Source organism: Siniperca chuatsi, linkage group LG1, assembly GCF_020085105.1.
Source record: "Siniperca chuatsi isolate FFG_IHB_CAS linkage group LG1, ASM2008510v1, whole genome shotgun sequence".
Lineage (NCBI taxonomy): Eukaryota > Metazoa > Chordata > Actinopteri > Centrarchiformes > Sinipercidae > Siniperca > Siniperca chuatsi.
The window spans coordinates 32,934,860-33,185,000 of NC_058042.1; the positions used below are offsets into that span (position 1 = coordinate 32,934,860).

At 40.7% G+C, this 250,141-nt stretch overlaps 5 protein-coding genes and 4 long non-coding RNA genes across 21 annotated transcripts in view; 7 read left to right on the forward strand and 2 right to left on the reverse strand.

Moving 5' to 3' along the window:
• The first annotated feature begins 25,717 nt into the window (after positions 1-25,717).
• LOC122872116 (tryptophan 5-hydroxylase 1-like) lies at positions 25,718-64,053 on the forward strand. Of its 3 annotated transcripts, XM_044188088.1 has the most exons (11): positions 25,718-25,973; positions 43,056-43,202; positions 43,371-43,554; positions 43,775-43,875; positions 44,040-44,107; positions 56,051-56,247; positions 59,419-59,554; positions 59,641-59,767; positions 60,576-60,671; positions 61,293-61,426; positions 62,291-64,053. In XM_044188088.1, the coding sequence occupies exons 1-11, from the start codon at positions 25,887-25,889 to the stop codon at positions 62,463-62,465; spliced, it is 1,452 nt and encodes a 483-aa protein (XP_044044023.1). In that variant the 5' UTR covers positions 25,718-25,886; the 3' UTR covers positions 62,466-64,053. The 3 variants fall into 3 exon arrangements, with proteins under 3 accessions (XP_044044023.1, XP_044043852.1, XP_044043937.1); XM_044187917.1 differs by lacking the exons at positions 43,056-43,202; positions 43,371-43,554; positions 43,775-43,875; ... (5 more) ...; positions 61,293-61,426; positions 62,291-64,053 and adding exons at positions 37,221-37,456; positions 37,594-39,380; XM_044188002.1 differs by lacking the exons at positions 25,718-25,973; positions 43,056-43,202; positions 43,371-43,554; ... (6 more) ...; positions 61,293-61,426; positions 62,291-64,053 and adding exons at positions 26,836-27,007; positions 37,221-37,456; positions 37,594-39,380.
• A 9,160-nt stretch (positions 64,054-73,213) lies between these two features.
• LOC122872234 lies at positions 73,214-75,324 on the forward strand. 2 transcript variants are annotated; one of them, XM_044188305.1, is made up of 5 exons: positions 73,214-73,262; positions 73,346-73,387; positions 73,477-73,554; positions 73,639-73,998; positions 74,902-75,324. In XM_044188305.1, exons 1-5 carry the CDS (start codon positions 73,247-73,249, stop codon positions 75,030-75,032), a joined length of 627 nt encoding a protein of 208 aa, XP_044044240.1. In that variant the 5' UTR covers positions 73,214-73,246; the 3' UTR covers positions 75,033-75,324. The 2 variants fall into 2 exon arrangements, with proteins under 2 accessions (XP_044044240.1, XP_044044152.1); XM_044188217.1 differs by having other exon boundaries at positions 73,221-73,387.
• An 11,544-nt stretch (positions 75,325-86,868) lies between these two features.
• LOC122872318 (CD81 antigen-like) lies at positions 86,869-133,413 on the forward strand. The gene is made up of 8 exons (XM_044188440.1): positions 86,869-87,098; positions 109,178-109,292; positions 118,128-118,225; positions 118,612-118,686; positions 120,470-120,589; positions 123,206-123,304; positions 125,755-125,838; positions 130,199-133,413. The coding sequence occupies exons 1-8, from the start codon at positions 87,033-87,035 to the stop codon at positions 130,259-130,261; spliced, it is 720 nt and encodes a 239-aa protein (XP_044044375.1). The 5' UTR covers positions 86,869-87,032; the 3' UTR covers positions 130,262-133,413.
• Positions 89,120-105,617, reverse strand: LOC122872368. Its single transcript, XR_006377093.1, has 5 exons — positions 105,382-105,617; positions 91,407-91,469; positions 91,002-91,047; positions 89,752-90,508; positions 89,120-89,256 (listed from the first exon to the last, which is right to left on the reverse strand). It is a non-coding gene; the product is annotated as an uncharacterized LOC122872368 (long non-coding RNA).
• Positions 96,940-99,331, forward strand: LOC122872405. 2 transcript variants are annotated; one of them, XR_006377120.1, is made up of 3 exons: positions 96,940-96,990; positions 97,751-97,989; positions 98,524-99,331. It is a non-coding gene; the product is annotated as an uncharacterized LOC122872405 (long non-coding RNA). The 2 variants fall into 2 exon arrangements; XR_006377114.1 differs by lacking the exon at positions 96,940-96,990 and having other exon boundaries at positions 97,154-97,989.
• LOC122872456 lies at positions 111,783-135,702 on the reverse strand. Of its 2 annotated transcripts, XR_006377202.1 has the most exons (5): positions 134,618-135,702; positions 133,931-134,049; positions 115,501-115,635; positions 115,196-115,266; positions 111,783-112,139 (listed from the first exon to the last, which is right to left on the reverse strand). It is a non-coding gene; the product is annotated as an uncharacterized LOC122872456 (long non-coding RNA). The 2 variants fall into 2 exon arrangements; XR_006377168.1 differs by having other exon boundaries at positions 133,931-135,702.
• A 69-nt stretch (positions 135,703-135,771) lies between these two features.
• On the forward strand, positions 135,772-142,588 carry LOC122872610. Its single transcript, XR_006377245.1, has 2 exons — positions 135,772-141,917; positions 142,315-142,588. It is a non-coding gene; the product is annotated as an uncharacterized LOC122872610 (long non-coding RNA).
• A 10,067-nt stretch (positions 142,589-152,655) lies between these two features.
• Positions 152,656-207,417, forward strand: LOC122872705 (plakophilin-3-like). 2 transcript variants are annotated; one of them, XM_044188767.1, is made up of 14 exons: positions 152,656-153,013; positions 172,897-172,985; positions 175,116-175,181; positions 175,317-175,735; positions 176,184-176,307; positions 176,455-176,659; positions 176,846-177,005; positions 178,549-178,657; positions 191,128-191,292; positions 198,339-198,518; positions 198,686-198,839; positions 199,519-199,714; positions 200,134-200,221; positions 205,841-206,448. In XM_044188767.1, the coding sequence occupies exons 1-14, from the start codon at positions 152,809-152,811 to the stop codon at positions 206,063-206,065; spliced, it is 2,385 nt and encodes a 794-aa protein (XP_044044702.1). In that variant the 5' UTR covers positions 152,656-152,808; the 3' UTR covers positions 206,066-206,448. The 2 variants fall into 2 exon arrangements, with proteins under 2 accessions (XP_044044702.1, XP_044044730.1); XM_044188795.1 differs by lacking the exon at positions 205,841-206,448 and adding an exon at positions 206,496-207,417 and having other exon boundaries at positions 152,660-153,013.
• Positions 207,418-218,403: 10,986 nt separating this feature from the next.
• The window catches only part of sh3gl3a (SH3-domain GRB2-like 3a), an 87,070-nt gene continuing 55,332 nt past the window's right edge, over positions 218,404-250,141 (forward strand). For 2 of the 7 annotated variants that reach the window (XM_044188912.1, XM_044188891.1), the window contains exon 1: positions 239,933-240,047. Coding sequence is in view for 2 of the 7 variants with exons in the window: in XM_044188863.1 (XP_044044798.1) it covers positions 218,580-218,624 (45 nt within the window). In the remaining 5 variants the exon portion in view is untranslated. Of the gene's footprint in view, positions 218,625-222,393; positions 222,432-226,552; positions 226,608-232,406; positions 232,525-239,932; positions 240,048-250,141 lie in introns of those variants that run through there. The other 5 variants (XM_044188872.1, XM_044188880.1, XM_044188863.1 and 2 more) reach the window with 5 other exon arrangements.

Genomic DNA, 250,141 nt, shown 5'->3' on the forward strand with positions numbered 1-250,141 from the left:
AATATTACCACTACCATAGATATACATACATATATACACACATATACACACACATATATACACACAGATATATACACATATATACATGTATATACACATAAATACACACACACATATACATATATTTTGCACACATATATACATACACACATATATATATACAAATATATATACAAATATGTATATACATATATACATACACATATACATATACATATATACATATACATATACATAGATATATACATATACATATATACATACATATATACATACACATATACATATACATATATACATATACATATATACATACACATATACATACATACATACATATATACATACACATATACAAACATACAGTGGGTACGGAAAGTATTCAGACCCCTTTAAATTTTTCACTCTTTGTTTCATTGCAGCCATTTGCTAAAATCAAAAAAGTTAATTTTATTTCTCATTAATGTACACTCAGCACCCCATCTTGACAGAAAAAAACAGAAATGTAGAAATTTTTGCAAATTTATTAAAAAAGAAAAACTGAAATATCACATGGTCATAAGTATTCAGACCCTTTGCTGTGACACTCATATTTAACTCACATGCTGTCCATTTCTTCTGATCCTCCTTGAGATGGTTCTACTCCTTCATTGGAGTCCAGCTGTGTTTAATTAAACTTATTGGACTCGATTATGACAGGCACACACCTGTCTATATCAGACCTTACAGCACACAGTACATGTCAGAGCAAATGAGAATCATGAGGTCAAAGGAACTGCTCAAGGAGCGCAGAGACAGAATTGTGGCAAGGCACGGATCTGGCCAAGGTTACAAAAGAATTTCTGCAGCACTCAAGGTTCCTAAGAGCACAGTGGCCTCCATAATCTTTAAATGGAAGAAGTTTGGGACGACCAGAACTCTTCCTAGACCTGGCCGCCTAGCCAAACTGAGCAATCGTGGGAGAAGAGCCTTGGTAAGAGAGGTAAAGAAGAACCCAAAGATCACTGTGGCTGAGCTCCAGAAATGCAGTAGGAAGATGGGAGAAATTTCCAGAAAGTCAACTATCACTGCAGCCCTCCACCAGTCGGGGCTTTATGGCAGAGCGGCCCGACGGAAGCCTCTCCTCAGTGCAAGACATATGAAAGCCCACATAGAGTTTTCCAAAAACACATGAAGGACTCCCAGACTATGAGAAATAAGATCCTCTGGTCTGATGATTCTAAGGGGTATGTGTGGAGAAAACCAGGCACTGCTCATCACCTGCCCAACAGTGAAACATGGTGGTGGCAGCATCATGCTATGGGGGTGCTGCAGAGACAGGACGACTGGTTGCAATTGAAGGAAAGATGAATGCGGCCAAGTACAGAGATATCCTGGAAGAAAACCTCTTCCAGAGTGTTCAGGACCTCAGATTGGGCCGAAGGTTCACCTTCCAACAAGACAATGACCCTAAGCACACAGCTAAAATAACAAAGGAGTGGCTTCGGAACAACTCTGTGACCATTCTTGACTGGCCCAGCAAGAGCCCTGACCTAAACCCAATTGAGCATCTCTGGAGAGACCTGAAAATGGCTGTCCACCAATGTTCACCATCCAACCTGACAGAAATGGAAAGGATCTGCAAGAGAGAATGGCAGAGGATCCCCAAATCCAGGTGTGAAAAACTTGTTGCATCATTCACAAGAAGACTCATGGCTGTAATAGCTCAAAAGGGTGCTTCTACTCAATACTGAGCGAAGGGTCTGAAAACTTATGATCATGTGATATTTCAGTTTTTCTTTTTTAATAAATTTGCAAAAATTTCTACATTTCTGTTTTTTTTCTGTCAAGATGGGGTGCTGAGTGTACATTAATGAGAAATAAAATGAACTTTTTTGATTTTAGCAAATGGCTACAGAGGCCTGGTTGGCGAAAAGGGTGCCAGCATCCTTGTAAGTTCTTCTGTGTTTTCTTCTTGTTCTCATGAGCTGGTCTGTGTGCTTGTTTGAGTAGTAGCTGACAAAGTTTGGCTAGAGCCACTATTCTTCCATCATGAGCTCTCCACAGGCCTTCCTTCTTTGTTGCTCCTTTCCAATGCCATTAACTTTGCTCGTATACTCCTGCTTATTCTTGCTTTTCAATGATGTCTCTGTTAGTTCTGGTAGTTGTTCAACGGTGACAGACATCTGTCTGGGTGTGTATCCTCCCGCCTTCTTGGCCGCTAAGTCTGCAGCATAATTTCCTTCGGCTATGCTGGTGTCTAGTTTCTGGTGTCCTTTGCATTTCATCACGGCCACAGCTGCAGGCAGTAGTACTACTCTTACCAGTTTTTCTAGCTGTGCTCGGTGCTTTACTGGAGTGTTGGCTGCAGTCAGGAAGTTCCTTCTGACCCACTGCGGTCCATCCACATGTAGAGCTCCATGTCCATAGGCTGAGTCTGTGTAGATGTTCACTCTTTTTCCTTCAGACAACTCCAGGGCTCTTGTTAAGGCCACTATTTCAGCCAGCTGTGCTGGGGCTGGTTGTGGTATGAGACCTTGATCTATTGTGAGATGTGTCTTTGTATGTGGATCCTGTTTTACTACAGCTTAGGAGGCCACATTTCCACTGTCTCCTCTGTAGCAGCATTCATCTGTGAACAGGACCACCTCTAGGTTTTGTAGAGGTTCTGTTTCCAGATCCACTCTGAGTCTTACATCTTTCTCAGCTCTCTGCACAGTTATGCGCTTGGCTATTGTCTGTGGTCAGTCCTCTTGCCATGTTCACACCTTCAGAATCAGAAATACTTTATCGAAAACTCTTTTGCTACAGCAGCTCACTATCATGTCAGTGCACCCAGGAATAGAAGTACTAGGCAAAACATTTTTTAATACAGTGTAATACAGGTCAGAAAATAAATTCCAAGTACCAAGTGGGTATGAGTATAAAATAAAATAAATGTGAAGTACAAAGTGGGTTTACCGGTTGATGATAATAATATGGTATAAAGTACTAGTGAATGAACTGCCAAGTTAAGTGTAGCTTATTTATAATGAGATGGAGGATATTGCATAGCAGTAATAGAAGTATGAATAAATATCAATATCAATAAATAGGGAATTTAAGTATATTGCCCAGGAGTATTAACACAGAATATTGCACAATTATGTGAAATATTGCATAGATGTAATGATCAATGTCCAGTTTAATGACTTAGGGTCATACAGACTGACACTTAGAGGGAGGAGTTAAAGAGTTTGATGGCCACAGGCAGGAATGACTTCCTGTGGTGCTCTGTGGTGCTTTTAGTAGTGAGTCTTCCGCTGAAGGTACTCCTTTGTTTAACCAGCACGTCATGGAGTGGGTGGGAGACACTGTCCAAGATGGCATGTAGTTTGGCCAGCATCCTCCTCCCTGACACCACCGACAGAGAGTCTAGCTCCACCCCCACAATGTCACTGGCCTTATGGATCAGTTTGTTTAGTCTGTTAGCGTCCGCTACCCTCAACCTGCTGCCCCAGCATGCAACAGCATACAGGATAGCACTGGCCACCACAGACTCATAAAACATCTTCAGCATTGTCTGGCAGATGTTGAAGGACCTCAGCCTCCTCAGAAAATAGAGGCGGCTCTGGCCCTTCCTGTAAACAGCTTGAGTGTTCTTAGCCCAGTCCAGTTTATTGTCCATGTGTACTCCCAGGTACTTGTAGTCCTCTACAATGTCCACACTGACCCCCTGGATGGAACACGGGGTCACTGGTGCCTTGGCCCTTCGTAGATCCACAACCAGCTCCTTAGACTTTGTCGCATTGAGCTGCAGATGGTTCTGCTCACACCATGAGACAAAGTTCCCCACCACAGCCCTGTACTCAGACTCATCACCACCGCTGATACATCCCACCACAGCAGAGTCATCAGACTTCTGAAGGTGGCAGGACTCTGTGTGGTAGCTGAAGTCTGTGGTGTAGATGGTGAAGAGGAAGGGAGAGAGGACAGTTCTCTGAGGGGCCCCAGTGTTGCTGACCACGCTGTCCGACACACAGTGCTGCAGGCGCACATGCTGTGGTCTGCCAGTCAGATAGTCCACAATCCAGGACACGAGGGGGGCATCCACCTGCACCGCTGCCAGCTTCTCACCCAGCAGGGCTGGCTGGATGGTGTTGAAAGCACTGGAGAAGTCAAAAAACATGATCCTCACTGTGCTTGCCGGCTTGTCCAGGTGGTTATGGATGCGGTTCAGCAGGAAGATGATGGCGTCCTGAACTCCCAGCCAGGGCTGGTAGGCGAACTGAAGGGGGTCCAGGAGGGGTCTGACCATGGGCCGCAGCTGTTCCAGCTGCAGGGTCTTCATTATGTGGGAGGTCAGTGCCACCGGTCTGTAGTCCCTGGAGCCACTGGGACGCGGCGTCTTCGGCACAGGAACGAGGCAAGATGTCTTCCACAGAACAGGGACCCTTTGAAGACTCAGGCTCAGGTTGAAGACATGTTGAAGGACTCCACATAGCTGGGGGGCACAGGCTTTTAGCACCCCGGGGCTAACTCCATCAGGGCCTGCAGCCTTGTTTGAGTGGAGTTTCATCAGCTGTCCTCTCACCTGGTCAGCAGTCTGACACACAGCAGAGGTTACAGGCGGGGAGGGGGTCATTAGTGTGAAGAGGGCTGTTAGCCCGATGGGGAGGGGGGAACAGAGTACTCAGAGGAGCTTGAAGGCCGACAGCAGCTGGGTTAGAGGGGGGATGAGCAGGAGCCGGTGTGTCGAATCTGTTAAAGAAGAGATTAAGTTCGTTGGCTCTGTACAAGCTGCCTTCAACTCCTCTGAAGCCAGTGATGCTCTTCATGCCGCTCCAGACCTCTCTCATGTTGTTCTGCTGGAGTTTCCACTCCAGCTTCCTCCTGTACTTCTCCTTGGCCTCTCTGATCTTCACCTTCAGGTCGGCCTGGATTGCCCTCACTTCCTCCCTATTACCATCAGTAAAGGCCCTCCTCTTGGCATTCAGGATGTCCTTGATGTCCTTTGTTACCCACGGTTTGTTATTCAGGTAACAATAGACCATCTTAGCTGGGACATTGCAGTCCACACAGAAGTTAATGTAGCCAGTATTGCACTCAGTAAGCCCATCAATGTCCTCTCCATGAGGTTCACAGAGTGCATCCCAGTTTGTCACCTCAAAACATTCCTGCAGTGTCCCATAGGCGTCCTCTGACCATCTCCTCACTGTCCTTGTGGTCACAGGCTGCCTTTTAACCAGAGGCACATAGCAGGGTTTGAGGTGAACCAGGTGAACCTACCCAGGGGGGGAAGGGGGGAAGAGCTATATGCGTCCTTAACATTAACATACAGCAGGTCCAGTATCCTCTCCTCTCTAGTAGGACAACTCACATACTGGGTGAAATTAGTCAGTGTTGTGGAAACACTGACATGGTTGAAGTCACCCGAGATTGCACTCGGGTATTGAGTCTGTAGTTGTGCTATGGCGGTGTGAATGGCGATGTCGGGTTAGCAGAGGGGGGGATGTAAACAGCCGCAACAATGGCATGTGAGAATTCACGTGGCAGATAATATGGCCGGAGTCCCACAGCTAACAGTTCAATGTCTGGGCTACAGATACTCTGCTTGATAGTAACGTGACCAGGGTTACACCATCTGTTATTAACCAGAACAGCAAGCCCGCCGCCTTTCCGCTTACCGCTCCCGGTGTGTGATCCCTGTCGGCCCGAACAGTCTAAAAAGCCATCGATGGAAACGTTATGATCCGGGATATCCTGGTGTAGCCATGTCTCTGAGAAGCACATCAAACTACACTCACGGAACTCCGTCTGACTCCAGGCTAACGCCGTTAGCTCGTCCATTTTATTCGCAAGTGATCTCACATTGCCCATTACGAGAGAAGGCAGACACGGCTTAAACCTCTTGTTCATAAATCTCTTTTGTCTGCAACCCTCTCTCTTCCCTCGCCGCTTTGTTCCACCTCTGCATCCTCGGTGTGTCCTCCTCCAGATCTCCGTGGGGATATCGGTTGTCCTGGGCGCCTTGCTGCTCGGCTTCAGCGCGATCAGCTGTTCCCTGGTGTAAACAATGCGGCCAAACAGCTGATCTGCAGCGGTGCCCTGACCGAGTAGCAGGAGAAGAAGTTCCGCGGCGAAAAAAAGTAATGAAACACTTTCTACTCTCATTTTTATAAAGAGCGTAGTTTAAATTATACTTACACACAAATAACTTAAGTTTGGAAGAAAAAGGAAAGCTAAAAGTTGGAAAAAGTAAGACGACGAGACAGAGCTACAGCAACAGGCAGCATGCACGTTGGCGCATGCGCACACTGAATCAGTGTGGTATGTGACATGTGGTTGTAGCAGAATGTCTGAAATTTTCATTTTTCTTGCTGTGGAGAAGGTGAATGCACTTGAAAAATGCCACTACTCCATGATCAGTGTTCACTTTCAATTCGTGGCATATTACTATGTGGCTTATTTTGGGGTTGCTTTTGCCAATGCTGCCAAGTACCCAGTACATCCTGCTTGTGCTGTTTCCATATTATCCAGTTTGGAGCTGTGGTACATTAACACTCTTCTTTCTCCCTCCTTTTTCTGGAAAAGCACAGCATTAACTGCTCCAGCGTTTTCAGAAACATCAAGATGGAAGGGTTTTGTGTAGTCAGGTGATGTCAGAGCAGCAGCTTGTGCCAGTGCTTGTTTCGTGAGGGTGAAGGCCTCTTCTGCTGGTTGGGTACATGACAAGTGGCAAGTGAGGTTGCAATTTCCCACCTCCGCCACCATGTTTCCCAGGGGTTGTGTGAGCTCCACATACACTGGAACATGGTTACGCCTATACCCTGTCATGCCTAAAAAAGCTAGCATTTGATAGACCGTGGCTGGTTTATGCAGGAGTAAGTGGCTCCAGTGTCCGCCATTAACAAGTAAGTCTTGCCATTGATATCACAAGCCATCATTGGTTCTGTCATAGGTGCGAAGAACTGGCCTGCGTTAGTCCCCGGGCCCCTTCAGTAGTCCTGTGAATCCCAAGATGAGGCTGGCATCTGGGTCGGAAATGGCAGCCGGGGGCCTTCTCCTCTTGGCCCTCCCCTTCCTCCTCTGGGGTGAAATTGGCCTTGTTGTTTTTGCAAAGCTTGGGAACCCCCTCCTCCTCTAGGGCAGTCTCTGGCCCAATGTCCGAGTTGTCCGCATAGGTAGCAGGGGCGGGGTCCTCCCATGTGTCCTCTCCCTTTTCCCCTGGGGCCCCCCAACTGTGGTTCTGGCTGGGGATATCCTGGTTGGGGATATGGAGGACTGAGGTAGTACTGTGGTTGATCTGCAGGGGGCGCTGGTCCGGCAGATGGCAACTGAGCTTTAATGGCCTCAGTTACGGCCTTGGTCACTTTCTGTTGCCAATTCCCATATGGAACAATAGGGGTGGCCACCATCTGCTTGGCTTTACTTTTGTTCCTGTTAACCTCATCTTCTTTTTCTGCCACTTGGCGGCGTAACAGCCTCTTAGAGGTGTATGGTATGGGGGAAGGTCCATTTCCGGTAGGGAGGGGTATAGTTGGCTGGGCGGATCCCCTTTCTCTGGAGGTGCTGATGGGGAAACTGGCAGCACAGTTGCTGTTGCTGAGGCTACTGATGTCCCCTCCTTTTTTTCCCCTCACCTTCCCCTGGCTCTTGCCTGGTGCTGTCATTATTGCACAAATGGCTGTGATGGTCACATCTCTGTCTCTAGCTTTTTCCAGTCTCTTATATGCCAATCCCCATTTATGGCTTCCTGCCGTCTCCCAATCACAAAGGGCTTCTCTATGATTTGCAGCTGCGGCAGTCACCATGCACATGATCACTTGAGGGGTGGGCAACTCAGCTTCCTGGGTGCTGGTGAGGAGACCTTGTCTCTCCCATTTCTCCCACAACTTTTCCACTGCTTTCTTTGTCTGTCCCTTGTCTTTTTTACCTACTTTTTCCTCTAGCTTTTGTGGCACATGTGCCTTTAACTGGCCCAAACTCATAGGCTGATCTCCCATTATGTTTGTACACATACACCTTCAGGTGTCCTTTTAATATTTTCAAATAGATCATACAACCCAAACCAATGTATCTTAAGATAAAAACCATAAACCACACAACCCACAACTTTAAGACCATAAACTACACAATCCTCACTAACCCTGTTAGTGTCTTCTCACGAGCAGCTACACGTTCTTCTAATGTCAAAACAACAGGAGGCTGAGATATGACCGGCTCGTCACTTAATGTTAACACACAATATCTTTGTAAGACACAGTTGGCAATCTACATAGGAGGCGTGGCATGTCTCCCCAGTCACTCATGTCCATGAGAATAACCCAACATTACACTGCTCAATTTCACAAACGCTTTTATAGTGATACCACTTCATTCCCAATAATAATTGTTCACTTTATTCCCAAAAATCACGTTTTTTTTTAGTGCACCTTTAATTTTTTTTTTGTTTGTTTTTTAACCCAGTTGTTTCACATTCATTCCCCTTTTAATGTCTACCTCCCATACATTAATGAAACATGCACTCAATATTATTATACACACAAATCCCCAGATAAGTCATTAATGTCTCTCATTCACGCTAACCCTAATTTTTGGTACTTTGTGATGAAACTCACAGGACTCCAACCCTCAGGGACCCTGTTTCTTAGGGACTCTAACCCTAATTTTGGTCCTTTGTGATAAAACTTACGGGACTCCAACCCTTAGGGACTCAACTAGACTATTTTGACCTCAGCTTTTGATTCTCCAATTCACCAGTCACTTATTGTTTGTTCAATGTAGTTATTTATATTATAAGATTTAGACTGTAATTTCCTTACCTCCTCCTCACTCACTTTTAATTTGGTATTAGTCAATGCACAGAATTTGGTTGTTAACAACAGGTTTCTGCTTAACTTTTCTTTGAAGGGCCTGGTGAGTGACGAGGAGTCCAGAAACACAGAGCCGGTCCTGCTGGAAAAAACCTCAGCAGTGGACAGTGTCGAATTTTCTCCTTTTCTTCCTCAGCAAATCACGTCGGGGTCACCAAATTTGTCAGCGCGTTCATTTATTTGCAAAAGAAAAGTCTGGAGAGAAGCTATTCCTTAATTTGGCATTTATTAAAGCATTGGAGGATCAAAAGCATCTTGTAAAAGGATCTTTTCTAATCAGAAAACCACAGTCAGCAAGCTGTTAATCTGTAGCCATCATCCTAAAAAAGAATGCTATTCTTAACATTACACAGAGTTTTAAATGAAAATGTACAACTATCTGATAGGTTTCTACAGAGGTGGGGAGAAGCCGTGGTTTAGACTTAGCTCTCCCTTCGGTTCCCTACGATTCCACCCTTCGTGTGTATGTATGTGTGTGTATATATATATATATATATATATATATATATATATATATATATATGTATATATATGTATACATATATATGTATGTATATATGTATATATATATATGTATATATGTGTATATATTTATGTGTATATATATATGTGTGTATATATATATGTGTGTATATATATATATATATGTGTATATATATATAAATAAAAAAAAACTTTGTCCTTCACCCTCCGCGGGTGGTCTCGGGTCCTCTACCAGAGGCCTGGGAGCTTGAGGGTTCTGCGCAGTATCTTTGCTGTTCCCAGTACTGCACTCTTCTGGACCAAGATGTCTGGTGTTCTTCCAGGGATCTGCTGTAGCCACTCCTCCAGTTTGGGGGTCACTGCCCCGAGTGCTCCGATGACCACGGGCACCACTGTTGCCTTCACCTTCCAGGCCTTCTCCAGCTCTTCTCTGAGCCCTTGGTACTTCTCTAGTTTCTCATGTTCCTTTTTCCTGATGTTGCCATCGGTTGGTATCGCCACGTCAACCACAACGGCTTTCCTCTGCTGTTTGTCAACCACCACGATGTCAGGCTGGTTCGCCATTACCATTATGTCAGTCTGGACCTGGAAGTCCCACAGGATCTTGGCTCGGTCATTCTCTACCACCTTTGGAGGTGTTTCCCACTTTGACCTCGGGGTTTCCAGTCCATACTCCGTGCAGATGTTCCTGTACACTATGCCAGCTACTTGGTTATGGCGCTCCATGTATGCTTTTCCTGCCAGCATCTTACACCCTGGAGTTATGTGCTGGATTGTCTCAGGGGCCTCTTTGCACAGCCTACACCTTGGGTCTTGTCTGGTGTGGTAGATCTGGGCCTCTATTGCTCTGGTGCTCAGGGCCTGCTCCTGTGCAGCCATGATGAGTGCCTCTGTGCTGTCCTTCAATCCAGCTCGCTCTAGCCATTGGTAGGACTTCTTGATATCAGCCACTTCAGTTATGTTCCGGTGGTACATCCCATGTAGGGGTTTGTCCTCCCATGATGGTCCTTCCTCCAGCACGTCTTCCTCTGTTCCCCATTGCCTGAGACATTCACTGAGCACGTCATCTGTTGGGGCCTTATCTTGGATGTACTTGTGGATCTTGGATGTTTCATCCTGGATAGTGGCTCTCACACTCACTAGTCCACGGCCGCCTTCCTTACGGCTAGCGTACAGTCTCAGGGTGCTGGATTTGGGATGGAACCCTCCATGCATGGTGAGGAGCTTTCATGTCTTAACGTCTGTGGTCTGTATCTCTTCCTTTGGCCATCTTACTATTCCTGCAAGGTATCTGATCACTGGCAGGGCGTAGCTGTTTATTGCCTGGGACCTGTTCTTGCCATTGAGCTGACTTCTTAGGACTTGCCTTACTCGTTGGAGGTATTTGGCAGTTGCCGTTTCTCTTGTTACCTCTTCGAGGTTGCCTTTGACACCATTCAACTACACTTCTCAAGCCCGAATGACATCCCAATGTCAGAGCTGTAGATCCTGGTGGTGTGGCTCAGTGAGTCAATGTCCCACTCGCTCTTAGCGTATAGCTTGATGTCATCCATGTAGAGAAGGTGACTGATGGTGGCCCCATTCCTGAGTCGGTGGTGTTGGTGTGTCAGGTTCTGCAGTCTTGGGCGACTGTTCTGTCAACCAGGAGTTGGTGTTTGGCTCCTCTGGTTTCTTTGCAGATGCCCTTCTGTGCTTTGCTCATGTATTGATCCATGTGCCCACTTATCTTAGCCACGATGATGCCTGACATGAGCTTCGAGGATCACTGCTGCTGAAGTGTATATCAGCTCATTGGTTTTGGTGATGGTTGTGGTAGGGATCACACTCAATGCTGCATTCACATCTTCTAGGAGACTTTCTGATGGTACTTCACTTAGCTGTTGTAATTGGCATTGGGGTTGCCTTGCATTCATTCTCGCCATGATCTAATCTTTCAGGTCAGTCGCTGCCTCGTTCAGCGTGATTGCACTTGTTGGGGCTTTGTACCCAATCTCCGGTTGGGGAGCCGCCGTTAGCTCCCCTCTGACTTGGCATCCTGGCTCCTCCTTGCTGTAGCATTTGTGTTGTATCTCGTCAATCTCAAGTTGTGATAGCAGTTGCCATTTGTGGATGTTGGAACACTGAGCTACTAGTTGCTTCGCTGTAAGCCTTGATTTTGGGTTTCGAAGTAACCATTCATCCCACATCCTTTGCATGTAGCCCCTCGGACTAGGGTTACTGGAGTAGTAGCATTCCAACAGAGCCTTGTTATCACATCTCGCCCATCTCCGTCTTGTTCCAGTAGCCCATTTTTCATCACGGTGCTCTGGTTCCCCAGCACCTGACGCAGACCTTGTTTGTTTAATTTAATTAGTTTAATTTTTGTAGATTTTGTTCCTTTATTAAATCCTTGTGGAAGAAAAATGGTCTACATTGGCAGTTAGACTCTAATTTGTTAATGCTAAGTACTAACTTGTCAATAATCACAACAATGAGTTCAACATTTCTAAAGTTTACTGTAGCACGTCAAACTATTTTTAATATGAAATAATTGGGCGGTGTGCGAAAAGTGACAATGACAAGCGCATCAATCGACTTTATTTAGCTTACTTTCTAGATAGCCAGTGAAGCCCTGGATCATGATGCTGCCTATTCACCAAAAGTTGGCTACGTTTTGGAAAGACTGCAGATCAAACTGCACATGCAGCACAGCGGGGAAACTACAAAACAAAATAATAGAAAAACGAAAATAAGCCTTGTTTTTTGGTTTTCTTGTTTAATAGATTACCCATTTCAAGATGAAAACATAAAAACACACAATCACTTACCATTTTTAAAGTTTACAAATACCTAAAAAACAGAACCCTCCATCTAAAGCTATGTTCAACTTGTTTGATAACAGGATAAACAAATATACAATGCATTATTTTATTTTTCTGTTTTTTGTGTGAATTAAAAAAATGGAAATCCACATGCTTTTCCCGTTTTTGTCTTCAAATCGGCATCTCCACAAAAACATTGTCATTGGCTATGCTTACTAGATAGATAGATGGAGAAATAGACGGATAGGCATTTGGTTTTTATGGGCGGGCCCTGACAATCAAAGTCATTTTTTTCGGACTTTTTAATGAAACAACAGATTCATATTTAATAGTTCAATATTAGACACTTAATATCCGGTCCAGTCGATATGAATTAATTGTGACCCGATAGTGCAGCCTATCCGAGGCCTCACTTATCAACCTTTCTGCAGCAGCAAGCTGAGGTGCCAACCTCCACTATCGTTATTGCAGCTGCTATCTGTGGGTAGACAGAGCTCTATGATAGCTACTCCTTCATATTTATTAATATTATAAAGAATACAGTCTAGACCTGCTCTATAGGAAAAGTGCAATGAGATAACTTCTGTTATGAATTGGCGTTATATAAATAAGTGACCGGACAAAAAAGGAGATTGCTTGAAGAAAAGTAAGCGAGGACTACCTAGTAAGTTCTGAAAATGTGTGTGACTTGATTCCAGCTATCGGTTGTACTTTACTATGACCCAAGTTAGCACTAGTAAAAGCTGTGATCGATCAGAACTCCATTCAGACAACAAGCGTTTTAAAAGTCGTTTGCTTGTTGTCTTGCGGACATACCTGACAAAGCATGAATTCAGACTTTTTACGAATCGGCATCATGATGTAGTTATATCAGCATCCTTTGGATCCATTTATTGAAATTAAATCACAGCAAAAATGTTTATTTTGGGTTCACACTGCTGTAGTAAGTGGTAAGTAAGGCAAATATTTACTTTGCGTTTGGTGTGAACACAGCTTAAGTCAGTTAGCAAGTCACAAAAACAGCGACATTGTGACAGTTGCATCAGCAGCGTGGACAGCACTGCACATCAAACAAGCAGCTGTGCAGCTGATTCTGTCATCCGCACAACTCGCTGAACACAAATACTCAACATCTGACCCAAGCGATCTGCCCTGGGCGTGGGGCGCCTGATAGATCGCTATAACAATAAAAGCGAAAAACAAGTTGTTTTCTGGTTTTGGTCTAATTTCTATACCAATTGCCGATTTGAAGAAGAAAGCGGGAAAAGCATTGATTTCCATTTTTTTAACACTAGAACCGCTATTGGGTAAAATTTACCCGCTGCTGTTTATGTAACTTTGTTTCAATACAATAGTGAAGTACCTCAGTCTTTGACTTTTCCTATATATATTATGTATAAGTGTGTTATGTAGCACCCCCTTTTGTTAAAAATTGTCAAGATTTCAAAAGCCAGATTTAAAAAAATGGGCATTTATTCCTATAACCGCCAGTGGGTAAAATGGACGTGCCCTTCACAGGTGCAGAAGAGCGCAGGAGAAAATGACCTGCATGGTGAAGGCGGAATGTAAACACAATAAAACATTCTGTAAATGCCTGAAGTACTGGGATGCTGTTTGTGGGAAGTGCACACCCAAGGTGCTGAATGTCTTAGCAAAGTGTGTTTGAGCAACGCGTAGCAGAAATAATCACAAAATCAATGCATTCTAATAGCATGTCAATTGTACTCATTGACAGTTTTAGGTATACAGCGACTCCTGGTGGTTCTAGTGTTAAATCACACGAAAAACTAAATAATGCATCGTATATTTGTTTATCCTTTTATCAAACAAGTTGAACACAGATTTGGACGCAGGTTTTTGGTTTTGAAAAAAATAACAGATTTACGTTTTTGTTTTTAAATTACAAATGACTTCTGGATTATCGGATGGTACATGGACCAATAATAGTGATTAAAAATTATCTTGGAAAGATTTTAAATTGATAAGGGAGTGGAGGACATGGACGTTTTTGTCTCCAAAGGGGGGCACAGCATTAAAGGGACATTTGATAAGTTACCATTAATCAAGACCTCAAACCGGAAACCTGAAAGAAAAATTAAAATCAAAACGTATGAGTGAAACACATGGCATACTTTTGAGTAAGGCACTGTTCTTAGGCTGTTTTTTTAACTTATTTTACTTTATTACAAAAGTCAAAGGGATTTTGAATGTGGTTGTCTTACTTCTGGAACAAAACCCCAGAAGTTCCGGTTTCACTGTGGCTCTCTGTATCACAATATATAAATATCATGATATAAAAAAACATAATAAAAATCTAAAAAGAATACTAGGACGTTAACAAGGATAAAACAATGGGCTAGGCAATAGGCCAACTATCTGTGAAATTGTAGAGTGACAATATGATCATGTGTTATCTTACAAATTTTGTTATTATTATTGTTGTTATTATTATGGATGTGATATCTACCTGTCGTGATCCAGAAGTTCAATCTCCTCCATTTTATGGAGCATGTTCAGCATGCTTGACTTTTCTCCTGTAGTTCACAAATGTCCAATAACAAAACAATGCCTACAAACAAGATGGATACAGTGGTGAAATAATTTATTACCTTATGGTTTCTCTGTAATTAAAGAACATTTTTTATAACTCCCTTCATACCTTATTATTGTGTAATTAAAGATATACATATGTACATGATTACATTACTGTATTGTAAGCTTTTCGTCCTCGGATGACAATACAAGCCTTCCAAAGATGTGCACTTGAGAAAGGTAAGTTTGCTTTCTACTCCAGCCTGCCCGTTATGTGCTGCTGCAGCATTGGATGAACATGCCTGCTAGAAACTATTTTTCAAAGTATAGACCCATTACTCTACTTGTTCTTAACACATATATACATTCATATGCAAAACCATGTGCACATAGATTGAGTAGTTAGGTGACAGTTTAGTATTTAGGGCAGACTAAGTGAGGTTGAAGGCTGAAAAGATGACTTTTGAGTTTATTTTTGAATGAGTTGACTGAGCTAGCCTCTCGAATTTGGGTAGGAAGACGATTCCAAATTAGAGGGGCTTGGTAAGAGAAAGCCCTACCACCTACTGATGTTTTATTTATTTTTGAAATAGTCAGGAGACCGGCATTTTGAGATCATAGAGCCCTAGCAGGTAAATGAGGAGTGACTTAAAGTGATTAAAGTAGGATCGTGCAAGAATGTGTAATATTAAAAGTAGATCTAGCATGTACAGGGAGCCAATGTAATGTAATAAGAACAAGGGTAATGATCACATTTTCTAGTTTTAGTTAATATCCTAGCAGTAGTATTTTGTACAATTTGTAGTTTGCTCATAGTTGTTTAGGTAAGCCAGAGAAAAGTATACTACAGTAGTCAAGACAAGATGAGACAAAAAGTGTTTCTGCATCAACCATGGAAAGAATGGGATGACTCTTGGCATTGTTTCGTAAGTGGAAATATGTAGTCTTTGTAATATTGTTGATATGTTCTCTCACAAGAGATTGGGATCAAATAGGACACCAAGCTTACTAATACAAGGGCTTTGTGAAATTGTGGAACCAGCTATGTTCAGAGTGAGATCACAGAATTTATTTCTAATCTGCTTTGGACCAAGAATTACCATTTCGGTTTTCTCAGCATTCAAAAGAAGGAAGTTAGATGACAACCATTGTTTGATTTCTGATATGCATTCTTCAAGTTTCACTAGCTGATGACAGGCATCATGCTTAATGGAAATGTAAAGCTAAGTATCATTTGCATAGAAATGGGAACCTAGTTTGTAACTATTGATTAATGTACCAAGGAGCAACATGTCAATATAGAAGAGAACAGGGCCGAGCACAGATCCCTGTGGCACACCATAACTGACCTTGTGGTCTGATGAACAGTTGTGTAAAACGAAGTGAGATTCTGTAGGATAAGTATGAGCTAAACCAGGAGAGAGCAGTATCAGTGACACCAATATAACGTTCTAGGCGATCGTAGAAGATTTCAATCATAGTCATCTGGACACTGTTTTCAGAATCAAGATGTTTCGGCTCCCATCCGGAAGTCATTCTCAATTGTGGAAAATGCTCTGAGAACTCAGACTTCCGGATGGGAGCGGAAACGTCTTGATTCTGAAAACAGTGTCCAGATGACTACGATGACTTCCGGATATGAAAAGTTTCTTGGTTGGTTGTTCGTATTTGGTTTTCTGCATTTTTGTTTAAGGGACCAATTGTCTCAGGGCCCTGTTGTACCAGGGGAATGGTTTTGGTCTAGTTTTGGTCTAGTGGACAGGAGGGCGACTGAATTAAACGCATCCGGCAGTATATGAAATTGTCAGTGAACTTGTTGAGGCAGTAGGGCTGATCTATAGTGATTACAGCAGACTCAAGTTTCTCAGCAAGTTTATGGGTGGTAGTTGAGTCAGTTTAGGTTTCAGAGTTCCTAATATAATGCCTAGACAGTGTGACCTTAAAAGTAAAGGAGTCTGAAAGGACAGGTAGATGTGGTGAGATAGCTAGGTCTGAGAAAGAGAGACCACGTGTCAAGACTAGGTCAAGCAAGTGGCCATGGTGAGTCTATGAGATCTAAGAAAGCTTTACTGACTGGTTCATCATTAACATGAATATTAAAATCCGCCATAATTAAAAGACTGTCCATTCGTGTCAATATGTCACAAAGAAAGGTAGAAAACTGATAAAAATTGTAAATAATGCCCTGGTGGTCAATATAAAATTGCTATATAAAATGATTGTAACTTAGGGTACATAAGTACCTCAAAGTACGTAAAAACTGTGGTGTTGATTGGATTTAGCATTAGTGATCATGCTGGGATGTGAGTCAGAAAGAGTTAAAAGCTATATAGTTGATAACATTTGACACCTGGTTATAATATTAATTACAGAGACCCAAAAAATCCCACCATGAGCAAGCATTTGGCGACAGTGGCAAGAAAAAACTTCCTTTTAACAGGCAGAAACCTTGGACAGAACCAGACTCAATGGTTGGCGGCCATCCGCTACTGCCATGTTAGGTTTTGTTTTTCTTGTTTGCTCTGGTGATGGACAGGCTGACAGATGAGGTTAGACAGGAATCTCCATGGACTATGATGTTTGTGGATGACATTGTGATTTGTAGTGAGAGCAGGGAGCAGGTGGAGGAAAATCTAGAGAGATGGAGGTCTGCTCTGGAAAACAGAGGAATGAAGCTTAGCCGCAGTAAGACAGAATACATGTGTGTCAATGAGAGGGACCCAGGTGGAACGGTGAGGTTACAGGGAGCAGAGGTGAAGAAGGTGCAGGACTTTAAGTACTTAGGGTCAACGGTTCAGAGCAATGGAGACTGTGGAAAAGAGGTGAAGAGGCAAGTGCAAGCAGGTTGGAACGGGTGGAGAAAAGTGTCAGGTGTGTTGTGTGATAAAAGAGTATCAGCAAGAATGAAAGGAAAGATGTTCAAGATGGTGGTGAGACCAGCAATGTTGTACAGCTTAGAGACAGTGGCACTGAAGAAAAGACAAGAGGCAGAGCTGGAGGTAGCAGAGCTTAAGATGTTGAGGTTCTCTTTGGGAGTGACGAGGATGGACAGGATCAGGAATGAGTACATCAGAGGGACAGCTCATGTTAGATGTTTCGGAGATAAAGTCAGAGAGGCCAGATTGAGGTGGTTTGGACATTTTCAGAGGAGAGACTGTGAATATATTGGTAGAAGGATGCTGAGGTTGGAGCTGCCAGGCAGGAGGTCTAGAGGAAGACCAAAGAGGAGATTTATGGATGTAGTGAGAGAGGACATGAAGTTAATTGGTGTGAGTGAAGAGGATGCAGAGGACAGGGTTAGATGGAGGCACATGATTCGCTGTGGCGACCCCTGAAAGGGAACAGCCGAAAGGAAAAGAAGAAGTAATTATAGTGTTAATATTAATAAATTAGTAATAATAGGAATGACAGCTATAGGAAGGATAATGTCAGCAGTCAGCCCATGAACACACATGGCAGGAAAATAGCTCAAGGTTGGACAGGGAGTCTGCCTACTGAGAGTCTATGGAAGAAACTAGGGAGCATGCTTTATGCACAAAAATCCCAGGGGGGCTGGAAGTCACAGTTGGGGGTGCTGAGAGGTCAGTCTATATAATGATGTCATACTAAATATTGCACAATATTCATGTTTTTTGTATTCATTTGAATGGCCAGGATAACTTACATCTAACAACATGACAATTTGAGAACGTTTCACACTAAAGCAGACTACAAACTTGAACACAACATGTTTGTGAGGCAGCCACAGCAACTACACAGTCAGGAACAGTAACTAATGCATGTGAAATGAAAGGAGATGAAGAGGGAGAAACAGCACCTGAACACGGGCGAGAGATGTGACCCATGATCAGTTCATCATAATTTATAATAATGCAGCACAGTACGGATACAGACTAATGATGCGTGGATTGGGTGGTTCTGATAAATAGAGGATGAGTCAAATAGGGTGAATCCTCTCCCCATTAAGAGAGACGCTGTGTGCATTTATGCACAAGGTACAGCAGCTTAACTTTATTGATTATTTAAATGTCCAAACACGCTGACAGGATCGGTCAGGATCTAATGTTAATTAATGTTGTGTGTTCTTCTACACGTCCAAAACGTCACAAACACAGTCCACAGTGAGATTGTTTGGAGTAAAGCAGCTGTCCTCCTGATAAATTCTGAGCTCCATCAGCGCTGTCTAAAAAAATGTATTTCAGAATCTAAAGGTTTAACTCTTGATTCCTCTGGAGTTTCCTCTGCCCTGTCATGTTTATAACTTCAGTTTTTAGTTTTGCTGCTTAAAAATTCCACAATATTTGGAAACATTTAAAATGACTGACAGCAGCCTTTCTAATCGTCAAAGTAAATTGTTAAAGAAAACAAGCATACATCAATACAACACACAAAGAAATCACCTGGAAAGTTTGTGCTGCTCGACATCATTAAAAAGGCAATTGTCTCCAGAAGATGTACACCAGACTATCACAAGGCTACCGGGACAACCCTGGATTGTTCAACGCTGTACTAAAACAACATCATACAGTACGTGGACGACATTCTCTTGGCTGCGCCTACAGCTGAAGCCTGCCTGACTGCTACATACTCCCTGCTCACACTGCTCGCAGAACAAGGGTACAAAGTCAAGAGAGACAGCAAAGTGCATATTTGCAGGCGATTGGTTGTGTTTCTCGGTCCCAAGATCTCTCATGAAGGACACACCCTCACCGCCTCACAGAAGTCATCCATCCTGTCACATGGAAAAACAGCAACAAATGCTAGCCTTTTTAGGCCTGACGGGATACAGCAGGAGCCATGTTCCAGCATATGTGGAGCTCACACACCCCCTGAGTGACATGATGGCGGAGGTGGGAAATCGCAACCTCACTGGCCACTTGTCATGGACTCAACCTGCAGAAGAGGCCTTCACCCTCACGAAACAAGCACTCCAGCAGTACAGGTAGGGGATTGGGTACAAGTGAAAGTTCACAAGAGAAAGTGGACTGATCCCAGGTGGACAGGACCTTATGAAGTGGTTGAGTGTACCTCCCTTGCAGTCCAGGTAAAAGGAAAAGCTGCAGCAATTTGGCACCACCTGTCATATTGTGTACCAGCCCCACCACCCAGCCCCATAGTAGTGGAGGTTAGAACTGAATTGGCTGAACACGAGTAAGGGCTCTAAAAGATAAAACTGAGAACTGACCCAAAGAGTTGAGAAGCCCTAACTGTCATGGCCGACCCTAGGGGTCGACTGTGGCACCCTTTTCGCCAACCAAGCTTCTGTGGCCTAAGAGGAACAATTGGGACCGACTTCTCTTATGACCTGGCAGAATACGATGGCTTTAGCTATGCTGTTGGCAGAAAAGGGTTTGCATAATGTTTGGGGATTTCTGCTGTACATTCAGTCCCTATAATACTGCCCCTGATAGAAGCATTACCAAGGCTCTAGCTGGCCTTACCTCCCTGTCTGAAGAGTTGGCTGAAAATTCAGGCATCAACGATCCGTTTAGTAATTGGGCAGTTCATTATTTTGGTAAAAAGGGCCTATTCATGTCCTTAATTGTTTCGCAGCCATTTTAGTGTGCTGTGGCTGTTGCTGCATCCCCTGCTTACATGCATTGATCAACCGTCTCATTACCACTGCCCTTACCAAAGAGAAAGACCCTCCGCCTTACCAAATGCCCCTGTTAGGTGAAGCTTTGGAGTCAGATGAGGAAGAAGAGTTACAGGGGGTACAGGTAGATGGGGAAGGTGGTTGTAGTGTGTAGTTGCACCATTTTGATTGAGTTTACACCTTAAAAGGTGTGAAAGGAGGGATTTGTGAGAATTAATAATTTAAATGAAGATTGCTTGCCTATTATATTAATACCATGTTGAAACTTTTGTACACATATACACACACGCAGAGCATGAGGCTTAACAATTCAAAGTGTTGTCCTGCAGACTTGCTGACTGCAGGGAAAAGTTGATTAGCTATTGCAAACAGGCTTACATTTATACAAAGAAACAGGGATAATTAGAAAGAACATCATGTACTGAGGACAGTATGTATTGTAACGACCATGAGAGGAGAAGTAGCAATTGTGGGGAATGAAGCAGAGACTTTAGCAACTTACAAACAGAGGAAGTGTAGGATTCCTCCCCTAGGGTGCTGTCTCCACACGAATGGTGGAATCTCGTGCCAAGAGGCTGGGACCAGCCTGTGCACCAACGAAGGGAGAGCTAAGTCTAAACCACAGCTCCTCCCCATCTCTGTAGAAACCTATCAGATAGTTGCACATTCTCATTTAAAACTGTGTAATGTTAAGAAGAGCACTCTTTCCTAGGATGTTGACTACAGATTAACAGCTTGCGGACTGTGGTGTCCTGAATAGAACACACACACAGACACGCAGAGGGACAGATGGGACTGACAAGGAACACAGGGAGGGGAGAAACACAACAGTACACAAGGAATAGGGGGAAAGATGTGGCTGGACTATGACATCATCAGTGTACAGAGGAAGGAGAAACGCTGGGCCGAACCTATAATTTTATCAGATATGGTTATAAACTCTGGTCACCGTCACTCTGGTACATTGCTATCCAGCATCTGTTGAGCAACAGACAAGAAACACCCTGGATAGGTCGCCAGTAGATCACAGGGACAACACACATAGGGTACATGTCAATTCCCTTCACGTAGACGCCTACAGTGGGAGTGTCATCAATCCCTTGCCTAAATACGAAATGAGACAGTCTTCCCTCTCAAGCGTTATCTGAAGCTATGATATGATGTTTCTAATGATAGTGGCACAGTTGCAACAGTTGTTGTTATGGTACACGTGGCTGGACCCAAAAGCACGACTAGCACAGAGGGAGTTGAAATAGTTAGTTTCAGTTTATTGTAAAATACAATGAGTAACCAGGAGTGTGGAGGTAATCGCTGTGAGCTGGTGGACTGAGTGAAGACAGCAGGCTGGCAAGAGACTGGTGAGAGCAGGCAGGCGGAGCGAGGACAGTGGGCTGACGTGGAGCAGTGGAGATCCGAGGTGAGGTCTTCCTGGAAAGCCGGTGAATAACTTAGAGGCAGGTGAGAGGAACAAACCTGAATACAGGGAGTCTAGCAGGTGTGTCGCAATTGACACGAATGCATTACTTCATTTCCACTCAGTTAATTATTTAATTGGCTGCTTTACATCACACCTAGACAAGCACACATTTATATTACATTTTTATTTACATCTATTTTTTATATGGGACTACTCCCGTACAAACTGAGCCCTTATACATATATTTCTACCCACCTAAAAGAAACCTTAAGGCCAAGGGCCCCCCCTTCATGCCATTGCCCTGCAAGTGGGCACATTCTTCACAGTCTCTTGGTCTCTTGAATTTCACAGTGTTATCCGCCTTATTCAGAGAAGTGATTTACTGCTACATCTATCATCCATGTTAAATATTTCAAAATGTTTCAGTGTTTAAAAGGCATAGCCTAATAAAATAAAGCAACAAAAAAGAACATGTGTGGTTGCACATTGACCCTGCATAGAGACCATTCAGCAGTAGAACACATTGGACAATACCTCTTAATGCTACACAAAGGCCTGGGCTCTGTAATTGTATAAACAGAGAGCAGATGGATTACACTCTAAGATTGGTTTTCATTAAGCTCCTCAAAAGAGCAGAGCTGCACCAAGGTCAGATTTACCTCTCAGAAAATCCTGGCTGCAGATAATTTGTTACTGGTGAACCTGCATCAGTGATTTTCTTCTCAGAGGCTTGTTGAAGGTCAGATCCGGCTGTAAATGTGTTTAAATATGCCAGGTCTCATATGGAGCCTCTTAGAGACACAGGCTACTGTTTCAGACAAAATTAAAGAACCAGATAACAGAGACTTCCTGTCTCTTGCTATAATTACAATTACTCATCAAAGATGGATTACTGCATGGGCAATGTGGGCATGTGCCCAGGGCCATGGCGTGAAGGGGGGCCCTTGGTCTTAAGGTTTCATTTAGGTGGGTAGAAATATGTGTATAAGGACATAGGAGGTTTATATGGGAGTAGGCCTACATGTAAATAAAAATGTAATATAAATGTGTGCTTGTCTAGGTGTGATGTAAAGTAGTCAATTAAATAATTAACTGAGTGGAGATTTAGTAATGCATTCGTGTCAACTGCGATTTCAACATAGAAAAACACACTTGTAGTGGGTCAGCCAAGCAAAAACTTTAAAAGAACTAGACCTATAGTTTGGACCCAGTATACCTGCAAGTAGGTATACTTAGAAAGAGTATTAAAATTATCACTAAAATGTGAGGACTCTCATGATTGTTTAACCCTTCAATTACAGTATATGGCCAAAGAGCAGAACAGATGCACAACTCCACCTGATTAAAAAGATCCAGATCTCAATAACTGAGTAAGAGTAATTTCCATGACTTACCCTGCAGACCCTACAGAGAATAATCTGACATCTGAAAACACTTTTTCAAATTACATCAGCTTTTATTTTCCCTTACATAATACGGCACAGCCTACAGTTCAATTCAACTGACAGCCTAATATGTCTGTATTAAGAAATGCAAAACGTCTTTCCATTGATGGTTTTTTATAATATTTTGTATAGCGCGCCAGAATATTTTCTATCTGTATTATACCTGTTGAGGGAGGAGTGTCGGTGTGGCAGCACACACACAGTCTGCTGCTCTGAACCGTGGTTATGAGACCACGAAAGTGAAGTTTTTTTAGCCGGACTCTCAGCTAATAACAACCTCGTAAGGCAAGAGCACTACTGCACTTCTGGTTTTTACTGTTTTTCTAGCCCGTTAGCATACTACTGTAATTTCCCATAGAGGTTAGTGAGTTAGCTAACATTAGCTTCCAGTTTAGTGCATATAGCCTGTGGTAGCTCATTAGACGCCAGCGTCTAGCTTTCCAAAAAAAAAAAACTTGCAACATGTGATTTCTAAAATGAGCAGTGGTGAAAGTTGAAAACTTAGGATCTAAATATTGAGAAACAAGGCAACTTTGCTTGTTCGTGTCAAACCTCCCCCTTCTCCCTATTAGAAAGATGATTAACTGGAATTAAAAACTGATTGACAACTGGTTCAGGCTACTTATTGGTGAAATTCGTTTTTTACCAACAGAGGATTGTAAGCCTCTGATTGGTCAAATTAAAAAGACAGTTACCCCACCCATTCAAAGTCTCCGTTCTGCAGAGATACCCTACTCATACTTTGGGAGCTGACTTGTGCGGACTTTGGGTTAACAAGTATCCCAGCATGCATTTTGAAAAAATAATACATCATTTTTGTCACGGTACAGCTGTACCATTCCTAGTGTCTCTGTCTGTTTGTCCCCTGTTGGTTCCCCTCCTGTATATGTCTGTGCCTGTGTGTGTGTGCGTGTGTGTGCTGTGGGGCACGGCCTCCGGTGAACTTCAATCAGAGACTGACTAACCTGTTACTCATCTGCTGCTGCTCACCTGCTCTCCATCCACAATCAACACCTGGCAGTATATCTACCCGGCTCTTCTCACCAATTTTCGCCAGATTGTCTGTTTATCCAAGTGCCTTGGCCTTCCGACTGACCTTTCTTGAAAATTACCTTCATGTTATCTGAAATCCTGACTAACTCTCTGAATCCCTGTGTTCAGGTTCGTTCCTCTCACCTGCCTCCAAGTTACTCACCGGCTTTCCAGGAAGACCTCACCTTGGATCTCCACTGTTCCACCTCAGTCTGCTGTCCTTGCTCCGCCTGCCTGCTCTCACCAGCCCGCTGTCTTCACTCAGTCCAGCAGCTCACAGTGATTACCCCACACGCCTGGTTACTCATTGTATTTTACAATAAACTGAAACTAACTACTTCAACTCCCTCTGTGCTAGTCGTGCTTTTGGGTCCAGCCACGTGTACCACAACAATTTTAAAATCACAGTGGAATCATCTGTCATAGAGTTCTGGATTTTTAACTTAGACTACTTTTAATGTGGTGTTAAGAAAGGTGTTGTGTATTTTCTGTTTTTTTTTTTACTTGCTGGCTGTCAAATATTTTTGCTACAACCACATATTTTCGATGATGCACAGATGAATTTCACCATGCCACTTTCTGCTATGACCAGTTCTTCAGACCGTAACTTCTTATACATTCCTCTTTCAATGGTTGGTTTTGTCTTTTAGGTATTGTTGTTGCTGTAATATTTTGTAGCCTATTTGTATCGGCATTCTTTCCTCTGATGATCCTTGTAACTTTGGAAAAGGAAAGGGCTTTGTGTACATAAAGTAATGACAATATCATTATAATAAAATATGTTATAATCATTATATACAGCATAATATAAATATAACCATTACAATAATTAACATTACATTTATAGAGCAATGTGGAGTGAAGCCAGACCAGGCCACTAGAGAAACGAGCAACAGGCTCCCCCACCTTGCCCTCCAGCAACACACCCGGAAGGGAGGGAGGCTGGGGGGGTATCAGTACGCCTTAGATTCCTCCCTTCCCCCTTGAATAGGAAGGGAAGTTGGCCCAGGCAACCCCCACCAGAGCCTTAGAGGGCCAGGTGGGAAGCCACCACTGCCATCAAGCTATCATGTTGTCATTAATTTGCTGTCTGTTTGGGACAGCATCAGCACACGTCATATCAATCTGCACACGTCAATCAATGACAGACTTGCATTGTTTACTGTATATTTTGCCAGACAGACTAGAAGCACAATTGGGGGAAAATATCATGTATTTCTTGAAAGTCTGATAGCCCACCACTAATATTTTAGTCCCATCTCATCAACGGAAACAAAACATACATTTCATCATAGTTTTTTTTATTATCGAAGATCTAGTTTTAGCTCATCAACGTCTTGTCTTAGTTATGGTAGTTATGGAAAAAAGGTCACTGACAAACATTTTTCGTCATAGTTTTCGTTAACAAAATTAACACTGCATGTCAGGCCATGTGTCAGCTCAGATGTTAATCATGACTCTTCCTAATCTCCCTCAAGCTGGAAGAAATGGCTGCTTCCTCTCTCCATGCACCCTCCCCTCCACTAAAGCTTTACAAATACCACATCATTTTGCTCTGTGTGACAGTACATCTAGCAACTTGTACTGTAGCTGATCTCAAAGTCTTCTACTGCTGAGAGAGGCTGTCTTCCTTTCAGAGAACTCACTGTCCTCTAGTTTCAAGTTTAGTTGTAGCTAGTGCAGAACAAACAACTTTATTGAGCAATAATTATATATTACATTTCTACTACTGATCTAAAGACAGGCATGTATGCCAAAAAGTCAGATGAACAGGGGCCAAGCAGAGGAAGGTCTTTTGGCTCTGCTTATGAGGAGAAGCAGCTCAACAATGAGGTAAGTAGCACTAATGATACTTGTGTTCTGTGTTTCTTTGAAAAACCTCAGCTAAATGAATAATGGGATTTTAGTAGCAGTTTTAAGTTACTCTGAGGTAACCTCAAAAAAGTTGTTTGACCACTAGAGCTGATGGCTTTGTGGTGGCCCATCATAACTCAAATCATTTCTGATTGGTATAAGCTTAGTGAAACATTGTTTCCAACTGAAATCACATTTTGTGATCCCTTTTTGTAGTCAAAAATAATGGCAACATATTTCTGAATGTCTTGTAAATAGTTTTTTATTATTAAAACTAGGGATGGGGATCGTAAATTTTTATTGATATTGATACCATTTTCGTGACTGCTTAATGATCCGAGTCTTTATCGATACCACTATCGATAATTTTCTATTAATTTGGTGGAAAGACGAGACAATAAATTCTTAACAGAATTGGTATTGCTTTTATTGCTGAACTGTGAGTCTGTGACTGTTTGATTTCTGAACAGAATGAAATTTGCCTAGCTTTCAACATAACACTGCTGATGCTTATTTAAAAGGAATACACAGGGCCCCTTCAACATAATGTATAACTATGAGAATAGTAAAATAATATATCAGCAGCAATAAATGTCCAACACATTTTTTCCAACAATAAAGATAGGGTAAGCTCGAACTGACCACCATCGAAATGAATGAAGTTGGCGAACGTTAAACATATTTTGGCCTATCATTAAACACAACTCATTACTAGGCCCTCCAAATGTTCGTCTATCAGACACATTTAATTTGGTAAAATGTGCTTAATATTAATACAACTGTTTTGTTTATGTTTCAATAACTATTTCGTTTTCACACTAAAGTGTTGGGTAATGTCTCTACTGTCACTTTAAGAGATCGCATATTTTTGGATAATTATTGTCAACGAACGGGACTTGCTAATTGGGGGAAGTTGGGGTGCGTGCACCATGCATACCTTGGGGAGAGGAGGATGATTGTCCCACAATGGCAGCCGGAGTTGGCGGTGTTACGACTCGAAGACGAAGTCGAAGGTACAGCTAGACGGCTTTAACTGATGCACAATGTTGAGGTGCTTTAGCATTGACGTTGTGTTCCCCCCCTTACAGGAATTTAACTTAGAACATAAATGGCATTTCACTTCCTCCTTAGCTTTGGTTTTACTGAAATGTTGCCAAGCCTTCGACCGCTTTACACATTCAGCCATCCTATCAAGTAACCTAATGTGTGACCAAATGAGAAATAAAGCGAACGAGGGCGGGAGGCAATTAAATTCTTCTTCATGTAGTTTAATGGCAGTTGGCAGGCAATTCAATTAAATTCAAAAACTTTATTAGACAATTGATGTATGCTTGTGCACCAGTGATTTGATTTAAATGACTCTCATCTCTCGAGACATAACATTACGTTATAGGACCCGCTGGTCTCGATAGCAGTATCAATAAGCTTGATTATTTATTTTCAGGTTTTGAGAAATTTGGAAAAGGGTCCTTGCAGAACCGGATCTCGATACCCATCCCTAATCAAAAGGAAGACAAAAGGTCTGGGAGGGAAATATCAGAAATGCTCCTTTTCAGCTCAACTGGCTGTGTTGGTGTTTGCGTTTGATAGCAGCTAGAAGGCTGCCAGAGTGCCAGTGTTACACTGTAGGGAGGGAGAGACAAAGTAAGGAAATTTGTAGCATACATGTCATGGGCAGACAGCATGTTGTTAGTAGTATTGAAGAGTAAGGACCACACCAGCATCTAATCGGACCGAAGCAACATTTGCAGGTATAGGTTTACATGCTGTTTAATGTGATGTAGCTGAGCAGCTAATTAGCTTTCTAGCCTGCAAACTGACATTAGCAGTGCACTTTTCCCAGGTGAATGTTTGTTTCATCGCTTGTTCAACAAGCGAAGGTGCAGGACAAAATGTGTGTTCATGTTTGTAAGTTAGATAAGAAGGAGACTTTAGCAGGAAAGCTAATGTGGATTGTTGTTCAGAGTCTCCAGCTCGTGTTGTGTAGCAGGCTGCTGTCTGGCTCAGTGTGACCATCTGCTCTGCCTATGACAGAATGCTGACGTTACTGCTTTATGCAAGATTTGATTGGCTGTATCGAAATAAGGTCTCCATCTACGTAGACAGATTTCTAAGGATATTCTGTCGTATTAATGCAAAACTAGTCATGAAATCATGAAACATCATGAAATATAAAATCATGTATCAATCATGAAATATAAAATATAAATTTCTCACTTTTGGTTTCTGATTTTTTTTCTCAAAGGAGAACACAGGACAAGTGATTTACAGAGCAGATACATATGCTGTAGCAGACCAAAAAATAATTTCCGTTGGACTTCTTCTGTGATGATTAGTTTGACTGCAACTTGCAACAAAGCCAACAGAGACATATACCATTGTAACTTTGATAAAATAGATGAAGTGTTTAGCAATTTGTAAAAGACAGATTATAGTAAAATCTTACTTCCATGCCAGAAACCCCTTGGGCAGCTGATAAACTTTGTAAAGAGCATATTGTTGCTGGCAGGTTGTGTAGTTTATATCAGAAGCTGTTTCTCCTCTCAGCCAAAGATTTGGGACTGATAGTAAAACGTGTTTATGTAAAATTATATACCGAGAACCAAGGGACTCCCTAAAAACTTTCACCCCGGGGCGGTGCCTTACGTTCTGTGTCACACGGAGTGCTGTATGTCTGATGCGCGTTCTCATCTGCTCGCATTGGACCATCTCGTCACTTTTTTGATAAGCTAGCAAAACCATAACCTAAATAGTTGTTTATTAACCTAATATTTGCCTTAACCCCAAGGTTAAACCTACAGGAGACCTCATGCTTAATTGTAACTTCAAACTGATGATTTTTTATATTTTTGTGATCATCGATTTACAAAGACGCACTTTGAATTTTGCTCCTTGTATTGCTGGCACAGCTGCATCCGTGACTAAACTAGATTTTCAAATTACTTTTACCTGACTCAAATTGACCATCATAATGTTATACTGGAAAATATGTACAACTAAATAGTGCTAAAATATACTTACATTTAGATGGACTAAATTATGTTCAACAAAAATCTACTCAGATGGAAACAAGAATCTACTCAGATGGGGGGGTCTGTATTCTGATATCAATGTAGAATCTTGCATCAATAGATGCCCAGCCAAAATGGGCTTACAGGGGAGACTATCAATTTCCATGTACATAAGTGTATGTACATGGAAATTGATAGTCTCCCCTGTAAGCCCATTTTGAGACCAAATGCACAAATTATAGGAACACATGAATCCGTGTATTTTTGTTTTTTGATTTTTCTGTTTTAAAACCGAATTGGAAAAACAAAAAAACTGTGTCGTTTTTTAACAGTTTAAAAACAGAACAGAAAAATGGATAAACAAAAATACATTGTTTACATAACATAGGTGTCTGGTTACATAAAAACAACAAAACAGCCCATGCTGGAGTCGAACCACTGATCGCTACAACTGTATGGTTTCTGCTGCCTTCTCAAGTATGCCATTGGATGTATAAAGACAATGTGAATGAGTATGCCACAGAGACATCAAGGAAGAAGAGGAGACTGTCGAATTGCTAAATGCTTCACAATAATATAACCTGAATGCTTTACAATATAAAGACTGGCTGAATTTTCTACCTTGCATCATTTAGACCCACAAAAATCATATCCTTAACATAGGCAACATGCCAGCTCTGGTGTAAAAAAAAAACAATAACAGATTAACTGGAGTTTGAATTAACTGGTGATATTCCCCTGCATGAGGCTGTGGTTGCTATGGCAATCTCAGGACTCGTCTTTTTTGATGCAGAAGTAAAAAATCCCTCATAAAAACGTCTCCAGAAGTTACTGTAATGTATATTTATGTATATTCTTTAGAATCTAGTTTCTACATCATTTTCCTACACAGATTCAGGTGTCTCCAACCTGCAACTGGTTTAAAGTGAGGACTATAGGGAATCAGGTACTTAACAGTGATGAGGTAGGTGCAGCCAGAAAACAATAGGCCTGATTACTGATTACTGGGCCATCATTGAAACAATTAGGTCAGTTTCAAGTGAAACTAGCTAATCAGCAGATACTCGGGTGGACTCCTTCCTGGGGGCAGGGCTTATTACAGGTCCCATTTTTTCACAATTGAGAATGGCTTCCGGATGGGAGCCGAAACGTCTTGTTTCTGAAAACAGTGTCCAGATGACTACGACTAAAACCTTTTCTACGATAGAACACTCCTGGACGAATGAGGGACTACACCGTTACTGTTAGTTAGTTGCAGTCTATGGTGCAGAACAGCTGCTGGCCTGAGATGTTGCATGAGTTAGACTTGTACAGAGACAAACATCTTACATACAGGGTGTACGCAGCACAAGCTATGAATCATAATAACACAGCCCAAGTTTTCATATCCACAGTTACCAAGGAGTGTTAAAAACACAGCAAAACAGAAGGCAAATTTGGCATAAAATAGGTTAATTAATTGTAGTTTCAAAGTACTAAGGCCCGACCATCGAGGCTGATTTCAGTCTTCAATAACATGTTTGAATTCATTTGTTTCCAAAAAAAACAAAACACCTAGAATCACGGACATCATTAGTACAGGCTGTTGGGCACTTATCTAAAGCAGCTGGGCAAAATGCTTCCATAACACACTGTCGAAAACCATGAAGTAACAAACAAATTCACTCACTCGTATTCACTGACAAGCATATATTGAACTTATCAGAGATCTATTTTCTTCTCAAACGCCAATAGGCCTGAAAGACTGCAGTAAAAGGGACTTGGCTTTTAAATTAAGTTTTAGGTAAGTTCATATTTTTCAAATCGCATCATCACTGAGTATTTCTGTGAAGTCATGTCACATTGCCATACCTTGGCTTTAGCTGAAACAACTCCCCTGCCTGATAGATCGCATGAGAAGGTCTGGAGTAATCACAGTCTTCAATAAATTTCCTTTTGTTTTAAGCAAAGGATAAAAGCAGGCTAATTGTCCTACTGTCCTACACAAGCCAAAGAATGCATATTGACTTAAGTTTTCAGCATGATGCTCGCTGCGACACGCAACGCAACGAGCAGGAAAACAGTTCTGAGATTAATCTGTGGCGACAATAACATAAATGTAACATATTACTTATACTTTTCTACATCAACACTGGGAGTGATCCTTATAGAAAGCGAATTAAAGAAGAAACATTTGTTTAGCATATTTTATCAAGCATAGCCAATAGAGATGCAGTAGGGGCAGATAATATAAATATACAATATGGTGTGAAAAAGTGTTTGCCCCCTTCCTGATATATTTTTTTGCATGTTTGTCACACTTAAATGTTTCAGATCATCAAACAAATTTAAATATTTGTCAAAGATAACAAGTAAACACAAAATGCAGTTTTTAAATGAAGATTGTTATTATTAAGGGTCACTGTAACAATAATATAGATATAACTAACAGCAAAAAGTTGTTTTCTGGTTATGGTTTAATTTCTATGCCAATTTGAAGACGAAAATGGGGAAAGCACACGTTGTAAAACAAGTTGAACACAGCTTTGGACAAAGGTTACGCGGACCGTGGAGATCACGCTTAGCTGTGGTAAAGTGCAGTACATAAATATCACAAATCCGTTTTTCTGTTCTGGTTTTAAAAGGGAAAAACAAAAAAATGATGCACTTGTTTTTCCGATTTGGTTTTGAAACAGAAAAACAAAGAACAAACCATACACGGATTAGTATATTCTGTATGCCTTCATCTTTGACATGCATTAAATAAAATGATCTTATAGTGTCTTTAAGTCTAGTCTAGCCTAATTTTCCAAGCTTTAGAAATAAAACTAGGCCATACTTTGCCACTTTAACTTTTTTTTCGTTTTCATCAAACGAAAATTCCGAATTTGTGTTCTGCATTCTTACAAAAGGTGCACGCAGGTTATCATATAAAGTAGCCTACAGTAAAACTAAGTGCAATTTATTTTCATCATCTCCCAGGTTACAGAACAAATACACTCTGCCTTCCTCACTTAGACTACCAGAATTTTTAGGATACCTCTTCTCAGGTGGACATAGGGCACAAGTTATGACATTCTAATGTTAGCATGACTGTATTGTGCAAATTAAAAGTAGTAACTTACATTTGTACAAAACTAACGTAACTCACCCTCCATTGTGGAAAACTCGTAAACGTGCACTACTAAGTCCTGCAAAAGCATCCCCATCTAGGTAAAATACAACGTTTTTAGGGAGTCCCATAGTACAGAATAAATGGAGCATCTTTTGGAGACTGCAAAACTCCTGGTAATTAAGTGCTCTTGATCGGATGAGATGAATAGTTTTCACCATGGTACTCATCACATCACCCACCTAGGCAGCTCTGGTGCAGACTGTTTCCTGTGACTGGTATTCCCATATGGTGATAGACAGTATATACACTAAGAACTGCATTTTAATATTGTCTGCGGGCCAAATACAATTTTAAAATAACCAATGGCAACATAGATTCAGGTGTCTGGCTGCACATTGCTTGCAGGCCGTAGTTTGGACAGCCCTACTTTAAATGAAAGTACAAATGGTGCTTGACTAAGCCAGTTCCGTAGATGAAGACTCTTTGGTCCAGCCTCTGAAATGAACATTTCTCTTGCAGCAAATGCGTACTCGCAGCTTAAATGGTTTTTAGTAACTATGGCAATTGTTATGTTTTGGAAGGAGCCGTTAACTAAAGTGGTTTCACATCTCAAAGTCAGGCCAATAGGGGTGCTAGTGGAAAGGTAATGGGGAAGACTTTGGGAAGAAGACAGCAGCAGAACAAATTCCTGCAGCCTATTTTTTTTTTTAATTCTGTACCATAGGGTAGTGAGTGGGCAGGCTAAGGGGACATATTTTGGTGGTCTACTAGAAAATGTTTACATGCTTTAATGTTCATCCAACGCATTATTTCTCTTGCACTGTCCATTGTTGCAGCAACACTATTCACCCTTTGTGTGAAACAGTCCAATTTAGCTCCTGTCACTTTAAGGCCCCGCTCCTGCCCGGCTCCCATAGGCCTAAACAGGCACTGCCCACCAACTCCAAAAAAAAGAGCATTTTTCCAGGGTTTTTCCTGGATTTTGTTTTAGACAAAGGTGGCAAAAGCTGGAGAATGCATGTGGCATGCAGAGTTCATAGTTTGTGCGTGCACTTTTGTGCCGTACAAAACAAATCACAAAAGTGTGCATAGGGATTTAAATATTATACCAACAAAACGATGGAACAAAAAGATGAAAAACAAAGGCTGCGAAAAATGGATGTTTATTTTAGCACAGGAATCAACATTTATTTATTTATTTTTAAACTCAGATTAATCTTTCTGTACATTTCACCCTCCTGGCTATTTTTCAGATAAAAATGTCTAACAAGATCCTTTCAATCAAGTGTGTCTTGGGGTGGTCCATTCACTGCCACATGTAGGTAGACATCTTTGAGTCTGTTCCTGAGTTAAATGGTAAATGGACTGTACTGTAGAGCTGCTCATCAAAGTAACTAATCATTCACACACCGAAGGCACGGCCCTTGGGAGCAATTTGGGGTTCAACATCTTGCCCAAGGACACTTCGACATGTGATCGAACCGCTGACCTTCCGATTGGTGGACGACCCGCTCTACCACTAAGCCACAGTCACCCTAGTTACTGTTCTAGTCTAAAGATGTTAAAATAGTCTAATATACAGTGGTGTGAAAAAGTGTTTGCCCCCTTCCTGATTTCTTTTTTTTTTTTTGCATGTTTGTCACACTTAAATGTTTCAGATCGAACAAATTTAAATATTAGTCAAAGATAACAAGTAAACACAAAAATGTAGTTTTTAAATGAAGGTTGTTATTATTAAGGGAAAACAAAATCCAAACCTACTGTGTAAAAAATCGATTGCCCCCACCTGTTAAAACATAACAAGTTCAATTTCTCTAGCCACACCCAGGCCTGATTACTGCCACACCTGTTCTCAATCAAGAAATCACTTAAATAGGACCTGCCTGACAAAGTGAAGTAGACCAAAAGATCTTCAAAAGCTAGACATCGTGCCGAGATCCAAAGAAATTCAGGAACAAATGAGAAAGAAAGTAATTGAGATCTATCAGTCTAGAAAAGGTTATAAAGCCATTTCTAAAGCTTTTGGACTCCAGCGAACCACAGTGAGAACCATTATCCACAAATGGCAAAAACATGGAACAGTCGTGAACCTTCCCAGGAGTGGCTGGCCGACCAAAATTACCCCAACAGTGCAACGACGGCTCATCTAAGAGGTCACAAAAGACCCCACAACATCTAAAGAACTGCAGGCCTCACTTGCCTCAGTTAAGGTCAGTGTTCATGACTCCACCATAAGAAAGAGACTGGGCAAAAATGGCCTGCATTGCAGAGTTCCAAGACGAAAACCACTGCTGAGCGAAAAGAACATTAAGGCTTGTCTCATTTTTGCCACTAAACATCTTGATGATCCCCAAGACTTTTGGGAAAATACTCTGTGGACTGACGAGACAAAAGATGAACTTTTTGGAAGGTGTGTCCCATTACATCTGCCGTAAAAGTAACACCTCATTTCAGAAAAAGAACATCACACCAACAGTAAAATATGGTGGTGGTAGCGTGATGGTCTGGGGCTGTTTTGCTGCTTCAGGACCTTGAAGAATTGCTGTGATATATGGAACCATGAATTCTGCTATCTACCAAAAACTCCTGAAGGAGAATGTCCGGCCATCTGTTCGTGACCTCAAACTGAAGCGAACTTGGGTTCTGCAGCAGGACAATGATCCAAAACATACCAGCAAGTCCACTTCTGAATGGCTGAAGAACAAAATGAAGACTTTGGAGCGGACTAATATTTAAATTTGTTTGATGATCTGAAACATTTAAGTGTGACAAACATGCAAAAGAATAAGAAATCAGGAAGGGGGCAAACACTTTTTCACACCACTGTAGTCTGTCACCTCTCTTTCCTCCTCTGTCCTAGGCCTTTTATTAAAAAACTCTATTATCTTCATTTTAATTCTGGAAATTAAATTTAAAGTTATTGCATTATTTTAGACATACATGACAAACAACTGTTTATTTCTAGGGCTGGTTATCATTGGATTGGTTAAACAGATGAAACTGGAATTTCTTCTATTCTAAAATGATCTGTCAAGTAACAACACTCAAAAAGTAGGCTACTGAGGTTTGATATTCAGTCCTATTTATTTATGTAACTTAAGTTAACCTAGCTTTCATTATAAACACACATTTGTTTACCTCACAAATGATGGCAATTTATTGCTTACCTTGGTCTTGTTGAAGTTGTAAATGTGTCATTCCCCCATTGCCTCCACACTCAAGTGTCATGGGCAACTTGTGCGTGCATGGTATAAGCGCATCACAGATGTTTTTGATAAAAGGCAAACATTTTGGCAAAATAAAACAAACAAAAAATCCTTCGCGTTTTTGTCGGACAGGGAAAACCCTCTTTTCCCAGTCTTCCACATCAGCTCCGCCAGCTGTTTTGCAGCCAGTTACACATTTCCTTGACATTTCCCTCAGATAAATAGACATTTATATATCTCATATAACGTTTGTTTAGTAGCATCAACTCTCTTAACCACATACATGAACTCCTTTGACAGTTCTCTTTACAGGTACATGTGGGGAATGTGCTACAGAGGTCTCTAAAGTAGAAAGCACTTGTGTGGAGATACCAGATGTAACGTGTTAGCAGTAATGTTACTGTTGGAGCTTTTCACTTCTGTTGACGTGCTGCGGTAAGCGTATTGTCTTATTTCCGTCACCAGCGTTTGAGCGTTACTAGTAGCGTATTTTTGCATCAAATTTAATTTAATTTTGTTCGATTCTTTATTATAGTGACCAACTATCTGCTATACATTTAGACGTCCACTAGTTCTGCATGCTATTCAGTTTAGCTAGCTACCGTTCTTTAGCTTAGCAGCTAGCAATGGCTTCTCTCTCTCTCTCCTGCTCGGTGTGTCAAATGTTTAGCTATTCCTCTGCCTCCTTTAGTGATAATGGTACATGTAATAAATGTAGCTTATTTGTAGCATTGGAGGCGAGGCTTAGTGAATTGGAAATGTGGTTCCACACCATGGGAACTCAATCATTAGCTGCTGTAGTGAGCCAGCCCCCAGTAGCTGGTGAGGTCCGACCAGAGATAGCTCCTGTTAGCCGTCTCCCGGCAGCTCCCGAGCAGAAACCAGGGAGGCTGGGTGACTGTCCGAAAGAAGCATAGCCTTAAGCAGAAGCCCACGGTTCACCACCAACCTGTTCACGTTTCCAACAAGTTCTCCCCACTCAGCGACACACCAGCTGAGAAACCAACTCTGATTATTGGCAGCTCCATTTTGAGAAACGTGAAGTTAGTGACACCAGCGACCATAGTCAAATGTATTCCTGGGGCTAGAGCAGCCAACGTTGAACCCTATTTAAAACTGCTGGCTAAGGATAAACGTAAATACAGTAAGTTATTCACGTCGGCGGTGGCGACTCCCGATTACACCAGTCAGAGGTCACTAAAGTTAATGTTGACTCGGTGTGTACATATGCAAAGACAATGTCGGACTCTGTAGTTTTCTCTGGGTCCCTGCCAAACCTGATCAGTGATGACATGTTTAGCTGCATGTCTTCATTCTGCTGCTGGCTGTCGAGGTAGTATACAAACGATGTGGTGTACAAACGATGTGGGCTTTGTAGATAATTCAATTTTATTTATATAGCGCCAATTCATAACAGTTATGAGCGCAGTGTTCTAGTGGGGTAATAAGGTATTGTGAGCTCTTTAACACTAGAACGGCCACGACGGTCATTTTGACCGTTTTGAAATTTATATGTGCAATAACTTTGTTGAATAAAAATATACAATCCTGCTGGTACGTGACTTTTCCTAAAAGTGTCTGTATTTTTATTTACAATGGGTTTCATATAAATTACACAAAAGAAAAAGAAAATATGATCATTTTTACCTATTTCAGCCATATGCGGTCATTTTGACCGCACTGAATTTCGCGCTATTCTATTGTTCTATTTTTCGCGCGCTTTGTTATACAAATAGGAACTATTGTCAAAGAAACATCGCTAGCGGTCTCTAGTGCTATTAGCATATGCTAATTTGCTTATAAATACAAATTATTAGACTAAATTGGCTATCAGTACAATAATTTAAGAAATTGAGTAATTGCCTAGGTTGGAGTTTATAAGGAGCCTTTAGAAAATGTCTGAAATGAATGAAAGAATGAAGAGAAAGATGACCGCTGCCATGGCCTTGGAGATGCTTCAGAACTTGGACAGCGATGACTCTGACGCAGGGGATCTATCGGAGGTGGAAAGTGACAGCGACATTTCCTTTGTGCAAGAAAACACTTCGTCCTCATCGGAGAGTGATTCAGAGTCCATACCGAGGAAAAAGAGGCGGCTACTTTCATCGGAGACTAGGGATCCAGATGTTCCGTTCACGGCTGACGTTCCAGGTGAGCTGCCCTGCGCTCCGCTATGCACCACTGTCCTGTCTTGTGCTGCCCTGCGCTAGTTATAGCCTTGGCTATTCACTAGTTATTTTTATCATTATGCTATTATTATTATTATTATTATTATTATTATGTCCTAGGCCTTCCCGAACCAGTACCTGCTCTTGAGCCAACTGGAGTGCTCAGCCCGCCCTTGGAGTCATCTCGGCCGGAGGCCGCTGTGGAAAAGGGGAAGGATGGGACGGTGTGGACGGTCCTTCAGTCAACTGAACGTCCAGGGAGAAGGCAGAGCCAAAATGTCCTGACTGAAGCTGCTGGCCCCACAGCGCACGCGAAGCGCAACATCGGAGATGCGCTCACGGCCTTCTTGTGTGTGTTTGATGATGGCATGCTGAAACACATCAGGGACTGCACTGTGGCTGAGGCACATCAGCACCGTGGTGACAGCTCATGGGACCTGACAGTGGCTGAACTGAAGGCCTTCATAGCGCTGCTATATATCCGTGGAGCACAGGGAGCAAAAAACATGGAGTTGGGCAGCCTTTGGTCGGAAAAATGGGGCTTCCCGTTTTTCAAGGAAACCATGTCCAGAAATCGCTTCAGGGAGATAATGAAATTCCTGCGGTTCGACAAAAAAGAGACCCGACGTGTGCGTCTGCAGGATGACAAATTTGCCCTGGTATCGGCCACTTGGAATAAGTTTGTTCAGAACAGCATAGCCTGCTACAAGCCCGGTGCCAACATAACCATCGATGAGCAGCTGTTCCCCACCAAGGCCCAGTGCAGATTTATCCAGTACATGGGAAATAAGCCTGATAAATTTGGAATAAAATTTTGGTTGGCTGCGGATGTCAACTCAAAATATATGCTGAACGGGGCTCCATATCTGGGAAAAGAGGAGACGCGGAGCAGAGGTCAGCTCGTGGGAGAGAGTGTGGTGCTGAGACTGGTGGAGCCATTCCTGGGGAAGGGAAGAAATATTACTACAGATAATTTCTTCACTTCTCTCAAACTAGCCACCGCCTTACAGGCCAAGAAGACCAGCCTGGTTGGCACCCTGGGGAAAACGAAGCGTGAGTTGCCCCCCTCCGCAAAAGAGCAAGCGGAGCTGTTCAGCACAAAGGTGCTAAAATGTGCAGATGCGACGCTCACCATCTACCAGGGAAAGCCGAGGAAGAATGTGTGCATTCTGAGCTCCGTGCACACAAGCGTGGGCATTACCGATGGGCCGAAGGCAAAGCCGGAGTCGGTAACATACTATAATAACACCAAATATGGCGTGGACGTACTGGATCAGATGGCAAGGGCATACTCTGTGAAAGGCGGTACGCGTAGATGGCCAGTGGCTGTCTTCTATAACATCCTCGACCTGGCTGGAATCAATGCCCACATCCTCTTCAAGGAGTGCACCAGCAGCAAGATAGCCCGGAGGAAGTTCATGCAGCAACTGGCAGAGGAGCTGAGAGCGGAGTTCATGGAGGGAAAGGGGGCAGCATGGCAGTTGGCACAAGGTCCCAGTCAGCAGCAGAAGCAACCACCGCAGCAGACACCAAAACGGAGGCAGTGCCAGGTTCGGAGAAGCTGCAAACAAAATAAAACACACGACACCTGCTGCAAATGCCGCAAACCTGTGTGTGGAAATTGTGCACGGAGAACAGAGGTCACTTGCGTTGACTGTGAAGCTTAAATAGCCAAGCACGCTATTGATGTAATTAGTTAATATAAAATTAGTAGCCTAATCCTTTTATGGTTCTAAACTTCGTTCGTGGCTCTTTTTTAACGTTAGATCTGCTCGTTTCCAGCTTTTCCGATTATTTTCTGTGTTATAAATGTGTTATAAATGTTAAAACAAACTTTTTCAGAATCAAATAGATCCTTTTAATTGTTATTATCTTGTTCTGAGTTATGCTGAATAAATACGGAAAAATACTGGTGTGAATTTAGCGTATGCACGATAATTACGGTTTACTGTATGCGATGATGTGAATATTGATAAATGTATAATTAAACTTTTTAAATGTACATTTTGGTGTTATTTGGTTTTTTAAAAGATATCCTAACACATCAAATGCATTAATCTCCCATTTAGGTATTTATCACTAGAGAATATAGAGTTTGGTATCTAGCGGTCAAAATGACCGCTTACGGCAATTCTAGTAGTTGTGGAATTCTGGCACTTCTAGTGTTAAGATACAATGGTGCCAGACCATTAAGAGCTTTGTAGATGAGGAGAAGGATTTTAAATTCTATTCTGGATTTTACAGGGAGCCAGTGCAGAGAAGCTAATATTGGAGAAATATGATCTCTTTTCCTAGTTCTTGTCAGTTCACGTGCCGCAGCATTCTGGATCAACTGGAGAGTCTTAAGGGACTTATTTGAGCAGCCTGATAATAAGGAATTGCAATAGTCCAAGGACGCCATTAGGCTAAAACTCTTACTCTAGATGTCTGATAGTTCTGTAGCTAAATTTAAGGAAGCGATCTCATCTGCATTTAATTCAATGCTATGTCTCAATAACAGGACTCCTATGCAAATCACAGCCCCTCCCAAATTGTCCATCTTGATGATAGTGTTGCAGGCTCATTGTGAATGACACTCAATTCTATCACCCCTCAAACAAAGATGATAAGATGGTTAGCACCATGGTATAACCCCCAAACCTGCAAATTAAAGCAAACATGGCGATCCAAAGTGGGATGAATACCGTCTCTCCTAATCAGACCAGGTCTTCCCCAGAAAGTCTGCAAATCATAAAAAAATAAAATAAAAACAGGTTTCTTTTCGGCACTGTAGCCAGGCTGACACAGAATCACAGCTGTATTGAGCCATGTATTCCTATAGCCCCCAGTAGCAACAACTTCAAATTTTATTATTAAAGAAGCTCATGAACTATTTGAGAAAAAAAAATTCATCACGTCCTGCCCTCACCCAGTACCAATTTATCTTTGAACACGACCTGATATGTATTTTGACTGCTTTGCTTCTATCAACCTTCTTCAACTAACGTCAACGATTAATTCATCTAAGTCATCAACCTGTCTCTCAGACCCCATTCCAACAAGGCTGCTTAAAGACGTTTTACCCTTAGCACTTCTTTACTGGATATGATCAATATGTCTTTATTAACAGGCTGTGTACCACAGTCCTTTACAGTAGCTGTAATTAAATCTCTTAAAAATCCCACTCTTGATCCAGGGGTTTTAGCCAACTATAGACCTATATCTAACCTTCCCTTTCTCTTGAAGAGCCTTGCAAAAGCAGTTAAGGACAAATACCTGGATGACCTGCAATTTTCTGATGTTAAACTCTAAAGGAAATGCATTTCAAACTGAACAATGCTATTTATGCCTGCAATGAATTTATTCATATTAAATTTCATTTTGATAATTATGCTTGCACAATCTGTAAAAGTGATATAGAATACGCAGACCACTTATTCTTCTCCTGCACATACACCAAAACATGTTGGGATGACATACATGTGTCGTAATGGATGTCACACAAGGGAGCAGGGAACACAAGGGATAGGACCCAAATGCAGACGAGAGGCAGAGCAGATGTAATATATTAATTTATTATGGGAAAGGCTTATGTGGATAGTCAGACAGGCAGAGGTCCAAATCAGGAAGGCAGTCCAAGACAAGCAAACAAATAAGACAGGAAGCAGGCAATAAACAAAATCCAAAAGTCCAGGCGAGGTCCAAGCAAACGCAGAAATAAATCCAAGAGACTTAAGAGAAGCACAGGAAACAAGGCTGGGATACCTGACGTGTAGACCACATACCACTGCTGATGCAAATGATCTTGACAACGAACTGACACTGAACAAAGGAAAAAACCCGGACTAAATACACTTAGGTAGGGGAGACAATGAGACGCAGGTGCATTTAATCAAGGCAGAGCCAACAATCTAAACTGGAGGGAAAACAAACAAAGGCAGGAAGTAAAACCACAAGACACACGAGGAGAGGAGAACACTACAAAATAAAACAGGAAACAGGACAAAACCCCAAAACTATGACAACATGATTGTTTAGAAACTAAAATATTTGGTTTAGCTCATGTGATGATGTAATTTTTGGGTCTGTACTCAATCAAATGTTCAGCATCTTTTCTCATTAACTGTATTCATCTGCTGAGAAAATAGTTCATTCAGAAAACAAGATTCCTCTGAAAAACCCAAAACTTCATCATCTTCCAAAGAGAACTCTTCCTTTTTTGCTGCTTTGAAATGACTTTTACAATTGGCAAGCAACCTCAAATTTGTTGAACAAAACCGTGATTGGAAGTCACGCTTTTGTTTATTTTTGTTATTTATTTATCTTCATGTAATTTGTGTCTGTTATGTGCTCAGTATTTCAGTACTTTATTTCAACACACGTTTTCCTTATTGTTTGTACATAAAGCAAATTGTTAATAAAAAAACAAAAAATATGAAAAATGGATACCGCATTCAAAGATGGCATCCCATTCATTCCTATGAAAGTTGCTCACAGGGCGCATACATCGAAAAAGCCTCCACGGGGTCCGTCACGCTTCTGCATTTTTGGGCCCATAGAGCATGTGCACTAGAATCTTTCTCCAGCCAAGCTGGTTGAGAGCATGCGCATCCAAGACATCCGGCGGCCGAGCTGGCTGACTTCCCATTGGCTCTCTGCACACTTGAACGCTCTTCTAGACTTTACAAATGTTATTGGACCGAATGGATCAAATTCTTATAATAAAAAGAGTCGTTTCAGGGGGTTGGTGATGCTGTTTTACAGCCGCTCCTTTTCCAACAACGTGACCATCACTTGATGAATTCGGAAGTTGCAATACTCCAAAATCACATCACAGCCCAGCTGTTATCTTGTGTGGAAAGAGCAAAATACAAGTGAACCTTACAAAGCAGTGTGGGAGCTCAGTTTTAGTGGGCTCATTTCTCCAGGCGTTCACCTCAAGCTTTACAACTTTGACAATGTTTAACATGTATGTCCAACAACATAACTTTCTATATATCCCCTTTAATGTGAGAACTGGTCTGGACTCCTGTAGTGGGTAACACTAATTAATTAATTTGGTCTGTCTGCTGTTTTTTTAGAGCTTGATTAGTTGCAGCTTTAAATAAATTGATAAAATACACACAGTTAACAACTTAACATAAAATACAAGGCCTTCCTCAGTTTGCGTTCATGTCTGTAATGTCATCAGTCACAACCCAAGTATGTTCTCATTCAAGGTCCGCATTTAGCCAAGTACAGTCCTGTACTTGGTTAGATGTGAGTACAGTTCAGTAAAAATTTGCTCTGTATGCTACCTGCCCAGCACCAAACTGCAGTCAAAGTTGGCAACTAGTTTATGAACACTGGAGCGTTTTGCCAAATGTTTCTCTCAGGAGGTTAGACCATGGAGTAGCAAAAAAATCAGTTAATGCAGATTTAAGTCACAGTGCATTAAGTTCTCTTGGCCAACATACATTTAAAGTACCTTTTATGTCTCTGCTTAGTGGATCTGTAGGTCAACAAGCATGAAAAACAAGTTAGTTTATTTATTTTAGGCCATAGGAAAATCACTGATCCTATACAGTATGTATAAATGTTTCTTTTTACCCTAAATGAATAAGGTAACATTCATTAAAATTGATGAGAACCAGGACAACAGGAGCATCTCCACTGGAAGGCCCACCAGTTCTGAGAAAGGCATTGCAACTATCATAATTTCACTGAAAGATGAAGTCGGTGGTCTCATCAAGGCCCTTAGGCTTTTCCAGGTGGGTGTTTCATTTAAAGTTTTAAAAGCATGACTTATGCTTTGTCATCTTTAAATTAATAGTCAAATTGCTTAATATTTTTTGTTGAAATAATCTTCTCTGAATGTTGTGTTTGATTGTGTTTGGAAGCAGTTCCACATATTTTGTTCATCTTATATGTATGCACAGGAAAAACATGTCAACCACGTTCATATCGAGTCTCACAAATCCAGACGAAGGAAATCAGACTTTGAGATTTTTGTGGATTGTGATGCTGACTACAAACAGCTTAATGAGCTGACTCAGCTGCTAAGGAAGCATACTGATGTTGTTGAGATTACTCCATTTGACAACTCCACTCTACCTGATGATGGTAGGCGATACTTTACTTTTGACTAAAATGAAACTAAAAACATACATAGCAGTAAATACCATAATCTAGCCCAACAACAAGCACCAATATCAATAGTGTATATGGTTCAAATCTAAGGGCTGTTTTGATACTGTTAAATCATGATCAAATGCAAAAGCAGAAACTTAATGAGATACAAGCACCTTTAAAATGATGGAATTGAATCTGAATTGTTTTTCAGATATGGCTGGTGTGCCCTGGTTCCCTAAGAAGATCTCTGATTTGGATCTGTGTGCAAACAGGGTTTTGATGTATGGCTCTGAATTAGATGCAGATCATCCGGTATGTAGGACAAACACAGCAGTTACAGAGTAGCCTGTGGTTTACGTAAATTTCCGCTTCTTGTCTAAAATGCAAGAAAGACAGCTAAAATGTCTTTTCTTTACTTTTATGATTAAGAAATTGTTAAAATGTAAACTGAGATTGTGAGTGTATTGTTTTTGCAGGGATTTAAAGACAACATATACCTTAAAAGAAGAAAATATTTTGCTGATTTGGCGATAAGCTACAAACAGTAAGTTCCATTGTTTCTTTGACTGTGATGCATTTGGAATTGTTTCATTTTGCTTTGATGTATAAAACTTATTAGCTGACATATAATATAAGGATAAATAAAATTTAAGGATACATCCCTTGAGATGGGCCATCTCATTTTGGAGGTGATGATGGACATTAACAGTCAATAAAGTCAAAAAATAAAGAAAAAAAATAAAACAATATAAAATAACGTCAAAAACACAATTAAGGAAACGGCTTCTCCAACAATCCCAAACCACATCTACTACATCATTACGTACGTATATGCATCATCTGCATAAAAATGAATGAGCAACTGCCAAACCAAATAAAATTATGTCAATAGTATTGAGAAAAAAAACCCATAACCTATGAAAGGTAGAGAGAAACAAAACATGATGATGAAGCAGAAAGCTACAATCAAAAAGAGTAACAAGTATATTTGAGGTAAACAAGTAAAAAAGTCTTGAAGTCAGGAAAAGAGGTAATAGTTTTCTGTGATTATTATGTTATTCCAGTCTTGGCTTTTCCGCTAATTTCTTTAGAAATCAGACACAACAAAGAAAGGGTGTTGAGTGTGTCTAAGTATGATAAGCTAAATGGAATGAAATGCTGTTTTAAATATGAAGGATTGCTAATGTAAATGCATTTAAAAACAAAAAGCAACCCATGAAAATTATAGTTAAGTGGTAACCAGTTAAATGTATCATTAAGGAAACAATGATGTGTATGATTAGGATACCTCAAAACAAATCTGCAAGTATTATTGTAAACACTGCTGTAGCTACCATTGAGGTCCTTTTTTTTGGGGTTGTTTTTGTAAATAAAAGCGATATCTGTAGCCTAAGTAACATCATTTTAAGTGCCCCTGTGGATATCAAGTTATAGGACAGCTGTAAAACAGGTAAATAAAGTGAGCAAGTCAAAATCTATTTAGATCTCCCAGTAAAAATGCAGTGCACACCTGTCTGGATATGGTGAGTGCACAGGAAGGTTGGAAAAGATCATGTAATTACTTAAAGATAAATACAGTGCTTGTGTAGGCCTGAATAGTGTTGATATCAGATTGATATCAGAATTAGAATCAGAAATACTTTATTGATCCCTGAGGGGAAACTCTTTGTTACAGCTGCTCACTATCACGTCACACAGGAGAAGAAGTACTAATAGAATAGAAATAGACATAATAATAAATAAGTCTGCAAGCAAATCGAAATATGATACACTATAATACACCTAATAAAAATAAGTACAAGGGGGTATGAAGTATAAAGCTAAATAAGTGTACAGTACAATGTAATAATATAAGTAATAGTAGTGCAATCAAGTTGAGTGTAGTAGATTTAACCAGCTTATTATGCGGTGGATAATGCACAGCAGTAATATAGTTTAATAAATATCAACAAATGTAGGATAACAGTATTTTCCCCAGGGGTTATTTCGGCTTGCATTAATTAGTAGTTATGGCAACCAACAGCAATGAAACATGTAAACATACAAAACGTGAGGGGAAACAAAATGACTATAGCTGCTGCAATGTAGACTGTTCGCTAATGTTATTTCACAGGTGAAAAACTGTGTTTACTGTTAAAGTTGAAAACTTAGCTTAAGACTGGGGCAGATATGAAGTGAATGAAAGTCAATGAGCACTCAATTTCCATAGCAATCAGACAGAGTCCACTAACTGGGCCTCTTGTGAATGCCACGGTATAAGACTATTTTACAAAAATCAGACAGCATTTGTTTTTTCAGTCACTTATGTTTGCAGCAGCTAATATATTGCTTGATAGTTATTTACGCAGTGATAACAGCGCAACTGGCTCTTGCCTGGTTGTCGCTCGCATTGCGTCAGAGGTCATTTGCATAATGTTGAGCCTTCACAACTTTCCTTTGTGCTGCTGAACGTCTTTTAAATCTCTGTACCTCAGCGGGCGGCACCGGGCTGCAACGCCAGGTCCCTTTCACAATGGATAGCAGTTTATTGCTGTCCTAGCTTTTGAGTCTGTATGTGGGAACGGGCCTGTTAGAGAGAGAAAAAGCAGGAGACAGAGAAGACGAGACGGTGTACGGGTAATTAAAATAGCTGAGCATGTATCCGTACCTGTAGACTCTGACTCTTTCATCATTGCTTGCGATATTGCTAAGCTACAGAAAGAGGACCCATCTCTTGCAACCCTGTTTCCTAAGTGTGTACCTGAGTCAACCCAGGTGAAAGGTAGATGCAAGGAGATATTCGTGGTAAAGGGAGATTGGCTGTATCGCCGTAGCCAGATTGGCGACCAGCTAGTCATTAACCAGACTTTGAGAATGGTCCCCCGTTTCTATTGGCCCAAGCAATATGCAGATACAGTGTTGTATTGTCAGTCTTGTCCACAGTGTCAGTTAATAGCTCCAGGCAGGAAAGGAGCTGGGGTTCACCTCATCATTGACATTCCCTTTTCCCGCATTGCTATGGACATAGTCGGCCCATTTCAAAGGAGTAGTGCAGGCCACTAGTACATACTGTGATTTACCACAAAATACCCCAAAGCCTTCCCACTGAACAAGATCAAGGCCTGCCAGATAATCAACTGCTTCATCCAGGTGTTCTCCAGAGTCGGAATCCCAAAAGAGATCATCACACATCAAAGGTCACAACTTCCCTTAAAGCCTGGTGAAGGAGGTGTACAGCATGCTGGGAATTCAAGGGGTGAATGCTGTATGGGCATTCAGTTAGTGGTCTAATGGATGTCTTGAAGAAGGCCTGGGGAGGTCCCATGCCACATCAGCAGTCCAGTGTACTCTCACATGTCCTGAAAATGAGAGACAAACTGGACCATTTTCAAGAGTTTTTCATGTTTTTTTTTTTAATGTTGGTGTATGTGTGTGTGTGTATGTGTTCCACACTGTCTGACTGGGAAGATGTCTACAAGGTGGAGGGGAGAGAGGCCGCTACTACTTCTACCATTAATAATGATTAATAATGCGCTTTCTCACGTCAAGTTTCTCATGTACACCTACTGAAAGACTGGGTAAACAAACGAGCAGTCAACAAACTTGGGGGCATGCACGGCTGTACAGCTTCAAGAGCAGTACTTTCCCTCTTCAACTGGGGCTTCAGTGATTCCAAATCTAAGTCATCTGACAGCAGGCTAACATAAGGAGCTGGAAGCCCACTTGCCCTCTTCGGCCCTCAGCCAGGTTGTACTCACCTCGTTAAACATGAAATTCTGCTTTCTCCAACACAACAGTTCACTAGGGACACCACTTGCAGAGTTCCAGACAGATTTGTTCCTGACCTGCAGCAAGAAGTGGGGGAAATGCAGGCAGTTTGGCGGTATAGGGGACAGACACAGTGAGCCAAGCTCCTGTCTTTAAAGTCATCTTTAGCTCTCTTTGCCCCTGTCCTGACATAGAGGGAACTTGTCTTGCTTAGCTAAGCATTATTTAGCAAGAAGAAAGAGAAATTTCTCCTAGAGAAACTGATGCAACACCGGAAGATAAAAACAACAAAGTGGCCCCACATGGAGCGACCACCAACACAGACATGCTCGATGTGAAAGTCAGTACCCTGCCACCCTGGTTTCTGGCGGAGATGGAAAAATGCTTTCAAAGAATTCAGCACCTACCAGATCTAAAACTAAATACAATCACTGGAAAAGCTCATAAGCAAAAATAGAGCAATGGTCAGTGTGTCATCGTATTTGAAGAAAAGCACGCCAACTACGAAGAAAGTCTGAGCATCTTACATTTCTGATTACAACAAAAAATTCACAGAGGAGATTGATAACGTGAAAAGCACACTGGATGATTTAGAGAGCAGAGCAAGAAGACAGAATCTTCTGCTTGTCTGCTTCCCACAGGGTGCTGAAGGTAAGAATCACATTCCACCAAGAATGGCTCTCAAACATACTTGGATTGGAGGGCGACCATATAGCGATGGAAGGAGCCCACTTCAATTCCAGACGCATCTTCAGCTCCCCTCTGTCGGCTGAGAATTATCTGGACTTGCTAACTTGATTCTGCTCGGACTACCTGCATACTCCTTATGTCCAGTTACCATGTGTAAGTAACAGCTTTACTTTCACTCCTCCACAGAACAGACTGTTATAGACAGCATTATTAGATGCATATTTATTTTCATGTTATAGTCTTGTACTTACCCTTGTAAAAGACATGGACTTCAACAGCTGATGCTCTCACTTGAACTCACACTGGACTCAACGGTTTAATGATGGTTTATAGTAGCTGAGTTAAATATCGGTTTCGTTCATTACTTTTAGGGCTTTTAATGGGCAGGTTTGGCCTATTAGCGTAAGAAAACTGTTAAATGGATGGTCTACACTGTTGTGTCTGGCATTAGTTGCTGAATTTTTCAGTTTTATTTTACAGTGATCATCTGTCTCTTTTCTTTCTTTTCTTTAAATGTTTTTTATGTAATTGGTTGATTGGTTTCAAAAATTTAGGACAGCAATTAAACTATAACCTCTAGTTAGAAAGAAATGTGAATAACATTCATCTCAGGATTTTTGGAAAGTGTGTAGGGGTGGGTTTCTTTTTTGTTTTTTTGTTTTGTTTTTTGTTGTTGTCCTATTGTATTATCTCCCTCGTTGTTCTGTTTTTGTTTCATATATCTCAAATCCCTATCCTCTGCAGAACGTAGGTAGTTATGAAAAGTATTTGTACAACACTAAGTGCCTGCAAGTACTTTCTATTGATATTTGAGCTGGAATATCAATGGGATCAATAAACAGACCAAACACCTTAAGTTCCTCAACTTCCTCAAAAAACACAGTATTGATGTGGCATTCCTACAAGAATCTCAGATGTAGAGCATGCTAAGCTGGGCAAACAATGGTTAGGCCAAATATTTTACTCATCATTTACTTCACAGGCCCCTTCTATTGTAAACAAGTAGCGAAAGATAAAGGGGGCAGATACATCTTAGTTAGAGGTTTCCTGGCAGATGAGCCAAAAATCGTGCATATATGTTAAGCATGGTTATTGGCTATTGTCCAAATCAGAATGATCCAAACTTCTTTTTTAATATTTTGCTAAAGGTTATTTGTTGCCCCACTGAGCATATAGTTGGAGGAGACTTTAATCTTGTTTTAGATTCAATTAAGTAAGTAAGTAAGTTTATTGTATTTATATAGCACCTTTCAAGAGCAGACGTCACAAAGTGACGTCAAAAGACTTCACAATAAAAGACAAAAAAGCAAATAAGAGACAGAGCAATAGACACTAAATGCAGATATTCGGCTAAAAATAAGGCCATAAGGCCAAACAAAAACAAACTAAACAAAAGCAAGTCTAAACAAATGGGTATTGAGCTGCTTTTTAAGGGTTTCCACGGTGTCCACAGATCTTAAGTCCAATGGGAGAGAGTTCTAAAGTTTAGGAGCTACAACCTCAAAAGCACAGTCTCCATTTTTGTCTTGAGCCTGGAGCGAGGAACCATCAAACCATGATCAGAGGACCTCAGATTCCTACTGGTATTATATGGCTGCATAAACTGTTCCTCCTCTACATCCAAACCTGTATCCTCTGCAGCCAGGGCTCTGAAAAAATAAATCACAGATCTTAATTTAGTAGACATGTGGAGAGAGAGACATGAATCAAGCTATGAATACTCCTACTACTCATCTGTCCACAATAGTTACTCTGAGATTAATATGTTCTTTGTTTATGTGGGGAGAGAATATCTGGTCTGTACCTGAGTACTGGAGGTTTTCCAATAATTTAATTAATCATCAAATCAACTAATTTCCTGTAACAAATAAAGGGTCTGCCCCACTACCTATTATCTGGGAAGCTATGATGGCATATATTAGGGGAATCCCTATTAGTTATTACTCACTGAAAAAGAAACAGTAATAATCTAAAAATAATTATTTTTAATCTGAAATTAAAATTCTTGAAAAATAACATTTTCGCTCACAGACACAATCAATTCTAGACCGGTTGATCTCAACAAGAGCTGAATATGACATCCTCACTACAAGGGAGGTTGAGAACGCAGTGGCTAGGTTGAAACATAGATACTATGAACAAAGAGATAAATCAGGTAAACTGTTAGCATGGCAAATCAGAAGAGAATAAGCCTCTAGAAACATTTTTGGACTGAAATGGTTTGCAGTCCCAGGCTCAGTAATCATGCCTTTGTAGAATTCTGTCCGTCTTTATATTCATTAGAGGATGTAAAGACTGATTAAACAAACAGTTTTGTTTGTTTGAAGAAGCCAAGAAGAATCTTCATCTCAACAAGAGCTGTCAGGCTCCCGGGAGGTAAAGCCCCGCGACCTGATGGCTTCTCCATAGATTTCTTTAAGACATTTTTGAGTAAATTATTGAACCCTCTTGACATGTTTAACCATTCAAGTGTCTACCCCAAGGATCCTAAAATGTGTGGGTGATATAGACCAATCTCATTCTTGTTATCAGAATATAAAATATTAACAAAGGTTATAGCTCTTAGGCTAGAGAAAGTCCTACCTGCTTTAGTTATAGTGCTAAATCTATTAAAGACCCAATTTTTGCTGTCTCACTTAACGCAGAAAAGGCCTTTGATCATGTAGAGTGGCATTTCCTTTTTGCAGTATTACGGAAAAAGGACTTTGGGCCTTATATATTGAGAATAATTCAAAACCTGTACCACAACCCTACAGCAATAGTTCAGCAATAGATACCTCTTCTCCCTTTCCCTTATTCTGTGGTACTCATCAAGGTTATCCTCATTGCACTAGTGATCAAGCCTTTAGCCATCGCAATAAGAGCACACCCCTACATCTCAGGGATTAGGGTTGGGGAGGAAGACTGTCACGTTTTTCACGTTTTGTTCTGCAGCATAAAATACGTCAGTAAATACACTCGTGAATTCTGAAGCTTTAACGTGTCTTAAAAAAGGTGGTTGTTAACAAGTGGCTAAATGAGACTAAAGAGGTTGTCGGGGACATAATAATAATAATAATAATAATAATAAAACTTTATTTATAGAACACTTATCAAAACAAAGTACAAAGTGCTTCATAGAAAGAGAAAATACCACAGTGAATGATAATATACATACTAAAAAAACAATAAAATAAACAGACAGCTCAGGTAAAATCAGGATATGCTTTCGGATAAAAATGCGTCTTGAGAAGAGACTTAGAAGACACTGACTCAGACAACCTAATTTCTTCAGGCACGAACACGCACTTGTTCCAGAGCCCTGATGGCAAAAGCTCTGTCCCCCTTAGTTTTCATCCTGGACTCAGGAACAGACAGAAGATGCCTGAAGATCTCAAACTGCGTAAAGGTTCATAAGGGATTAAAAGATCTACAATATAATCTGGAGCCAGGCCATGAAGAGCCTTAAAAATAATCAATAAGATCTTAAAATCAATCCTAAAACAAACATGGAGCCAATGTAAAGAGGCTAAAACAGGTGTGATGTGATCATACCTCTTGGTCCTGGTTAAAAGCCTAGCAGCTGAGTTCTGTTTTTTGGTTAAGATAAGTGAACAGACTGTTACAATAATCAAGGTGGGAGGAGATAAAAGCATGCACAACAGTTTCTGCATCACTAAAATTTAAAATAGATTGTATTTTTGCAATATTTCTGAGGTGATAAAAACATGATTGGACAAGCTTAGTGATAGGACACTATCACTAAGCTTAGGACACCAAGATTTCTTGCAACAGGCTTGATATGTTGTGACAGTTAGCCAGAAGACGTCAGTATTTGTTTAGTGATATGTTGGGACCCAATAACAAGGATTTCAGTTTTATTTGAGTTGAGTTGAAGAAAATGTATTGACATCCAATTTTTTGTCAGACAGGCAGTCCTGCAGAGAACTCAGCGTACTAAGATCAGTGGGCTTGACAGGGAGGTACAACTGTGTGTCGTCAGAATAACAATGAAAAGAAATGCCATGCGGATGACATCACCCAAGGGGAGCATATATAAGGAGAACAGTATTGGTCCCAGAATTGAACCTTGAGGCACACCATAGTTGATATGGGAAAAGGATGACATGAAGTTATTAATGGCGACACAGATTTCCCTACTGGACAAATAAGATCAGCTTGAACACATGCTTGTGTCTGCAATCATTAAAAGATCATTAGTGAGAAGGGCTGTCTTGGTGCTGTGGTGCTGACGAAAGCCAAATTGGAACTTTTCAATGGTATTATTATTTTCTACATCAGCGAGAAGCTGCTTAGAAACAATTTTTTCGAGAACCTTGGAAATAAAAGGCAGGTTTGGAGATTGGACGATAGTTATCCAGGAGGATCAAGCCCAGGTTTTTTTTAGGACTGGCTGGACACAAGGAATTTTAAAGTAGTCTAGGATGCAGCCTGTAGACAGCGAGCTGTTAAAAATAATTAGTAAATGGGGCGCAATACAATCCATAACTTCCGGTAAAAACCTTGTTGGGATTTTGTCCAGAGGGTTGGAGGATACTCTTATAAGAGACATGATGTCTGTCAGGCAGAGTAACAGCAGAAAAATTGCTTAAAGAATCCCTGAGTGTTACAAACACAGACAGGCAGGGGACACCAAGATAGAGCAGAATGTTCTTTATTGAATGATAGCCTGAGATAGAGGATATGGAGAGAGGGAAGCCTGTAGGAGGGAGATCACTGGAGGCTGACGATGAGATCACTGGATGCAGACGTTAGGGGCACTGGAGGCAGACGGGGAGGTCACTGGAGGCAGACGAGGGAAACGCTGGAAACAAAGGAAACACTGGAGACACGGGAAAAGCTGGAGACAAGGGAAATAGGTAAGATACTGAGTGCTATAGAGAGATTTTCGTGATAGTCGTCAGAAGTGCAGCCCGAAGTCCAGGGAGCTTTTCAAGGATGTCGGGGGTTGTAGCTCAATGTGTGACCACATTAATGAAGCGGATATTCCTTACTATGGAATCTCCAACTATGAGCGTAGTTGGGGGGATGAGAGAAGGCAAAGTCGATGATCGTGGAGACGGCCGAGTTCCATCAGCTGTCTGTGGGATAGTCGTGGCCGGGGACTGCTGCGGCGAGGGGGCGGCGTCCTTCTTAGCAGAGGGGTTCTCAGCTGTCTCTGGACGAATCAGACCTCCAGAGGTTCTCCTGATCACGGCCTCTTTCAGTAACTTGCGGCAAGAGGAGGAGGAAGACTTGCTCGCTGGAAAATGGGAGCGTCCCTCCAGTGGAGGAACATCCTGCGTATCCAGGATGTCAAACCTGTTGGCCACCCTGAGGTCCCGATGTGAAGGAGGGGGAGGAGGACGCTTTGCACCATGTCTGTCCTTGCCGGCTACAGTCCAGTGCTCTGGTTGACGTGGAGTCGAACTCACCGGAGCCTTCTCATCACCCCCGAGGCTTGGCAAGGAGTAGAAATGGCCATTGCTTTGGGTTTTGCACCCATGAGGGGCCACAGATCTTCAGGCTTAGCTGAAATGGCTTCATGCTCCAGGGCACCAGTGATGATGGAGCCGAGCCACGGAAGAGTGGGATCATTGTCCAGTACTGGAGTGGAGCAGTCAGGTGAATGAGATGGGATGGCTGCAATTCCGATTGCCGCAGCCAGAGGAACTGAGAACTGCAAGGTGTTTTGCCTGGGCCGAGGCGACAGTGGAGAACTCCAGGATGAGCTTGTCTTTTTCTCTGAGCTCAGACAAGCAATACTTTTCTTCAGCTTTGAGACGGTAAGGTGACAAGATCCACACTCAGCCATCACGCTTGCAGTTAGTCCATAAAAGTGCTCAAAGCTTAAAATCCACAATAAAGTCCATAAAATAGCTAAAAGCTTAAAAGCCTTAATAAAAGTTAGTTTCATGTGGGAGTTAAAGTTAAGTTTAGCTAACTGATTAGTTTCGTCTAGCTTGATCGATAGATATAATTGGATATCATCCGCAAACAATGAAAGTTTATGGAGTGTTTCCTAATAATATTGCCTAAAAGAAGCATATATAAGGTGAATAGAATTGGTCCAAGCACAGAACCCAGTGGCACTCTGTGACTAACTTTGGCATTTACGGAGGGTTCACCATTAACATGTACAAGCCAAGATTGATCTGATAGGATTTAAACAAGCTTAGTGTGGTTCCTTTAATGCCAATTAAATGTTCCAGTCTCTGTAATAAGATGTGATTGTCAATGGTGTCGAATGCACCTGAATGAAGTACAGAGAGAAGTCTATTGTCTGATGCAATTAAAAGGTAATTTGTATGATGATTTGCTATGATGCACTCTAAATCCTGACTGAAAATGCTCAAATAAACTATTGTTATTTAGAAAGTCACACAACTGATTGGGGACTGCTTTCGCAAGGATCTTAGAGAGAAAGGGAAGTTAGATATAGGTCTATAGTTGGCTAAAACCCCTGGAGCAAGTTTTACAGTTTCAGTTCATCAACCCTTTTTATTTATATTACACTAATATTCATTACGATTGTCATTATTTTTAATATAATTTTAGGTGGAGGGAGAAGAGATGAACATTGGGGAGCTTTTGACGGGTGGGAGATATTGTAAAAAAAAAACAACAACAAAAAACCTTTGTTTATTTTCTATGTTTCTCAAACCTTCTGACACTGTCACAATCCTGTTTATGTGTACTTTATACTTTCAATAAAATGCATGAAAACAACAGTCTGTGTCCTTCCTTTCTTCAGCTGTCAGATCGTTGTTGTACCTCTGTCAAGCATCCTGGTTTATTATTTCCCTTGTACCTTGCCTGTCAGTGGATTTTGGATTTTGCCTGCTCACCGCTGGACTTGTGTTTCTGTTTTGGACTGCTTACCTGCTGAGCGTTGCTTTGCCCACCATTTCAGTGTAAGCCTTTTGTTGTTAATAAATAGTGATCTGCACCAGCTCTGCCTGCTAGTCTGCATTTGGATCCTGTTCCCTGGCATTCCCTGTTTCCCGGCTTGGCTAATCAAAACAGGATGACCCAAAGCTGAGATTTTGTGTCACCTTTAAACGTTTATTCATATCAGTAGCTTATACTTATAAACTTAAACGTTTTGAACCAGGATCTTCGGTATTTGGATTAAGTAGCTCTTCAGTAGTAGTGAAAAATAAGGTGTGCCAAAGTCAGTGGACTACACCTGTTATTTCAATGTGCCAGATATTAATCAACATTGCATCATCTTTCACTGCTATGTAAATATAAGCATCAGATCGGATTTGGAATCTGCTGATTAAAGGACCAAAGACAAATTGAGTGGGACATCCCTTGTATTTCGAAATCTTGATTGTTTTGCGTAAGTTTACTGATAAAAGTAACCTTATATCACTTACCTGTTTCTATGAGAGGTCCTATTTTAAATACTTATTACTTTATATGGTCTTGTCCCCACCCAGATGGTCTTTTCCAACTAATTATCTGCAGTAGGGATGATATAAAAGGCAGCTTGATGCTCTCAGAAGTTGTTGGTGTCTCATGCCCCTCTATTATACATTTAAAGCCACCTCCTGTCAAACTGATGACAGATTTATTATGCATTTAAGAGTAGATGGAAGCTACTACTTTGGACAGCAGGAAATTTGAAAGAAATCTCTCCATAAACTCATGACTGCTGCTGGACCTTGCTTAAAAATTTGCCCTGGGTACGGCCACGATTGTAAACTACATTTAAAGGATGAAGATGTGAAGAAAATACTTTCTTTTGAGTAAGTGAAAATTCCGATTGTTGAGAGCTTATATTAGAATTACATGTGTATATAACAGTATCATCGACATACATATAGAAAAGTAATGGACTCCTAATAATCTGACTGCAATGAAAATAAATGCACTGATGACAGGTAAGAGTTAAACCAGAGTAATGATTGTTGAGCTACACCAATACCGTATCACAAAATTACACAGAATCAATTCACTGCATTGCTACATTGTTTGTCCCATGTTTTTATTTGATCTCTCAAAGTTGGATTTTAAATTGTTTATATTGAAGTCAGTAAGCTAACTAACTCCTTCTGTTTGTCAGTGGCGATCCTATTCTTCGTATAGACTTCACAACAGAGGAGGTGCATACCTGGGGCGTGGTGTTCAGGGAGCTCAACAAGCTGTACCTCAGCCATGCCTGCAAGGAGTATCTGAAGAACCTCCCTCTGCTGACCAAATACTGTAACTACAGTGAAGACAACATCCCCCAGCTGGCAGATGTCTCACACTTCCTCAACGGTAACTGTTCAAATCTAAGTCAGTTTTACTCATTTGGAGTGTTGCAGCAAATATCGTGATATCAGCAATTGCCATGGCTGAGAGCTGATGTGCCCTCAGCAGCAGTTTATCTAATGACATGAAGATGTCAGCTCCACAAAATATTTCCGTGTAATACAAGGGTGTCAGACTCACATTGGGTAGTGGGCTGAATCGTTCAAATATGACCTCACAGGGGATTATTTTTTGCTAACATCAATATGACTCAACACATGGATATTTAGGCTACTAGCTGATTTATTATTTGATATCATTTAAGTAGGCCTACAGATAGTTGTACCAATCAATGAGAAATTGCATGTTGGCACATGAAAACACACAATGTAAAATTGCATAAAGCAGAAAAGAGAACTGCAACAAATATGTCAACATATTGACAAGAATACATTTCATGTGCTTGTGTAATGTATAATTTTTGTAAGTACATTCAATGTAATATGTGTCCATTAACATAACTCACAAGTCATGTAAATTGTTTGTGATTAAAAGTTGTTTTGGAGAATGAAAGATTGAAACACAAAACATGAATGTCATGACTTTGTCTTTTTTCTACAGAACTGACAAAAAAATCAAAATTCACAATCTGAATGATTTTCTGCCAAACTACCAAGGAAAAGTCTAAAGTTACTTACCATACTGAGATTACATTGTGTAGCCTCAAGAATAAATTATGCTTCTACTCCTTTACAGGAGGTGAATGGACTTTTGTTTGTGGTGCTCAAAGCATTGAAAATGTTCAAATTTCAACAGCAATGTGTCCCGAAAGCAATGGGCCTAATGCAACATTTTCACACATTTTTGTATTCTTATCCCAAACCTTGCTTACTCTCTGAGGCTTGCTCATACAAGTGTTCCAAGTTGGACTCAGCAAGTCCAAGTCTCACTGGAAACTGGAAACTCATCTGTAAATTGCTCATTTCAATTTGATGAATACCCCCTGTACATGAGTAAGTGCATGTTCATGAGATTTGAGAATTAGCATAATCAGTGCTGCAAATTGCTGTTGGGACCACTGGACTCCACAGGTTCATAGTTCATTGTGTGACTTATTTTGAAACAGTTGCACCTGTACCTGTAACTGGATATCCCCGACCGGGTAACAAAACCACCGCTCACCTTTAGTTCACTCTCTTTCTACTAGTGATAGGAGGTTCGGCACTTTTCAGTGACTCAAGTGTGTATGAGTCACTCACTAAAAAGAATCAGGTTTTCAAGTCACTCGAGTTAGTCACCCAGAGCTTAGTGAATCCCCCAGCCCCAGTGCCCTTAGAGCATGCGCACACCAGATACTAACTTCCGGTTCAGCCCTCTGCTAATGGGGAATGGGATAAAATAATTTAATCGTGCAGCTCTTCCAGACTTTCCAAATGACGGATTGGATCAAATTCTGACAGTGAAACAAGTTATTCTGCGGGGGTTGTGACGCTAAAAAAAAAGTATCCACCGTTTTACAGCCGCTCCTTTTCCCATGATTACGTGTGGGAAGAATGCTTTTTGGGCCCGTCGGACCGGGACGTTGTAATTACACTGTTTGACCACTATGTCAAATTGGCTTCAAAGCCCAGTGCTGTGGGGCTTGCTCAGAAGCACCTGTTTCAAAACTGCTGCTCAACTCGAGAGTTGACACTAGCTGATTCATCCAGTCACTCACTTGCACGTGCTGAACCAGCGATTTCTACCCACTCCCAGTCCCCACTGATTCACACGATTAGACCAGGAGTTCTCAAAGGCAAAATGTTTATTGTCTGTCTCTCTCACACACACACACAAAATAAACGTAATAAAAACATAATAGTGCAAAATAATAGTGCAAAATGTAAATAAAATAAGGAGAACAAATAATGGAGTGACTGGCTTCCTCTGATCCCTACAAGCGGACACTGCACAGCAAAGACTTTTCCACGTCAGAAACACAATTCTTTCCAGCTTGGCTTGTCCACACCAGACGGCTAGCTAGCTAACAAGTAGCTCGTCAAAGCAACTTTTGGTAACTCTAAGGACTGGTAATGTACCTGGGCATTATATAGCCAAGCATAGCGTAACACGGCTAAGCACAGGACTGCTTAATTTTTGTCAATGTACATGCATATGTGGTTTATTGTTGTGATGTGTTTTCATTTGCTAGGTTATTTGGTAGCCACATAATAAGTTGATGTTAGTTAATGTTATCCTTCACACAGACAGAGTCTTTGCATGCAACTAACTCTTTTAACTTGGCACCGTTATCCTATCCTATGGACATGCGCACACTCACATGCACACATGCACACTCACTCACACACACGCACACACACACACACACTTGTTCTATAGTTTAGTGCATTTTAGTTAGAATTCAAATTGTGTGTTTTTGCTTTTTTTCCTCTTTTTAATAAATGCTTGTAGATATACATGCTGGTTACTTTAATGTTGCACAAGAGTGAATATTGCCAACCTCTTCTATGTTGAACTCCAAAATCTTTCAACTTCTACTAGCTATTGATGGTAATTTTGGCAATTGTAATTCTCAACATTGCTATATAACACTAACTTTACTGCTTAATTTGTATCATTCACAAAAATGTCACCAAGAATAAAAATAATTTAAAATTGCAAATCTTTAGGCCCTGTTGACGAAAATCATCAGATGAAAACGTAACAGTGTCAGTAGATGTATTAGGGGAACCCCCCCCCCCAAAAAGGAGAAACTATTACTAAATGTCTACCTACCTGTACCTGCCTGTCAACCTACCTTTTAGCTTATTTGTACCTTCAACCGACTCAGCTAGCTCATTTGGTTCCTTATCCTGCTGCCTCAGACTAACCTGACTGACACTGACACAGTGAACAGAATAATAATTTTACATTAAGTTTTATTTTAGTTTTTTTTATTTAGTTGATTTCTGTAAACACACGACATAAGAGATAATTGTAAAACTTGTAAAGTTTTCTTAAATCACTCGTACAAGTAAATGTGTTTGTGGTTCTTGTAAGAGGCCCATTGTTCCAGGTAATCTAAGTAATCCACAGACTTTGCTGAGAACAGTTTTCAAGGGAATTTCTTTCTACCAAAGAAACAGACTAGCAGTATTTCTGTGTGTGTGTGTGTGTGTGTGTGTCTGTGTCTGTGTCTGTGTGTGTGTTGGTGAGTAGAGCGCTCAGGCTTCATTATTCGGCCAGTAGCAGGGTACCTCTCCCCCAGAGACTTTCTGGCAGGCCTGGCCTTCAGAGTATTCCACTGCACTCAGTATGTCCGCCACAGCTCTGAGCCTTTGTATACACCTGAACCGTGAGTACACACATGCACGCACACAACACATTCATTTGTTATGACTTCCACAGACATACTACTATGTGACACTGTGTTTGATGCAGAGACACATGCCATGAGCTACTGGGTCACGTTCCTCTGCTAGCTGAGCCCAGCTTCGCGCAATTCTCTCAGGAGATTGGTTTAGCATCGCTGGGAGCTTCAGATGATGATGTACAGAAACTGGCCACAGTGAGAAAATACACACACGCACACACACTACACAAACTCTATCTTTATTTGTGAAAACAGAAAAAATATTTGAAATCAAAACCAAAGTGGAGATTAAAACTAAAGAGGTGGATATGTTTTCTGTCATTGACACTATGACTATTTTTGTGGTGTTTACATGAACATCCTAGTTCAAGGATCACTTGCTATAATAATGTAGTACAGTGTAACGCTATAAAAACAGCATAATATGATTTGGCTGCACATTACAGCACACGTTTGACTGAAACCAGCTGTCATGTTCACATTTTGGCTGCTTGTGGGTCTACTAGGTCTCATTTTATCAAAACCACCCTTATAGGATGCAACACTGTTGAGCAGCTGACTGTCATATGCAAGACGGATTGCTATTGGTCAACGGTACAGATTTGTGTGTCAAAGTTGAACTTTACACGAAAAATGTATGTGGATTTACTTTGCCCCCACAGGTGAATCCACTGATTCTGGATTCAGTGATTTTGCCACAAAATTTTGCCATTTTAAATATTGATGTGACCAGTCCTTAGTATAGCAATTGAAACCGCTTTACATTTATGATTAATTGTGGCAGTGTAGCAGGTGGGATACCATAAAAAAACACCCCTAAACAGTAGAACACAAAAACAGTGATTAGTATTTAAAGTTTTAAGATTTGAGAGCAGACAAGCATTTTAGTCAAATATGTATTTATATTTTGGAACATCCCCACCATATGCACAAACACACACGCAACTTCTGTCGTGACATCTACTACTTACATTCTCATACTGTGTACCCTTTTTTGTTCTAGTGTTATTTCTTCACAGTGGAGTTTGGTCTATGTAAGCAGGATGGCAAGCTAAGGGCCTATGGAGCTGGACTCCTCTCCTCCATCAGTGAACTCAAGGTGACATATGACCTGCTGTCTAGCTTTATACAGTACAAGTTCATCTGCTGCTCTTATTGTTTATACTGTGTGTTTCCATGAGTAACTGCCTAGTCTCAGGTTATCTTACCTAAGCTTTAAAAAAATTTTAATATTTCAACAAACTTAATAAATCCCTTGAGATTTTGGATCATAACTCCTGGGCTGAGAAACATTTTCTTTTCACATTATAGTTCCTTCATTACCACAAACCCATTGATTATAAATATAACAATATTTGTACTTTTGAATTGTTTTCTCAAGATCATGATTTAAATGAATTACATTAACCAATTCTGACTGGCCCTAACCAATCAAATTCCTGTAGCATCAGCTCATCTACAGCAATAGGTGTTAAGAGGAAACTCTTTTACAATCATTTATGAGAATTTTTAGTGGAAAGACAAAACACTTCACATTTCTCCTATTCTGTATATGTGCTAATCTAGGTTATGTAACCCTGTTCTAGCATTCACTTGCAGTTAAACAAAACCATGTTCCTTGACTAGCCAGGTTAAGAAGGGCATTCTCTCAATATGTAAATGTGGGTAGTTACTAAAATGTAACTAAATCTTACCACAGTATGTCTCTTTCTTCTTTTAGCATGCTTTGTCTGGCAAGGCCCATATCCTTCCATTTGACCCCATGGTGACCTGTAATCAGGAGTGCATAATAACTACATTCCAAGAAGTGTACTTTGTTTCCCAGAGTTTTGAGGAAGCCAAGAACAAAATGAGGTCAGTAGCATTCTGCTTTGTAAATGCAGTCCTTCCTTAATAATGTAGCTATAATTCATTCTCTAACAAGTTATTACATCATCTGTTACATTGAGCATCTACACTAACCAGTTGTCATTACCCAGCACTGTAGTAGCATTATCAGTTGACCAAAGTTTCATCATGGCAACCTAGAAGAATAATTCAACATTTTGAGAAATATTATTTCTTTCCAAGAGTTGATTGAGAGGATCAATAGCACTCTTATGTGCATGCATAAAGTTAGAAGCAGGAGGTGGTCAGCTTATTTTAGCATGAAGACTGAAAGCAGGGGGAAAAAGCTAGCCTGGCTCTGCCCAAAATTCAAAGATACGGCTACTTCTAAAGCTCACTTTTTAATCTGTACACAAACAGTAATGTAAAAATGACAATTTGTGGTTTTATTGGGAGTTACGTGATGTAACAGTTTCTTGGCAAACAATAGCCGGGTGCAGTGACTTCTTGGAATTTTGAATAAGCATCTACTGTATCACAGCAAAAGTTAGCAATATTTATTTTTTATTTTTTGTCTCCATGCTGTGACAATTAGCATTCCCAACAATCTGGACCTCAGCTTAGCTGTAATAATGTTACAGCTAAGCTAATAATGGAAGAAGGAAACTTGTTTATTTTGATATATTTAATTAAACTTTCAAAATATTTCAAAGTTCTCCCTTTGTTGGAAATTTACACTGTTGATGGATCCTGGAATTTCACTTTTCTTTTTGAGATTATGTTTTTTAAATTGTTTTTAAATTGCTACACAAAACTTTGGTTGAATGATTGTGTAGTTACAATGTTACAGTGATGTTAAAGACTGAACTGATATTGACTTTGCTGCATCAGGGAGTTTGCCAAGACCATTCAGCGTCCATTCACAGTACGGTACAACCCCTACACCCAGAGTGTGGACGTCCTGAAGGACACCAACAGCATCAAAAGCATGGTGAAAGACATCCGGCATGAGCTGGACATCGTAGAAGATGCCCTGAACAGACTCAACAAACACCTGAAAGTCTGAGTGGGGCTTGTCATGATGTTCAGAAGAGGCCGGGGAGGAGGGGCACTAGGATACTGACCTGAACCAAGATGGTGGTTAGGCTAACCTGCTGTGATTTGATCATCTTGAGTAGAGTTATAATCATACAGTACTTAATGCCTCCTTTATGGGACAGGCCTGTCAGCATTGGCCTCAAGTTAGGCTTGATGTGGCAAGACGGTTGGGACAGGATTTGGGTCGAGCTGTGCTGAAAAGCTTACTGAAATCACTAATCTCCACGTAATTACGTAATTATGACTGGGAAAGCTCCAACATATCCGACTTGGAGCTTAATACAGAAGTACCTGAAAACCACATCAGCCTCAAGTATGTCATTCAAGGTAATTAAACCCAGTGGGTTTAATGGATAGAGGGCTATATCAATGCAAATTACTGTATTTTTAACCCTCACACCACCAACTCTAAAATCACACAACTGCCTTGAGTTATCTGAAAGGAAAGCTCTATTGGTGTTGCTTCTGAGAGCAGTGTTATATAAAAATGTAATGATGGGAAACAGTTAATTATGATTTATGTAAGTTCCTATGATAGAATGGTAATAACATATATTAAAGTTTTAACTTTGCCACAATGTGAAGGCTAATGTCTAATGCTACCAATTCACTGTAATGATGGATCCTGGTATTTAATGTTTCTGCATTAAATACCAGGATGCTTATTTGTTTGTACCTTTACTCTGTTAATGGAGCATTATGAGGTGTTGTTGACAGCTGGCATACCCAAACAGCAATGGATTACAATACCTAGGCCCAGGTGAAAAAGAAATATACTTAAATTGTGCATTTTTTCAATGTACTTATCACATTTTAATTGTACTATACTAAGTGCATACTAAATGTTATTTTGGAACAACTTTAAGTATTAAGTGTTTAAAAATGCTTAACCTCAATTTTAAGCTAATCGCAATATATTTTAATGTACTTAGCTGTGTTAAAATGAAACAACTTTAAGTACCTTTTTGTAATTGAAATGTATTACTTTAAATTACATTTAAAATACCTTTTCCTGTCATATTTAAGGTACTCTCAAGTTTCATATAAATATGTTCCCTCGAAACTTTCAATAGGATATTAACTCATGTATTACCACTACACTCCAAGAGCCACTATTATATGTATAATAAAAATAAACTTTTATAAACCATTAAACAATGACTAGCTCATTATTACAGCATTAAAAATATACTAAAAATGCCCCTTTAGTACAATAAAAAGCAGTAAAAAATTAAAAATTTAAACCAACACACACACAGAAAACTAGAACAACAGATAATGTATATCTTGTATATATTAGACAAAAATAAATTCCCTGTGTACATTATGGAGTACAGCATATAACAAATAAAATAAATTCAGTGAAATGGTAAGGCAGAGCTACTTTAAACAGAACAGATTTTCAAAGAGGTATGCATCACATTGCAATTTACTGATTTTCAAATTTGCAGAAATAAATAAAGTGCATTTTCTATTAACTCAAGGTCAGCATACAAATGGCTGAACCAAATACTGAAACTTAAATGTCACCATCTTCATCCTTCCAGTGGGGGGTCAGATTTCGTTGAGTAGGACTCATTGTTGCATTTTCTGCTCGCACTTCAGACACTGTGGTATTCATAAACTGCTTCATCACATTTTCTATAGAAGGGCCAAGACTTTTTATCTATAAAAGCAATATTAACCGCTGATTGTGTGTGTGTGTGTGTGTGTGTGCATGTGGCTGTTTGGTGCACTTTTCGTTGTACCTTGTTCCCGTGAGTTCTGTTTGGATTCTTTGACTCCCTTTGACCGTGTCTGGATTCTGGACTTTAAACTTTGCCTGCTCCTTATTGGATTTGTTTAGCCTCATTGGACTCACTTCCTTGGTTCCACCACTGCAGCCGGTAACCCCCAGCATATGATTGACGTCTGACGACACGCTAACTCGGGATTGCAGAGTGCCGTGCATTTGCATCTAAAAGCTACAAACCACACATTTGAAGACAGTGAGGTGAAGATTCTAAGTAGAGAGAAGAGTTGGTTTGAAAGAGGAGTCAAAGAAGCCATTTTTGTGAAAAAAGAAAACCCCTCGTTAAACAGAAATGGTGGTCTGAGATTCAACTTGCCAACGATCTACCACAGTGTATTATCACCATGAGCAAGCCAATCATATGCTAATCAGGTACTTAACAGTGATGAGGGAGGTGCAGCCAGAAAACAATAGGCCTGATTACTGGGCCATCATGGAAACAAAAGAAAGTCAGTTTCAGGTGAAACTAGGCAGGGTAAACAGCAGACACTCAGGAAGACTCTTCTCTGAGGGCAGGGCTTAAGCAACACAGATTAGCTTACATTTCTGAGTTCTCAGATCATTTCCACAATTGAGAATGACTTCCGGATGGGAGCCGAAACGTCTTGATTCTGAAAACAGTATCCAGATGACTACGACTAAAACCTTTTCTACGATGGAATACTCCTGGACGAATGAGGGACTACACCGTCTTAATTATATTTAACATTCTCAAAACAATATTCAAAAAGCAAACAGGCAAATCATGATTAGTGAAATTTTGTCTTTGGGTAAAATAATCAAACCATACTTTCACAGCCTCAGCAGTTTCTTGCCCTCCCCGTGGACTAGCTTTCTAGATGTCTTCTCTCTTGAAAGCATAATAACACTAATGGACATCAACACCAACTAACAAACACCCTAGGTGGCTGGTCAGCTTAAGACAAAATTATTGTATGTGTGGTCATGATGTGGTGTGAACAATTTGACTATAAATTGTTTCTCCTTCTCCAAGTTGTTTTACCTTATTATTAGAGATGCTATAAAGACTTAAAACTAGTCCGAACACAGCAATATTTTTGAGGAAATAGAAAAAAATACAAAAGTTCATTGTATTGCTTTGTAACCTGTAAACATTTTCTTTAATCTCAAATTGAAATGTTATATGTGATAGACACTATTAAAAACATTTTTTTCTTAATTTCATTGAATGCACAGTTGTTGATGAACAATGTTTTTATTTGCTTATTTTACAAGGTGGACAAGTATCCCTGTACTCAATGCCTAAGTTACTAGCTAGCTAATTAGTATCCATAGATATACATTATACACATAGATACCACATCTGGCTTATGAGCTGTGTCTCTGCCGCCGCCATCTTGCTGTTGTGTTCTGGCCAGTTCAAAAAATAGAAAATGACAGACTTTTGTGCTGCTTTTGGATATTCTAAAAAAATAAATGCTATCTTGCTCTATGTATTATTGTGTTAAGTCTAAATTACTTTATAGTGTTTATTTAAAACAACCCTGCTGATACTGTATATATAATTTTTGTAAATTATGTGTGACTTGTAAATGAGCAAAATATTAATATTTCACAATAAATGTAATTAAAAACAGAATTGTGAAGCCTGCCAGAAATGTACTTAATCTTTTAACTTTAGTGTTTGTTGTAATTGTGTCTTATAATTAAGTCTTCATATATTTCTAAAATTATACCATGGCAGCCATTTTACAATGCAGTAAGAAAAAAGAACATACTTAGAAGCTAATTACCTAGGGTAAGTTCATCTTAAATATTATATTATAGAACTATCACTATTAATGTCTACAAAAGAAAAAGCATTTTGGTATGAAAACACACACAAGTATCCTGTGTCATAAATACATGTCTGGCATTTGTAACAAACCAAACTGCTTAATTGTGGATAGACCTCCTGCCTTGATAGACTTACATGCATTAGGAGGCATGGCTTCCCCAAACCAATATGGCAGCTGCGTTGACACGTTGCTGCAATGAACAGCAGCAGCCAATGTGATATCTATTATATATAATTAGTATCAGTATAACGTTTTCATGTATTCAACGAAAACAGAGCACTGATGATCAGAAAGTATAGTAACTATATTCAAGCACACAATCATAAGAGAAGAAAAAGGTCATCCTGTCCTGCAGATGCTAGAAGGCTTACATAACTAGGGTTGTTACTGTAAGAGAGAAGATGAGAGCATCGGTACCAGGAGTCGTCCTGGTATCTGAATGAAGGGGAAAGTATCAGCAGACAGGTGTTTCGCTTGTTAAGAGTTGTGTGACACATGATCCATGTCCCTAAATCTTGCCAATCAGAAAGTGCCACAGCTGGTTATTTGAATTATTGACCAACCAAAAACCTCCCATTCCATCCCATCCCATCAGGAGGAGCTTAGTATGAGAGGTTAAAAAACTGATGCAGGGATTAATGTTGTTGTTCTGCATTCTGAATCCAGACCCTTCGTATTCCAGATTTGTATTGTACTTTCTGCAATAAACAGTGTACGTTTCGTTCTTCTGTATCTCAGTGTTTGGTTCCAATGAACCTGATAGTGGTTATTTATAAAAAAAAAATAAATAAAATTTAAAAAAACTCATCCTTCGAGCTCGGGTCCTCTACCAGAGGCCTGGGAGCTTGAGGGTTCTGAGCAGTATCTTTGCTGTTCCTAGTACTGCACTCTTCTGGATCGAGATGTCTGGTGTTCTTCCAGGGATCTGCTGTAGCCACTCCTCCAGTTTGGGGGTCACTGCCCCGAGTGCGCCGATGACCACGGGCACCACTGTTGCCTTCACCTTCCAGGCCTTCTCCAGCTCTTCTCTGAGCCCTTGGTATTTCTCTAGTTTCTCATGTTCTTTTTTCCTGATGTTGCCATCACTTGGTATTGCCACGTCAACCACAACGGCTTTCTTCTGCTGTTTGTCCACCACCACGATGTCTGGTTGGTTCACCATCACCATTCTGTCAGTCTGAATCTGGAAGTCCCACAGGATCTTGGCTCGGTCATTCTCTACCACCTTTGGAGGTGTTTCCCACTTTGACCTTGGGGTTTCCAATCCATACTCCGTGCAGATGTTCCTGTACACTATGCCAGCTACTTGGTTATGGCGCTCCATGTATGCTTTTCCTGCCAGCATCTTACACCCTGCAGTTATGTGCTGGATTGTCTCAGGGGCCTCTTTGCACAGCCTACACCTTGGGTCTTGTCTGGTGTGGTAGATCTGGGCCTCTATTGCTCTGGTGCTCAGGGCCTGCTCCTGTGCAGCCATGATGAGTGCCTCTGTGCTGTCCTTCAATCCGGCCTGCTCTAGCCATTGGTAGGATTTCTTGATATCAGCCACTTCAGTTATGTTCCGGTGGTACATCCCATGTAGGGGTTCGTCCTCCCATGATGGTCCCTCCTCCAGCACCTCTTCCTCTGCAGAACAGCAGTGGGGAGAGGGCATCTCCTTGGTATATGCCACATTTGATGGATACTTGTGTAAGTGGCTTGCCATTGGCCTCAAGGGTGGTTTTCCACAGCCTCATCGAGTTTGCAATGAAGTCTCTTAGAGTCCTGTTGATGTTGTACATCTCCAAGCATTCAGTGATCCATGTGTGTGCCATTGAGTTGTGGGTGCGTCCCATCTCTTAGCGGCTGGTTCATTTGTGCTGCTAGGCGCTCATGGAGTGCAGTGAACTTCTTTAGCCAGTAGGTGTGGATCCTGTAAGGGCCCGGTGCTGTCCAGTTCTTCATACCTGAGACTCTTTCTTGGATGTCTGCCGCTGTGATGGTGACTGGATTCTGTTCAGGGAGGTTGCTGTGGTCCTTCCTCAGAGCCACCAGCCACTGTGCATCGCTGTTGTGTGATGCCTCCCTCTCCCATATACTTTTCCAGTACTGTTCAGTTTCCAGCCTTGGTGGGTCTGCTCTGCTGTTATTACCCTGCCACTGAGCGTACACTTTTGCAGGTTGAGTTGCGAACAGCCGGTTTATTCTTCTGGCTTCATTATCTCTCGTGTATCTCTTTAGGCGGCTGGCCAAGGCTTGGAGGCTTGTTTGGCAGTTTCGAGTGCTTCAGGTATGGGCATCTGGTTGTACTTCTTGGGTACTTGCTTTCTCATTGCACCTCTCTCAGCCTCTGTCAGTTGGCTCAAATATATATATATATAAATATATATATACATATATATATATACATATATATATACATATATATATATATATATATATATATATATACATATATACATATATATATACATATATACATATATACATACATATATATACATATATATACATATATATATATATATACATATATATACATACATATATATACATATATATATATACATATATATATATATATATATATATATATATATATATATATATATATATATATATATATATATATATATATATATATATATATATATATATATAGAATTATAATGCAACCGCAAGGGGGCACAAGCCAGTGTCTTCTTGTGCCAGTCCCAAGTCTGGATAAATGCAGAGGGTTGTTTCAGGAAGGGCATCCGACGTAAAACACATGCCAAATTAAAAATGCGAATCATGACAATGACTTCCATACCGGATCGGTCGGGGCCCGGGTTAACAACGACCGCCGCCGGTGCTGTTGACCTGCAGGGTACCGGTGGAAATTGGACTACTGTTGGTCAAAGACGAAGAAGGAGAGGAGGAAGGTGTGTTCGTAGGCAGAGAGAGAAGAGGAAAGCTAAGAATGTAGGACTGACAGTAGGGACTTTGAATGTTGGGACTATGACAGGGAAGGCTAGAGAGTTGATTGACATGATGCAGAGAAGGAAGGTGGACATACTGTGTGTCCAGGAGACCAGGTGGAAAGGTAGCAAGCCTAGAAGCTTAGGAGCAGGGTTCAAGTTGTTCTACCATGGGTCAGATAGGAAGAGAAACGGAGTAGGAGTTATCCTTAAAGAGGAGTTTGTGAGGAATGTTCTAGAGGTGAAAAGAGTATCAGACAGGTTGATGAGTTTGAAGCTGGAAATTGAAGGGGTGATGTTCAATGTTGTGAGTGGTTATGCCCCACAGGTAGTATGTGAGTTAGAAGAGAAGGAGAAATTCTGGAGTGAGTTAGATGAAGTGATGCAGAGCATCCCCAGAGGTGAGAGATTGGTGATTGGTGCAGATTTCAATGGGCATGTAGGCGAAGGGAAGAGAGGTGATGAGAATGTGATGGGCAGGTTTGGTCTTCAGGACAGGAACGCAGAAGGACAGATGGTGGTAGACTTTGCAAAGAGGATGGAAATGGCTGTGGTGAACACTTTCTTTCAGAAGAGGCAGGAACATAGGGTGACATATAAGAGCGGAGGTAGAAGCACTCAGGTGGACTACATCTTGTGTAGACGTTGTAATCTGAAAGAGACCAGTGACTGTAAAGTAGTGGTAGGGGAGAGTGTAGCCAGACAACACAGGATGGTAGTGTGTAAAATGACTCTGGTGGTGAGGAAGATGAAGAGGACAAAGGCAGAGCAGAGGACGAAGTGGTGGAAGTTGAAAAAGGAAGAATGTTGTGTAGTTTTCAGGGAAGAGCTGAGACAGACTCTGGGTGGTCAGGAAGTGCTCCCAGATGACTGGACCACTACAGCTAATGTGATCAGGGAGACAGGTAGGAGGGTACTCGGTGTGTCATCTGGAAAGAGGAAAGTGGACAAGGAGACTTGGTGGTGGAATGAGGAAGTTCAGGAATGTATACAGAGAAAGAGGTTAGCTAAGAAGAAGTGGGACACTGAGAGGACTGAAGAGAGTAGACAGGAGTACAGGGAGATGCAGCGTAAGGTGAAGGTAGAGGTGGCAAAGGCCAAACAAAGAGCATATGAGGACTTGTATGCTAGGTTGGACACTAAAGAGGGAGAGGTGGATTTGCACAGGTTGGCCAGACAAAGAGATAGAGATGGGAAGGATGTGCAGCAGGTTAGGGTGATTAAAGATAAGGATGGAAATGTATTGACAGGTGCCAGGAGTGTGATGGGAAGATGGAAGGAGTACTTTGAAGAGTTGATGAATGAGGAAAATGAAAGGGAACGAAGAGTAGAAGAGGTGACTGGAAGCAGGAGCAGGAAGTAGATTAACAAGAGTGAAGTGAGGAGGCCGTTGAAGAGGATGAAGAGTGGAAAGGCAGTTGGTCCTGATGACATACCTGTGGAGGTATGGAAGTGTCTAGGAGAGGTGGCAGTAGAGTTTCTGACTAGTTTGTTTAACAAGATCTTGGAGAGTGAGAGGATGCCCGAGGAATGGAGGAGAAGTGTACTGGTGCCAATTTTTAAGAACAAGGGAGATGTGCAGAGCTGTGGCAACTACAGAGGAATAAAGCTGATGAGCCATACAATGAAGTTGTGGGAAAGAGTAGTGGAAGCTAGGCTAAGGGCAGAGGTGAGCATTTGTGAGCAGCAATATGGTTTCATGCCTAGAAAGAGAACAACAGATGCAGTATTTGCGCTGAGGATGCTGATGGAGAAGTACAGAGAAGGTCATAGGGAGTTGCATTGTGTCTTCGTAGATTTAGAGAAAGCGTATGACAGGGTGCCGAGAGAGGAGCTGTGGTACTGTATGAGTAAGTCTGGAGTGGCAGAGAAGTATGTTAGAGTGGTGCAGGACATGTATGAGAGTTGTAAGACCGTGGTGAGGTGTGCTGTAGGTGTAACAGAGGAGTTCAAGGTGGAGGTGGGTCTGCATCAAGGATCGGCTCTGAGCCCCTTCTTGTTTGCTCTGGTGATGGACATGCTGACAGATGAGGTTAGACAGGAATCTCCATGGACTATGATGTTTGCGGATGACATTGTGATTTGTAGTGAGAGCAGGGAGCAGGTGGAGGAAAATCTAGAGAGATGGCGGTCTGCTCTGGAAAACAGAGGAATGAAGCTTAGCCGCAGTAAGACAGAATACATGTGTGTCAATGAGAGGGACCCAGGTGGAACGGTGAGGTTACAGGGAGCAGAGGTGAAGAAGGTGCAGGACTTTAAGTACTTAGGGTCAACGGTTCAGAGCAATGGAGACTGTGGAAAAGAGGTGAAGAGGCGAGTGCAAGCAGGTTGGAACGGGTGGAGAAAAGTGTCAGGTGTGTTGCGTGATAAAAGAGTATCAGCAAGAATGAAAGGAAAGGTGTTCAAGACGGTGGTGAGACCAGCAATGTTGTACAGCTTAGAGAGGTAGCAGAGCTTAAGATGTTGAGGTTCTCTTTGGGAGTGACGAGGATGGACAGGATCAGGAATGAGTACATCAGAGGGACAGCTCATGTAAGATGTTTCGGAGATAAAGTCAGAGAGGCCAGAGAGAGATAAACAATAACTTCTGCCACTTTTTAATTGATGAATGGTGACCTTTGACCTTTGATTAAACCCCCCCCCCCCGGACTTCTCTCCCACCCCGGAAGTGCGTCACACAGGAAGTGCGTCACGTCGGAAGTGCGTCATGCTGGAAGTGCGTGGCCTTATGCGTGGACCAATGAGCGTGAAGCATGCGTGGTGAGCAGGAGCGAATGGGAGTAAAGTAGGCGTGGGAATGAAAAACCCTGTAAATTAAATAATATGATTAAATAATTCAATCATTTAAGTGAAATCAATAGTATCAAAAGTATAAAAATAATTGACAAATTTACCATCTGTAAAATCTAATCTTTCAGGAGCAAAAGACACGTCCTTCTCTGTTGTCTGTCCGGTGCAGAGTGAGGTGTGAATGAATTGGAAAGATGTGGGAGGGTAGGCGGAGTTTGCGTGAACCAAAGGGAGGGTTAGCCAATGGGAAAATAGGTTAGGAAGGAGCTTGCGTGAGGCAATAATTTTGTGAAAATATGAAATAAAAAATAAATGATTAAAGTTCTGAAGCTGAATAAATGTCCAGATATCCGTTGATGAATGTCTACATGCAGCATCTCTTGCAACGCCTGTACAGATTGTGTGAAGATCAAGGAATGAGGGCGTCAGATTTTCCTTTGTAATACTATCACCCTAAAGACAGTTTGAAATCGGCTTGTGAATCTCCTCACACACAGAGTAAATAAAACCACACAGCTGCCTAAGGCAATTCTCAATCATCTATACATCCTGTGTCCCTAAAAGGATCAATGTTTCCTGCTCTTTCTGAAGGCCCTTTGTATGAAGACAGATCAAGAAATGTCTCTTTTATGGTCTTAAGGCATATTTAAAAAAGATTATACTTTAAAGTTTCACAATATCATAATAGGAAATTATAATAAGTGTCTTTAACACTGAGCCTGATGTCAAATGTCAAAGTACATTTGTAAGTTTCTGTGTGAAGCCCCGTGTTGGAGGTCTGGATAATAAACATCTCAAATATTAAATCTCAGAGGCTAATCTCTGCATCAAACACACACACACACAAACACACACACACACACACACACACACACACACACACACACATACACACATACACACACACACACGGGAACCAGAGAAGATCAAGAGGTTATGTGTTGACAGACCGGAGCCGGCACCCTGTTGATATGGGTTGCTTGATCATTGCATTGTTTTCACACACAGGAACTTATAAAGATAGGGGTACCTAGTGACTGTGGATATGAAAAACATGGAGAATGGAAATGGAAATATATGCATATGTGTTGGCAGGCCGGAACCGGCACCCTGTTGATATAGACTGTTTGGTCATTGCATGGGGGGTGACTCGCATGTCCTCACTGACCAGCCGCTCTCTCTGAACACCCAAGAATGGAATGCAGCGGCCTGTGAAGATCAAGAAGATTGGAGGAAGTGTGAACTTGAGGCATTTACATAGTATTGTGTACCAGGAGGAGCTCAGGTCAACCAACTGCTTCAGATATAGCAGGGACAGCGTGTGGAGAGGTCTCTGTGCTGTGTCTCCAGATATATCTGTATTGGGGGATATAAATACTAATTAAAGACGCAGCAGAGAGAATAGGACTTCTGAATCTGACAACGGAGAATGGCTCAAGCATACGGTAAATTAACTATATCTTTAAAGCTAAATTTTACGCGTTTAAACCTTTAGGCAGAAACATGGGGACTTTTTCATTCTTTGCAGTGACTCTAAATGGAGGGCTGAACCTTCAAGCAGAGGAGTCTGGTAAGTACAGGTCTACATTATGTATTTTTAATACTGAAATATCTAAAAGACTTTTATTTCCTACCGTGATTATAAATTATATCTTTCAGAGTCATCAACTGATACCTCAACATCCGAGACCTCATCTTATACTGACTCCTCATCTGTGCTTTCAGAGGAAGTACCCGGTGAGTTGCTACATTTTTTACCAGTTTTTTTTTTTAACCTAAAACTTATGCAGAATTTTAATAAAAACTTTTTTCTCATGCTAGATCTGTGGGGCGATTTGGACCAATATTTCCAAGAAGGGTTATCGCCATCATCACAGCCACAGGATGACGCAACGGGGCATGCCTCAGACGGTCAAAACATTATACATTCTTTAGAGGCTGCCCGGTTAACCGGAAGAGATCCAGGTGATGTGATACCACATCAGAATTTTGAAGAACAACCGCCATTTCACCGGGAGTCTGTCTCACCCGCTAATCAACCGCTGATGACCGTGGAGAGGCCTCAACCAGCGGACAGAGATCCAGGATTCTCATTGGGTCGCAACCGCAGGAGAACCAGTTCTGAGATTCCATACCCGAGATCCCGTGGGGCTTCCAGCGAAGGATTTCCATCGGCACGCTGTAAGTCTATTTGCTTTTTAAATTGTTTTACAGTACATTGTGAGATGATTCAATCATGCCGTATAAATGTAATAATTACCCAGAAGGGAACAATGTACGTTCCTTTTCTCTCATTTTACACCATAAGCATACACAGAAGGTTTTGTATGTGTGAAATTAAATAGGCCATGCTTAAAAATGAACTTTCTACAAAGCTGAGTCTCATAAGGTATATTTGACTGTGTTGTTATAAGCTATTAACTGTGATGGTTGAGTTATAGCGTTATCCTGGTGTTTTTTAAATATAAAGAGATAAGTTGTATGTGTGATATTAAATAGGCCTTGCTTTGAAACGTAATTTTCTACAAAAGCGGAGTCTCATAAGCTGTATTTGACTGTGTGTCGTTATAAGCTATTAACTGCGATGCTTGAGTTATAGCATTATCCTGGTGTTTTTTAAATATAAAGAGATAAGTTGTATGTGTGATATTAAATAGGCTTTGCTTTGAAACGTAATTTTCTACAAAAGTGGAGTCTCATAAGGTATATTTGACTGTGTTGTTATAAGCAATTAATTGTGATGGTTGAGTTATAGCGTTATCTTGGTGTTTTTTAATTTACGAATAAGATGCTATAAATTCTATTTTTGCTTTTGCTATTCTCATCAGTCTCTCTTAAAGTAAAACAGCTGTTTTTGGTCCTTACTCTTGTCTTCACAGCAAGTTGTGACTCTCTCACTCACACACACACACACACACACACACACACACACGCAAACACACACACACACACACACACACACACACACGGTCTGGCTGTTTGTTTACATACCTTAAGGGGTTGCTGTGTTTATGAAATGTGTTTATGCCCGTTTATGAAGTTAATGTTTTCTTTTTTGTTTCTCTTTTTCTTTTTTGTCTCCAGCAAACAGACCCAGGTCCAGACCATCCAGGTGTCCTCAGTGCTGCGGAACTACACACCAGCAATTGGAGCTGATGTCTAGAGCCTTTTGGCTCATCTGTCAGAAGTTAGGTGTACAAAGTGACAATTTGTAAACTGTTTCAGACTGTGATTTTTATCATCTGTATAAATTGCAATTATGCTGATTTAAGGTTTTTAAAAGCGTTTGATTTGTATGAGGTCATGGATCAACACACATTATTAGCTATTGATTTGTTAGAGAGTTTAGCACAAAATCTCCAGAATGAGTTGGGTTTTCAAAACGATTTAACTGAAAATGATTTGAATAAAAACGACACAGCCGCTACATCTAACAGCTCTGAACAGCCGGTAGATCCTCTCCTTGCTTTAAATCAAGCTCTCGCTAACCTTGAACAGTTAGAGAATGAATCATCACCAAATGAAACAATCAGAATAAATAATGGCCCTGAATTGTTAGAGAGTTTAACAGACTCAGTAGCACAAAATCTCCAGAATGCGTCGGATTTTCAAAACGATTTAAGTGAAAATGATTTGAATGAAAACGACACAGCCGCTACATCTAACAGCTCCGAACAGCCGGTAGATCCTCTCCTTGCTTTAAATCAAGCTCTCACTAACCTTGAACAGTTAGAGAATGAATGAGAAACAATCAGAATAAATAATGTCCAGCTCGAACAAAGTCCCACTTTATCAGACCCTCAGACACCTCCAAACTACATCGATCTCAGCATACCCAGTCCTCCTGTGCAGCAAGGAGGTGCTCGTATTTCCCCACAACCACGCGTTGTGCGGCGAAGCCGATTTGCAAATTATCAAATCAGACAGTTGTTAAACTTTCCACCCCCTCTTAACGCAGATGGAATAGTGGATTACAGCATTTTTTACAATACAGCTTTACAGCAAGCCGATGCGTTGCTACAACATGCATTAGCATACGTGACTCCTCGAGACGCGGTACAGTTAGAGCTGCGCGGGCAAAATCTCCATAGTAACGTCTCGGTCGTCTTATCTAATGACGAGCTCCCCAGCCTAGCCGACTTTGAAAGGCTCTTACTCCGTGTTGTGCAGTCTAACTGGGCCGTTATGGCCGATGGTCAGCTAGAACTTGTCGTAGAAGTGATCCAGAACCCTAGGGGTGGGGGGAAACGATTTCTCGGGAAAATGCTAGACAGTGAAATCGTTAAAAAAAAAAGACGTTTTCTGTACATTGTCCACAACAGAGAGAATCAACTATGTTTTGCCATCTGTCTGGCTCATCTGTTAGATCCTGATATCAGATATTCTGATATGCTTTACAGGTTTTAACACCGTGTTAGACCATACTTGCGAAGCTCGTTGCACCGTATGCTTTGACCCCAGTTGTACACAGAGGCCATGTCAACCTGTTGTGTGTGACCAATGCAGCAGAACGTGTCGCTCACCTTTCTGTTTGGCCAAACCTACAGAGAGATCGAGAAGTCAAACATATGCCAGTGCTTGTGCCTTGTACAAAAAATGTACCAAATGTGCAAGGCTGTACTACTGTGCTATGAACGGTAATGGTAAACAACACAAATGTCAGACTGCGAAATGTAAAATTTGCGATGAGAAATTGAACTCTGACTCTGAGACTGAGGTTCATCAGTACTACATCCAAACGATACCCCCTGAAACAAAACACAATGAAAAAGTGGTGTTTTATGATTTTGAAACCTACGTTGACGAGAACGTTGTTCATGTTCCGTTTTTAGTGTGTACACGAACCTTAGATGGTAAAACGTGGAGCACTCAGGGTACAGATTGTGCCAAAGAGTTTCTACTGCATTTCAGACGACCTTTGTACAAAAATACAGTGTTTATAGCACATAATGCCCGCGGTTTTGACAGCTATCTCCTTATCAAAGCCATGGTCGAACAGGGATTAAAACCCTCTTTGATTATGTAAGGATCAAAAGTAATTTGTATCACCGATATCGATTACAAACAAAGATACATCGACTCTCTATCCTTTTTAACCATGGGTTTAGCTAATTTCCCGAAAGCGCTCGGTTTCAGTGATAAAGTAAAGGGGTACTTTCCTCATGGTTTCAGCTCAGAGGCCCATTTGAGTTATACAGGTGAGTACCCTCCCCCTCAGGCTTACGGTATTGAGACCATGACAACGGAGCAACTAACAGACTTTTACAGTTGGTATGCGACAGTGCGGCACGGCACATTCAACTTCATGAAAGAGGCTCGCCTCTATTGTCAAAATGATGTAGACATTCTCGCTGAGGGTTGCATGCTTTTCAGAAAACAGTATATCTCTGAAACCGCCGTTGACCCCTTCAGCCGTGCGACCATTGCGTCAGCATGCATGAAGGTGTTTCTGACAAACTTTCTACCACCTAAAACATTAGCAATCTCCTCTCCGGACGACTACAGGCGTCAGTTCAAAACATTTTCAAACACCGGTATCCAGTGGTTAGAGTGGTTGTCACACCCCCACGGCATCCCTATCCAACATGCTTTAAATAAGGGGGAAAAACAGCTGGGGCGCTTCTTTGTAGACGGGTATGCTGAGATCGCTGGGGTGAAATATGCCTATGAGTTTCTAGGATGTTTCTATCACGGTTGTTCAATTTGCTATCAAGCGCACGACACCTGTCCTCTGATGGGTCGCCCCTTCGGAGAGTTGCAGACGCGCTGCGAGGAGAAATTACGTGAGTTAGAAGCCACGCACAAGGTAAAACTCATCATCATGCGTGAGCACACGTGGACGATGTTGAAAAAATCTCATCACGGGCTGAAGGAGTTTCTCAAACAATATAAGGCTCCACAGCCATTGTCACCCCGCAAAGCTTTGTACGGAGGGCGTACCTCTGCTATAAAGTTGAGACACACTGCTGCTTCGAACGAGACAATCTCTTATGTAGATGTGACATCTCTCTATCCTTACTGTAACACCAACTTCCCCATCCTCTCAGACCCCCTGAAATAATCTATAAAGATTTCCAAGAACCTCAAAGCTACCTTGGGCTAATCAGGGCAAGGGTCTACCCGCCGAGAGAGTTGTACTTTACAGTCCTGCCCTGTAGAATGACGGGGGCTAAGCTTGTGTTTACCCTTTGCCGAGCATGCGCCAAGCTCAATTTGCAGGTCCGTGTCAGCATAGCGATGATGACAGGGCGTTGACAGGTGTCTGGGTCACTCCTGAATTTAACAAGGCTTTGGAGATGATCGGATAGCTGAAATAATTGAGGTATGGCACTTTGATAGACGCAGTGATTCTATTTTTGTTGAATATATGCACACTTTTCTGAAAGGTAAACAGGAAGCTTTGGGTTACTCATCCGACGCTGTAGATCAGGAAAGCAGAGAAAAGTACATCAGTGACTATCATGCAAACCAAGGGATTTTGCTGGAGGCGGATAAAATCAGACCAAACCCTGCTAAAAGACAAGTGTCTAAATTATGTCTGAACTCCTTCTGGGGTAAGTTCGGGCAGAGATGCAATCAAACACAAACCAAACTAGTCACAGACCCGGAAGAATTCTTTAACCTCATGTTTTCTGAAAAATATAAAGTCAAGTACTTCTCCTTTGTCAGTGACAAAGTGGCTTTGGTTCAGTGGTCTTACGGAGACCGCTGTATCCCGCTACCAAACAAGGTAGATAACGTTTTTATAGCCGCTTTCACCACAGCCTACGGACGTCTGACTTTGTACAGGTATTTGGAACAGTTGCAAGACAGAGTCCTTTACTGCGACACAGACAGCCTCATCTATGTCACAAAAGAGGGAGAGACGCTGCTCAAGCTGGGTAATTACCTGGGAGATTTGACGGATAAGTTAGGGGGAGATAGCATCAAAGAATTTGTGGCGGTGGGTCCAAAAAGTTATGCTTACCAAACTCAAAACAACAAGGTTGTTTTACGCATAAAAGGCATTACGCAGACACACCAATGCTGTGAAATTGTCAACTTTGATAGCGTCAAAGACCTGGTTCAGGATTATGTGCAAAACTCTGATGAGAGGGGAGTCCTTGAAATCCCTCAACACAGTATTGTGCGAGATAAGAAAGGCTTCCTTCTAAAAAACACATCATTCCAAAAAAAGTTCAGAGTTGTATATGATAAAAGATGGCTGCTGAGTCTAGGACATACACTGCCTTTTGGTTATTGAGGAGAAAATGTTTTCAATTGAAGAAATTGACTTTGACCCCATATTGAAAGTGCCTTACAAAATACTATGCAAAAAATAAATATGATAAACTAAACAATTAATTAGCAAAAGAAAATACTACCAAAATCTAATCTGAATAAAGCAAACATCTAAAATAATCAAGCAAACAAAGAAACAATACTACTTAGTAAAACAACAACTAAATACTAATAAATAGATAAATAGCTCCTACACCGTCTATAGCCTACTCCACTGCCTGACCTCCTGCACGAATACTTGCATTATTCCCTTACGATACTTAATGACCACAATCGGTTTTCTTTCTAGACAATACTCTTAACAAAATGCAAGGCGAACGGTATGTAGTCTGCTGTGTGTAATGCTGAAAGCTTGATGCATAGCAAGATATAATAGTTGTGATGACTTGTTGAATAGTTATAGATATCACTGAAAACCCCTTTAGTAATAGCTTTTGTTTGCATGCCTTTAGTGGTAATGTGAAAGTGGGTTGTAATTTGTCTTGGTCACCCAATGAGGTACTACTATTAATCATTATTTTTCCTTTTTCTTCAAGGAAACAGATGTTCTTCTAAGGGACACCCTAGAGGCAGCAAGGTGGTGCAAAAAAGCCAAACATTTACACTGTGTCCCTCCCTAGTGTAATTGGGATAGACAGGGAAGACAACAGGAAAATGCGAAAATGCAAAGTCTGCCTCTTTTGAGGAGCAGTAGTGAAGCCATTTATGAGGAGTTATTAAACCTTGTTTTTGTCTGCAGTGTTAATTGTCTATATTGTTAATTGTGTTATGTTGTTTAGCAAAGATAACATAGAAGTCATCTGAGTCTCTGATCTCTTTACTGGAGCTGGTATAACAAAGCACATTGAGCTTGTCAGTATGTCTATATGGTATAGTCTGTCTCCATTCAATTGCAATAGTCCAACCTAGAAGTAACAAATGCATGGACTAGTTTTTTGGCATCATTCTGAGACAGGATGTGCCTGATTTTTGCAATGTTATATGGATGAAAGAAGGCAATCCTTGAAGTTTGTTTCATGTGGGAGTTAAAGGATAAATCCTGATCAAAGATAACTCCAAGTTTCCTTACGTTGGTGCTGGAGGCCAGGGAAATGCCATCTAAAGCAACTATGTCTTTAGATAATGTGTCTCGGAAGTGTTTGGGACCAAGTACAATAACTTCAGTTTTGTCAGAGTTTAACATCAGAAAATTGCAGGTCATCCAGGTATTTATGTCCTGAAGTTTAGCTAACTGGTTAGTTTCATCTGGCTTGAGCAATAGATATAATTGGGTATCATCCGCATAACAATGAAAGTTTATAGAGTGTTTCCTGATAATATTGCCTAGAGGAAGCTTATATAAGGTGAATAGAATCGGTCCAAGCACAGAACCTTGTGGACTAACTTGGGCGTGCATGGAGGAGTCACTATTAACATGTACAAACTGAGATCGATCTGATACATAAGATTTAAACCAGCTTAGTGCGGTTCCTGTAATGCCAATTACATGTTCCAGTCTCTGTAATAGGATATGATCAGAATCAGAAATACTTTATTGATCCCCGAGGGAAACTCTTTTGTTACAGCAGCTCACTAACATGTCAGTGCACTGGCCAGCATCCTCCTCCCTGACACCACCGCCAGAGAGTCCAGCTCTACCCCCACAATGTCACTGGTCTTACGGATCAGTTTGTTGAGTCTGTTAGAGAAGAGCTGTATGCGTCCTTAACGTTAGCATACAGCAGGTCCAGTGTCCTCTCCTCTCTAGTAGGACAACTCACATACTAGGTGAAAATAGTCAGTGTTGTTGAAACACTGACATGGTTGAAGTCACCCGAGATTAATATAAGTGCACTCGGGTGTTGAGTCTGGAGTTGTGCTATGGCAGTGTGAATGGCGTTGCACGCCGATGCTGGGTTAGCAGAGGGGGGGATGTAAACAGCCACAACAATGGCATGTGAGAATTCACGAAAATCCTCAAATAAACTATTGTTATTTAGAAAGTCACACAACTGATTGCCGACTGCTTTCTCAAGGATCTTAGAGAGAAAGGGAAGGTTAGATATAGGTCTATAGTTGGCTAAAACCCCTGGATCAAGAGTGGGCTTTTTAAGAAGCAGTTTAATTACAGCTACTTTATAGGATTGTGGTACATAGTCTGTTAATGAAGACAGATTGATCATATCCAGTAAAGAAGCGTTAAGGGTAAAACGTCTTTAAGCAACCTAGTTGGAATGGGGTCTAAGAGACAGGTTGATGGCTTAGATGAATTAATCGTTGAAGTTAGTTGAAGAAGGTCGATAGGAGCAAAGCAGTCAAAATATATATCAGGTGTTACAGCTGTTTCTATAGTTCCTGAGTTTGAAGATAAAGGGGGTGGCTGTCTCACATTCATTAAAGATAATTTAGCATACAGAAGAATACATCCTTCAGGTGGACATGAATGCACAATTATTGAGGTATACAGAACACAAGGCTCAATCAAAATAATTAATTATTACAATCCATGTCATACTTAACAGCAGCAGTGTTTGCGGAAAAACCGGGAGACAAAAGTCAAAGAGAAGTTTAGTGCGGTGATTTCAAAGCAATAGTTTATGGGGAAGTGATCATTCTGATTAGAATGGTACAGTGATTGAAGAAGTGATAGATACCAGAAATCTTGTTTGTATAAACAATGGTAAAGGAACAAGATTAGATATAAATAGGATTAAGATGTCATGTATTGATTTAAAATTGGTTTCTGCAAATATGGCTAGTCTGTGTGAATGGAAAATATGCAACGATAACATAGGTAGTGACCATTTTCTCATTATATGTAATATAAATATAGATAGACGTACCCAAGAAAGTTCTCCTATATATAGATGGTGCTTTAAAAAGGCTCAATGGGACAAATTTAAAGAATGCTGCAGGGAATTAACTAGTAACATTAAAATGAATGGACATGTAGATGAATGTGCTAGTGAAATTATGTATATGATAATTGAAGTTGCCTCAAAAATGATACCTAAAACTATCATGGACAGACAGGGAGGAGACACCGATATGGAGACAGATGATAGTTTATAGGATTACAACCAGATACGACAGGTGTGCAGGTATGAATATGGGGGAGTCTGTTAGAGGGAAAGCTTGCTGGAGAGGGAGATCGCTGGAGAAAGGAATAGGCATAATGCCGAGCAGCATGGGGAGTCCTAGTTACAAACGAGGTCGGACACTGGCTGAGGTGAGTGCAGGGCTTTTATGCAGGCTGTGGGGGCTTATGGGGAGCAGGAGTGTGATAGGGAGCAGGTGTGCTTGATTAGCAGAGCCTGGCGTATCCGTGACAGTACCCCCCCATTCCACGACCAGCTCCCGAGGGCCGAAAAACCCTGCCGACGTGGTGGAGGACGACCACCACGGGGAGCGGGTTGATCCGGGTGGAGCTGGGAGAAGCGGCAAAGGCAGAAGCCCTCTGGAAGCCGACGGCGAAGGCGGGTGCCCTCTGGAGGCCGGCGCAACAGATCAGGAGCCGGCGACGAGGCAGCAGGACGGAATGATGGGTAGAGGAGCGGGCTGGACCAGTGATGTCCAGGAGTCACTCCATCTGAGAAGAAGGGTATGGTTGCTGCTGTGACAGAGGCGATGGTTCAGCGGCTTGCTGCGACCCAGCAGTCAGTCCCATGGCGTGCTGCGATCCAACCGGAAGAGGAGGCGGTTGCAATCTAGCATCGGCTAGGGATTGGTGCTGCTGCGATCCAGCCAGGAATACAGGCGGTTGTGATCCAGCATCGGCTAGGGATTGGTGCTGCTGCGATCCAACCGGGAATGGAGTCGACTGCGATCCAGCAGGGAGTCCAGGGAGCTGCTGCGATCCAGCCAGGAGTCTGGGAGCAGGATGCTGCTGCGAACCGGCAGGGAGTCCAGGGAACTGCTGCAATCCAGCCAGGAAAGGAGTCGACTGCGATCCAGCAGTGGGTCCGGGAGCGAGGAGCTGCTGCAAACCGGCAGGGAGTCTGGGAGCGAGGAGCTGCTCCCATCCAATCTGGTGACTGCGTGGACCACCTCGAGCCAGACAGATGCCCCGATATGAATTTGGCACTGTGGGTGTCTAGCGTCGATGGATATAGCCACAGAACACCGTTGTCATCCAACACCGAATCAAAAAAGGGCGCCAGTCTGGCCCTTGGCATGGTGAAGTGGGAGTTGATGGAGAGACTACTGGAATGCTGGTCGAGTTCTTCGGTACTGGTCCGACCTTCTGTTACGGACAGACAGGCAGGAGACACCGATATGGAGACAGATGATAGTTTATTGGATTGCAGCCAGATACGACAGGTGTGCAGGTATGAAGATGGGGGAGTCTGTAGAGGGAAGGCTTGCTGGAGAGGAAGATCGCTGGAGAGGGGAATTGCTGGAAAGGGAGATCGCTGGAGAAGGGAATCACTGGAGAAAGGCATAGGCGTAATGCCGAGTAGCATGAGGAGTCATAGTTACAAACGAGGTCGGACACTGGCTGAGCTGAGTGCAAGGGTTTTATGCAGACTATGATTGGGAGCTAATGGGGAGCAGGAGTGTGATAGGGAGCAGGTTATGATTAGTAGATAGTGGAGCCTGGCGTATCCGTGACAAAAACTGTGATAAGACAGGGAATAAGAGAATCATGCCATGGTGGAATGATGAGTTTAGCTTGGCTATTAAAGAAAGAAATAGTGCTTTCAGAAACAACATGAAGGAAGAGATAGAGAGATGTGGGTCATGTATGGAATATGGTTAAAAGACGAGTGGGAGAAGGATAAGCAATAAAACATCAGTACTTGCAGATGGAGACAAATTAGCAATAACAGAAAAGCCAACCTCGTAGGAAGAGTATTTGCCAGTGTTCACAGTGGAAATCACCTTACTGATACATACATACATAAACAAAGGAAAGAAGAAGTCCTAAAAGATAATGAAAAGGTGCTTGGTAAAAAGGTAGAAATCAGCCCAGCTTTGGATATGGAATTTACCTTGAGGGAAATGAGAAGGGCATTAAAGGGCAGTAGATATTCTGCTCTGGGACAAGATCAGTTGAGTTATGCTATGTTCAGTCAATTACCAGAGGGAGCATTAGAAATAGTGTTGAATTTTTTCTATAAGATATGGACGGAAGGAAGACTACTTAGTATGTGGAAGATAAATAACTTGGTCTATGGATTGATGAAAAATACACATGGAAGAATCATATTGAAAATATTGAGACCAAATATAAAAGTGTTAAATTTAATGAGGTGTGGGGTCGGAATTGAATAGGGAGCTGACAAAGAAGCTGTGGTAGTTTAAGGTTTTTCATTTCCTGTTTTATTGTGTAGTATTCTCCTTCCCTTGTGTGTCTTTGTTTTCCCTCCAGTTTTGATTGTTGTCTCACCTCCCCTAGGGTATTTAGTCTGGGTCTCCTTCTTTGTTAAGTGTTGGTTCATTGTTGTAATGTATGGTGTGATTCCTGCCTGGTGTGATTACTGCCTTGAGTTTTGTTCCTGACCTTTTGTGTGTGTCACTGTTTGGTGCACCTTTTGTGGTACCTGGTTCCTGTGCCCAGTTCCCCAGCATTCTTACCGTGAGTTTGTATTGGATTCTTTGTCTCCCTTGGACCTTGGCTGGATCCTGGATTTTTGTAATTTGCCTGCTCCCTAGTGAACTGCTTGCCACCTTGGACTCACTCCCCTGCTTCCACCACTGCCCGCTGGTAACCTATTTGCCTTTTGTCTGTTCATAACCTGTCTGCCTAACGGTCTGCCTGTACTTGCCTGTAAACCACGTCACCCCCATTAAACACAATAGCCATCCGGCTACTTCACCTCATACCGCTTCCTGGTCATCTGCCTTTGGCTCCACATACCACTACACAGCACAGCTTACGGCAGAAGCATTATTACACATATACAGGGATTTGATGAGAGCTACTTTAGATTATGGTTGCATGGTGTATGTAGCAGTAGCAAAAACTCACCTAGAAAAACTTGTCAGGATACAATACAGAGCACTAAGTCTTAGTTTAGGAGCAGTTAAAACCATGCCCATTAATGCATGACTCGTTGAATCCAGTGAACTTCAATTACATTTGAGCTAAGTTATCACTAACATATTGGATAAGAATACAGGGAGGAGGAGATGGGAATTTAGTGTCAACTGTTCTGCAGAATTGTTGGGAATACACAACATTTTCTGGTAAAGGTTTTGGCTGAGACATTAACAAGAAAGTGGAACAGTACAAATTAGTAGAAAAGGTTTCAGTCGTAGTCATCTGGACACTGTTTTCACTGTTGGACACTGTTGTGGCAATATCCATGGGGAATTGCTGCTACAGTACGAATAACTGCTGGACTGTGTTGTATAGTATCTAATCTGTACTTCAAAACAAGACGGTGTAGTCCCTCATTCGTCCAGGAGTGGAAAATGAGAACTCTGAGTTCTCAGACCATTTTCACAATTGAGAATGACTTCCGGATAGGAGGCGAAACGTCTTGATTCTGAAAACAGTGTCCAGATGACTACGACTGAAACCTTTTCTACGATGGAACACTCCTGGACGAATGAGGGACTACACCGTCTTGTTTTGAAGTACAAATTAGATACTACAACACAGTCCAGCAGTTATTCGTACAGTAGCAGCATTTCCCCATGGATATTGCCACAACCCAAAGTAAATCTTCAAATATTAAAGAGGAGAGAGTGGATAGAGAGGCATAATAACATTGGGTGCATGTTTCAAGAGTACTTGAGGAAAAGTTACTATAATTATCTTAATATTTTTACAGATGGAACACTCAAATAACGAACATGTAGGGGTGGGTATATACATCCCAGAATTTGACAAAGGAATTGTTAAGAGAATCTCAAACAGGTTATCAGCAGAACTGACAGCAATAATCATCAGTCTTCAGTGGATAGAGAAGGTTAAACCGATTAAAGTGGTGATATGCTCAGATTCTGCTGCTGCAATACAAAGCATACAGGAGATATCAGGAGAAACCATTCGAGAGGATCTTTTAATTGAGGTTTATATGAGCTTACTGAATGTACAGCAACTAGGAATAGATGTTAATTTCTATTGGTTACCAGCACATGTTGGGATAGAGGGAAATGAGATTGCAGATAAACTTGCTAAAAATGCACTAAACAAAAATGATAATGACATTTTAGAAATTTGTTTTTGGAGATCAGAAGCAAAATCACTAACTTATCAGGGAATAATGACAATAAGGGTAGAGAATAGGTTACTACAAAAATCTGTCAAAGTCAGAAATAATCAAGGTAAATATAGGAAAGATGATGTTATGTTTTCTAGGCTAAGATTAGGAGGACTCAATGCTACCTTGTATACCATGAAAACGTCAGTGTCATATAAATGTGACACTTGTAATTGCAAGGAAACTGTTGAAAATTTGCTGATGGGATGTAGGAAGTTCAGTGTAGAAAGAGAAAGACTAAAGGGCAGAGTGGTAGAGATGGGCAGGGAGTGGAGCATCAAAGGTCTGTCAGAGACGGGATAAACAGCTACATGTTTGAAAGGTTTTATTCAAATATTTAAAAGAAACAGGTATAATATCTAGAATATAAATTATTTATAAAGTGTTTTTGTTGTTTGTTTTTTAAATCAGTTTCATTTATTTTGTTATTTTTGGGTTGTTGTTATTTTCCGTTTATTAGTTTTTGGTTAGTCATGATGTTACACACTCCGATACAGCAGGTGGCGGCATGCACCTTTAACGTAGGTTTGTAGCCCCCCAGTAAAATCAAAGAAGAAGAAGGTGGTGGTGGGTGGGGTGGGGTGCTCAGAGACGGAGGGACGGACGGAAGAGTTGGGTGTTGCCTAGTTCTTCTCGCTGAAGTCAGGTTTTCCAGTCGAGATTCAGCTCGTTACACGCCGCCTGGCCTGCCGCTGTCGCCGTGCTGTGAACTCTGCGTCGAATATATTTGTCTTACGAACCACTATGGGAGTCGAAGGTTGCACCAAATGCATCAAGTACATGCTCTTCTTCTTCAACTTCATCTTCTGGGTAAGCAGCCTTGTTTTTTTACACATTGTGTGTTCACGCAGCAACACCTCCTCTCTGTCATTAGCGGTTATGGTTTGTTAAGGCTGCCAGCCCGTCATGAATGAACGATGCTGGATAAATAAAACATCGACGTTACATCTCACAGATTAAATGATATATATAACGTTATAGCCTACCTGACGTTACTGAATAACGTTACTGAAATTTTACAGCTTTTTCACCAACAGGGGAGATTGTGGCGAAATTGGGGTAACCAAATAGATTGCTAGAAAGGCTTGTGTGGTTGATTACGTAAGTACACATTCATGGCGTGGTGAATATTATAGTAAATATACAGCAAAACACATGCCAGAGTAGAGTCACCTCAGAAGGCAGCATAAAAAGTAACGGAGAAAATAGCGTTTTAGCCCCACAATTACAAGTCCACTAGATAGTTTTAGTTTCTTGTGACATAAAACACATGGTTCAACAGTTTTTTTAATCAAGTTTTAGATCACTGACAGGAGCTCAAATACAATATGGGCTAATGATAATTTGGCAAAATATTTAGTTGGTAAGTCTGCTGTGAAGCCCTAGCTGTTGGACGGTTGTGGAGACTGACTTGCTTGGATAATGGCTTTGTTAGGATTACATCCTCCACCCAATTGGTGTGTGTGTGTGTGCTCGTGTGTGGAGGGGGGACTCATGGTGGTTTCCATTTGGTGAGTCAAGACCCTGTGTTGGGTGATGGATCATGGAAACATTTGTGGGTGTTTAGTTTTTACTCTCCTTGTGGAAGAGCTGATGCATAGTTTGTTCTCAAACAGGGCCTTCGCTTTTCTCCATTTACTTTGGAACTTTTCTTTTCTTTCTTTGGTTCTTTCAAATTCAGCAGTAATAGCCTAAATCAAAAAATGGGACTGTACATTTTCTTATATTTTGTAAAGGTAAATATCAACAGTGCGGTGTGTGGAGCTGAGTAAGCAAGCTGACTGGTTGATATAACTCCTTTCAGGAGACTGGTTTGAAACAGAAGAAAGCAATCTTAAACAGGGATTCAGAAGGAAAACAGTCCAGTGTTAAAACAGCGCAAGGGGCTGCGTTGCTGGGGGCATGTTGTTGTTGTTGAGACAATGAAATATGATCAAGTTGGTGTAACAGATTAATACATTTAAAGGCTTGCAGACATCAAAATGCTGCACAGCAGTTCATAAGACTCTTGACACAGGATTTTACAGCTCTGGAAAGTTATCATGAAGGCAACTATTTTATTTTTTGTTGCAAAGATCACGATGGAACCTGTAGAAATATGGCGTTCACATTACACATTAAGTAATCTACCAGGAATGTGGACATGTGCATTTATTTGATTGGCCAAAGCAGCGTTTTGCTGGATGACGTTGTATTGCATTGCAGCAAAAGTTCAGCCTAGTTCTACTTTTTTGCTGGACAAAAAATAAATAATTAAATAATCTTATCCCCATTCAAGTTAGCAGCAGGCTATGAAAAAATAATTTTCTCAGAAACTAGCTTACAGAATAAACCTAAAACACTGTAATTAGACATATTTAGCACCAGAAATGAAAATATATCTTTACACAGTCATCAGTGAACTGTTTAATATTTTAAATGGACTTACGTGGATTGTTGTGAGCAAAATATGGGACATATGTTTTTTTTTTAATAATGGATACTAATGACGTGGGTGGTTCCAAGCCTCGAGTGTCCTGTTTATGTCCCCCTCATTTTATTATTAGCCAGGCTATTTCTGAAAAATAATTGATTATACTCTTTAATACTACTTAATAATTGATTTAATACTTTGCACACTTAAGAATATACTAATATCATTTTAAACCATAAAGCCATTACAAAGTCATGTTAAAATATAATCACTCTCAATATAATAAAAAAAAGTGTAACTTATGTACATTCATGTGTGTGCGTGCCCGATGGGCATCACTCATGGTCCAGTTCATCATAGGAGTGGAAGTCCTTGGACAAAACCTTCTTTAGTTCTTGAAAGTGTTTGAACTTCAGTTCTTTAATTTTCTGGCTGGAAGTGTGCAGTGGGGACACTCTGGTGACACTTCTCTTCTTCCTGAGAGATGAGAATGACTAGGGTTCCCAGTCGTCTGAGTGGAGAATCTTGTACTCCATAGTGCCGTCCACGTTGTTTCTAGTGGATAAATAGATTGAAGAAATTGGAAGGGGGTAGCTGGGTAGTTTAATCTATGAAAATACATCATCATTCATTTTTTTACTTATATTTTCTATTTCTAATCTGAATCTGCAGAGTAATTAGTAACTAGCTGTCAAAATAAATGTAGTGGAGTAAAAAGTACAATATTTCTCTCTGAAATGTAGTGGAGTAGAAGTATACAGTAACATAAAATGGAAATAGTCAAGTTAAGTACACGTAATCTTATCCCCATTCAATTGAGTGACAAATAAGTGGTGGATACTTTCCACCACTGATGTCTATTGACATAGAAGGCAATATTTGTGCAAGAATGAATGTAATGATGTAATTTGTTGCATCATGTGATGCCATGTCAAAGATGGTGAAGTTACGGACACCGAGCTTGGTCTTATAAAAAGAGGGCGGAGGCTTGCAGCTTTAAGGAGAGCAGGAGCCCCTGTAGATCTATGCATCCCACCAAGGTCTTCTCACCTGCCTCTTCTTTGTCCTTCTTCATAGCTTCATAGCTTGTGCAGTGTCTTTTTTAAAGCAGTGCTCTTCCCATGTGGCAGCTTCGATGTTCCCAGCCTTGAATGCATAGCAGGTATCACGCTGGTCTGGTTGAAAAAGAAATGTTGGCGAAAACATGCCTTGACGGAGGCAGGATGCCATGTTCTGCACTAAAGCGCTTATACTCTGTGTGGAGGTGACTGATGGAGTTGAACACAGGCTCCAGGTACATCTTTGACGAAGAGGACCTACAGTAGTGAGATGGAAGTTTTGGAAGGTCCAGAAGGAAGGTCTTAAGGAAATCTTGCTCTTCTGTCCTCACCTTCACTCTCTGTCTTCTCAGGAGTTTTCCCTCTTCTTCCTACCCACTTCAAAAAAACACCACTGCTTTATGCCTAGTGTTAACAGGAACATGTTAACAGGCACACTCTGATTCTTCTCCCACTCTCACTACAAGGTAACAAAAAATGCATGCTGACCTCCTGGATTCGTCTGCCGCCGCTTTACACTGCTCATCTCCACCAAAGATTTCATAAAAAGTTCCTCTCTTTCCAGTACAATTTCCCCCAGAAATATTTAAAGATCTCCTCCCTCTTCAATTCTTCTAGTTCTCTGCAGTGCAGTTTAGTGGACTTTTGGCAGGCCACAGATTGGCATGGCATTCCTATTTGTCTTGCCTCCTTCAAACTAGGCTCTTGATTCTTCCTCCTGTGACAGGAGTCCTCTTCAACTCCTTCTCCTTATGATTAAAAGAAAAAGAGAAAAGAAAAAATTATGTAGTTGCTGTTCTCACACTGTGTCTCAGTGTGTGGATCTGTGTGTGTGTGTCTGTCTGTGAATGTGCATGAGAAAGATAACTTGTGCGTGTGGCTGAACACAAACAGTAGCAAGCCAACTAGTAAACATGTAGCATTCACTTTTCAACAAACACTACTGCATTAAATGCATCATACACACACTTCTATGTGTGCATCAGTGTGTCTACATTATTTAGTGCTGTTCTTATTATTACTTCTTACTCCACTATGATCTGTGAATCGCTTTGACCTGCATTTTTTGTATGAATGGTTCTGTACAAATAAAGCTATTATTGTTGTTATTAATAATACCTCCAGAGGAGGGACCAAGTATGCACACATCCAGGCAAGGTTTAAAGCTATGGGATCAGATCAAAATGTTGCCTTCAAAAAGATAATTTATTTGAAGTCTAACAATGTGGTTATTATACCTACCTTCATTTTCAGATTCATCTGGGACAACAGCAGCAGGAGAATCAACCTGGTCAAATTCAAGTGAAAAGATAGAGGAACACATTTAGTACAATGAATGCAATGTTGACATAATTCATGTTGCTGAGTTAGAATCCTTTGCTCTGGCTAACTTAATCCTAGTTTACTAGTACTATACTTAAGTATCTCCTTTGTGTTCTCTTCAATTCAGAATTTTCAAAGACATTCACATTAAATCAGATGGGCTGATACTTTGTAAAATACAGTAGCAATAAAACATAGCTCAAAGGTTTAAAGCATCTTTGTTTGATTGAGGTAACTAAATCTAGATCTGTGAAGCACTGTGAGCTACATTTGTTGTATGAAAGGTTCTACACAAATAATCCATTTAATTCTAATAATACCTACCTTCAATTCCAGATTCATCAGGTACAAAAGCAGGAGAATCAACCTGGTTATTTTCAAGAGAATCTTGAAAAGATAGAGGAACACATTTAGTATACTGAATGCAATGTTGACATAAATGAATGTTGCTGAGTTTGCATCCTTTGCTCTGGCTGACTTAATCCTAGTTTTCCACAAACCTTCCTCACTGTTGACCCTTGCCTCTGCCTCAACTGCCCTATATTATTTAACATTGACCAATGCACAAAGCTCCTCTAATGAGAAAGACATGTCTATCCTGAAAAAGAGAAGAGTGCACACAACAGACATAACACTCAACATAAATTAAAGTACTCAATTGGAGAAATCAGACATTGATGAATACATCTCGGTCACTAATCTAACATACAAGTAAATAACACCGTCATGATAAAAAGATAGCTTTGGGTTGCCATCACTTGATGGGAGAATGACAACGTTAGCTTAGATGCTGTAATAAGTCTGCCAGGTATTTACAGTATAAACTTGTGTTTACGGACATGACAAATAATCTGACATAATGTTGTCAGTAATGTTAGTTGAGGTTGAGAGCGGCAAAACCCATGTTTGATCGAAGCAAATAGCAGTGTCAACAAAATACTAACTAATGTTTTTTACAAATTTTATAATGTGTTTTATAAAAATATGATAACCCAGAAGTTGTCTGGGTGTGGCCGTTCAAAACGTGTGTTAATACAATATTTTGTCATGCACACAGTGAGTGCAAAGTGGAGACTCGTTTGGTTATGCTATCACACTACAGAGTAGACAAGCAAATTATTTCAAATTATACTATTAAGAAAACATATAGTTGCCAATATATTACATAGCATCAGAGCTCTTGAACTTTTTCAGCATAGAAACAGCTACAACACCAAGTAAGCTAGTTGAGCTAGTTGTAGGATGGTTAACGCTGTATGTAACTTTGTGCAGAACATCATCTTTATAATCACTTAATAGTGAGAGCCAAAGGCTGATGTGTTGCAGACAGGCTTCTCAGTTTTGAAGTAGCTTCATCAGCAAATAAGCAAGCCAATGGTGAGAGTTTTAAAATGTTTTAGTCAACATTTGTTCTATGTGAAAGTGCAATTTTAACCCCCTGTATTCTGGTGCATTCTTTGTCCATTTAGACATGCATAACATTTGCTGTATCATTTTGTCTGACAGCAGTAGGCACCGTAAAATAAAATATTCATCTCTTTCCTTTAGGGTTGCAACAAATTATTTTCATTATTGATTATTTTAAAAAATTGTTCCCTCCAATTAATCGTCACTCTATGAAATTCCCCAAAAATAGTTCTTAGAGCCCAAGGTCACTAATTCAAATGTCTTGTTTTGTCCAGTCAAAAAAAAAAGAAAAGCAGCAAGAAGCTAGAACCAGAGAATATTTGCCATTTTTGCTTGATTAATCAACTGTAACGATTAATTGATGATCGAAATTGTTGCAGATTAATTTTCTGTTGATTGTCTAATCAATTAATCGAATAATTGTTTCAGCTTTAATTTTCTTCTGTCGTACCAAATTTAACAGCATCAAAGTTGTTTCATCACGTCAAGTAGCTATTTATTATTGATTGTTTGTTAAATGTCTCATTTATTCAGAATCAAAATCAGAAATACTTTATTGATCCCCGAAGGGAAACTCTTTGTTACAGCAGCTTGCCTTTACGTCAGTGTACACAGGAGAAAGTACTAGCAAAAAAAATATAATACAATACACTATAAAAACTATAAAAACAGGTCAGAAAATAAATTAAGTACCAAGTGGGTATAAGTATAAAATAAAATAAGTGTGAAGTACAAAGTGGGTTTACCGGTATAATAATGCAGTGTAATAATATAAGTAATGAGTAGTATTGCAACAGCAGTAATGGAGGTATGAGTTATAAATTGGAAAAAGCTAAATATTGCACATGAGTATTACACGGATATTGCACAATTATTCAAGTATTGCAGAGATGTGATGATCAATGTCCAGTTTAGTGACCTAGGGTCACACAGACTAACCCTTAGAGGGAGGAGTTAAAGAGTTTGATGGCCACAGGCAGGAATGACTTCCTGTGGCGCTCTGTGGTGCTTTTTGGGGGGATGAGTCTTCCGCTGAAGGTGCTCCTTTGCTTGACCAGCACGTCATGGAGTGGGTGGGAGACACTGTCCAAGATGGCATGTAGTTTGGCCAGCATCCTCCTCTCTGACACCACCGCCAGAGAGTCCAGCTCCACCCCACAATGTCACTGGCCTTACGGATCAGTTTGTTGAGTCTGTTGGTGTCCGCTACTCTCAGCCTGCTGCCCCAGCATGCAACAGCATACAGGATAGCACTGGCCACCACAGACTCATAAAACATCCTCAGCATTGTCCGGCAGATGTTGAAGGACCTCAGCCTCCTCAGAAAATAGAGGCGGCTCTGGCCCTTCCTGTAAAGAGCTTGAGTGTTCTTAGCCCAGTCCAGTTTATTGTCTAAGTGTACTCCCAGGTACTTGTAGTCCTCTACAATGTCCACACTGACCCCCTGGATGGAAACCGGGGTCACTTCGGTTCCTTGGTCCTCCGTAGATCCACAACCAGCTCCTTAGACTTTGTCACATTGAGCTGCAGATGGTTCTGCTCACACCATGAGACAAAGTTCCCAACCACAGCCCTGTACTCAGACTCATCACCACCGCTGATACATCCCACCACAGCAGAGTCTTCAGAAAACTTCTGAAGGTGGCAGGACTCTGTGTGGTAGCTGAAGTCTGTGGTGTAGATGGTGAAGAGGAAGGGAGAGAGGACAGTCCCCTGAGGGGCCCCAGTGTTGCTGACCACGTTGTCCGATACACAGTGCTGCAGGCGCACGTACTGATCCAGGACACGAGGGGGGCCTCCACCTACATCGCTGCCAGCTTCTCACCCAGCAGGGCTGGCCGGATGATGTTGAAAGCACTGAAGAAGTCAAACAACATGATCCTCACCGTGCTTGCCGGCTTGTCCAGGTGAGTGTGGATGCGGTTCAGCAGGAAGATGATGGCGTTGTCAGCTCGTTCGTTTATTTGCAAAAGAAAAGTCTGGAGAGAAGCTATTCCTTAATTTGGCATTTATTAAAGTATTGCAGGATCAAAAGCATCTTGTACAAGGATCTTTTCTATTCAGAAAACCACAGTCAGCAAGCTGTTAATCTGTAGTCATCATCCTAGAAAAGAATGCTATTCTTAACATTACACAGAGTTTTAAATGAAAATGTACAACTATCTGATAGGTTTCTACAGAGGTGGGGAGGAGCTGTGGTTTAGACTTAGCTCTCCCTTCGGTGGTGCACAGGCTGGTCCCAGCCTCTTGGCACACGATTCCACCGTGTGGAGACAGCGCCCTAGTGGAGGAATCCTACACTTCCTCTGTTTGTAAGTTGCTAAAGTCTCTGCTTCGTTCCCCAAAACTGGTGCTTTTCCTCTCGTGGTCATTACAATACATACTGTCCTCAGTACATGATGTTCTTTCTGATATCCCTGTTTCTTTGTATAAATGTAAGCCTGTTTGCAACAGCTAACCAACTTTTCCCTGCAATCAGCAAGTCTGCAGGACAACACACTTGTTAAGCCTCATGCCCTGTGTGTGTGTATATCTGTACAAAAGTTTCAACATGGTATTAATTTAGTAGGCAAGCAACCTTCATTTAAATTTTTAATTCTCACAGCGTCCTCAACTCCCAGCCGGGGCTGGTAGGCGAACTGAAGGGGGTCTAGGAGGGGTCTTATCATGGGCCGCAGCTGTTCCAGCACTAGTCTCTCAAGGGTCTTCATTATGTGGGAGGTCAGTAGTCCTTAGAGCCACTGGGACGTGGCCTCTTCGGCACAGGAATGAGGCAAGATGTCTTCCACAGAACAGGGACCCTCTGGAGACTCAGGCTCAGGTTGATAACATGTTGAAGAATTCCACATAGCTGGGGGGCACAGGCTTTTAGCACCCCGGGGCTAACGCCATCGGGGCCTGCAGCCTTGTTTGAGTGGAGTTTCATCAGCTGTCCTCTCACCTGATCAGCAGTCAGGCACACAGCAGAGGTTACAAGTGGAGGGGGGGGTCATTAGTCTGAAGAGGGCGGTTAGCCTGATGGGGAGGGGGGAGCAGAGTACTCAGAGGAGCTTGAAGGCCGACAGCAGCTGAGTTAGAGGGGGGATGAGCAGGAGCCGGTGTGTCAAATCTGTTAAAGAACAGATTAAGTTTGTTGGCCCTGTCCACGCTGCCTTCAACCCCTCTGCTGCCAGTCGGTCCGAAGCCAGTGATGGTCTTCATGCCGCTCCAGACCTCTCTCGTGTTGTTCTGCTGGAGTTTCCGCTCCAGCTTCCTCCTGTACTTCTCCTTGGCCTCCCTGATTTTCACCTTCAGGTCGGCCTGGATAGCCCTCACCTCCTCCCTATTACCATCAGTAAAGGCCCTCCTCTTGGCATTCAGGATGTCTTTGATGTCCTTTGTTACCCACGGTTTGTTATTTGGATAACAATGGACCATCTTAGTTGGGACATTGCAGTCCACACAGAAGTTAATGTAGCCAGTATTGCACTCAGTGAGCCCGTCAATGTCCTCTCCATGAGGCTCACAGAGTGTGTCCCAGTTTGTCACCTCAAAACATTCCTGCAGTGTCTCGTAGGCCTCCCCTGACCATCTCCTAACTGTCCTTGTGGTTGCGGGCTGCCTTTTAACCAGAGGCACATAGCAGGGTTTGAGGTGAACCTGGTTGTGGTCTGACTTACCCGGGGGGAGGGGGGAAGAGCTGTATGCATCCTTAACGTTAGCATACAGCAGGTTCAGTGTCCTCTCCTCTCTAGTAGGACAATTCACATACTGGGTGAAATTAGTCAGTGTTGTTGAAACACTGACATGGTTGAAATCACCCGAGATTAATATGAGTGCACTCGGGTGTTGAGTCTGGAGATGTGCTATGGCGGTGTGAATGGCGTTGCACGCCGATGCTGGGTTAGCAGAGGGGAGGATGTAAAGAGCCACAACAATGGCATGTGAAAATTCACGTGGCAAATAATATGCCCGGAGTCCCACAGCTAACAGTTCAATGTCCGGGCTACAGATACTCTGCTTGACATTACCAGAGTTATACCATCTTTTGTTAACCAGAAAGCAAGCCCACCGCCTTTCCGCTTACCGCTCCCGGTGTGATCCCTGTTGGCCCGAACAGTCTGAAAGCCATCGATGGAAACGTTATGGTCTGGGATATCCTGGTGTAGCCATGTCTCCGAGAAGCACATCAAACTACACTCACGGAACTCCGTCTGACTCCTGGCTAATGCTGTTAGCTCGTCCATTTTATTTGCCAGCGATCTCACGTTGCCTGTGACGAGAGAAGGCAGACACGGCTTAAACCTCTTGTTCATAAGTCTCTTTTGTCTGCACCCCTCTCTCTTCCCTCGCCGCTTCGTTCCTCCTCTGCATCCTCGGTGTGTCCTCCTCCAGATCTCAGCGGTGACATCGGTTGTCCTGGGCGCCATGCCGCTCGGCTTCAGCGCGATCAGCTGTTCCCTGGTGTCTGCAGCGGTGCCCCGACCGAGTAGCAGAATAAGAAGTTCCACGGCGAAAAAAAGTACCAAAACACTTTCTACTCTCATTTTCGTAAAGAGCGTAGTTTAAATTATACTTACACACAAGTTACTCAAGTTTGCAAGAAAAGAGAAAGCTAAAAGTTGGAAAAAGTAAGACGACGAGACGGAGCTACGGCAACAGGCAGCATGCGGGCTGGTGCATGCGCACTTCGTCTTGTCTTATTTTCTTTTTTTTTAATGTCTCCACTTTTGCATGCCATGGATTTAAAAAAAAAAAAAAAACTTTTGTATCTGTTTGTATGAACTTTTTAAGATAAAAATATTATTTATGAACTATGAATAACTAGCCTATAAAACAGGTTTTAGATTGTATTCAGAAAAAACACTCAGTATTTTAGGCTTCATTATAATATTAATGATTTTAACTTACAATTTATGTCATGGTCCACTTAGTATGTGGCAAAATGTCAATGAGATGTGATGAGTATTAAATCTATAGCTGGAACAATATGGAACAGCGAGTCAGGTAGACTCACACCTGGCCCACAGTTTGAGCCCAACAGGAAATGCTGTTAACCCCCGATGACCGTCCATGATAAATGTCAACTGAAGTGTTGGTGTTAAAAAGTAAGCTATAGGCTCTTTATTTCCCATCACTTCAGCTTCAATACTACGTCTGTGTCTACACAGGATGCGCACAGGCACTGTATCTACGTTGGCAGTAAAATGTCCCTTTCAAAGATATATTTTTTGTTGTGATTAATTTTTTGACTCATAAAAGCGCTCTCTCTGTGCCGGCAGATTGCAGCCCAACTTCAACGTCTTAACGAAAAACTTAAGTCGCCAAAACCCACGTGTAGCCGCTGGTCCCTTTTTATTGTCACAAGCCAGGTCACTTGATTGCTGTTTGCTGGCTCTTAAAAGAAAAGGACAACCAAATGAAACAACACTTATGATGGCGGCAGGGATTCCAACAATCCCACAAGGTCAACAAGGGCATGTTGAATGACTAATAAAACGTGCCCATGGGTAGACCAAAAGTAAGTCCTATCTTCTATTTTTCATATTTTCCAATCTTTTCAGCTTTGTGTCATTTTAACCAACGCAACCCTGTTACTCATTATCAGAATAAGATATTTTATTTATATAACTAAGTTTGTCCTTGACCTTGACAGTAACAAAACATTCCACAGCTAGCATCTATTCCTGAGAAAAAGCTAACATTAGCATTGATTTGCAACCCTGTTACTGTAACTAGAGTAAGAGGGTTGCACTACAGTAACAGGGTTGCATCTCCTTCTGTTCACTCAGAAGGGACAATCTATTATCTATAGTCAAATTAAATGTGTATGTATAATTTAGCATAATGCACAATGTTTTAAATGCATTACCATATTTTCCAGACTATAAATTCTTCTTTTATTGCCACCAGATAGCCTAAGCATATTAAGGTTGCAACAACTACCTGGATGGGATTATTAACTCAATATGAACTCATCTGTGTTTAAATCATGTTCAGATCATTTTCAGTAGGTTAATAGACATTTACTTAAGTTTTAAATTGATTTTTACAGAGTTCTTGGACTCTCTTGAGTGCTGCTGAAAAGCAGCAGCGCTACCGTGCCAGGTGTGATGCTGATGAACAGAGGAGACAGCAGTCCTTAGAAAAAGAGAGACAAGTGGAGGAAATATGTAATAACAGGGAAGAAGAAAAGGCAAAAAGATTGCAGTGTGAGAGTGCAGCGTGCCCAGCGAAAAAGTGGAAAGAGGCACATAAGAGGAGTAATGCCAGGAAAAAGGTACTTGAAGGATTAAACACCACTCCAGTTGGCCCTGGCTCCACCAGGGGGTCACTCTATCAACTGGGAAAATTGTCTACCGCGACGTCAGCTGCATGTGCTCTGCAACAGAGAATCTGGAGTGTGATTGCCAAAAAAACAAGCGCTTTAGCTTTAATCCCACAGATGACCACACAGAAGACCCCATACACAGCACACCAGAAGAAGTGCAGTGGCACAGTCCATAGGTTGTCTTTTTTTTTCTGGCCTCCATCAGAGAACATTGCCTCACACCACATAGCCATTACAAGAGAGATATGGGATACTCTGGCCAGCCACGAAAATGAAATCTGAACATTATAACATCAGCTTTCTAAAATGATGATCAGTTCATGACTATTTTTAGTATGCTCATTCATTTTAATGCCAGGTTGTTGGCCTACTGTAATATGACTATTTTGTATTTGCTTGTCCATTGAATATTTGATCAGATCCAGTTTGTGGTCTTGTTGACATGTTTTTTTTTATCATTCCTACTCCTACATCCTGTTGATCCTTAATCGAAAAGATATATAAAATATTATTAAACAATATTCCTGTGAAACGTGTGACTATTGAAAAGTTGGGCAAGATAGACTTCAAAAGTTATTTAAATTAATATGTCAAGTCTTATATGAAATTAAATTAGTATTCAATGTGAATGTGATTTATTTATTTATTTTTACTTAATGGTAAAGGATTTATTATACAATATTTTAAAATAAAATTTTTCAGGTTCCTGAGTATTAGTAACAGGTTTGCGCCAATCATAGCACAAAACAAATTAAAACATCTCATAAAAAGTGTACCTTTGATACCTTTGAGGAAGAACCTCCACTTTGTAACAGCGCTGTACAATCAGAGTGGAGTATTTCTGTAGCTTCAACAAATCCAACAGAGTGGTACATCTTCTCTCTAGCTAATCGCGTCCCGTCAATTTCAGGAGTCACATTCTCCTGTTAAACTTTAATTTATCATATCAAAAATGTAAGCTTATTAATTCAATATTTTTGAACCACAACCTCCAGTATTTGGATCAAGTAGTTTGTGAAAAATAAGGTGTTAAATAGCTACAGCTGTTTATTCAATGATACATATTTAATCAACATTTACATAAATATAAGTATTGGATCAAACTCGGTATCAGCAGATACATAATATTCAAGGACTTGGATCAGGATCGGGGCCATAAAACTTGATCTGGACATCCCTAGGAAATACAATATTGTGGTTAATTTGACATAAGACATTTTGGCCCTTTTTACATATGTACATGTATTGTGGAAACATCTGCTGTCAAGGGATATAACTGTACTTCTAATCAATTAATAATGAAAACACAAATAGGAAAATAATGTTCTGTAGGGTGTGTGTGCAAAATAGCCACTGAAGTTTTGGTAATACTCCTTAAAAGTGACTTTAATGTGATTGTTAGTGCATTACAGCATCCTGCTGGCTCCTCCTTCCTTCTTAACACATATTCCACTTTAGCCCTTTTAGTTTCGTTTTATTGGCTGCTCTAAAGAGCTCTGTGAAAGGATCTGTTAGCGCAGACAAGTTCAGTCCATCTCAAGAGACTCTTTGACTGCAGTGCAGTCATTGAATAGCTGGCCGTGGAAGCAGGCTCTTTTAAGGTGGGGGGGTTTAAGCCCCTGTCTGGTGGTATAGGAGTCTTATGGGAACTGCAGCCAACACCCCACCCCCCGCTACCCTTCCTCCAGCATGCCTAGCATTCTACAACCCCCTGTACTCAGGGCAACAGGCAGAAAGGCAGAAATAGACATTGGAGGGAAAGCTGGCAGGGAAACTTGGGCAGTGCTGATCTCACACTAGATGATATTTGAAACAATTTCAGTTTCACCCTCATTTCTATGTCGCACTTCCATCTTGAGTCATTTAGTGTGCGGACTCACGCTGTTATAACTGTTTTTATTTTCTTACAACACATTTAAACTTGCTTCATATTATCATAAGTCTTAGGTTTTGCTGAGAAAGAACCTGATACGTCTACACTGTCAGCCACCAGTAGGTAAGCTGTCTTTGGGACAGCAGGCTGTAGTAAACGTGATGATGCTGGCCCATGCATTTTGACAGTTTTCTTGGTTTGGAATGTGTGACAACAAATGCAGTGGCTGAATGAGCAACAGATGGTTAGATAATGTCTTTGGCATCTGAGGCCAAAAATATTATTAGTCACAGAGAATGGTGGTGGTAGCCTATGTGCTGTGTTATTCTATTTTAGGCCAATGAACTACCTAAGACAAGACAAGTTCTAGTGTATTTAGTAATTGTAGCATGTCCTCCTGTCTCTCAGTTTTGATTTTCTGACAAAAGGCATGATTAAAAACATCTGTGAAAGACTACTACTAAAATACATGCATCCCTAGGCCTGAATATCCATGATAATATGATATTTGGTCTGTTCTTTTTGTCACTTTATTATGCTTCTGCGCCGGCGATAGCCATGGCCGGAGGCATAATGTTTTCGGGTTGTCCATCCGTCCAACCCATTCTTGTGATAGTGATATCTCAGGAACACCTTAAGAGAATTTCTTCAAATTTGGCACACACGTCCACTTGGACACAAGGTTGAACTGATTTAGAATTTGGTGGTCAAAGGTCAAGGTTACTGTGACCCCACAAAACTCGTTTTTGTCCATAACTTGAGAATTGATGTGGCAATTATGACAAAATTTCACACAGATGTTTAATGGGATACAGCAATGAAGTGAGAACATTTTTTACCCAAAAGGTCAATGTTCAACTTCATTATGACATCTTAATGTCCTGGAAAAACACTTTTTTGGCCATTATTTAACACCATAACTCAGGAACAGAAGGGGAGATTGTGACCATATTTCACAGTTGATCAGACACTGAATAGGTGACACTTTTGACTCAAAGGTCATTGTGATCTCAAAATAGGTTTCTAGCCATAATTCCAGATTTCACACACGTTGACTGGGATGACACAATAAAGTAAAGTAAACAGTAAAAAGAGTAAACAGTAACTAGCACAGTACGGGTCCATTGTGCCTTTCACTTCCTACCTCATTCTGAATTTCGAGTGTCATCAGAATCACGTGACTATGATTTTCTGGCCATTGAGCAGCTCCACTGGAGCGGTTGAGGTTAAGAGCCAAAAAATACACTTTATACCTTTTTTTTTTTTTTAAATTCAATTCCTTCCAAGTATTCACTACATAAATTAAATGAGTCTGGACATGCATGGATGTAAACTGCAACTTGACTGGTTGGTGGAGGTATACAACTGCATAATTCTAGTTATGCATAGGTCACCTTATCATTTGGTCTGTTCTTGTTCTTTTATTGAATGGACCCTTTCAATGTCATCCACCTCTCTGATGGCTGTCTTAGTGATGATGATAACCTGAACTGAATTCAGTGAAACCTTGTGTTGAATAGAGTGTGTCCCAAGGAAAATTTATGTTTTAACATCCCATTGTCCTTGTTCGTCATCTTATTCTTCAGCTTATTTACTGCTTTAGTTTTAAATGGTTCCCAACAAAAGTGTGTGTGTTCATGGTAATAAAGGAACATGTCACCCAGTGCAGCAGTGTGAATCACAAATGTGTTTTCAGTTGTTAATTTGAGAATAATGAAGCTCTATGACGACAAATAAGATATATCAGGATGCACAGACAATACTAATTAGTAGGATCAATTCGTTGTTGGTTTTGGTCTTTTAACGGGATTTGTTGACAGAAATATACAATATCACCAGACATACCCTTCAATCGAGTGATAAGGTATAGAACACATAGTTAAGTCATTGTTAAATACTTACACTGTTAAATTATAGAAGATCAAACAGCTAACATTTTATCACTCAGGGTGTCTTTATTAAAGTAAAAGAGAAATGATTTGTGTCAAATAATTTTGTGGTTGAAGAGCAAGCTCTGGGTGATGAAGATTCCCTGGCAAATGTCATATTGCCACAACAACAATAAATACTATCTCCCAGTTTGTTAATGCTCGTTAAAATCCACCTACACAGGTGTTGTCAGTTAGTCTGGCTGAATAGTCTTTTTTTCAGGTTGAAGTTGGGTAGAGTTATGCTGGAAGTTTGCTGAGGCCACCAAACAAGAATCATAAAGGTGTACATTTTCCTGCCCTAACAGGTGCAGTAAAACTAACAGGAAGGTGAGGGAGATGTCAATCAAGCACAGTCTGTACACTGTAAATAGATGATGTTTATTTAGGCAAAATAAGTGAAAACACCAGTGTAGGGGGACCATTGCTGTGTAAGGGATTTCAAATCAGACAAATTAATTTATGAAGCAATGTGACATTCGACAGTTTGCTCGTTTTTAAAGGCCTTCTTCACGGCAGACATTTTGACTTGCTTTAGTTGGAAAAGCTTACATTAATGATAGGTCTTTTCCTTTTAAAAGTCCTAGTAAGCCATGCACAATACCAGGGCTCTGTTTGTGAATTTCATTCAAGTTTCTAAGATTGGTCTGAAACAGTTTGAGATCTGTGGTTGATCCTTTCCAAAAGCTGCCAGTCCTTCTGATTCAAACATCCTAGATACCATAATTATGGCTCAAAGGCTATCTTATGAATTTGTGATTAACAAGTTTATTACTTTCTCGTAGAAACCACCGGCTGGTGGATGTGTTTGTGATCATTGTGACTCATCGTTTATACAAATGCTGTAAATTAAAGCCTCTCAGAAATTTGTTTAAATCTGGTTAACCTTCATGCATTTCACTGACTTGTTTCTGTAATTCACGTGGTAAGGAGGCGGGGAGTTCACTTAAAGTTAGTAAGTCATTCTATAGTGCTGCTGCTGTGTGTGTGTCTGTGTGTGTGTGTGTGTGTGTGTGTGTGTGTGTGTGTGTGTGTGTTGAATTTCTACACTCTTGCCAGTTATGGTGTTGATCTGGTTGCTAGGCAGCAGCTGGCCTCAGCTCTGGAATGGACCTCATTAAGAGAGGAGGAGGATGGGGAGGGAGAAGGGGTGAACTATTTTGCTTACAATCTATTCACAGAAACTAGTGTTAGCTAGTTTAATTTAGATATTATCTTTTGCCACATTCTCTATTTTGAATGTATTGAAGTATGAGTTTTATAAACTATCCGAACCCATTTAGAGCGGAATGGTGTCTGTTGTGTCCTTCAGTGTTTTATTTTTCTACTGCTGTGTGTATTGCTTGTTCCTGTGTGCCTTCTGAGGTATAAGCTTACTCTAGTTATGTTTAGGATTTCTTTGTCCTGGGCCATACAAAAGGGCTCAGGAAGGCTTATGTCAATGTAAACCACCCTAAAGAACAATACATTTCAGTAACTAGGTCGAAAAACATGTGTATGGCTGGACCGTGGTCAGTGTGCTATATTGTGGCCAAATTGTTACATGTATAGTCAGTAGTTGTGTTTCCATCTAATTGTCAAGCGATTTTGAAGCACACTTTTGAAATGTCGCAAAAAATAATGCGAATTAGACGCGTTTCCATCAGCTGGTTTGGAGCAAATAAACTAGGCTATGCAAAGCATAGTTTCGTCAGAAGTTGGCGGTATAGGCTACGTTACACATGGCTGTAATAAACAGAGTAGAATAAGAAGAGGTCACGAACCAGTAACCAGTTGCCAACCGCCAATAAACCTCAAAAAAGAAGAAATAAAACCAGTCGGCTTGGCCATCTAAAAAAAGGGGAATATGGGATATGGGTATATCCGGGAAGACGCTGACAGCGGAAACTTCTTCTTCTCTCTGAGCAGAAACAGCTGATCAGTCTTTTGAGTAAAATGTTCGCTACGTCAGAACTTATTCGTAAAAAAGTGTTAATATCTCCCACTAAGCGCATTAACTCTTTTTCGAAAAAAAGGCAAAAACCACCTCAAGCAAGTGTAAAAATGTTTTTGCAAAACTGAAGATGTTTTTTTGAATTTTGAATTTCCATCAACCTTTTTTAATGTGACATTTCAAAATGCGCATAAAAATTCTTTGATGGAAACACAGCTAATGGTAGTGTCTATAATGTTAATTCCTGTATAATAAATGTTCTTGTGCAATTTTCTGTAGTGGTCCCAGCAATATTTGTTCTTAAGGTGTACTGAAGTAGAATATGACATGGTTACGGTATGTTTGAGTCAAAAAAATGTATAAATGCAGTTGCAAGAACAATACTTTCCACTCATATCTTAAGATGTTTGATTTGAAAGAGAACTTATTCTAATTAAAACTATTCTAATCATCCATTAACTCCTCCTGCTCTTTCATTCGTTTCCATCTGCGGGATGACTCTTGATTTTCTGTGCCTTAGTCTGTATTGAGTGTTTTGTCAGAATGATTATTTGGGTTCCTTTAACGGTGCGCTCTCCCTCATGCTTCTTGGCGGATGGAGAGCTGTTAGCTCTCTTACTCTGCTCTGTGCTGGACTGTTAAAGTGCATAACAATCATCTCCACTTCTCACACTAGTAGGTTTTATGTTGTTTTCCAGTTTCTTTCCTTCATGGTGAATATCAGGTATTATACTGTCTCTGTGCCATCTGTGAGCATATGATGTACTGTGATGCGCCATTGTGCTATGAGGCATTGGACTGGTTATTGATTTCTGGTGAAGTGGGTGTGTGTTTGTGCTTGTGGGTACCGGACAGAGCCAGTGCAGCGTGGACCACATCCTACTCCATCCTTATCCCAATAGCGATAGCCTTGGCGGGCGAAGCCTGTACAAAATAGAACTGTAGTTACGTACCAATAATCTATATTCTTTGAGTATAGACGCAGCCCTCTAAGCTTTGGGCCCCACTGGTTCCTTTTTAACTAGCTAAATAAGTTTGTTGGGAGCTGATTGTCCACTCTTGGCTAAACTTATACAGAGGGTGAGACCGAGGTGGGGTCCACATAGTAAGTGGGAGTGGACTAAAAGTCTTCAGTGCTGTGCGAGCGAGCGCTTATACTCTGAACTGAACTAATATTCGCGCCTCTTTCATTTTGAAATCAATGGGTCAATGGGGAAACTCGAGGAAACTAGAGAGAGGGGTAGAGAGAGACGAGCAGGAACAACCACAGATCCAGTCTATACAGCTCCGGAGGCAGAAATACCTGCTGAACATGGCAAGAGAGAAACGAGAAAGCACAAAACTACGGGAGAGAGAGAAGATGTCGAGTTAGTAACATGCAGTAATGGGATAAAAATGCATACAGAGGGAGAGAGGAAAGAGGTGCATCATGGGAAGTCTCCTGGCAGTCTAGGCCTATAGCAGCATAACTAAGGGATGGTTCACGGCTAATCTGAGCCAGCCCTAACTATAAGCTTTATCAAAGAGGAAAGTCTTAAGTCTACTCTTAAATGTGGAGATGGTGTCTGCCTCCCAAATCCAAACTGGGACCTGATTCCACAGGAGAGGAGCTTGATAACTGAAGGCTCTGGTTCTCATTCTACTTTTAAGGACTCTAGGAACCACAAGTAACCCTGCATCCTGGGAGTGCAGTGTTCTAATCGGGTAATAAGGTATTATGAGATCTTTAAGATATGATGGTGCCTGACCATTAAGAGCTTTGTAGGTGAGGAGAAGGATTTTAAATTCTATTCTGGATTTTACAGGGAGCCAATGCAGAGAAGCTTTTCCTAGTTCTTGTCAGTACACGTGCCGCAGCATTCTGGATCAACTGGAGAGTCTTAAGGGACTTATTCGGGCAGCGTGATAATAAGGAATTGCAATAATCCAACCTAGAAGTAACATGCATGCACTAGTTTTTTGGCATCATTTTGAGACAGGATGTGCCTGATTTTTGCAACGTTGCATAAGTGAAAGAAGGCAGTCCTTGAAATTTGTTTCATGTGAGAGTTAAAGGATAAATCCTGATCAAAGATAACTCTGAGGTTCCTTACGGTGCTGCTGGAGGCCAGGGCAGTGCCATCTAGAGTAACTATATCTTTAGATAATATGTCTCAGAAGTGTTTGGGGCCAAGTACAATAACTTCAGTTTTGTCTGAGTTTAACATTAGAAAATTGCAGGTCATCTTTATGTCCTTAAGGCATGCTTGAAGTTTAGCTAACTGGTTAGTTTCATCTGGCTTGAGCGATAGATATAATTGGGTATCATCCGCATAACAATGAAAGTTTATGGAGTGTTTCCTAATAATATTGCCTAGAGGAAGCATATATAAGGTGAATAGAATTGGACCCCAGTACAGAACTCCGTGACTAACTTTGGCATGCACGGAGGACTCACCGTTAACATGTACAAACTGAGATCGATCGGATAGATAAGATTTAAACTGGCTTAGTGCGGTTCCTGTAATACCACTTACATGTTCCAGTCTCTGTAATAGGATGTGATATTCAATGGTGTCGAACGCAGCACAAAGATCTAACAAGACAAGTACAGAGACAAGTCCATTGTCTGATGCAATTAAAAGGTCATTTGTAATTTTCATCAGTGCTGTCTCTATACTATGATGCACTCTAAATCCTGACTGAAAATCCTCAAATAAACTATTGTTATTTAGAAAGTCACACAATTGATTGGCGACTGCTTTCTCAAGGATCTTAGAGAGAAAGGGAAGGTTAGATATAGGTCTATAGTTGGCTAAACCCCATGGATCAAGAGTGGGCTTTTTAAGAAGCGGTTTAATTACAGCTACTTTAAAGGATTGTGGTATATAGCCTGTTAATAAAGACAGATTGATCATATCCAGTAAAGAAGTGCTAACTAAGGGTAAAACGTCTTTAAGCAACCTAGTTGGAATGGGGTCTAAGAGACAGATTGATGGCTTAAATGAATTAATCATCGAAGTTAGTTGAAGAAGGTCGATAGGAGCAAAGCAGTCATAATATATATCAGGTTTTACAGCTGTTTCTAAGGTTCCTGTGTTTGACGATAGGTCGGTACCGGTTGAAGCCAGGACATGGTTCAATAGAGCTATGACTCTCTGTCAGCCTGGCTACAGTGCTGAAAAGAAACCTGGGATTGTTTTTATTTTCTTCTATTAATGATGAGTAGTAAGCTACTCTGGCATTATGGAGGGCTTTCCTATATGTTTTAAGACTATCTTTCCAGACTAAACGAGATTCTTCCAGGTTGTTGGAACGGCAGATGCTAACTGTACAATCAAATATCCCTACTATATAACACTTCAGTAATGTAAAAGAATGGTTCAACATTTTGGGAAATACCCTTAGTTGCTTTCTTGCTCAGAGTTAGATGAGAAGATTGATACCACTCTCATTTCTGTACATTAAATATTGCTAACTTAGCTTACCTAAGCTATCTTTCCTCTATTTAACTCTCAGAAAGAAGTGTATTTCCCAAAAACACTAACACAAAATGTCCACATTGCTTCATTTTCTCTGCCTGTGTGTCCAACTCATTTGGCAAAACTACAATACAAAGAGAATACAGAGAGGCAGTCCTCTCTAAAAGAACCCTGTTATGAGAATAATTGATGTTATCCACACAGCTATTTGACATTAAAAGGTGTGTACAACTGGTGAATATTGAACCTCAAACTAACTTAATCTAGCATTACAGTTGTATGTCTGCTTACACACGTCAAGTTAATTGTAACTGAATAACCTGTTTGCTTTTAACTTCTGTTTTCCTTTGATATTGCATTAATTACCATAAAGGTCTGACAAGTTATCATTGTGATCTACTCAGCAGGGTCTGACAGATCCTGGCTTCTAATCTTCAATGGTCAGCTCAACAATAGCCTCACTCATTAAATGTGGCATTTGCTGTGTGAAATATCACCTCTACTGTTTTCCCCTAAATGTCACTAAGGTTTTATGTTATAAAAACATGCACATTTTTTATCAAGTTAAAGGAAGTCGGAGTTTGTCATTTGACATTACACTTGAGTTTTTGTATGGATCAAACAAATGAGATATAGTGTTAATCAGTCATCTTTAAAGGTACTGGTAGGCAGATTTTGTTATCTTTTGGCAGAGCCAGGCTAGCTTTTTCCCCAGTTTCCTGTCTTTGTGCTAAGCTAAGTTAGCTGGCTGCTAGCAGTAGCTTCATATCTAGCGTACAGACACGAGAGTAGTATCAATATTCTTATCTAACTTTCTGCAACAAAGCAAATGAGTGTATTTTCCTTCAGTGGAAGTTTTTGCCATTTCAGCTATGATAAGGCTGTCTTTGCAGTAACTGGCAGCAGACAGTCTTGCTTCATCTGTAGTGTAAGATGCTAATATAAAACATAGGTAGCTTATAGTGTCCCACAGGCACAGTGTTGTGATGACACACATCATAAAACTGTGACATCCTGGGTGTGGATCTGGCTCAGGACCTTTGTTTCATGTTACTCTGTATGCCCAATAAATGTGAAAATCACAAACAAAATAGTAAAAAGTGATTTTAAAAATTTTTCCCCAGCACAATGTAGTACATGAAATCAAATGTACTGAACTAAATACATGTGTTGTATATTGCAGCTTGCAGGAGGTGTAATCCTGGGTGTGGCCCTGTGGTTGAGACATGACCCCAAGACCAGCAACCTGCTGGAGCTTGAATTTGATGGAGCCCATGCCCCCAGCACCTTCTACATCAGTATGTATCTCATCTGTGTTATCTCTACTATCTGTCTCTGTGTCCGTCTTCATACTGTTTTTGTCTTATGGAAAATCTCTCTTGCGAATTGGCATATGACGATATCCACAGTGAAACATTGCGATGGATGATGATAGTGTTATTTTGGGGGTGGGGGCAAGAGTAGCATGGCTACTTTAAGGAATAGGGTAGTGTGTAGTGAGTTTGTGGGTGAGCGAGCGAGAGAGAGTGACAGTGGCTGCGCTCAGAGCAGACAGGTGTTGGCGATCGGAGCAGAGGGAAAGGTTAGTAGTGAAGTTGTCTAGTGGCAGTAAATGTACAGTGTAGGTTACAGTTTGCCCATGAATAAATGTTACAGCTCCTCAATACCCAAGATGTTCCTGTGTCTTGCCTCCCAGCTGCTGGGTAAAAGTGAAGGGGGTTACAAAAGGGGGTCTTCCCTGTACTTCCTGACCACAGTCTGGAAGCTGCAGCAGGAACGGTTAACACTATGCTTAAGCTACCTCATTAAGCAGATCGTATGATTCTAAAAAATATTTTAAATACTAGTCATAGTGATAAACTTCTCTTATTTGCTTTTTACTCACAAAACTTTTATTGCATTTTCAGTAACAAGATTTTACTTGCCAAGGCGGGGTGGGGGGGCTTTTAAATCCCAATGTTATGATGATAGAGAGCTCCGTGGTCAATGACTGTCAGCCATCAGCGATGACGAAAGAAAAGCTCCTGGTTTCTGTGCTTGGCAACGCACCTGAGAAGAGAGAAGACTGAAGAGGGCCGTTTGATTGAGCGAATGCTAGCCATCACCATTTGGATGTAACATTAGGTCTTAACGTTATTTCCATGGAGTCTAACGTTAGCTGTTCAATTAATTTAAATTTTATTTATATAGCGCCAATTCATAACAGAAGTTATCTCATTGCACTTTTCCTATAGAGCAGGTCTAGACCGTACTTTTTATAATATTATTTACAGAGACCCAACAAATCCCACCATGAGGAAGCAATTGGCGACAGTGGCAAGAAAAAAACTTCCTTTAAGAGGCAGAAACCTTGGACAGAACCAGACTCACTGGTGGGCCATCCGCTGCTGCTGTGCTGGGTTGAGCATGTCAGCACCTAGCGTAGCTAGCGTACTTGTTATTCCAAATTCCACTTGTACAACGTTACTGACGTTAGGGCTCTAGGACTACTCGTTTAACGTTACCATTTTGCTGACGATTACAACATAAGTTGAGCTCCTCAGTGCCAACTTAACGTTAATGTTAGCCCCTGATGGTTCCATTTTCTTTATGCTAAGATAGTATTAGCAAGACTAATAATATCATAACCACAACGTAATTAACAATTTGCTTTTGGATTTGTTTTGGAATATGAGACTAATTCATGAGACAACGGTGTAGACATTTAACCTAGCTGAAATGGATCTATGTTACTTATGATGTGAATATTTACACTATATGCGCACCTGCCACAGTTTACAGGACTCTCATGACTCTAGAGGACTAGCTGGCTCTAGCTTTCTCATAGCGAATCTAACAGTTGCACCTATGTGAAGAACAGATTGAAAAGTGACTTTTCACAGTGATATGATCTCTTGGTATACAGCTGATGTAAAGAAACACGACATAACAGAGCAAATTAATTGTATGCAAACTTTTCTGCTCTGTCCAGCTAAAATTGATTCTTAAACTGGATATCTGTGCTTTACTGTGCATCTGGTGGTGACGGTCCATAGTTGCATGTAGGGAAATTTCTCAAAACCCGAAAATACATAATGAGATAACTTATGTTATGAATTGGCGCTATATAAATAAAATTGAATTGAATTGAAATAAGTTCCAAGCTTATCAATACTGCTATTGAGACTAGCGGGTACCTGTAACGTAATGTTATGTCTCGAGAGATGAGTCATGTCATTTAAATCAAATCACTGGTCCACAAACATACGTCGATTGTCTAATAAAGTTTTTGAATTCAATTAAATTTCCTGCCAACCGCCTTTAAACCAAACAAAGAAGAATTTAATTGCCTCACGCCCTCATTCGTTTAGGTTGTTTGCCAGGATGGCTGAACGTGCAGTGCGGTCAAAGGCTTGGCTACATTTCAGTAAAGCCAAAGATAACTTCATTAATTTCAATGGTGGTCAGCTCAAGCTCACCCCATTTTTATTGTTGGAAAAAAATTGTTGGACATTTTCATTCGAAAATGATATCAATAAAATTAAGATCCCCATCCCTAGTTGTATGGGATAACCTGGACACAAGTAAACACAAAATACAGTTTTTAAATGAAGGTTGTTATTATTAAGGGAAAACAAAATCCAAACCTACATGGCCCTGTGTGAAATAGTGTTTGCCCCCTAAACCTAATAACTGGTTGGGCCACCCTTAGCAGCAACAACAACAGCAACAATAACAACCTTCATTTAAATACAATAACGACCTTCATTTTAAAAAGTACATTTTGTGTTTACTTGTGTTATCTTTGACTAATATTTAAATTTGTTTGATGATCAGAAACATTTAAGTGTGACAAACAAGAAAAATAAGAAATCAGGAAGGGGGCAAACACTTTTTCAAACCACTGTACAGTACAGGTTGTGTAACCTGGACGTGAGAATATTAAACTGGTGTGAAATACGTTACGATGAAATGGGGCAGTCCTGCCTCACCCAGATCTCCAGCGACTTGTGACCAGGACTAACAGAGGACACACAACTCATCTTGTGACTCTGAAAAACTTGCTCTCCCACATGAAGTTAGCCGCTGTCACCTCTCCAACTCTGCAAACCAGCATCAATGTTCAGATTACCCCAGTCAGTTCCTCCTGTCTGCATGTCATTTTCCTTGTGAGGAGAAAGAAGATGTTAGGAAAACACAGAATTGGTATAAATACAAAATAAATGTGAGAAAGAGTGCCCTATCTACATCTATGGGGGAAAAGATGGAGGGTGGTGTTTGGATTGCATTGTTTTTGCCATCCTGTGAGGCAACATAGCTGTGGTTGTTCAATGAAAAAAACCTCACCAGTCAGAGAGGAACTACTTAGGGACTTTCTCTTGAACAGCCTCAATGACTGCATCCTACCCATTACATAAAGCCTCCCTCTCATCTGAGAAAAACCCCAGTCAGTAGAGGAAAAAAAAAATCCTCACTGGCCCTCCCTTCTCCTCCTCAGCAGCCCCACCCCTCGTCCTCCCTCCTCTGTGAAAGTTTTCCTCTCCTTCACTCCGCTCAGTTTCTTTCCACTGTTGCTCCCCTTTACTTCCTCATCTGGTTGTGGTTAGTGTTTGAGTCGCACTGTCTCACTTACTCTTATTTTTCCCCTAGTCGTTCCCTCCCCCTGTCTTTCTCTGTCTGCCCTTTTTTTGTCTTACAGAAGCAGTCCTACATCTGCTTCTCTGCTTCTCTCCTTTCTCTCACCCCTTCCCACTTACAGACACAATTACCCAATGGCTTTCTACAGAATTAAACATACAGTGAGTGTCACTTAATAGACAGATTACTTTTAACTAACCTGGAGATCACTAGTCTGTTCTCTAAACTATCCCAATATAAAAACAACAGAAAATAGGCAGCAATGAGCAGGTTAAAACCTTTTTGCGCTCAACAGAAAGAAGGAGCTCAATCGGCAAAAATTAAAGGGGTTTCGGGCTTCACAAAGCTGAGCAAAGTCACTTCAGCTTGTTTCATTCTGTTTGAAAGAAAGAGTAGACCAGTTACACACTTCATCATCAAAAAGCCTGTAGTGTTTTCAATAATGTTTCGCCATTCGTCCCCCCTTCATTGGATGGAAACTTGGTGTGTATGTTCAGGACGTAGCGTGGGATGTCTCCTGTGAGTTTAATCAGGATTGCTCAAAAGTATCTTGAGTTATGAGCAAATATGTGTTAGGCCACGCCCACTCGCACCAATCAATATGAAACTTCAGATTTTGGTTAATACTTGCTCCAATAGCATGCATGCCAAATTAAGTGAAAAATGGAGACACCGTTCCTTTCCTTCAAGAAGGAACGGTGTCTTCATTCCTTATGTATCTGTAGTTTACTCAATTCAATGCAGTGAGGAAAACTGCAAAGAACGGTACATAGGTGAGACTAAGCAGCCACTTCACAAAAGACTTTATCAGCACAGACGACACGCTAACTCAGGATTGCAGAGCGCCGTGCATTTGCATCTAAAAGCTACAAACCACACATTTGAAGACAGTGAGGTGAAGATTCTAAGTAGAGAGAAGAGTTGGTGTCAAGGAAGCCATTTTTGTGAAAAAAGAAAACCCCTCTTTAAACAAAAATGGTGGTCTGAGATTCAATCTGCCCAAAGTTGACCACAGTGTGTTAGCACCTTGGTCACGCCAATCATATGCTAATCAGGTACTTAACAGTGATGAGGGAGGTGCAGCCAGAAAACATTAGGCCTGATTACTGGGCCATCATGGAAACAATTAGGTCAGTTTCAGGTGAAACTAGCTAGAGTAATCAACAGATACTGAGGTAGACTCCTTCCTGAGGGCAGGGCTTATGTAACACAGAGTAGCTTAAATTTCTGAGTTCCCGGTCCATTTTTTCATAATTGAGAATGACTTCCGGATGGGAGCCAAAATCTCTTGATTCTGAAAACAGTGTCCAGATGACTACGACTGAAACCTTTTCTATGATAGAACACTCCTGGACGAATGAGGGACTACACCGTCTTATTTGAATTTATACTTTTATGTTGATGGCAAATGAGATTTTGCAACCCCAACCTGATCCTAAACGTGGTTGTCAAAAGTCATAGTGACAGATGGGAACATTTTTGACACGGCGGTGTCCAAATGGATTAGCTGACCACTCCATTCAAATGTGTGCCAAATGTCAAAAATCTTTATCATATTGAATATTTGCATAATTTATCATATGAACGTCCCAGAGACCCCAGATTTTGCACAAACAGTGTGGGCGGGACCTAGAACAAGCCAACATGAGCAAATGAGCTTCTATATGGAATGGATGGTGAGAGAATGGAGTCATATACCCTCTGTTGAAGTTGGGCAGATTGGTGACAATTTTCTTCTTGACACCTGGCTCACTTTTTGAACAAGTCTGTCAGGGTCCCCAGAATTGGACAATGTCACATGGCAACAGTATTAAAGAAAATCGATCCAAATGTCAAAAATGTCCCCATTCATCGGTTAATAACAGTAATACTCAACAATGTTCGAGTTTGTCACCACGGTCTCCCAAATGTACAAAGAGGTATCAGTAACTGGAATGTCAAAAACATCCCCATTCATCAATATATATTACATATGTACATTAATGATAATGATAATAATAATAATAATAATATCTATCCCGTTTGTCACCTCGGTTTCCAAAATGTCATAGAGGACAGTGTACGAAAGCACCCCCTTTGGATTTGGCACGCTGGCGCCTTTGTGTTCCCATATGTCAGAAATGGTACCAATTGTCACCATACAATGTATGGTAAATGTCGAGCACATTGACACCATGTCAACTTTTTGACACTGGCAGTACTCCATTCATTTTCACAGACAAACAGGAACCTTACCCTTACATTGTATAATAAACAATAGTCAGATGACTTCACCGAAGCAATTAAATAAAATATTTTGAGGTAAGTTGTTATATTAGCTTTATCATCTTAGGGAAATATCACCTGTACTATAAGTTATTTGCAGCAGTGAGCAGAATAGGCTGAATTTCAAGAGCATAGTTGGAAGTAGTTACTTTGTTTGTTCACAAAAGACAAGTAGGTTTTTCTAAATTTTATTAGTACGTTAGTACAGTACGTTGTAATAACTTTGTTGATCCCCTGACTTTTGTTTTAGCACCATCATCTAAAGCATTGATGGTGTTGCACTCGCTTATACATAAGAAAGTTGAAATTCAAACCCTACCTTTTTTCTCACCTCCGCACACCTGGCCAATCGCTGCACAAAGTGCCTTTGATTGTAGGATTGTCGATTTTCTGAAAGTTAAAAAAAAAAAAACTTGTCGAACACAGCCCCAAGTCCAACCTCAAAACCGTGTAGGGGAAAGGGGGTTTCAGACGTTATTCTACCATCCTACAAGCACTTTGGTTGAAGCACCTTAAGGAGTAATAAAAATTTAAATCTAATACTAGATTTTAGAAATTTTAAGAATAATTAAAAGAAATTTAAAGCTACATTTGGGAACCATTTCTTATTACTACTTATTATACCTGATGGCGTCATGTGGTCTTTATTTGTAGCCTTGAAATTTGAGATGATCTTGACATATCTCATGACAATGCTGCAATGTCAGTCACGTAGTCCATCAGCTCCTCTTCAGACTGTACGAGGGAGAGGCATAAGGCCTGATGAATGGAAGCAGACAGATAGCAAAAACTGAAGAGGATCTATGAGAAGATTAAATCAAGACAGGAAAAGACATTTAAGTAAATGAAATTGAGAGCATAATTTCGAGTGAGTAAATGCATTAAATAGAAAGGACAAATGGGTGTAGCAGGAGAGGGAGAGATTGAGATTGCCAAACAGCATCGGAGGAGGGAGGGAGGGAGGGGCTGTGTCAGACTGGAGAGTCCAGTATAAGAGATGGAGGGAGCACTTGGTCAGTCTCCAAGATATCGATTTATAAATTAGCCTTAGTGTATGTGTGAGTGGCTCTGTGGGTAGAGAAGGCGGGGGATGGGGTATACGATGTACGGGACCAGTTAGTGGTCCAGAATCTAATTATGTCTGAGCTGACATGTCTGAATAATGATGCTGGGACTGAACACAGAGAGCTGCACTCCCAGCCTGATATGAGCACAATATGCCAATCAGTCTTTTAGTTGGACAAAATTGAGGTGGCCATTTTGTTAATTGTGGAGCCCCAAAGTGCTCAGTGTTAATTAAATAAAAAAGACATAATGAAATAAATAATCATATGAAAAAAATCTGCAAAGTATATAAATGAAACAATCATAAGACATTTTTGAAACTCAGCTAATTATTATGAAATGTTATTTCATCATTCTTTATAACAATTTTAGTTAATTTTTATTATAGAAGTTTTTGTTTCAAAATTAGTTTTTACTTTGCTTGCTTAATAGGCATGTGATGTGGCAATGACCAGTGACAACACCACTGTCATGAAAAGTGACATTATGAAATAAAATGTGACATCAAATAAAAGTGTCATTTGGAAAACGGGCATAAAAATGGAGTCCAAATAAAAACTGTTAATATGAAAATAATGAGATAACATAACTTTGTAAAATTATGACGTATTATTAGTTCATTTATATATATAATATATATCATAATTACTTGTTACACTTAATAGTAACATAACTTAATAGTTTTTTTGTCTGTTGTTGGGATATTGTTCAAGGGATACAATAATATAGTAACAGTTGACTGCTGAATAGCACCATTTTAATTCAAGGAGCTCTCAAAGTCACATTTTACTTTTCACTAGATTTTTATCTGCACATGAATGGGATTTGTTGGGTCTCTGTAAATAATATTATAAAGAGTACGGTCTTGTCCTGCTCTATAGGAAAAGTGCAATGAGATAACTTCTATTATAAATTGGCGCTATATAAATAAAACTGAACCGAACTGAACCACCAATTAGCAGTTGACTTCTCAAATGTGTCCACTTTCAACAGCATTACCACACAGTTAAAACCAGATGTAATCCCTGTAATAAATGACCACACTCAAACAAGTCTCTACAAGTAGATTTTTTCATGTTTACTGCAATGAAAAACACATTTAACAATCTACAACACAGGAAAGTCTTATATTTATAAGACTTTCCTGTGTTGTAGATTGTTAAATGTGTTTTTCCATACAGTAGTTTAGTTTCCATTAATTTCATTCATTGCAGTATTAATTAAATAAAAAAGACATAATGGATTAAAACTGCAAAAACAGCAGACTGGTCTTTAAAGGAAAACTAGAAAGAAGTGATTTTCTGTCGATTAAAGCAATTCAATTCAATTTTATTTATATATCGCAAATTCATAACATAAGTTATGTCATTGCACTTTTCCTATAGAGCAGGTGTAGACTGTACTCTTTATAACATTATTTACAGAGACCCAACAAATCCCACCATGAGCAAGCACTTGGCAATGTTTTCCCACAGGCTTCCCAATACAATAAATACTGAACAAATTCAGAATGAATAAATATTTGAATGAAATTCCTTATTTGTGCTTTGCTGAATTTATATTCAAAATCACAGAACAGTTGTAGTATAATCATGTTCCTCCTCTCCAGTCCCATCTTTCCACCCATATTTTACCCTACCTGGATCACCCTGCATTAAACCTTTCACCTGACCTGTTATTAGCCTTTTTTTCACTTCCTTTTCTCAGCTGTTAAAAAGCTAAAAAGGCCACAGCTGGGATTTTACAACCACACACTGAGAATAATAAGAGCAAGATGTAAAGCAGAGAAATTACTGTTCCTGAAAAGACAGATGAGCACATTTACAAACATCTTTCTTTCCATGTTGCACCCTCTCCATCCTTGTGCCTTCTGCTGTCCATCAGATGTTATTTCATGCATGCAGGTATTAAAACTGGGTGGAGGAAACTTGCAAAGCTTCAAAACCACAGTAGTTTTAAAGAAAACCACAGTGGTTTTAAAGCCTTATAGTGGTTCTTATTCTTATAGTAGCTGTTTACATTGACCTGTTTCTCTCAGAAGCGCATTGACCATTGAAAGCTTGTTGAGCATGCTGGCTATCCCTGAAACACTCCTGCCAGCCCTCTTATTTCTACCTGTTAATATACGTGTGTTGCCATGGATATTAATCAGTCAATCTATACTGTCCGTCTTTGTGTCTGTCCAGGTGTCCACATCCTGATCGCTGTCGGTGCAGTGATGATGGTGGTCGGTTTCCTTGGGTGTTATGGCGCCATCCAGGAGTCCCAGTGTCTATTGGGAACTGTGAGTCACAGTCACATTTAAAGGTTCCCTGTGGAGTTGTAGACCTCTAGAAGCGCTATAGAGCTGTTCTTTGATGAGTGTGTCCTCGTTTTGTACGTGGGTGTGGACATGGGTGACATGATACATAAAAATTAAAATACTTTGAAAAAGTCTTTTTTATGAGGAGGGAAATGAACTTGACACGTTTCTTAGACCTCAAGGACACAACGCGTTTTGGTGAGTAACGCTGAATGTAAACATAACTCTTGTTTGTTTACAAGAAAGCTCCACAGGGCCCCTTTACCTTAATAAAACCTTATTTTGTCTCATTAAGCATTCAGGTAGAACCTCAGTTAGCTAAATCCTTAAATAGACCAGTTATCTGATGTTTCTATTCTGTCCCGCAGTTCTTCGCCTGCCTGGTCATCCTGTTCGCCTGCGAAGTTGCAGCTGGAATCTGGGGCTTCATGCACAAAGACACTGTAAGACTGCAAACATACACTAGTAGGATACACTGAAGTAGGCATGCAACATTGAGCCAGAAAGTACAGTAAATACCTCTACAGGGTATTTGCAGGTCCTTAAAGGTAAGTTTTAAATATTATGAAACAAATGCCTCAAGAAGTCAGGACCAATGTTATTATCGTTAATGAAAACTAACAAAATAAAGAAAACTAAATATGAAAAAACATTTTCGTTAACTGAAATAAAAATAAAAACGAGGCTTTACAAAAAAACGATACTGAAACTGTATTTTGTGTTTACAAAACTAACTAAAACAAACTAAAATTCTAGAGAAAATGTCCTTAGTTTTTGTCTTTGTCAATTTATTTCATACTAAACAAGCCTAGTATTTCAGGTGGATATGAAATCTGTCTTCCAATTTTTTAGCTGTGCCATTTTTACGCCAGCTGTTGGCACCTCACGGTTCGTGCTGTGTTGCCAATGGCGGCAGCGAAAGTCGGGAGAAAGCACCGGAGTCCCATTTGGGATTACTTTGAACATGACTCTGAAAGTCCTTTTGAAAATATCGCACAAGAATGCTAACCTAGCTTAAAGTAACAAGGAAAGGGACAGTGCCCAGCCCCCCTCCCCCGAAAGAGACTATACTGTAGTATGATGTTTTGTTTTTATTACGCCATACTTTTTCTGATCTTTTTGAATCTTGCCTCTGACAAATACCACATATTACATATAAACTAACACTAAAACTAATAAAAACTAAACTAAAACTAAGCATTTTCAGTCAAACAAAGTGTTTATGTTTTTCTTGTGTCGTACAAAGAGCAAGAGAGTAATTTCCAGCTACCTGGATAGGAAATACACAGGAAACAGGTTTAAAAAACAGGTTATAGGTTGAAAATCTTTTATATCATACAAAATAAAGAGTTTTGAGTCTTTAAGGATTCTGGAAATACCTTGCAAACAGAGGTAAGTGTTTTTAAATAACCTTCTGGGTTTTTCAAAGATTGCTGGTTATTTATCTTTTGAAATCAATGCTGAGCTCTATGAGAGCAGAGTGTGTGTCAACATGACAAAAATGTTTAATTAGTCTTAAATCAATTCCTATATAGCACTGCACAGATCTTTAAAATCATCAATTGGACTTTATGAAATCTTCAATTGACTTCCAATTTGTAAATGCTACATTGCTGATTTCCCATCAGCGTGTTTTAATGCAAACCAAGCCCTGGCTTAGACAAACAATTGCACTGCGTGAAAAAAAGAATCCATTTATTTCAGTGGGATCACTGCGTTGTCTCCGTGGGAGTGCCTACGTGGAGTGTTAAGGCAAAAAAAATTTTAACCTGCCTCAACATTTTCCTCAAGACATTGAGTCATTCCACATCGCTACTGTGTTGTGTTTTGGCAGCTGACAATCCTTCAAACTCATGGATCAGAATCAGAATCAGAAATACTTTATTGATCCCCGAGGGGAAACTCTTTTGTTACAAAACTCTTGTTTTATTTGTTTGGATCTGTTACTTACACCAGCTTTCCTGAAACAACATGCCCACATCAACACAACTTCTTTAGTTTTTTAATGCAGAGTTGGTTTCGGTCTGACTGCCCGGTTACTTTTTCTTTAATGCCATTTGATGTTTATTGTATCATGTCTCTGTCCTGTCCTTTTTCTGAGCAAGCACAAAACAATTTACTAACACTTAAAACTGACTGATACAATTTTGAGCTTGAACACAGGTAACAACAGTAAGTTTAAAGTTTGAGGCTGAACCCATAGAAACCTCTTTGTTTCTGTTTTAGGTGTCGAAGGAGATGATCAACTACTATGACTCTGTGTACGACAAGGCCATGGCACAGAGCCTGACTGACAAGGACAAGACAAAGGCTGCCGCCTCTGTGCTCAAGGTTTTCCATGAGACGGTATGAATATACACCATAAAATACATCATTTATATTCATAAAAATTAAATTAAATGTTATATTTTCATATAATGTAAAAATACACCCCCAACCCTGAAAGAAGGAGGAGACAATGGTTCATTGAACAAAACCAACACATCATCAAGTCTTCATTGCAGAAATATATTGTGCACATGTAAAAATAAGTAGTAAAGGTTGGAGGCGAAGGTAATGTTGGAGTTGACAGGAAGTAAACAGACGTCACGTGCAGTTCGTAAAATGGCGATACATCACACTACATTGTCCAAGAGTGTAGAGGAGGTCTCTTTAGAATAGGGAACCTAAGTGTCAAACTACTGGTGAATTATTTATGAGCAAGACCTCATTTTATAATGGGGAACATATTCTGAGTTAGACTTAATTTAGACTTAACATTAATAAGTCTCTTTTTAAACATTAAACATTTAAGATTAAACATAGTGTGCATACGACGCAGGGGCAAACTGACATAATTAGGAGTGTGGCCATGCTACTCACTGATAATAATGATAATACCTGATGAGGTGTGTGTTCCATGATTGTAATGAATGATGTGGAGACAAAAAATCCCCTCACGTGATTCTCATTAGGCTATTCATCTAATTTTTTGTTGTTACACTTACACAGACTAAATGTGAAGTGTTAGAATAATAAATAATAATACAGCCCCAAGCGGTGTTTCTGGGTCAAACCTTTCTGTGGTCAACAGAAGGAAGCAGCTCAATTACACAAAATTAAAGCTGCAGGCGGCAATGAGCAGTTTTCAGGCTTCACAGAGCTGAGCAAAGATACTTCAGCCACTTTAATTCTGTTTAAAGAAGGAGTGAGACCAATCACACATTTGTTTCATCATTACAATATATGCAGCATTTCAGTAATTGCACACTCAAAGTGCCACCATTTGCCTGCCCCCCCATCGGATCTGAACGAAACTTAGTGTATCCGATCAGGACATAGTGCGGGATGTCTCCACTTAGTTTAATCAGGCAAGACAACTCGAGTTCTTCTTCTTTTCCTTTCGGCTGTTCCTTTTCAGGGGTCGCCACAGCGAATCATGTGCCTCCATCTAACCCTGTCCTCTGCATCCTCTTCACTCACACCAATTAACTTCATGTCCTCTTTCACTACATCCATAAATCTCCTCTTTGGTCTTCCTCTAGACCTCCTGCCTGGCAGCTCCAACCTCAGCATCCTTCTACCAATATATTCGCAGTCTCTCCTCTGAACATGTCCAAACCACCTCGATCTGGCCTCTCTGACTTTATCTCCGAAACATCTAACATGAGCTGTCCCTCTGATGTACTCATTCCTGATCCTGTCCATCCTCGTCACTCCCAAAGAGAACCTCAACATCTTAAGCTCTGCTGTGGGGCATAACCACTCACAACATTGAACATCACCCCTTCAATTTCCAGCTTCAGACTCATCAACCTGTCTAAAACACTTTTCACCTCTAGAACATTCCTCACAAACTCCTCTTTCAGGATAACTCCAACTTCGTTTCTCTTCCTATCTGACCCATGGTAGAACAACTTGAACCCTGCTCCTAAGCTTCTAGCCTTGCTACCTTTCCACCTGGTCTCCTGGACACACAGTATGTCCACCTTCCTTCTCTGCATCATGTCAATCAACTCTCTAGCCTTCCCTGTCATAGTCCCAACATTCAAAGTCCCTACTGTCAGTCCTACATTCTTAGCTTTCCTCTTCTCTCTCTGCCTACGAACACACCTTCCTCCTCTCCTTCTTCGTCTTTGACCAACAGTAGTCCAATTTCCACCGGTACCCTGCAGGTCAACAGCACCGGTGGCGGTCGTTGTTAACCCGGGCCCCGACCGATCCGGTATGGAAGTCATTTTCACGATTCGCATTTTTAATTTTGCATGTGTTTTACGTCGGATGCCCTTCCTGACACAACCCTCTGCATTTATCCAGACTTGGGACTGGCACAAGAAGACACTGGCTTGTGCCCCTTTGCGGTTGCATTAGGCATTAGGCAAGACAACTCGAGTTATGGCCAATAATCTGCTAAGCCCCCCCTTGTAGTTTTTTGATTGATGGCGACCATGTTTTTGGACCGATCTTGCTCATTAATAGTGGCTTTGTGTACATCAGTCCTGCAAGACTGTACCCCAATTTTGGTGTTGGTTCAGTTGAAATCCAAAAAGTAGATGTCACATTACTGTTTTTCAATTATGCAAATGAGCAAAAAATCCATCATGGCAGATTTTTATGGTTCAAAAGACTTTTTTGTCAAGCACATTGAGCTGGATATGTGTGTCAAATTTCAAGTCAGTTGGAGTCACTGTATGACGGGCGTTACTTTTCCAAATTTGCATGCCAACAGATAATAGTATGAAAAATGCAGAATGCAAGTTAATAATAGGAAACCTATTAGTATGGAAGTATGAACAGTTTATAGACATGCAATATGTATGACAAATTAGAAGGCAAGAGTGTGTAAGGGTTGAAAACTATAAATCTTTTTATATTAAAATTAGCAAGCTGCTCACTATCAAAAGAGCACACTAAGAACACATTTACAGAATGGGGTACTGTGTAGAGGACAGGGCTAATCACTGTGCTGTTTTTGTGTTTCAGCTGAGCTGCTGTGGTAAAGGACAGGAGATCAAATTTATGACATTCTTTACAGAAACACTCGGCCTGAACAACTTCTGCCCCAGCTCTGGAACTACAGTTGTAAGTGCGATCATCCATCTCAACAGTTTTATTGTCACTTTCATGCATTAACAGCTTGTCCAGACTATGAGGTTGTGTTCACATTTTAGCTGGATAAAAGCAGCACAGTCATTTTAGATCAAAAATTAAAGGTAAAACCGACCATGTTAACATTATCATTATTGAGAAGGTTGTACATTACCACATCATCACAATGTAATGTTTCTCGACCTTTCTGTCGGGACCCCTTAGAGTTACTTGATATGCAGTTGAGAGAAGAATTACATTTTTCTCTGACATATTTTAATAAAAAATAAATGTATTTGAAATACAGATTAATTTGTATATTATATATTTGGAACCAACACCATGGTCTTAAACTACACTAATAAATCTACACCATACCCATATACACATGATACCATGACAGCTCTCAAGGGTCATGGCATTTTTCAGAAGACCGGACCTTCCACACAGCAGACATCTTGTCTTGTCAAAGCTCACCCGGAACTAATAACATTAATGGGTAACACTTTATTTGGATATTCCCCCTACAGATAAGTTAATGGAGTATTTGTAACATTTCAACTGTTTTGCTTTGTCTGTAGATGTTAAACAGATTATAGTGTATTATATATGTAATATTATTAGTGTATTTGTGACAATTCATGAATTTAGATGAAGATGTATTTTGTGCCTAAACCTAACCAAACCTAGGAAATGGTTTTATTTGTGAAACAGTTGAATTGTTGACTCTCAGCTAATAAGCTGCTGAAATGTTACAAATATCCTATAAACTATTTGTAGGCTTTATTTGTACTATCCAAATAAAGTGTAACCCATTAATACTGACCAGTAAGTTATGTCAGTCTGCCAAATGGAATGTAGCCATTTTTTAAGGAATAGTTCAACGGGGAAAAGCTCATCCACGTTGTTGCTGAGAGTTGAATGAGAAGATTGATACCACTCTCATATTGAAGTACAGAGCTGGAACCGTGAGGCAATTAGCCTAGCTTAGCATAAAGTATTGAAGCAGGGAGAAACAACTATCCTGGCTCTGTCCAAAGTTAAAAAATATGCTTACCAACACCTCTTAAGGTAATTAATTAACACGTTGTATCTCATGTGTTTAATCCATGCACAAACAGAAATGTACAAAGGACAATTTGTGGGTTTATTTGGAGTTAAATGCTGGACAAGACTCTGGCAAGTCCCTGCTCCCTGCTGTTACTGGTAAGAAATAGCTACTGCATGTAACTCCCCGTAAAACTACAACTTGACGTTATTACATTACTATTTGTGTATGGATTAAACAAACAAGATATAACACCAGATATAACATGTTAATTAGTGAGTTAGAGGTGCTGCTAGATGTGTTTTTTAACTTTGGAAAGAGCCAAACTGCGTCCTTTTGCTTCCAGTCTTTATGCTAAACTAAGATAGTCCCTTTCTGGCTCCAGCTCCATACTTAAGACACAGATATGAGAGTGGTATCCGTCTTCTCATCCAACTCTCTGCAAGAACGTGCATACGCAAATTTCCCATGATGTCAAATTAACGTTATCAGTTACACCTGTTTGACAAGTCAAAATGTCTGCTATGGGAAAGGTCTATGGGGTTAGGAGCCAAAAAAGGTTGAAAAACACTGATGTAAAGCAATCGTCTTTGATGGGAAAATGAATAGGGTATATAATTCCAACAAAATGTGTGATGTAGAAAATCACTGAGGGCTGTATTCAGGGCTGGAGACATAAGTCAGCTGCCTCAGTGCAGACTAGTGATGCACAGGGGCCTTAGGTGATTTCAGTTATGTGAGTGTGCTGCCAAGAAATCCAGTTGAGTACAATCCAAGCCTCCAAGGTTGCCAGGATTGTCTTGTGTTCAGTTTTCCGGAACTGATATTTTCCAGTGTATCTATCCAATACCTTTCAAAGAAACACATTTACTCCGAAAGAAATGCAGGTGATAGAAAAAGTGGATTGATTTTTTTTTTTTTATTAAAAATTGATTTAAAAAAAAAATCATTTTATGACTATGGGTGTAATTATAGTTACTACTAAGAGTCTCCAGCCACACTAGCGGCGATTACTATCATTTCTCACATTCTTTTACCTGTGCAGCCTTTGTTCTCTCTCGCTCCCTCTCGTTAACAATGTCCGCACATGCTTAATAATTATTACAATTAGGTTTTTGTTAAATCAACAAAAATCACTTGGTTAAAGCTGAAGTAGGCTATATTATTTCATTATAATTTTGGTTGAAATACCTAATTTAGACTACACATTTTGTCACTAACAATATTTAATCGAAAGGTTCCTTTAAAAAAAAAAAGTGTCTGTGGGCCCTTTGTAAAGTGTGGTACTTAGTTTTCCTTGTGACCTCAAAATCAGTTCACAGGGCAATCAAGATAATATTGCTGTATTGTAGCAGATTATTTGTTAATTATTTGTTTTGATTGTTTTCCTTTGCAGAGTTGCCACACCAGGATCCAGGAATTGTTTTCAGATAAGATTTACCTGATTGGTATCGCCGCTCTGGTGGTTGCAGTTATTATGGTGAGAACATGAAGCTGCACATCAGACATCAAACCTTATACCAAATAGCATGGTGTATTTCTTCCTCGAGTTGATCAGAGAAACACAAGATATTGTGTTTGGTAAATGTAGCTACACAGAAACTGACAGCTGTCGCCATGACAACATTAAATCCTAAATACATTTTATTTAACTTCCACCATATGGTAATGTATTCATGGCAGTGGGTGCCTGTGTATAGGCTAGGTGTGCTCATTCACTGTATTGCTGCAATGAATAAATTATTATAAATAAAACATAAATCAGATAATATGTATAAATTAAAAATTATGCTGGTTTAGCAGCATCAGTTACCTAAAAGACTTCAGCAGTAATCAGTACAGAATGCTTTACTCTTCACTCTTCTTGGGCCACAATACAAGAAAGCTTATCAACAATGAATTTTATAGAAAAAAGCATGGCAGAAAAAGAGAATGACCAAAAATATTTCAGTACTGCCTGGCACAAGTTTGGCTTCTTAAACAGGAATAGACAGCATATATATATATATATATATATATATATATATATATATATATATATATATATATATATATATATATATATATATATATATAAACTTTGTCCTTCACCTTCCGCTGGTGGTCTCATCCTTCGAGCTCGGGTCCTCTACCAGAGACCTGGGAGCTTGAAGGTTCTGCGCAGTATCTTTGCTGTTCCCAGTACTGCACTCTTCTGGACCGAGATGTCTGGTGTTCTTCCAGGGATCTGCTGTAGCCACTCCTCCAGTTTGGGGGTCACTGCCCCGAGTGCTCCGATGACCACGGGCACCACTGTTGCCTTCACCTTCCAGGCCTTCTCCAGCTCTTCTCTGAGCCCTTGGTACTTCTCTAGTTTTTCATGTTCCTTTTTCCTGATGTTGCCATCACTTGGTATCGCCACGTCAACCACAACGGCTTTCCTCTGCTGTTTGTCAACCACCACAATGTCAGGCTGGTTCGCCATTACCATTCTGTCAGTCTGGATCTGGAAGTCCCACAGCATCTTGGCTCGGTCATTCTCTACCACCTTTGGAGGTGTTTCCCACTTTGACCTCTGGGTTTCCAGTCCATACTCAGTGCAGATGTTCCTGTACACTATGCCAGTCACTTGGTTATGGCGCTCCATGTATGCTTTTCCTGCCAGCATCTTACACCCTGCAGTTATGTGCTGGATTGTCTCAGGGGCCTCTTTGCACAGCCTACACCGTGGGTCTTGTCTGGTGTGGTAGATCTGGGCCTCTATTGCTCTGGTGCTCAGGGCCTGCTCCTCTGCAGCCATGATGAGTGCCTCTGTGCCATCCTTCAATCCAGCTCTCTCTAGCCATTGGTAGGACTTCTTGATATCAGCCACTTCAGTTATGTTCCGGTGGTACATCCCGTGTAGGGGTTTGTCCTCCCATGATGGTCCTTCCTCCAGCACGTCTTCCTCTGTTCCCCATTGCCTGAGACATTCCCTGAGCACGTCATCTGTTGGGGCCTTATCTTGGATGTACTTGTGGATCTTGGATGTTTCATCCTGGATAGTGGCTCTCACACTCACTAGTCCACGGCCGCCTTCCTTACGGCTAGCGTAGAGTCTCAGGGTGCTGGATTTGGGATGGAACCCTCCATGCATGGTGAGGAGCTTTCGCGTCTTAACGTCCGTGGTCTGTATCTCTTCCTTTGGCCACCTTATTATTCCCGCAGGGTATCTGATCACTGGCAGGGTGTAGCTGTTTATTGCCTGGGCCTTGTTCTTGCCATTGAGCTGACTTCTTAGGACTTGCCTTACTCGTTGGAGGTATTTGGCCGTTGCCATCTTCCTTGTTGCCTCTTTGAGGTTGCCATTTGCCTGTGGTATTCCAAGGTACTTGTAACCATCCTCAATGTCTGCTATTGTTCCTTCTGGGAGTGAGATCCCTTCTGTGTGGACTACCTTCCCTCTCTTTGGCACCATTCGACTGTATTTCTCAAGCCCGAATGACATCCCAATGTCAGAGCTGTAGATCCTGGTGGTGTGGATCAGTGAGTCGATGTCCCGCTCGCTCTTAGCGTATAGCTTGATGTCATCCATGTAGAGGAGGTGACTGATGGTGGCCCTGCCTCCTGAGTCGGTATCCATAGCCAGTCTTGTTGATTATTTGGCTGAGGGGTTCAGACCTATGCAGAACAGCAGTGGGGACAGAGCATCTCCTTGGTATATGCCACATTTGATGGATACTTGTGCAAGTGGCTTGCCATTGGCCTCAAGGGTGGTTTTCCACAGCCTCATCGAGTTTGCAATGAAGTCTCTTAGAGTCCTGTTGATGTTGTACATCGCTAAGCATTCAGTGATCCATGTGTGCAGCATTGAGTCATATGCTTTCTTGTAATCAATCCAGGCAGTGCACAGGTTGGTGTGTCGGGCTCTGCAGTCTTGGGTGACTGTTCTGTCAACCAGGAGTTGGTGTTTGGCTCCTCTGGTTCCTTTGCCAATGCCCTTCTGTGCTTTGCTCATGTATTGATCCATGTGTCCACTTATCTTAGCCGTGATGATACCTGACATGAGCTTCCATGTTGTGGAGAGACAGGTTATTGGCCGATAGTTGGATGGGACTGTACCCTTCGCAGGATCCTTCAGGATCAGGATTGTGCGCCCTTCGGTAAGCCATTCAGGGTGCATCCCATCTCTTAGCAGCTGGTTCATTTGTGCTGCTAGGCGCTCATGGAGTGCAGTGAGTTTCTTTAGCCAGTAGGTGTGGATCCTGTCAGGGCCCGGTGCTGTCCAGTTCTTCATACCTGAGACTCTTTCTTGGATGTCTGCCGCTGTGATGGTGACTGGATTCTGATCAGGGAGGTTGCTGTGGTCCTTTCTCAGAGCCACCAGGCACTGTGCATCGCTGTTGTGTGATGCCTCCCTCTCCCATATATTTTTCCAGTACTGTTCAGTTTCCAGCCTTGGTGGGTCTGCTCTGCTGTTATTACCCTGCCATTGAGCGTACACTTTCGCAGGTTGTGTTGCGAACAGCCGGTTTATTCTTCTGGCTTCATTATCTCTCGTGTACCTCTTTAGGCGGCTGGCCAAGGCTTAGAGCCTTTGTTTGGCAGTTTCGAGTGCTTCAGGTATGGCATCTGGTTGTACTTCTTGGGTACTTGCTTTCTGATTGCACCTCTCAGCCTCTGTCAGTTGGCTCACTTCTCTCCAGGCATCCTTGATTTTTGCCTCCAGCCTTCGTTTCCATGGTGGGTACTGTTTCTCATGGCTCCCATGGTTGCTCTTGTAGCCAAGCATCTCGAGGATCACTGCTGCTGAGGCGTATATCAGCTCATTGGTTTCAGTGATGGTTGTGGTAGGGATCACTCTCAATGCTGCATTCACATCTTCTAGGAGACTTTCTGATGGTACTTCACTTAGCCGTTGTAATTGGCGTCGGGGTTGCCTTGTATTCATCCTTGCCATGATCTTATCTTTCAGGTCAGTCGCTGCCTCATTCAGCGTGATTTCACTTGGGGCTTCGTACCCAATCTCTGGTTGGGGAGCCGCCGCTTGCTCCCCTCTGACCTGTAGTCCTGGCTCCCCCCCCCCTGGATTGAGTCATAATAAATTAGTGTGTGTTCATGGTAATGAAGGAAGGATGTCACCAGTGCAATGGTGTGGCTCACTGATGTGTATTTAATAGTTTTTGACAACAAAGGATCTCTAGGCACCGATACATAAATAGACAGACAATACTTGTTAGTAGGATCAATTCATTGTTAGTTAAGGTCTCTAGAGCTATCTTAGCATAAAGCCGGAAAAATAACTACCCTGGTTCTATCCAAAGGTAAACAATATATCTATCAACACCTCAAAAGCTCACTAATTAATATGATGTATCTTATTTCTTTAAACCATACACAAATAGTAATGTAAAAACAACAATGTGTGGTTTTACAGGGAATAATGTGGTTTAATGTGGTCTAGTCATTGTTCATCAATAAATAATTCCCGCATGTAACTCCCTCTAAAACCACAAATTGTCATTTTTACATTACTATTTGTGTACAGATTAAACAAACAAGATATAACGTGTCATTTAGTGAGCTTTGGAGGTGTTGGTAGGTGTATTTTTAAAACTTGCTTCCAGTCTTCATGCTAAGCTAAGCTAAGCTAATCTCCTTCTGACTCTACCGCAGTACTTAACGCATAGACATTAGAGTGTTATCAATCTTCTTATCTTGCTATTGGAAAGAAAGTGAATTTGCATATTTCCCAAATGTTTTTAATTTAAACTAAGGCTGAATATTTTTGCTGGACCTCGCAACTCTTCCCCTGTGACATCACATTTTTATTGAGGATAAGGATATCTAATCAACACTTTTGTTTGTGTTCATCCTCCCAGATCTTTGAGATGATCTTCAGCATGGTATTGTGCTGCGGGATCCGCAACAGCCCGGTGTACTAAAGCGACAGGACGATCTTGCAGTTTCTGTCTCATTCTTTTTCTTTTCTTTTATAATCAGGAAATGTCACATATATTGCTTGCTGGATTTAGTCAGCTCTTTGAGAAGACAATGTAAACCATCCTCCATTGAACATTTTATTGAACACTGTCAATGAATTTTTGTTAGTCACAGATGCTGTTATGCATATTTAACCAGTGCTATCCTTACCTGATATGTAGATATTATATCACATGTCACACATGAGGTACACTCACCAGACCTGGTATTCTAATCCTTTAGTGATTCATTAGTTTTTAATGCTTCCTTGCCTATGAACAAGCTCTTATATTCTTGGTTTTATGGATGTTTTTTCACTGTTGTATGTATAAACTCTGTGTGTGTGTGTACAACCAGCACTAGTGAAGCACTAGTGTTGGCCTCACCATGCCACATAGAGGTGAACACACTTCCTGTCCTATAGACAATTGTCTTGGTTCACATCCACATCGCTGTGTGATGTCTGCAGGAACTGACTAAAGAAGGAATCTCAGTTAATGTTGGAAGCTGGAACCAAAGTCAGAGTCACTTGATGTCCGTCATTTTGGCTCTATGAGGTTATTTGTTGATTTGTCTTTGGCTGTTTGATGTTCATCACACATCTAAAACTGTCTGAGTGCTCAGTTGCATAAAACATTTTAAGTATTTTCCTCAGTAGATGTCTTTAGATTTCCTTATATAAAATTAAGTTGCACAAAGTTGTACTTTATGTTGTACTTACAAACATATTAATCTAAAATTACAAATTTCTGCTGTTTGGCTAGTTTGGCCTAGCCTAGTTCCAGACTTCTGAATCACCACCTACAACTCAAATGTTGTCAAAAATTTTGAAAAGTGTTGGTTTAAAAAAAAAAAAAAAGGCCATTAATTCTAAATATTGAGTAAAGTCCAGTTATCTTTCTGTATGACTTTTCTAACAACCTCTCAATTAAAATAGCAACAATAGGAGTAGTAGGAACAGTAACTTTACTATGGTAGAAAAGGTTTCAGTCGTAGTCATCTGGACACTGTTTTGGACGAATGAGGGACTACACCGTCTAACTTTACTGTGCTTTTGTTGGACTGAGAAATCATTATTTCACCTTAGAAATCTGTTTGAAATAACAAAACATTAAGATAAATCTAAAAGACAAACATTTTTATACAACTGTGCACTTATTTGTGGAGGCAACTTGCTTAACACTATAAGTATCTTTCCTAAATCAGAGGAATTTAATTCAAATATGACCCCTAACATTTAAAACACTTAAAGCAAGTCGGCTGATACCTATTGTGACTGACACTTATCCATGTATTGGTGGTGTGCTTTTTCCCAACAAACTTGTTGATTGTCCACACATCAGCCAACTGTCCCTGGTTGCTCAGCTCTATAGGAAATTGACAGTGGTGGAAGAAGTACAATAATTGCCTCTGAGATGTAGTGGACTATAAGTATAAAGTTGCATTAAATGGAAATACTCAAGTAAAGTACAAGTACCTCAAATTTGTACTTAAGTACAGTACATGAGTACTGAGTTATATTCCACCACTGGAAATTGAGTGACTTTTGATTGCTCGTAGAGGAAACACATGGTGAAACTCCAGCCTGTAGCCAGTGTAACTTCAGAAGGAATCTTTGTTTGGTGTTCTGAATCTGGGTAGCCTTGTCTGGTTGAGTCTAGTCCTGTCTCAGCTGACCTGGTTGTGTCATTGTACTGTCCCTCTGGCTTCACAGCCTACTAACCTTCCTCATTGTCGCCATTCATGTAATAACTGTTCCCAGTGCATGGCAAGAACAGGACAAAAGCAGCTCATCTGTTCTGAGCTACCCAGTGGTTTTCACCCCTTTCTTTCTTTCCCCCCTTCTGCTTATGTTGCTTAGCTGTTTGTTTGGCCCTGTATGCACTCCAAAAACAGTTTGAGCTAGTGTATTCGTATTCACATACAGAACAGGCACGGACACAATATCATGAACACCGGTGTAATTGAATTAAACTGCGTGTGAGCTGGAACTATTTTTCTGTGGGTGAAGTGACTTCTGGAGTCTTGTCACTGACAACCAGTGGAGACTCCTGAAGTCACTACACCCGGCCAAGAAATAATTCCAGCATGTAGCTCCCCCTAAAACCACAATTTTTCCTATCGTAATTAATACCTAACCACGTTGTATTAAACTCCCATATTATTACGTTTGTCAGTTTCACAAATTCATGATCTTTTTTTAGGGCTGTTCTATTAGATTGCATTAGATTGTACAAGTGTTTGTGATTTTGTGTCTGCTCCCTTAAGTCTAAGTTTTTTAACTATCTCAGGCTGATTGCAGTGGTAATATTTATACTAGTATAGGGCAGCGCAGTCACATTACCAGCCTTCAGTGTTGACCACAGATCAGTCTTAACTGCCTGCTGAAATCCAGCCAATCAGAAAGCTCCCACCTGGCAACTGAACATGCTGTTTATTTAGTCCAGTGGAGTTTTTACTCCACCACATAGGGTTGAAAATATTTTGTCGTGAGGGCTGTTCCTACTAGATCCAGCTGCTGCTGACACTAACACATTACTGCAAAACACTGCAGTTTCACGCATCATGAACACACACTCACATTAAATCATATCATCTTGTGTAATCTTCATATTATCATAGCTTTTGTCACCCAACTAAAACCTTGTCTTGTTAACATGTCATACTTAAACTGAGAAACAGTAAAAGTGTCTTGTAATATTTACAGCTATGACCTATTGTACTAATGAAAATCATGAAGGCTGTAGAAAGACAATGTATGCCTTTTTTTCTCCTTGTATTGTAATATCATTGTCTGGTACGTTGTTAAAGGACTCTGGACAGAAAGGGTGGAAGATTTTGTGGCAGTGCCGACTGAAAGGAAGTCAAACCTTCAACATATCAGCTAGTTTCTCCCCAGAAATCGTTAAAAAATATATAACACCCATCAGTCCAGTGTTCCCCAATGATGAGGGCACTAGCTGTGTTTCTCTGACAGTACTGTCCATGTTGCTGCCTTTTTGAATTTGGTAACTGACACTCAGGACCCACTGCCACTTAAATCTCAAACCCTCTCTACTCTTGTAGACCTTGGTTTGCCCAAATATAAAGGGATTAAATGTATTTTACAAATAAATAGTTGGTGGTCTTGTCTTTTTCTTTGGGAATCCGAATATGAAAAGTGGGAATCCAGTTAAAATTACAAGGATTAAAACAAATGAAATGGAAACCTACAGGAAGGCTGAAGATTACTGCAGCCAGATATCTTCATTTTACTATTCAGTATGCTATTGACCTTTTCTTGTATCAAGGTGATTACAAGAATAGAAGAGTCTGATTCAAAAATAATTCATAAGGTTTTGTTAGTTTTAAAATGTCTGTATTGATAAATGTACATGCACCCTATTAATAAACTAAAAATAAAATGTGCCAGGGTTAAGACAATCAGCTTACTTGCAACCATGGCCCCATCAAAACTACAGTACTGTGCAAAGGTTTTAGGCAGGTGTGGAAAAAATGCTGTAAACTAAGAATGCTTTCAAAAACTAATAATAGTCTGTTTTTTTTAAATCATTTTACAAAATGCGAAGTGAGTCAACAAAAGGAAAATCTAAATCAAATCAATATTTGGTGTTACTACCCTTTGCCAGTACCTGAAGCCGACTGTGCTGAGTGGCAGAGCGGGTTGTCCACCCATCGGAAGGTCAGCGGTTCAATCCCAGCTTCCCCCCAGCCCACTTTGTCCTTGGCACATTGCTCCCGAGGGCTGTACCTTCGGTGTGTGAATGATTAGTTAATTTAATGAGCAGTGTGAATGAGATATGTAGTTTGAGTAGTCAAAGGCGCTATATAAGTACAGTCCATTTGCCTTCAACACAGCATCAATTCTTATCGATGCACAAAGTCAGGGGTTTTGTAGGATTATAGTCAGGTGTATGATCAACCAGTTATACCAAACAGGTGCTAATGATCATCAATTTCATACACCCATCTACTGTCCGGAGAAGTCTGACCAGAAGTGGTCTTCATGGAAGAGTTGCAGCCAAAAAGCCATATCTCCAACATGGAAACAAGGCCAAGCGACTCAACTATGCACGAAAACATAGGAACATAATGTAATAAAATGTCCTGACTGATATTGTAATACATTTTGTACAGATAATACCCTATAAGTAAAAGTCAAAAAGTTTCTACTTTTAAATGTACTTAAACAGGCTACAATGTAGGCTAATCCTTTGGGGCAACAGTGCACCGTCAGTGTACATCCACTAAAACTGCTTGTTTTTGCCACTGACAGGCTCAGATTGTTATTGTAAGTACAAAGTACATAAAGTACTTACAGAGTACAAAGTTCATAATCCAATGGATCATCATGCGTACCAAGCTGATGCTTTATCTTGCAAAGGAACTAGCCCTGTTTTTCTCTTACTAAAGCCTATACTGAAGGAAGCCCTGCCTCTAATCAGGTTAAGTGCTTCCATGTAGAGATTTCAGAGACACTTTAAGCCAAGCCTCACATCCATACAAAGTATAGCCCTTTTCAGATATGGAATACTAACCATTGCTGGCTTCATCTATCTGTTTAAGTGATGTCATTTAAATCTCACACTACTCCTTCCGTACTAGGCTCCTCCTGAGAGGACAGGCTATCCCTGATTGGTTATGAACATCACCTGATCGTATGCCATTACACTTTTACCCACTTGATGGCACCGTTACACAAGGACACTTTCTGGTTGGTACGTTATTACATGCAGGGAAACGTAGCGATTTCAACTGTTTACACAGAGAGGACACCTGCCTTTCTGTAGCTTTCTTTTACCCTTGGAAAAGATGTTCTTGATAAAAGAAACTCTTTACCATCACAATAACACTCTTTGTTAATAGACTTCCACAGGAAAGGATGATACAGACAAATTGATATAACTCCTGAGAAGAACGCCTTCTCTTAATGAGACAGAAAGAGTTTATCACCAAACTTCCCAGGATCTGTGCAGCAAAATGACCTTGCTTCCCATGTTGCGTGCTGTGTTGCTGTCTGACCCATAATACAATGTTTTCTTTGTAATGGACACACGTCTTGGTTATGAAAATAATATGATTGCTTTGAATGAAATAAACACATCTACGAAGTAAAATAGATTATGCAGAAATAAACACATTTTAAGATCTAAAATAGATTATGCAGACTACAATTTTCTTAAACATTATGCTCGTAATGATCACAGCTGCTCGCTCTCACTTTTGGCAGTCTGAATCCTCTGAGCTCAAACCGAGAGCAAAGGTTCACCATTTCAAATTGACCTGGAAGTGAAGGGGCTTCATCTTCTTCTATTGACGTTTAATAAACAGCTTTCTGGCGAATTACCGCCACCCACTGATCTGGAGTGTGGAGTAATGATTTATCTTCACTCTAAAATGTCTACAAAACATAAAGAAAAACAAATAAACAAAATAGAAATAATTAAATAAATAAAAAAGGTAAATAATGATAAATATTCTTAAATTCTATTCATTAGTCTTGTTGATCCTAAATACTAATGGATTTTTTTTTTTTTAGAATATTACTGATATTTTGCTCTCCATTCTCTTTTAATGTATTCTTTAAAACTTCTCTCTCTGAATCACACTTCTGGCAATGCAATAAAACATGGTCCACTGTTTCTTCTTCCCCACAACATCAACACTTTCCATTATTATGCTTTCAAATCACGTAGAGAGAACTGTTTAGACCAGTATGACCATTCCTTAGTCTTATTATAACCCTCTCCTCTTTCCAATTTCATCCTCCAGACCCTGTACTCCCAACTAATGGATTATTTTTAAAGAGATATCTTCCTTTACTTTCTTTGTTCCATTCATTCTGCCACAGATTTTTGATTTGTCCCTTAATCACCACTTTAGCTGACTTACTAATTTTTACATTTATGCGATTACTCCCACTCTTTAAAGCCCATTTTGCTGCTTTATCCGCTTTCTCCTTCCCATCAATTCCAACATAGGCACAGACCCACACAAACCTAACAAACGCATTTGGTGGTTTCTGAATAATGATTGTAGTATTTCAAACAATTTGCAAAATTTTTAACTCATTAATGCTGCAACACAAATCTGATGCAGTTACCACTTTCTCTGGCCTGACCTCCTCTACCCATCATCTCACACGTGAAAAGAGATATATCATCGGTAAGCCTTTTCCCACACTCAACATTAAACTCAGGGATTACTACTGCTACTGATCTACCTATCTAAGGGTCTTTAGAACCATCTGTACAAATATGTAAATAACCGTAGTAATTCCTCCTGATGTATGAATTAAAGATATTATAATTCCCCCCACGTCCATCTTATCAATTCAAGGAGGCTAAGAACTATCTCTGGCTGGTGCAATAACCAAGGTGGTATAGCTGGCAAAAGAACAGTTGGAGAGTAACGCCGATCCAGTATACCCATTTCACTTGCCTTCTTTTTAACGACCCAACCAAAGCTCTTTGTTGGCCTTTTTTCATGTTCCCAGCTTGGCTCAGTAGCACTTATTCTAGGATGGTTATCATGTCCTTGTAAATAAACCCAATATGTCGTACATACATATTTCACTATATACCCCACTACATATCCTTAATACTTGTGCTTGTATTATATCCAATTTTATCAACAAGGTTTTAAACGCCGACCCATATGCCACACACTCATAATCCAGAACTGATCTTATTAAAACTATATATATATATGTGTGTATGTATATATATCTTTCAAAGCAGACCTGTCAGCAGACCTCTCATCACATTTAAAACCTTTTCACACTTATTTACAATATTATCGATATGTACATTCCAGGTGAGCCTAGCATCAAACCACACTCCTAAAAATTTTAATTAGTCTATCCTTTTCAGCTCCTTGCCATATAAATACAGTTGGACGTCGGCTCCAATTTTCTTCCTTGTATCGAAAAGTGTATTTGTTTTCTCAACAGAAAATTTTAAGTAAAGGGCTGTTAGACCCTTCCTTCCACTTTAAAAATAAAAGCACAACACGTTTTCATTACCTTTCATTTCTACAGTAGTCCAAAACGGACAAACCAATCACTGGCTCTAGATGGGACCTTTCGCGTTTTTAGCGGCCACCGTAGTTTATCCATGCTTGGAACGGCAGGGTGGGATAAACGGTATTCAAATGGTTGCAAACTGCAATTTCACCACTTGATGCCACTAAATCCTACCGAACGGCAACCTCCGGGGCTGAAAAATGAAGCCAACCCAGAAATGCCAAAAACTGCAGTTCATTGAATGGCCACTTGAGACTGTCTCCAAAAGGAGGTCATTCCCCATAGACCCCCATGTTAAAATGCCCAACTTTACAGCAGAAATAAACATATTTACAGCCTGATACAAAAAACGGTTTTGGTCTCTATAGTTAATTAAGGCTTAAAGTTCTGCAATTAAGGGCGTGGCCGCTTTGAGTGACAGGTGGGGGATGCCGGTGCTATCACCTGCTGGCAGCCCATCAGCTCAGCCAGTCACCGAACTTGACCTCTCGGCCAAGACAGTAGGCGGAGTTGGTGGCCGGAAAGTGAGCAGGAGTCGGAATCGAGTAGCGGGTAACTACAAACAACTGTATTGTGAATGTAACAATCATGAATTTTGGGAGTGAGGATGAAGGATGGGATCATGGAGGCATGGAATGGTAGAAAATTTAAGCAGTTCAGGGGCAGAGTCGGATGAAATGGCAAAGAGAGCTAGGGCATATCTAAGCCAGAGGACTGAAAACCAAAACAATGACTGGAAAGTCATAATTGAGTTTGTTGAGCATTTCTATTTCATATTGGTGGCTAAAGCTCTGGAAAGGATGTAGGCAAAGTGAAGTTTGCAAAGTACTTGAATAGCAAGCGTATACTTGTACATACAGTGAGTCAAAAACAACAAAACGCTCTTCTGAAAATGAATACACTGGATGGTAAAAAAGTAAAAACCTATGAACCTGGCTCAGCTGCTAGATATAGGGGAGTCATATCTGGAATACCACTATCTGCTAAACGTATTAATACTAAAAGAAATGGAGAAAGAGTAGAAACACTGTCAGTAACCATTGACTTTGAAAACAACCTCCAAAGAAAAGTTATGCTAGGCTTCTTCAGCTGTGTAGTAAAAGAGTTCATTCCTCCGGCATTAAGATGCTTTAAATGTCAAAGAATGGGTCATACTGCCAGCCAGTACATAGGAAAAGAAAGATGTGCAAGATGTGGAGGTAATCATGCATTTGGAAAGTGTGGGAAAGATGTGCCAGTTAAATGTTGCAATTGTGGAGAAGACCACAGCGCAGCTTATGGGAGATGTACAGTTCAAAAGTGGATAAAGTCAACTTTGTTGCATTTGTATGTAAAGTGGTGTACATCGGATTAAAACAAAATGACAGGAATGAGAGAATCGAAAAAATTGTGGAAGCAGCAAAAGAGTACCTTGGGATGTCAAGTACAGAATGTGAAACGATACAAGAACTGATGAACCCTTTTATATATGATGTGTCTAGTGATTAAACTAGTAATGGTACTTACCATCTTTCAGTGGAATAGCAGATGTTTAATAGCAAATGGACAGGAATTTAAGAAGGTCATAATAGATTTAAAGGACACACCAGATATAATATGCATTCAAGAAACATGGCTGAGACCACGTCTAGATTTTGTATTGGCAGGATACAATTCAGTCAGACATGATAGAGCAAATAAACAAGGGGGTGGCTGTCTCACATTCATTGAAGATAATTTAGCATACAGAAGAATACATCCTTCAGGTGGACATGACTGCACAGTTATTGAGGTATACAGAGCACAAGGCTCAATCAAAATAATTAATTATTATAATCCATGTCATACTTTAACAGCAGCAGTGTTTGAGGAAATACTGGGAGAGGAAAGAGAAGTGATTTGCACACAATAGTTTATGGGGAAGTGATCATTCTGATTAGAATGGTACAGTGATTGAAGAAGTGACAGATACCAGAAATCTTGTTTGTATAAACAATGGTAAAGGAACAAGATTAGATATAAATAGGAATAAGATGAGATGTATTGATTTAACATCAAATACGTTTCTGCAAATATGGCTAGTCTGTGTGAATGGAAAATATTCAACAATAACATAGGTGACCATTTTCCCATTATATGTAATATAAATATAGATAGATGTACCCAAGAAAGTTCTTCTATATATAGATGGTGCTTTAAAAAGGCTCAATGGGACAAAGTTAAAGAATGCTGCAGGGAATTAGCTAAGTGAAATGAATGGAATCATAGATGAATGTGCTAGTTAAATTACATTTATGACAATTGAAGCTGCCTCAAAAAATATACCTAAAACTGTGATAAGACAGGGAATAAGAGAACTGTGCCATGGAGGAATGATGAGTTTAGCGTGGATATTAAAGAAAGAAATAGTGCTTTCAGAAACTTCAGAAACAACATGAATGTGGACCATTTGATGGAATATAAAAGGAAAAGAGCCATAGCACACAAAATAATTAAAACAGCTAAAAGGAATACCTGGAGACAATTTTGTTCTTCTATTGGAAGAGAGAGAGATGTGGGTCATGTATGGAATATGGTTAAAAAGATGAGCGGGAGAAGAATAAGCAATAAAATATCAGTACGATCAGAGATGGAAACAATTTAGCAATAACAGATATGGAAAAAGCCAACCTCCTAGGAAGAGTATTTGCCAGCGTTCACAGTGGAAATCACCTTACTGATATACATAAACAAAGGAAAGAAGAAATCCTAAAAGATAAAGAAAAGGTGCTTGGTAAAAAGGTAAAAATCAGCTCAGCTTTGGATATGGAATTGAGGGAAATGAGAAGGGGCATGTCTGTGTCTGTGTTCGCCCTGCGACGAGTTGGCCACTGTCCAGGGTGTGCCCTGCCTAAGGCCCGAAGTCACTGGGATAGGCTCCAGTCACCCGCGACCCCCTAACGGGGACCAAGCGGTAGAAAATGGATGGATGGATGGAGAAGGGGCATTAAAGGGCAGCAGATACAAGATCAGTTGAGTTATGCTATGTTCAGTCAATTACCAGAGGGAGCATTAGAAATAGTGTTAGAATTTTTCAATAAAATATGGACAGAAGGAAGACTACCTGGTAAGTGGAAGATGGCATTAATTTTACCATTTGCTAAACCAGGAAAATATACATCAAATGCTGAAAACTACAGACCAATAGCACTAACCTCACATTTATGTAAATAGGTGTAAAAAAATATTGTCTACAGGCTATCATATCTTTTAGAAAAAGGAAGATCCATAGCAGATGTTCTAATTAAAGTAAGTAATGAAATTGAAAAGACCCTTAATATGAAGGAAATGATGGCTATAGTATTCTTTGACATTGAGAAAGCTTATGATTCCATGTGGAGAGAATGTCTGTTAATTAATATGAACAAGCTAGGCATAGGTGGCAGGTTATATAGCTGGATCAGGGATTTTCAGAACAGAACATGTCAAATTAAAGTAGGATCAGAAATCTCAGAAAGTTTTGTTATTAAAAATGGGATACCACAAGGTAGTGTCATCAGTCCAATTCTATTTAATATAGCAAGCCCATGGAAAAGAGTTAGTGTTTAAATATCTTGGTCTATGGATTGATGAAAAATACACATGGAAGAATCATATTGAAAATATTGAGACCAAATGTAAAAAGGTGTTCAATTTAATGAGGTGTGTGGTCAGAATTGAATGGGGAGCTGACAAAGAAGCATTATTACACACATACAGGGATTTGATGAGAGCTACTTTAGATTATGGTTGCATGGTTTATGAAGCAGTAGCAAAAACTCATCTAGAAACACTTGACAGGATACAATGCAGAGCACTAAGTCTTAAGTGTGGGAGCAGTCAAAACCACGCCCATTAATGCATGGCTTGTTGAATCCAGTGAACTTCCATTACATTTGAGGAGAACTAAGTTATCACTAACATATTGGATAAGAATACAGGGAGGAGGAGATGGAAACTTAGCATCAACCGTTCGACAGAACTGTTGGGAATACACAGCATTTTCTGGTAAAGGTTTTGTCTGGGACATTAACAAGAAGGTGAAACAGTACAAATTAGATACTATACAACACAGTCCAGCAGTTACTCACAGCAGTATATCCCCATGGATATTTCCACAACCCAAAATAAATCTTCAAATATAAAAAAAGAGGAGAGTGGACAGAAAGGAATAACATTGGGTGCATGGTTCAAGAGTATTTGAAGAACCTTCAATATCATGAAAAAGTCAGTGTCAGATAAATGTGAAACTGGTAATTGCAAGGAAACTGTTGAACATTTTTTATTATTCTTTTTACTCGTCGTTTGTTAGATTTTGGTTAAAGTCATGATGTTACACACTCCGATACAGCAGGTGGCGGCATGCTCCTTTAACGTTGGTTTGTAGCCCGCCAGTAAAATCGAAGAAGAAGAACAACAACAACAACAACAACAACAACAACAACAACAACAACAATAATAATAATAATAACAATAATAACTCTCGGCCGTGTTTGTGCCTTTTGAAGACTTTCATGAAAATATCTGAACAATGATATGGCTTGCTATGCTGTTAATTGTAGGCACAGACCGTCCAAGAAGTCTGTGCTCCGGCTCCGGTGAGTGAAATTCTATTATTTTATTTATGTGTTAGAAATAATTAGCAGGTATCGGTATCTGCGTTCACCATACATGGCTTGTTAGCTAATTAGCCAGCTAATGAATTAGCCTTGGGTTAGCCTTCGAGCAAGACGTCCAGCTGTGCTAATGATGCGAACTTAACGGGACGGGAGCGTATGTTAGCCACAGTTATTAAACCGTCATGCACCGAAGTCAAAACGTAATAGATAAGTCTTAGAATTAGGGTGATCATACCTTTGAACAAATGGCTTATGTGTGAGGTTGGAAAATAAAGGTCCACCTCGTTAGTTAGCTAACTTAACTTTATGCAATGTTAAACTTACCAAACGGGTAATGCTTTGTCAGTAACTCTGTCTACTCATATTGTCTTTTGAGGTGCCAGAGAGCTGATTGCAGTATCCAACCAGATCTGGAGCACCTGGGCCCAGTGTTTCACAGGATATAGAATTCGCAGCTTCTCTTCCCTGTCAGCGTCTGCACACTATTGCTTTGCCTAGCATTTTGTTTTACTTTTACTGCAGAACACCTTATTTTACACTATACACACACATCCACATAAACACTACTGATTTCAGTGACTATACACCTCATATCCAAAGTTACAGTTCACTTTATTTTCTTTATTACAATAAATAACTATTTATTGGCATTCTGTGTCTTTTCCCGTTTTTATCATGGCTTATGGGCTGGGTTATGATAGATGCTTCAGTGAAGTTACCATGCCTAGGCCAATGTGATGTGTACTCCACGCTAAAGAGGTTGAAGGCATCACTTGTTTAACAAGACATTAAGAGTTTGACAAATTCTGACACTGGGTTGTTGTCCCTAGGTTCTATCATTATAATTACTGTTACACATATTTTCATTTATTTCAAGTGTACTTAAGTCATACAAAACAACTTTTTACTATTGATATTTTCATGAATGTAAGCTATAATTTTAATTTGAACTGTTGCTTGTGTAGTGGTACATTTTTGTTATATAAAATGGATCAGACTAAATATACTTTAGAATAAATGCACATTCTTAAAATTCAGCAGTTTCCAATGTTAATTTGAAATATAGTGGTGATCTAAACTTAACAAAATAATAGTTAATTAAAAATGAAAATATTAAGATGGTATAGGTTAACTTTTTGCATACATCTTAGCAGAAAGTAAAAAATAAAAAGATATGTGCTGGTTTTTCTTTGACATTTCTTTAAGACAAACGAGGAAAATTCACAGAGAATCTATATTCTTGTGAAAACAATTATCTGCACACTTAATAGTTTTGAAACCCCCTAGGAGGTGTCATTCACTTGCAGTCTCTGAGAATGTCTTGTGGGTATTGCACAGGTATAGTGAAGCAAAAGGAAAAAAAACATGGCTGAGTGGGTGCTGGAAGTGAAGCTGGTGCAGGTCCTCCTTCATCCTGTTGACAAGTTTGACGCTGCTGACTTCCCCATGTCGTTGCCGCCACAGTGGATGATGAGGACGTCCGGTGTTGCTCTTCCTCGCAGGGACTGGGAAAAGAAGGGAAGAAGGCATTTCCACCACAGTCCACCCCAGCCAAACCAACAGATGTGGACATCCAGCATGCTGAGGTTGCTTCCCAAGGTCTCTGCAACTCTCACCAATGATCCACACTGTGATTATGGGGGTAAATTAGTGTAATAAATGCTTCAGGTAATGAAAAATATAAAGTTAACTTTAAAGGGTGGCTCAGTTTTTCTTGTACACAATACTATTATGTCACATCTGTAGGAGAAAATGGAACAAGGGTACAACACTTCAAAATATAGATGACAGTCTCTAAATGTTTTTGTTGTTGTCCTTTGAAGAAGTTTATGCTGTGTGTAGCAGGCGTGGTGGAGGCATCACAGGTGGCCATGACCTCAACAAGGACTGAAAGAAATAAGTGCCTTTCTTTCTCAACAGTCATATCTTGCACAGCGCTGTTGGTAGCAGTACACAAATCAGTATCAAAATAGTGGTGGGGGGAATTACAAACTATCTGTAACCCTTTATGCACCGACGCAACCGCACTGAGAATCAAACTGCAAATTTTCAAATTTCTTGTTTGGTATAATTCCAATAATAATTATGCGTATGCAATCACATGTAGGTAACGGACACTACGTCAATGTTTTATCCAGTCTATGAATCATACATACTGGACCTTTTAAATTACTGTCAGATTAATGTAAAGGGGTGCATATCTGAAAGGGGTTTAGCAGATGAGAAGGTAGTTTCAAACACAAGGAGCATCATAATCTGTATTTAAAAAGCTATTGTATTTAAGCGTCTATTCAAGTGTTTTGCTTCCTCCTATGTAGTTTAAATGAGGTCAGGGCAATTCGTCACAAGTAGGCCTAAAGAGGTGATCACACAGATGCTGTGTTCAGACTACCGGTGCCAAAGCTACAAAACGGCTACAAAACGGCCAGCTACAGTGTTGCCGTTAAAGTGTTGCTCAATCGCTTGTTGACATAGTATAGCGTCAGCTAACTTAACTAAATAACACAGTACCACAGCTAGCCATAGTGCATTTAAAAATGCACGTTACATAGGCCTACCTGGTGCTCCTGTAGCCAGCACCTGCCAAGGTACATTTATTTTTGTTAATGTTGCGGTAAAAAAGGATATGGTTAAATAGCACTGGGAAATGGCTTACAGCAAGAATTTTTTTCTTCCATTTCTTTAGACAGAACGGGAACAGAGAGTGGGACCGGTGAAACAAAATCAGACGATTGGAGCCTGAAAAAAGTTGAGGGCAGCTCAACTTTGATTTGTAGCGCGTCACACCTGTCAAGTGTCGGGTGTCAGTTTGTAGCTTCCTGTCACCGGCTTCTATTGAAAATGACTTGTCGCCTGATGCTGTGTCGCCAGTAGTCGGAACATAGCATAAAGAAATGGAAGAAAAATGTATTCTTGCTGTTAGCCAGCTTCCAGTGCTATTTAACCCTACCCTTTTTTACCACGACATTAACTAAAATAAATGCATCTTGGCAGAGCACCAGGCATGTAACTTGTAGCTATGGTACTGTGTTATTGAGCTAAGTTAGCTGATACTATGCTAGTCAACGAGCAATTGAGCAACACTTCAACGGCAACATGGCGACATTACAACTGGCCACGCTTGGCCGTTTTGTAGCTTTGGCGCCAATAGTCTGAAAACAGTGTACCTATCACCACTACCAGGAGACGTTCCAGGATTAAAGAAGGGAAATGTTGAGGAATGGTGGTTCCTGGCTGACAACCCTGCAGCTGACCCATTGGCACCGGAGACGGGTGACAGGCATTGTGAGTAAATGTACAGGTAGCTGGTATAACCTGCTGGGCATTACTGCCTAACTGTAAAAGAAACAATGGTCAATTTTCTGCTGATCTTGTCAGAGTCCATAATTACCATGAACTTTGTTTTGTATTTACAACCATGCCACATTTGGTAGCATGGTTGTAAATAGGCCTCAATGTATTTAAGTTTTTCAATACATTTTTCTCTTGATGTAGAAAAGGTTCGTTCAGTCGTAGTCATCTGGGCAATGTTTTCAAATTCAAGACGATGAGGGACTACACCGTCTTTTTCTCTTGATGTTGACAAAATGACATTGTCATCCAATAGCATTAACACATGAAGCCACTTAAGGAAACCATGCTCTCCACATTCTTGGTTAAGCTTTCTTGTTAGTATCTTGTTAGTAGTATCTCTAAATAGCACAACGAAGAAACAAAGAAGGAGAAACTTGTCGCACACCCATTACAAAAACAATCGGTATTTATCTTGTAATGTCTCACACTATATCATATGTGATATAATATAAAAGAAGAGTGGAGTGCCTGTCCCTATCTCAGGGTTGGTTACATTCCCTCCAGTGACTTGTCAGTGAAGGAAATTATTGATTTAAAACAGCACCAGTTCAGATTTGGACTTTGGAAGTGTAGTCTTAAGAGATTGCAGGGTTCCAAATAGTTAAGGTGCTATTGAGTCATCCTATTTACCCAAATAAAGTTTAGTTACCAGTGTGGTCACTGGTGAAAAAGCTTCACACAGAATGTGATAAATCCAAACAAGGCAGGAGTTCAAGTTTCCAACAAGCAGCAGCACAAGCAATTCTGGACTTGGCCACCAGGGGGTGCACGATTAAAATAATTCACGTCCAACATAGCTTACAACAGCAGTGTCCTAAGAAGATGTTGTTCCTTCATTTGGTGTTTTAATGGTGGTGGAGGAGAGTGCTGACTAACATGCTGCTCTAAAATGCTGCTGCCAGTGTTCAGTTGGGCTGAGATCTGGTGTGAACTGTGAAGGACATCGCATATGATTAACATCATTTTCTTTAAACCATTGACCTTTCATGCAACAACTGTATTTGTTATGGTTCTCCTTTCATTTATTCAGGTTTTCCCTTTAATTTGTCACCCATTTGTAGAAATACATATTCCAAAGTTATTGCTACCCCACTCAGAGAAGTGTAAAGTTGTCATGCTAATTTGAGTTGGGTATATGTACATGTAAATAATGATTATACAGATTCATATATATATTTTACATCTGTTCAGAATTCTGTAAAAAAAAATCCCAAACAAATGTAAAAGTTTCAGAAAACTACCTATCAAGTGAAGCCACATGAGGGTCCTACACCAGGGAGGAGGAACATGGATTTAGGAATTTTAAATGTTCAGTTTTTCCTTTTGATCTCTACAGTCATCATCAATTGTCCCACATGAAAACCTGGTAGTGTACTGAACATTTCAGTTCAGGTGTCTATGTTTTTCCCTCCTTGAAGGTAACTACATAGGTTTTTAAACACAGGAAAAGTATTGCAGACTTCTTCATTGACTTTACCATACAGAATTTCAATTCAATTCAATTCAATTTTATTTATATAGCGCCAATTCATAACAGAAGTTATCTCATTGCGCTTTTCCTACTGTATAGGTCTAGACCGTACTCTTTATAATATGAATTACAGAGACCCAACAAATCCCAGGGTGTTTGTACCAAATTTTGAAACTGTTGCCCTTTGCTGCTGCCATTTGGAGTTTGCAGGGTGTGAAGTTAGGAGATTTAAGATTGAACATATTATAACTTAATGTTTTGAAGCATAACAAAGGCTGAGTGTGTGTACTCAATGTCTGTCGTCAAAATGCCTTAGAGATACTGCAAGGAGATTCAAACAACTCAGCTCAATGAGTCTAAAATACTCGTTATGATGTTTGTAACATCACAGAGTAATCACTTACTGGGAAGTTGTGAAGTTTTGCATCAGCGGAGTAGGACCCTCTCTTACCCTTGTAAGATTAATTAAATTAAAGGAATAGTTCAACATTTTGAGAAATACCCTTATTTGCTTTCTTGCCAAGAGTGAGATCGATACTACTCTCATGTATGTCCGTTAAATATGAAGCAACAGCCAAGAGATTGTTAGTTTAGCTTAGCATAAAGACTGGAAGCAGGGGGAAATAGCTAGCCTGGTTCTGTCCAAAGGTCAACAAACAAGATATAACATGTGGATTAGTGAGCTTTATGGTGCTGGTAGGCAGATTTTTTACCTTTGGACAGAGCCAGATACTATCATATTTAGCATACATACATCAGAGTGGTATCAATCTTCTCATCTAACTCTTGGCAAGAAAGCAAATTTCCCAAAATGTTAAACTATTCTTGTAACTACCCAGCATCCCAAAGCATTAGCTACATGATATATATATGATCCATAATTTAAGTGAATTAACACATTCTTGATAGACCATGACATCATACAATTGAATGTTTGGATAAATCTTAATATCCCCATCTTAAAGCTAGGGTAGGTAACATTGGAGAAACTAGCAAGAGACAGCTAGATTTTGAAAGTATCCAAGTGAAAAAATCCCACCCCCTCCCTTCAAGTGCAGTGACTGTGTGTACAGGTAAGCAGGTAGGTAGGCAGACAGGCAGGTAGGCCAGCCAATCATTTCATTCGGGCCGATTAAAATGATTTAATGGGCTTATTACAGTCCTGTGACAGCCACAGATACTGGGTGTTTTCTCTCTTTTTTTTTAGAGCATTTGATTTATTGATTGCTGTCAGGATGTAAAGAGAATTTCAACAAATATAACAAAAAATGCTTATGAAATACATTACCTACCCTAGCTTTAAGTAGCTTATCCAGTGAGCCTCTGAATGCAGATCTTTCTCACTAAATGCCCATGGTTGACCATCTAGGTTTACATATAGAGCATCTAAGCACTTTTTTGACAATTTACAATTGGATCCAGGTGAGCTTCTACAATGCATCTGGTGCCAGGAATGCCTTTGAAGCTACATACCCTAGAAACCATTCTTTGGTGGACACACTGACAATGCAAATACATGTCAAGGGACTTATACAAGTAAATCAACATATGAGTAGGTTGAAAGTAAACTTGCATTATACATGCATTATACATTAATTATCAGATTATATTTCATGATCAAGAGTTGGAATTATGATACAGGATGCAGTTTTTTAAAATTTAAAATATACAGTAAGTGAAACAATGTTATATTCCCATTCTTAATTGTGTGATTCACATTATAATCTCATGTTTCACCCTGGCAACCAATCAGGACAAAAGTTAGTACACTGTTGCTTTGTCCCGCAATAAACTTCTGCTACTTCGGCATCTCTGGTAGCTAGCATACTACATTAAAGGTGCACTAATCAATATTTTTAATGACTTTGTGTCATGTGAAAGGAGTTGCTTGTAGTGACAAACCCACAGAGAATTATCACCTGAATCTGCAGTTCCCCTCAGCTCTGTAAGAGTTTTTAATGTCTTTCAGCTCATTGTTTTAGTTTTACTTTACTTTTACTTTTTGTTCCCTCTCACTACTCTTGGTGTAATTTGTATTGGTTGTCTTTCAATAGGCCTATTTCACACTGTCCCTCCCCCACTCTCTGTTTGCTGTTAGTTTGTCTCTACCTGTAATTTCTCACTTCCAGTTTGTGTGATTAGTAGCTGTCAGTATTAGTCCTGGATGCTCTGTTTTCCAACACCCAGTGTTTTCAGCAGTGAAAACAAGTAAACAATGTTCATAACAAATAGGATTCCATTTCAAAAATACCTCTCATAAAATGTTAGATTTACTTAAAATGTCATGTCAAGGCTTAACTGTGCTAAGTAACAATGAATCAATAAGATTATTACGTAGTTCTGTTCATTTTAACCTAACAATCTGATTTAAAGGACTCAGCATCAGCTAATGTCCATGTATCAATATTACTACCAGTGAATAACTCATAACACCCTGTGTCAAAAAACCTGAACTATCTCTTTAATTTGTTGGATCTGGGCATTGTTTTCCCAAAACATCTTAAGGCTAAGATGATTTTAGCCCATAGACTTTCAATGGGACTAAGATTTTTAGCCTTAAGATGTTTTTTGGAAATGGGGCCCTGGTTCTGTTAAGTAGAAAATGTGTTATGGCACAATTATGTGGAAGTCTGTGACTGTCAATTAAAAAAAATGAAATAATTTAATCAATTTTACATTTTATTTTCAATTTCTGTGTTCATGATGTATGACAAATTAACATAACAATGTTATAATCCCATTTAAATTTTCATGTTTTGTTATTTGCAACATTTCAATAGAAACTCAACTCGATAAATAGAATTCCACAGACTTCCAAAGTAGAAGACATAGAACAAAAATGAAAAGCTAAAAATGTTTTCATTAATTTGGCTAATGTTTCAAAACCGTTTGCTCAGAAATACTCCAAATATTCTTGGACACACAAAAAGTAAACAACATAGGAGCACAGTTATATATTAAAGTTGTAATTTGTGGAATACTGATGATTAAAATACTGTCTGAATAGCCTGTAATTAACCCAACAAGTAAAAATAATCCAAGAACTGAAAATTCAGCTGGTCTGAATTTGCTTTATATTTTTTGTGTAGCATTTTGTTAACTAAATGAGAACAAAATAATGCCAGTTTTACACCGCAGATCTTTAAGTACACATTCCTGGGTTTATGAAGTAAAAGTAAGACGTCACAAACACATGTGTAAGGGAGTATGTGTGTGTGCTGTTACTAAAAAAGCCAGTTATACGCACTCCTCATTACATCCACACCCAAACTGAGAATCAGTGGTTTCTCTGTGTGTTTGTGTGAAAGCCTCATGGTCTCAGTACTGGCAGGACTGTTTCTGAGACAGGCTGCAGGAATCCCTCCCTGAGCCTCTTGGCTTCAGACATATTGCTGCTCCTTAGAGTCAGACTTAGTTTAACAGACCTCCACCAAGAATTTCTTATGTTAGCTTTAGGAAATGAGGTTATTTCCACATTTCTGGGCCCTTCAACAACCACCCCATCAACAGGAAAATTGTTCTTATTGAGCACAACTATCATTACTCTCATTTATTCTCATTTAAAATGTAAAAGAACAATAAGTTGTGGTTGGAGCCAGAGGGGAATAACTACTTAACTTCACTATACAAGGAAACATGTATCTCTGCTTCTCGTGAGCTTGTATTCACCTTGTGCTTCACCTCAGTGACCTTTGGGAGGGCTTTGAGATGACGTCACGTTGTAGCTGTTTTTCTGAAACGTCACTTCAGCTGAGCGTGTTGGCTAAACGTGTTAACCATCTGACCCTGACTCCATCCTCCCTTCCTGTCCCTCCAGTCATTTAGGTTTGATTAAGAATGATTATTTTCAAGATCTTGCATAACATACAGACATATAACATGATATCAAGGTTTACTAATGATAGATTTACTGTATATTGTAACAATAAGCATAACTTTTAGTCATGTTTGCCTGACATCACTGAAGATTCAAACAGACTTTTAGGAGTTCCATGGAATTTACTGAGCAGACTCTCTCCATTTTGGACATTCCATGAGGTTTCCTCTTGCACTACCATCAGGCCAAAATGTCCACATTAAGCTGGCAAATTTTTAGCCATGCTAGTGACATTGCTCTATAAATGGCAATATTGGTCTGTCGGTCGGTCCAAATTGGAATGGCTCGACAACTACTGGATAATTGCCATGAAATCTGGTACAGATATGGTGCACAGAGGCTGACTCCTAATGACTTTCGTGATCCCCTGACTTTTCATGCACCTTCACCATCAGGTGCATTTGTGCAACCACACTAGTGTTTTAGTATTCAAGTGTTTTTCAAACATCAATATTATACATTATACCAACATCTGCATCCAACTCACCCCACCCCCCTGGGAGACTGACCAACACACCAAGTAATAATAATACTAGTAACAAATATTATAAAGAATATAAATTAAAAAACAATAAATAAATGAAGCAAAAACAAACCAGACTCACTTGCTAAAATAAAATAAATAAATAAGATTCTACAGTGATTCTATGAAGTTATGGTATCAGTTATAGGCATTAAGTTATATTTCTTGTAGTGTAGACATTATTATAGTAGTCCAGGGATGGTTGCCATACTTTTTGGAATTTGTGTGGTATATCTGAGCTTTTCCAGCTTCAAATGAACCATTACCTCCTCAACCCAGCAGCTATGCATAGGGGGGGAAGCTAGATTTCCAATTATAAAGAATGAGACGTCTTGCTAAAAGTGACGAGAAAGCAACAGCGTGGGCTCGACAGAGATTCAGATCTCTATGAACAACACCAAAAACTGCCAGACTAGGCTCTGGGTCTATGGCCTTGTTACACATGTACAAGAGTGTTTCAAAGATCTTCACCAAAAATTGTCCCATACTTGGGCAAGCCCAAAATGAATGAATAATGGTTGCTGGGTCTTGGTTGCACCATCAAGTTCTGGATAGAGTTGGGCAAGCCTACTCCTGGAGTCTGTGAAATATTTGGATCAAACTATGTCTGACAAATATGGAGGTTGTGTGGATCATTGCAATGGACGGTTTCCAGATTTCATCCAAGATTCTCTCACCAAAGTAATCCTCCTATTTTGATTTGAGATGGTTCAAGGAGGGTGAGGCCACTGACAGTAAAACATCATAAATCTGAGATATAGAGTTGTGCTCAGTATATAAATATAAATACAGTCCTCCAATCATTTGGTAGGAGTTTGAAAAGGGAATGTAGTGTGGAATGAAGTTTTTTTTAACAAAATTTCTGATTTGGAGGTACCTGAAAAAGTGAGATTGTAGAATGCCAAATCCTCTGACTATCTGGGTGAAAGACACAAGTCTGTCACTCTCAGACCGTGTTCTGGACCACTGCTAGTGTCCAACACTACGAGATCGATTTAAGTAGTTCTGCAAAATAAAATACCTTTTTTTCCTCTTACATTTATTGTGCAGAATAGGGAGGGGTGGCGGCCGTACAGCGCACATTTAGGTTAAGGTAGAAAGATCGTGGTTTCAGTTAAACGTTAATAGGCAACATGTTGCGTCTCAAGTCACTAGTCTAGACCTTTTCTGTAGACCATGATTTTCCTAACTTTCATTCCTGCCAATGCCTAAACACAATCATAAAAAGTTGAATAGTGCTGTAGTCCCTACAAGCAGATATTGTATTACAAGACTGGATATTTTGGCGGAAAAATAGGTTATCAGTGAACATAGCCTAGGGCTACTGATATGTTCAATAAACATTTTTGTAATCCGGGTGACATCACGTTTCCTTCAAAAAGATTTTTCTGTTGCATATTAATTGCATATAAACGTAATTTCTAAGCGACATGGTTGTCCTGACAGTCACTATGTGGGTTTTGGTTGCCCCCAACCCTGCAGGTCCCGCCTACAGGCAGTCAGGCTGCTGACTGATCTCCATTTCGGAGCGGACACTCAGAGAACGGAGCTACTCTGAAAGCGAGCCGCGCCTGCTTTGGGACCTTTTGTTTCCCCGACTTTTCTTTCTTTGCCAGGGTGAAGTTGTTTATTTCCCACTGTAAGTATGAGTGTAGCGGTGGCGGAGGGCTGTTTTCTGTCCGCTCTGCAGCCCAACTCCTCCTGCACCGCCTATGTGGTTCCCTCGGACGGGCCGTCTCCGGACCCGGTGGCTAAAGCCAGGAGGGTCCGGGAGCAGGTCCGGATGCGGCTGGCTGAGAAGAAGTCTTCGTCCCTGCCCAGACTAGACGACTCGCTGGTCGGATCAACAGGTGAGCCACATCACGTTAAAAATTTGGCTTGAAATTAGCACCAGGTGCATGGCATGTCTTTGGTCATTAGCAGGTGATGGTCATTATGGCCTAATGTATTTTTGATACCCCCTCCGAAAAACGTAAAAAAAAAAAACCCAAAACAAAAGTGATTGGAAGAAAGAAGGAAAGTAAGGTCGTTTAGGCTATCCAAAAATAAGAAGTTTGTCTCAGAGGGCTTTACATATTTCTGTAAAATCATATCTCTGTAAAATATGACAACCTCTATCCTTGTCAAAGAAAAAAAGCCCTTAAAAAGAATATTTTGTTACTGAGTAGGGTTTTTAAATCAACAACCACAATACAACAAGAGATGGTAAAACAGAAAATACAGTAGTACCCTTGTTTTAGGGACTCCAGGGACTTTAAAGTGTCTATGGGTTACTATACAATGTACTGTTTTATCATTATATTATTTTCATGTTTACATTCTTACCCAGTTTATGATGTAATTACTATTTATCCTCACCAGTAACACCTCATTGTTCATGAAGATGTCATGAAACATGACTTAAAGGTACAGTGTGTAGCCCTCCCCTGCCAAGCATGTAGGAGAAGCTAATGTGGCCGCGAAACTTGCGAAAAATGCAAACGGCCCTATCTAGAGCCAGTGTTTGGTTTGTTCATACTGGGCTACTGTAGAAACATGGCGGTGCAACTTGGCAACCTCCATGGAAGGGGACCTTAACGGCTTATTCTAAGGTAATGAAAACACAACGATTCATATTTTCAGGTGATTATACACTAATGAAGACATACTTATAAATATTATATTCCATATAATTCTTCCAATAGCTTCTCCTAAATGTTACACACTGGACCTTACATAACATATTTTCTAAGGTGTCTGCTTGTAAGTTTGGCATCCATTCACCAAGCTGTTCATTAAACATTAAACTCATATTTAGTCATGCATTTTATTAAGTTAAAGATGGAACCGCAGGTATCAGTTTTAGGCCAGTGTATAGCCCATTTTTTATTTTTCTGAAAACAGTCATGTGAGTGGTAACCATATCCCTATATAACCATATCCCTATATGTTGCCGTCTCACCCCATTTTCTTAATGTAACTTACTTGTAACACCATTTGAACATAGAGTTTTGCTCCAGAGGCAGATTTCATACTGGCTGGAAAACATCAGCCTGAAACCCCTTGAGCAATTTCTGTCACTCAGGTCAGTTGCTGAAAAATGAATTATGGAAGAATCAGAATCAGAAATACTTTATTGATCCCTGAGGGGAAACTCTTTTGTTACAGCTGCTCACTTTCACGTCAGTGCACACAGGAATAGAAGTACTAAGCAAATCAAAATATAATACACTATAATACAGGCAAGATAAATTAAGTACAAAGTAGATATAAGTATAAAATTAAAATAAGTGTAAAGTACAAAGTGGATTTACCGGTTGATGATAAGTATGTACGGTATAATAATAACATAATAATAATAATAATAACAATGTAATAATATAAGTAATAAGTAATAGTGCATGTACTGTCAAGTTAAGTGTAGCTTATTAAGATGATTATGAGATGGTGGATATTGCACAGCAGCAATAGAAGTATGAAATATATTAAACAGAATATTGCACAATTATTTAAAATTATTATTTTAAGTATTGCAGTGATGTTAATGATCCAATGTCCAGTTTAGTGACTTAAGGTCATGTAGACTGACACTTAGAGGGAGGCAAGCATCCCTAATGTTATTTGTTGGGGGTGTACACGACACAAAATGCACGGCTTGGTAAGGTTTTGGGGTTATTGTTCGGTTCGTTTTTAGTACAGCAGGGAAAACAAGAAATGCAGAAGATAAAACTTTTCTCATTTACTTTGGAAAATGTAACCATTAAACAGTTGCTCATTCTTACTGTAAAAGATAAGCCACTGAAATGTTGGCATATGGTCAATAAGAAAGAAAGTAAGCAAAAGTCAATGTCAGCAATGCTCCACTGTTATTATAAAAAGACTCCAACCCTTCAATTTTCCAAAGTTTGAAAAAATGACCCTGACGATGTCACCAGGGATTATCTCAGAAAATCAGAAAACCTGCGTTACAAACTGGGCATGACAGAAGTGGGCATTTAGGGGGCAGGGAGAGTCTAATGAAGGATGCTATCCAGTTGCATCATGGGAAATGTCATGCTTTTGCTGCTTCGATTTTGACCATTCTTTTTTAAGAATTGTATCTCATGAATTTGCAATGATGTAGACATAATTAGACAGAATTAAGGTAATTTGACAGTTTTACAGTACGTCTTTTGTTCATAGGGCTACTGAAGCGCAGAAGGTTGCATACCAAATCGAACGTCATGTAACAAACTGTCCAGACTGAATACACACACCATTACAACACTATTGCTGATACAGTCAAGGACAGTGCCATCAAAATCTAAACACAAAACAACAGATATGAACCTGAGTTGTTATGCAACCAAGATGGGAAATCTGTTACACAGACAACATGTTGGGAACTGATTATGTGGAATTTTGAAATACCACTTCATTACCTTTTGTCTTTAGAAAATCTTGCTCTTACCATCACTTGACTCAATGATCAACTAATTAGAGACTCCAGTACTGTGTTGGTCTAACTTTAGTTTTGATAATAGCTGTAACACATTATGGCAGCAATGCAGCAAGAGAGCTGTAGCATTCCTGTGTTAAAGCTAAACATACAGATGCTGGTTATTGTGGTCCAGTTCATCCCAAGGATGTTCAGAGGATTGATATCGCAGGACTTCAGACCATTAAGTCTTTTCCCATGAATGTTAGCCAGTTTATTCCTGGATGATTACTATATCAGTTGGCTTTACAAAGCCATTACTTCTAACCATTTCACAGTTTTTTGATAGGAGCTGACACATTTATAAATGTATAAAATACAACAGTATGAATCAGATAAGACTTTACCCAAAAATATATATTTAAATTATGTCAGAATAGCTGTTTATCCCTAAGTATTTTTCACCTAATACACAGACTCATATTTGTGCACTATGAGAACCTGCAAGTGTGTTATTTCCTGGTCATTTCCTGTTTTCCTGTTTCTCTATGGAAACGTTAATGACATGACAGGTTCCAGTCAGGATGGTTTTGAGTTATAAATGTTCAAATGTAAACAAGAAAATGCCAATTGCATTACCTCACAAGAATAACAAAGTTTGACAGAAGTTAAATGATTCACTGTGATTGATGACACAATTCAAGCTTCAAGAGCCTGCTAATACATTTACACAAAGTACAGACGAGAAAGAAAATCAACAAATGTTTAGAATTTTTTTTTTTTTACTTTTTAAAGTCAAACTAAAATTAGAATTTGTTTTTGCTTGGAACTCAATCTACATATAGGTGTGGCTTATTATTTTATATATTTTTTTTATTTTCAGCAGTGACAGTGCCCCTTATGTGTTGGGTGAGGTGTTACTTAGCTCCATCTATGGCCCCAGCACTCCATATGTTAATTCATGGCTCCGTATATTACTCTGATTTGAATCACAGGGTAATGTATGAAGTGCTGCGGCCACAGAACAACACGTTGTTGTTAGTTTTGACAGTCTGATCATTTACATCACCAAATCTAGACCCATAAAAGAAGAACAGCTAATGCTAGCTAAACTCCATCCTTTGTATAATATGGGACAAACACATCAACCACAGCACTGAGTGTGCAGAAGCTTAACAACAGCACTCAGAAGCTTTTGAAATACCATGAACAAAAAGTAATGTTGAGTGGGAATCAGTGCTAAAGTAAGCAAGACTAACTAGCGTAGAAAAGGTTTCAGTCATAGTCATCTGGATACTGTTTTCAGAATCAAGACGTTTCGTATCCAGATGACTATGACTGAAACCTTTTCTACGATAGAACACTCCTGGACGAATGAGGGACTACACCGTCAAGACTAACTAGCTTCCACTTTTTGAGTGGAATTTAAAGGCATGATGGATCCACCCAAATGTTTAATGTTGTAAAGGGACAGACAGCTTAAAATGCTAATGGTGAATAACTAATGCTATAGGGACTTCTCTGACCTGTTTATAGTGTATAATATCGTTTTCTCCTGTGTGCACTGACGTAAAGAAGAGCTACTGGAACAAAGAGTTTCCCTACGGGGATCAATAAAGTATTTCTGATTCTGATTCTGATTCTGACTTAATTAAATATGGGTTAGGAAGGGGGTGGAGGTCTTCTCCAGTTAATACACTCCATGGAAGTTGACTGTGTATCTTCTAGCAAAGCTGGCACGCAGTCAGTCAACTGCTGCCATGGAAAACGGCCAGTCAAAGGTTCGAGGCTGAGATGCTGTTTCCTAAAATATGTCCAAAAACTGTTATCCTGTTTTTTAAAAAAAAATATGCACAATAACTGTAGTATTATTATAGTTTATAATTTTCTTACACAAAAAGTGAGGAGCATTCAAATTTCACTTTGACTTTAAAACACGGCAGCAGAATGACCGTGGTGTAAAGAATATGTGATAAATAGGCTAATACATACAAAACCACTGATATGGTGTTTAAAGTTAGGTTAGAATATTTTAGTTAAGTTTATGGTGAAATTATTTATTTTTTATATTTTCATATAGTAAATAAGTTAAATTTCATCATGATGTCAAAGTCAGTGCATTACTTTTGTATGAAGTTTGTAATTTGTTTTGTGTGACATTTGAAGTTGAATGGAATTGAATGAGCTAAAGAGGTTTAGCAAAATCGGATGAAGTTCACACATTGTGGTCTGAATTCAACATAATCTGGATGCAGTCCAGCCACAATGAAAATTAAAACAAAGGAAACAGATGGAGAGGGAGAGCGGACCAAAATAATGCAAACTTAGACGGAAATGTTTGCAGTCACAAGAGATGCTTGTGTGGATGAGTGTGAATGAACAGGGGTGTCGACTCCAGTCTTTAAATTGTAATGTAAAAAACATGTTGAAAGAGAAATGCAAGTTAGCTGATGTCTGGTTCAACACCCCTCCTAAGCTCATTGTAGTGTTGTCACAATACCAAAATAATGACTTTGATACCTGCCTAAATATCTTGATACTGAAATGATACCATGGAAAAAACCTAAAACATCAGGAAAAGTAATGGAATAATAGCAGAGGCCTGCGCTCTACTGAGCGCATTTTCTAGTAATAGAAATAATGATTGGCAAAAATGTACATGCCATGATTACCATTACCAGTACTGATTGAGTATAAATTGATCATTTATAAATGGTGTTGTTGATCTGCATACCTGTGAATGCCTTGAACAGGTCGGCATGTCTTTTACAGATGGGCTTTGTGGTGTCCGTGGGCTTGCTCTGACTGTCGGCTATGTAAACAAAATAATTCCATATTTTGCTCCATGCGTCTGCTTTGTCAACATGCTGTGGACCGTTGGCAAGAGCACTTGTACCTGCAGCCATGCCTCTCATTCTGTCACCATGAAAGCTACAGCATGCATATAAGAGAAAGTGGAAGTAGAGCGCTGTACACATACTGCCCCGCTGTCGCACATCGTCGCCACTACGGCTCTTATTAAAACACTGTCATTCTTAAAGTACCGGTACTGATAAAATGGGGTATAGTACTGTTTTTAACGGCAGGGTATTGTGAAACCTTTCTAGTGTTGGTATACCATGCAACACTAGCTCATTGACCACCTTGTGTATGGAACATTCCTTTCCAATCCCCTCTTCACAGCATGTTATCAAAGTCTATTTTAGACTACTTCGGCCAGTGGGGTAAGGCCTGCTGTCATACTGAATGTCTGATATTTTTCACTGGGCCATAAAACTTGAGTGCTAAACAACAAGAGAAAATTGGATATATGTTACAGATTAAATATGACAATTGAGAAAAGAATATTTTTCCTTAGTTATAGCACTTCTGGCGTTTCAGATTTGTAGATTTTATTGTCCTGAGATACAATAAAGAATGCTGGATATACTGTCAGAAACTGAGAGCCTTGTCTTTTAACTTTGATTTTTCTTGTAACCAAGTGAAAGTGAGTTCTCAGAGGAGTTCACTACCTGAGGAAATAAAAACTACCAAGTTTGAAAGATTGTGAAAACATCTGATCCATTGTATTGGTCAGTTTGCTCTCAATTGCCATGAGAGAAAGTGCCATGAGGCGTTTTTGCGTCAGTTCACTTTTAATCCTGGACAGGAGAGAGAATGGCCGCTGTTCCACCTCACCCACCAGCAGTAGGACAGGTGTCTAGCGGACTGTTAATGTAATCACTGCAGCTAGAAGGATTTTGCGTGACACTGGTATTAGTATCGTTATTTTTGAATAATAAATGCGTTAACTTAAAATATTTTGCAGCATCAGCCTCAAGATTTTTTAAAATTTTTCTCTTTGACCTTTTCCGCTCCACCTTTTCACTTTTTCAGTCCTTTATCCATTTCATCTGTATTTTTGATTCAAACTCAGCTCTTTCTGTCTTGATTTCATTTTATTATTTATCACTTGACCTCTGACATTACATGGACGGACGGATCTGGGGGTGACTATGGTCGGTATCAGCTCCTGCACCTGCCGTACAGTAGAGATAGCCTATTGACAATTTTGGGACCGTGTAACCCCCAGTCAGATGGGCTGTTCCAACATTAAGTGGTCCGCATCCGGCAGGTCAAATTTTTTTCCCCACATATTGGTATTTGCGAGAATTGCCAGATTGCCAGTCTGAGCCTGTTCACAACTGTTGTGGAAAACTATTAAGTGAGACAAGAAGCAAAAAGCATAAGGACATCGGCAAGGAATGAAGCCATCCTAACCACCATCAAGGTCAAACTTTCAATCCAACGTAATGGCAGGAGACGCTGACATTTCTGGTGCTCATCTGACTTGACATGGGTGCTAGTTAAAGTCACAGAATAATGATATGAAATGGTATGAGGTACAAGCTTTTTTGCAACACTAGTGGTGGAGCATAAGGATGGTATATTCGTTTGTCTGGCAGTTGGTTGGTCTGTCTGTTCAGAGAAAGATATTTCAACTGTTGGTAAGGTGCCATGAAAGGTGTGGTGTGGATGGTAACAAAATCTGCTAACTGGAGTCTCCACTGGTCAACGTAACATAACAAGACTCCAGAGAAAAAAAATTTGTCTGGTGCATTACCCCCTGTTAAACCACAGCTTTTCATTTTTTACTTTGGTTTTTGTATGGCTTTAACAAAGCTGTGGGGGAGGGGGTTTCCGGAGGTATTCAACCATATATTTGAAGAACGTTTCAAGCCACCTTTTCACACATACCACAGCGTGGACAACAGAATTAGTGGTGTTACCACTGACTCCCAACTAGTCAGTTGGTTGATCAAACTCTTAAACTCAAACTTAAGTGCATGACAGTCAGCCAGCATTGTAGTTTTACTACAGCAGGCTGATCCACCGCCGCTATGTTTACACAGGCACAGCATGCTAGCTCTGCAAATTGTTACAAACAAGCTCAAACGAAAGCTGTCTGTATGTAGTCTAACTGTTTAGCTTAGTTTGTCACGTATCTTAAAATTTGGCAAATTCTTGTAAACTATCTGCTGTCTGAGACAAACTAGCCCCTCCTCTCTCTCCCTCCTAACTAACCTGCAGGTGATTCACATTAGCAGCAGAGGAAGGATGACAAAGGACAGGAGGAAGGACTGATACTGACTGATGTCTGTGTTCTTCATTCTTTCGAAACTTCACTCAGTATTTTGATGTCAGGAATATGATTTATTTTATTGACATTTTAGATTTGTTTTCAGCGAAATATTGAGTTTATATAGTGACTTTGCTGCTCTAGAAACAACATTAAGTTATATTTAAAATATTCCATTCTAATCCTATGCTGAACGTATTCTTTTTTTAAAGAATATATTTTTTAAAAAGCAATTATTTAGTAATGATAAAGAACCAATGAGAGTAGAGATAAGAGTAGTAGTATCAATAAAATCCTAATGGTACCCATCCCTAAACATGACTTTAACACTACAGTTTGTTAAAAAACACAAAATATAATGGGGACCCACTCAAATGACCACCTGTGAGTCCCAGGGACTCACTACATTGAAAAACCTATCAACATCACTGAGTACAATGAGCCTGTTGTATCCATGAGTTATTGCTATTGCTGTACCTCCAAATGCCTGCACACATGAATAACACAAATAAGACTCTACCTAGCTTTAAATAGAAGTTTGACCTAATAGTTCTGTTTGTGATCATGTAGATAGTAGGCCTATGTGTGATGCTTTGAATGGTTCTTCTCAGTTTTACAATTTCTCCTTTCATAATGGGCTAAAGCAATGTTGCATGACCTACACCAAAATCACCACACGGCCCATAGCTGCTCCTGCTCTGACTTGACTGGGATTTTAGATAAGAAGCATTGCTTCCATTTACCCCATGCCTTGGGGTTGGCCATCACCTCAAGTGGCAGTGGAGAGAGATGTACTTTTTGATGTTGACAAAAACAATTTCTTGTTTCAGCAACAGAGACAGCATGGAGGGACTTTAAACCATGTATTAATAATTACTCAAACTGCTGAATGAGATGGTGATAAGGTGTTGCTGTATAAAAAGAGATCCTAGTTACCTTTCATATATTGTTGGTTATATGATGTGTGTGTTATCCTTATTGTGGTGGTCGTGTATGAGCATACCTTCCCTGACCTCTGACCTGGTGATGCTTATAATCAGGCATGCAGCCCTGTTCCCCTCCCAGCAGCATCTCCTTCCTTCCGTCCTGCTGGACTGGATGGCGTGTATTGTTTTTCTCCAAGCCATTTACTTCAGACAACACTCCCCCTTCCTCTCTCTGTTCAACTCGTAGCAGCTCACTTACATAATGTTGTGTACAGTATAATGTGCTCTTGAGTCTGAGACTGTTTATACATGTGGTTACACTGTGCAATCTATATAAGGTTCTTTCATCCACATGTCTGCATTTTTTGCTTCATATTGAAATGCTTTGGCAACTATTGGATGGATTGCCACAGTGTAGTACAGTATCTGGAGTACAGATATTCATGTCCCTCTCAGGATGAATTGTAATGACGTGATGAAGTGATCCCCTGACTCTTCATCGAGTGCCACAACACTAATGACGTTCATCCTCAGCTGTACTTTCTGTTTAGTGCTAATAACCGAATGTTAGCTTGCTAACACACAAAACTAAGATGGTGACCATGGTAAACATTACCTCTTAAAACATCAGCATGTTAGCATTGTCACTGTGAGCATGTTAGCATGGTAATTTTAGCATTTGGCTACGTACAGCCTTGTAGAGGTTAGAATGTGTGGCTGTAGACTCTTAGTCTTGTTTAAAATACATTTATAATTACTTACTTTTCATATAAAGCAAAATGTCACATTGTTATGCTGTAAGTCCATCCATGCTGACCATATATATATTTTTTTTTATGCTGTTGTTTATTACTTTTCACATTTGGAAAACCCAAGACACTGTGAAAAATGGTCTAGATTCATCCAAAATTATGTCATTTGTCTCATGCCAAATCAGGAGGACATGGCCATCACTGAATAGGGCTAAAACAGCTGGTTTAATGCACTTTAATACGTTTGTTTGTGTGCTTGGGCAGGCTGATGCTCTCCTGCAGTGCAAACTACCAAGATCTGCTCCAGTCTTGGACTACAAGGGTCATGAAGTCTGATATTTAATATAAATAATCTCAATAAATCATTTTGCAACTCATTCACAAGTGTTGAAGTGTCTTCTAGTTTAGGTACTGTTGTCTGTACCTAAGTCTATTCACTTACAACAGAAAAGGTTATTTTTCCTGTTCATTGATTTGTTATTCACTGAAGAAAGAAACTCCTGAAACAATTACATCATGATGTATGAGTACATTTATTATCTACAAAGTAGAATCACGATATTATGTGAGGATTATGAAAGAGAATGTAGAGATTGTTTTTCTTCAAGAGACTCTCTTAACTAAATGTGAACATGATAAAATAAGTGCATAAACATTAATGCAGGATGATGCATGTATATCATTCCTTATTTATATCTTGAAGAAGAGGGACAGCTATCCTTATCAAGCTAGAGTTGGCTTTCACAGTTGAAAAGTATATCTGATAAAGAAGGCAGATGAAAGTAATGCCTCATTTCCACTGCATGGTATAGCAGAGCATCTCGACTCACTTGGAACCATGAAAGTTGCTTGTCCAAATATATAAATAAATAAACTTGCAGGCTATAGAGTGTTGCAGGAATGAGTCCTAAAACCCAGAAATGAGTTAGCATTTTAGCACTTCCAGTTCCCTCATCTCGAAGTCAATAGAGACAGAGCAAACAGAAAAATGCTTAAAAGCTACTGTGTGGTGGGATACACTACCAACAGAGTAAAGAATCCAGAACTAAGTTTTAATAAACTGCTGAACCTAAAAACTGAGCTTTTAAGAAGACAAAAGTGGACAGAGGCAATATGACGTGAGGCATCAGCTGGAAGAATGGGAAGACTGTGGGATCCTGACACTCAGTTACGTGTGCAGCAAGCATTTTGTCACTGGTCAAATATCCAAATGTCAGTTTTAGACTAACTATATTTCTGTAAGTTAAGCTAAAGCATTTTGACAGTATGCAACTTATTGTTGCATACTGTGGAAATTTGAAATAGTGAAATGTGGATAAACCAGAAAACTATGCAGTATTATGTTTCCAAGTGCTTTAGCTAACTATAATAGCATTTCTCCAAGAAAAGCAACATAAGGAGAAGGGACACTGAGATACACCGACAAAATTGAGTTTTGTCAATATACCTTTTCCTCTCTGGTAGACATAGGGTGCTAAAATAATCCTTTGACATGTTGAAATCTAATGTTTTTAGCTAGCTACATGCGTTGTTAGCATTTCAGCCCTTGGAAAACTCATCTACTCATTAGTCCGCCTTTATAGCCTCGTTTTGTCAAGTTTGTGTGATGTTTATACTCGCACTCTTGTAAACTATTCTAGGTCACGCTAAGAGAAAGGGCTTTTGAATTAGAAGCGCGCAAAATCAAATTACAAGTTGGAAGCTTAGTGGTGGTGACTACCGCGGTGTAGTACATTTATAACCTAATATTAGCTTTTTACTTCTGGCGATTGCATTTACGCTTCAAAAATGTGGCTTGCTAGCAAATTTGCCACAAGTTGACATAGCCTACTGCCCAGTAACATTGACTTAACGTTAGCAAATATATATGCTTAGTTAACATTAGGACTTACAGTTAGCGACTTCACTTTTCAGGTTGGTTGTATTCTTCCCACCTAATTTGTAGCCACAGGGCATCTCTCCGTCTCTTGTTACTACAGTGCATTGTGTTTTCCTTTCTGCTGAATTATAAGTAACGTGTGTCCATAGATCTATTCTGTTGTTGTCATTAACTCGCAATCGGTTTGGGACAGCATCTGCTGGTCGTTGACATTTTTGTCATAGTTTTCGTTAACAAAATTAACACCCAACAATTATAATGGGTTATAAAGGACTGCCATGTATGAAACAATTTCTCCCTTAAGTCTCTCTGAATATTTTATTTTCTCAAGTTGAAGTTGAGTACTGAAGACATAGTTTTAAAAAACCCATCCCAGTAGGTATGTAGCTCTGGACATAGGAAAAGCATATGACTTAGATTGCAGGGAGTGTTATGACATCTAGTACATTTATCCTCAACATCTGGATATCTTCCTGAAAACCTAGATTTGGAAAGATGAGCCCTATGCAATACCTTGAGTTATATGAGTTGAGCACAAGATATGGTAGATGTCCCACCACACATTATTTAACTTCATCCCCAGCTCCTGTTCCCATTTAGTTTTAGCTTAGTAATAGTACCACTATCTTTAAATAACATGAGGGAGTTATACATTTTAGAAATTACTCTTTGGTGTGGATTTAAAGAAAGCAGATCGACCCATGGTTGTTTTAGGGGAAGTGATGGAAAACTGGGGGGGGAAATGGTAGAGGAACTGTTCTTTTTTGGTTTTCCATTGGCAAAAGTTGTGGATAGTACCTTTTTCATCACCTAGGTAGAGGTTTCAAGTCAGCTGAGCTGATACTAAAAGGTGGAGTTAAAACACTGCAGACCACTGATTGGTCAGAGAGAATCATCACTAGAATCGTCACTTTGACAAGGGACATCCTTCACTAAACCACCATTTTTAAAAGTGCTCTGAGTAGTCGGAAAGACTAGAAAGGCGCTCTATACAAGTACAGTCCATTCACAAGCTACCATCAATAGCGAGCTCTAATTTTTTTATTCACTTGCCACGTACCGAGAATCAAGAACACCATCCCTTCGATATCATAATTTTTCCTGTGTATGTGCGTTTGTATTGCGTTGAAGATGATGTCATGGCAGTTTAATGCGGCGTCGCTATGGCGATTAGCTAAGAATCCTGCCTACACTGCTCTCTGCAGTGGAAAACGAAATTGAGAAAAGTACCTGGTACCAAAAGTGAGTTGAGTCGAGCCATGCAGTGCAAATGAGGCTTAAATTACACCCTATCCAATAGATTTGAGCAACAGAGAGGGATTAGATAGGGTGATGCACTGTCCCTTATCACTTTTGCTCCATGTATTCAACCCCTGGCAATTAGTATAAGAAATCAAACAAATATAAAATAACATGCCATAAAATTGCTCCATACGGACAATGTAGTGATATACACTCAGAATTTAACCACATCATTATCAATTTCTACAGAAGTCATACATGATCATAATTGTGTCTCAGGATATAAAATAAACTTGCAGAAATGTGAAGTCTTAAATTTAGGTAACCAAATACCACCTGCCTAAAATATAGGTATGAATAGAAATGGGATCTATAAAAGATAAATTACTTGGGAACTATAATCCTTAAGATTTTGGATCACCTATATAAATGGAACTATGAAAACCTGGAAAAACAAGTTAAACAAGATCTCGATAGATGGAAAATGGTTCCATTATCATTATTACACTGCATAAATCCAATATGAATGAACATATTACAACTATTCTTGTTTTTATTTCAGACATTACCTCTATTTATTAGTTATAATTAGTTTTAAAAATGGGACAAACTTTTGAATAGTTTTATATGGAATGGGAGGAGGAAAGGGTTGAAATTAAGGTTTTGAAGTTGGATAAATTAAAAGGTAGATTAAATCTTCCCAATCTCCAAAATGATTACTATGCCACTCAAATTCAAAGTATTAGATCAATAACCAGTCACAAACAAGATGGAGATTAGTTGACCTACAAGAAGACAACTTGTTAAAGACATTTCTTTTACCCACAAATTAATAAAACTATTGGGAACACTAGAAAATCAATGTGTAAAGGACACAGAGTCTGGAGAAAAAATAGAAAAATACAGAATATAGATAAAGAATTAGTCATTTTAAGAGAAATAAATAAAGACCCCGATTTTACTCCAAATGAAGTCTACAATCTTTTTGAAAAATGGACTCAAAAGAATTATATTAGTGTTAATCAATGAAAAAGCAATAAAAAGGACCTGCAGTTAAAATATGGACTACCACACTCACATTTTTATAATATCTCTAATGAGGGACTACACCGTCTTATTTTGAAATATCTCTAGGTTAGAAGTTATTTACACAATCTTGAGTTTAGAGGGAAGTCAATAAATGGCCTGCATACTGCAAGGGGTTTTGTTTAGAACAGTTGGGGGTTTTCCATTTTAGATGTTTTTCACTAATTTTCAGCTGTCTTTCTCCTACTATTGAATAGTCATATTTTTTTGCCCAATATTAAAGATTCTGGGAAAAAATTATTATAGAAATTGAAAAAAATATTGTAAAGCCTCTTATTTTTGATGTAGAATTTGTATTACTTGCTAGAATACCAACAGAAATTATGTGTAAACATGATTATATATTTACTTAAAAATGTAAGGATTTCTGCTTTGAAAGTTATAACTGAATTATGGTTACAGAAATCATTTCCATGCATCCACTGTTACGGACAGAACTGACCGGAGACACAAGGAAGGTTATGATATAGTTTATTGCAATACAAGGAGAGTGGATAGATAATGGAGGGAAGTATACTGTCCCTTGTCTGGAGATCGTGGAGCTCTGGAGTAGAGTGGCTGAACACAGGGGATTTGGTTCACACTGGGCTGGACACCGGAGCGACACACACACGGAAGACGAGAGACAGAGACGGGACCAGGAGCTGGAGTGGATAACTCACAGGAGACTGAAGACACACAGGGACTGGAGCTGGAGTGACACACACGGAGGACTGGAGTACGTAGGAGCCGGGATTGAGGTACTGGGTGCTGGAGGCTGGTAGTAGTTTTCGTTCTGGCAGAGTAAGTCCGAGGCGTTTGTAGAGTCAGGGGAACAAGCGTTCTATCCTGTGTCTAAACGAGACCGGACACAGACTGTGGTGAGGAGCTGGGTTTTATAGGGGAGTGGAGTGCTAATTGGATGCAGGTGTGTACGAGGTGACAGGTGAAGGGAATCAGTACTCAGGTGAGGGAGTGCGGAGTGAAGGGGAGCCTGGCGTGTCTGTGACAGTACCCCCCCCCCCTCACGGTCCGCTCCTGAGGACCGAGGACCCCGACGTCGTGGCGGCCGTCCTCTACCTCGAGGGGCTGGTCGATCTGGATGCATCGTGTGGAATTCTGTTAGTAGAGAGGGATCTAAGATGTCATGTCGAGGGACCCGTGATCTTTCCTCCGGACCATATCCCTCCCAGTCCACTAGGTATTCCAAGATGCCACCACGGCTTCGGGAGTCCACGATCTCGCTGACCTGGTAGGCGGCTCCGTCCTCCAGGATCAAAGGTAAGGGGGGATCTGTCACATCACCAGGCTCTGCGGAGATAGGAACAGAGGGGTGAAATGGTTTGAGTGAGGAAACATGGAAGGTTGGATGTATCCTATATTGTGGAGGTAATTGGAGTTTGTATGTGACTGGGTTTATCTGTTCGACTATGGTGAAGGGACCAATGAATCTGGGACTTAGCTTTCTGCAGGGCAGGTGCATCCTGATGTCCTGAGTGGACAGCCAGACCTTTTGTCCCGGTTGGTATTCAGGAGCGGTGGATCTCTTACGGTCGGCTGTCAACCTGCGCCTGCCAAGAGCTCTTCGGAGTTGTCGGTGAGCGGCGTCCCAGACCCTCTCGCTCTCTCTGAACCAGTTATCCACAGCGGGGACCTCCGAAGGCTCCCCGGACCATGGGAAGAGAGGGGGCTGTCAACCAAGCACGCACTGGAAGGGAGTGAGTCCAGTAGTGGGTTGCCGTAGAGAATTTTGGGTGTACTCGGCCCAGCCCAGGAACTGGTTCCAAGAGTCCTGGTGGTCGTGGCAGAAGGTACGTAAGAAGCGCCCAATCTCCTGGATCTTCCTCTCCGTCTGGCTATTACTTTGAGGATGGTAGCCAGAGGAGAGGCTGATGGTCACACCTAGGAGGGAGAAGAAGGACCTCCAGACTTGGGAGATGAACTGTGGACCTCTGTCGGAGACGATGTCCTCCGGGATGCCATAATACCTGAAGACGTGGTTGAATAGACATTCTGCGGTCTCCATGGCTGTGGGTAGTCCTCGTAGTGGAATCAGGCGGCAGGATTTGGAAAACCGATCCACAACCACGAAGACGCAGGTATAATGATCAGATGGTGGAAGATCCGTGATGAAATCCACTCCTAGGTGTGACCAGGGTCGATTGGGCGTCGGCAGGGGACACAGTTTGCCTGTGGGGAGATGACGAGGAGACTTAGACATGGCACAATCTCGACACCCTTGTACGTACCTCCTCACGTCTCTTGCCATACTCAGCCACCAGAAGCGTTCTTGTAGCAGCGAGAGGGTTTCATTGGCCCCAGGGTGACCAGTGCCCAGAGAGGTGTGAGACGTGTGAATGAGTTGGTTGCGTTGGAGTCTGGGGACATACCGATGATCAGGGGGACAGCCCGGCGGAATATTGGTGGAGGCATTGGAGGAGGGCACAGAATCTTCCGACCATTGGATGGGATTAACAAACACCTGTTGGGGAAGAATGGTTTCGGGTTTTTCAGAGATGACTTCGGGAGCATGTAGCCGGGATAGGGCATCTGTCTTGGAATTCTTGGCGCCGGGTCGCTAAGATATATTAAATTGAAAGCGAGAGAATAATAGTGCCCAACGTGTCTGACGGGGGTTTAGTTGTTTGGCTTTCTTGAGGTACTCGAGGTTCTTATGATTGGTCAACACTAAGAAGGGATGCTGGGCACCCTCCAACCGATGCCTCCACTCCTCCAACGCCAGCTTTATAGCCAGCAATTCCCGGTCTCCGATGTCGTAATTTCTCTCCGCCGGGCTGAGCTTACGGGAGAAGAAAGCACATGGGTGGAGTTTGGCCGGAGTTCCCTGAGTTTGTGAAAGCACCGCTCCTACCCCCGTTGTAGAGGCGTCCACCTCCACTGTAAACGGTTTCTCAGGATCTGGGTTGGCCAGGAGCGGTGCACGGGTGAAGGTCCTCTTGAGGTGGTCGAAAGCTTCTTGAGCTGCTGGTGGCGAGGACAGAGACTTGGGCTTGTTTTGTAGAAGATTAGTCAGGGGATGAACGATGGTGCTATAATCCTTTATGAATCGACGGTAGAAGTTCGCGAATCCCAGAAAACGTTGTAGTTCCGTAACCGTCGTGGGTGTGGGCCAGCTCCGGATAGCCTCCACTTTCCCCTCGTCTATCTGGATACCACTGCCACTGATTATATGTCCAAGGAACTGCACTGAGGACTGGTGAAACTCACATTTCTCGGCCTTGAGGAAGAGGTGATGATCTCTCAGGCGTTCTAGGACCTTCGCAACGTGTTGGTAGTGGTCTGTCAGATTCTGGGCGTAGATCAGGATGTCATCGATGTACACTATTACAAATTTATGGAGAAAGTCACGGAGAACCTCGTGAATGAAATCCTGAAACACGGAGGGGGCGTTAGCTAATCCATACGGCATCACGAGATATTCGTAGTGACCGGTGGGTGTGACAAAGGTGGTCTTCCATTCATCCCCCTCTCGTATACGGATGAGATTGTAAGTGCTGCGAAGGTCCAACTTGGTGTAGACAGTGGCTCCACGTAGTTGTTCCAACGCTGCTGGGACGAGAGGAAGTGGATACCGGAACTTGGCGGTTATACGATTGAGTCCTCTATAGTCCACGCAAGGCCGCAAGCCTCCGTCCTTCTTTGCCACAAAAAAGAAGCTAGAAGCAGCTGGCGAAGTGGAAGGTCGAATGTAACCCTGAGCTAGGGCCTCCTCAATGTACTCCCCCATGGCTTTCTGTTCGGGAATGGATAGTGGGTAGATCCTTCCTCGAGGCACTGGTTCACTCGGTATGAGATCTATTGCACAGTCCCATGGCCGATGCGGGGGTAACTGGGAGGCTCTCTTAGGGCAAAAGACATACTGGTAAGCATAACACTGTGGTGAGGAGCTGGGTTTTATAGGGGAGTGAAGTGCTAATTGGATGCAGGTGTGTGCGAGGTGACTGGTGAAGGGAATCAGTACTCAGGTGAGGGAGTGCGGAGTGAAGGGGAGCCTGGCGTGTCTGTGACATCCACGACGGAAAGAAATAATAGGGAAAATTTCAACCATTGAGCAAATTACATTTAAGTTAAAGGTCCAGTGTGTAGGATTTAGTGGCATCTAGTGGTGAAATTGCAACCATTTGAATACCACTCACCTCACCCTCCCATTCAAGCGTGTAGGAGAAACTACGGTGGATGCGAAACTTGCGAAAAACGCTAACGGCCCTAACTAGAGCCAGTATTTGATTCTTATTTTCAGGTGATTATACACTAATGAAAACATACTTATAAATATTATATTCCATTTCTGCCAATAGCTCCTCCTAAATGTTACACACTGGACCTTTAAGAAGGAACTTAGAATTACATGAAAGAAAATGGAAGAAGTGGTTTCATTCAGGTAATTTTTTAACTATATGATGTTGTCTGTTTTGTTTGTTTATATATATATATATATATATACAGTTGAAACCAGATATTTACATACACTTCAGAAAAAAACACAAAAACTTTTTTTTCTTTAGTGTCATACATTAAATCAGAGTAAACTTTTTCTGTTTTAGATCAATAAATATTAACATATTTTTTGCATTTGTTAAATGTCAGAATTGAGCGAGGGAGAATTTTTATGTATTTGTAATTTTGTATGTATTATCGCTTAGTAAGTATACATACACTTCCTTAGTATTTGTTAGAATTGCCCCAAAACTGTTTCACTTGGGCCAAACGTTTTGGGTATCCTTCCACAAGCTTTCTACAATAGTTTGCTGGAATTTTGGCCCACTCCTCTTGACAGAACTGGTGTAACTGGGTCAGGTTTGTAGGCCTTCTTGCTTGCACTCGCCTTTTCAGTGCCGCCCACAAATTTTCTATGGGATTGAGATCAGGGCTTTGTGATGGCCACTCCAGTACCTTGACTTTGTTGTCCTTAAGCCACTTTGTAACTAATTTGAAGGTATGCTTGGGGTCATTGTCCATTTGGAAGACCCATTTGCGCCCAAGCTTTGACTTCCTGGCTGATGTCTTCAGATGTTGCTTCAATATATCCACATAATTTTCTTTTCTCATGATGCCATCTATTTTGTGAAGTGCACCAGTCCCTTCTGCAGCAAAGCAGCCCCACAACATTATACTACCACCCCCATACTTCACAGTTGGGATGGTGTTCTGAGGCTTCAAAGCTTCGCCCTTTTTCCTCCACATTTATCACCGTTTATCATTATGGCCGAACAGTTAAATTTTTGTTTCATCAGACCGCAGGACATGTCTCCAGAAATTAAAATTTTTGTCCCCATGTGCAGTTGCAAACTGTAGTCTGGCTTTTTTATGGTGGTTTTGAAGTAATGGCTTTCTCCTCCCAGAGTAACCTTTCAGCTCATGGTGGTACAGGACTCGTTTCACTGTGGATAATGACACTGTCTTACCAGTTTCAGCCAGCATCTTCACAAGGTCTTTTGAACTGCCTTTTTAAGGTCATGCTACAGCATCTCAATAGGATTCAGGTCAGGACTTTGACTTTGCACATTCATGCTGAGAATCTCCCATTCCACCACATGTTTTTAAATGAAGGTTGTTATTTTTGCTGTTGTTGTGGCTGCTAAGGGTGGCCCAACCAGTTATTAGGTTTAGGGGGCAATCACTCTTTCACACAGGGCCATGTAGATTTTGTTTTCCTTTAATAATAACCTTCATTTAAAAACTGCATTTTGTGTTTACTTGTGTTATCTTTGACTCATTTTTAAATTAGTTTGATGATCTGAAACATTTAAGTGTGACAAACATGCAAAAAAATAAGAAATCAGGAAGGGGGCAAACACTTTTTCACACCACTATATATATATATATATATATATATATATATATATATACTGTATATATTATGTATTGACCAGTGTCTTTTCTTTCTTATCTTAATATTTGTGTTTTCATGAAAGGTCATCAACTTTGCACCGTTGACGGTTTAGTCCACACAACCACATTTACAAACATAATAATAATAATAATGATAATAATAATAATGATAATAATAATAATTAGAAGAAGAAGAAGAAGAAGAAGAACTAGGCTTACAAGCAAGTATAATGGGGCCCAAACACCCCACTGCAATTCGGACCTGGAGGCTCCCAACCCAAGGCAATTGAGAAGCCAAAATATCTCTTGATGAATAATTTTTCCTCTCATTCATAAGTGATGAAGTGTCAGTCATAGTTTAGGTAGTTTTTTCTCTCTTATCCCTCGGTGTAGCTCAGGATAACATGAGGTGACATTCTGAATGCGAATATTAAATTTTTTTTGACACAGTGGCATAATGACCAAAAACACTAATATTTTCTCTTTTTTCTCTTTGTCCAGATTACAGCCTTCCTGAGGCAAAGAGCTTTACCCACACCCATGGTTTCAGTTCCAGATCCATGATACACACACCCAGCCGTGTCATGGCTGTGAGTACCACCTGCTAGTACTGCATTACACTATTAGCCACAAAACATTTAAAAGAACTGTGCATTACAGATCAGTGCAAAAATACTGTAGGTTTAGTGTAGCTTAGGTCAAAGACAGAAAACAAACAAAGCTTGGTGATTTGTTTTGGGTTTTTGTTTTTGGCTTAACAATGTGGCTGTGTGAACATTCACTGTAGTGTCCCAGCCAGAAAGCTGTAAGTTTGACTGATGGTCTTCTTTGTGGAGTTTACTCTTGTATCCCAAAGATACAGTACACAAGCAATCTGGTTTGGAGATGGTAACTACCCAAACAGTAGGAGTTTTGCTGTGATAGACTGCAGTAGGGATGTGCTGCATTGATATTTGCATACATTGATATTTACCAGTCTGTAATTCAATCACATTGTTTATCGTTGTTACTAATTTATCTTTATCTATATATTACTGGTTTGAATTACTCATTTAAGTAATCAATTTCGTTTCATATTTATTGTTAAAAGACTATTAAGGTTTATTATAACTTCTGTCTTATTTTTGCAGTTTTGGCCAGCATGTCCATAAGTAATAATAACATTGTACTCACCAAGTTAATTGCTGAGATCCAATCTGTAGCCAGGATTTTACAAATTATGGGTCATGAGTCCAAGTCCCCCCAATGCCCCCAGATTAAGTTTATTTAATCAGTTAGCTGTTAAATTATAGTTTCTGTAAATTTTATTGCCAAATATGAAGGCCTAAAGGCTGTTTCAGAGCCTTCAAAATGCCAGAAATAAATTTCTGGTGGAGAATTTCCCGGGTCCTTTAAAGAGCTGGGTATCGAACCTCAATACTTTTTTTGGTGGAGACAGAAATGTGTTTGTAGCATTGGGTATTGAACAGTGTCAAGTATGGAATGCTTGGTGAGATTCTTAGATTTTTTTATTAGATATTTCTTGATTTAAATCAGCATCATCATTGAGCAGTTCCATATATTTTATTAAATGAAAAAGGGGGCTAAACGTGTGTATTACCCAAAGTAAGGTATCGTTCAGTATAGGCACCAATATTGATACCCAGCCCCTTACATAATTTTTTTGTTGGCCTAAATGTAGTCAAATTTAGGTACACTAAGTTTAAACATACTGAAATCAGCCTGTGAAATGCCCACCATGTGTAAGTTTGCTGAATGTTGAATGTAAACTCACTTCAGGTTGCTAAAACCCCCACATTCCTAGAATAAATACAGAGGACATGACCTCAGTTTCGTCAATGGTACCTACGGCCCTGGCTAAGATATGGGAGTGCAGCTACATTGCTAACAAGAAGTCAGACAGAACACGAGCAGTCAGACTATCAGACACACCCAGGAAGAGGAAGAGAAAATGATTTGGAAGAGAAAACTAAGACAAAAGGTAAAATTATTACCCAAACTTTGTTTTACAGATATCAGTGTGTTCCAACATGTCAAAACCCAGCCAAAACAATGAAAATAAGACCATCGTAATAAATTAGAACTGTACTTTAACTTTAGCAATCTAAAACATAACTTTTTCTTTAAATGAGTAGGGCAGTGTTCTTTACTGTTCATTCCTTGAGAAGACTTGTGTCAAGTGTACACACACACACACACACACACACACACACACACTTGAAAGCAATGAGCCAGTATTGTGTATGAATAATGTTTCCTCTCTGTGTGTCAATGAGAAGGAAAATTCTGACCAACACTACTGACCAAATTCAGAACAATGTAAAAACAGAAGAAAAATATAAACAGGACGTTTGTCTGCTACTTTCAAATAGCTAGTCTAATAATGCAAAGGCAGCAGTGAGCTTCCTGCAGCTTACAGTAACCAGGCCTTAATGAAGAAGAGAAGGAAGAGCTGCTGAATGTGGACCCTCTTACTCCACCTTTTTGCTGTCCAGGACAGTTTCACTAGCCTGAAGCACTGTTTTTTGTAAAACTGTTAAGAAAATATGATAGTAGTGATTGTTCTCCTTGCCTGTACTGTAAGGGCTTCAACTTTTTGCAGTACTGAGGAAGTTATATGAAACTCTGCTTTCACAAATTCTGAAAAAAGGGTATTTATCTTTGCCTGCCGCAGTGTGTTTACTAACCTTTTATTTCTCCCCATACCACCCACCCTGCAGGTGCCCACAGTACCCCTTCACTCTTCCAGTTTTTCCTCTCGCTCTGCTGTGGAAACCAGTTCCAAGGTGAGGAATAAAGTAACCAGCATGGTCCAGAGCCACTTTTAGACCTCCCAGTCACACAGCAGAAGCAGACACTCTAAATCACTGTGCCAGGCAGACCAGGAGGCATTTCCTCTCACTGTGTTGGTTCCTCCACAGAATGCCTCCTACCTGATCACTGTGCCTCCCCCCGGCACTCTAAGGCGTAGCCTCAGTGGGACACTGGCCCAGGAAAGAGGCTACTGGCAGGAGGAGGAGCTGCCTTATCAGTACACCTACAAAGGCCCCTCCCACCGCACCATCAGCCGTATTACCAACCGACAGCAGCACTTCCAGCAGCAGAGCTCTGCCTTTGGCCAGGAGGGCAGGGTGGGGATTGGCAAGGGGGTCCCCATGGCAGGGGACAGCTGGGGGACACAGTGGCAGCAGCATGTGTCCAGGGCCAACCATGTCATGGGCACAGGGCAGTACCAAGCCCCCCTCCACCGGGCTACCTCGCTCCGCAGTGTGAGGAGTGTCGGGAAAGGAGTGGATGTCTTGGATGGAACATCGATACACAGCAACGACCCACTGGAAGAGTGAGACATATTATTCATTAATTTGCCTGGCTAAAACCTCTGGGCCATTTGTAGCTTTGTCAGATATATGAATTACTTGTAGAATGTATGTTGCCACATAAGACTAAGTTATCAGACAGACGTCTTATGCAGGAGCAGAAGAAGAGGCAAAAGGTTGAAGAAGTGTGACTTTATTATTACTGTGCAAATCAGTGTGACGGAAATTTATAACTTAATTTGTTCACTTTTTTCAATTTTTTTATAGATGAAATGATTAATTGATAAATAATAATAATGAACATATTAATCAACGATGAAAATAATCATTAGTTGCAGCTGCAATGTGATTACAGCCTAGTTGCAGCCGTAATGTGATTACAGCCTCACCATACACTGCTGGCCATAGCCACTGTTAATATATACAGCTTAATATGTGTGTGTGTGTGTGTGTGTGTGTGTGTGTGTGTAGGATGCAGGGTCTGGACATGGTTACAGCTGTCAGATATCTATCTGAGTCAGATGCTGCCTTGCAAGTGCTGGGAGCTGCATACATACAACATCAGTGTTACCTTAGCAACAATGCCAAAAACCAGGTAACACACTTGCACTGTTAAGCTGTATTTGATTGCCCGTTTATTTTTCTGTCTGCCATTTATTCGTCATCAGCACCTCTTCGCCATATGTGTGTATTTTCAATATATGGTGTGTGTTGTTTCTGATCCTCTCCCTCTCTCTCTCAGGTCCGTGCTCTGCATGGCGTTCCAGCTCTGGTTCAGCTTTTCTCCAGTGACAACCAAGACGTGCAGCGTTATGCCACTGGTGCCACACGGAACCTCATCTACGAGAACGCTGACAACAAGATGGCACTCGTAGATGCTGGTGGAGTGATGCATCTCGTCACCATCCTGAGCGAACCTGATGAGGAGCTTCAAAAGACCATCACAGGTAGTGTTGGTTTTTGCCTTCAGACTAGAACCCTGCTTATGAGCGTATGTCCATGCATTGATATTTACCAGTCCGTAATTCAATCACATTGTTCATCGTTGTTACTAATTTATCTTTATCTATATATTACTGGTTTGAATTACTCAGTTATTCAGACAACAGAATGAAAACCTGTTGTGGCTGCAGGTGTCCTGTGGAATCTGTCCTCCAGAGACAACCTGAAGGAGAAGCTGTCCAAAGAAGCTTTATCAGAGCTGACAGAGAAAGTACTCATTCCTCTGTGCAGCAGCATCCCACTAAGCCCATCTGAGAAAGACATCTTCTACAACACCACCGGCTTCCTCAGGTGACTCGACAGAAGACCATGCTCAACCCATTAGCCTGTACAACATTGGTTTTGATGCAACACATAATGTTCTATGGGTTAGACATCAAATGTTATTATACCAATAGTTTGAATTTGTCACAACTAATTGCTAATTAGCACTGCACACAAAGTACAGCTGAAGCTGATGAGAAAGTCATTAGTTTTGCTGGTATTTGGTCATAAACCAGTGGTTCTCAAACTTTTTCTGCCCTCCATCTGAAGTGAAAAAAAATGAATTCTTCACTACCAATAGTGGGGGAGCAACAAATAAAAAACGAGCAAAGTTGAATTCAATTGAAATAAAATAAATGATTCAGGTCAGCATGATAGCATCAGCAAACTCTTATTATTTTTATTTCCCTACATAAATCATGTTCATTCAACTTTGTTCTACTCCATATTTTTCCCCTGGTCAACCACCAGTGGCACTATGACAGGGCTTCAAATGAGAAGTCAGAGGATCACCAAAGTTATGCCAGTTCATCCTGGGGGGAACATGAATATCTGTACCATCCATCTAATAGTTGTTGACATATTTCAGTCTGGACCAAAGTGGTGGACCAACCAACTGATCGACCAAATGGCATTGCCACGATTATAGACCTGCTGCTAGCATGGCTAAAAAAATCAATTTAAAGAGTAACAACCATAATCCAAAACCAAATCTCTGTGAAATCTGACATCTTATAGTAAACGCAGGGTACTCAACTGGCCATGCTTTTGGCTGGTCTTTGGTGCTAGGTGATGTGTCCTTTATACAGTAGGAGACAGGACACAGATGCAGGTTCTGGGAATTTTTTTTCCACAGTGATTTGCATTTGAAGATATACTTCAAATAACCTCAATGTTACTCTGAGGTCTTCTGGATAATTTGAGGTTACTCCAGGGTAATTTATAAATGTTTCTAATTTGTTCCTCCTTGTTGTTTCCCTCAATTTGGTCTGTTGAATGGCACTTAATACTACAGTATCCATTAACCTTATGGAGCCTATGGAGATGCCAGTCAGAGGCACGAACCAGAGTTAAGTATAGGGTCAACACTTGGTTGCTTCTATTGGAAACAAAACAACAGCATGATTTATTGATGCAGTTGTCATTCATTGAAACAAATCACTCAAAGGTACATTTAAATAGATGATCTCTTTACACTGACTTTACATACTGCAGCTTTCATGCACTTGTAGCATAAAACTTTAATTGCTGCTGTGTTTTCTCAACGTAGAATTTGGTCATGATCATATAAACCAAATTCTACATTTTTATTGCATGGAACTGACATGGAACTGACATTTGGAGCTTACTGACAAGTACAGTAAGCTCCAAAAAATACATTCACTTTTTAAAAGTGGTAAAGGTGCTAATGAAGGGACTTAGAGCTTCATAAAGTTTGTGCTAAAATCACTCAAAGATCAAAGTCATAAAATCATTTTAGTAAGACAGCTATACTGCATTACATTCAGATACCCTAGCCTGGGTTTAAATGTCTCTATCTGTGTGTTTGTGTGTGTGTATGTGTGCATAGGAACTTGAGCTCAGTGAATGAGAGGACAAGACAGAAGATGAGAGATATGCGAGGCCTGGTGAACTCTCTGGTGTCCTACATTCAACAAGAGGAGAGGGCAGATGACAAGGTAACTCTGACCTGCACTGTAATAGCCTGTGACATTTTTATACACTGTAAATAACGAAGTCTGATTTGAAAATCTCAGTGATCATTATGGCTATGGCACACCACATTGGCAAGCCCTTTAAAATGTCAGTAGCAATGAGCACTAGCCACCAAAGCTGGAGATAAAAAGACCAAACAGCCAAGGTTACACAAAATGTTTAAGACTCCACAGCATCTTATGACATTTAACAACGTATTTAAGTTAATGGATAAGGCTGTTTTTCTATATTTTTCTTATTGTCAACAAATTCCATGACCCAAGACCAACAATCTTTTGTTAGTCCTGCTCACAATACTTTCTGACTTCCATACCCTGTCCATGGGACTCAATCCCGCTCCAAGCCCTTTCTTATTGGCAATCTGCTGATACAGAGTCCTATCAGATTCTTATATTTACCTAAATGTCAGATGCTTATATTTACCTAAATGTTGATTATATTGTGTAGGCCTATCTGACACATTGAAATAACAGCTGTAGCCTACTTAATCTGACACACTGTATTTTTCATAAGCTACTTGATCCAAATACTGAAGATCCTGATTCAAAAGTATTTATTGAACAATTGATCAGCTTGTTAACCGGGAGAATGTAATTCCTGAAATCGACGTAATGTGATCAGCTAGTCAGAAGATGTATCACTCTGTTGGAGTTCTTGGAACTACAGAAACACTCATCCCACTCGCAATACAGTGGTGTTACAGAGTGGAGGCCAAGTACAGACAGCAACTGCAGAGAGCACTTTAACCATACAGCAGGCTAGTTTAATTCTGACCTGTCATCAAGTTACTCACAGAATGAATGTTAATTAGCAACAGCTGATATGACATTTGATATGACGTTTGTAAAACGGTGAAAGCGATGGTCAGTGCCGCCTAAAACAAGAAGCTGCTATATGAATGTTTTGGACACTGCTCTATGTAATAAGAAAGAGAGAGGAGAGATAAAAGATTTGTTAGTGTCACCATAGCCTACCACTAGTATATTAATTCCAGTTGGACAATACACTTGACAACAAACTTGTCAATAATCATACACTTGACAACAAACTTGTCAATAATCAGAACCATTCATGCATAACAATGAGTTCAACATTTCGAAAGTTTACTGTAGCACGTCAACCTTTTTTTAATGTCCCGCCCCATCCAGGCTGTGATTGGTCGGTTCACGAAAAGTGACACTGATGAGCGCATCGACTTTATGGAATGTTGAACATGTTTCAACTAAAGGCACCCAAACCTTGCTTATCTTATCCCTATTGTCTTCTGTCTTACCGCTTCAGCGGCAAAACCTTGACTAACAGTTGAACTGGTATTGAGGATCTTGAGGAGGGGGATGTGGACTGGTGCATAATCAAAGTGGGCCGATGATGCATCTCCCTCGCTTTTTTTTTTTTTGTATTATGGGCTGTTCATGCGGCCCATAGAGCAACCGGCTCACCAGCCCAACTATGGGAAGGTCTGAATTATCTTTTCTTTTGAAAAATGAATCAGTAGTTCATTTCATTGTCACCAAAGGGCCAAGTGAGAGTGAGAGAGTACTTTGGGATTTTGCCCATTTTTGGATTAGCTGGAGTCAGGCACTGTCAAGATGGCAACGGCTGGAGCCACCGGAGCCACTTTACAACGGCTCTTCAGAAACCTATGGGTGACGTCACGGACACTACATCCATGTTTTATACAGTCTATGCCTTGAACACGCTGCTTCCGTTAAACAACCACATGAACCCAACCTGAACCTGATTGGAGAAACGTGCCATGGGGGACGTCCTCAGTTTTAAGCCTGAAAATAAATGGTGGCTTTTCTGGAAAATGACAACATATATTATTGTTTTAAGTGCCATATACAGAACAAGATAAATGACAATATACATGTAAAAAAAAACTGTGTCACTCACTGAAGGAGAGGCTTGGATGCAGTCATTCAAAAAAATATAGCATATTCCACTAAACAAAAAAATGATATCTTTACCATATAACATCGTAGAAAAGGTTTCAGTCGTAGTCATCTGGACAATGTTTTCAGAATCAAGACGTTTCGGCTCCCATCTGGAAGTCATTCTCAAGTGTGAAAATGGTCTGAGAACTGAGGACTGGGAGACTAGGACTGTGCGATATGACAATATCTATCGTGTGACAATAGAAAAACGTCTATCATTTCATATTATTCACTATTGTTTATTTTGTTTCTTTTCTTTCTTTTGCTAGTCACCATTATTAGCTTAAGCCTATGGCATTTTAGGGCAGGGATACACAGTATGCGGAAGCACCGTGAAGCGCTGCCTTCTTCCTTTCTGTGCCCATGTTAACCAACTGGGCTGTTCAGACAGAGCGCGGAGCTCCGCGGTCGGCTCGCAGTCAGCAGCGATAGTTTCAACATCTGGTCTACTTTTTCTGTGTGCTGCGAGCGAGTCTTGCAAGAAAACACACTGATAATCTATTATAAATGATATGAATTGATATTATATATGATATAAATGATCTGATTCTGATGAATAATATCCCATGCTTGCCAACCCTTTTGATTTCTCTGCCCCTCTCCCCGCTGTTCTCCTGGAGTTAGGGTTGGCTTGGGTGAGCCCTGAACTATCCCTTAGTTATGCTGCTATAGGCCTAGACTGCCCGGAGACTTCCCATGGTGCACCTCTTTCCTCTCTCCCTCTCCATCAGTATGCATTTTTATCCCATTATTGCATGTTACTAACTAGACATCTTCTCTCTCCCGTAGTTCTGTGCTTTCTCATTTCTCTTCTCTCTCCTTCTGACGCTTTTAGCAGGTATTTCTGCCTCCAGAGCTGCAGAGACTGGATCTGTGGTTGTGGGCCACTTGCTGCCCCCGTGTTCCTGCTCGACAACTGCTACTACAGTTGTTGTTATTGGCTCTGTTATTATTATTGTCATTATTATTCCTATAGCTGTCATTCCTAGTATTACTAATTTATTAATATTAACACTACAATTACAATTCTACTATTTTAAAAAATTCTAGGTGGTCTTTGCATTGTGCCCCCCTACCTCCCAAAAACCTCTCTCTCTCTAAACCTCTCCCTCTCTCTCCATCTCTCTCTCTCTCAAAACCTAGCACGGCAGCGGCGTATGGCCGCCCACCATTGAGTATGGTTCTGTCCAAGGTTTCTGCCTGTTAAAGGAAGTTTTCTTGCCACTGTTGCCAAATGCTTGCTCATGGTGGGATTTGTTGGGTCTCTGTAAATAATATTATAAAGAGTACGGTCTAGACCTGCTCTATAGGAAAAGTGCAATGAGATAACTTCTGTTATGAATTGGCCCTATATAAATAAAATTGAATTGAATGGTGAGGTGACCTTTGATGTAGTCAAGCCCTGTGGAAAAATAAACATACTGTTGTCTGTGGTCCAGCATGGCTTGAACTTTGGCAGGACAATAGCAGCAGCAATAAGCTCTGGGTCCTTCATAACATCCCCAAAACGCTTCTGGATGCCACGTTGTAGGGCTGCAAGGCAACAAAGAGAGGGAGGCACAATGCAAATACCACCTAGAATTTTTAAAATAGTAGAAATGTAATTGTAGTGTTAATATTAATAAATTAATAATAATAGGAATGACAGCTATAGGAAAAATTCTGTCAGTATTAGTAACAGAGCCAATAACAACAACTGTAGTAGCAGTTGTCGATCATCGCGTGACCACCCATGTGGTCACGCGATGATCCAAAATGGTGGGCAGGCCCATGAAACTCAAACAAAGGGGCAAGAACCGAAATGGAGGACGCACTCTAATCGTCCTCATCAAGATGGCGTGGAGGCTACCACACTACCACTACCACACTTTGTGTTGTTTGAGATGTGTATGTGTGTTGATGTGCGTAAGGCATGTAAGGGTGTGTGTGTGGGGGGGCTTTATCAAAGATAAAGCAGCAGTTATTGACTCTGATGAAAGCTAACACAAGTAAAGGTCCAGCGGCGTGGTACTGATACAAATGGTAAATGGACTGTACTTGTATAGCACCTTTCTAGTCTTCCGACCATTCAAAGCGCTTTACACTATATGTCATTCACCCAAGCCAGGATCAAACCGCCAATCTTCCGATTAGTGGACGACCCGTGCTACCACTAAACCACAGCCTCCCCAAAAATAAAAGAAATGTAGCATCACATTGGTGTTATTGCGGGGTAAATTCGTGAATAGGGGATAAGGAGGGGGAGAATAATGTCGCAATAATACCACAGGCTCACAGTCAACTTCTGCAGCACTGGCATCAGTGGTTGAGACAAGATTCAGGAGATGGCATGCACACCTACGATACCTTGAAGTTGATACTCAAGACCAGTTTCGTCATTCAAAGCAGCAGAGACATCTTGATACTCCACCTCTTCTAAAGGACCTTCATCATCCGGAGCATTCTAATCCGGGTCATCAGTGGCTTCTCCCTCGCTCTCACCATAAACACGATATGCCTTTAGGAAGTTTGAGCCACTGTCAATTGTTGTAATGGTCACCTTTTCCCTGATTCGATACTCTGAATGTATTTCCTCTAATGCTGCAGCAAGAACATTAAACATACAGAAGCCTTTCATGCATCTGCAAGCTAGCACAGCAGAACACCTCGCTAAAGAGGTCTGGTCTATCCAGTGACATGTGACTCCCAAGTCCAGGTTTACAGAACTCAACTTCTTTATAATCAAGCTCTGTTGGTTTTGGGAGCTTCTTGTATTTTCAAGACCACTGTTTTTCTTGACATTATTGTGCAGTGAGGTTGCAGTGTTTGTACCATGCTCTTGAATGAAGATAATTCTACCGTAGAGAACGGCTGGCTGCCTTCACATATAAAGTTAAGCAAAGGCTTGTCAAAGGTTGCCTGTCTTACCTGTGGGACAGAGGCACTTATTTTTGCATTATTAAGGTGAGGTTCATCAGTTGGGGCCGGGGGGGAATTTCGTTTCCTGCTGTTTTCTGTGCAGCCTGTGTATAGCTTTAGCTTGTTGGAGTGAACTCACTGTTGAAAAGAAAAAAATACATCCATATATCAATAATACAATATCATTTCATATTCTGCATTAAAAGTAGAATCAACATCACAAAAAAGACAAGCCTCATATTCATATAGCAGAACCTTCCTATCCTATGTGCTTTATAAAATTGTGTGCTTAAATACACTTCTGTTCTGAAATATCCTCATTAACAATGCAAGACATACTGTAATTTTGTCAGTAACTTTGCATTTAGGTTTAATAGGGTATGTGCATGTAGTGGGGCAATTGTATTTATTTTTGAGAGTTTAAAGATTCAGACTTTGTTAGTTCATTCCTCATTGGGGTTCCCAATAATAGTGTCGGGTGAGGCACCATTTTCAAAACTGCCACAAGTGAATGTCTGCAATATCATGTCAAAAATAAATCCTCACTGTCAGTGCTGAGTGAGATCCAATTCAGTTCAAAATGCTAGCTACCGTGTGATGGTTAGCAATGTAAATACTGTTGTACATGACAGATTCTTAACCCTGAAGCATATGCTGCTAGGTTAAGAGATGGGTTTGGATTAACTCCAATAGAAAGACCCGCCCTCATTCTAGTTAACGTTAACTTGCTTAATACATAGGCTAACTCGGCCAATATTAGATAGCTAGCATTGCCATCACGAGTAACCTACTTACAATCACGTTTTCTCAGATTCAATGTGGAATTCTTGAAGGACGAGATGTCCACCCTTTTGGATCTGACAAAGTAGGCAGTGCATAATATGACTGTTGTTCCTTGTCATTTCAAAGGCAAACCAGATGTTGGGTCAGGGATGTGCATGTGCCTCTTCTTAAGGGGATGGAGGTGTTTCATCTTCTGCCATGATATTGAACTCTAGTCAATTGAAGGAGGGTCGTGGAGGGGGTAGGGCCACACCTCTGTTCCATCTGCGGTGCTATAATTGGCTAGTAGGCTAGTAGTATCTTATTTCTTGCTGTCGAAGAGTCACTGTCGTGCGTGCGAGCTCAGCTGAATATAAAAATGATTTATAGCTAAATGTATCAGTAAAAGTACCGAGAAGGGTGTAGCCCAATGTAACTTGAGTAAGAGTAAAGAATATTCTGCAAAACAACTACTCTTAGGAGTACAATTTATTTAAAAAATAGTGTAGTGTACATGTAACTAAATGGTAAATGGACTCTACTTATGTAGCGCCTTTCTAGTCTTTCTGACTACTCAAAGCGCTTTAACTAACTGTATTTTATCCACCAAAATATGATTCTGAATTAATCTGAGTAGAGGAAAAAGAATACCTTCAAAACGACTTTTTTGTATTGTTGGGACTTTAAGTTAAATTTGGAAAGTTTAGAAATTTGAATATCATGTTTCAATGTGTCAGATGTCTGTTTAAGATCAAGGAAAACTGCCCCAACCACTTCACCAATATCAAATGAGAATTTAAGCTGTTCTATAATCAGAATCAGAAATACTTTATTGATCCCAGAGGGGAAACTTTTGTTACAGCAGCTCACTATCACGTCAGTACACACAGGAATAGAAGTACTAAGCAAAAAATATAATACACTATAATACAGGTCAGAAAATAAATTAAGTACCAAGTGGGTTTACCGGTTGATGATAATAATACGGTATAAGGTAATAGTGCATGAACTGTCAAGTTAAGTGTAGCTTATTAAGATTATAATTAGATGGAGAATATTGCACAGCAGTAATAGAGGTATGAATAAATATCAATATCAATAAATAGGGAATTTTAAACTGAAGAGTATATTGCACAGGAGTATTAACACAGAATATTGCACAATTATGTCAAGTATTGCAGAGATGTAATGATCAATGTCCAGTTTAATGAATTAGGGTCATATAGACACTTAGAGGGTGGAGTTAAAGAGTTTGATGGCCACAGGCAGGAATGACTTCCTGTGGCGCTCTGTGGTGCTTTTTAGGGGGATGAGTCTTCTAAAGGTACTCATTTGCTTGACCAGCACGTCATGGAGTGGGTGGGAGACACTGTCCAAGATGGCATGTAGTTTGGCCAGCATCCTCCTCTCTGACACCACCGCCAGGGAGTCCAGCTCCACCCCCACAATGTCACTGGCCTTATGGATCAGTTTGTTGAGTCTGTTGGCGTCCGCTACCCTCAACCTGCTGCCCCAGCATGCAACAGCATACAGGATAGCACTGGCCACCACAGACTCATAAAACATCTTCAGCATTGTCCGGCAGATGTTGAAGGACCTCAGCCTCCTCAGAAAATAGAGGCGGCTCTGGCCCTTCCTGTACAGAGCTTGAGTGTTCTTAGCCCAGTCCAGTTTATTGTCCATGTGTACTCCCAGGTACTTGTAGTCCTCAACAATGTCCACACTGACGCCCTGAATGGAAACCGGGGTCACTTCGGTGCCTTGGCCCTTCGTAGGTCTACAGCCAGCTCCTTAGACTTTGTCGCATTGAGCTGCAGATGGTTCTGCTCACACCATGAGACAAAGTTCCCCACCACAGCCCTGTACTCAGTCTCATCACCACCACTGATACATACCACCACAGCAGAGTCATCAGAAAACTTCTGAAGGTGGCAGGACTCTGTGTGGTAGCTGAAGTCTGTGGTGTAGATGGTGAAGAGGACAGGCACACAGCAGAGGTTACAGGCGGGGGAGGGGGGGAGTCATTAGTGTGAAGGTGGCCGTTAGCCTGATAGCCAGTTGAGGGGGGAGTACTCTCCCAGAAAGATGGGGGAGGGGGGAAAGCAATTGAATACTGAATAATGCTGAACCCATTTCTTTACTTCTTTCAAGTATACATTTAAGAAATGTTTTGAGATGTAATTCAGATGATGCTTCATTTCTTCAGTCTTGCCGAAGTAAAACACATCATCTTATTTAAAAATAAATAAATAAATCAGCTACAGGCTGAAAAGGACACATTTCCAACAGTAGGCCTCAATGAGGAGTATGTTTTATTTGAAATCATTTTGTAAACAAAAAAATCAATGAGATAACTTCTGTTATGAATTGGTGCTATATAAATAAAATTGAATTGAGTTAAAGTTTAACTTAAAAGTGAACACAAAAATTGTTACCACTTGTGCAAAAATAAAGTATCTAACATGAATAAGAAAACAATATACAAAACCACTTAAGTGTGTTTTCCTTATAACTCTGGACCTTATCCAAAACATTTAATTTTCACTAAATTTTCCACAAATTACCCTTTAAATTCAGTTTAGAAAATCATTTTCACTTGTTTATACCACACTTTCAAACACTCACTGAAACAGAAATAAAAAAATTATGTGCTTTAAGAATGGAGGGGAAGAACAGACGAGGGACTTCAAGCTGGATACTGGGTCTGTGGTGCTCTGGCTGGCGGCAGTTCACAACAAAGTCACTTTAAACAACCAAAAGCTCATAAACATCATCATACTGAGGTAGTTTTAACTTCAGATCTTAGCTAACAGCAGTAAACACACAACCAATAACATGGACTGCTACCACACTATTATAATGCTATTATAGTGTATATAATATCACAATTTTTACAAATTCACAAAGTGTTAAAAATACATGTATTTACCGTCTGTGTGCTGCAATAAGTCATCAACAAGGTGGTATTACTCTCCATTAACTGAAGTTATAGACATATTTAACCTGTCTACCGACATCAACCGTGTTCCCATAGTTAGCTAGCTATCGCCTGCTTTAGCTACATCTGACTAACATAGCCAAACTATGTGGTGTTATTTTAACAATTTGGCTAAAACTTGGATTATAACACTGCAAAAAAGTACTTAAGTGTCATTCGTAGCTAGAGTATAACTCCACTGCCCACAAAACCTGTTCAAAAACTGGTTCTGTCAGTGCAGGGCGGTCATAGCAATAGATTTAAGCCCCTTTCATTGAGTTTGTGAGCTTCAAACTGACAGTTATATCATACACAATTTAATTTCAGGAAATAATGAGATTCCAGAAATCTTTATCAGTAGATGTGACTTAAACACAAATAAAAGGATAATTGAGCTCACTCACCCAAAAGGTTTGTCACTTTACAAATATAGCAGTAATGTTCTATTATTTAACTTTTTTAATTAATTTATTCATGTATAAAAGTCTCTCTCACACACAAAATATATCTCAAAACCTGGGCAAGTAAAACCAAAATTATCTGTATCTGAATGTATAGATTTTATAACAGATTAATAATTTAATTAATGACTATAACCAAATTACCATTGATAGCTAGTAGGTTGAAAGATTAAGTTCAACATCGAGGTTGGCAAATTACTTGTGCAACATTAAAGAAACCAGCATAATTATACATAAGCATTTATTTAAAAAAAAAATGACAAAGCAAAAACACTATGAATACTAACTCTAAATACAATACACTACAGAACAAAAGAGTGTGTGTGCGCGTGTGTCTAGGTTTAGGTGCGCGATAAAAGAATGTGTGTGCGTTTCTTTGTTCTGCCTCCATATGTCTCGCGTGCACGACCATGAACCCATGTGGTAAGAAACAAAAGAACATCTAAAGCGGGAGCTTTAAAGTTTCTCTCCGTCATGTCTGTGGGTGTTGACTCAAATTAGAGGTGTATGTGTATGATATGTTTAGGATAACGGTGTCAAGTTAAAACTTAGCATGCAAAGACTCTCTAAGGAGCATAACAAACTATCAACTTAAAGTGTTGCTACCAAATTAACCTAACAGAAGATCACAACAATAAAACCTCAGAAAAACACATCAGTAACGTACATCATTAACTAGACAGCCCTCTGCTTAGCCAAGTACACTGTTACTCTATCCTATGCCTTGTTGTTATGTTACAGTCCGTCGGGAGGGAAAGAGAGGTGGCTTTGGTGCTGCTGTTAGCTGGCGGTCCGTCTATTGTCGACGAGCCAAGCTGGGAAGAATTGTGGCTCCGCTGTGTAAACGTCTGTTGCTATGCAGTGTCCGTTTGTAGAGATAGTCTGTGGTTGTCCTTACAGAGTTAACTTGCTTCGTACTCCTGGCCATGGCCGTCCGCCGCAGTGAAAGATTCCAGGAGAGAAAGAGGTAGAACGAAGCATCGCTGACCTTTTTATTGACCTGGTGACATCCAGGTCACAGGTCAGACTGGCCAATGCTGCGGTCAAGGCTCTCAGGATTGTGGGACAAAATAGAATGCATTTAACAATCACCTAAATTAATTAATTTATCTGTGGAGTCCCAACATCTACGTCGATCATGTATTATGAGAAAGATCTGGTGTAGTAGAGGCCATTAGATAAGCATTGGACTGTATGCTGCAGTTTTGTTTAACTGCCAATAGATGTCACCATAAACACAGTAAGTCTATTGAGCCGGTCTACACACACAGCACAGCTACTGGGGCATCTCCGACAAAACCTAACTTATTAACAGTGGTGGAAAGACTAGTAGATTGTCCTACTCATGAACAAGTACTATTAATTTGCCAATATTTTACTTAAGTAGAAGTAAAAGTACTGGTGTAAAACTAAACTAAAAGTAAAAACAGCTTGTTTAAAATGTACTCAGAATAAAAGTTACTTTTTACAAAAAAGAACGATTACTCTTCTCTTTGCTGACTGGCCGTTAACTGTGAATGGCTCCACAATTTGTCAATTTACAATAGTTCAGATTCTGTTGCTTATGAGAGCCAAAACATGTGTGCTCTGTAATGGATGTGATTTTAAATGTAGTGTGGTGCATAAACATACTTTAGTAAAAGTAAAATTACTGACTACAAGTACACAAAAAACACGCTGCATTTGGCTCCATTCCGTCAATAAAATGCAAAAGAAGAATGACCAGTCTTCAGTAACTTGGCATGCTAGTAACCAGCCTCGGAAGCTAATGACCAGCCGAGCCAGTAGCCGATCCAATGGGTTGTTAGCCTCGGCATGCTAGTCACCAGCCTTGGAAGCTAATGACCAGCCAAGCCAGTAGCCGATCCAATGGGTTGCTAGCCTCGGCATGCTAGTCACCAGCCTCGGAAGCTAATGACCAGCCAAGCCAGTAGCCGATCCAGTGGTTTGCTAGGTCAATTCCCACCGCTGGCCTCTCAGTAACCAGCACCTGCTTATCATTGGCCATCTGACTTCTCAGTAGTCTTAATTTTGTCCCTTACCCTGCACCATAGTTCTGGGGCCTTTGCTTGACTATTTTGTGTAAATGTAAACCCATTTAGAAATATCTGTACTTACTACATTAATTTTCCATTTATTAATCTGTAACATTTTCAGTTCTTCAATTATTCGAGTTTCTGTCTGGCAACACTTTAAGACAGAAACTCGTTCACCCTAAGGACAAGTTACCCACACAGAAACAGAGCAATGTTGTCTACTCCATTCAGTGCAGTGAGGAAAACTGCAAAGAACGGTACATAGGCGAGACCAAACAGCCACTTCACAAAAGACTTTATCAGCACAGACGACACGCTAACTCAGGATTACAGAGCGCCGTGCATTTGCATTTCAAACCACACATTTGAAGACAGCGAGGTGAAGATTCTAAGTAGAGAGAAGAGTTGGTTTGAACGGGGCGTCAAGGAAGCCATTTTTGTGAAAAAAAGAGAACCCCCCTTGGAACAGAAATGGTGGTCTGAGATTTAATCTGCCCAAAGTCTATCAGAGTGTATTATCACCTTGGTCACGCCTATCACATGCTAATCAGGCACTTAACAGTGATGAAGTAGATGCAGCCAGAAAACAATAGGCCTGATTACTGATTACTGGACCATCTTGGAAACTATTAGGTCAGTTTCAGGTGAAACTAGCTATTAACAGATACTCAGGCAGATTCCTTCCTGAAGGCAGGCCTTATGTAACTCAGAGTAGCTTAAATTTCCAGTTCCCGTCCAGTTTTTTCACAATTGAGAATGACTTCCGGATGGGAGCCGAAACGTCTTGATTCTGAAAACAGTGTCCAGATGACTACGACTGAAACCTTTTCTACAATCATCATCATGATTAATCATCACCATCTATGTTTCTGTGCCAAGGTAACCTGGTTACTTCTGTTGTTGCTTTAAGGGACTATTTCGTCAAGCAGTTTACATGAGTTATTTCCAGTGATCAGCTGTTTGTATTGCTATTGATCAAACAGTTAATGTCCCTCCCCTCCAATGACTGAGCAATAGTGACTTACTCCTGATACAAGGAGATTAAATTCAGATACAAATGTCCCAATGTGTTGTTTCTGTTATGTTTTTGTCAATATTAAAATGTACTCATAATGTGTTGGATTGAGTTTGATAAACCAATAGTGAAAATTGGGAAAATGACTTCAAGCATTCAAATCTGGTTTTATATGATGAGTATGAGCTTACCGGCTTATTCTACCCAGTTGTGCAGTTTACGTATTTAAGCATCCACTCAGGTTAGTTATTTAGTTATAACTGCTTTCAATAAAAATTGTCCACTTTCACCCTCCTCTTGTCAAACCCCCATTTGTCTCCTCTCTCTCTGTCTTTATTTATCTTTAGGGTTTGGAGAATTCATTGTGTGTGATGAGGAATCTATCCTACCAGCTGTACACAGAGCTTTCTCCCTCAGTCCGACTCTATCTGGAGGGCCCAACGAGAGCCTCGGCCTCCAGGGATAGTGAGGCTATCAGCTGCTTTTCTCTGTATGGCAAAAAAAACACAGAGGTAAAATTCATCACACATAAAATTACACATCTGTTGCCAATTATTAAATCATCTGCCCCAATACCGTACATCCAGCAAAATGCTGAATTCCAGGATATTCACACATCCTTAAAAGCTGCACTAATCAATATTTTTATATTAACAGTGGGTCAAATGACTATGTGCACTGTAAAAGGGGTCATTCAAAGTGACAAACCCACAGAAAATTACCTGACTCAGTTTGAGTATTTTAGTCTCTTTCAGCTTTATGACCTGCAACTTTACCTACCTACTGTATTGGTTCAGTCTCATGGTTCTCATCAACCTTGTTTTCATTAGCATCCAATAGCTGTTTTCAGTGAAAAACCTCTATTGGCTTGGACAGACTTTCTGTGTACCGCGGCTGCGGTCGTGCGCACACGGTTACATTTATACTACAATGAGGGTCCGGGTCAGTCTGGCGTTCCACGCTTCAGGATTTTCGCAGCAAAGTATAGCGGCAAGTTACAGATTGGGATATAGCAATGTGTCACTGATTATTCCTGAGGTGTGCCAAGCTCTATGGTGTAGCCTGCAGTAAGAGTTAGTTGCCATCAGAAATACCAGAATCAGAAACAGAAATACTTTATTGATCCCCGTAGGGAAATCCCATCCTAAGCACAGGGGGGCAGACATAGCACAAGATTTCTGGATGAGTTTGAACTTTCCACTGTGTTTGGGCACCATCGATGGTATGGAAAGCCTGTGCAAATCAAGGCACCATCAAAGGACAAGAAAGTAAGTAAGAATTTGGCTTAACACTACCTGCCTAGCCCCAAAGAGCCAACAGACAATGTTAGCGACAAGCTGGTGAACATAGTGGAGCATTTAGCAGCTAAAGAGCCAGATTTTTAGTTTGTGTTTACAACTTATTATACAAATAGCAAATAATATATTACAAATTAATAGTGCTTTAAAATATTAGGTCTTACAATAAAAAATATACTGTAAATAGCAATTAACGTAACTAGAAATTTTAATAGAAATGATCAAGATGGTTATATTCAGTGATATTAAAGCAGAGTAGTTAAATGTAGACAAATCTTACATTATGTAATTTTACCAAAAGTGTTGTTTTACATGTTATATAATTATGTATTCTTATTACATTACTTATCCTTCAAGGTGATCATAAGTTTATGCCAAATTCCTGTCTACTTTTAGATCAAAAGTTTATATAATCAGAAACGTGTTGGATATTATGTCAGCTTTCCTTAGCCACACCCATCACATCTCTCTGAGTGAATGAGAGCATACTGTATCTCACTTATAGCCAGATAATAATTGGCCTAGCAGATAGAAACCCTAGAAGTGGCCTTATGTGGCCTTACAGGAAGGATTAGTTTCCAATACAACACACACAACCAGAAGATCCCGTTACTTATTTCAATACAGTAGCAAACAATGGAGGCTTATGGAGAGTAAACATCAGGCCCACTGTTACATGTATGTTCCCACTGTCACCCTTAGAGTGAGGAGAAAAAGACTATTTAACTATTACAGTACCTGTTTTTCCATGTGATACCATTGCTTAAAGCAGATCATTAGCCAGATTGCATGAAGGGTGAACAGGTAGGACTTTTATCCTGCTTTAGTGAGGCCTGAGGATAGTGATCTGTCCCTCTGTCTATTCACACTTTAGTCTAGAGAAAGATATCTTGATAACTCCAGGCTAGACTACTGTGAAACCTGGTATGGAAATTCAGGGTCTCCTACCTTCGGTCCATGACAAAATATGTTGAAGACTGATGGTTATATTGACTGTGTGCTAAACCCCCAACCTGAACAGTGATTGTCCAATCATAGCTTAGCACTATCACTAACACTTAGGCACTGCAGGCCTGTCATGCTTTGTATTTCCCCACATATATTATACTCTGTATTTAAAGACTTTGGAGGGTAACAGAAGTGTAAGGAATGGATTAAACATGGTGTGTTTATCTGTTTATCTGCTAACGTTCAAAGTGAAGCATACGGTTTTCAGTTCATTTCAGTTTTATTTATATAGCGCCAATTTCTAACAGAAGTTATCTCATTGTACTTTTCCTATAGAGCTTGCTAAGTTTTGGGGGGGAGGCACAATGGAAATACCACCTAGAATTTTTTTTAAACAGTAGAATTGTAATTGTAGTGTTAATATTAATAAATTAATAATAGGAATGACAGCTATAGGAAAAATAATGTCAGTATTAGTAACAGAGCCAATAACAACAACTGTAGTAGCAGTTGTCAAGCAGTAACACGGGGGCAGCAAGTGGCCCACAACCACAGATCCAGTCTCTGCAGCTCCTGAGGCAGAAATACTTGCTGAAAGTGACAGAAGGAGAGAGAAGAGAAATGAGAAAGCACAGAACTACGGGAGAGAGAAGATGTCGAGTTAGTAACATGCAGTAATGGGATAAAGCTGCATACAGATGGAGAGGGAGAGAAGGAGAGAGGAAGGAGGTGCATCATGGGACATCTCCCAGCAGTCTAGGCCTATAGCAGCATAACTAAGGGATGGTTCAGGGCTCACCCAAGCCAACCCTAACTATAAGCTTTATCAAAGAGGAAAGTCTTAAGCCTACTCTTAAATGTGGAGATGGTGTCTGTCTCCCGAGCCACAAGTAACCCTGCATTCTGGGAGCGCAGTGTTCTAGTCGGATAATAAGGTATTATGAGATCTTTAGGATACAATGGTGCCAGACCATTAAGAGCTTCGTAGGTGAAAAGAAGGATTTTAAATTCTATTCTGGATTTTACAGGGAGCCAGTGCAGAGAAGCTAATATTGGAGAAATATGATCTCTTTTCCTAGTTCTTGTCAGTACAAGTGCCGCAGCATTCTGGATCAACTGGAGAGTCTTAAGGGACTTATTTGGGCAGCCTGATAATAAGGAATTGCAATAGTCCAACCTAGAAGTAACAAATGCATGCACTAATTTTTCGGCATCATTTTGAGACAGGATGTGTCTGATTTTTGCAATATTACGTAGGTGAAAAAAGGCAGTCCTTGAAGTTTGTTTCATGTGGGAGTTAAAGGATAAATCCTTTGAAAGATATATCTGAGGTTCCTTACAGTGCTGCTGGAGGCCAGGGCAATGCCATCTAGAGTAACTATATCTTCAGATAATGTGTCTCGGAGGTGTTTGGGGCCAAGTACAATAACTTCAGTTTTGTCTGAGTTTAACATCAGAAAATTGCAGGTCATCCAGCTTTATGTTCTTAAGTCATGCTTGAAGATTAGTTAACTGGTTAGTTTCATCTGGCTTGATCAATAGATATAATTGGGTGTCATCTGCATAACAATGAAAGTTTATGGAGTGTTTCCTAATAATATTGCCTAGAGGAAGCATATATAAGGTGAATAGAATCGGTCCAAAAAACAATAAAGCATAAATCTAACCTCTGTCTTTTTTTGTAAGTTTGTAAGTATGTAAGCTAAGTAGCCAAACAGGGTTATGCTAGAATTATTTTGCCTTATCATACTTATATTACTAGGACTAACTAGCTTTACACTGCAATACAAGAACAATGCTGTTTCTTTATTTCCAAGTCTTCATCATCAACTAGTGAGGATGCTGACTTTTTGCCTGGGACATGTAGCTTTAGAATCAGCCCTTTAGCACAATCTCATGTATGTAGCCATCAAGTCCATATTTAAGATCCCATTTACAGGATTCTCATTCAGTCAACTGGCAACATTACATAAGTAGACTGGAGACAGTTTTTCCAACCAACTAATGGAGTTGACATTAGCTTAATTAGCTAGCTAGGTATAGCTGATAAAATCTGCCAGCAAAAGTTGTCAACCGACAAATTGAGTGCGCATGCGCCAGCCCGCATGCTGCCCGTTGCCATAGCTCTGTCTCATCGTCTTACTTGTGTGTAAGTATAGTTTAAACTACGCTCTTTACGAAAATGAGGGTAGAAAGTGTTTTGGTACTTTTTTTCTCTGTGGAACTTCTTCTTCTGCTACTCGGTCAGGGCACCGCTGCAGATCAGCTGTTTGGCCACATTGTTTACACCAGGGAACAGCTGATCGCGCTGAAGCCGAGCGGCATGGCACCCAGGACTACCGATGAGATCTGGAGGAGGACACACCGAGGATGCAGAGGTGGAACGAAGCGGTGAAGGAAGAGAGAGGGGTGCAGACAAAAGAGACTTGGATAAGAGTACGTGAGATCGCTGGCGAATAAAATGGACGAGCTAACGGTGTTAGGCCGGAGTCAGACGGAGTTCCGTGAGTGTAGTTTGATGTGCTTCTCAGAGACATGGCTACACCAGGATATCCCGGACCATAACGTTTCTATCGACAGGTTTCAGACTGTTCGGGCCGACAGGGATCACACCGGGAGCGGTAAGCGGAAAGGCGGTGGGCTTGCTCTTCTGGTTAACAACAGATGGTGTAATCCTGGTCACGTTACCATCAAGCAGAGTATCTGTAGCCCGGACATTGAACTGTTAGCTGTGGGACTCCGGCCATATTATCTGCCACATGAATTTTCACATGCCATTGTTGTGGCTGTTTACATCCCCCCCTCTGCTAACCCGGCATCGCGTGCAACGCCATTCACACCGCCATAGCACAACTCCAGACTCAACACCCGAATGCACTCATATTAATCTCGGGTGACTTCAACCATGTCAGTGTTTCAACAACACTGACTAATTTCACCCAGTATGTGAGTTGTCCTACTAGAGAGGAGAGGACACTGGACCTGCTGTATGCTAACGTTAAGGACGCATACAGCTCTTCCCCCCTCTGGGTAGGTCAGACCGCAATCTGGTTTACCTTAAACCCTGCTATGTGCCTCTGGTTAAAAGACAGCCCGCGACCACAAGGACAGTGAGGAGATGGTCAGAGGACGTCTATGAGACACTGCAGGAACTGGGATGCACTCTGTGAGCCTCATGGAGAGGACATTGATGGGCTCACTCAGTGCATTACTGGCTACATTAACTTCTGTGTGGACTGTCCCAGCTAAGATGGTCCATTGTTATCCAAATAACAAACCCTGGGCAACAAAGGACATCAAGGACATCCTGAATGCCAAGAGGAGGGCCGTTACTGATGGTAATAGGGAGGAGGTGAGGGCTATCCAGGCCGACCTGAAGGTGAAAATCAGGGAAGCCAAGGAGAAGTACAGGAGGAAGCTGGAGCGGAAACTCCAGCAGAACAACATGAGAGAGGTCTGGAGCGGAGGTGGATGCCCCCCTTGTGTCCTGGATTGTGGACTACCTGACTGGCAGAGCGCAGCACGTGCGCCTGCAGCACTGTGTGTCGGACAGCGTGGTCAGCAACACTGGGGCCCCTCGGGGGACTGTCCTCTCTCCCTTCCTCTTCACCATCTGCACCACGGACTTCAGCTACCACACAGAGTCCTGCCACCTTCAGAAGTTTTCTGATGACTCTGCTGTGGTGGGATGTATCAGCGATGGTGAGGAGTCTGAGTACAGGGCTGTGGTGGGGAACTTTGTCTCATGTTGTGAGCAGAACCATCTGCAGCTCAATGCGACAAAGTCTAGGGAGCTGGTTGTGGATCTACGAAGGGCCAAGGAACCGAAGTGACCCCGGTTTCCATCCAGGGGGTCAGTGTGGACATTGTGGAGGAGTACAAGTACCTGGGAGTACACTTGGATAATAAACTGGACTGGACCAAGACCACACAAGCTGTTTACAGGAAGGGCCAGAGCCGCCTCTATTTTCTGAGGAGGCTGAGGTCCTTCATCTGCCGTACAATGCTGAAGATGTTTTATGAGTCTGTGGTGGCCAGTGCTATCCTGTATGCTGGGGCAGCAGGTTGAAGGTAGCGGATGCCAATAGACTCAACAAACTGATCCGTAAGGCCAGTGACATTGTGGGGGTGGAGCTGGACTCCCTGGCGGTGGTGTCAGAGAGGAGGATGCTGGCCAAACTACACGCCATCTTGGACAGTGTCTCCCACCCACTCCATGACGTGCTGGTCAAGCAAAGGAGCACCTTCAGCAGAAGACTCATCCCACCAAAAAGCACCATAGAGCGCCACAGGAAGTCATTCCTGCCTGTGGCCATCAAACTCTTTAACTCCTCCCTCTACGGGTTAGTCTGTATGACCCTGGGTCACTAAACTGGACATTGATCATTACATCTGCAATACTTGACATAATTGCAATATTCTGTGTATTACCTCCATTACTGCTGTGCAATATCCTAATAATCTCAATAAGCTACACTTAACTCGACAGTACTTGCACCACTACTTATTACTTATATTATTACATTGTATTATTTTACTGTATTATCATCATCAACCGGTAAACCCACTTGGTACCTCACACTTATTTTATCTTATACTTATACCCACCTGGTACTTAATTTATTTTCTGACCTGTTTTTATAGTGTTTTTATAGTGTATTGTATTATATTTTTTGTTAGTACTCTTGTGTGCACTGACGTAAAGACGAGCTGCTGTAACAAAGAGTTTCCCTTTGGGGATCAATAAAGTATTTCTTATTCTGATTCTGAAAATTGCAGGCTAAAAATAAGATGCTGTCTGAAATCAAGGACCCAAGAATTTCGAGTGGTAAATCTGCTACCATCATCATTGTAATCTGCAAATGTTCCGTGTGAGAACAAGAAGCTTGACAAGCGAAGTAACAGTAAAAAAGGGGGGCGAAGCTCTGTTAACCATCTATTGCCATGAAATTTGCCGTGGAAGTAATGGTCCCCAGATACTTTGGCCTGTAGCGCCACCATCAGGTCAAATTAATTATTAAAAATTAATTATTTGCCTTTAGAGTTTAACACCTTGGTGGTGTGTGTTTATCCTGATGTGGGTGTATTATAAATATTCTGCCTTTTCTATCCATTATCTTGAGAGCCTCTGTATAGGATGCGCAGATGCACAGTCCCTGTAATATTATGCAAGAAAACCTTACATCAGGAAACTGATATGAGAAAAATAATAATAAATAATAAACTCACTGTTGTGTAGCCACAACAGAACGTACTGTATGTTACTATACAAAAAAATTTAAATGTTCTCTCTTTCACTTCCTCCATGGCAGCGTAACCAGAATCTGTCCATACTGTCTGAGGTACCCCGACAGCCTAAGGGGGCTGAGTGGCTGTGGCACCCTAAGGTGGTGGGGCTATATAAGCTTGTTTTGCAGAACAGCGACAGCAACTCCAGCAGCCGTGAGGCTGCCATAGGAGCCCTGCAAAATATCACTGCAGGAGAGGCCAGGGTAGGGTCACACGCCATAGAAATACTATGCATGAATATTCATATAACAAAATTAACTGTCTGATTTATTTTTTGGTTGCTTTGGAATTGGATTCTTCAACAAGAAAACCAACAATAGCACCCAATCAACAGAACAGAACTTATGTGATCTCTGCCCCTCTCTGCCAGTGGTCATCAGTGCTGAGTGATGTGGTGATGGAGCAGGAGAAGATGCTGCCCATCTTGCTGGATCTGTTAGACACCAACAGTGACATGGAGCTGAGGCCTCTGACCGGCCTGCTGAGAAATCTGGCCAGACACTCCTCTAACAAAGACCACATGGGTAAGATGCAAATCCAAACTAGGATTGCTGAATCCTAGTTTGGATCCAGTCTTCTTTGGGCTGGAAACTCTCTCTGTGTGTATCTCCGTTCAAGTATCAAAAGTCTTTTTTACTTATTCTTTAATCATATTTCTTGATCTAAATGATAATTTTGCTAATTTTAGACTGCTTATTTAGGCAGTTCTTGTACAGCAGCTTGTGTCAAGACAGCATCAACCACTTATGCATGTTGATATTACTTAAAGTAAGGTATTGAAAAAAGTAGTATTGTGTTCAAGTGGAAAATTGGTAGCAGAGGCAGATTGAAAAAGAAGTGCAGCAGAGGTCGAGATATCCTGACTTTCAGTCCCTAGTATGGGTCAAGCTCCAAAAACACTGGATCCTAGTATTAATTATAATAATAATGTTATTTTCTCAGACTTTAGAAAGCTCCTCTAGAGCCACAAAAGACATTAAACAGATGTTCACAGGCTGAGTAGGACTCATGATGAGTTAACTGAACTTGATGTGTAAAATTGGTGGAGTGCCCCTTTAGCAGGCAGTATGAACGAGCCTTAGATTATCTGAAACACCAAACCGACAGAGGTGGACCTTTCAAAGGCTGAAATTACTGAAAGGTCAGAGCATTTATCTAAAAGCAGTCCTGTAAGACAACCACCCTCGCTCTTTGTCCTGGCAGCTAAGAATATGGTGAAGGTTCTGGTGTCCAAGCTGCCCAGTGATGGCCTTCAGAAAGCGCCACCCAGCGAGGTTGTGGTCAACATCTGTGGAGCCCTCAATCACCTGGTCATCTGCAGTTCCTTGGCAGCCCGGGACATCTTGTACGTCAACGGCCTGCCGAAACTTGTGGGCATCAAGACATCCCACGATAACAGGCAGGACTGACTTCTATTATAATCCTCAAATATCAGTGTAGTACAAGGAAAAAACAGCTGCTGCTTCAGAAAGCAGGATGAGTAAATATTAACTCACCAATAATGTTAAATCTATGAAAACTGTTTTATTGCAACAAAACCTTTTTTTCATGCAGTTTTCTTAGTTTATTAATATTTTTTAGGCCCTATAATCTTTCAGTTATACCAAAGCTATGACCTCTCAGTGACATCCATTTCCTGTTTATCAACATATTCTGTTGCTGTTACTGCTCTCCCCTCTGGCCATTGGCCACACAAAAAAAATGTTTGCAGGTCATTTTAGAGTGTTTATCATTGGGTTTCTCTCTTCTGCTTATGTGGTATTCCCTCCTTGTTAGTCCTCCTTGTTTCTAACTGTCTGTCACTATATCTTGGTTTAGCTCTGGGAGTCTAAAAGCTGCTCGAGCAGCCTCAACTGTCCTCTGCAACATGTTCCAGTACAACAAACTGCACAGAGACTACAAACTGGTGAGACCCACAGCAGATACCAATAGACATCATACTGTACAAAAACATACAAATGTTGTATACATACCAAGATTTCAAGTGCTTAGCTATGTGCCTCTCTCTTAAGGGGACATGTTTGCAGCTACAGTGCATCCGGAAAGTATTCACAGCGCTTCACTTTTTCCACATTTTGTTATGTTACAGCCTTATTCCAAAATGGGTTAAATTCATTACTTTCCTCAAAATTCTACAAACAATACCCCACAATGACAACATGAAAGAAGTTTGTTTGAAATCTTTGCAAATTTGTAAAAATAAAAAACGAAAAAGAAAATCACATGTGCATAAGTATTCACAGCCTTTGCTCAATACTTTGTTGAAGCACCTTTGGCACCAATTACAGCTTCAAGTCTTTTTGAGTATGATGCTACAAGCTTGGCACACCTATTTTTGGGCAGTTTCTCCCATTCTTCTTTGTAGGACCTCTCAAGCTCCATCAGGTTGGATGGGGAGCGTCAGTGCACAGCCATTTTCAGATCTCTCCAGAGATGTTCAATTGGGTTCAAGTCTGGGCTCTGGCTGGGCCACTCAAGGACATTCACAGAGTTGTCCCGTAGCCACTCCTTTGTTATCTTGGCCATGAGCTTAGTGTCGTTGTTGTGTCAAAATTCTACAAACAATACCCCATAATGACAATGTGAAAGAAGTTTGTTTGAAATCTTTGCAAATTTATTAAAAATAAAAAATGAAAAAAATCATATGTACATAAGTATTCACAGCCTTTGCCATTCAATTCAATTTCAAGTCAAAATAAGATTGTTTTCTCTGTCTTTTGGCCTGAACCAAGATTTCAAGTGCTTAGCCATGTGCCTCTCTCTTAACAAAGGTGACATGTTGCAGCTACAGTGCATCCAGAAAGTATTCACAGCGCTTCACTTTTTCCACATTTTGTTATGTTACAGCCTTATTCCAAAATGTATTAAATTCATAACTTTCCTCAAAATTCTACAAACAATAGCCCATAATGACAACATGAAAGAACTAGAGGCTAGTTTCCCAGTTCCTGCCGCTGAAAATCATCCCCACAGCATGATGCTACCACCACCATGCTTCACTGTAGGGATGGTATTGGCCAGGTGATGACGGTGCCTGGTGTCTTCAAGACATGACGCTTGCCATTCAGGCCAAAGAGTTCAATCTTTGTTTCATCAGACCAGAGAATTTTGTTTCTCATGGTCTGAGAGTCCTTCCGGTGCCTTTTGGCAAACTCCAGGCAGGCTGTCATGTGCCTTTTACTGAGGAGTGGCATCCATCTGGCCACTCTACCATACAGGCCTGATTGGTGGAGTGCTGCAGAGATGGTTGTTCTTCTGGAAGAAATGTTCTTCTTGGTCACCTCCCTGACTAAGGCCCTTCTCCCCTGATTGCTCAGTTTGGCCGGGCAGCCAGCACTAGGAAGAGTCCTGGCGGTTCCAAAGTTCTTCCATTTATGGATGATGGAGGCCAGTGTGCTCATTGGGACCTTCAATGCTGCAGAAATTTTTCTGTACCCTTCCCCAGATCTGTGCCTCGATACAATCCAGTCTTGGAGGTCTACAGACAATTCCTTGGACTTCATGGCTTGGTTTGTGCTCTGACATGCACTGTTAACTGTGGGACCTTATATAGACAGGTGTGTGGAGGTCGACTCCAATCAAGTTGTGGAAACATCAAGTATGATCAGTGGAAACAGGATGCACCTGAGCTCAATTTTGAGTGTCATGGCGTCAAATGTTTCAAATTCTACGTGGTCTTTGCATTGAGGTTCATCTTCCAACACGACAACGACCCTAAGCTCATGGCCAAGATAAATGGCTGTGCACTGACGCTCCCCATGGATGGATGGAGCTTGAGAGGTCCTGCAAAGAAGAATGGGAGAAACTGCCTAAAAATAGGTGTGCCAAGCTTGTAGCATCATACTCAAAAAGACTTGAGGCTGTAATTGGTGCCAAAGGTGCTTCAAAAAAGTATTGAGCAAAGGCTGTGGATACTTATGTACATGTGATTTTTTTTTTTCGTTTTGTAATGAAAGTAATGAATTTAATCCATTTTGGAATAAGGCTGTAACATAAAATGTAGAAAAAGTGAAGCGCTGTGAATACTTTCCGGATGCACTGTATTCCACATAATGTAAAAACAGAGGTAGTATTTTAATCCAACCATGGTGGAGAAAAAAACCAGCTAAACTCCTGCTAACAAGATTAGCAGCATTAATCACAGTCTCAGCTTTTGACTATTAATATATTGACTTCAATACAAATATTGTAGGGTATACATAATTTTCCCACTGTTGTGTAAAATGATTATCGTTACTGATTGACAACCCTAATCAATTCCCACAGATTTATTATGTTCTGTTTGTGCAGTATAGTAAAACTGGCCCTTTAAATGTGTTACGAACACATTTAAGACACAGAACCAAAAACAAAATTGCACTGTTAATATGGTATTTTATGTTGCTACTGTGTGAATGAAGATATGATCCTGAAGTTAAAATGGATAGCAGAATGTGTGGGTGTTGGCTGACATTGTGCTTTAAACTTTTGTCTCCACCAGATGGTTTTCTAGTTTACATCTGCCCACATCTGTTTTTTATCCCACTTGACCTCCACTCCTCTCTTCCCATTGGTCCTCCTCCCCCCTCCTTCGCTTTGTTCTGAAAGCCTGCATCATGTTAGCCATGCCTTATCTGGGGATACTTGGCTCTGCAAATGCAAATATTTTCTCTGTAGTTGATGTAGAGTTACTAAAGCACTAAAGAGTTTCTAAAGGGGTGGTTCTCAATCTGCCACATCACACATTGGGAAATCAGTGGTGATGCAGTTTTTACTCTAAACATTCCATTTTTAATCCTTTTATTCTATAATTTATGCTAGAAATACACATTGGAAAACCAGCAGGATTCAGAGAAAGCAGTGATATATTATCACCTTATAATGTTAGTATGACAAATGCGTTAGAAAACAGTGGCTTATTTACACATCCAGCATATACATAATCATTTGTTTGTGTCCGCCTGATGAATGTAAGTCCAACATTCATTCTCCTTTTAGATCTGTTTTGGTCTCCACCAACTCCTGAGAAAAATATCTGGCTTTTTAGCGGCTAAATGCTCATCCAGCTAGTAGCTAACATTGTCTGTCTCATTTGGTGCTGGGCAGGTAGTGTACTTTGAGTGAAACTGAATTTGTGAGTGGGCTCTGATTACAAGAGGGATTTAATCAGATTGTTCAGATTGATCTGAAGAAAAACTTTCAGATTTCAGCCTGAGAAAAGATATTTTTTTGACTAATATTTGGCATATACCAAGAGATGACAGTTAACACAGGATTAGAACTTGGGAAATGTTTCATTGAATGGTTTTTGCTGAAAACAGCTGCCTGCTGCTGTCAGAAATAACACTGATGAGACCTGTGAGAGTGAACTAAAACAGTAAAGTTTTAGTCAGCCGTAAAAACAAAACAATGCTATAACACTCTGTAGAGCTGAGGGGAACTGTAGAGTTGGTTGATAATTCTCTGTGGCTTCATCAACACTAGCAACCCCTTTCAGATAATGAAGTAAAACCACAGGCAATGTTGAACGTTTTCCACAGCACAATGGGAATTACTGAAATTGGGAATTAACTCAAATGTTAAAATACAACTAAGAGCAAGTTGGTTTTCCCCAGTTTATGTAGTTGATAAAGATCCAGAGTTAGTGGCTAACAGGATTACAGCAAACTGGGCACAAACAAGAGAAGCAGCTCCTTTTATAGAAGGATGTTTTACCAATCTGCTGTGGAATGCCACACTGATTATATTAGATAACATTTTATTCCTGTAATGCCTGCTGTTAAGGGTTTGTAATTTTAAGTGTAAATAACAAAGGAAAAAATGACCATATCAAAAATACAATTTTAGAGAGAATTTGAGATGTAACAATCCTAAATTCCTTTTTTTTTGTCCAACATAGTGATGACACTGCTTCTCTCTATATTCTTGTGATGATCCCTGCTTTATCTCCTGAATACTCTACTGCTGTCTATCACTGCCAGTGTTTTGTTGAGTTTAAGTTTTTGCGTGACCGCTTTCAGCAGGAATGCAGAGAATCTGGCTGAGATATTTTGGGTTTGTCTCGTTTGTGCCTTCTGGGATGAATAAAAGAAGAGTTTGGTTAGGTGGACTTGGCAGTCCCTGAACACTGTTATGTTCCTCTTGCATAATCCCTCCCCCACCCACACACACACACACACACACATCATCCCCAACCAAACTGAACCTGACACAGTAAAAGCCATGTGTTTATCTGACTGCTGGGTGGCCATGGTGAAGTTATTACATTTGATAGATATCCTGTTGTGTGTGTCTGTCTTCAACCCAATCTCATGCAGTTCACACAAAACTCTGTTTTCACAGTACAAACAAACTGGCCCAAAGCAAACAAACTGGTCCAAAGCAAACTTGAAGACTTTGAAATGGCCTAGTCAAAGTCCTGACCTGAATCCTATTGAGATGCTGTGGCATGACCTTAAAAAGGCAGTTCATGCTCAAAAACCCATCAATTCGTCTTTACTTGAACCCAACCTTAGCCCTAACCCCAGCACCAAACAGCAGACAGACAAAGGTGGCGACTAGCTGGTGAACAGGGGTGAAAGTAGGCCGGTATGGTCCAGTACTCCATACCGGTTGGCTCCATACGATTCAGTGCCTATACACAGAAGAGGGGACGGCAGCTGCCAGGCAAAACCCACATACAACATCCGTCACAGTCGCATTTCCAACAAGAAAACACATATGCTAACGTTAGGTCAACATAAACAGCAGTTAGTTTTCTTATAAATTGCTTCTAAATTGTTCCAGTGTGTTTGTGCCGTAAAGTTTATATACAGTTAATGGTTTGTGCCCAGCACAGACCTGTGGATTTTTAATCTGTCCTGGAGGGAACCCCGCTGCCTTTCCAAAACTGTTAGTTACTGCTGGCTAACATCAACTTTTGCTGCAGCTGACTGTCTGATATCGAGTACTGTGGGTTTTTGGCAGCAGTTGTTTCTTTCAAAAATCTCCCAAGTAAAATGACAAAATAAGTTGTGATGTTTCATGATGTTCAATTTCATTCCAACAACACAGACAGTAGGTCAAACAAGTTTGACTTGTTCTGTAACTGGCATAATAACGTGCACGTGCACATCTTTACTTCCTAAACACACACAGTGCTTGGAAGGGTGCGTTTGATTTATTGTTCCAGTTATTTCGATTTTTTTTCCTGACCAAACCACGCACTTAATTGATGTAATTTGCACCGGGCAAGGACGAATGATACATGATTCCACCAAAATTCCTACATTATGATTTTGATTTTGTTTTGTCAACATTCACAAAATATTCTGTGGTACTTACACCATTTAAATAAATCATTTGCTATACATGATTTCAAGCATTTCTAATTTCTTTCTACACCATACAGGCATTAAAAAATTTAATGTGTGTGTTCAGGGATGCATGAAGCTGGGGGAGGGAGGAGAACAATATGAAGCGATGAAGGCACGTCTGGCACTGCAGGATTTGAGTCCCTGGCGGCGTAGTGTGTTACTGATGGTAGTCTTTGTTACTTTGGTCCCAGCTCTCTGCAGGTCATTCATTAGGACCTCACAGGGTAAGATCTTGCGTGGAGCCCCAGATCGAAGGAGATTATCAGTGGTCTTGTATGTCTTCCATTTTCTTGCTCCCACAGTTTATTTCGTCACACCAAGCTGCTTACCTATTGCAGATTCAGTCTTCCCAGCCTGGTGCAGGTCTACCATTCTGTTTCTGGTGTCGTTTGACAGCTCTTTGGTCTTGGCCATAGTGGCATTTGGAGTGTGATGGTTGTGGACAGGTGTCTTTTATACTGATAACGAGTTCAAACAGGTGCCATTAATACAGGTAACGAGTGGAGGACAGAGGAGCCTCTTAAAGAAGAAGTTACAGGTCTGTGAGAGCCAGAAATCTTGCTTGTTTGTAGGTGACCAAATACTTATTTTACCGAGGAATTTACCAATTAATTCATTAAAAAATCCTACAATGTGATTTCCTGGTTTCTTCCCCCCATTCTGACTCTCATAGTTGAAGTGTACTTATGATGAAAATTACAGGCCTCTCTCATCTTTTTAAGTGGGAGAACTTGCACAATTGGTGGCTGACTAAATACTTTTTTGCCCCACTGTACGTTTTTGGGAATACATTTACTGTTTTTACATTGTTTGCCAGTATTTGTATTGTGTTTTTATGTTTTTCAGAAAGGATTTGCCAGACAAGACTTCGCAGATGCCACCATCTAGGCTGCATCATGTTACATGATTCATTCTGAGCTTTTGACTTCAGGATCAAGGTTGCTGTGAGGAAAAGAAGAGGAACAACAGCAGATTATCTAGCAGTGATCGACCCACAGGAAGGGAAAAATGGACTGGACTGGAGTTAATGGACTGGAGGCAATGTCCTCTGTGTATTTAACTTGGTTTAGCTTGCAGCAGATAGGCTGTGAAGATGGGAACTTAATGTTATACACACACACAGTGGACTTCACCCCCAAAACTACCATATGCTCTGTGTGTTTTACAGTTTGACTGATATGTTGCTGATAGCTGATATATGATACCCACATTAGACAGATAGATTGGCCCACTGTTAAAAATGCGATGGATAAATCAAAGTGAAAACAACACAGAGCTGCTACAGTCACTACAGAGTTATAGACCATCAAATAAAAAATATAAAACATACTAGCAGTGCCACCCTCAGCATGTCATAATGTCACAACTACCCTTCCCAAGTTGATTCTGTGTTTGAAAAAACTAATAAATTGCATCAACACTTAATCATGTAGGAATGCAGTGTAAGCATGGAAATATTGAAAATAAAGACCTATATACTCTTTTCTATCAGGTGGAAGTACCTCCAGTTAGCTACCAGAGCTTCATGATCATCAACAGAAGTCCAGTCAGAGCTCTGAGGAAATGCCAGTTACAAAACAAACACCCCAAAAATTATATTTCTGATTACTTATGCCTGTAGCCTTAATTTTAGAAGTACAAATGACACACTCTTGAAACTGAAGGCACTTGTTGCTGGGTTTTTTTATATGTTTTTGAAGCCATTTTTATGTATAGTAATACATCTAAAAGATTTGTTACTTGCATAAACAGAAAGAATTCACTGTTACAGTGTACGTGGTCTGTTGTGAATGTGTGGAGATGATGTCTCTGGCCTGACGTTAGATTCCCAGCCTAAATTATTATCCCAGTCCCAGTGACTTAGGTGATGATCAGGTCAAAATTTTAATTTCTCCAATACTCCAAAATAATTTTATGACCAAATACCGGCAAAACAGTCCTATTAGCCTCAGCTATGTTCAGCACTAATTAGCAAATCTTCAGATCAGAATCAGAATCAGAAATACTTTATTAATCCCAGAGGGGAATCTCTTAGCATACTAAAACGCTACACTAAGATGATGAACATGGTAACCATTATCAGAACTGTACCTAACTACAGCCTCACAGACAGCATGGCTTTTGATTGTCTTGTTAACATACAAATTCAGAAGTGTTTTCTTTCAGACGTTACATATTAACAGTTTGAGAGCTTTATAAAAAAGAAAGGAAATATGTCAGAAAAGAAATAGGAAGTACTTAGTAGCAGCTCTAGATTTAAAATAAGTTTAGATATCAGCAATTCATATCGAGTTAATTTGAGGTTTTGTATTTGTTTATCTGGCTATTTTTTACTTGACTGTCCTGGGAATGGAAATGCTCTCATGCACAGGAATTAATGCATTTAATTTTCAGTTTGCTAAAAGAAGAATAAATGAAATGACAGCATGAGAGGCCACTATGGCAGTCTAAGAAAGGAGCATCAACGACAGTAAGACTTCACCAAACATCAAATTATTGGACAAACAGCACTTTGTTCAGCACTTGATCTCAAGGGAGAGCTGTGCAGAAATACCACTAGCACTAAATATGGAGTCAAGAATAAATTAAAAACATGGATCTCAGTGGTTAGTACCTTAATGAAACTGCACATAATATAACACAAATGAACCAAAACAAGGCAAGTAGCCTGTCTTCACAAAATACTATCTTGTGCTCACAATGAGGTAAATCATGACCTTGAAAAATATACTGTATGTGCAGTGGAATATGGACAAAGATTTGAGAAAATAGTGTGCTATTTAAGAAAAATCTAATTATCCTACTCTGTCCTATATAAACAATCTAGTCAAACAAAATTTGATTAAAAAGCTGAAGCCTCAGAATAATGTCTAAACTGTGGAGAGATTACAGCATGGAGGACTGAAGAGAGCAAGCAAGGGGATTTCTCTGGAAGGACGTGTGGGAAAGAGCACTGTAACCTTCAGACCTGGAGTTTATCTGACGGAGGATACTGCAGACCAGCAGGAGCCTCACAGCACTTATTTAGCAGAGGGAAGGAGGGGATTAGCCTGACAGGGGAATGAAAGGCATCCTGCACTGGAGAAAAAACTGGAAAGAGGGACCTCAACATAAAGAAAACCTAACATAAGAGTTCTTTAAGGCAAAGTTATTTTTATGAACTTTTACATCCATCCATGCATGCATGTAAAAATGCATAGCTCATGCTAAGCTGCACAGACAAGAGAATAAGTATAATCAGAGCGAATAGCGCCATTGTTTATAGAGTATGCAATTGTCTTTCGTGTGTGTTTTCCATTTTTTTCTCTCATAATTTATATTCCATGTGTCCATTTTTGTAGTCCACACATGCCAGCTAGATTGCTGGTCATAAAGCTGTTACTCTCTACGCTTACAAGGTTGTAATCCTTCACTACCCAGTTTACAGCTTGTTCCGCCCCACCAAGTGGCATAAAACCCCAAACAAAGAATGCTGCTTGAGTGTGCATGGAGTTATGAACATTCTAATAGTCATAATAAATTTTAGAATTGTTAACAATTGGCTTATTAAGCTCACTTACAGCAACTTTGCTCATATGGGATCTGACTGAGACATTTTTCCACAGTAATTGGTAGAAACTTAGTACATGACAACAACTTACAGTAAGTACAATTTTGAGGTAGTTGTACTTTACTTGAGTGTTTCCATTTTATTATTTTATTTTATATTATTTACTCCTCCACATTTATCTGTATGTAGCTGTTAGATAACTGTCAGATAGATGGACTGTAGCTGGACTGTAACTGTAGCTGGACTTAACTGGGCAAGCTCTGGTGTTGTATACCAAATTTCTGACTTTTCTATTAGGTCATCTGTGTGACAGTTGTGAACATAATTTGATTTTCAAACTATTTTTTAGAAGCAGTAACCTATCAGGTGTTGGGTTACCATCATATATTATAGTTTTCTTTTGTTTTGTTTTTTTACACGTCTCAATTATACATACATATAGACAGAACCACACTTTATGGAGTATATAATTTATTCCAGAATAAATGTCTGACTTTTTGAAAGTGGATTTCTATACAAGATGGATAGATGGATGCTGCTCAGATGGATCTTTCCTGCCCTCTTGTGGCAGTACTACTGACCCTACAGTCCAGGATGTTTCACATGTTTGTCTTGGGGTTTTTTTGTTTTGTTTAGATATGTCACTCAGTGTAAACATCCTAGAGCTTCAATAAAGTGTTGGGAGGAGCATGTAGACAGTATATAATTGATAGTGTCAGACAGTGTGTAAAAATATTTTTCTAACTTTGAAAGTACTTTCAAAGTAGTTTCATCAACTTCTTTTTAACACAGAACCGTGTATACTAGAGCTGGCAAACGTAGCAAAAGGATCAACAATTCCTTCTCTCTGTCTTCATTTCATAACTGAACTGTACCCTATTTCTTCTTCAGAGCTACAAACAAATCATACCAGTTTTGATTAACAATGATCAAATATTGCTGACAACAGCATGTGGAGTTAGTAAAGCTTCAATAATTCCAATCACAGCAGCTCCTCTCATTAAGCAAGACTAGACTACTTTAAATAGTTCATATACAGCAGCCCACATTTACAGAATATAGAGCATCCCAAACATGTTCTCCAGGGCAGATTTGAATTTATGTTTTAGAAGACATTGAAATTCCCGTCAGTATGTGCCGTGCACATTTTGTAGTTGATAATTATATCTGTGGGCTGAAAGTTGTACAAAAAGTGTTCTGTGTTTACAACTTAATTGAAGAGGCTTTCATCTGGATACATTCACATGCTGTGCACAAAAGTGCCACTACTGTGTTGTCTGCCTGCTTGCAAGATGCATAAACTGAGAAGTTCCCATAAAAAAATCCTACTGAAAGCACAAAATTGAATATGGATTATCCAGAGAATGGGCTTTGAAGAATTGCTCCTGAGATCAGGACACATCCTGAGGACGGCCCCTTCTCCAAATGATCTAACACATCACCAAAGTGTAGAAAAGCACAGAGGATCACGGAGCATTCAGTCCTGAAGCAGTTTGAAATATTTAATCAATCCAAAATTAATACTGCAGATGCAACATACATACCTGCTGCTGTATAATGACTGAGGTGAACAAAGAGTGTGGCAGTGGAGAAGGTTGGTAAGGTAGGAGGGGACCTGGTTGTGGAGGGCTTCGTGTGTGATGGCAAAGGAATTTAAATTGAACACGTTGTGGGACAGAGTAAAGGGTCTTGAGGATAGGGGTGAATGGATGTAAGGAAAGCATGGATCAGAGTTTCAGCAGCGGAAAAGGATGGGGATTGGCAAAGGTGAGCTATGTTTTTCAAGTGGAAAAAGACAATTTTAGTATTGAGATTAGCATGTTGTTCGAAGGAGAATTTGCTATCAAAAATTGCTCCGTGTGGGGAGAGTGCAGTTGTCGATGGAGAAGCAGAAGTTGTATGTAGTTTTGGTGAGGGATTTGGGACCAATAATGATTATATCGGATTTACACAGTTTAGTTTAAGAAAGTTTGCTTGCATCCATGATTTAATTTCAGTGAGGCAGTTAGGTTGAGTTGCAGTGACAATGGATTTAGTGGAGATTTAGAGCTGGACATCATCAGTGTGTAGCAGTGGAAGTGGAGACCATGATGATGATGTTTCTAAGGGAGAACATGTAGAGAATGAACAGGAGATGACCAAGCACTGAACTCTGAGGGGACAACTTGGGACAGAGGAGTGGTGGAAGAGGTGCAGTTGTTGATGCTGATGAACTGTTGCTGGTCTGTGAGAAATGACTTCAGCCAGGAGGGGGTAGTACCGGTTATGTTGAGGGAGGATTCAAGCTGGGAGAGAAAATGGTGTAGCTGATGGTGTCGAAGGCAACAGTGAGGTCCAGGAGGATGAGAATGCTGAGATGTCCGGAGTCAGAGGAGAGGAGGAGTTCGTTGGTGACTTTGAAGAGGGCTGTTTCTGTTCTGTTACACACAACTTCAACATGTTCCAGTATTTTTGACAGCAATGGGAGGTTAGAGATGGGTCAGAAATTGCTGAGGATATCAGGGTTGAGTCCAGGTTTTTTGAGGATGGGAAACTGGCAGCCAGTTTGAGTGGTTGGTGGTAATGGGGTCCAGAGCACTAGTAGAATTTTTTATTCCCACCATAAGGCTGGAAAGCTCCATCAGGGAGACTGGGAAGAACTGAGACAGGGGTTGAGTAGTTAAAGGGGGAGAGACAGGTGGAGAGATGGAAAAAATGTATAATAAAAATGTCAATCAAAGAAAGGAGGCTAAACTTAATGTTGTGAACATAATATTCACTGGGAACATGGGTTGGGGGAAAAAATTACATATATTCTTCAGACAATAAGTCGCTATTCTAGTTCTTGGGAACTTCAGGGACTCCGATATTGAAAGATTTCAGAGATCTCAGATATATGGTACTTTATTTACAATATGTATAAGCACAGGGAGAAGATACAATGAGATGAATAGTCAAATATAGGAAACCATTTATTTTATTTGGGTTGGCAAGCATCTCCATATTGATTAAACTGTATTTAATTTTGGTTTACATCAATGAACTTGGATTTACTAAACGGAGATTCGTTTTTAATTGTGCAACAAAGCTCTGCTTAATTTTAAACCTGGATTATTAAATCTAGTTTTGCTAAACTTTAATTAGAACTAATCTTAGATTAAGTAAATCCTTGTTGGTGCAACCCAGCCTAAGACTGATTAGTAGTAATCAAAGTTGGGAGAGCACGAGAGTGATCAATGACTGAACTAACTTAGAATCTGAGTAGGAAATTAATTAAAACAAGGAAAATACAAAGTAACATTAGGCTTAATGATAGGAGAAATATCTATGACGTTTAATTCAATTCAATTCAATTTTATTTATATAGCGCAAATTCATAATATAAGTTATCTCATTGCACTTTTCCTATAGAGCTGGTCTAGACCGTACTCTTTATAATATTATTTACAGAGACCCAACAAATCCCACCATGAGCAAGCATTTGGCGACAGTGGCAAGGAAAAACTTATTTTAAGTGGCAGAAACCTTGGGCAGAACGGTATGCGGCCATCTGCCGCTGCCATGTTGGGTTGAGATAGAGGGAGAGAGAGAGAGAGAGAGAGAGAGAGAGAGAGGCAGAGAAGGGGGGAGGGTGGGGGACTAGGGAAGCACAATGCAAATTCCACCTAGAATTTTTAAACAGCAATAATGTAATGGTAGTGATAATATTAATATTAATAAAGTAATAATAATAATAATAGGAATGATAGTCATAGGAATCTTGGTGCTATCTAGTGAACCAGCCCACGTTTCCACCAGTTTTGAGCTGAACCATTGTAATCAAGGATGTGTCAACAGAGGGTGTTGCACAATGTACAACAGGATTCAACGTCGCCCGCTCTGGCCCCAGGAATATATTTAACTAAGGTTGCTGGTGTCGCTAACTTCACATTTCTCAAAATGGAGCTGCCAATAATCAGAGTCAGTTTCTCAGTGGGTGTGTCAAAAATTAAGAGCGTGTAGGATTACTGTAGGATTAGCGAGAAAGTCGTGAGGAAGAAGGAGAGAGCTTGAGCAGAAGTAATGTACATTTAAATGTATAGCAGATAGTTAGTCATTATAATGAAGAATCAAACAAATTTAACTGTGATGAGCTAGAGCAGCAAAAATACGCTACTAGTAAAACACAAACACCGGTGACCGGAAATGAGACAATACGCTTACCGCAGCACGTTTTTCATTAGTAACTTTTCTTCTTTATTTTTTTTTCTTTTACTGGCGGAAATGTCTTCTTTTCCTTTCGGCTGTTCCCTTTCAGGGGTCGCCACAGCGAATCATGTGCCTCCATCTAACCCTGTCCTCTGCATCCTCTTCACTCACACCAATTAACTTCATGTCCTCTCTCACTACATCCATAAATCTCCTCTTTGGTCTTCCTCTAGACCTCCTGACTGGCAGCTCCAACCTCAGCATCCTTCTACCAATATATTCACAGTCTCTCCTCTGAACATGTCCAAACCACCTCAATCTGGCCTCTCTGACTTTATCTCCGAAACATCTAACATGAGCTGTCCCTCTGATGTGCTCATTCCTGATCCTGTCCATCCTCTTCACTCCCATCTTAAGCTCTGCTACCTCCAGTTCTGCCTCTTGTCTTTTCTTCAGCGCCACTGTCTCTAAGCTGTACAACATTGCTGGTCTCACCACGGTCTTGAACACCTTTCCTTTCATTCTTGCTGATACTCTTTTATCACACAACACACCTGACACTTTTCTCCACCCGTTCCAACCTGCTTGCACTCGCCTCTTCACCTCTTTTCCACAGTCTCCATTGCTCTGAACCGTTGACCCTAAGTACTTAAAGTCCTGCACCTTCTTCACCTCTGCTCCCTGTAACCTCACCGTTCCACCTGGGTCCCTCTCATTGACACACATGTATTCTGTCTTACTGCGGCTAAGCTTCATTCCTCTGTTTTCCAGAGCAGACCTCCATCTCTCTAGATTTTCCTCCACCTGCTCCCTGCTCTCACTACAAATCACAATGTCATCCGCAAACATCCTAGTCCATGGAGATTCCTGTCTAACCTCATCTGTCAGCCTGTCCATCACCAGAACAAACAAGAAGGGGCTCATCCTTGATGCAGACCCACCTCCACCTTGAACTCCTCTGTCACACCTACAGCACACCTCACCATGGTCTTACAGCTCTCATACATGTCTCTAACATACTTCTCTGCCACTCCAGACTTCCTCATACAATACCACAGCTCCTCTCTCTGCACCCTGTCATACGCTTTCTCTAAATCTACGAAGACACAATGCAACTCCTTCTCTGTACTTCTCCATCAGCATCCTCAAAGCAAATACTGCATCTGTTGTACTCTTTCTAGGCATGAAACCATATTGCTGCTCACAAATGCTCACCTCTGCCCTTAGCCTAGCTTCCACTACTCTATGCCACAACTTCATTGTATGGCTCATCAGCTTTATTCCTCTGTAGTTGCCACAGCTCTGCACATCTCCCTTGTTCTTAAAAATTGGCACCAGTACACTTCTCCTCCATTCCTTGGGCATCCTCTCACTCTCCAAGATCTTGTTAAACTAACTAGTCAGAAACTCTACTGCCACCTCTCCTAGACACTTCCATACCTCCACAGGTATGTCACATCAGGACCAACTGCCTTTCCACTCTTCATCCTCTTCAACGTCCTCCTCACTTCACTCTTGCTAATCTTTGCTACTTCCTGCTCCACGCCAGTCACCTCTTCTACTCTTCGTTCCCTTTCATTTTCCTCATTCATCAACTCTTCAAAGTACTCCTTCCATCTTCCCATCACACTCCTGGCACCTGTCAATACATTTCCATCCTTATCTTTAATCACCCTAACCTGCTGCACATCCTTCCCATCTTTATCTCTTTGTCTGGCCAACCTGTACAAATCCACCTCTCCCTCTTTAGTGTCCAACCTAGCATACAAGTCCTCATATGCTCTTTGTTTGGCCTTTGCCACCTCTACCTTCACCTTACGCTGCATCTCCCTGTACTCCTGTCTACTCTCTTCAGTCCTCTCAGTGTCCCACTTCTTCTTAGCTAACCTCTTTCTCTGTATACACTCCTGCACTTCCTCATTCCACCACCAAGTCTCCTTGTCCGCTTTCCTCTTTCCAGATGACACACCGAGTACCCTCCTACCTGTCTCCCTGATCACATTAGCTGTAGTGGTCCAGTCATCTGGGAGCACTTCCTGACCACCCAGAGTCTGTCTCAGCTCCTCCCTGAAAACTACACGACATTCTTCGTTTTTCAACTTCCACCACTTCGTCCTCTGCTCTGTCTTTGTCCTCTTCATCTTCCTCACCATTTCACACACTACCATCCTGTGTTGTCTGGCTACACTCTCCCCTACAACTACTTTACAGTCCCATGGTAGAACAACTTGAACCCTGCTCCTAAGCTTCTAGCCTTGCTACCTTTCCACCTGGTCTCCTGGACACACAGTATGTCCACCTTCCTTCTCTGCATCATGTCAATCAACTCTCTAGCCTTCCCTGTCATAGTCCCAACATTCAAAGTCCCTACTGTCAGTCCTACATTTTTAGCTTTCCTCTTCTCTCTCTGCCTACGAACACACCTTCCTTCTCCTCCTCCTTGTCTTTGACCAACAGTAGTCCAATTTCCACCCGTACCCTGCAGGTCAACAGCACTGGTGGCGGTCGTTGTCAACCCGGGCCCCGACCGATCCGGTATGGAAGTCATTGTCACGATTCGCATTTTTAATTTGACATGTGTTTTACGTCTGATGCCCTTCCTGACACAACCCTCTGCATTTATCCAGACTTGGGACTGGCACAAGAAGACACTGGCTTGTGTCCCCTTGCGGTTGCATTTACTGCCGGAAATGTGCTTCCATAAAATGTACATATGGGCAGGTGAGAAATGTTTTAAGACAATTGAAAAAAATTAAAACCAGTCATCTAACTTAAATTATCACAAAATTGAAACTGAAAATGTTAAAACAGGAGAAAACATATAGTATGAAAGCAACCAATTACAAATCCAATACTCGCATTGGCCTTTTTTCACAGCAGCAACTTGTCACAGTAGAAAAAGCATAGGTGTTACTTATAACATTAACAATGGCTCTGTTCTGTTCCAGTGTCCCAGTAAGCCATAGTAGTGTGACAGTGAGCCAGCATGCACAATCCCAGAACCCTGAAACTGAAGCAGCTAAATGAAATTCAACCATCATTCATTTTATCATTTATTTCTTAATGTCACTTTTAAAAATGCCTTCTGTGAAAAAGGCTTATTGCAAGAGGTCTTTAAAATGGGGTTTTGAGATATGCATAGCACTAATTTCCAACATCAAGTGTCCTCTTTTCCTATAGCCCACTCCTAATTTAAAGATAATATTATAATAATATGTATGTTGTTCTTGGTAACACCGGATGGTAGCAATGTGTTTCATGAGATAACAAACTTGTTCCAGAGAAGGCTCTGTGAGAAGGTTCCAGAGAAGCCCATGTAAAGCAAGGATAATTTATATTTCAGAGCTATTGACTTGAAGTTTGCACATGGATCAAATGGACTATGACAATTGTGACAGTTTGTTCTTGCCACTGTTAGATCTTTAAAAATTCTCTAGAATTTCCTTTGAGAATCATGAAAATATTTGTAAACCCTATTAGATATTTATCAACAACTCACATGATCGGAAGGCCGGCGGTTTGATCTTTCTCCAGCCTACATGTCGAAGTGTCCTCGGTGTGTGAGTCTGTGTGAATGATTAGTTTATTTCAACTGATGAGCAGTTGGCATGTGAATGTGATATGCAGTTAAAGGGCTTTGAGTAGTCAGAAAGACTAGAAAGGCGCTATATAAGTACAGTCCATTTACATTTCCCTGACTTTATATTTCAAAATGACAACAACGATGATGATAATGATAATTATTATCAGTATTACATACTTTTACATAGGGATCTCCTCCAGACATGCTGTAATAGTCTGCTTTGATTAATATTTTGTCTGATATTTTTTGTGGCATTTTTGCCTTTATGTCATAGTTGACAGTCTAGAAATAGACACAAAGGTAGAGAGAGGGGGGTATGACATACAGTGAAGGTCTGCGGCTAAATTTCAACTGTGGAAATTGCAGCTATATGGTATGCACCATAATTATAAGGCTACTGTGGTGGTGCCACAGTTGACAAAAAAAGTTCAATAAATTTAACAAATTCTTATTCTTACTAGTTTCACTCTCATTGACAAATCCAGAATATATGAATATGCAAATATTTTTTATTTTAAAAGTTGTCTCCTACTTCACTGAAAAGTAGTCTGCAGTTATTTCTGTTATTTTTTATTAGCTGTAGAAATCGCTTAATCATTTCATTTTTATGTCATTAGTTGGTTGTCAAGATATTTCCGACGTTTTTGAAATCATAATGTCTCTCCACCGCGGTTTCCCCTGCACGAGCAGCTGTCAGCCAATGGGATTTGATAAGTGGCGAAATCTCTGCGATTCGGGGAAACTCCTCCGCCACTCAATAAATTAAACAGGACTACGTAAATTCCACTTCCTGGTTTTACTTTCAAAATAAAACCATAATTTACCAATGTCTCACGACCTTTAAACACATTAGATAGCCAAGTGAAAATGACAAAAGAATCTGTATTCTGCAGTAAAATAATAAATAAATAGTACAAAGACAATCCTCTTAAACTTAATAAATGTAAAGAATGGATTTACTTTTGGCCACAATTAGGCTAAAGAGTCAAATAATTGTCTAGGAGAGGACTAAGAAGATATTTAACACACCTATGTGTATTAGTGTATGAACGTACGTTCAGCATTTGAGGTTTCTTTTGGATATATTGTACTGTGAGCAGTGTCCCTATTTAATTTTTCAAAAAGGTGTCAAGGAAGTTGTATAAAGTGGACGCCCCTGATTAGACATTGTGGAGGAGGTCTATGATGGAAAATCCCAACCACATTCAACCATTTGAGATGAATGAAAAGTAGAAAAAGTGGACAGAAAACCAATCACAATGTCACTCACAACTAAAACCATTGTATTAAGAATACTGAAAAACCATAAGTTGTGACAGTAAAATGTCTCCCCACTGACAACATTTATGTTGTTCGTTTTGTATGAAAAGCAATACATTTAAGAAATAAAAAACGTGAAGTTTCAGTGTTGCTTATATTTTTAAGATAATAAAACTATTTCCGGTTCTGTCAACCTTTGCTGTCTGAGCTAGTTGACACAGCTCAGGTCCTGCTGCAATCTTGAACGGTGGTGACTGATGAGTGCAGTGTTGTGGAGTCGGCTGGCTCTTTCTTTAACGTATATTTTACCAGTTTTATTCAGTGTTTTACGGAACATTTTCTCCGGTGAAGCGTTACACGTTTGTCGAAGATGTCTGTGGCCGGGCTGAAGAAACAGTTCCACAAAGCCAGTCAGGTATGGATACGCCTGTTATTGCTCGTTCATAACAACAATTGTTAGGATGTGGACCATGTTTGCAGCTAACAGTAAACGGAATCGGGCTTCAGGTGATTAGAAAATCTTAACAAGCCAACTTTATATTCTTACATTTAACGGTGGTGTATTATGGCATCAATTCAGACAGTTTTTAGATATTTTAAGCTATCTGTGAAACGTTACTTTTTCATCCAGATAAGTTCGTTTTGTACGGAGACACCGTCACACCAAACTCCGTTGAAAAATACGAAAATGAAGTGTATTCTCGAATGTAGGCAAACATACATTCGTTGTTTGACTTAATTTAAGAGTCTATACGAAACAGTGAAATCCCATGGATATTTCGGCATTGTTATTGACGTATAAGTTATTCATCTCGCAACACACCACTTGACCTAACGTTAGTTGTTGTTCCCAATCTACTATCAGTGGGAGAAACTGGTAATGTCATAATGTCAAGAAAAGCTAGCAATAAGAAGAGTGAAAATACTTATTGAAATATTTGTTTATTGAATATAAAACATCGCCTAATATTTTTTACCTAGCTACGTTATAAAACTCAACATCTAACATTTTCTGTCGCAGTTTGACGTAACGTTATCTCTAGGAGAGATAACCGATTCTGAATCTCTACATTTGAGACCTTGGAGGAAACCGCACGTTAACCGAGTTTTACTATATTATTACAGCAGCTATTAAGATTCTATTTAGCTAGCTAGTGCATAGCTAATTATGTTCTGTCCAGATGTCCCGATAAATGTCTTACTATTCAAGGATCTGTTTTGTTTCTTGAGGAATCCACACACAAGAATCAAAAGTACCTGTCTTCTGTAGACTGAAAAATCAACTTGTCAGTTCTCTCTGGTGAACAAACTATTTAATGGTGACACTGTTTATAAATGACCCCAAAAGCGATTTTCCTTATCAGCCGACATATACAATATATCTGAAATATCTGCAATAAGCTAATATTGGCCGATTAATCGGTCTAGTCCGAGTTTGGTGTACTCTCATCACTCTCATTAGTGTTGTTTTCGTCTCGCAGCACGCAGTTGTTTTCATTGAAAAAGCTCTGATAAACCCACTGTACACTGCCTGCTCAGCACCAAAAAGCAGACGGACAAAGGTAGAGACTAGCTGGTGAACACTGTGGAGCATTTAGCAGCCAAAGAGACATTTTCTTCTGGAGTTGGTTGAAACCAAAACAGAGCTAAAGGAAGAGTGAATATTGGATTTACATTCAATTCTGCTGTTGCCCTGTATCTGCACTATGTGTAAATAAGCAACTGTTTGCTAACAAGTTTGACATACCAACTTAAATCTCAAGTGGCCAAAGAAAATGTTATTCAGGTATAAAAATGTGGGTACGGTTGGGTTTGGATTTCACCTTTTGGACCCATACAGAACTCTAGGACATAGCCCACTAGAGCAGCTACCTATGTAAATCACCTCATCCACTTGCAACAAATGCTTCCCTCAAATTTATGTTAGCCTACATCAATTGGTGCATAAAAGTCAGACTATAGGGGCTGCAGGGCGGCGTAGTGAACAAGGACCTGGATTCCACAATGAGCACACGCTACCTACTGAAGTGTCATTGAGTTATACTCAGAATCCCTGTTCAATTTGTTAAGACTAATAATAATAATTGTAGTAGCTGTTGTCAAGGAACATGGGAGCAGTTGGAGGCCCGCAAACATAGATCTGGACTCTGCAGCTCTAGAGGCAGAAACACCTGCTGAAAACAACAGAAGGAGAGAGGAGCGAGACGAGAAAGCACAAAACTACGGGAGAGAGAAGATGTTGAGTTAGCAACATGCATTAATGGGATAAGAATGCATACAGAGGGAGAAGAGACAGGTGCATCATGTGAATTCTCCCAGCAGTCTAGGCCTATAGCAGCATAACTAAGGGATGGTTCAATTCAATTCAATTTTATGTATATAGCACCAATTCATAACAGAAGTTATCTCATTGCACTTTTCCTATAGAGCAGGTCTAGACCGTACTCTTTATAATATTATTTACAGAGACCCAACAAATCCCATCATGAGCAAGCATTTGGCGACAGTGGCAAGAAAAAACTTCCTTTAAGAGGCAGAAACCTTGGACAGAACCAGACTCAATGGTGGGCGGCCATCCGCCGCTGCCGTGTTAGGTTTTGAGAGAGAAAGAGAGGTTTGGAGAGAGAGAGAGAGAGAGAGATAGAGGTTAGAGAGAGAGAGACATGCAGTAATGGGATAAAAATGCATACAAATGAGAGGGAGAGAAGGAGAGAGGAAAGAGGTGCAGTTTAGGCCTATAGCAGCATAACTAAGGGATGGTTCAGGACTCACCCAAGCCAGCCCTAACTATAAGCTTTATCAAAGAGGAAAGTCTTAAGCTTACTCTTAAATGTGGAGATGGTGTCTGCCTCCCAAACCCACATTGGGATGTGATTCCACAGGAGAGGAGCTTGATAACTGAAGGCTCTGGCTCCCATTCTACTTTTGGAGACTCTAGGAAACACAAGTAACCCTGCATCCTGGGAGCGCAGTGTTCTAGTCAGGTAATATGGTATTATGAGATCTTTAAGATATGATGGCGCCTGACCATTAATAGCTTTGTAGATGAGGAGAAGGATTTTAAATTTTGTTCTGGATTTTACAGGGAGCCAATGCAGAGAAGCTAATATTGGAGAGATATGATCTCTTTTCCTAGTTCTTGTCAGTACATGTGCTGCAGCATTCTGGATCAACTGGAGAGTCTTAAGGGATTTATTCGGGCAGCCTGATAATAAGGTATTGCATAACCCAGCCTAGAAGTAACAAATGCATGGACTAGTTTTTCAGCATCATTTTGAGACAGGATGTGCCTCATTTTTGCAATGTTACATAGGTGAAAGAAGGCAGTCCTTGAAGTTTGTTTTATGTGGGAGTTAAAGGACAAATCCTGATCAAAGATAACTCCGAGGTTCCTTACGGTGCTGCTGGAGGCCAGGGCAGTGCCATCTAGAGTAACTATATCTTTAGATAATATGTCTCAGAAGTGTTGGTGGGGACAAGTACAATAACTTCAGTTTTGTCAGAGTTTAACATCAGAAAATTGCAGGTCATCCAGGTATTTATGTCCTTAAGGCATGCTTGAAGTTTAGCTAATTGGTTAGTTTCATCTGGCTTGATCGATAGAGTGTCATCCGCATAACAATGAAAGTTTACGGAGTGTTTCCTAATAATATTGCCTAGAGGAAGCATATATAAGGTGGATAGAATTGGAGGATTCATCGTTAACATGTCCAAACTGATCTGATAGATAGGATTTAAACCAGCTTAGTGTGGCTACTTTAGTTGCTTTGACCCCTTGTGGGGGCAGGAAGTGAGAAGAGTTTTACTAGAGTGTTTTATTCCTATTCAAGCTACAATGCAGAGTGTTACTGCACGGTATTATTATTGAAGTAAAGAGTATTTTCTCTGTTGTCCATTAGTTTAATGTCTTGCTGTTGTATATGAATGTGACATTTTCAAAGGCCTTGTTGTGTAAACGAACTCCAAGCTAGCATAATTTATTTTAAGTAGCTCTGGTGAGCCTTTCTATGTGAGAACATAGCATTATTTTCCTCAGAGCTGATTTTAGTTAAATATTAAGTTATGCACTTTCAATTTCTTTTCATGTCTTGCAGTTGAACAACACTGGCTCACTCACATAGAGTAGTGTACAGGCCTGGATCTGTCTTATTGGCTATATAACATGATAATTAGTCACCTAAAGATGTCAGCTCCCTATGTGTGACTGTAGACATCAAGACAGGTAATGTAGTAATTTAAACTTTAATCACAAAAATACAGCATATTAAGCATAAAAAGCATATATAGTTATAAAAGAGACAATTGTCAGTTTTAGGAATTATTAAAGAGCACTGTCAAGCCTTTGCTTTATTTATTTGACAGTGAACTTTTTAGAATGATATTATGGTTATGCATTGTCACTTTTGAATCTAAATATTGCTGTTTTGAATTTTTTTTCCAAAGGTATATTCAGTTGGTTGCCTGAGAGACACAATTCAGGGCCAAAAATTCCAGATCTTTGGTGTGTGTTCCGATCGCCTAGTTGAATCGCCTGCTGAATGGACTGCGCAGGGTATTCAGCCATAGTAAATACGATTCGAAACTGTAGGGAGCAAAAAATAAATGCTCAGTTCAAAGTGAACTGTCTAGGGAAGAAGTGATCAACGGTTCATCAGTTTGCCGGAAGTTGGTCAGCTCCATTGTTTGCACCTCGCAGGAGCACTAAAAACAATGACTGATGGGTAATCCTGCTTGTCAAGGAGTTTACGTACGTGTGCAAGCATTGTTGTTGTAACTAACATTATCATTATTGATGTGACTATTTAAGTGGTTAAGTTACCTAAAAACAACAATGCTCAAATAAGCTATATATCTAGGGAAACGAGCTGTTGTTGACCTTATAACTACTAAACTTATGTTGGTGGCTAGCATAGCTGTGTAACTTCAATATTACAACAAACATTCAGTGCTAATATTAGCTGCTGTAGTTAGAAACCTAAGTAACCTAACCAACAGTTGAGTACTCACTCATTATGCATACCGCAGCAGTGGAGACATTGCTGGCATTTTTGATTGTTTTACCTTAGAAGCGTAAGGTTGACAACAACAGGGTGCACGAGAACTGGCACTAATTTTGAACACCATTCATAATTAACATGGACATCATAATATACATATTACATTATAATAATCTGTAAATAATCGACACATAAAATTACATAATAATCTGTAAATAATTTGAATAATATTCTCTTTAGGAATTAAACCATACATGTTGTAAATTAATCAAATGACATTCATTCACAAGTTACATACAATTCAGTAGAATAGGTTTTGTAATGGTATCAGTTTTTGTTTCAATATTTTATTTCAGTAGTGTAAAATGTTCACAGTAGCAGCAGGTATCCGAGGTGTTTACGTTACCAGGATTAATGCACGGAGGAAGTGATGTCTGCGTTGGTGACGTTTTCAGGGTGTTCCGAATGGAGGAATTTTGTCGAGGGAAGTTCACGTCACCGAAATTCCCTTAGCAGGGAGTAGGGAGTACGGTTTATGTACACTGTGGGACGGAAAGCAAACAGTACAGTACAGAGCTGTTGGCACTATCATTAGGTGTCGTCAGTCTGATTTTAAAACATTGTCAGATGTGACTCACCAGTAGTTTGTCATTTTTACTGTAACTGGCTAACTATATAACTTTTATCAATAACTATAAAGCCACTTTTGAATGTCATGATTCTATTTGAATATTATTGAGTATTGTCAAGTATACCACTGATGGTATATCTTCATAAATGTGGACAAAATTGGTAAATTTCTCCATTTAAATAAAATGTCAAAATGACTCAGAAGTTGACTTTTCTCTGACTGACTTATTTGAAAAAAGAACCCCAGGAGGACCTCAACTACAAGTGGTTGCATTATTTTATATGACTCTATTCATGTAGAAACACAGTAAGTTTGTGATTATTCTTGATACAATCATATATTGTTTAATACTAAATACAGGCCTGAAATTTAATTCTTAGAATAGTGGAATTACCTGTATTCACATGGTAAATTCAGAATAATATCCATTTATAAAAATAAAAGCCTACCAAGACAGTGAGGGATTATGCACTTTTAGCTGCTGGAAAGCTTTTAATGTGAAACATTTGTGCAGGAAGTGACTCCACAGTGATGAATAAACTTATAAGTAGAAGTGACTGGAAATAATTAGTAAATAAAAACATTATTTTACAGAAGAGAAACATGAAGACAACAAAACAAAACAATAACAAGAGTATGACATGACTCTTGTTGTAAAGTGGAAACAGGGAGGCTTCTTACTAAAATATTACAAAACCTAATATATATAAAACTGGGGAGATCAGAAGCAAAGGCCTGTCTCAAGTTCAGATCTGGTGCCTGATCTATATTTATGCTGTTAAGGTAAATACATGATCTAATAAAGAATTTATGGATTCCAATTTAATTTGCAATTGTAAAATTGGTTAGATGTTTCCTGATATTCCTCAAAACCCTACCTCATCCCTAGTGGACATTCCTTCCACTTGCCTCATGTTATAACTGTCATAATGTCTTGTGTGTCATTGAAATTCCCTTACCAAATGCCATCACTTAGTTTTCTAGCTAGATAGAGAGTGCTGACGTTGGTGATGACCTTAGACCAGCATCTGGGTGAATCATAGATCAGGAGATTTGCTATCAAATTCAGAGTATCACTATCTTGTCCCCTCACAGCAGAGATGAAATCTCATGTTGGGCATCTGGGCTTATGCAGGGGAATATGAATGTAATTATTTATGTGACTACTCGTGAAATTATCCCGTGAGCACAAGCTAAATGTCAACCTGCCACTTCTTGTTTGTATGTTTGTGTCTGTGCTCCTTGTGTAATTTTACATTAAACCAGACATGCAGCTTCATAGCATGTTTCATAAGATAACAGAGATCAGGTCTCTAACATAGGGATGTTATCCGCTCCCACTTCCTTTTATTTATTGCACACATGAAAAAAAATTAATACAGATTTTTCTTTTTGTGGGCAGTGATTTCACATGTAAAAACCTCCCTTGTACAGTATTTTCTACCTGTTTTTTCCTGGTACCTGTTTGATCTCGCTGTTGTTGTTCTCTGAGTCGTGCAGTGATGAACAGTCAAAGCCAAGGCTGTAAAACAGTTGAGAGCTTTTCAAACATTTACTTCACCCGCAGTGGTTTCCTGTTACTGGATTGTGAGAAAATATCTGAAAATATCAGCCAGACTGTATCAATCAGACTTATCACTCCTGCAAAAAAGCAAACAAAAGATCAGTTTTTAGAACTAGGTGTATGTCATTTAGGTCAAAATGTTGTTTGGTATTTCACCTGCTTCCTGAAATGGGACAGTGACCGGGACTGAGAGCAAATGTATAAATCTCTCTCAACCAGCAGAAGATAACTGTGAAGGGAAACACTGTCGCTTCGTGTTTATTTCAACCATATCTGAATCTTTTTCCACTATTATTAGAAAAGGGGCAAGGGGAATGTAGTGGAATGTAATATCTGGCCATTTTACATAAATCAACATGTGTGTTGTGAGTGCGTACACAGTGTCAAGATGAGCTTTAGAATTTTAGAAGTGTGCGTTGTCCATTGCCCTCTAAGTCAATACTGACTGACTTAATTGTATGAAGCAGTAAACTGCTGCTGCACTGTTTTCTGTGGGTTGGGCTGCAACTAATTGTTTTCATTGTTTTTTTTTTTGTTAATGTGAAACAAAGATCTGATGTTTTTAACCTGTGGGAACAGGAAAAAGCTGCATGGAGTCTCGTTTTTCCAATTTCCATCAGGATGAGGAGATGATAGTAGCGGTTGTAAGGAGTTTGTCATGTTGATCGAAGAAATGTCAGAAAATGACAAAAAACATAAAACCAAGGATGCCATAGTTAATGTAAAATAAGATGGAGTAAAAAAGTTATATGAGAATAGAATACATGTATCTTAACATGAAAATAGACATGATATGATGAATGATAGAATGCCATACTTATTGTAAAATAAAAATAAGGAATGCATAACATAAGATGGGATATAAAACCTACTAAATAATAATAATAATAAAATACAAAATAGTAAAAATAAAGTTAATAATTAGAATACATAAAATATAGTAAAATACAGCATTTTAAAAGAAGTGCAGCAGAGCATAAATGCGAAGCAAAGAGCAAAAAGAGTTTTGTGCCTGTACCAGGAAAGTCATATCTAGTTAAAGCCTTCTTTTAAAAATATTTAGCGAGCTGGCTTCCCTGATATCTATAGGTAGTATTTTCCTTAACTTTGGGGCGTAATTGACAAAGGCTGCATCCCTGATTTTCTTTCAGGTGTTTCTGGGAACCTCCAATAAACAAGCAGCAGATGATCGCCGTCTTCTTGAAGGCAAGTAGTGAACAAGGGAGTTAGCAATGTAGCTTGGTTCTAGCCCATTAAGGGGTTTGTATATGAGGATGACCTTAAAATCAATTCTAAATGTTATAGGAAGCCAGTGCAGAGCAGCTAAAACTGGACTAATGTGCTCTCTCCTCCTGGTTCTGATTAATAGCCGAGCTACAGAGTTTTGAATAAGCTGAAGTCTCTGTGTTTTTTTCAGAGGCCAGTTAAAAGTGCATTATAGTAATTGAGTCAGCTTGAAATAAAGACATGAATCAGTTTTTCAGCATCTTTTTGATTTATAAATGGTCGTACTTGCTATGTTTCTAAGGTGGAAACATTATGTGTTCGTCACTTTGTTAATGTGGGACTTGAAGCTTAGATCTGAATCGAAGATAATGCCAAAACTTGTAACCTCAGATTTAATCCGGGGAGTCAGTTTCCCAAGATTATTTAATAGCATTTCTCTTTTTGTTTTAGAGCCGACTAGTAGGATTTCAATTTTGTCCTCGTTTAACTTTAAGAAATAATTTCTCATCCATTTATTAATTGCCAAAAGATGGGTAGTAATGGAGTTTATAGCTGCAGCACCATTTGGTTCAGCAGAGATGTACAGTTGCGTGTCATCAGCATAACTATGGAAACAGACATTGTGCTTTCGAATGATGTCACCAAGTGGCCGCATGTATAGTGAGAATAGAAATGGACCAAGGCAGCTCCCTATTACAACCCCTAAATGGTAAATGGACTGTACTTGTATAGCGCCGTTCTAGTCTTCCGACTACTCAAAGTGCTTCACACTGCACATCACATTCACCCCATTCATACACTGATGGCAGATGCTAACTGCTCATCAGTTCAAAGAAACTAACCAAGCATTCACACACACTCACACAAAACAGATGTCATGTTTCTCACACACGATCTCCAAGACTGACGTAAAACTTCCTTCTTTTTGATGTATATTTTGAACCAGTTAAACACACAGTCAGAAAGACTTATTTTCATCAGAGTTTAGTCTGAGGTCGCTGATTATTTTAGTAAGAGCAGTTTCAGTGCTGTGGTATGTTCTAAAGCCTCATTGAAATCCCTCCAAGATATTTTCTTTAAGAAAGGAGTTTATTTGCACTGAAACTTTTTCAAGTATCTTATTAAATGAATGGAAGGTTTAATACCTGCCTGTATGTGCTCAGTGCATTACCATCTAGGTTTGTTTTCTTTAGTAAGGGTTTTACAACAGCTGTTTTGCCTTCCTGTGTATTGCTGTAGATTGGTCCACATTGGCCACTACAGTGCTGGAGAGCAATGGCAACTCCCGCACGGACGAGAGTGCAGGTCCCACGACTATGTACACACTAATTGTTGCAGACAATACAATTCAATTCAGTTTTATTTATATAGCACCAATTCATAACAGAAGTTATCTCATTGCACTTGTCCTATAGAGCAGGTCTAGACTCTTTATAATATTATTTACAGACCCAACAAATCCCACCATGAGCAAGCATTTGGCGACAGTGGCAAGAAAAAACTTCTTTTAAGAGGCAGAAACTGTTACGGACAGAGTGGCAGAAACTGTTATGGACTGGAGTTGTGGAAACACACACTGGAGAGTGGAGATACACAGGACCGGGAGCTGGAGCGACAAATTGGAGAAGGTCGGGAATCGGGATCGGGGCTCCGGAGACGAGTAGACGATTTGCAGATACGTAATGGAGTCCGTGGCGTTGTGGAGGTAGGATTTGGAGATCTGTCCTTATTCCAAAGGACAGACTGGAAACTGGAGCGGAGCCTGGTTACTCGGGCGGCTGGCAGACCTCCGAGCTGGAGGCTGGGGCGGAGCCTGGGGACTCTGGCGGCTGGCAGACCTCCGAGCTGGAGGCTGGGGCGGAGCCTGGGGACTCTGGCAGCTGGCAGACCTCCGAGCTGGAGGCCGGGGCGGAGCCTGGGGACCCTCTGGAGGCGGACAGCGAAGACAGGGACCCGCTGGAGGCAGGCAGTGGCGGCCCTAACCTCAGGGCTGGGGGCTGGAGGCAGGCGGCGGCGGCTGGACCTCAGGGCTGGCGGCGGCAGCTGGACCTCAGGGCTGGCGGCAGGCGGTGAGCAGACGGGTTGGGGATTAGTTGAAGACCATAAGTTCGGCGGGCCAAACTCCTGGCAGAACCGCGCCAAGAAGAGGCCCAGAGAATGGAGAACCGCCCTTTCCCTTGCCGCCAGGGACCCCGCACAGCGCAGTGCCGGGCCGGCCAGCCGAAGCACCACGAAGGCTACCTGTGACCACTCAGACGGGAACTGAAATGGGTGTAGCAAGAACACCAGGCAGCACTTCGCCAGGAACTCTTCACAGTCCCCCACTGAGCCAGAGAAAATCCCCGGTTGCACCAACTCGTCCGTTGCTCGAAGAGGAGCAGGGAGGCTGAGGAGATAACGCTTCGCCAGAGCGCTCAGGTGGAGAAAAGGATTAGTATTGCTGTCATCGTTGTAGTATGGGTCCGGTCTTCTGTTACGGACAGAGTAGGCCGGAGACACCAAGATGAGAAGGATATAGTTTATTGTACACAAAGGAAACTGGTAATGAGAAGAGGATAATGCTACCGTCCCTAGACTTGTTGGAGAGGAGCTCTGGAGTTGTGGAGACACACACTGGAGAGTGGAGATACACAGGACTGGGAGCTGGAGCGACACAAACTGGAGAAGTTTGGGAATCGGGATCGGGGCTCTGGAGACGAGTAGATGATTTGCAGATACGTCATGGAGTCTGTGGCGTTGTGGAGGTAGGCTTTGGAGATCTGTCCTTATTCCAAACGAGACCGGACACTGACTGAGGTGAGGGATGTTGCTTTATAGGGGAGTGGTGTGCTGATAAGGTGCAGGTGTGTGATAGGTGACAGGTGACTGGGATTAGTGCTCAGATGAGGGAGTGCGATGTGTGTGTGGTTAATGACAGGTTAGTGTGACTACTGGCTGGTGAGAACATGACAGGCTGTGACAGAAACCTTGGACAGAACCAGACTCAATGGTGGGCGGCCATCTGTCGCTTGCGTGCTAGGTTCTGAGAGAGAAAAAGAGAAAGAGAGGGAGAGGTTTAGAGAGAGAGAGGTTTTGGGGTGGGGGTATAATAATAATAGGAATGACAGATATAGGAAAAATAATGTCAGTATTAGTAACAGAGCCAATAACATCAACTGTAGTAGCAGTTGTCGAGCAGGAACACGGGGGCATACTCTTAAATGTGGAGATGGTGTCTGCCTCCGGAACCCACATTGGGATGTGATTCCACAGGAGAGGAGCTTGATAACTGAAGGCTCTGGCTCCCATTCTACTCTTGGAGACTCTAGGAGCCACAAGTAACCCTGCATTCTGGGAGTGCAGTATTCTAGTCGGATAATAAGGTATTATGAGATCTTTAAGATACGCCTGACCATTAAGAGCTTTTTAGGTGAGGAGAGGGATTTTAAGTTCTATTCTGCATTTTATAGGGAGCCAATGCAGAGAAGCTAATATTGGAGAGATATGATCTCTTTTTCTAGTTCTTGTTAGTACACGTGCCGCAGCATTCTGGATCAACTGGAGAGTCTTAAGGGACTTATTTGGGCAGCTGGATAATAAGGAACTGCAGTAGTCCAACCTAGACGTAACAAATGCATGCAGTAATTTTTCAGCATCATTTTGAGGCAGGCTGTACCTGATTTTTGCAATGTTACGTAGGTGAAAGAAGGCAGTCCTTGAAGTTTGTTTTATGTGGGAGTTAAAGGATAAATCCTGATCTAATTGTTGCACACACCCAGAGGGTCGTCAGCGGGTCACCACCGAGGGTTTTACGTGGAATGATCATCAATATATGAGTGTCAACATATTTGAAACGATGTTGGGTTGTTGAGATTGATTTGACCTAGGCTCTTCACAATGGGTCTGAATTGGATTGATTAATTTGGAAAAGGGCAATGATGAAGAGTCTTCTGATCTGACAATTTTTATGAGGATTGAGAAAAAGTTTAATTTCATAAAATTTCTCTCAAATATTGGGAGAACGCAATTTTAGTTCTTGAATTCACAAAATCCCAAATTCCTGGATAAACTGATGAGTGTTTGTGAAGGTTTTTCTTCTTCTATATTGCCAGACAAAAACAATTCCACAATTACTGTAATACATATAAGTCTTCCCAATTCCAACCCCATCTCACGTTTGGACAGTTTCTCCTCAAAGGCATTCTTGGGGTTGCACTTGGTTGTACACATGAAAAACGATAGAGATAGTTGTGCAAATAATAAAAACAGAACTTGAGAAAGATGTTCAAACCTTTTCTACTTTCACACCAAACACACCTGGCCAATCACTGCGTAAAGTGGGTGTGATTTTTGGATTGTCAGAAAGTTACAAAAATTGTCAGACACAACCGCCCTGGATTCTGCTGTCATGAAGGCAGAAGCATACTGAAGCTTTTAGTCAAAAAGCCTATTAAAAACCAAACTCCCTATCAGTGGAACAGTCTAGGTTAAAGTGGCTCAGGGCTTGAGCTGCCTCATGTCTTCACCACAGATCAGGGTACAGACTTGTGTGCTGTCATGTGCAAGCACGCCTGCGACATCAATTTTCTCTGCAGTAGTAACATGTTATCACAATAACCTATGTATGCCTGCAGCCTGCTACAGAAACAAAATGCCACTAGACTGAGATACAGCTGACACCTCCATCTTTAATGACTCGGTGATGAAGGAACTGAGCCACAGTCGCCTGTTGGTTCGTCAGGCAGCCTTTTAGCTCTTTAACATTTCAGCAGCTCATCATCATTGTGTGCTGCTTCACTGCAATGTGGATAAGCCAATTTATGTTGGTGGTACAAAATGAGAGCCTTCCAGCTGAACAGCAGCTCATACTTGGAGGATTTCCCAAAGAGTGAAATAGAATATCAGTAGCTTCTCTTTTCCACTGAGAAAATACCTTGTTTCTGTTATAGTTTTTCTAGTGGTTTCAGTGTTTTCAGGAGGAAAACCAAACATTTTTATTTTAAGAATATTTTAAGGCGTTGACATACACAGATTTCTTGCAACACATCATATTTAATGAAATCTATAGAGAACTACTTAAGAAAGTATTATTAAGATGTGTGGTGGAAATCCTACAATTTATGCACCATAGCATGCACCACTACATGCACCAAACTGTTATTTAGCAATGTATGTAAATCGTAGCTGATGTCTTCGTCACACTGACAAAACATGCTAAACTTTTACAGAAATACTCAATTGGGACTCAAAAATTTGTGGAAATGTGATTGCAGTTGGCATAAAAAACAGATTGCGGCAGCCTTGGACAATAGAGAACCAGGGGATAATGGCATAAAAAGCAGTGGGACAAGATGGGTACAATCTTCCAAAAACAGACTCAGATCTTATTTGTTTCTGGTTCAGAGCTCCTGACAGAAAAGTTACTGTTTATGATCTCCAGGAAAGAGAAATACTAGGGCTGTCGGTAGTAATCAACAGCAAATATTCGAAGCTTCGGTGGCAGATGGGGTCTACTTAGGTCTAGAGGTCTACTAAATGTCAAAAGGAACATTAATAACAAACAGTTTGGAAGCAATACACCATTGTAGTGTCTAGTCTGCCTAATCCAAAGAAGAAGAAGGGAATGACTGTGTGGGTGACGTTTGTGGTATTGGGAAATAGTGGCAGAGTGAGACCTCTTACTTTTTCTGTGCTAAAAAGCAGCTAATCTAAGTATGACAACCATCCACCGTGTCAACTTCAGGAATATTTCTCTCTGTTTACCTGTTGGTCTATAATTAACACCATGTTTGCCTTCAGAAACGCTCTCCGCCTCGGCTCCAGGTTATCCATCCCCACGGTGGCAAAGAGAGGATGCGCTGGGGCTTCCATCCCAGTGGACGATGTGGTGAACGGACTCACAGATGAGCAGATACAGGTTAGCTGCACTGGCTAGCTAACAATCAGCATGCACTCAGTTCACCAAGTTTTCTGTGCAGATAAACAGCTGGCAGTACAAACAAACAGTGAGCCCTGTCTCTGGGCGTAATGTAGTGTTTTGCTTGCATGCCTCTACGACGTAGAGTTAGACAGCCAGTCACCTGCATTATTAGATCTTGGTACAAGCATGCTGCGTGCTTTTTGGCAGACTGATAAGGATGCGACTTACTCCTTAGGTATCGATATTTGGTACAGAATGACAAGGCATTTTTTTGATACTCAATAGTATCGAAGCAATTCGGTCGGTGCCATAAAAGTATCGAAGTTCAGTACCCAGCCGTAGCTCGATTCGATATGTCATTAACAACACGCTGCTCACCTGCTGTTGTGTTTTTTGGGCGACTTTAGAAAACATACTGCTGGCGAAGAAAGTCAACAGAGCAGACATACAGCCTATATGTGTCTCTCCCTGTATGATACAGCAAGAGAGAAACAGAAAGAGGTGGGGCAAGCCAGTGTGTGTGTGCAGCGGTGTGCAGTAGCCCAAGAGACAGAGGTGTAGGTGTGTGTGCGAAAATCCAAATCCTAAATTGAAAATCGAATACCTACCCAACGAACGAATATCTGAATAGTCAAATATTTGGGTCCAGCCCTGAGAAATACAGGGGAAATGAGCGGAGGCAGAAAGGATTATATGTATGGGATGGGTTCCAACAGCAGTTTCCATTGTGGATCCACCTCCAAGTTGGTGAAATACCTGGATCTGTTCAGCTCTAACTAATCTCTTAGTATATCTTTCAGTTTGTATCTCCTTCTTTTGTTAGGAAAAATCCGACATTGAGTTTATAGACTTCCCATTTTAATCTGTGATTGTCGCTTTTGTGGGTTGAAGTGACAAACTTTTTTGGCAGATTTTATCAGCTGTAGCTAATTTATCATAATTCCATAAGTACAAAGTAACAAATTCAATAATAACTAAATAAAACTATAAAAAATAAAAGGCTGTCTCCTGGTTAATGTTACTTCTGTAAGTTGATGTCTGTATTGGTATAGGAAACACTACTCTTGATTGTTTTTAAAAGTCTTTTGCAGTTCAGCAGGAGCTAGTTAGTCTTTTAAGTGAAACAATCTAGATGATGGTGTCACGTTAGTTTCAGTTGTCAGAATCTTTCAGATAAATGTTTAAGCGTTTCATATCAATTTACTGGGCATATCAACTTAATAGCTCCGAATCAGGACCTCCAGGATTTCAAACAAGTAACTCATCCTCTCAGTCTGTGAAGCTAATGTTAGCACTGGAGAACTGTTAACAGTATAATTTAGTGGTTGTCATGCAACATTGTCATAAGTGACTCTCTAGTAGTTTTTCATTATTAGCAGAAGACTATGGACAACATATGTGGTTATCAACATAAAAGATAATGTGGCTAATGCCACTGTTGAATGCTGTGACGATTATCTTTGAAGTGAATAATGTTCAGGCTACCACTAATGTAGAGGCTTAAATGTGACACTATCACTGTCGGACTCATGATGGACAGTTAAAAAAAATTGCTGCAGCAGAATGTTAGTTACGTATCAACTTCAGATTCTATGAGTATAGGCGTATCCCTCTAAGAGCTGTCGGGGTTGGGTTTATCCCCACATGCATGCACAGTTGTGAAGATTTTCCTTCACATCCTTGTGCCCTGCACGGGCCCCCCTCAGGTCAGCTCCTGCAGTATCAACTGATCTGAGCTCTGCTCCCAAAAAACAGCATTTTCTTGAGCTAATGCTGGTGGAGCAGGAGGCCTGGGTTTTAGAGGGCTACGCCTATATAATCTAGAGTTACGATATATAACTAACATTCTATTACATATAGGCTTTGCCCTCTAAGAGCTGTTGCTATTCGGTTAAGGGCGAAGCTGATGTAGTCAAGGTCCCCAAGCAGATAACATACACCAGTTCACAACCCTGTAAATACAAAGCATAATAAGGCAAGGAGGCACCAGCTGTGCCATGGTTAACACCATGTCAGCCCTGTGTGGGCAAAAAAGGGGGCAGAGTAATATTACACTCCCTCCACACAGCGCTGCCGCTGCAGAAGGGTGTGATGTGGATTACGTACCATAATGGTCCCCCATACAGCCCACTAATCCGTGATGATGGGATTAGAGGCGCGCCATTTGGATGTGTAAAAGCGCCAGATCTGACCACACAAGTGTGAAACTCAGTTTGTGAGAGGGACCCCTGCGAGACATTAAGTCCAAAACGTGGTTCTGTACCCCCGGTATGTGCACCGCTCTGATGGAGAGCAAGTGTCTGTGTGGCCACAGCAAGGAGGCTCCTAGCTATTTCCAGCAGCCGGGCTGAGTGCACGCTGCCCTGACAGTTGATGTATGCTGCCGCTGTCATGTTGTCTGTCCTTACTATGACATGTCTGTTTGTCAGCAGCAGAGCAAAGTGCTTTAGCACTTTCAGTACCATGGACAGCTCCAGACAGGTTATGTGGAGGGATGGGGGGTTCTCCCAAATTCCCCCTACAACCTGAGACTCGCACATCCCTAACCAGCTGAAGAGAGATGCGTCCGTGTACAACGACATGTGTGATGTCGCTCTCCTTAGCCGAACCCCTGTCGACAGAACACGGGGGGGTTTCCAGTATGTCAGGCCTGACTGCAGTGAGGGAGGGATAGTCAGCATGTGTCTCCATGTGGGTGGAGTGCAGCTTTCTCCTGGGAAGGGGCCATAAGGATTAGGTCATCTTAAGTAGAACAAAACCCTGATCTCTTTCCTGTCTAATGGCTATAGTGTCATTTCCATACACTTGGAGAAAGTGCACTGAGCCAGAGAATAGCTGAATGGCAGCCGATTGTACTGGTATTCAACATGTGAAAAGTCCACTTCATTAGTGAATAGTGACAGGTCCAAAATTGGCCTCATCCTGCCTGTTTTCTTTGGTGTGAGAAAATAACGGAAATAAAACGCCTCGTTCTCCTCTCCTGGAGGGACGCAAGAGATTGCTTTCTTCCCCAGAAGCTCCGCCAGTTCTGCCGTCAGGTCTGTTTTCTCTGTCCGAGATGACATGATCGTTTCCACGGTCGAAACGGAGGGGACGACTGGCGAACTGGAGCGTGTAGCCTCTTAATATGAACCTTATATCCGTGTATTCATGGATAGCAGGCTTTGCCATGCTGAGCAGTGCTCTATAAGCGGGTGCGCGCACATCTGTGGAGTATCTGTTGACAGTTTTGCAGCCAGCTCATAGCCCTCTCACTTGTGTGAAACAAGTGCTCGTTCATCACAGCCCAAGAGAGGAGCGCCTTGAAAGGGCAGGCACTTGTCGTGATGCTGGAAATGCATGACAGCGTCAGCGTTCAGCTCTGTGTGTTCAAACCTTGAGTCATGCTGAGATATCACCACTAAACTCGCCATGATGGGTGGAATATGGGAGATAATTCTTTACGGTCAGTAATGTACATTTTAAGTGAGGATTTATTATCCATGAAAAAATTAGGAAGTGACCAGGCTGTGCCTGTTGCACTGTGTTTTGTGTGTGCAGTGGTGAACCTCTGTCTTGTGGGGGGATCGTGTGTTTGTGTGAAAAACGCTGTAAAATGCTCAGTGGGAGCATAAGCGAACTGACTGAGAGGAAAATGCTTTTTTGTGTGTGCTTGTTGTGTTTCCTTGGTTCAGCTGCATCGAGACACACAATTCCCATGCCCCGTCATTGCCATTGATGCTGCTTTGTACAAGGTGGCTTGGCGGTTCTTGTCGGGACAGTGCAGAACTTGCTGAGCCACGGCCACCAGAGGAGGATACCGTGGCTGGGGAGGAGGAGGCGGTGCCACTTCTGCTTCTGATGAGCCTGAGATGCGGCTGTGGCCCAGAAGGTGTGCCTCCACACCCTCTCCCCTTCCTCGGCTGCTTCATGCAGGTGAGCTGTGGCGCTTTGGAGAAGTGGTCCAAACAGCCCATCAGAAGATGTGGGACCATCCAGCAGCTGAGACATGTGCAGCCAGATATTTCTCTGCATCATAGTTTGCCACGGCATTATCCTGGATACAGCCACCGTCGTCACCGTGGCGAAAGTCAGGACAGCTGTCATAGCCTTCCCGATGTCTGCAGATAGCTTTGGGGAAAGAGCCCCAGGCTTAGTGGCCATAGCGGAGACAGCTGAGGACAGCAGCGCTATGTTGTTCTGAGCTGCAGCAGTCTGAGTTGCACACTGGTGTGAATGAAAGTTGCCTTGAGAAGAAAGATGGTAGCTAGGCTCTGCTCTAGCCGCGGGACGGAGGGAAAACCTTTTTCCGTATCCCTGTGGAGGCACGCTCGTACCCCAACACATGATGGGGGCGGATGGGGCTGGGTTCTTTCTGTAATCCACTACCATCTCCATTGTCTTAAGAGCGTTGAGCTCCAGGTTGTTCTGACTGCACCAGGTCACCATATGGTCAGTCTCCCACCTGTAGGCATCAGATATGAGCCCAGTGAAGGTGGTGTCATCTGCAAACTTCAGGAGCTTGACGGACTAATGACTGGAGGTGCAGCTTTTGGTGTTGCCAGTGCTGATGGTCCGGGAGTCAGAGGTCACAATTATTATTTTTTTTTAATTTAAGGGGATCTGTATCAAAAATGTTTATTTTATGTGTTTATGTAAAAAACTGTATCAGCCTGCTGTTATTGGATCTCATGTATCGATATCGGTATTGTCCTTGAAAATCTAGGGCTGTATCAGTCAGCCTGAATGCAACTCAAGAAGTCTTGATCTCAAAATTCTAGTATTTGCTATTAAATGTAACATAAAACATAAAAGTACAGAACTTTCAGACAGTGCGCTAGCACGGGAATGTCGCCACAGACCGCAGATTTAATAATTCTGTATACTGCGAAATATAGAGAGATTTACCTGGCAGTGATAAGCTTAAAGCATTGTGTGAACTCGTTTGGCAAGGGTTTGAATGTAACGGACATTCATTTATATGTAAAAGTCTCACACATGAGCTTTAAATGTAAGTATTAAATAAAACAGTATATAAGGTGCTCCACTGCAAATATAAATAACTGAACAATATATACAGCACGACTGCTACACATTGTGTCAAATAGAATATATACAGTGAAGAATAGAAATGAGGCCCCTTTTCCTGAGAAATCTGCTTTGCTGACTTGCCCTGCTTTTACATCTCTCTGTGTTTGCTGTCAATCTCACCTGTTGCTTCTGCCCTAGCTGGCTCTCCCACAGCAGCATGTTGGCTGCTGTCCTACATCTCTCTCTTCATTAGCTATAGCTATCCCTTCCTGACCCTCTCTTGCTGCTTCATAGTGAGGTAACTAAAAATTTTGTTGGATAAAGATACTGTTTGCAAACTCTGTGTGTGTGTGTGTGTGTGTGTGTGTGTGTGTGTGTGTGCATGTGCTTGTGCAGGTGTACAAATGTAGGTAGGGCTGCTACTATCGATTATTTTAGTAATCAAGTATTTTACTGATTATTCCATTGATTAATCGAGTAATTGGATAAGAAATACTTTTGCTTTATTAAAGAGCAATAGTAAATATGCAAAAGAGAAAATAAGACAGGATAATTCTGAAATGCAAAAACAAACACCTTTTGCTTTAAAAAAAAAGGTACTACAAGGAAAGGAACGACAAGTTTCAACCTAACTACAGCTCAGGCTTAACGTAAGCCTTTACTGTCTTCTTTGTGGCATTTGTAGGAGGCAAACTTGAGTGGACAGGAACTGTGACCATCATAATAATAAATAACATTAATGAAGCTCAGGCTTTCACAAATTGACTGCAGCATTTTATTTTCTCTGGTTATTTTCTTGAGCAAAACCTAGCTAACTTACGGGCATCATAACTAGCCACCACGTACATTTACGTTGTTAACTTGCTATTACATATAGCCAAAATTAACGTAAGTTAGCATACATTCTTTACTAGCCTTCTAATACCTTGTGTCAGGTCCGCTCTGTGGACTGGATGTATAGACTGTAACGTTATTCTCTTGTCGTGCTATTGTGGTGGGCTAGTTCGGTTTTACAATAGACGCACTGCACAGAGTTTTTGTGAACACTTTCTGTTTCTTTCTCTGGCCTTTCTCTTCTCTGCGCCCCTTGCTATTTTCTCTCTTCCTCCTTTTTGTAATCTGTCAAATCACACCAAAGACACTCTGAACCGCCTCTGATCACACACAGCGTAAGCACGTTGTGCGACAGTAATAATTATCTGAGGCTAAAATGATCACGAAACATGTGAAAATGAATGTTGACAATGTTTAATGAAAGTGTTCAAGTAATGGGAAATTCACACTATAGACACCATCTACTCTTTCTCTCTCACCCTCTGTATTCACTGCCTGTCCCTTTCTCTGTTACTTATCTCTCCTGCGTATTAAAAATATTAAAGTGTATTAAAAATAATTTAGTACAATTATATAAACCCCATTTATTCCATCTTTGTGTTTGAGTTTGCATCATTTTGGATTTGGATTATAGAAATGTGTGTTATACAATAATATATTTATACAATAATACTATATTAATACAGTATAATTATATTAGGTGTTTGTGTTGAGCCTATAGGTTCCACTGTAATTGCCAAAGAACATATATCTACATATTACATTATATATTATGTAACATATTACATTGTTTGAATTGGATCAGGTCAGTTTTTGTTTGTGTTGAACAGCACAGGGACATAATGCTAATCCTATCCTGGGCACAGTGGGCAGTACCTGCTTTTCCTCTCTCATCTCCATCTCAATCACCTTCTCTCTTTCTTTTTCTCTCAGTCTCCTCGTCTTGTCCCGTATCTCTTCCCTTCCCAAAGCTGAGCTTTGATTGACTTTCATTTTCGTCTGTCTCAGTGACCAAAGTGAACACAGGGTCAATTGATATTTATATGTAAATGTTACCGGCCTCCACTAGGATAATCTTGCAATGAAAATAAAAATATATAGGGGTACCTCTAGGGCTGGCTACCAAACTTCAATACTTTTATGGCACCGACAGAATTGTTAAAAAAAAAAAAAAAGCCTTATCATTCGGTACCAAATATTGATACCCAAGGAGTAAATCTCATCAGTGTCAGTGCACCAAAAAGCATGCAGCATGCTTGTACCAAGATCTAATAATGTTGGTGATAGGTTGTCTAACCTTACACGTCGAAGAGGCATGCAGGAAATACACTGTTACGTCCAGAGACGGGGCTCACAGATTTTTTTTACAGGCAGCTGCCTATCTGCACAGATAACTAAGTGAACTTTGTGCACGCTGCTTGTCAGCTAGCCAGTGCAGCTAACCTGTATATGCTCGTCGACGAGTCCGATCAATACATCGTCCACCGGGGTGAAAGTCCTAGTGCAGCCTCTCCTCGCCACCGCGGGTATGGATAACCTGGAGTCGAGGCAGAGAACGTTTCTGACGGCAAACATGGTGTTTCTTACAGAGCAGCAGATAACGGGGGTAGAAATACTCCTGAAGTTGACAATGGTGGATTGTTGTCAGACCCCGGCTAGCTTCTCTTTAGCACAAAGTAAGACGTCTCACTCTGCCACTGTTTCCCAGTACCACAAACGTCACCCACACAGTCATTCCCTTCTTCTTCGGATTAGGCAGACGCTACAATGGCGTATTGCTGACATACTGTGTATGTTCTTTTTGACATTTATTTATATATTATTTAATCCAATACTATACAGATATTCCTTCATTTGCTTAATTTTAGTTCAGTTATCCAGGTTGAGTAAAGTGTTCAGTAGAAAACCGATATCGAAGGTACCGGTACCGACATATATTGTTTTTTAATTATACCCATCTCTAGGTACCTCATTTTAACATGAATTTCAACTCTTTACACAAACTGAATTATAAGAAAGCATTTCAACTTTCGTTGAAAGTTTATCAGTCTACCATTGGATGGATGGAATTAATGTTAGCTGGCTAGCTAGTTAGTTAATTTACTTGAAAACTAACTAGCTGGCATCATGATGTTATGGACAGAGCAGGCCGGAGACATGATGGATGGCCCAGTTTAACGTAATGCGACCGCACAGGAGCTATTTATCAGATGATGTCTGGGGATGTATGGCATTGAACTACAAGCAGTCCACTAGTAAAATTCTCTTTTACCTTTATCACATTTCGCCTGTCCAGTTTCCTCAAGTTGTTGACATAATCAAAGACCACCGTGTTGAATAAAGTTTTTGTAGTAACGACAAGATCACCCACTTGGCCACCCATCCACCAACACAAGCAATGACGGTGATCAGATGAGCAAGTTGGTAATCCTGGCATAATATCTTTGCTGCACCAAAGTAAAGTTATTTTTAAGAACATTTATTATTATACACCTCAGAAATAATACAGAGGTTGTGACCTTAATGGTGGGTACGGCCATGGTTCTGCTACACAGACAAACCCACAACAACAGAATACCTGTGAACGTGTGTAGGCCAGTGATTCACCTCCTCGAGAGATTCTTTTGAAGGGAAACTGCTATTTACTGTAGTAGGCTGTGTGGTTTGACTTCATGTTATTTTTCATCCCATCAATAGCATATCTTAGCTGAGGGGAAAGTGTGATCTGTGACAGCCTGACAATTAGTAACAGAGCACCGAACAGGCAGAGCATCCCACTCTTGTTTTTCACTTTCTTATGACCTTCTGCATGGTTTACCTCCATCCATACCATAGTACCATCCATCCATATAGTGTGAACCATTATTAGCACCCTGCAAAATCTGAATAATTGAATTAACCTTGCTGTCGTTAAATCCTACCTTTCTTATTAACCTTGAAATCTAAAGTCAAATATTTTCCAAGAGGTTAACACTTTTTACAGTGTGTGTGTCAAATTGTTTAATGAGCTTTTCAGGTAAAAATTACTTTATCTCAATATTAAATTATATGAATTAAAGTTTGGACCTAATGATAAATTAAATTTCTTGTTATGGAATTTTTTTATATATTTAATTAATACTTAATTTTCACACTCCTGCCAACTTGAAAGAAACTGAACCCACAGTTTTCCTTCTTCATTGTCAACGTATGTGTATATACAAGCCTTTAATCTGTAGCCTTAACCATATACTGCTGTATACTATCAGCAATAATAGTTTATTGACAAATATCTCACTAGTAGGGCCATTTAGAGTTGCCAATAAACCTAACTTAACTAACGTCAACATTAGCTAGCCATCTAGCATCTTCAAACCCAACCTGTGGAAAATCATTGCTTTGTTACAAATTAAGGCTCTTTACTTCTTTTGTTTAAGGTCTTAGTTTACGTGCAGCGAATTAACAGTAGCTACAAGTAGTTGTCTGCTTTTTATTGTATGTGTGTAGCAGCTAGCTCTCTAGGTAGCTAGTTATCTACCGTATTTTCTAGTGTTGAAACGGTACACAAAACTCAAGGTTTGGTATGTACTTCAGTTTAGGGTCACGGTTCGGTACGTTTTTCAGTACAACAGGAAAAACAAAAACAAAAATTTGAAAATAACATTTGTCATTTATTTTGAAAAATGTAAACATTCAACAACCCATTGGCCATAATTCTTACTGTAACAATTAAGGCACTCAAATACTGGCATATTGTCAATAAGAACAAATAAATAACACAAATGTCAGTAATGCTTCATCATATGACTCTGACCTGTCGATAATTCCTGAACAACTGCAGTTTGCGCTCGTTTATACATGGCTGGCATAACGGACTGACTAAAATGCACACGTGAAGACACATTGTAGTGGGGCTCAGGCACTTTGACCGTATGCTTAAATTCTGTATTCTCTATGACCAAGTAGTGACCACTGCAATGATCAACACGCCTATACCATTAGTTATTACTTTGGCACGGACTGAATCTGCAGTGACTTGACTCAAGATCATAGACGTTTATATCAGTAAACGCAGTTTGAGAACAGTTACACCCCTAGTATTTCCTCAAATAGTGACCGGGACCTTTATTTACCTCAACTGCAGAAGGTAACAGGCTTTTATTTGAAGCAAGACTGTAATAGAGACAGGCCTTTATTTCTAATTCCCTCTGTTTGATAAGTATAATTGGTCATATTTTAGTACGAAGCCAAAAATTCCTTTCAGGTCCAATTCTGGGGCTGGTTAGATGAGTTTTATTCACTGCGCAATCAAGACAGAAGTTCACAACAAGGCTGTAGAATTCTCTCAGAGTGAGTTTCTGGACAGGATTATACTGTATACATGGTTACATAAAACAACAAGCTAAACAAAAGGTGTGGGCTGGGCTAAGCCAATTATCTGAGGAGGGAAAAGAGACATTAAACTACAAGCACCCAAGATGTGTATTCTGTGTCAGCCCCAGGGGGAGGGCGCCTGAGAGACCCAACTCACAAGTCTGTCTGCGTGGATTTACATAGGCTCAATACAAGTCTGTTTCACAAAGTAAAAAGGCAAATTGAATTCTGGGCTTTCCTGGATAAAACTTGTAAGTAACAGTGTTACTTAGATTGCTAAGAAGACCAACAGGAAGAGCAGCTGAGATTCTGGAACAAGTTGGGTTCATATGGTAGTTAAATGGTAGTGTGACACACCTTAGGTCTTCACAAGGCTGGCCTCGGCTCTCCTCACAATACAACAAAGGGTTTCACTCACAAGGGTCTGTTAATCATGCCACGCTCCACTCTTCTTCCTCCACTCTGCTCTTCTCTATCATGTTCCCTCAGACCCACCCTCTTGAAGATTGGCAACCAATTGGACTATATGTACTGTAGTTGGTGCATTGTTCCATCTCATGATATGGTACACATCGTGGCTCAACACAACAAAGCACCAGTTATTGAGAGGGTGCCTACCTGATAACCTATAGACTGACTGCATTCTTATACGTACACACAACTTCATATTGAAACTACTTTTTACTTTGGTTAGACAGGTCAAGGGACATGATTCATGCATGGAAAAGTTTGTCTTACCAGAGAGGTTGCTAATTAGTGACTATTTGTTAGACTAGTGGAACTAGATAAACATTGTTAGTAGCTGGATTACTGAGCAGACCATGGCATTCATGGCAGTATTGTACAGTATGATAAGGAAAATGTAATATTCGACTTTATTTCATTCTAACATAATCTTGTTTGGATGGTTACTATAAAAAAACATACAACACAAATGTTAAATTTAGTTATGCTTTTTTTTCTTTAACAGAATGTTTTGCTTTTATGTCACAAGAGAAAAGGATTTGAGGATGATGACTAACTGATGTGTTTGGCAAACGTAACACTATGTTGGGTAATTAGTTTGGCTGGGGTTTCTGGAATGTCAACAGATAGCATGACAGATAACGTTAGCCTAAAATTGTTTAAGTTGTAATAAATGGGATTTATTCTTTAACATACCAATAAGCCCTAGTAAAGGAAATATTCCATTCTATTGTGTACGCTTGTTACAGTGTTATTGTTTGGCTGCTGGGTCATAATTTGTTTAGACTATGCAGTGTGAGCGAAAAGACAAAAATATTGTGCTGCTGTGTGTGTGTGTATATATATATATATATATATATATATATATATATATACATATACACATATATACACATACATAAACACACATATACACATATACAGTTGTATGCAAAAGTTTAGGAACCCCTGACAATTTCCATGATTTTCATTTATAAATATTTGGGTGTTTGGATCAGCAATTTCATTTTGATCTATCAAATAACTGAAGGACACAGTAATATTTCAGTAGTGAAATGAGGTTTATTGGATTAACAGAAAATGTGCAATATGCATCAAAACGAAATTAGACAGGTGCATAAATTTGGACACCCTTGTCATTTTGTTGATTTGAATACCTGTAACTACTTAGCACTGATTAATTGGAACACACAATTGGTTTGGTGAGCTCATTAAGCCTTGAACTTCATAGACAGGTGCATCCAATCATGAGAAAAGGTATTTAAGGTGGCCAATTGAAAGTTGTTGTTCTCTTTGACTCTCCTCTGAAGAGTGGCAACATGGGGGCCTCAAAACAACTCTCAAATGACCTGAAAAAAAAGATTGTTCTACATTATGGTTTAGGGGGAGGCTACAAAAAGTTATCGCAGAAATATAAGCTGTCAGTGTCCACTGTGAGGAACATAGTGAGAAAATGGAGGACCACAGGCAGTTCTTGTTAAGGCCAGAAGTGGCAGGCCACATAAAATATTGGAGAGGCAAAGGCGAAGGATGGTGAGAACGGTCAAAAACAGCCCACAGACCACCTCCAAAGACCTACAACATCAACTTGCTGCAGATGGTGTCACTGTGCATCGTTCAACAATTCAGCGCACTTTGCACAAGGAGAAGCTGTATGGGAGAGTGATGCGAAAGAAGCCTTTTCTGCACACACGCCACAAACGGAGTCGCTTGAGGTATGCAAACACACATTTGGACAAGCCAGCTTCATTTTGGAATAAGGTGCTGTGGACTGTTGAAACAAAGATTGAGTTATTTGGTCATAACAAGGGGCGTTATGCATGGCGGCAAAAGAACACAACGTTCCAAGAAAAACACTTGCTACCCACAGTAAAATTTGGTGGAGGTTCCATCATGCTGTGGGGTTGTGTGGCCGGTGCAGGTACTGGGAATCTGGTTAAAGTTGAGGGTCGCATGGATTCCACTCAATATCAGCAGATTCTTGAGAATAATGTTGAGGAATCAGTCACAAAGTTGAAGTTACGCCGGGGCTGGATATTTCAACAAGACAACGACCCAAAACACTGCTCAAAATCTACTCTGGCCTTTATGCAGAGGAACAAGTACAATGTTCTGGAATGGCCATCCCAGTCCCCAGACCTGAATATCATTGAACATCTGTGGGGTGATTTGAAGCGGGCTGTCCATGCTCGGCAACCATCAAACCTAACTGAACTGGAGATGTTTTGTAAGGAGGAATGGTCCAAAATACATTCATCCAGAATCCAGACACTCATTACAGGCTATAGGAAGCGTCTAGAGGCTGTTATTTCTGCTAAAGGAGGCTCTACTAAATATTGATGTGATTTTTCTGTTGGGGTGCCCAAATTTATGCACCTGTCTAATTTCGTTTTGATGCATATTGCACATTTTCTGTATATATCTACATTTTCTGTATATATCTATATATACATACATACATACACATATATATATATACATACACATATATATACATATATATATACATACATACATATATACATATATATATACATACATATAAATATATATATACATACATACATGCATCTCTAGGATCACTGCTGCTGAGGCGTATATCAGCTCATTGGTTTCAGTGATGGTTGTGGTAGGGATCGCTCTCAATGCTGCATTCACATCTTCTAGGAGACTTTCTGATGGTACTTCACTTAGCCGTTGTAGTTGGCGTCGGGGTTGCCTTGTATTCATCCTCGCCATGATCTTATCTTTCAGGTCAGTCGCTGCCTTGTTCAGCGTGATTTCTCTTGGGGCTTCGTACCCAATCTCTGGTTGGGGAGCTGCTGGTTGCTCCCCTCTGACCTGTAGTCCTGGCTCCCCCTTGCCGTAGCATTTGTGTTGTACCTCGTCAATCTCAAGTTGTGATAGCAGTTGCCGCTTGTGGATGTTGGAACACTGAGCTACTACTTGCTTCGCTGTAAGCCTTGATTGTGGGTTTCGAAGTAACCATTCATCCCACATCCTGTGCATGTAACCCCTCTGACTAGGGTTACTGGAGTAGTAGCATTCCAACAGAGCCTTATTATCGCATCTCGCCCATCTCCGTCTTGTTCCAGTAGCCGTCTTGTTCCAGTAGCCCAGTAGCCCATTTATCGTCTCGATGCCGTGGTTCCCCAACACCTGACGCAGACCTTGTTTGGCCGGGCGACGTCTGAGCCGGCATGTCATGTATTTCATCGTCACTCATCATCATCATGAGGTAGGCAGCAGCGTGAAGGGTCTTGCCTAAGGACCCACACTGGATGATGGGTCATTTCTCATTGCGCTCCGAGGGGGATTCGAACCCTTGTTCCCCCGTGAATGTCCCGTGGCCTACCAAATCGAGCTATCCAGCCGTTCCACACTGGATGATGGTCATTGCTCAATGCGTCCCGAAGGGGATTCGAACCCCCCGTGTGAAAGTCCTGTGACTTACCAATTGAGCTATCCAGCCGCTATATATGTGTGTATATATACACATCAGTATGTATATATATATATATATATATATATACACATACATACATACACATATATATATATATATATATACACACATATATATATATATACACACACTTATAAACTTCGTCCTTCACCCTCCGCGGGTGGTCTCATCCTTCGAGCTCGGGTCCTCAAGCTGGGAGCTTGAGGGTTCTGCGCTGTATCTTTGCTGTTCCTAGTACTGCACTTTTCTGGACCAAGATGTCTGGTGTCCTTCCAGGGATCTGCTGTAGCCACTCCTCCAGTTTGGGTGTCACTGCCCCGAGTGCACCGATGACCACGGGCAGCACTGTTGTCTTCACCTTCCAGGCCTTCTCCAGCTCTTCTCTGAGCCCTTGGTATTTCTCTAGTTTGTCATGTTCCTTTCTCCTGATGTTGCCATCACTTGGTATTGCCACGTCAACCACAACAGCTTTCCTCTGCTGTTTGTCCACCACCACAATGTCTGGTTGGTTCGCCATTACCATTCTGTCAGTCTGAATCTGGAAGTCCCACAGGATCTTGGCTCGGTCATTCTCTACCACCTTTGGAGGTGTTTCCCACTTTGACCTTGGGGTTTCCAGTCCATACTCAGTGCAGATGTTCCTGTACACTATGCCAGCCACTTGGTTATGGCGCTCCATGTATGCTTTTCCTGCCAGCATCTTACACCCTGCAGTTATGTGCTGGATTGTCTCAGGGGCCTCTTTGCACAGCCTACACCTTGGGTCTTGTCTGGTGTGGTAGATCTGGGCCTCTATTGCTCTGGTGCTCAGGGCCTGCTCCTGTGCAGCCATGATGACTGTATCTCTTCCTTTGGCCACCTTATTATTTCCGCAGGGTATCTGATCACTGGCAGGGTGTAGCTGTTTATTGCCTGGGCCTTGTTCTTGCCATTGAGCTGACTTCTTAGGACTTGCCTTAGTCGTCGAAGGTATTTGGCAGTTGCTGTTTTCCTTGTTACCTCTTCGAGGTTGTCATTTGCCTGTGGTATTCCAAGTTACTTGTACCCATCCTCAATGTCTGCTATTGTTCCTTCTGGGAGTGAGACCCCTTCTGTGTGGACTACCTTCCCTCTCTTTGTCACCATTGGGCTACACTTCTCAAGCCCGAATGACATCCCAATGTCAGAGCTGTAGATCCTGGTGGTGTGGATCAGTGAGTCAATGTCCCGCTCGCTCTTAGCGTATAGCTTGATGTCATCCATTTATTGGAGGTGACTGATGGTGCCCCCATTCCTGAGTTGGTATCCATAGCCAGTCTTGTTGATTATTTGGCTGAGGGGGTTCAGACCTATGCAGAACAGCAGTGGGGACAGAGCATCTCCTTGGTCTATGCCACATTTGATAGATACTTGTGCAACTGGCTTGCCATTGGCCTCAAGGGTGGTTTTCCACAGCCTCATTGAGTTTGCAATGAAGTCTCTTAGAGTCCTGTTGATGTTGTACATCACCAAGCATTCAGTGATCCATGTGTGTGGGTCAGGTTCTGCAGTCTTGGGTGACTGTTCTGCCAACCAGGAGTTGGTGTTTGGCTTCTCTGGTTCCTTTGCCGATGCCCTTCTGTGCTTTGCTCATGTATTGATCCATGTGTCCACTTATCTTAGCCGCGATGATGCCTGACATGAGCTTCCATGTTGTGGAGAGACAGGTTTTTGGCCGTTAGTTGGATGGGACTGTACCCTTTGCGGGATCCTTCAGGATCAGGATTGTACGCCCTTCGGTAAGCCATTCAAGGTGCGTCCCATCTCTTAGCAGCTGGTTCATTTGTGCTGCTAGGCGCTCATGGAGTGCAGTGAGCTTCTTTAGCCAGTAGGCGTGGATCCTGTCAGGGCCAGGTGCTGTCCAGTTCTTCATACCTGAGACTCTTTCTTGGATGTCTGCCGCTGTGATGGTGACTGGATTCTGTTCAGGGAGGTTGCTGTGGTCCTCTGTCAGAGCCACCAGCCACTGTGCATCGCTGTTGTGTGATGCCTCCCTCTCCCATATACTTTTCCAGTACTGTTCAGTTTCCAGCCTTGGTGGGTCTGCTCTGCTGTTATTACCCTGCCATTGAGCATACACTTTCGCAGGTTGAGTTGCGAACAGCCGGTTTATTCTTCTGGCTTCATTATCTTTCGTGTACCTCTTTAGGCGGCTGGCCAAGGCTTGGAGCCTTTGTTTGGTAGTTTCGAGTCAGGTATGGGCATCTGGTTGTACTTCTTGGGTACTTGTTTTCTCATTGCACCTCCCTCGGCCTCTGACAGTTGGCTCACTTCTCTCCTTGCCTCCTTGATTTTCGCCTCCAGCCTTAGTTTCCATGGTGGGTACTGTTTCTCATGGCTCCCATGGTTGCTCTTATAGCCAAGCATCTTGAGGATCACTGCTGCTGAGGTGTATATCAGCTTATTGGTTTCAGTGATGGTTGTGGTAGGGATCACACTCAATGCTGCATTCACATCTTCTAGGAGACTTTCTGATGGTACTTCACTTACCCGTTGTAATTGGCGCCGGGGTTGCCTTGCATTCATTCTCGCCATGATCTTATCTTTCAGGTCAGTCGCTGCCTCGTTCAGCGTGATTGCACTTGTTGGGGCTTCGTACCCAATCTCTGGTTGGGGAGCCGCCGCTGGCTCCCCTCTGACCTGTTGTTCTGGCTCCCCCTTGCCATAGCATTAGTGTTGTGATAGCAGTTGCCGCTTGTGGATGTTGGAACACTGAGCTACTACTTGCTTCGCTGTAAGCCTTGATTGTGGGTTTCGAAGTAACCATTCATCCCACATCCTTTGCATGTAACCCCTCTGACTAGGGTTACTGGAGTAGTAGCATTCCAACAGAGCCTTGTTATCGCATCTCGCCCATCTCCGTCTTGTTCCAGTAGCCAGTATTTGTCATCTCGATGCCGTGGTTCCCCAACACCTGACGCAGACCTTGTTTGGCCGGGCGACGTCTGAGCCGGCATGTCATGTATTTCATCGTCACTCATCATCATCATGAGGTAGGCAGCAGCGTGAAGGGTCTTGCCAAAGGACCCACACCGGATGATGGGTCATTGCTCATTGCGCCCCAAGGGGGATTAGAACCCTGCATTCTCGGTGTGTCCTCCTCCAGTACTCAGTGGGGACAAGGGTTGTCCTGGGCGCCATGCCACTCGGCTTCAGCACAATCAGCTTTTCCCTGGTATAAACAACACGGCCAAACAGCTGATCTGCAGCGTTGCCCTAGCCGAATAAGTTTCACGGCGAAAAAAAATACCAAAACACTTTCTACTCTCATTCTACGCACAAGTAACTTAAGTTTTGAAGAAAAAGGAAAGCTAAAAGTTGGAAAAAGTAAGACGACGAGACGGCGCTACGGCAACAGGCAGCATGCACACATACATACATATATATATATACATACACACACACACACACACATATATATACATACTGTCAGGTTCAAGACACCTAGAACATTTAAATCATATACAA

What these genes read in the sequence shown, in the direction of transcription:
- LOC122872116 (XM_044187917.1), top strand. Translation starts at nt 25,891, where the DNA reads ATGCCAAAAAGTCAGATGAACAGGGGCCAAGCAGAGGAAGGTCTTTTG. An exon ending in AGAAGCAGCTCAACAATGAG is followed by an intron (nt 25,974 to 37,220) that starts GTAAGTAGCACT and finishes AATGAATGAAAG; the next exon opens with AATGAAGAGAAAGATGACCG. An exon ending in GTTCACGGCTGACGTTCCAG is followed by an intron (nt 37,457 to 37,593) that starts GTGAGCTGCCCT and finishes ATTATGTCCTAG; the next exon opens with GCCTTCCCGAACCAGTACCT.
- LOC122872234 (XM_044188217.1), top strand. Translation starts at nt 73,321, where the DNA reads ATGGGGACTTTTTCATTCTTTGCAGTGACTCTAAATGGAGGGCTGAAC. An exon ending in CCTTCAAGCAGAGGAGTCTG is followed by an intron (nt 73,388 to 73,476) that starts GTAAGTACAGGT and finishes TATATCTTTCAG; the next exon opens with AGTCATCAACTGATACCTCA. An exon ending in AGGATTTCCATCGGCACGCT is followed by an intron (nt 73,999 to 74,901) that starts GTAAGTCTATTT and finishes TTTTGTCTCCAG; the next exon opens with CAAACAGACCCAGGTCCAGA.
- LOC122872318 (XM_044188440.1), top strand. Translation starts at nt 87,033, where the DNA reads ATGGGAGTCGAAGGTTGCACCAAATGCATCAAGTACATGCTCTTCTTC. An exon ending in TCTTCAACTTCATCTTCTGG is followed by an intron (nt 87,099 to 109,177) that starts GTAAGCAGCCTT and finishes TGTATATTGCAG; the next exon opens with CTTGCAGGAGGTGTAATCCT. An exon ending in TGGTGGTTGCAGTTATTATG is followed by an intron (nt 125,839 to 130,198) that starts GTGAGAACATGA and finishes TCATCCTCCCAG; the next exon opens with ATCTTTGAGATGATCTTCAG.
- LOC122872705 (XM_044188767.1), top strand. Translation starts at nt 152,809, where the DNA reads ATGAGTGTAGCGGTGGCGGAGGGCTGTTTTCTGTCCGCTCTGCAGCCC. An exon ending in TCACTGCAGGAGAGGCCAGG is followed by an intron (nt 198,519 to 198,685) that starts GTAGGGTCACAC and finishes CCTCTCTGCCAG; the next exon opens with TGGTCATCAGTGCTGAGTGA. An exon ending in CTCTAACAAAGACCACATGG is followed by an intron (nt 198,840 to 199,518) that starts GTAAGATGCAAA and finishes TTGTCCTGGCAG; the next exon opens with CTAAGAATATGGTGAAGGTT.